This window comes from Micropterus salmoides, unplaced genomic scaffold, assembly GCF_014851395.1.
Source record: "Micropterus salmoides isolate LMB-PRFRI ecotype aquatic unplaced genomic scaffold, ASM1485139v1 Ms_hic_scaffold_14, whole genome shotgun sequence".
NCBI lineage: Eukaryota > Metazoa > Chordata > Actinopteri > Centrarchiformes > Centrarchidae > Micropterus > Micropterus salmoides.
In genome coordinates, this window is record NW_024040485.1 from 28,612,755 (window position 1) to 28,888,295 (window position 275,541).

General features: G+C 40.2%; 10 protein-coding genes, 4 long non-coding RNA genes and 1 pseudogene across 20 annotated transcripts; 8 read left to right on the plus strand and 7 right to left on the minus strand.

The window, feature by feature from the left end:
* Nucleotides 1-10,818: 10,818 nt before the first annotated feature.
* LOC119902574 (cysteine-rich secretory protein LCCL domain-containing 1-like) lies at nucleotides 10,819-25,285 on the minus strand. Its single transcript, XM_038718865.1, has 15 exons — nucleotides 25,037-25,285; nucleotides 24,077-24,386; nucleotides 17,031-17,149; nucleotides 16,133-16,265; nucleotides 15,650-15,765; nucleotides 14,917-15,017; nucleotides 14,486-14,650; nucleotides 14,314-14,374; nucleotides 14,113-14,179; nucleotides 13,847-13,977; nucleotides 13,650-13,693; nucleotides 13,469-13,541; nucleotides 13,258-13,327; nucleotides 12,452-12,585; nucleotides 10,819-12,233 (listed from the first exon to the last, which is right to left on the minus strand). The coding sequence occupies exons 2-15, from the start codon at nucleotides 24,341-24,343 to the stop codon at nucleotides 12,182-12,184; spliced, it is 1,533 nt and encodes a 510-aa protein (XP_038574793.1). The 5' UTR covers nucleotides 24,344-24,386; nucleotides 25,037-25,285; the 3' UTR covers nucleotides 10,819-12,181.
* Nucleotides 25,286-32,703: 7,418 nt separating this feature from the next.
* On the plus strand, nucleotides 32,704-36,895 carry LOC119902576. Its single transcript, XR_005444341.1, has 2 exons — nucleotides 32,704-33,270; nucleotides 33,931-36,895. It is a non-coding gene; the product is annotated as an uncharacterized LOC119902576 (long non-coding RNA).
* LOC119902577 lies at nucleotides 35,590-38,356 on the minus strand. The gene is made up of 2 exons (XR_005444342.1): nucleotides 38,244-38,356; nucleotides 35,590-37,300 (listed from the first exon to the last, which is right to left on the minus strand). It is a non-coding gene; the product is annotated as an uncharacterized LOC119902577 (long non-coding RNA).
* Nucleotides 38,357-38,441: 85 nt separating this feature from the next.
* On the plus strand, nucleotides 38,442-41,428 carry LOC119902575. The gene is made up of 2 exons (XM_038718867.1): nucleotides 38,442-39,002; nucleotides 40,683-41,428. The coding sequence occupies exons 1-2, from the start codon at nucleotides 38,542-38,544 to the stop codon at nucleotides 41,245-41,247; spliced, it is 1,026 nt and encodes a 341-aa protein (XP_038574795.1). The 5' UTR covers nucleotides 38,442-38,541; the 3' UTR covers nucleotides 41,248-41,428.
* A 2,449-nt stretch (nucleotides 41,429-43,877) lies between these two features.
* Nucleotides 43,878-60,535, plus strand: LOC119902578 (neuropilin and tolloid-like protein 1). The gene is made up of 10 exons (XM_038718868.1): nucleotides 43,878-46,578; nucleotides 46,808-46,873; nucleotides 47,733-47,867; nucleotides 47,959-48,207; nucleotides 53,526-53,567; nucleotides 53,834-53,961; nucleotides 55,850-56,078; nucleotides 57,498-57,611; nucleotides 57,697-57,841; nucleotides 59,055-60,535. The coding sequence occupies exons 1-10, from the start codon at nucleotides 46,551-46,553 to the stop codon at nucleotides 59,584-59,586; spliced, it is 1,668 nt and encodes a 555-aa protein (XP_038574796.1). The 5' UTR covers nucleotides 43,878-46,550; the 3' UTR covers nucleotides 59,587-60,535.
* Nucleotides 60,536-62,460: 1,925 nt separating this feature from the next.
* LOC119902581 lies at nucleotides 62,461-64,824 on the minus strand (annotated as a pseudogene).
* Nucleotides 64,825-66,808: 1,984 nt separating this feature from the next.
* Nucleotides 66,809-69,618, plus strand: ankrd45 (ankyrin repeat domain 45). Of its 2 annotated transcripts, none has more exons than XM_038718871.1 (5): nucleotides 66,809-67,322; nucleotides 68,613-68,780; nucleotides 68,870-68,955; nucleotides 69,063-69,201; nucleotides 69,527-69,618. In XM_038718871.1, exons 1-5 carry the CDS (start codon nucleotides 66,905-66,907, stop codon nucleotides 69,559-69,561), a joined length of 846 nt encoding a protein of 281 aa, XP_038574799.1. In that variant the 5' UTR covers nucleotides 66,809-66,904; the 3' UTR covers nucleotides 69,562-69,618. The 2 variants fall into 2 exon arrangements, with proteins under 2 accessions (XP_038574799.1, XP_038574798.1); XM_038718870.1 differs by having other exon boundaries at nucleotides 66,817-67,322; nucleotides 69,524-69,618.
* A 1,224-nt stretch (nucleotides 69,619-70,842) lies between these two features.
* bpnt2 (3'(2'), 5'-bisphosphate nucleotidase 2) lies at nucleotides 70,843-81,526 on the minus strand. Its single transcript, XM_038718869.1, has 8 exons — nucleotides 80,933-81,526; nucleotides 80,072-80,144; nucleotides 79,433-79,579; nucleotides 78,132-78,291; nucleotides 76,340-76,435; nucleotides 75,865-76,026; nucleotides 75,269-75,409; nucleotides 70,843-74,272 (listed from the first exon to the last, which is right to left on the minus strand). Exons 1-8 carry the CDS (start codon nucleotides 81,049-81,051, stop codon nucleotides 74,130-74,132), a joined length of 1,041 nt encoding a protein of 346 aa, XP_038574797.1. The 5' UTR covers nucleotides 81,052-81,526; the 3' UTR covers nucleotides 70,843-74,129.
* A 1,046-nt stretch (nucleotides 81,527-82,572) lies between these two features.
* Nucleotides 82,573-95,201, minus strand: dars2 (aspartyl-tRNA synthetase 2, mitochondrial). Of its 2 annotated transcripts, none has more exons than XM_038718874.1 (17): nucleotides 94,753-95,201; nucleotides 93,099-93,198; nucleotides 92,551-92,617; nucleotides 91,153-91,254; nucleotides 89,991-90,086; nucleotides 89,771-89,894; nucleotides 88,358-88,404; nucleotides 87,947-88,053; nucleotides 87,064-87,133; nucleotides 86,461-86,640; nucleotides 85,495-85,602; nucleotides 85,205-85,267; nucleotides 84,722-84,871; nucleotides 84,368-84,586; nucleotides 84,165-84,275; nucleotides 84,011-84,086; nucleotides 82,573-83,849 (listed from the first exon to the last, which is right to left on the minus strand). In XM_038718874.1, exons 1-17 carry the CDS (start codon nucleotides 94,922-94,924, stop codon nucleotides 83,659-83,661), a joined length of 1,983 nt encoding a protein of 660 aa, XP_038574802.1. In that variant the 5' UTR covers nucleotides 94,925-95,201; the 3' UTR covers nucleotides 82,573-83,658. The 2 variants fall into 2 exon arrangements, with proteins under 2 accessions (XP_038574802.1, XP_038574801.1); XM_038718873.1 differs by having other exon boundaries at nucleotides 84,722-84,874.
* Nucleotides 95,202-96,017: 816 nt separating this feature from the next.
* Nucleotides 96,018-104,963, plus strand: cryz (crystallin, zeta (quinone reductase)). The gene is made up of 8 exons (XM_038718875.1): nucleotides 96,018-96,222; nucleotides 97,289-97,441; nucleotides 98,228-98,391; nucleotides 101,389-101,440; nucleotides 101,701-101,850; nucleotides 102,040-102,141; nucleotides 102,699-102,794; nucleotides 104,241-104,963. Exons 1-8 carry the CDS (start codon nucleotides 96,115-96,117, stop codon nucleotides 104,400-104,402), a joined length of 987 nt encoding a protein of 328 aa, XP_038574803.1. The 5' UTR covers nucleotides 96,018-96,114; the 3' UTR covers nucleotides 104,403-104,963.
* Nucleotides 104,964-115,479: 10,516 nt separating this feature from the next.
* On the minus strand, nucleotides 115,480-169,493 carry tox (thymocyte selection-associated high mobility group box). Of its 3 annotated transcripts, none has more exons than XM_038718877.1 (11): nucleotides 169,357-169,493; nucleotides 168,824-169,000; nucleotides 151,107-151,172; nucleotides 146,118-146,219; nucleotides 138,927-139,211; nucleotides 128,271-128,516; nucleotides 125,628-125,864; nucleotides 124,178-124,258; nucleotides 123,575-124,072; nucleotides 117,473-117,633; nucleotides 115,480-116,982 (listed from the first exon to the last, which is right to left on the minus strand). In XM_038718877.1, the coding sequence occupies exons 2-11, from the start codon at nucleotides 168,926-168,928 to the stop codon at nucleotides 116,946-116,948; spliced, it is 1,818 nt and encodes a 605-aa protein (XP_038574805.1). In that variant the 5' UTR covers nucleotides 168,929-169,000; nucleotides 169,357-169,493; the 3' UTR covers nucleotides 115,480-116,945. The 3 variants fall into 3 exon arrangements, with proteins under 3 accessions (XP_038574805.1, XP_038574806.1, XP_038574804.1); XM_038718878.1 differs by having other exon boundaries at nucleotides 168,824-168,895; nucleotides 169,357-169,479; XM_038718876.1 differs by having other exon boundaries at nucleotides 168,824-169,479.
* A 69-nt stretch (nucleotides 169,494-169,562) lies between these two features.
* LOC119902585 lies at nucleotides 169,563-169,868 on the plus strand. Its single transcript, XR_005444343.1, has 2 exons — nucleotides 169,563-169,630; nucleotides 169,797-169,868. It is a non-coding gene; the product is annotated as an uncharacterized LOC119902585 (long non-coding RNA).
* Nucleotides 169,869-207,013: 37,145 nt separating this feature from the next.
* Nucleotides 207,014-238,758, minus strand: ca8 (carbonic anhydrase VIII). Of its 3 annotated transcripts, none has more exons than XM_038718880.1 (9): nucleotides 238,442-238,756; nucleotides 230,766-230,951; nucleotides 230,449-230,573; nucleotides 226,667-226,762; nucleotides 224,977-225,039; nucleotides 224,802-224,850; nucleotides 222,912-223,024; nucleotides 214,926-215,120; nucleotides 207,014-209,575 (listed from the first exon to the last, which is right to left on the minus strand). In XM_038718880.1, the coding sequence occupies exons 1-8, from the start codon at nucleotides 238,512-238,514 to the stop codon at nucleotides 214,986-214,988; spliced, it is 840 nt and encodes a 279-aa protein (XP_038574808.1). In that variant the 5' UTR covers nucleotides 238,515-238,756; the 3' UTR covers nucleotides 207,014-209,575; nucleotides 214,926-214,985. The 3 variants fall into 3 exon arrangements, with proteins under 3 accessions (XP_038574808.1, XP_038574807.1, XP_038574809.1); XM_038718879.1 differs by having other exon boundaries at nucleotides 230,766-230,957; nucleotides 238,442-238,753; XM_038718881.1 differs by lacking the exon at nucleotides 214,926-215,120 and having other exon boundaries at nucleotides 230,766-230,957; nucleotides 238,442-238,758.
* Nucleotides 228,917-229,464, plus strand: LOC119902588. Its single transcript, XR_005444344.1, has 2 exons — nucleotides 228,917-229,004; nucleotides 229,102-229,464. It is a non-coding gene; the product is annotated as an uncharacterized LOC119902588 (long non-coding RNA).
* Nucleotides 238,759-243,658: 4,900 nt separating the features above from the next.
* rab2a (RAB2A, member RAS oncogene family) lies at nucleotides 243,659-271,795 on the plus strand. The gene is made up of 8 exons (XM_038718882.1): nucleotides 243,659-243,870; nucleotides 255,851-255,922; nucleotides 258,492-258,559; nucleotides 261,417-261,499; nucleotides 263,394-263,486; nucleotides 264,414-264,525; nucleotides 266,776-266,844; nucleotides 270,525-271,795. The coding sequence occupies exons 1-8, from the start codon at nucleotides 243,825-243,827 to the stop codon at nucleotides 270,618-270,620; spliced, it is 639 nt and encodes a 212-aa protein (XP_038574810.1). The 5' UTR covers nucleotides 243,659-243,824; the 3' UTR covers nucleotides 270,621-271,795.
* The last annotated feature ends 3,746 nt before the right edge of the window (nucleotides 271,796-275,541 follow it).

Sequence of the window (275,541 nt, forward strand, 5' to 3'; positions counted from 1 at the left end):
TTGCACTTTACATCCTGCAATACCTCAACTCTCCAGGGACACATGCAAGGATCCTGTTCGTGGACTTCAGCTCAGCGTTCAACACCATCATCCCGGACATCCTCAGCACCAAACCCACCCAGCTCACTGTGCCGGCCTCCACCTATCAGTGGATCAGACTGACAGGAGTCAGCAGGTGAGGCTGGGGGAACATCACATCCAGCACCCGGAAAGCACCCAGCTTTTTTTAAAGCTTTTTTAAACTGGTTTGTAGAAAAGTAATAACCCAGGAAATAATGTGAATTCTACTTTTTATAAAATGGTTCCAATATGCAGTATGTCATGTCACGACTGTGCTATTATACTTCGAGGTGCAAGGAAGTATCAACAGGAAACTGCTCGGTTCTTCTGTAGGTAGTAATCCTTAGCCAGAAGCCACGTGTTACTTTTTCCACACCCCTTGTGTGCCATAGATTTTTTTTATCCAAAAAAGGTGGCTATGTTAACAAACAAGTTGTTGTTGTTGTTGTTGCTCACTGCTTCCCTGGCTTATCTTCCCAACTCTCACTTTATTTTTAGCTTTGTTTAGCTTTTCATTGCCTGCAACATACTGTATGTATTTAAGCTTAGTAAGACCATAGCCTTAGCTTTGCTTAGTTTATGATACTCTAATAGTCTATATTATTGTTTCTTAGTTTTGAATGGTTTATCTAAAACGTCCCTTAAATACTACAGAATAATTTCATTATTAAAATGCTGTATTTTGTAGTTCTGAGCTTTACTTCAGTGTTAAACTAGTGATAGCAACACCCCAAATTAAATTACTTAATTATGACACATCTGTGAAAGCAAACAAAGACAGTAATTTAATGGGGCATAACCACAACAATTATTTTCCAGTGTCAACAGTCACATCCCTGCATATTTACTTTGATTGATTGTTCAGTTTCCAGTCTCTTTGTATACCTTACAGAGGATTGGCTTTGTGTGTGTGTGTGTGTGTGTGTGTGTCTGAGAGAGAGAAGACCTACTTGTTCAGGCAAGTATTTAGTTAATGTAGTACATCATTATCTCCTTCTACTGTAATTTTTACTACTTTAATTTTGCTGCCTTTTTATTTAATCTTTATTCTATTTTATAACTTTATCTTTTCTGTATTTTTGTTTCTATTGTGTTTTTAATGGTATACTATAAAGCACTTTGGGAATACTAACAAATAAAAGTTATTATTATTATTTGTAGTAGTATTTGCTTGGCTCAAAATTTAGAGTGTTGCTTTCCTCAGTCCGTGACGCTTACTTTACTTTGGAGCGGTGAAAACTCCCTGCTGACTTAATGCTTCACGTGACTTTCTTTAGTGATTTTGTCTATGCCCCTGTTTCTTTGGCAGAAGAATCACGACATAGTTTAAACCTGCATCATATGATGATCAACTAAACTGAACCACAGTCATATGCATAGAGTGATCCTAAAAAAATGGGAATGTAGCAAACCATCTCATGCATCTTTAAAATCCAGGCTGCCCAGCTGTTTGACCAGATGTCTTTGTCCCGAGGCCTATTTCAAAACTGCTGAACCATTTAATATTTAATAAGAAATATAGTGTGCCATGAAATATAGAGACTAATGGACAGAACTGAGTTGTACAGTAGTGGAAGAAAACATGGCTGATGTTTAACCTGCAGAAACCTCTTCTAGTCTAATATGAGATCATCTCCAAGCCACAAAGACCACAAAAGAAAACTACTATTTGTTCTGCCTTGTTTAGAAAGTGGTGTTAAATGGAGCAGTGCATATTGTTTTTTTTACCAGCTCTGTAAAAGGCAATAGAGAGATGAGCTGAAGTCTGCATTCAGTTTTCATTCTTGTTGAGCCCTATTAGTCTGCCCCTGTAAGGCCAGCAGAGGGCGCTGTAGGTTCACAAGTTCTAAACATTTCCCATTTCAAGATGAATAGTAGAAAGAAATGTTCAGTCAATGTCCAACTTACATGGAAAGATATTCATAGTTTGTAAGCAACCAGTGGGGGAATGACTGCAAATAGGTTTTAGCAATGGTTCACAGCAGGAGGTAGTAATAAACAGATACATTTTTCAGTGGTTTGAGAACTTGTAACAAGTATCTGTTGAACTTTCCTTCTGCAAGGCACCCAATCACTATTTTGTGCTGGCCCTGACCTCCCTGTGAAATGTATGTGGAAATGCAAGTATATTTGCAAGTATGTAATATTATAGTGGTGTTTGGCACAATGCAAAAACCTCCAACCACCTTGCTTAAAAATGCCAAACATTTCTTTGCTGGAATCAGCTTATCGTTGGTGTGATATCACTTGGCTCATGGCTGAACTACCACAGCTTCTCCTGCATGGACAAAACTGCCATTTTATACTGCTCAGGTAGCTCAAGTGTGAATGTTGAAAAAAGGGAAAGTGAGAGAGTTAGAGGTGAAATCAAATCCCTTTAGCAAACAGCAAAAAGGTCAGTGCTGACGCAGACCAGGGAGCAGGCTGCCTTCCCTCAAGACTATATTCTTAAGTGGCTAGATTCTATTTGTAGCATTTTACCTGTTTACTGACTCCCCCACTCCAAAACCAGGTTACTGCGCAAACATACTGGATGGTTTATGACGACCTCTTGTGTCATCACATGGGGGATACATTTCAAGTGCCTGTACTGTGCTGTCGGACAGTCTCCTAATTTCTGTAATTATCTGATCTGAAAATCCAATTTCCAATCATGAATACTAATAGTAAATGAATTGCAGTGCTTTATTAAGATACCTGTTAAGACAAGTTGTTCTACATGAATTATTATTCATTATGGTTGTTTAGAATGACGCTTAGAGCTCTAAACAAAAACCTTTTGAAGTAATCGAAATCGCTTTGAACAGCAATGACACATAGGCACACACAAATAAAATATTAATAATCTAAGTGCAATTAATAAATAATAAATTGAACATGCTCTTCAATTTTAACCGTTTTCAAGTTCTCAAGCCACTTTCTTTTAAGCAGCATTAGTTAAATATACCTCAACTTAATAATAATAATGTTAGCTCGCATTCACGTTAGCAAAGCTATACTTTATTGAAAAAAACTTAGAGAGGGCCTACCTGTGGTGCCATTTCTCTGTGTGCTGGTTGGTGACCTACCTAGTTAGACTGCATTAATGTTACAGGAAGCGTGACATTTTGTGAGGTAGCATTTTAGCTAAATGGCTATCGAACAGTTATCCTAAACTAACACTTAACTGACAGCTAACTGACATGTTGCAGTATAATTTGATTTGTGCACAAATCTTGTGTTAACATTCTTCTTTCAAGTGCAGTAAAAAATTATTTTTTTTTTAAAGATTAAAACATAAAAGAGGGCTTCTAGCCTGGGTTTGCGCAAAAAGTTATATTTTTCAGACTGGTCAGTTCAGCCTTGTGGCTCTCCACCAACAAGTCAGGAAACTTCTTAAACAGAAAAGGATCTGTTTTCTTGTGAGGGCCCCAGGTTTGGACCCTCTCTTGTTCTTTGTATCTTGCTGTGTTCTGTCTCTTTAAAGGCTCATTCAGACTACACGACTTTCAGCGTCAGACGATGGCCGTGCTGTTCAGACAACACAACTTGGCCACAATCGTGGCGTTCACACTACGTAACTGATCGGTGACACGAAGTCACACATTACCTGAGCTGACAACGAATCTGTCCCCCGACGCTGGTCTCCAAACCACATTTTGTCAAGAAAACACACGGGAAATGTGAAGCGGGAAATGACACGAACCTACACACAAAACAGCTGTTGTTTGTTATTATAAAGATACCAATTATATAGACAAAAAATCTGTGTGCAAGAATGCATTAGCTCTCTCAGGTAGCAGGGATTGTCTGTGCTACAGCTGCCTGCTCTTATTGGCTGGATGTGGATGTCGAGTCGGGGAGTCGTTTTGATGCGTCCTTGAGTTGTTCACACAGCCCGACTGTCACCGAGGTCAACGACAGGCAAGTCAGGCTTAAAATCGTGTAAACTAGGCTTAATCCAGGTTCGTTGGTGTGAGATGCAACACACCTGAGCAAGCGGGGCTCAGGTAGCTATAAAGGATCCTGCTTGATGATTTGTCTGTCTCTTCTCTTTCTGTTCTCTTGGCCTGCCAAGTGTTTCATAGTGTTGAATCCATACACTCCGCTCACAAATACACTGCATACATACTGACCTGACAAACACCTATAATTGTATATTTTGCTTAATTTACTTATTAAAATATGTATTCTTTTCCGATTGTGTGGTTTCCCCTTTTGTCACTTACTGTTGAGCCAGGTTGTGACACTACACAAAACATTTAACCTGAAAAGATTCTTTTATTTTGGGTTCCTTATTGAACCTTTTTATAGGAGCATTTTTAAGAGTGTAGTTTTGTGAACAGTGCTATAAGGACACCAGTGTGGGCATATAATCCTTAAACCATATTATTTTACAATTTTAGCTTTTCATGTACAAATATGGGTATTTTGGACAAGTAGTATACTGTGTAGTAGCATTGAAGATCATTTACAGTAGCTACCTTGTCCCTACCCTCATCTTTTTTAGGGATATGCCCACTCTTCATACAGCAATGCCCAGAACACCCAGTAGTATTTTTGTTTATTTCGTCTCCCGCTTTCTCTCCTCGCTCTCGATCCTATTCACACACACATCCTCAGCAAAAACTGGATGTTCTTTCGTCATAGTGGATAAACCAAAACAACAAATGAATGAATTTCAAAACTATTAAGATGAAAATAGTCGTTGTTGTTGACGTGTGTACTCAGCCTGCCGTGAGCGACAGGGGGGCACCAGGCAAGCGTGGCCAGCAGTCAAACAACTATTTTTGGTACAAGTGGAAAATTTCATCGGGAATTTCTAAGGTGGTGGGGACCAACAGCAGAGGTTCAGGGGGTAAGACGAAAGTCTGTGAATCTTGTGGGACTGTGGGAAACAGTGACCCTCTGCCACACTCTGCTGGCACTGGAGGTCTGCATGTGGGTTACCAACAAAACAGGAGGAGAAGGAGAGCTGCCAAGCCCATAATTTGAGTTTGGGATCATATTTTGTGTGTGAGTGTGTTTGGCGTGTATGAGGTGCGGAGCCCTGGTGAAGCCAAAATTCACAATCCTGAAAATGCTTTCAAGCTGCAAAAAAAAAGAAGAAAGTTTTTGATGAAACAAGCAGTACAATCTTCACGGGTGAAGTAATGTCAACGATCTTCTTTATGGAAGCTTCTTGTCAGAACTGTGAAACAGTACCCAGAAGCACACTGGAGTCTTTGGTGAAAGTTAAAGGGTTTTATTTGTACTTGTACTGACTGACTGGAATGGTGGGGAAGAGGGGGGATCGGCTGGGTCCAGGTTCCGTTTGGAGAGGGAGATGTGGGGGAACTGGCTGGAGAGGCGAGGAGGGGGGATCGGGTGGCCGTGCGGACGGACTGGGGGGCAGGAATGAATTCCTGAAGACAGAGGAAAAGATTGCAATTAGAAGGCAGGTAAGCAAACACTGAATTAAACTAGACTGGAACAATAGGCTGGTGTGTGGCGTACTCTGAGGACACAATAATCCGGCAAGGAATGGAGATCTGGCCGGGTCTAAATAGTGTGCGGTGATTGTGGAATGCAGAGCAGGTGCCTGATGGGTAAATGACCATACCGAGGTGCCGGAGACCACGCCCACCAACTCCAGAAGAGCATCAAAAAGAAACACAGACAGACAAAAACAAAACCCACCAAGCACACACTGTGTCACCAGCCAGGGTCACGGTCAGGAGGTCGTGACACTACTTGAAATAAAACATACACAGATCACTCATCTTGAATCATGGGATGGATAGAGGAGAAAAACTTAGCTAAGTGGTATAGGAGATGAAGGATTGAGGCAGAGGAAAACTATTGGTGGAAAATGAGATATGAGGAGTATATGGAGTATGAATAAAATGTTCACTGAAGTTCTACGAACAAGCGTCACTATGACAAAACACCAACCATGTGGGAGCGCAATTCAGAAATTAAAACATTTCCCACCTCAATCTGTCAATCTGTCAAACGTTTATTACATCTGTAATTATTCACCTCAGATTTTTCAGATCGGTATTATAAAGTGTCATAGGAAAGGACTGCACACGGCTGAAAAGAATAAGAACAAGCACGGCAGGTTTTGAAGATACTGCATTGAACCCTGACCGTTAACTGTATGCAGTCCAGTAGAAGTGTTTCTTAAGGGAGTTTAGAAACAGAGAGAGATATCTGTCTTGGATATATTTCTGTCATCTGTCATCACGCACTAACTGGTAGAGTGAGAAAAGCATTATTCGGCAGTAACCCTGTTTCCTTCTGGAACCGCCCGTAGGCCATGGAAGGTGCCTGGTCTGTGCGTTTAGGGCTGTAGAACATGAGATTATTTTATTTAGCCCTGGATAATTGTCCACTTTGAGTGGTTTGTCACTGAAGAATAAGGCAGTGCTGTAATTTAGTATCTTCAGTGAAAAAAAAGGAGGTAGGATTTAGTTCAGCAAGCTAATCCAGTCGCAGGACAGTAACAGCAGAGAGAGGCAGCGTAACAGCAAATGTAAAAATATATAAAAACATTCATACAACAAAGCAATACAATCTGTAAATCAGGAACAAAAACCTATAGACGAAAACATAACTTGTGTTTATTTCAGGCTCAGTGAATATATTTTAATGGTTCCTCTCTGATGGAGTGCAGTAATTTATTACCCAGGAGTGGAACGTGGTATAGAAATGCTCTGCCATCAATAGATTGCCTAATTATGTTTGGGAAAGATTTAAGTTTAAGTGCTGCATGGAAAGGTAGCAGAAAATAATGGACCATTTTAAGCCAATATTATACCAGGTTTAGCTAAATGCATATTGTGCTGCATTCCCATGAGGTCAAAGCACTCAGACTAAGGCTGGTGAATACACTAGCCCCTTTAACTGCTTCGATACCTTTCCATATTTCTATCTCAATAGCTCTGCAAATTTCTAGCCACGCTAGAGACATGGCTCTGTGGATTGCAATTTGGTTGTTTAGTTCATCACTTTGGTGCAGAAATACCTTGTCAACTGATTGCCATGAAATTGTATACAGACATTCATGGTCCCCAGATGATGAAGCTTAGTGAATTTCTTTTAATGAAATGTTTCGACAGCTATTGGATGGATTTGGCAGAACATCTTACACAGACATTTAGGGCCCCTAGAGGATGAATCCTGATGATTTTGGTGATCCTTGACTTTTCATGTAGCGTCATCAGCAGGTTAAAGTTAAACTTATGAAATAGCTTTACATCTACAAGATGGGTTGGCACAAAAGTTTCTACAGACATTCATTGCTCCTAGATGGTGTATCCTAATGACTTTGGTGATACACTGACTTTTTCCTCAAGCAGGTTGACTTTTCTTTTTCTTCAATTGGCACCAACCTGATACCTACTGATTTATATGAATTGCAGGCTCATTATATCAATATGTCTATATTGTCTTTAAATTTGAGTAACCTATATGTTTATGAGTAAACTCAAAATAATCTTCGAGATCTAGTCAAACAGAATGAGGTACATTAAATGATTCTGTTAGGGTGAATGTGCTGAGCCTAACAGAGTCTAACCAAATATGATTTTGTGACTTTGAGAAGTTTCCAGATCTGTGTTGTGTCATGAGAAAGTAGAGTGAAACCATCCATAGTTATAAATACACCTCAATCCACAGAAATCCCAGCAAAGGGGAGATGATTACCATGTTTTGCCACCAAAACACAGCTGCTAACTATGTTAAAATAATAGCAAAGTCTAAATCTATGAGTGGTGGAGGGAAGTGCAACCACACACTCAAACACCAGCACACACACATCACTTCTCATCCTGTCTGCAGTGATTGTTAGCCCACATGCACAGTGTGTGTCCGCCCAGGAGTTAACCGCCCTAAGAGCCAGCTATAAAGCATGAGAGTGATTGCACGAGTCATATTTAGAAAGTATCTCACTTCTACACATGCCAGACACATGCAGAACTACACATTCATCCACAGAGGTGTATTCACACACACACACACACACACACATATGCACGCACACCAGTGTGTTTCAGGCATGACCAGCGGTGTCCAGATTTCATACATATCTCAAAAACCCTCATAATTGCTATGTCAACTTGACATTTCTGTATTTTACTGACCAACACACACAATCAAAAAGGTTTTATTGCTAAAACTGGTAACACAGGAGAGTGTTGTTAGACTTACACAAATACCAGCCATGACTAGTTATTCATTTGCTATGAAAAGACATACTACAGCTAAATGTTATAGATTATGTGTTCAAGGCCTGTAAAGAGCATCATTTAAAGAATCGTGAGATGACAGTTATAACTATAAGTGCAAAATATAGAACTAAAGTAGAACATTGAAGGTTTTGGCCCTGATGCCAATTTACTGAAGCATTTAATGTATGCAGTGGCTTGCTGAGAAGTGGAGCGGAGAGCACGTCCCCGAACTCGTGGGGGGTGCACTCAAAGATGCCATGGTCAAGGGGCAAAGTTTCCTTTCTTGTCAGTGGGGCCAGAATTCCTATAGCAGTGCACCTGGGCCCCTTCAAAAACTGCATACTCTGCCATGTTTCACAGAGGACAGAAACAGCTTGGAAGGGTTATGCATTGTTTTATACTGCTTTTCAATGTATGTCTGTTGTATAGGTGTTGTAAATTAGGGAACTGAGAAATGATTTTAAATACAACCTGTTATTTGGCCTTAATAGGATTGATCAGAACTAAAAAATGAACTCTAATTCTAATTTAAGTATAGTAGTAAATGCACTTTGTTGCTTTCCTTCACTGATGCATTTTAGGTTGTGTGAAATGGCTACCTGGAGTTTTGAAGTCACCTTCAAGACTCCTGGAGTTTTGAAGTCACCTTCAAGACTCCAGGAGTTTTAAAGGTGCTGGTAGTTTTTTACCTTTGGAAAGAGCCAGGCTAGCTGTTTCCCCCTGCTTCCAGTCTATCTACTAAGCTAAGCTAACTTTCTTCTGGCACCAGCTTCATATTTAACATACAGATATGAGAGGGAAATTGATCTTCCCATCCAACTCTCTGCAAGATATATTTCCCAAAATGTCAAACTATTCCTTTAAGTAAGAGACCAGTATCGTGAAAACCCCTGTAATACCTTTGCCTGATTGACAACAGTGTTGACTGACTGAAAAGCCTGTTTTAGTGCTATAATGGCCTACTTGGCTAAGTAGGTGGCCGCCTGTCTGACTGACAGATACGCTATGACGTAAAAACTGAATCTAATGCTGATGTAGTGCTGCCTGCCTACTCTAAATACTTGGATTAGCCTCTAATTTGCTGGCATGATGGCTGACTGACTGACAGGCTGGCTAACTGACTGGAGAAGTTCACAGGGGTCCTGTGCCAATGGCCACCTCTGCATCAGGGTCCTGTGAATTTTGACAGCACTACGATGCTTGCCTTTTTCTCCAGGAGACCTGGCACAAACTCAGTTAGCATATTTAATCATGGTTCATAGTTTCTTTTTGTGATGTGATACATTCAGGGAAAAGGGTCATATATAATTCAGAACCATGTCACTTATCTTATATGATGGCTAGTCTGGCCAGTATAGGCTATCTTTTAGTGATGAAAATGGTCAAAGATTTTCAATATTAGTACAATATAACAGGTCAAATATATATACAGTATATATACGACAAAACAAAAATGTTAATTTTTGTTTTTATATCCTTTTTATCCCCTCTCAGTCAGTTAATCCCAGTTTACTTTATTTAAACATTTTGCAAAGTAACTGTGAGTGTTTTTTCTGTGTCTGCCTTAAGTGGATGTGTGCACTCCTCCAAGACTGTGTGTGGCATTTCATGTGTGTTAAGGGATGAGTGATGGGGACTTTTTAGCTGGAGCCACATCTTTGCCCGTCCAGATGAAAGAACGGAAATGCATGCTGGGAAGTTTGGGAGATTAAGATCAACAAAACACAAAGTTGGCCTTTGTCTGTCCGTCTGCTGGCACAGCCAGTGGTCCTGAGCACTTAAACATCAGTTAACTCTCATCACCGACACTGAACTGAATAGTGGTATAAAACTTTGCAGGGACATACACAAACACAAGTAAGTGTTTAAGTATCTTGTTGATCCAAAATGAGGTGGAATACTTGAAAGGGTTAGGGTTTAACACAGAGTGCAGGGCAGCCTGGTGGCATTATAAGTGTTAATTTTCCTCAATGGACTTCAGTACTCTGACATTTCTTAAGACTTTTTTATTCCTGTAATGCAAAATGTTGTGAATCTTGAATTCAGAATCAGCACTTCTGAACTGAGTGATATTATGATATTAAATCATATGTTGGACTGACATGAGATGAATGGTTTATGTGTTTACGTTAGTTGGTAAACTCTAATGACATTTACTGCTGACCACTTTTTTACCCTTCACTTGAAACCTGCAAAGCCAACTGGTAGATAAGATCTCCTCTCTGGATGTGAAACAAGCAGTTTTCTCTTCCTCTGTGTTCCCTGAAGTTCCTGGAAACACCCACAGTTTTCTAGGAAGACATTTCACTTAAAAGTTTGATACGCAGCTGAATTTGAGACGTTGTTGAAATGTCAATGCACATATTCCTCAGGTTTTATGGACACTGCAGGGACTGATATTAAAATAGTGTGGCCACTCAACCATATGTCTACAACCATACGTCGGCAAAAACTGAAATCAAGTAATTTAATACAATATAAACTGAGGAGCAGAGTCAAGCCTGTAACTTGGGCTTTACAGAATATAGGTTAGGTATTTTCTGAGATATTAATCCTGAACAGAGAATATAGTTTATTGATTTTATTAAAATTACTTTTTGATACAATAAGAATACAAAAAAGAACACAAAAATGAAACAACTGAAGTATTTTAATTGTGATTCATGCCATGCACATTCCTGGCCAGCCAGGATCCATTTATATAAATCTATAAACAAAAGCTGGGAAATGCAGCATAAAATAAAACAATATGTTACATACACAATATTTACAAAAAAATTAATATACTAAAATTATGGTGGAATTTGTCCCTTATAAAAATTAAAGCTTGAGTGACAAATAAATGTCTTTCGTGCAGAATTAGTTTCAGCATCTACTGCTTATTGCTTGTTTGACTTTGTATGGCTGGCAGCGTGTTAGAAATGTAAATTAAAAAGGCAACAGTAGCAAGCATTTTATAGCAGTTATATAGTGTTCAATATTATTTACAATATTTTTATGTACAAAAATATACAATCTATATTTTACTGCCTGCATTTTTGCTATACTGTATATTACCACTATAATGAAAAGAAGTGATATATGGAGGCCCAAACCAGACCAAAAATCTAATCTGGGACGGGTTGAAGCCTCCTTAGTTTGTATAATCGTGAGAAAATATATAGTTTTACGTACTGCAGACAAGGTCAGATCACACGCATGAAAACAATCCCAGTGAAATAATAAATTCTGCTAATAGAAAATGAAATCCTGGTTGTTGAAAGATAATTGTGATTTTACGTCTGGTTTGGTCCTCCATAGCAATATACAAGACAGTGTATTAAACAAGTGTGATGGGCAACAAATGCCCACGGAGATAATTTAAGCTTGATCTGTCTGACCAAATAATAGTCCCACAAAATGTATAAACATATTTTATGACTCTGTATCTGACTGCTCCTTATTTAACTGGTGTATCTCTAAGTGCTAACTGATGCATCCTATATCTTAAATTACTTTGGTAAAACCTTTGATATGACAGTTTAACCTTAGAGTTTTGAAATTGTGGGAAGCATTTGGAGTGGTGCTACATCTGGTGGTGTATATTTAACTTTTAAGTATTAAAAAACATGATGTCATGAAATCATGGCAGCAAAAAATGCATCGCAGCCCAAATTGATTATTATGGTCAGTTGTAGAAATTTAGGTAAAGGACATCTGAGATCATCATTCACCAAAAATCCTTAAGCTATTATTGGACACACTCATGACCAAACTTAGAGGGGGAGCCTTGAATAAAGTCATGTTACACTTTTAGGGTCAGACGCTGTAAGGTTGAATTATTTACTGCAGGAATGAACGTAATTATTGGTTGTAAGATGGTAATGAGTGGGTTCGCTGGACGTGAAGTGGCCATGTTTGATGGTACTCTGTCCTTTGAGAGTGGTTTTTCAGATGACTGCAAACACTCTGAAGGCTTTTCCACCTGTTGGGTTCAGAAGGCTGGAAGAGGAAGAGCAGGGAGAGAACAGAGATGTGGTATATGCAGGTGTTTTTCACAGCACTGACAGGTTTTGATGTGGGGATGTATATTAATATTACTGCAGGTAAGAATTTGAACTCCAAACAAGGTCGATATCAAATAAAATGTACATAAAGAAGAATCTTGTCTGTTTGCCAGTTTTCATATATATGTACTTCATATTGCTTATGAACAATACCTCTCTGAGGTGATGCCATTCTGATAACTGCCACTGTACTGCTTCCTTTTGTCCACAGGCATCACATCAAGGTACCCTCCTGACTCATTCTGGATCACTCCAGCATGAATAGCTGCTCGGCAGATACTGGATTTCTGGAGGAAAGGCCAATTTGTGTTGACATGGTGTTACATCAAATCATTCATTTAAGAACAAAATCCTAAGAAGAATCTGTCCTGTTATCCAGAGAATGAATGCAGAGTTTGGATGGTGATTGGTGCCGACATTTGGCATCATCATACAAACATCAAAATTGTCCCTCTACTTTTGGTGACATAATAAATAGAGTCACAGTTTTGTTGTAGCTCAAAAAGCACGGGTGTCAATAACTATCTTCCATGGCATGGTATTGTTCGTTCTGGCTCACCGGTATGGAACAGAGCCATCATTAATTTGTTACACCTGTGCTTTTCCTGCAATAACAAATCAAAATGCTTGCTGTGAAAAAGGTCCATGTGGGGAAATAAGAGTGTCATAACGGGAAAACCATGAGCGTAATTAAGAACATTAATTAAGGCTGGATTTCGTTCGGGTTAAACTGTTAAAAGTCACCGATACTGTGCTTGCTGGTTTGGCTTGCAGCATTGATTGGATGGCTTACTTGGGAATTGACATGTTATCAAGCCATCATCAATGTTGTTAATTACACATGTGCTTTAATAGCTATGATAAGGTCAAATATCTGCTAATAAAAAGGTCTGTCGTGTTCAATAATAGCAATGAAAGACGTTGATGGCAAATTTAAGATGACTGATGCAAGAACTCACATCTGAGAAGTAGTTTGTCCCAATGACTCGGGCTTGACTGTCACGTAGACAGTTCCTGGGACAATACAACCTGAAGAAAAAGCCAGAGCTCACTTTAGGTCATATGATATTTTTAGTGCTTACAACGAACGAACTACAGCATGTTCTTACTGTCTTAAAGGTAGAGCTATATGGAGGCAGATTTAGGCAGTGATAAAGAACAGAAGGTTACCTGGGACAGTGTCGTACAGGTTTCTTGAAAGGGCAGAAAAGCGCCACGCTGGTATCGCATGTTACTGCCTTGACTAGGAGAGAAAAAGGCACAGCATAATGACCCTACAGTCTTTCTGTATACTAACAATGTGTTACTGTATCTGTATCCTCAAAGTGAAAAACGAGTGTATGCAGCTTACCAGGCACAGACTCTACTTTGAAGGAATTTGCGCTCCTGTTTTTCCTGTGAATTTAAAAATAACATGAAGTTATGGTCTGTGCTGTAAAGTCATGCATCATTAGTTGAACATCATCTATAAAGGAAATAAATATATATTCAAACTGTATTACACTCAACACTTTTTCATCAAAACTAAATACAGAGATTGATTCATACCCAATTGATTGAATACCATTCTTGTAAGACTTGGTGAAATGTTGTTTCCTGCCCAGTCTGGTTACATCCAGCCATCCTCCATCATTGTCAATAACACCAAAGTGTAATGCAGCTCCACACACACTGGATTGCTGCAGTAAAAGACAATGAATGTTAACGTACAGCAAGGTATAGCTAATAAGAAAGACTTACTTTATTACATGGTCCTATAAAACAGTAAACCATACAATATAATAAATATATAACTGTTCTTGGTAACCACTTACCATGTCATAATATCCAGTCCCAACTACTTTTCCAGGGCTGTCAAGGCAGCCAGGTGGACACTCATATCTATGGACAGGAACGACAGTAAAGTGAGAAACATAAGCGCATAATAATGCACTAATGTCGGAACTGTCCTGATAATTCCCATCCATCTTGGTACAAACATTTACCATAGCACCACCATATTCCTCAGCATTTACCTGTTACAGGTTGTTCCCTTGCACTGATCTCTCAGCTTAGTCTCACAATTGACCTGTTGGCCTAAAATTAAAAAGAAACAAACAAGAGCTTTTCACAGCCTCATTTTAAAAATAGTAATAATGTAATAATGTATATTCTGATGTGGTGTAGTATTATGGGAGCAGTCCTTACACATCTGCTCTGTGCTGACTCGGTTTCTCTCTAGGTTTTCATTGGGCGAGGGTTTTGGTGTCTGGGCCCTTGGTTGGGGCTGCCTGTCCCTTACTGGTTCCGTTTCAGGTTCAATGTAGTTGGTCTCCTCAATCTCAGGAGCTGGTCGCCTGTCAACACCCCCATCTGAAAACATGCGCACCACATTGCCATTGTGTTGTTCCCTAGCTTTTAACATTTTCTTTGGTTGATTTGGTTGTGTCAAAATAAATGTGGCAATCATTTTATTATGTGGAAATGCGACACTGGGCACATAAAAAACAATCTTGCCATGAAGAAATCAAGGCAGGATAGTGAGGAAAATTTCGATGGTCTACAATCGACAATTTTGGGAAGGTACAAAAGTATGTAAGGAGGTATGACAGAAAACGACAACTATGTCCCAAACCCACCTTTGTAGCAGAGATTGTCCCTGCAGCCTCCGCCATAGCTAGCTGGACAGGCAGAACAGGGAGTTCCATATTTGTACGGCGCATGACCCCACCAGTTGCCCCTGAAAAAAACAATTGCCATAGTTAACAAAAGGACCAGAGATTTGGTGTTTTCAATGAATCACTGTTCATGGATTTTGATAGACAATCTGATGTTTTGAATTCCTGTTGCTATGTTTTTGTTACTGCATTCATCTATGGCATGTCTCTACTTTGTCTAACAACGAATCAAAACTGTGTATTCTTTGGTTTAAACAGTCCTCCACAGAAACCTCACAAAATACCTGATTAGTTTTAGTGTGTATTTTTGGCAATTTATTTTATGATCTTGAAGTAGAAGATCTTGAGTCGTAGTAATGGCTAATGTAGCTCCAAGCCACTAGCCTCACGTAGCGATAAGAAGCAGGCTACAGAGGTCAGGTATGCTCACTTGTTTCTAACTCGATACCCCAGATTTTTTTTATCAACTACTGTACAAAAGGCTTTATACAACTTTTTTCACATATGCAGTAGTACTCCCAAAGACCTGTTAATAGAATCTGATGTATAAAATCAGTGGTCCTTTTAAGTACTGTTCATTATGTGTCTTGTTCGTATCTCTTGTTATTACCATGTAAAAAAAAAAAAATAATACATTTAGTTATGATGTCTGTCATTTTGAGGAGCACAAGGTATTAAAAAAGCAAAAACATACGGTGGAGAGTAGTTGCAGACCAGATAGACAGCTTTAGCCCAGATCATTCCCCACACGTTCATGTTGTAACACACATTGATAGCACAGCCAATACGATTGCTAGTCGCCCACACCAACTGAAAATTAAAATACACAAAGAAATTAAAGCGTTCAGTGGTCATCTCACATTACAATACATATGAGCTTGTAGTTGAATTTTCAAAACGCAGCAGTCGTCAATTGCTATTGTACTATCTGCAGTATAGCATGATTTTACATGACAGGACCATCCTTAATTCTATCATACTGACCTGACAGAAAGGAAAAATATTTCTTAAACCCACTGTACATCCACACAGGTGTATTTACTAATGCTTGGGTGTCTTCTTAGAGGTCTTCTCAGCCAGAATAACTCAAACTAATAATGCATAATAGATTTCTCTCAAATTTAATGTAGCTAACATCCGAAAATACTTTCAAAGCATTGAATAAAAAAGCCCTTACCTGAGTGTAGTGAGTACAGACTGGTCCTGAACATCTGAATGGGCAGTGTGGGTTACACTCCTGAGAGTATGGATAGCTGTAGTACCTCACTTCGTCATACCAGGCCTGGACATGGTAGGTAGGGGGGCGATCCCTAAAGTCACAGAAAATATGTTGTATACTGTATTCTTCACTATATTACCAAAAAACAACATGACAATAAATACATTGAAGGCATGTCAATAAATGTAGTATCATCTAATTTGTTGGTATCATCTATACACAGGCTGCTAAGCTGCCGTGTTGAAGTTTCCACGAGGAAAGCAGTCCAGCTGTTCCAGAGGAAAACAACAGAAAACTTACCACGGACCAATAAAGGCAAAAAGTCTTTTGTTTTCAACAGACCTTTTTCACAGCAGACATTTTAACACGTCTAAGCTGGAAAAGAACAGTTGTAATTGATAACATTAAGCAGGGCTGCAATCAATTAAGATGAGCCATTTCCATTCTCCTGGTATTGTGCATACTTGCTGACTGACATGGCTTTATGGGACATTTAATGGAACTCACCCATCATTGCTGTTAATAATTACACAGTTTGAGAAGCTTAATCAGAACACACCCACAATTTTAATTAGACATTTTCACAATCCCACAAATATTGATTAGAGCAGCTTTAAAGATACACAAAACACTACGAATACATTGAATTTAAACGAAGAACCACATTGTTTCCAGACCTCACAACTCAAAATTATTCTTAACAAAAGGCAGGTTTTTTGTGGTTAAAATTCATTTGATATTAAGCTGATGTTGAAAAGGATTTTGCACATTGTAAGAAACACTGTTATTCACATCAAAATACTGTTGTATAAAATTTAAGTGACGCACTTCCCTTCGCTACTTTGTACATACACACCTGCCCCAGTGCGCTCCAAGGTTTTGGCCTATTTGTGTTAACATGTGGCTCGGTCCATGTTCCCATCGGCATGTATGTGCCCAGTGCTCTGCGCTCCTCTCTAACTCATAATCCCATACCTGGAGAGCACATACATCAACAGAGAGAGAAAGAGAGAGAGAGACAGAGAGAGAGAGAATTATAAAGTAATATTACAAAAAATGATGATCAGTACAAGATATTCACAAAATGGAAAACTCTGGAGGCGGTAATAAAAAACAACCAAAACCCTCTAGATAACCCTGTAACAGAACAAGAATTAACAGAAGTCATACAGTCGCTGAAAGATAAAAAGGCTTTTGGTATTGATGGAGTCCTCAACGAAATGATCAAATACTCAGAAATCATAAAACCAGATTGGCTGTACTAAAAGTATTTAATACTATTTTAGCAACTGGAACTTTTCCAGACATATGGAACAAAGGTTTAACCCCAATTCATAAATCCGGAGAAAAATATGACCCAAATAACTACAGAGGAATATGTGTATCCAGTAACGTGGGAAAAATATTCTGCAACATCATTAATAAACGACTTGTCAACTTTCTTGATGACCACAATATTCTGCATAAATGCCAATTTGTTTTTTTACCAAATTGCCGCACAACAGACTATATATTTACCATCCTGACTTTATTTGATCAAGAATTAAATATTAAGAAAAGATAGGTATATGCCTATTTTGTTGACTTCCAAAAAGCCTTTGATTCCATCTGGCACGAGGGCCTTTTCTATAGGCTACTTGAAAGTGGGTTTGGACGAAAAAAATATGATTTGATTAAGAACATCTATACAAAAAGTGAATGTGTCATAAAGATTGCAAACAAACAAACAGCATTCTTCTCCAAGGGCCGGAGAGTGAGGCAGGGATGCAATCTCAGTCCAATTATCTTCAATCTATCAATGAATTTGCAAACCAATTAGAGAGTTCCACATCACCTGGCCTCATCCTGAACGACACAGTGATCAGAGCTCTGCTGTATGCAGATGACTTAGTGTTGCTTTCACCTACTAAAGAAGGTTTGCAGCAGCACCTTAACGTCCTGCAGAGAGTCTGTCAGACCTGGGCCCTGACAGCAAACACAGCAAAGACTAAGATAATGATCTTTGAGAAACAATACAGAAATCAGGTTACACACAATTTCGATTTATACACAACTAAATTATAACACACAAAAAACTACACTTACCTTGGCCTCAACATGGCTGTGAAAGATCTGAGGGACAAAGCAAGAAGAGCTTTCTATTCAATAAAAAGAAACATTAAAATCTATATTCCAATTGAAATCTGGGTTAAAGTTTTCCAGTTTGTACTAGAACCAATAATTCTATATGGTAGCGAAATCTGGGGGCCAAAACTTAATAATGAATTTGACAAATGGGACAAAACAATCATAGAAACTTTCCATACTGAGTTCTGTAAGAGCATCCTGCAGGTGCAGAGAAAAACACCTAATAACCTGTGGAGAGCAGAGCTCGGCCAATCCTAAACTTACTTACTAAAAATACACAAAAGATCAATTGAATTTTTTAAAATTTTTCACTTAAAATCAGTTAACCCCCAGACATACCATCACAAAGCCCTAAAATACCAGGAGCTGAAACCAGAGAAGAGTCCCCTCAGCCAGCTGGTCCTGAGGCTCTCTGCAGTAACAAGTCCCCAACAGCCTCAGGACAGCAACACAAACTCAAGCAGACCAAACCAAATTATCAACAAGCAGAAAGAAAAATATATTGAATACTGGAAAGAAACAACCAAAACACAAAGTAAATTACAATGTTATCTGACCCTAAAAAGAGAATTGACATTGGCAAATTACCTGAGCACAATAAAATGTCCTAAACTAAGAAAAACGTTGACAACATACAGACTGAGTAAACACAGCCTGGCCCAGTGTGACAGGTGACAGGTAGAGACAGAGCTGCACTTTAGAGAGAGAGAGAGAGAGAGAGAGAGAGAGAGAAAACACAGAGGTTCTTGGTTAAAAAGTTATTTGCCTCTGGAAAGATGAACTTTGAATCTCTGAAGGTCTGCTAGGATAAGTTGCTAATATTCTTTCTTTCAGTTGGCAGCTACAGCATCGGGTTCAGTAATATTATTTTTCTCTTGGGTTCCAGGTTAAATTCAATTTTAGAGCAGCTCTACCTCCAACATATGTTTGCAGACTTGAAAATCCCCCCTTGGATTACCCTCATGATTTAATTTGGCTAAGTGGTCACTTACTGTAGTTGTGGCTTTAATTGTAACAAGTACAATTTTGCAGGTGTCACGTCGTCCTCTTTGGGGAAACTAGCATAAACTCCACTGAATCTAATGTGAAGGTAATCTTACATACTTGAGGCAAAGAGTACCTGAAAGATGAACCTGCTTTACAGTGGCTGTACGCACGCCCGTCGCAAATTTAACACAGTATAGTGAAAACTACGCCGCCCCCATTAAACACACACATTCACTCCCTTACACACAGACACATACATGAGAGTGAAGGGAAACAGAGGTATCGCCACCACCACATCAACTTGCAGCTTTGTGCTACTATTCAATGTGGTTGTTTCATAGCTTGTTTCCAGTAAGTTTTGGTCTCATAGAACAAACTAAGAGAGAAAAAGCTGACCAAAACAGAGAGTCTCTGTTTGGGGGCTTGATGTTATCTTTACTGTAAAAACTTGACAAAATTAATCTCAATTGAAGTCAAATTACCTGAAAACTATTCACACAGCTCTTGTTTTGAACAAAGGAGGAAGGCAGACCATGGGTATAGCATTGAGAAATTCAAATGTTGCTGCAAAGTTAATTTACTGTTGACTTTGTTGGTGAGGGAGAAGAATAGGTACAGTGTGTTCTGCGGTTGGCATACTGTTTGGTTGCATTATGTCTGTCACATGGCTATCAAAACTAATAGGATAATGCTTTAGTGTGGAGTTGTAACTGCTTTGATTGACCACCATAATGGGTTCCATATGTGTGGTGAGGCTCACACACTGTGCACACTGTGGTGCTGCTTACTGTTCAGGCCTGATTGGAGAAGTGATATTTCGACTCTTGATTTCTTCGGCCACAATCCAGCTGTGGCTGCGATACCAACACTGAGGTGATTTTCTGCTCTAACTTCCTGGATGGTTGCCATGTGATAGTGTATTTTTCCATGATCATTATATTGTAGTTTTTAGGTAGAATTCTTATCATATTATCTTTTTTTCAAAACAACCTCAACAGTTCAGTGTGGGCTGCAGACATCACTTTAAAATATAATAATGATGGAAGTGTATTACTACTGGTACCGTCAACACGTACAATAAAATATGATCTAGGAAGGCAGGATTGAGTGAAAATTCATTTAACGGAGGGCCAAAAATTAAAAACTGCCCAACAATACTATGTGGAGTTTAATGGCAACAATCACTTCATCCTATCAGTTGAACCAACTATCAGTTGAACCAAAAGTCAAATTAAATCGAGCTACGTCTGGCAATTTCTATAACTTTCTGAAATTCACAAAGCAAATGGAAATATAGTCTATATTGAACCCCTAACCCGTATTATAAGGCAATATTGCCCACCTGCACAGCCCATGTGTCATTAGTTTTGAAGGCTATAATGAAATTCAAGTTCAACACAAAGCTTACACTGCAAACAATCTACAGAGGATACTACTGATCTCTGCCAGCTCATTATTCTCTCCATGTTCTTGTTATTCTTCACCCTCAATTATCCAGCAGAGAGGAAGATGGACTGCCCGCCAGCCTTTGGAGAAAGGTCATGGTAATAAGGACCAATCTCCTTTTGCATTCCAAAGAGCATTAAGTTCCCAAAATACAAAGCTGTTTAAAGCCATCTGCCAGACCACCTCTGCTACAGAGCTACGTGCAAGATGTGCAGTCTAACAGCAGAAGATTTAGGGTGAATGCTCAAGGTAGATCTCTGCAAAAAGAAAAACATTGAGGAAGAAAACAAAAAGCCATCCTCTGCTTTTGGAATTCAAAGTATGCAAAATGCTTAACCTAAATGCTTGTAATTCAACCTAAGGTACAGAAAGTGGTTGTGATTATGGGAACCTTTATAGAGGTCTCTATTTCTCAGGAAAATCTGCTGCGCAAGAAGTGACGTGCTTTAGATTAACAGACGCAACAGTGGTTTAGGCCATTTGCTTGATGGCTTTTGTATGAAATTAAGAAGTCAAAGCTGCAATGAAAGTGCAAGCCCTTTGGCCTCCAAATCCTGCAATATACCAAAACTAAATACTTTGCCCTCATCAGTTCCCTGCCTTACCACATCATTATCATCAGTAATAGTATCCCTTGCTCAAGAAACACTGGATTAGTGTACATAACATACATTTACACTTCAGTGCCCCTCATTTCAGACGGTGAGGCTCGACATGTATGAAATAGATTCACCACTGTGGCACCCCAAATGAGATGTGTGGAGGATCAAATAAAAGATAACATCTGCTTTGGCCAGGGTTGGAGTGAGCTGTGATGGATGGTGAGAGAGTGGAAGTGGAGGAGGGTGAAGAAAAGCCTGAGGGAAAGCTTGTGAAGCTGAAGATTGAGAAGGCAAAATAGCAAGGCAGGGAGAAAGAGAGTCAGCAGGAGGAGAAATAGATTGAGTAAAGAGACGCATAGCAGGAAGGGAGGGAGGGAGGGCAGGATGGTTGAGGTAGAGGGCAGGACAACACTGCGGGGGTGAAAGCTGGAAATGGGCCAGGGTCAGCGAGGGCGGGCAAGCAGCAGTCAGGAGCTGGAGCTGGCCAGATGGTGGCTTTGGTTTACAGATCTTGTTCTTTCCTTCCCTACATTGCTGTCTTTAGCTGACAGAGCTGAACTGGCAGAGTCAGAAAAATACTTTCCCCTGAGAAAAACTTGTGTGTTTTGTGTCAATCATCCCTGATTTGGCAAGACTCACCAGATATTGACCGGGGGGCACAATCACTATGATCTAGATTATTCATCCTGATTTATGGTTAGCTAGTTAAGCAAGCTAACAATTGTCTCCGACTGACTTTTTAATGTTTGCAAACTCATTTTAAAACAATAATCCTGCAAAATGGTCTTAACTATGCACTTGATTGCTACATATTTGATAATGTGCTAAAAGACTGAGGCTAAAGCAACATGTCCCATGCAGAAACCAGCATCCTCACTAGATGAAAAGATGGAATTAAAGAAATTGCATTCTTCTTGTATTACAGTATACAGCTAGTAAGTCGTAGGATTTTCAGTTTGATATGGAAAATGAGATAGTTCTAACCCTAGCCCTTTGTGGAAGCTATTCTTACATACTCTGCATATTTAAACAGTATGTATTGACTTTTTAGGAAAAGACATTTAGGATATGAACTAACCGACGTGTTTATGTTACGCCCCTGAAAAAGGGGAAATAGAAAATACGACACGGACACGATGTAGCCTCAGTCAAGTCCAATGTTGTAATGGACGAACGTAAGCCACACGTTCCGTACACAGGCTGAACGAGGCATGAGCAATCGCGAACAGATCCTCCAATCACAAACTAGTACTTAAAACTATACGTCAAAAAGAAAGTTAAACTTATGTAAACAATCAAACACTGCATATTGTTTTTTAAGATGCATTTCCCCAAATTGATATAGAAGTTAAATAAGAAAAACATTTTAAACATAGATTGTCTTTTTATCCTACTAACCTTTTTAGCCTCTTTTACCCGAAAAGCAATAGATTACTGATCTACAGATCATTGTATTTTAACTTTGTCCTGTTTTATAAAGGAATGAATTATCAGTTTTTACTCAAACAGTGCAATGATTCAAAGCATTCTAATTTTCCCTTTTTATGGACATTTTTAAGTATCTTTTAACTCCCATCAACCCAACTTATATCCTCCCATTCAATTTATTCAGTAAAACACCTTTTTGATCGTCCTTGCGTGCTCACTTAATGTACTCAGTATTACATCATTTTCATCATCCTTACATTTAGCGAACATAATGCCACAGAAGAACGAAACAGTTCCAAACAGAGCAATTATGTCTTTAAGCGAGGGGGACGCAGCAACAGCAGTGACACAGAGTTAAATGACTTATTCACAAAAGCTCAGATTACCATTATTTTTGGCCTAATACACTTTAGTAGTGACTACAACTCCCCCTATTGGTTATGTGTTATTCTCTCACTGTTTTTCATTTGTCATTACATTGACTAGATACTGACAGACAACAGTGGTAATTTAAAAAATTTTTGCTAGGAACAATTTAGGAGTCGCTGGATATTGGTAGGGTCATGTCACTATGGCCCCTTTCTAATTCTACACCCTTGTATCTTTGCTTGTGTGTTTTCGGTTTACCTGAATGCAGCAAAGAGCAACAGGTCGGACTGGAACCTGGACGGCTGTGGCAAGGACTCAGCTTTTGTACATGCTGTGCTCTAGCGGTTAGCTAACTGGCGTCCCCAGTTTCCCTGCTTGTTTGAGAGCTACACCCTATTGTGTTCCACCTGTGTCTAATCATTCTGCCCTTATATGCTCCACCTGTGTCCCTGGTTATCCTCACCTGTCTCTATATTAAAGTCAGTGTTTTCCCATTCTCATTTGTCAGATTGTCTTTGTCTCTTTTCGAGTGTTCCTGCCTGTCTCTTCGGATTTTGCCAGTCTCCTGTGTCTGCGTTATTGGATTTAATTTGGATACTTGGATTTTGGATTTTGCCTGCACCCTGTGGATTTGTTTGCCTCGTTATTTGGTCTGCTCTTCTGTGTTTTGGCCCTTATGTGCTTACACTATCCATGAGTTGTTCTCCCCTTTTTGTTAATTAATAAATTCACCAATATGACTGAACTTGCTCTGCATGTTTCTAGCATGACAGAATCTCTCCAGGAATTCTGACTCTTTAGCTCCAACTGTCCGTAACTAATACCGTTACTCTTTATTATTTTCAAATAACAGAAATGTATGCAAGGCTGGATTCTGTTTGTATTCCAGTGTGAAAAGATTTACCTACAGTACATGATAGACAGCTTTGTCCTCAGGACTTACCATGTACTCCATGTTGGAAGCAGGAGGGTGGACCTGACCCCGCAGCTTGTTGTGCAAGTCTAGAATGAGGTGCATGTCTCCCTCGCTGATGGCCCTCTTTCCTCTCGACCTGGCCCTCCACCATTCCTCAGCCTTATCCCTGTACTTGTCCAGGATGGACTCCAGTCTTGTGGAGTTGGTGAGGACCATAGCCAGGACAGTCTGGGTCAAACACAGGACCAAGCTTGCAGCTCTAACCCATCCCCGGAAAGGAAGAGACCTCTTCATGATGGGGCAAATGCTGCTGCTGAATGAAGAATGTTTTTATTGCCTGCAAAACAGGGAGGGCATGTTGAAGTAGAACAGCTTGATTTTGAATTTTAGCTTTATTCATTAAGACTATTTTCTGTAAAAACACAGTCTGCATGCAGATGTTTAAAATGTAATGATGCACTAGGCTCATTTTATGGCACTTTTTAAAGTTTAACAAAAACATGGACTCTGCATATTAAAATATACATCAGTGTTTATGTTAATTGTCTCCCTTCTTAGCAATGTACTTAAGCTACAGCATCTTTATGAAAGAGCCCAAAGACACCTTCCATCTATCCTCTGTCTCTGTTTAATAATGCAGTAATTATAGCGGGACTTCAAACAGTAAAGCTAATACAGCTTTCAGCAGTCTGAGTGCATCTGCAGGTCACTGCATCACTACACACAGTAGGACCAGTGTAAACGGACTTTTCACGTTACGTTACAGAGCAGGAGATTTAGTTACTGTGCTGTGCACTCCTTGCATTATTTTTATTTCTGTCTCTTAAATTTTCTTTTAATAAACCCTTCAAGAACTAAAACACTTAAGTCATATTTTTTTACACAAAAACTATGTCCACATAACATTAAATAAGAATCCTTTAAGACAAAGAGTGAGATAAGGTCGCTATAAATTCATTTGGGCAGTAATGTATAGTACAAGCTTACCTTTAAATTCCGCCAAACTATCTCCCAGGTGCAATATTCCAGATGTCAGAACTCCTCGAGCTTACTGCAGAGTGACACTTATCCAATCCAGGGAGCCTTTGATTCCATCCATCACACAAAATGAGTGCAGGCAGTCGGTTGTCTTTCAGACTGTACATTCACGCTGGAAGACACTCAGCTCAGAAATGTCTATAGGTACCTGTTGAATTCCTCAGGTCGCTCAGTGCGCTACTGGCTGCATGGGACCGCTGTTCATTTTGCGCTTATATGCCAAATTTAGCAACGCGCAACGCAGCGAACCACGCCTCCTCAAATCCTCTAGCTCCCCCCTACCGCACCCCACCTCCCACCTACACACACACACACACACACACACACACAGGCCGGCAGGGATCTGTTGGAACTCCAGGGTTGATATATTTGAGGAGGCACCTGATCACACTAGAAGTGACATGAAGGTAAACTTGTAGATGTTAGGACAGCGGCCCACTTGTGTTACAAATATTGCACATTTTTTTCTTTAACAGGAAGACACGATCAAAACTAATTATTGATAGGTGAAAATGGGCCAAGGAACTATGAGGCCATATAATTCCCCCAAATGAAAAAACACAATTAGATGGGCTAAATTATGGGTTAAAAGGAGAATGTGCAGTTATGACTTTTCCTTGTGTCTCATATGACTAGCATAGCCATCTCTTATGGGCTCTGTCTGCATTGTACAAGAAAACAGTTTGCAGTTACATCTGAACAGCATAGTAAATATATATCTTATATAGTAGGCTAATACTTATTTGCATCCTTTGCAAAAATACATCAAACATCCCATTTATAGCTTTAGTGAGTGTTAAAAGAGATCACTGATCTCAACGGGTCCTACCTGGTTAAATATAGGTTAAATAAAATTTTATATAAACTTGCCTGAGATCATATTATATTTTTTACTGCGTGTGAGAATGGCAGCAGCCGCCAGCAGGGTGGCCAGTATTCCCCTGCGACTCAACCGCAAAGTACTGATTCATCTGCCTTTACACACACTAGAACATTTGTGAAGGTTTGTGGTGTGTGTGTGTGTGTGTGTGTGTGTGTGTGTATGATCTCTCTCTGCCTCCTCAACCCAACATGCTCTGTTCTGGCCTAACATCAGCACAAGGAAGGCCGTTTCTTTTAAATTGTCATCAAGGTACAAAAGTAAAGCAAAATGACCAGACATCTAAAATGGGAATGAACATGTATTCAACAAGCCACAGCATAAGCCATGTAAACAGTCTGTTCAGGCTGAAATGGAGGTGATAAATAAGTGAAATAAAAATACATAAAAGACACAGAGAGTGGGATCACATTTAGGTATTGTGGCATGGCCTGCAACATAGATATCCACAGTCTACTAATTTCCTCAAATGAGCAGTAGCTCTTGGTTCCGTTTAGGTACTTGCAAATATCCAGTATACTTAACATGCTCTTACGGAAACTCCTCTATCAGCAAGTATTTCATACCATGTCAAAGTGAGAACATGGGACTGAAAAATGGTTGCAGATTAATTTGATGTTGATCGATTAATCAGTTGATCAACTCATCATTTCAGCACTAATTCTATCTCTTAATTCTATATTCTGAGTTGTTCTATCTCACACAGGCTCTGCCCTCTACTGGACTCAATGGGTACTACCTCCTCCAATCACACGCATGCACTTGACCACTGAAATTTTATCGTGCACGTAGCCAACCAATAGGACGTCGCTACCGATACGTGCGTGACCTATAAATAGCAGTGTCCCTACTGCCTCAGCATCCTTTTTTCTTCAGCAAACGGTGAACTGCTCACTGAATTCACCACCTCCACGGATGGAGTTGCCACTTCTAGAAAATTATCTTTGCACCCAGGCGAGGTGACCATTTCCTGCCTGGACGAGTCGACATCTCATTCGCCGAGCGGTCACAGTGCAGCTACGCTAGTCCGCTATAGCCGGAGAGAGACAGCCAGTGAGGTCTGTCTCGGTATAGCGGGACAAAAGAGATCGCTCGCTGCTTCGGTTGGTTTCGTTTCCTCCACGGGCGGCTCATAGCGCCTGCTGCAGCAGGCGAGGCTGTCTACCCTGCCGCTGCTTCACATGGAAGCTGTGAGCTTGAGGCTGACGTCTACACCGGGTGATGTGTCAACCACAGTCACACCGGCTGTGGTGTGTTCAAGGCCCGGTCGGCCTTTTCCAACTCCAGCCGTGGTGTCTTAGAACTCGCCACGTTCAACCTTTCGAAAACGGCCCATGGTGCGTTCAAGGACACCACGGCCTTTTCGATTGCAGCCCTTGGAAAAAGTCTAACCCTTCCATCCATCTTCATCCGCTTATCCGTGGTCGGGTCGCGGGATAGCAGCTCCAGCAGGCTCCAGCAACTTCTCAGCTCTCTTTCCTTCACAATGATGCGGTAAAACTGCTCCGATTCTCCGGCCAATCTCCTGCTCCAATCTCCCCTCCCTCGTGAACAAGACCCCCGAGGTACTTGAACCCCTTCACTTGGGGTAAGGATTCATTCCCTACCTGGAGTTGGCACTCCACCGGTTTCCTGCTGAGAACCTTGGCCACAGATTTAGAGGTGCTAATCCTCATCCCAACTACTTCGCACTCTGCTGCGAAACAATCCAGTGAGAGCTGAAGGTCACTTACCGATGATGCCATCAGGAACACATCATCCGTAAAAAGCAGTGACGAGGTCCCAAGCCCACCGAACTGCAGCCCCTCCTCGCCACGACTATGCATTGATATCCTGTCCATGAATATCACAAACAGGATTGGTGACAAAGCGCAGCCCTGGCGAAGGCCAACCCTCACCTGGAAAGATTCCAACTTACTGCTGAGTACTCGGACACAGCTCTCGCTTTGGATGTACAGGGTTTGGATAGCCCTGTACATCCCCCTCACCCCATACTCCCGCAGCACCTCCCACAGTATCTCCCGGGGGACCCGGTCATACGCCTTCTCCAGATCTACAAAGCACATGTAGATTTGATGGGCATACTCCTAAGCCTGCTCCAGGATCCTTGTGAGAGTAAAGAGCTGGTCAGTTGTTCCACGACCGGGATGAAAACCCCATTGTTCCTCTTCGATCTGAGGTTCAACTATCGGCCAAACCCTCCGTTCCAGCACCTTGGAGTAGACTTTACCGGAGAGACTGGGAAGTGTGATACCCCTGTAATTGGCACACACTCTCTTGTCGTCCATTTTGAACAGGGGAACTACCACCCCAGGCACACTTGGGCACTGTATCCGACTTCCACGCAATGTTAAAAAGACATGTCATCCAAGACAGCCCCTCCACACCCAAAGCTTTTAGCATTTCTGGGCGGATCTCATCAATCCCTGGGGCTTTGCCACTGTGGAGTTTTTTGACCACCTCAGTGACTTCCTCCAGGGAAACTGACGAGAAACCCCTATCAGTCTCCAGCTCAGCCTCTACTAGAAAGGACGTGTCAGTCGGATTTAGGAGTTCCTTAAAGTGTTCCTTCCACCGCCCTATTACCTCCCCAGTTGAGGTCAACAGAGTCCCATCCTTACTGTGTTCAGCTTGACGGTTCCCTGCTTCCCCCTCCTGAGATGGTGGACAGTACTCCAGAAACACTTTGGTGCCGACCGAAAGTCCTTCTCCATGTCTTCTCCGAACTTCTCCCACACCCGCTGCTTTGCATCTGCCACAGCAGAGGCTGCAGCCCTTCGGGCCGTCAGTACCTTGCAACCACCTCTGGAGTCCTCTGAGACAACAAATCCCGGAAGGCCTCCTTCTTCAGTCGGACGGCTTCGCTGACCACCGGTGTCCACCACGGTGTTCAAGGGTTACTGCCCCTTGAGGCACCTAAGACCTTGAGACCACAGCCTCCCGCTGTGGCTTCAGCAATAGAGGCTTTGAACATTGCCCACTCATGTTCAATGTCCCCAACCTCCACAGGGATGCCAGAAAAGCTTTGAGTTGAAGATCTCACGGACAGGGTCCTCCTCCAGACGTTCCCAGTTCACCCGCACTACCTGTTTGGGCTTACCGGGTCTGTCCAGAGTCTTCCCCCACCCCCTGACCCAACTCACCACCAAGCCCCAGACAGAACTCCATTCAGGGTCTCCAAGAAGGCCGAGTACTCTAAACTGCTGTTTGGTGCATATGCACAAACAACAGTCAGAGTTTTCTCCTCCACTACCCAAGGGCATAGGGAGGTGACTCTCTCGTTCACCGGAGTAAACTCCAACGTAGCGGCTCCATCCCCCACAGAGAGGTGACGTTCCACGTCCCCAGAGCCAGCCTCTGCCGCCCAGGTCTGGTCCGTAGAGGCCCCTGACCTTCACTGCCAACCATGTGACAGCGCACCCGACCCCTGCGGATCTTCCGATGGATAGTGGGTCCAAAGGATGGAGAGGGGGGTGGCACGTTACTTTTTCGGGCTGTGCCCGGCCGTGCTCCATGGCAAACCCGGCCACCAGGCACTCTCTGATGAGCCCTCCCTCTGGGCCTGGCTCCAGACGGGGGCCCCGGGCTTCCTCCGGGCAGGGTCTCTCTACCTCTTCCTCGTAGTGTCATCAGCGGTCTTTGTGAACCATTCTCAGTCTGACTCCAGGCAACACAGCCTCCAAGCTCACCAGGCATGCAAACCTCTCCACCACGATGGGTGCTCGTCTTGTCACCCTGTTTCTTTAGATTTTGGATTTCTGTTTGGATTACCTTGTTTTTGGACTCTGTTAATCAGCCACTCTGCCAGTAAGTGTGCTCGCCTTTTGTTTATTGGTTTAATAAACCTTTTGAACTGTACCAGTCAGCCTACGTGTCCTGCATTTGGGTCCACCAACCTGCCTCACCACAAACAAAAAGCAGTATTTGTCTTTTTAAGGAAAAGGTTAACTTGCTAAATTTAAAGAACAATTAATTGCCTAACACACAGAGATAACACATCAAACAGAATTTTTATGGAATGTTAACTGAACTGGTTTTAGTCTACAGACATTAGACAATTTTAACTGTAAAATAAGAAACCAAAGTATATCAAGTCTGTGATTTCTTAACTCATTATTATTATCTTTTATGTAGTATTCAGCTAGTCTATTCTGCATACTAGAATTCCTGAAATTCAGTTATGGCTTTTGCCACCCCAGGATTTTCAGTGGCCCCATCTGGCCACCCCTGGGAAAATTTTCACGGGGCGTCCCTGGTAGAGGGGGAACATACACCGGCAGTGCCTGACGTTTCAGTGAGAAGTCAGTGCAGGTGTTAATGGTCAGACCAAGCTCCTATTTTATACAGTATGTTTGTTATTTGCAAAATGTGTATTATTCATAATTTTAGTAAGCCTCATAATTCAATCACAGGTATATGCATACAGTCACCAGAATCAAGCCTTATTCTGCATAGTTAAGTCAGGTAAAGTCAAAAGATTTAAATGATTATTGATTACTGTGTACACTTAAATTCCAGATAACATTTACATGCTTATGTCATTATATTGAATGAATCAAGGATATTTTAAAGGTTACTGATAATGGCACTACATTATTTGTTGGATTTCCTCTCTGAGCATCTGCTGCCCCCTCTTGGATAAAACTGAGATGTTCAGTCAAAAAAACAACAACTTGAGCCTCCTTGCATCAGTGATGTTTAAGCTGAGCCATGCAAGCCAGTAGTGGTGTCCATCATCTTGCAATCTTAAATTAGCAAAAAGCCAAGAAAGATACATACAAGAGCCATCCATTGACTAGGAAAAAGAGCTAACATCCACTAAATTACAGCATCTCTCAAAATATTTTAAAGTAAATATAACATAATAACTGTAAGGGTTTAGAGCATTGTTAAAGCAGCCTAGCTAACAAGAACATAAATTGTGGGACATGTTTGTGTCTAGATAAAGCTAAAGTATATATATATATATATACTTATATATGTGTATCTTGGTTGTTTAATCCATACACATACAGTAATGTAAAGGATAACTTGCAGTTTGTAACTTTTTCATCCAACCAGAGGAGATGCTGCACACAAATGCTGAGCACTTTTCTTCATTGAAAAGTGGTTACAGTATGAAACACACTCTAAACCAACAAATTGTTGGGTTTTTTTTATTTCTGTTTGTGGATGGATTAAACAAGAGAGCCATGACGTCATCTGGACTGAAACAGGCAAGTCTTTCCCCTGTTCTAGTAGTGTTGCTAAGAGAATCGACTGCTGGCTGTAGATTCATATTTAGCCTACAAACACACGAATGACTTTGATCCTCTCCTCTCACTCTGCAAGAAAATGAATAAAAATATTTCCAAAAATGTCACATTACATTTTGCTGATGCTTTTATGCAAAGCGACTTACAATTGCTATATATGTGAGAGGTCGCACGCCCCTGGAGCATAGTCTTATCCATTGCACCACTGCCACCCCACAAAATGTTGAACTCTTTGAATATTTGTAGTGTTGTTGTTGCCGGGAATCTTTCATCAGATGCCCTTATCACTCATGGGTAAGAGTCATTGATACAGCAAGGTTGTGCATACATATAGTAGATGCTCAAGTTTGCTGCACCTTTGCTCTTTGCTGGTAAACACTGGTCAACATCTTTGAAAAAACAGATATGCATATGTAAATGCTAATGTTAATGCTCCAATTTTCTGGTAAGGATGATCATATTAAATAGAATTAGAAAATTGATTATTGTTAGTCATATTTAATACTGATGTTCTTCTCATGCATATGTAGCTGTACAATTATTACAAGAGGGATTTGGTTTTTATGCACATACACACACTGCTCTAATTTATGGGACTGTATTCTAGTTTTTTATTATATTTAGGTATTTAAGCTTTCTGACTGACTCAGGCTTGTCTGACCAGGTCTTGTTCAGTTCAGTGGTGCCTTGTACAAGCAGGTGTCGTTTCTTGAAGGTCTTCAGCATAATCTGATTTACTGTATACTACAAAAACATTATATGCATAAAAATAACTGCAAAATATCTTTCTCCACGCCCCCAAAGGGCGCTCGCATAAAAGGCCTCTATGGCTGAATTTCAGTCCCAGTACACCCCTGGCTACCTCTGTTAAATAAGTGTACTATCTCTGTTCTACAGATTATTGCAAAACATGTTAAATTTTTGCCTGATTTTTTACTCATTTGGATTAAGCATTCATTTTGGACAGGTATGAATAAAACCTTAAGAATCTGCACAACTTATCTAATGTATTTGTCTGCTGGTGATCTTTTACCTGCTTTATTTTCTTTATTCCCCTGTTTACTGGGAGAAATGCCTGAATGCCAAATAATTGCATGAAAATATATCTCCTCATGCCACGAACTGCGGACAACGAGTGAAATATGTATATGTATTAAATATATGTTCTGAAAAGGTTCAAATGATTATTATTTTCATTCTTTGTTTAATTTTACATTTGATACTGATAATTTTCTTTGTATATTAATACACACACTCACACATGTTGGCAATATTTTTGTTTTACTTTCATACCAATAATTGAATTGAATTTATTAGTCAGCTCCAAGGTATTTTTCTTGTTTTGCAATTTCCAGATAGTCAGTATGTCACTTTGCTTTGGCATGACTACAAACAGATCAAATATTAGTGCAAGTTACACGCACAGACAGTCACATGTTGGAATGAGCTAATAAATAATTAATTAATCCCACTCTGACTTTATAAATGTCCAGACACAGTCTGTCAGACACACACAGGAACTGTTGTCTAGTTGAATCCTTTTAGCAGAGACTGATCAAATCTCTGACTGACAAATTCACATCAAGATGGGGAACATGCAGTGCCCTGCTGAGGATGCAGCCCTCCTGGCCTCCGTCGCTCGAGATATCTGCCCTTTCCCAAACTACAATCCTAATCCGGTTTTCAAGAACATGCTGTCAATGAATTCTTCACTTCACCTGAGGAACCACTACGAGGCAGTGCAGTCCTCTTTTGACCCCCAAGCAGCTGGACGACTTCACCCAGGGCCTGAGGACCACTTTTGGCAGGAAGGGCAACGTCACTCTTGGCGGGGTGGGGGTAGTGGCCCTGTCTTTGGCTGTGCTGTTTGACACTCTTGCCAGACGGGTCAGGGGAGAGTGGGAGTCAGACTCAGGGCCCATTCCAGGTTTATTTGTCAAAAGCTTGAGAGGGTACTACCCACCGTCAGTCTCCACAGTCAGCGAGTACCTGAGGCTGGTACCCCACATTGCGAACAACCCCACCAGGATGAGAGAGGAGTCAGAGAGGTGAGGATTGCAATGCATGTTGAAGGGCTGTCACTTAAAAAGAAATTCAAACGCATTTAACACCTAATCTGTTCAAATTAATTTAAACTCTCCCCCCTTTCATTTGATAACAAATGATCTAATACATATTTGTTTTTAACTGCAAATTTATGAATCAGATCACATAGAGTTGAATCTGATCAAACTTTGTGATATCTACACAGCCTGCATAGTGAAAGCAGTGCATTAGAGCAGCAGCAGCTTCAGTCCTGCATCTACACAGGATGCGTTCAGGCACAGTACTGTGTGTAACGTACTTATGTTTTGGCAGTGCTCAGAGTCCAGTACACAATCACTGTATTTACATGTGTAAAATCAATGTAAATCTTTTCCGTTAAACTGCACATGAGAGGAAAAATTGAAAAACACGAATGATGAATGTGACGTGAAATTGTGAGACTCCAGCCATGTTGAGGGCTTGTTTGAGTTCAAGGCACAGTCGGTGCACTTATACAAAATCCTTTATTTTCCCTCCCAGTTTTATTTAAAAATCATATGTATATGTTCATTTGTGAGCACAAATTAGTTTGCTAACATTGAATACATTTGCAGTAGGCTATATTTTAATTTCGTGCAATTTTGAATTTGTTTTTTGTGTGTGTGTGTGTTTATCTGACCAAGGTACTTCAAGCAACTCACAATCGACATAAAAACTGTGGAAAACAGCGAGAACCCGATCTGTGATGACGTCACAGTGGTTAACCACGTGCTTGGACGGTTATTTCAAAGGAATCTGCGCATTCACCTACTCCGTATTTCCAACTCTTCCGTTGTAGAAGATGATAAAATGGGACAAACTTCTTGCTCAGAAATCATTGTGTTCCATCTCAACTGCGATCCAGAGGCAGCCAGCATAGATTTTTTGGCTGAAGTACAGAAATCACATGACACTCAGAAAGCTTTTAAACAATGTCATCCATCACAGCTCAGCCGAACCTGGTTGGAATTCATTGCCGAGCTAGCCTGGCTAGATGTCATATTCGACCAGCGCTTTATTGCAGAAAACTATAATGAATTACTGTCAGCTCAAAGAGAAGATTTTGACCTGAAAGCAAATGCACTCAGAAAATGGGCAGAGTAGTTCACCGGTCATCTGTCCAAACATGCAAGAAAAAATTTTACTTTAAAAAGAATACAAATAAGAACTGCCATTTATCATGCTGCAAATCTTGTCATGCTATTTTTGGTTAAAACAATTCAGATCATTTAAAATAAACTAAAATGAACTAAATGTACTTACTGTACCACTCCCACCAATGGCAAATAATAATAATAATGAACATATAGAAATGCATATTTTACAATATAAATAAAAACACAGGAGTGCATGCACAACTAGCTACAGTAATATGCACATGTGGATGCCTACATACACATTAAGGGACCTACGCTGTCTGAGGAATAAAAATCCTGTTTGCCCTCTTAGTGATGCTGCTATAAGCCTAGACTGTTGGGAGATGCACCAAGCTCCTCTCTCCTCCTCTCCTTCTCCATGCTTTCTTATCCCATTTATACATGTTAATAACTCCACTTCTTCACGATCCCATAGTTTTATGCTTTCTCATCCCTCTCCTCTCTCCTGTTGCTGTCACGTGTATTTTGGGGTATATTATCATTTATTTATATATCAAAGTGACAGTATGTAATGACAATGCACACTTTAAACAATAATCTACAACATAAATGAAGTTTTTTGTTGTGACTAATTGGGACAACATCTTTGGTCGATTATGGCAAAAATCATAATCAGGACTATTTGGGTCATAATTGAAATCACGATTATTAAAGGTTCAGTGTGTAAGATTTCCCCACGACCCTGTACGCAGGATAAGCGGTTGACGATTAATGGATGGATGTGTAAGATTTAATGGCATCTAGCGGTAAGATTGCACATTGCAACCGTAGGACAGCAGTGGCTGACACAGCACTAAAGGTGTCTCTTCTGATACAGCAGAGAGTAGCCAGTCAAGAAATTAGGTTTCTTTAGGTAGATATATTAATAAATTATATTTACTTAATTATTTAGTAAAACCATGTGTTATTGTGACTTGACCACTGACAGATAACATGGAAAATGTAAGCCATGAGTGTGAAACATTGTCACTGTTTCTGCACCACAGTCCATTATAAACCACATAATAGATGAAGTTTACAAACATCAGTTCTCTCTGTGATTATGGCCCCTCGCCAAAACTGCCCGCCAGCACCATATTCTGGTCCACAGTCAGAATATGGAGCTTTAACAGTGGCAAAAAATAAAAATAAATGTATAATTTGATAGCAGTGCTGTTTCTGGTTCAAGCAGCCTGTAAGTTATAGGTAATTCAGTGCCCCTCTCTGGCCAGCTGAGTTTCATTTATTGTTATTTTATACAGATTGTTATTTGCTAAATGTGTACCAACCATATATATTTTTTGTCAGGACAGACTCATATGAAGATAGTCACCACCAGTATCAAGCCTTACTCCACCTAGTTCAGTCAGGAAATGTCATAAGATTTAAATAATTCTAGGTGAATAGTGTAAACGGTGTGGTGATGGCTCAATGGATAAAGTCGCATGCCTTTGGTGTGAAAGACCTTGGTTCAATCCCCCACTGTAACCCATCCACCATTGTGTCCCTGAGCAAGACACTTCACCCCTCGTTCAGAGGGGCTTGCAACCTCTGACACAGCAATTGTAAGTCGCTTTGGATAAATGTGTCAGCTAAATAAATAAATGTAATGTTAAATTAAAATGCCACATAACATTTATATGCTTTGGCCATTATATTGAATGAATCAAGGATATTTTAAACATTTTACTGATAAAGGCACTACAATATTTGTTGGATCTCCTCTACAAGCATCTGCTGCTCCCTCTTGGATAAAGCAAAGACTTTCAATCAAAAAACAAAAACAAAACTTGAGCTTTACGCAAGCATCCCTGCATTAGTGATGTTCAAGCTGAGCCATGTAAGCCAGTAGTGGTGTCCATCACCTTGCAATCTTAGCAAAAAGCCAAGAAAGATACATACAAGAGCCATCCATTGACTAAGAAAAAGGAGCTAACATCCACTCTATTTGCATTCATACAGGGAAAGAACATGAACCATTGGGAAAACATATAGTGATTTAGGTGCTGTGCCTTTTTACATCATCTTTCAAAAAGTTTTAAGGAAATGTAACTGAAGTAGTCAATGGCATTTTAATGCAGCCTAGCTAACAAGAACTTAAATTTTCTAAAAACAAACATCCAGAAAGGACCCTTTCGATCTTTGATACTTATACAGTAAACAAAATGTGGTGATTAGAAGACAAAGATACATCTAGGAAGCAAAGATAAAACTGGGATATGTTTGTGTGCAACACTAAAGTATGTAACATGTGTATCTTGTTTGTTTAATCCATATCCTTACAGTAATGTACAATGGATAACTTGCAGTTTGTAACTTTTTCTTCCAACCAGCGGAGAGGCTCCACACAAACGCTGAGCACATTTCGTCATTGAGAAGTAGTTACACTATAAAACACACTCTAAAACTCCAAATTGTTGGTTTTGCATTTCTGTTTGTTGACCTTAATAAACAATAGAGACATGACGTCTTAGTAAGTGAACGCTAGAGTGGATTTGGACTGAAACGGGCAAACCATTTCCCCTGTTTTAGTATTTTTGCTAAGTGAATCAACTGTAGCTTTAGCCTACAGACACGAGAATGGTATTGATCCTCATGCTCACTCTGCAAGAAAATGAATAATGATATTTCCAAAAATGTTGAACCTTTTGATTATTTGTAGTGTTGTTGTTTCAGTTTAACCTAAAAGTAATACAAACTCAGTCACAGGTTAGTTAAGAACTGGATATGCATGCATGTCTGTCTGCCGGGAATCTTTCATCAGATGCCCTTATCACTCATGGGTTATTGACAACAACAAGGTTGTGCATACATATGGTAGATACTCAATTTGCTGCACCTTTGCTCTTTGCTGGTAAACACTGGTCAGATGGTTAAGCTGTAAAACACACAAAAGAGATCCTGGTCAGAAGGCAAATATTTCTACATGCACAGAAAACTGAATTTATGAATTTTCAGTAACTCACATGTGAACATCTTTAGAAAGCAGATTTCTCCTTCTATAGACTGTTAGGTTTTGTGCTACATTTTTGTTGTGGAATACATTGTATGCATGATTTGGTGTGTATATTTATTTTGTTAAATACAGTCTGATATTTCCTCACAAAAAATGGTCATGAGTAAGACGTTCTGAAGAAACACCCTCCCCTCATAGAATAAAAAGTCCAGAAGACAAGACATCATTTCTATTTATTTTTAATAAAATTGTAATCAAAAGGGATTTGCAAGTACACTGTTTACCATGTTTACCATCTTAGTTTAGCCAACATTTGCTAATTATCACTAGAAGCAAAGTATGGCAAAGGCTGATGTTAATGTCATGTATTTGCAAGACTTTCTTAAGTCTTAAACCAGAGTATTGGTCAAATATACAAATTATCCTGAGGGGGAACATGAAAATATGTACTTAATGTCATGGCAAACAAATTATTTTAAAATCACACAAAACAACAAATGTCAATAGTTGTACAAGAGGAAAACTCAGGGGATTACCAAAGTCATTAAGAGTCATCGTCTGGGCATCATGGAACGTCTTTGCCAACATTAATGGCAGTCCATCCAATAGCTGTTGAGAAATTTCAGTCTGGACCGAAGTGGTGGCACAACTGAGCACTGGCAGCATGTTAGCTAATAATTACATATTTCCTACTTCTGTTAAATAAGTGTATTATTTCTCTTCTATGGATACAGAATATTGCACAACGTGTTGATCTATGGCTGGATTTTTCTCTTTTGGATTATGCATACATTTTTAACGAGTATGAATAAAACCTATCTGCACACTGCAGACTGCACATTTTTGTCTGCTGGCGATGTTTTACCTGCTTTATTTGTCTGCTCCAAGGTTTTTCTTCTTGTTTTGCAACTTCCAGATAGTCAGTATGTCAATGTACTTTGGCAAAAGAGGAACAGATTAAAAATTACTGGAAGTTACAGGAGATAGTCAAATGTTTGAAGAAGGAGCAAAATAATCATTAATTACAGACTTGACGTCATGATCCCACTCTGAATTTATTAATGTCCAGGGACGAATCTGTCAGACACACACAGGAACTGTTGTCTAGTTGAATCCTTTTAGCAGAGACTGATCAAATCTCTGACTGACAAATTCACATCAAGATGGGGAACATGCAGTGCCCTGCTGAGGATGCAGCCCTCCTGGCCTCCGTCGCTCGAGATATCTGCCCTTTCCCAAACTACAATCCTAATCCGGTTTTCATGAACATGCTGTCAATGAATTCTTCATTTCACCTGAGGAACCACTACGAGGCAGTGCAGTCCTCTTTGACCCCCAAGCAGCTGGACGACTTCACCCAGGGCCTGAGGACCACTTTTGGCAGGGAGGGCAAAGTCACTCTTGGCGGGGTGGGGGTAGTGGCCCTGTCTTTGGCTGTGCTGTTTGACACTCTTGCCAGACAGGTCAGGGGAGAGTGGGTGTCAGACTCAGGGCCCATTCCAGGTTTATTTGTCAAAAGCTTGAGAGGGTACTACCCACCGTCTGTCTCCACAGTCAGCGAGTACCTGAGGCTGGTACCCCACATTGCGAACAACCCCACCAGGATGAGAGAGGAGTCAGAGAGGTATGGTTGTGGCTCGCCCTCCTTTCATTTGATAACAAACTGTGTGAGATGTACGTACATATGCACAGGGCCATCCTGGTGACATAGGCGGGTGCCTAGGGCGCAAAACGTAAGGGGCGCCACAAGAGAAAAATTTGAATCACTGCAGCACAGCTGATGCGACACTGGAGTAAGCTGTTATTGGAATCAAGTGCACCTCGCACTGTGAGTCCTGTTATATACCTTTTTGTGCATGTAACAGGTTTGCAAAGTGAAAAAGCCCAAAGTCAAAGAGTTTTTTGCCAGCTGAAAACGCCACATGCTGTTCTGAAAATGCCTAGCTGGGAGCGTTAGTGTGCGTTTTGGAGGTGCAGTGGTTTTTTTCAAGATGCTGTGGTTCCCATGATACATAATTTCCGTGGAGGTGCTACAAGTAGGGTAGCCTACTTAATTTTACTGAATGTAAAAATGTCACCATAAAGTACGTAGGCCTAATTGCTCTGGCCCTTGCACTGCATAAAGAGAAGGCTGAAACATGAGAGCACAGACTGTCCGTACGTGGATTCATGAGATTTTGCAGGTGAGGAAACACCTCGGCGAATAGGCACAACATTTCGTTCAAAATCCGATGTGCTCCTGCACTGTGATTGGACGGCTGGGTAAAAAGTGACAGAGACGAGCGCAGTGTTTTTCCCAAAGTTGAACATCTCTGCGACTGGAAAAAAAACGCTCAGCTCCTGCCGTTTTTACCAGCTTGGAAAAACGAGGCGCTCCCATTGGAATGAATTTAAAAAAGATGCTGGCGTCAGAAAAAAACGCTTTGGTGGACACTACCAGCAGGGCAATAACGTAAGACACAGCCAAGTAAAGAGCAGGCAGAATTAAATGATGATGCATTTTTTCAGAGAACACAGATATGTGGGAGGGATTCTGAATTTGCAGAAAGTTTTGAACGTGAGAAAACCTGCTGAAACAAATGAGCTATTAAAGTCCAGGAGTTTATAACTGAATTAAAATGAATTAAATTATCATTGAGGTGAAAAGGTGCCACCTATTTAAAGAGGTTACTTTGCTAAACAAAATACTTTAAAGAGGAGGGAACGCTCAGCATTTGTACAGAGTCAGCAGGGATTTTATTAAAGTAGAAAAGTTGATCTACAGGAGAAAACATATTTAAAATATCTACAGAATGCCTGAAACCTTACTGTGTTATATTGTATTAATTTTTAATAATTTGAATTGTCACCTGCAGCCTGAATTTTGGGTTTCCCTTTATAAAGATAAAGACGTTTCCACCACATTTCAAATCTCGCCTAGGGCTCTGACACTGTCAGGGTCAACACTAGGAAGAAAATAGACTTGATGAGTAAAAATATGCTTTGTGTAGTAGCTACGCACATGAAATGCTGGCAGTTATGTGGCCTAGACAGCTGTTAAAGTAAAAGTAAATCTATTCCGTTAAACCACACATGAGAGGAACAACTGAAAAACACAAATGACATGGGAAATTGTTAAGAGAGAGTTTTTTGCGTTCAAGGCACAGTTGGTTGTACAAAATAGTTTATTTTCCAACCTAGTTGAATTAAAGAAACACATGCATTTGTTCATTGGTGAGCACAAATTAGTTTGCTATTACTGAATACATGTGCAGTATATTGTCATTTTGTGAAATTTGGAATTTTCTTGTGTGTATCTACAAAGGTACTTGAAGCAGCTCGGGACTGACATCCAATCTGTGGAAAACAGCGAGATCAAGGACAGCGGTGACATCACAGGGGTCAACCACATGTTTGGGCAGTTATTTGAAATGAATTTGCGTATTCACCTACTCCGTATTTCCAACTCTTCAGTTGTAGATGAGATAACTGAATCTGTAAATGTGCTGCAGAAGACAAAAGGAAAACCACTTCCTACAGAAAGCACTGCAAAAACTGGAGTTGATGAAGCTCATGTCAGCAAAACCAGAAAGAGACGCATCCCTCCCCCAGAAAACTCAGTTGTCTTCAGTCTCAACTGCGACCCAGAAGCAGCTAGCAAAATTTTTTTGGCTGAAGTGCAGAAATCAAACACGCAAGAAGCTTTTAAACGATGTCAGCCATTCAATGGGCACATACCAAAGACATGGTTGCATTTCATTGCCAGGCTAGTCTGGCTAGATGTCGTCAACAGTCCCTCTTTTGATTTTGACAGACAGAGGGAATCACTGACAGCTCAAAGAGAAGATTTTGACCTGAAGGCCAATGCACTCAAAAAATGGGCAGAGTAGTTCACTGGTCAACTGTCCAAACGTGCAAGGAAAAATACTGTTACTGCTTTGTTATGCTCCTGTTCCTTGTTCTCTGTTGTATTCCATCCTTGTGTGTTGTCGCATGCTTTACTTCCTGTTTTACTCTCATCTGTCTCTGTGTTCTTTCTGAAGTAAACATTTGTGTTGAACTGTGGTGATATTTCTGTCTGATCACAAGTGTTTTCAGTTTCGGTTTTCTTCCTCTGATGAAGAGCAGCGCGCTCATCTCATCCAGTAGGCTACAAGTCAAATTATTTATTTATATTGTCCTAACTGTTTTTAAAAAATGGGCCAACGATCGGCCCATAAAGCATCAGGCCTAGACTGACATTGGGCTGGCCCAATCACATCTCTTACAGCACCCACTCCCTCCCCCTCTGCTGGAGCTGTTTCTTGTGTTGTGGGCCAAAAATAATGATAATTCGCCAAATGCGTGAAAATAACCGATATGAGCTAAAAAAAAAAAATATTAATAAGCTACTGATTACTGCATTATATTATATTATATTTTTATATTCTGAATCGTCACCTGCCACCTAAATTTTGTCCATCCCTTTATAAAAATAAAGACATTTCCACCGTAAATTGGTGCAGAAAATGTCTCAAGAATTTAGTGTTTAATGCTCAAAATCTTCAGAGGGAGGACACACAGACCCCCCTATCGAATATTTCATCAATAAATAATTCTGAATTCAGATTAAGCTAATAATTAAGCTAATTTATCATTGAGGTGAAAAGGTGCCATATGCACATTTCAAAAGACTTTAAGGTACTTCAGGCATGCCTGCATGTATGTAGACTCAGCTGTGGTTAAATTAAATGAGAAAAATTGATCTACAGTTGAAACATATCTGACAGCCTCAATGCATTATATTACACTATATTCTTCTTATTTTGAATTGTCACCTGAGACATTTCCTCAATAAATTTGTGCAAAGAAATTCACCAGAACGCAGAAAATGAACTGTTTAAAGCCCAATTTTTTCAGGGGGAGGACCCCCAGACCCCCTCAATTTAATATCAGTGTAAATTATTATCAATGGTAATTATAAATTTCATAATAAATGTAGGCTATATATAATTTCCTGTTGCTTTATAGACGTACTTTGGGTAGGTGGCAATGGGGGGTTAAAACATGAAAGATTTCTGTGCTGGGCTAAGCCCCCAAGCTTGGAAACGCCCCTGGTCAAGTGTACGCCCAGTTGCACCCTCAGCACTGCCCTTGGTGTTAATTAAAATTATGGCCGTTTTCAGAACAAGTGACTGAAGTGGTAATCCTTAAACGTCAGTAAATTTTGTAGATGTTTTCAAATATTTTGGCGTTTTTAACATTTTACTGAATAACTGCGATTCTTTACTGCAGTCAGCTACCTAATGACATTGGCATTACCTAGCAACATTTCTACATCAATTTACATGCAGAACAGGTTTCAGTACATATCATGAATTACCTTAATACCTAATTTATATACACAGAAATATACTTTATATTGCCTTTTAGTGTTCTTCCATGGGAGCTGCCATTGTTGTTGTGTGACATCATGTCTCCCCTAAAGTCGATATTTTAGTTCCACTCTCGTAACACCAAATTTGTAAAACCTTAGTCGTTCATGTGTGCGCATTTTTATGTATAAACAAATATTTGTGTCTTTGCTTCATTTTGGTCTGTACCAAATTGTATGGCAGACCATCTAACAGTCAACCTAGGGCACAATAGCAAAGGTCAGGGCTTCATCATCCGGCCATTGGGATACATCATTTGGTAACCAAATGTACAAAAGTTGGAAGTTGATCTATTTCACAGGAGAAGTGAATACTTTGACCTGCTGGTGATGCTACAAAAAAAATCAGGGGATCACAACAGTCATTAGGACACATCCTTTTCACAGCAATTTCACAGCAATCCATCTAAAGGTTATTGCTATATTTTAGTACAGACCAAAGTGGTTGATCAACTGACAGACTGACACTGTCATCTCTGAAGCCACACTGCTACCTTGGCTAAATACAATTATGAATGTGTTATTCCTGTTTAGGTCCGTGCATGGTGAATATCATCATCATTATCATCTTTAATCCAGCTACAGTAATATGATTCAGAATCAGAAGATGCTTTATTGCCAGGTAGTGTTTTACAAAAATACAAGGAATTTGCTTTGATGATAAGGTATGAAGAATAAGGTGCTACTCGTGGACAAACATACAGTTGACATAAATAAACCTAGAAATATATAAATATGGAATAAAGAATGTAAGTTATATAAAAATAATAAAAGGATTAGAGAAAAATAATCCAACTATTTACAGAAAACGTCGCAAATATTTACATTTACATTACTCCGGGTTTGTGTTGTGCAGACGTATTACAACGGAAGATAATGTTGTGTACATAAATATATAAATATATTAATACATAATGAACTGTTATGTTTTTCTTACCTTAGAATGAGCCATTTCTATCTACACACACCACGGGTCCTCTTACATGGACATCGCCATGTTGCGCCGCCATGTTTCTATAGTAGCTACAGAGCGCATTTCATCACTACATTGAATACGTACGATGAAGAAGAAGAACAACAAGTAACGTTAGTAGTAGTAGTAGTCGGTGGTTTATTAGAAGTAAGAAAAGAAGAGAAATGTGGACAAATGGAGGCCCACACGTATTAATTAGCACAAGAGCCGACAGAGCGTGTTGGACACTGAAGCTTCTCCTGCTGGCTTTGAGTGATGGTGCATCGATGTGGTGTCGGAATAATCATAATCTTTCAAAATCACGTATTGTATAGGCCTATATATATTTTGCAAACATGTCATTTGTAATATGGTTATAACGGTTAGTTTGCTGTCCATGTAGAGTGAACTAGATGTCTGCGGGTTGTTTATATACTCTGATTATGTTTATCCAACACATCTTTGTAGCAGCGTCCATGTTGATTCCACATTCAGACTTAAGAGCACATGAACGCACACTGAAGTCAGAAGAACGACTTCACTACTCGAGGAGCACGTGAACGCGCCGTGAACCACTGGTTGCGATTTGCAATCCTCACCACTAGATGCCACTAAAATGTACACACTGAACCTTTAAATGTTACATTTGAGCCATAAAGTAAGTCTCTTTTTGGTTTGCACACAGGACTTAAACAGATGTCTCCTGGGTGAAAGTCCATCCTTCCACCCCATCCACAGGGTAATGAGGCAACATTTTGCAGATAAATTTACGGTGATCTTTTGAATACAGGATGTCTGTGAAGGTTCTGTCATCCAGGTCATAGTTAGCCAAAGACGCTCAAAGTCAAGGGCAACTGGACTTGGTTGAAGACACTAGAAGATGTTTCGTCCCTCATCCAAGAAACTTCTTCAGTTCTGAAATGACCAGTAGGAAAACTCAGTCTCTGTGGGACCGTTTGCCAGGATCATCGATCCTGCTGGTTTGTTAGTGCTCCTGGCTGTGGTACGACAGTTGTTATGGTCGTTAGAACCACCCGTGGCCGCGTCTGAACGACCATCGTTGGCATCTTCACGTGAGGCCAAGAGGAAATGCTTGGTCAGTTTCCTTGGAAGTGATGAAAGGACAGCATTGTAAGTGGGGGATAAGTGGTGGCGTAGACCCCCTCCCCTGTTTAGCCACAGCTTCTCAACCGGGGTATAGATGGCTTCTTTGACACCTCTTTCAAACCATCCATCCTCTCCGTCTAAAATGTGCACTTGGTGGTCCTCAAACGTCCTCTGTCCTTCAGATGTAAATAAACTGCTGACTCTTGACCTGAGGAGTCGGCCAGTCAACTCTGCCAAATATTTGGCATGCTAGATATCTGGCAGACGTCAGCGATGTGTCAGAAATGCGTCATTGAGTAGTTCACACACAACGACTGGCGACCGCCAATCAACCGCTGATTTACCCCCGATCAAAGCTCGAGCTCGCCAAGTGGCAAATCGAGCTAAAAATCGTGTAGTGTGAACTAGGCTTTAGTTTCCCCAATATACAGGTCTGTGCATTGGACCACATACACTCCATTGTTTTTCTTGTTTTTGGGTGTGCGGTCTTTAGGGTGGACCAGGATCTGTCTCACTGTGTTCTTGGGTTTAAAAACACAGGGATGTGAAACTCCAGACACTTATGGGATCACAATGTTGTTGCATTTGACTTTTTCTCCTCATCCCCTGTAGTGCTGGTCTTCTTCCTTTACATTGTAGCCTATTGCTACTTTTACTTAAAGATACAATGTGTAAGATTTGGCCAGAAATACATTTTAAAACATAAAAAAATTAACTTACATAAACAAAATTTAAAGACATAATAGCTCTGATATCATGTTGAAGATGTATGTATGTATATCTACTGAAGTTAGCATGCTAACCAGCTGGCCCTGGCCCACCCCATGTAGTAATACCACCTGTGCCTTGAGCTGCAATAGTGAGTCAAGCTTTTATGAGGTTATTATAATGATAAACTCTGTGATTAGAAAAGAAGAGCAGAAAGAGTAGCCTGACTGAGGGGAGGATGAGGAGGAGAAAGGAGGTGAAATGCTGCCTCCTATTTGTTGCCAGTAACGATGCATTCAGTTCAGTTTTATTAATGTGGCACCAATTCAAAACAGAAGTTTTCTCATTGCACATACTGTACCTGAAGTAAGAAAGTAAAGAATCTTCGGTAACAATTTAGTTGCCTAAGTTTTTTTACACCACTGAAGCACAACCACTGTACATTCAGTCCAAGGAGATTAAAATCTTTTATTCAGTCCATGATTAATGCATTCTTGATTTAGGCTACTTAAAACTTTAACAATCATCTAAAAATAAATTAAAATAAATTAAATAGCATTTCGAAAATATTGGATTTTGAAAAATTGTATCTTTGATAATAGTGCTGTGTTGAGGGGTGAATAGGGACTAATGATCCGCGGGCGCACGCACGCACGCACGCACGCACAGGCAGTTGTCAGTTGCCTTGGCCGCTTTACACGGGCGCAGCTTTGTCAATGGCCGTATATCTTGTGAGAGGATTAATGCAGCCTAAAGGTGGAGCAAAAATTGTGAAGGTTTGTGGCGGACGGGAGCCTAATCCTTTGAGCTCTTGCGGAGACACACGGAAAGAGAGGAGCGAAAATGTCGAACTTTGCTATCGGATTTGGCGCATTTTGTGAGGAACTGATGGGCTGAAGAATATTCCCCCCACCCCACCCCCCAATAACGGGACGTGAGCATAGACGTCCGTGTTGTAGTCAGGACAATTTAATGGCAATATTTCATCAGACAGAGCACCCCAGGGAACAGAAATGGTGCACAAACTTCTGCTTCACATCGGTAAGTTTACAGCTGTATTTATATTTCATAATCGGTAGACACATCACACTTATTGAAAAATCATAACCACCCTGGTTTATAATGCTGTAGACTATATTGTTAGTTTCTCCCTTCTGGTATTTATTCCAGCTTTGTTTCTTTTCTTTTTTTTTTTGTTTAGGCCAATTATCACCATCTGATGACAAGTTGCAAAAAACATCATAATGTTTCACCTCTGCTCTTCTCTCAGCTTTAGCAGCAAGCCTCATCTCACCTGAGCTGTCAGGCACCTCTGCCACCAAAACAAAAGCTCAAGGTATCATATCACATCCTGAGTCACCCTTCATTCTTCACTTTTAACCATGACTTCCGGTGTTCATTGTGGTTCATATAAATCAGTGTGTTGCATTGCTTACTATGAAAACAAAGATGAATGTGGTTCAGATTAGAGTTGATTAATCCGTTACTCTGACCAGTTCATTCGTGAGCAATTAAATCAGTTATTACTCAACAATGTCAGACAAAGTAGGCTGCATCATTAGAGATGTCACCATGTCATTTTATAGACTAATCGACTTAAAACAAAATAATAAAAATGAATCATTAGTTGCAGTCCTAGCTCAGAACTATGCCTAGTGTGAGTGAGATCACTGCACTTTGTCTAATCCAAAGTACTGTTATCCAATCTAGTAAGATCAAACTCTAACTAATCGGCAAGTTTGGTATATTCTAACAAAGCCAGAAAACGAGATTGGGTAGAACGACAGCCGATTCATCATCTTTCAACTTGGAAGTACATTACTAGATGATAAAAAATAATAATCTTTCCTCTTTGTGATTTAAAGTGTCAAAATGAGTAATGGCTGGATTGATTATGTGTGTAATCTTCCACAGTAAAAATTAGGAAATTGATTTAGCTTTTTGATGCTGACAAGCACAGCAACATGATTAAACAAACTCAACTTAAATGTACAGAAAGTTATATTTACTGTCTCTAATATGACATAAAGTACAGTCCATACAACAACCAGTATACACTTTATATATTCTAAATTGCATTTTCAGACATATAAGAGGAAGAGATGATAAATAAAATCAGCTGTCCAACATGTGGTGAGCTAAACACTTTAATCTGTCTGTCTATCTGTTTGTGCACTGTCTACCTGCGTTTCCAGTGAAGAACAACTCAGGTGTGACGCCAGCTGGGGAGTGTGGGACCTGGGTTAAGGAGCCTGAAGGAGGGTATTTCACCTCACCCAACTACCCTGAGAAATACCCACCTGAGAAGGAATGTGTCTACATCATAGAAGGTGAGGCGTTCATCTTCTTTCTTTTTAGCCTCTCACTGACTTTCCAGCCCTCCTTAATCTCACCTTCTCTTAACCTCTCTTCCTGCTCCAGCCTCTCCCCGACAGTGCGTCGACTTATTCTTTGATGAGAAGTATTCCATAGAGCCATCCTGGGAGTGTAAGTTTGACCACATCGAGGTCCGTGATGGGCCCTTTGGTTTCTCGCCCATCATCGGTCGCTACTGTGGGCAGGAAATCCCAGCATATGTCCGCTCCAGTGGGAGATACCTCTACATCAAGTTTGTGGCTGATAGTGAACTGGAGGCCATTGGTTTCGCTGCCCGGTATAACTTCACACAAGGTGAGTAAATCTGAATGAGCGGGCTGCATATCATATAAGCTGCACTAATCAATATTTATATATTAAAAATGCATGATATGACCCTAAGAATTATCACCTGATTCTGCACTCACCCTTCCCTCCTCCATTGTTTAAGTTTTGCAACCTTGCTTCCAGCATCAACATGCAAAAAACCCACTGTGCGCTACCTGCCCAGCACCTAATGGGAGAAAACAATTAGTGCTTCTTTCACTCTAAACCAAAGCTTTATCATAACTTAACCTTACCCAAACCTAGCCAGAGCTGTTAAGTGCAAGAGAAAGGAAAGTAGTGTGTCCAATTTGTTCTATTGTCACATAATCATAATTATGGAGGAACAAATTCATGAAGGAATGTAAAGATCCATCTGAAAAGCATTTTTCAAAATCATAATCAGTAATTCGGTTTCAGAATCTGTTCTGATTTTGTGAAATTTGCATCAAAATTCCAGTGGCTAGGTGGCCTGATAATCAGTCTGAACTGCCATTTCATTTACTCCTAATTCATTTATTTTAAACTAGAAGGGCACTTAGAGGGCGCAGACCTCCGCTAAGGCCAATAGTCCAGTTTTTTGTGATATGCAAATCTGCAAGCGCAACCACTACAGACAGGAAACAAATTAAAGGATAAACCTGAAAAAACAACAACCAAATCTATTTAGTTATGTCATTGATGTGTCTGGCTATGTTTGTCAATTTACCTGCTGCATTTGTTTCTACAGTGATGTTTGAGGCAGCTGTTTTATGTTTAGTTGCGGCACACCATTTAATTACAACTTTCATTTTGCCCTAGACACCGGTGTCAGTCCTATGTTTTCATGGCACCCAAAACATAGCCTTCTTGGCAGAGGTAAAAATGAATAATAAATAATAATTAACTTTTATTTGAATCGCTGAAAAAAAAGCAGGCGTGTCAGGAACTGGTTTGATTCAGAATAAGGAGTGTTGAATTTGTTGCCACTTCAAACAACACTCACTTGTTTTAAAAATAAATCTGTTTTATGATGTGACGATGCTTTGGTTAAGGTTTGGTTAGTTTAAGGCACAAACACGACTTGGTTAGGTTCCGGGAAAGATCAGGATTTGGGTTTAAATTACTCTTGTTAAAGTTATGGGAGCCTTGTCATCATAATTGCAATAATAAACACTTGGTTAAGGTTAAGAAATGACTGTCATGCTTTAAAAAAAAACAGGAAACAAACAACTGTCTTATGTAAAAGTCTGATGTTTTGTTGACTCGACTTGACCGTACGTCGCTCTATAGCCATTTTAAACAGAGACCCCGCACTACTGCCATAAAGGAGACACCCCTTATGCCAGCTTTGCTTTTTTTCACTGAAGTAAACAGCATTTAGGAAGCAAAAGAGGTGTCACTTCCTTTTGGGAGTGTGGCAAAAGCATGGAAATACTTCTGCTATATTGTTGTTCTTGTATCATCCCAGCTGCAGCTCTGGCTGGCTGGGGGGGGGGCGATGATATTTAGAGTATTACTACGGCTCTAAGCCTTCGACTCCTTTCCTTGGCACTTTCCCAATCCACCACCCTGCTGTGAGTTTAACATTGTTGGCTGCCACATGCCAAAACTGGCTACCGTTTTTACACAGTCTCTCCCTCTCTGTCTTTGCCCCATTAGGGTAGCCAAAACGACCAATTAAAACACACATTATCCACAGTGTTATATGCACTTGAATAAGACCAATACTACAGAAAAACCCTGTAATATTTAAATTGTATTAAAAGACGTGGGGCAGTGTACCATATAAGCTGTTTTTTATTTTGCATGACATGTCAAGAAGTTTCATATTGCAACTTTAATACTGTACGCTGCAGGGAATATATACTCTCATTTCCATTTGTAGTGCAGGCACACCAGCTGCAGCTGACAAGGGAAGGGGAGCATTTATTCAAACACACACATATATATAAACACACACACACACACACACACACAGACACTTGTTCCCTCAGTTACACGCACACACACAGTTAATGAAAGCTTGTCTTCAGGGGAATACAGCTTGTCAGCGCTGAGCCGCAGTAGCAGCTTAAGGGAGTCCGAGGCAGAGGCTTTATTAACAGCAGATTTTATAGGCCACCTACACTGACGAGGGGCAAAGATTAATCTGCATCCCTCTGTCCTTCAGCCATCTTTCTTTCTTTCTTTCTTAAAACATGATTAAGACTCTGTACATTACATTTTGATTTTGCAAAGGATGTCCCAATTTTAGACTACAGTCCTGTGAGTCCTTCCCACGCACTCTAGTTTTTAAGTTGCTTGGGGGCTGAGGTTGTTTGTGTCGGGGCCCAGTGCTTTTTTTCTTGCACAGTTTCTGTATTATTTCACAACATTTTACAGTACCTTACCAACACCAAGTGTTAACAACTTACTAAGCATACGTAATTGTATACATTTTCAGAAACAGAACCACTTGGACAAGCGCCTGTCCCCAAAACATGAACCATCCCTTTCCCTTATTTCATTACTTTTCATTAAGCTGTTTTCTGTCTGTTTACATCAAATGTAATGAGTCTCCCGTGCCAAATGCTAATCTCCTGTCTTACTCCACTCATCACCGGTGGCAGGGGAGAATTAATTTACCCACATGCATTCGTGCTTAGACACATTTAAAAAAAAGTGCAATTTTTAAAAAGGGTAAATGCATACTAAATTCACTTTCACTTTGATGCCTTTTGTATTTAAGCATGTTATAGCCATATAAGGAGGATTTATAATTTTACTTTTTATGGATTTCTTTATGTAGTTGTGAGCACTGTGAAAGACCATGAGCACATTTTGGGGTTTAACACTGTACAGAAAAACTACTCACACAAGTGTGTGCACAAGATAATACGTTGTCAGCGTAAGTTAATATGTTGTGCATGCAAGATAAAAGAAAATCACCTTTTAGGTAATTTGGGGCTCTGCAAATTATAGCAAAATGCATTTAATGTAGGCTGGTTAGCAGGGCAGTGGAACATTGCAGACACATTCTGCAACCACAGTAATACATAATGCTGACTTTTATGTGTGTGTGCAAGTTATTTAACAAACTTAAAGGTGCCCCATGGAGTTTTCTTAAAAACAAACAAAGATTAAGTTTACATTCAGTGTGCATGCTTTGGGCAAACAAAACAGGGACCCACTCACTAATTAATTGTTCCACAGTGCCAATAAAGGGGACCACAGGGTATCTTTAATACCTGTTATTCATGTATGCAGCCTCATTGTTGCTTTAGTAATGTAATCATATATCTGCTGAAGCTGTGCCTCATCCTTATCTGATGTCCCCCGATTAACTTTGCTCCTTATTTTCTCAGGAGTTGGCTTACATTCATCAGGTAGACAAATTCTAAGGCTAATGTTGCTAATATCTGCTGGGTGTGTAAATAGGAAACTGTTTAGCCACATAACGGCAATAACATAATAATATATAAGGTCTTAACAATTTTAATAGCTTGTCCCCAAGTAAACTGTTATTGGGAGTTTAAATTAATTGCCATACATAGGCCTAGTCAATATACATAATTCAGTCTCATCCTTTATCAAAGTGCATTCTCAGAAATTCTGGAGATTTAAGATCTTTAGACATATCAGTGGAAAAGTGGAAAATTAAACATCCAATAGTGAAATATCATATCAATTATGTTATTTGATTCCATGGTAGTTAAGTAAATTTATATGTTGTATTAATAGTCAGTGTTCTTGTGTGTACCAAACATTTTCAAACTGAATAATATTATGAGAGGTTTTACATAAAACATTCTAAATCTTGCCTTCATCTCATATTTACATTTTCTTTTCTCATATTAGGTATAAAGCCTCTGGAAATGCAGCATTGCAACACACACACGCACACACACACAGAGGAATGAATCTGAATAATCTGGACATGTCTAAAGCAGACATGAAGCAGGGGTGGGAAACATGAGAGGATTAATAACAGTCCTTGTTTATTTGAGCCTCAACCATCACCTGCACATCTTACATCACAACAACGATCAACGATACAAATATTTTGAGAGAAACTATGGTTTTAAAATAAACTGCATTTAATAAATCCTTACTCTCCACTCCACACTGCGTCCTTTAAAACACATTTTTCCTGTACGTGGTTAATATTGAACCTGGTACTTCCAGGAGAAGTTTGAAAAGAAATGATGTTTTTATCACCACGTCGTCGCTGCTGGTGGAGCCTAATCTCTCCCGAACTAAGCTGATATATCAGGATTTATAATCCACCTAGCACGTTGATTCATCAGCACAAAGGTTTAGAACACAATTTCTCTTCCCTGTCTAATGCTAAGTGTGTGTTTTTTTTCTTTGGTGAAGGGCATCGGGGTTTCAGGAGAGTTTAAATGAGGGCAGAGCAATGTTCTAGCACATAGATTATGGAAACCTTGACCAGCTGTGTTGTGTTTTGAAATATGTCTTTAATATTGTCATTGTTATTTTGTGGTATTAAGTTTTTTTTCCCCTTTGTAATACATTTTTTTTGAATCTCTAACCTTTTCCTAGACCACATTTGTTGCAGTGAATATTGCATGCACACGTTTCAATTGCTTCAGATGAGGTTTAGATGAGTTTACCAATCTGCGCAAAACTGTCCAACCAACTCAGCAAGTGGATCAGATGGATTGTGTAGTATCTACATATGTGATTCTCAATCATGTGTACTAGTACTAGGAAGTACTAAAATAGAAATTATTATTTGATGACCAGGTGTGTGCATTTAGTAGAAAAATAAGATAACAGATAAGGTTATACATTTGTGTCAGGCTGATTTTGTTGTATTTTTAGTGTCCAGTCACAATAAAGATTGTGGTTGTGCTTAATAAAAAAGCAAATGTTAAATGAGGGTCTGTGAAAGGGCACACACTCGTCTTAATAAAGGGGAGGTGGTGGTTGGTGAAAACTAGCTTGCAAGTGAGCAGAGAAGTCAAAGTCGATCGCTAAAAGTGATGATAAATGGCTGAAATGACCAGCTTCTGCCACTGAAAGTGATAAAAGTGCAAGCACACTGATTAAAAAATACTAAACATCGACAATTACAGGATCTACAACAACATCCACTTATAAATATCCAGGTTAAAATCAATTTTAAAAAGAACATATTTGAAGCTCATCTCTGTTAACAACATGAATTGTATTTTGTGGGGTTGATGTATGTAGTGTTGGAATTTGTGTTAATGTGGGACTTTGTCTTGCAGCCCATTTTGAAATGTGGCCCCTAATTGTGGAAAGGCTTGAGTACATGTTACAAAGATTTATTAGTTTCTAACAATATTATGTTCTGCTTTTAGATCCTGAGTTCAAAGACCTCGGGGAACTGCCGGCTCTGCCATGTGAGTATTCAACTTGTGATTTTATGTCACAACATAATATTAGACCTGCTACAGGTCAGGAGCTTTGTTTAAATGTAATACTGCTAACTGAATCACATATTTGTTCATACAAATGATTACCTATATTTATTTTATGTCTGAGCCCTCATTTTTGTTGAAGGGATAATACGGCCCAAACTGTTACTACATTTTTACAGTTAGTCAAATACTAGGTATCTACCACCAAATCTAGTATTACTTTAACAGAAACCTGTTGTTATCCACAGTTTGTGAGTTTGAGCTGAGCGGTCCAGAAGGCTTTGTAGAATCCACACAGATAGCCGGAGAGGGCCGGGCGCTGCAGACCGAGGCTGTAGACTGCAGGTGGTACATCAAGGCTCCACCAAGAGCTAGGGTCTGTATATGTCAAACCGGTGGTGGTGTTACATGTAGCTGTTTGTCACTTGCAGTTTGCACTTATTTGCGTATGAAATGAATGTAATTTTCAGGAAGTTACACCAAAACCTACTATGGCATGCAAGCAAGTCTATTTTCACAATTTTACACAAATGTTCAACTTTTTAACAAAGAACAAAAACTTCAGGGGGGGTTTCCTGCCACTGCTCGTTTGCTTGTAGAGAGAGTAGACCCAACGCTATATCTTTAACATACATTGTGTGTACCTACATTTTTCCTACTGTGGCTACTGTTTCATAAAAAGTTTGATTACCCATTCAGTTCTAATTTTCATTGACAGGTAATGCTAATGTTTAGCTAAAACGCTCAAGTACTGACATTTTACTCAAGTAAAAGTAATAATAATAATAATATTTATTTATAGAGCACTTTTAAAACCAAACGTTGCTTAACATGAAGAAATTATAACATAAAAACATATATAAAACAATACAAAAAACAAAAGTCACTAAAATATACTTCAAACAAAATCAGGTAAAATCAGGGAATGCTCTTTGATAAAAGTATGTTATAACAAGGGATTTAAAAGAGTTTACTGATTCAGCTGACCTAATTTCCTCAGGTAGATTGTTCCAGACCCTCAGTGCCCTAACTGCAAAGGCTCTGTCCCCTCTCAGTTTCAGCCGGGTCTCTGGGACCACTAAAAGCCCCTTACTTGAGGATATAGGGTACTAGTAGTATAGCAAGGGGCGAGACCATGCAAAGCCTTAAATGTAATCAGTAAAATCTTAAAATCAATTCTAAAACATACTGGGAGCCAATGTAACGAGGCCAAAACAGGAGTGATATGCTCAAGTTTCTTGGTTCTAGTTAAAAGCCTGACAGCTGAATTCTGAACATACTGTAGCCGATCAATAGATTTTCGATTCAGGCAGGAAAAGAGACTGTTACAATAGTCCAAACGTGAAGAAATAAAAGCGTGTAAAATGGTCTCAGTATCTTTAAAAATTAAAAAAGGTCGGATTTTTAGAAATGTTTCTAAGATAATAAAAACAAGATTGCACCAGCTTTGTGGTGTGATGCTCTAAACATAAATCACTGTCAAACCCGACACCAAGATTCCTCGCCACTGGCTTGATTTGATCTGATAAACCAAGGCAATCTGTGAACGGCATAATATGTTTTGTCAAATGCTTGGGGCCAATGATGAGGATCTCTGTTTTATCTGAGTTTAACTGAAGGAAATTATCGGATATCCAGTTTTTTGAACTCACTAAGGCAATTCAGTTAACATTTCAGTCAGTGTGTTTAATGCAGTACATAAGTTTTGGAGGCAAAATGTTCTTTTATGTATGAAAAGTAAAAATTGGTCTCTTAAAATTAAGATTATTATTAGTTATATTGTTATTCACATACTACTGGAATATTACTAGTGACAGAATAACATGTAAGAAGCACTTCAGTGTTGTGAAGGTGGAGTTTACTTTGACAGCTTTTTATACTGTTTGGTAGTTTTTCTATAACATTGCATCATATGTTATGAACTTAAAAGTACAATATTTTCCTCTGCAGTGTAGTGGAGTAGAAGTATAAAGTAGCACAAAATCTAATAAGTTATGTAATGTACAAGTAACTAAAATATGTACTGTATGTTACAAGAACTTGAGTGAATGTAGAGCAACTTAATTACATTACATAACTGAATGTTAGCATAAGCCAAAAAAAGCTAATGATTTAAATAGCATCAGTTTGGTGTTTACATCTTTCTTCACTAAAATGTGGTCTGTCTCTTTAAAAAGCAATAGAAGGAAATAATTGTGGAGGAGTAAATGTCATCAAACATTCACTGCACCTTTTCTTGATTGTACTCAACTTTTTACCCACAGATCTACATGCGTTTTCTAGAATATGAGATGCACAACTCCAATGAGTGCAAACGTAACTTTGTTGCCATCTACGACGGCAGCAGTTCGGTCGAGCACCTGAAGAATAAATTCTGCTCCACGGTGGCCAACGATGTCATGCTGGCGTCCTCTGTAGGCGTGGTGAGACTGTGGGCAGACGAGGGGAGCAGGAAGAGCAGATTCAAGATCCTCTTCACAACCTTCCATGAACGTGAGTGAATCTCTGTTTGTGAATCTTTGTTTTATCAATGGATCAAATGTCTAATTGTGATGTGAAGAGGTTTGTCAAGTACATTCAAATGTTTGCCTTTTTTTTTTTTACCATTGCATAAATTAAATTGTCAAAATGTGATTTTTAATCAGTGTTTCCCACAGGATGTGTTGAGACTATGGCAGGTGGGTCTGAGGCCCAAGAGGGTCCGGTAAAATAAATTACATGTGTCCATTTAGTTGTACTCCGATGGTTGTGAGTTGGGTAGAAGGATAGTAAGTCAGCTGCTTTTTACCCATTACTGAAGAAGAGAACTGAAGAAGTCCTTTGGATGAGGGACGAAACATCTTCCAGTATCTTCAACCAATTGCCGTTTTGGAAGACATGTACAAATGCCACCGGTAGGGGCGCTATTTTAGGATACGCTCAGATGAGTCGTATTTGGAGGTTGTAGGACCTCTAAAGTTCAGACTGCAGGCCAATGTGACCCAAATCTGATTTTTTTGCCCATATGTGACTCAGATTTGATCTTTTTATGCCAGTGTGAACAGGCCAAGTCACATGGAATCTGATCTTTTCCAGTTCGGAATTGGGCCACTTCCACATGTGGTCCAAATCCGATACAGATTGGATCTTTTTAAATGCGACCTGACTCGCGCCACTCAGGTCGGAATTGATGCAACTTTGATGTCACTCTAGAGCAGCTGTTGTCACATTTCTGCTGAAGACAGCGCGGCGGTGAAGGAAAAAGCTCCACAAAAAGCTATTATTAAACAGCCAGAAGGTTGTGAACACTTGTCATTATTCGGGAGAGAACAATGAAATACGGGACTCTCTCGTGAAAATTAGAATCGGATCTGGGAAAAGAAATTGGGAATTGAGCATTAAGGCCTGCAGTGCGTAGCCTACGTCACCTGAGCAGCACCAAATGACAGAGGTAACAACAAGCTGGTGAACATAGAGGAGCATTTAGCAGCTAAAGAGTCATTATTTATTATTTCCCTCTGGACATGACCAAAGCAGAGCTAAATGCATAATGACTCTTGGACTTCCCATTCGGCAGATATCAAAATGACTCCCAAGTGAATGCTCATGTTGCTCTGTTTCTCCTGGATATGCAAACTTGGCAGTTCACTAACATGTTCTCCATAATATGTTAAGTGATACTACATTTTGTTTTCAAATTGTTGCCCTTAATACATAAACTAAATCAATGCTGCTGTAAATTCACATTCATTAGAAAAGTTATTACTTTGGCCCATCTGGTGGTAATATTAACAATGACAGTGAGGTAAACAGAAATGAGACTATTTAAGCCTTAACCCTTTAAGTCTGGGTTGTCACTGTTTGAAATGTGGTTGTTTTCAGTCTACTGGGTACACCAGCTGCATGACTCCCTTTTTTGTTTTGTTTTTTCAGCTCCGTGTGAAGGAGACACTTTCTTTTGCCATAGCAACATGTGCATCAACAACACCCTAGTCTGCAACGGTATCCAGAACTGTGTTTACCCATGGGACGAGAATCACTGCAAAGGTACCCTGACACAAAGGCTGAGAAGCCATCTATTGGCTGTGGATGAACATAGACTCATTCTTTGCCATGTTATCTCCCTAACTAGAGAAGAGGAAAGCCAGTATCCTGGACACGCTGGATCACACTAACCTCACTATCATTGGTGTAACCTGTGGCCTGGTTATCATTCTGCTTATCATCTCTGTCATCATCCAGATCAAACAGCCTCGCAAGAAATACATCATCCGCAGGTGAGGGAGACAAAAGGGAAAAACAAACGAACCATAACATGATAAAATTCGCAAACATTTTCTCATTTCAAAATTAAACATTTTTGGCAAGGTACTCAAGACAGTTGGGTGAATTACATGCCGCACTAATCGAGGATCACGTGTAATGTGAAAGTCGCTTGGAGTGACCAACTATACTGAACAAAATTATCAACGCAATACTTTTTTTTGCCCCCATTCATGAGCTGAACTCAAAGTTCTAAGACTTTCTCTATGTACACAAAAGGCCTATTTCTCTCGAATATTATTCACAAATCTGTCAAAATCTGTGTTAGTGAGAACTTTTCCTTTGCCAAGATAATCCATCCACCTCACAGGTGTGCCTTAGGCTGGCCACAATAAAAGGCCTTAGGCTGGCCACAATAAAAGGCCTTAGGCTGGCCACAATAAAAGGCCACTCGAAAATGTGCCACAACTGTGAGTGTGATGGATTATCTCTGCAAAGGAGAAGTGCTCACTAACACAGATTTTTACAGATTTGAGTTCAGCTCATGATGAATGGGGGCAAAAAAATAAATGTTGCGTTTATAATTTTGTTCAGTGTAATTTTGTTTAGTGTAGTTTGTAATAGCCTCTTTTAGCCTCTTTGTTTTAGTTTTCTCATCAACTTCCTTTCCATCTGCAGTAGGCCACAGTTGTCAGCGTAACACTGTAAAGGCCAAATTAATTTAGTTGACATTGGGTAAATGATTGAGTAGAATTAATGCCATTTTAAAGCACAATTTTGAGTCAGAAAAATCTCACAGAGCAGTGACAAACAATGATTGTAAAGGGGTTGGAAAACATACTGTTTCGACAAGCAGAATTTTGGCTGTTTAACTCCAACCCTAATCAGGATTCCCATATTTAAATGTCAGTAAAAAAAGTTAGAAAACTGGAATAATTCCAGTGCACAGGGAAATTCTCATTTGTTTTGTGAAAAAGTGAATAAGTGCACGAATTACAGGCATGCAGGCTCAAATTGCACATTCATAAAAATGCACAATAAATACTTTACGTGAATATATTTACACTGAGAGGATATGTACATATTTCTCAGTGTCTGGTTGGTTAAGGTTTAAAATCACTTTGAGCAATACTATGAGCTTTGGGGGGCTTTTCTGAACATTTACTGTATCTTTATTCTGTGTGTTGATGTTTTTGTGTGTCTCTTCCTCCCTTTACTTACCCACAGAGATGACTTTGACCCTGCCCTCCTCCATCCTGGTTTTGAGCCTCCTCACTATGAGCTCTGCACTCTGCGACGCACCCCATCCGGTGACCTGACTGACGCCGCCCTGGCTGAGGACTTCGAGAAGTTCCACAAGCTCCGCTGCTCCTCCAAATGCATCCGCGACCACCACTGCGGTCAGGAGAGCTTGCATGGCAGCATCCATGGTAGCCGCAGCAATCTGAGCATGAGGGATGCTACCATTGCAGCAGACGGGGGGGTTCTTGCGCCGCCAGCGTTGCCACCAGTGATGGCGAGCCAGCAGTCTCCACGCCTCTCCCACCACACTACACCAGCAAGTCGAAGGAGCATTCTGGTGATGAAGCATAGCTATTCTCAGGACGCGGCAGGGGGGTACAGGGCGGAGGAGGAGGATGATATGATGATGAATGATGGTCCCACCACCAGCCAGCATCATATGCACCACCATCAGATCCACCATGGCATGCCAGGGCTGGACCACACTGTCCACCGTACACTGTCTAATGACTTCTAACATAAGGCAACACTGATCACCTCAATTCTTTATCTCTTGCAGTTTAAAACTAATTTATAAATTATATTTCTGTTTAATTTGTACAAATGAATGCTGATCTCTTGTTAGTGTTTCTTGGTCTTATACTCGTCACTAAACAGAAGATTTACAGTACAAACAATGTGTAAACAACAGGAATAGAGAGGACTAGAGATTGTGAAACACATGAAGGAATCCAAGTCACGTATTTGTGATTTTACAACACAGGGTTGCACAGTGAATTGCAAGTTGTAGCCAAATCATGCTACACACACAAAGAAGATATAAACAAATATTTACATTTACAATAAATAAAAACATATGGGAATATGACACTGTACGGTAGTCACAGGGACACTGTCAAGATTTGACAGGAATGGATCAAAGAAGGATTTATATCCACAGATACTGAGATAATTAAATTCTTAATGTTTGAACTCTGGGATAGAATATATTTATGACTGCATTATATTTGAGATTATTTTATGAATGAATAGTTTGTGCATTGTAGTGATCCCTACGTGTACTGCAACACCAAAGCAAGCCAAGTGTCACTATTGTTAGGCTTTTCCTTTTCCTCCAACAAAAAAAGATTTTTTCCTGGTGAACACTGGTCCAGAACAAATAGGAAAAGACATTCAACAATATTAGGAAACATATTAGTTACACAGGTGAAATCAGCACACAGAAACATGCTTCATGCAAAATACAGTTTTGCAGATACCCTGTGGGCTTAAACAACATTTTTTATGTTGTGTAAATGGATATATGACTTAATTGTTAGTTTTTGTTCTGGAGTATTTATTGATGTTTATTTGCCAGATCAGTTTTTAAATTTGGATTGCCCCGCTTTTTTCTGGCAGATTGATTTCTGTTGATTATGTGTCTGTCTCTATTTATTTATTCCATTAAATATCTTCTTTTTCCTTTACTCTGCATGGCACCATGGCATTGTCATCTAGTGTGTGTGTGTGTGTGTGTGTGTGTGTGTGTTTGTATTTATTTGTACATACTTTTCATTTTGTTTAACTTGTTGTGCAGTCTGTTCCCTGTCAGTCAGTGTTTCAGTAGTGGAACAACACAAAAGTTAACCATTTTCCCAAGCTTTTCTGAAGGATCAGTAAGTGACACCACCGCCACACACAGACCTGTATGTGCAGCCGGCAGAAGCGCTTCTGTGTGACGTGACATCACATACCGATCCTTGGGCTGATGTCTGCGACTTTGCTGCAGGGGAATAAAAACACGCGCAACTGAGTTTACTTTCTAATGTGATAGTTATTGTAACGCCTCTTGTGAGAAGGATCAGGGTCCAGTCTTCATTGTGAGCCTGTGCGGGGTTTGAGGACTGATGATAGTAGCAAGGCTGGTCCCAGTCACTATCACCACACTCTCTCGAGTAAGTGCTGGACTGTTAGGACAAAGCAGAACACCACTCCTTCCTCAAGCACCAGAAAAGGGCCCTGTTGTCCCTTTCGGATTTTTAGATCACAAAATATGGTAAACCACACCTTGTAATTGTGGCTCGGCTTTTGTGCATAAGGATATTGAAATACATGGGTGAACTGTACACAGCTCCAATCTGTCCACTTTACCCGGGTCACCCACCTTTAGTACCAATCAGCTGCACCCTCTTTACAGACAACATCTCACATGTAACCTAATACATGAGGCTTTCAACTTTAAAAGAAAAGAACTGCTTCTAAAGCATTTAAAAGTCTCATTTTGTATTCTTATTTTGTGCATTGGAAGCTCCACCTTTCCATTAGCGGGCACACAACTGGAGACAAGTGCCTCTTTAGGAAGAGTTGATATTCAGGGAGCACTCAGGATCTTTCTTTGTGCATTGTGTTGCAGTGTGGCTAGGGAGCAAGTTAGGAAGGTATGCCTAAAGGCTGATGCATAACTGTTTTAGCTTTTGTGAACACTTTTTAAATTGCTTTTATTACAGGCCTTTTAAGCCACCTGTCGCCAAGACCCTGTAGACTGCATGGCCTATTTTTTCTAGAGTTCACCACGGAGACGGCCGTGGAGGTTGATACTCTGAGTTGCCTTAAAAGTCAGGTCTTTGAATGAGGTGGAGTCAGACCTGGGTGGATGATTTACTGCATTAGTCGAGGGTTATAGCCACTGCTGTTTTGCCTGCCTGATCAACTGCTGATTTTTGTGTCCTGGTATTAAATGTGGATTCTTTTTATGAGACTCTGTTACAGGTGGTGTGCCTTCAACTTAGCCTTATTGTGTGGTGTTTTATGTGTGGGACTTGTGTTTAGGTGGCAGCAGTGTGCGGTGTCAGGGCATCCTGGTGGCCCTCTACAAATCTACATCTGTCCACTGCAAAGGCTCTACCACAACCTGGAGGAGGAACTAGTATAAATGCCTATTAGTATAATATAACATTAACATTATAACAACATTTACAGTAGGTTTTAGTCTTCACTCACCCACTATGCTTGTAAATCATTTAAGGGCATATGGGAGTGAAAGAGTTGCACTGCAGAGCCCTGCGTCACTGTACTGTTGTTCATACTATAGCCTACTGTATATGATATAAATGTGTATAAAAAGACATAAGTTGACATCATCCTTATGCACAAAAGCAGAGCCACAATTTAAAGGCGTTGTTACCATAAATCATGATGTAAATATCCGAAAGTGACAACAGGGCCCTTTTATTGTGCTGGAGGAAGGAGTGGTGTTCTGCTTTGTCCTGACAGTCCAGCACTTATTTGAATGATGGTAGGTGACTGGGACCAGCGTTGCTACTATCATCAGTCCTCAAACCCTGCACAGACACATATAAACACAAGTCAGAACAACTCAGTCATCTCAATAGGAAAATAAACAAACAAACCGTGCAACAGGATTAAACTCTTTAATCACAAACACAATCAGCTTAATCACAGCAAAAATAAGTACTTTGTGACACAACTATCATGGCATAAAAGGTACCCAAAAAATCCAAAAGTACCAAGCAGATAAACACTGAAATTTCCTATGGTAGCATTATATTGATTGATGTATCAACAAGCTACTTGGAGATTTTTTTTTTTTTTTTTTTTACTTAAGTGAAAAATTCTAAATTAGGATTAGTTTTCAATACAAAAATAAAATTAGTATCAAAGTCACTGGTGATCGATCATGTCACATGGGAGAGGACAGGCATTTAGTACTTGGCATATTCACACCCTATAGTCATGAGGCAAGCTCGCTGCTACGAAGCTAACCATACAGAATTTCATTTCACAGCGTAGCCTATGATGTGTGGTTTGATCAAGAAGATGAGCGGCGCTTCAACATGTCTCAGTTTGAGTTCAGAGAATCCAGCCGCCTCCAGATGCTTCCACGTTTCCCGGGTGAGCATGCACCCATCGCCCAAGTAGTACCACGCAGGCTGGAGAACATGCTGGAAGAAGTAGGCCCAGGTGGAGGGGTCAGCCATAACATGCTCGATGAAGAAGAAGGCTCCTCCCTGCAAAGCAAAGATTGGTTATGTGTAGCAGCATAACATAGTATGCAAATGGAATAAATGTATCCATTCCACCTGTTAATACATGTTGTTTATTTAACTCTCTTGCAGAAAGGGGTTCCCATAGCCTACTTGTGTGTGGCCTACTTTGAGGTCTACTGGTAGAAACTGTCACGTACAAAAACGTGCAAGTTGAATATCAGATGCAAGTTGATATTATGGAGTGAAAGTCTGAGAATACTGATTGGCACATCAACATGAATTATGAAAACACACTGGCATCATCTCAGGACAAAGGTAGCAGCAGTGAAGGATTATTAATAAAAGTCAATGGGGAATCCAGTGGCAACAACCTAAAGATGAAATAATTAGTACTTAGGTGGTGCATCTGCGGGAGATCATTTCTCTGCTTTGCATGTTTTACATCAACATGTGTACTACACAGCAGACGCCTCTCTAACCTACACAAGCACACAAGGTTTATTTAGCATTTTCAATTTTATTTCATTATCAGTAAATTCTATCGCCCACATAAAAACATACAAAATGAAATATATCACCCAATACCAAAAAAAAACACACTTATTTGCTTGTTGTTTGTTTAGGGATTGTTTCCACTGGTGGATCATTAATCCAGAAGTTGAACCGCAGCGCAGCATTATTTGAACAGTAGAGCCTTAATCAAATACAGGCTATGGCTGCAGCCTACTGGGAATATACCTATTTTGACCCAATGGTTTTTCGGGAGCCACAGATGACTTACTGGTCTGAGTATGCGGTGGGCCTCTCGCAGAGTTTGCGGTATGTTGTTGACAGAGCAGAGCACCAGGGTGCAGACAACAGCGTCTACCGACTCGTCCGGCACTGACCCCATGTCCTCCCCCGACGCCCCCACAAATCTGTCGTACGTGAGGTGGTCATTCTCGCCCATGCTCTTCTTCAGATATTTCTGAAAGTGGGGGTTCGGGTCAGTGCAGATCACCTTGCTGCCAGGCGGATAAAACTGAAAATTTGTGCCGGTGCCGCAGCCAATCTCCAAAATTGTCAGCCGCCCGCTGCCAGGCTTGTTGAACTCCGTGAGGCTGCGAAACAGCTCCTTTTTCCTGTCGTGCATTTTTTGTTGTACATTACAGAAGTGCGGTATACACAAAATGGTAAGAAACGTTTGTATATTTGATACAGGCCTACCGCTTCCATCAGATGAAGGGGCAAACATAACGCACTGACGACCAAACTACAAAGTCGCATCAGAAAACTCATTTTTGCTGACCGTGACTATATAAAATACCCCTGACCTGCGTGGCGACCGGGTCCATGTACGGTCCGGGTATCTGTGGATAATCCGTAATTCGTTTGTAATTCAAAAACTAAAATACCTTTTATCTGTTTTTTGTTTCAAAACGAAAAACAAAATAACCGTTTTTGGTGTCAGAATCAAAAAACGAATTTTCCGTTTTTTTTACGGTTCATTTTATCGTTATTCGTTTTTAAATAAATAATAAAGAGGGTCTGTGAACTTCAGTCAATTCGTTTTTCGTTATAGATCATAAACGGAAGCCACGTGGTCTGATCTATTATAAAACCTTCAAAATAAAAGTAGCCCATCTACTGTGTGATTAGCAAGCAAAATAAAATGACGTTTTTAATAAAACTAAAATAACTTTTTTTTAGTAAAACTAAACTAACTCTGGGTGTGAAAAAAAAAAACTTTAGTTAACTGAAATAAAAATAAAAACTAATATAATAATAACTCTGACAAATGTTTAGTTCTCCCTAACAGCCATTGGTGACCTGTAACTTCAGATTAAGACAAGTTATGTAATGTTATATGTAGCTTAGGACAGCAGATAGCCTATTTATTTAAGTTTCTATTATTTCATTCATATTTTAGTTTCGTAACATATTTATAGGCCTTCTTGCTATGTGGGAGCTCAACCAGCACAGGTCACTCTACCACCTTCTGTGATGCCAACAGGCAGCAAGTTTCTGACCTTTTGACTTGTGTTTATATCAAAGAGAAGGCTGCACTGCTACCTCAGGAAGCTAATCACTGAGTTTGAAGGATTTGCAGAACTTCACCTGCCTTCCAGCTCCTCTTTCTATGGCACTATAACTGTTAAAAACTCTCAACTTCAACAATCTACTGCTGTCTCTTCTGTGTCAAAACCATAGATTGTATATAAAAAGGTCAAAACAAAACTTTTCCTAAACAAATCTGTGGAGTTGTATACTTTTCTATTTATGCAATTTTGAGACATTTAATTTGTCAGTGAAATATAAAGTATTATGTTACTCAGATTAAGTAAGATTAAATATTTTTAATGCAGCCTGTTCATGCAGCCTCCAAATTAGTTATACTATTATTATTAGGCCTACTTATATGTGAAACCTGGAGACCATTGAGTAAAAAAGAATCTTTCACTGCCTTTCTTGGGTTTAATTCTGTTTGATGAACCACCAGGGAAAGGCAGAGCTTACTCTGTTCGTACCTATATATAGTAAAATAAAAGCGAAGTTGAGTCATTTAGTTTGTCTCCCTGGTACTCATCTCAACACCTCACAGATTTTCACCAATACTTGGAGGATGTGAGTCTGTGCAGGGTCACTTTCAGATATTTACATCATGATTTATGGTAACCACGCCTTGTAATTGTGGCACTGTTTTAGTGGGTAAGGATGATGTCAACTCTTTCACTCCCATATGCCCTTAAATGATTTACAAGCATAGTGGGTGAGTGAAGACTAAAACCTACTGTAAATGTTGTTATAATGTTGCCTTTGAAAGCATGTATGTGCAATATATGTTGAATAAATGTTGTATGGAAAGACTTGTATGGATTCTCTTCACTTGCATGACACAATGGGAGTGTTATATGTTATACACACTGGAATGTGTATGGAAAAGAAAGATTCACACAGTACATAGCGCACTGGTAAATCCTTCTTTTGGCCAGATGGCCTACATTAGGACATTTCTAGTGTGAGTTTGTTGTCAGAGCTGCTGAGAAGCTGACAGCAGTGTTAGAAGCAGGTTAGAACAGAAGGGCATGCAGGTTTAACTCTGGGCTGAAGGTGAATGATGAAGATGATAACTAAGCTGCAAATAAAAAATAAATATCACAAAAACAAATGAAATGACCAACAATAAATCCATGTATATCAGTAATCTGGATTCAAAACGTTTAACAAAGACACAGTACAGGCCTTCATTGAAATACTGCCACCTGCTGGTAGAAAGGGGGAACAGCTTTGTTCATTATGACTATATGACTTTAATATTAAAAATATAGAGCTGACAGTAACAACTCTGCACGCACAATAATTTCTTAGGTTAACCTATATTAGCCTACAAACTGTACTGCACCAAACAATGCGCTCAAAAAACGTGACTCTTGCTGTTTTCATGAATAACTGCACAATATTATAGTGCATGTAATCCTACTGTTTCTAACGCATTTCTCTCGGTCCATGTTTATTGATTTATTTATTTTCATCTAACGTCACCCTGGTATAACGTTAGTGCTGCATAATGTTACAGGTCTGACCGTTCTACAAGCTTGGCTTTTATTTTAAAATGTTTACTCTTCCTTCCGGGTCACCTGGATTGCATGCACCTCCAAATACTGCTTTTAAACGCCATACCATTCTTTGTGGGTTTCATCAATGGTGATAAATGATTCGAAGTATATATTTTATGATGGTTTAGAGTCTTTAATATTTTAATAAACTTAGAAGAAGTACCATTCCTTGAGATTCAGTAAATATATGTGGTGATAACCGCGTTTGATCAGTGAGCACAGCAAAGTGTCTGAAAAGGACCTAAAGAGGTGGATGCATAATCCTGCAGAACACATTTTGCAGCCTGCCGAGATTTGCTTTATCACTCGCGAGGTGCATGCAATTCTCAGGCAGACAGACAGAACTCGGCACAACACCGGCTCAGCAGGTGACGTTGTAACCATGGAAACAGTACACACCTGTCTGCGCTGGAAGGAGTGCGTGCAACAACGAAAAATGGCTTCGGTACAGAAAGAAATCTTTACATGTGTGGTGTCTGGGGACTTGGAAACCATTCGGGAGCATTTTAAACGCGACGGTGACACGGAGGACTCGCAGGGAGATGATTTGTTCGGCATGAGGGACGAGGTCGGGAGGAACGCCATGTTGACCGCCTGCATGTTGGGGAGGAGCGACATGGCACGAGAACTGGTCGCACACGGAGCCCGCGTGGACGAGCAGACTGTCAGGGGTGAGTACAGCACACTGGTTTGTTGAGCAAGTGGGTAGGCTTACATGAACGAAATGTTTTAAGGAGCATAATTAAGTTAAAAGTGGGGCAATAAAGGGAAAGAAATGGCTTACAGCAGCCTAAAGATATGTTGGAATAAGTGGTGGACTGTAGGCTAACTAAGTAAATTTGAGGTGACTTACCAGTATTTTTTTTTCATGCCACTTTCTACTTTATATTTATCTGTATTTTAGTCTTTTCAATGTTTATCTTGTATTGTTTTTGTATTATTGTCTCTTGGGTATTATTATTATTATTATTGTTATATTATTATTGTCTTTACACTTGTTAAAGCACTTGCAACTTGTTTTTGAAAAGTGCTCTACAAATAAAGATTATTATTATTATTACTTCTACTCCACCACATCCACAGGGAAATATTGTACTTTTACCTTCACTATTTATCTAATAGCTTTAATTACTTTACAAATTAAACTTTTTACACACAAAAACATATGAAGAGAGTTTATAAAAGATGATTTTTTTGTTATAAATTAAACTACCTTTTAACTATTTTATACAAGTAGCCTACAGCTAATACGATTATACTTTTTATTGTTCATTTATTTTATTTTAAATGTAAAAACATTTAATGGATTCAGCTTCACACATGTGAAGATTTGCTGGTTTTCCTTTTAATAATTTGAATTATTTGAATGTTTGTTAATAATGTTGAGGTTTGGATTGTTTGTGGGAGGAAACAAAGCATTATGAAGGCATCACTCTGGGTTAATTCTTAATTGTGAGGGAATTTCTCACTATTTTCAGAATTATACAAACAATCAATCAATTTGTGGAGAAAATAATCAGCAGATGAATTCATAATGAAAAAAATTTGTAATTGCAGTCTGATACAAATAAATTCAAGATGAGCTCCACCTCCACAACTACAGCAGAAAAGTCCTGCTTTTACATAGATGCACGAGGAATAATAATCTAATATAGCAGTCACGGGGAACTTTTTATCTGCATTGAGTACTTTTCCTTTTGATAATTGAAATACATTTTCCTGCTTATATTTATATACATTTACTTAAGTAACATTTTTAATTCTTGTTACAGATTCTTTTTACAGTGTGGTGTTCATACTTTTACTTAAATGAAGCATCTTAATACTTCCTCTGGCTGGAATTCACTAAATACTAAATAATTACAAAACCTTGAAGAAATTAAGTGTGAAAGCGGACACTATTATCTATCTACTAGTAGACTAATAAATCCAAATGACCTTAGTTTACTCTTTGTTCCCAGGGTATTCCTCGCTGCACCTTGCTGCTTGTTGGGGCCACCTGGAGACAGTGAGGACTCTGCTTGAATTGGGAGCTGATATACAGGCCAAGACCTTCAGAGGGGAGAGGCCTGTAGACCTGGCAAAGAGGTACTCTAAGACAGACTGTGCTGACTGTCTCGTCCTGGCAGGTGTGTGTAGCTGATGGTGTGGCGTTGTCTTCGTTAACCTCTGATGTATCACTGTTCATCAACCTGTATGTGTGTTCATCTCTGAGCAGACGCTAAACAGGACTTGATATCATACGTCGCCTTTGCTAAAGACCTCATCTCGGACCCAGAGAGGAAACTCTCAAAGGAGGAAAAGGTAAGTTTTCTCAGTCACGCTACGATAACATCTGCAAAGAATATAATCCAGCTTCACTACATGCTTCAAGTGCGTCTCTCCCGTTTCTTCTGTACATTTCTGCACAGAACATCTGTACGCGCGCCTGCTCCGCCAAGTCAGACTGGATTCAGAGTGTCAAAAACTCATCAGTCTCAGATTTCGTAGCCCAAAAGAAAGACATAGAGGACACTCTTCAGCCTATTCTCAACAAGCTGTCAGCTCAGTGTAAGCATTCATATTATTGTGCAGCAGTGGGATTACAGGAATGGGAACACAAACAAATCTACTGTGGACTGATTTTGTGCTTTCCAAATGTGTTAGTTCTCAACCAGAATGTGTTTATCTTGTATTTATTTGCAACAGAAGCTGTAGTTTCTGCTGAAAGGAGACAGCTGTGAATGTTTACTACTGCAGCAAACTGTCAATGGGCATTCACAAACATATTACAGATCCTTTATTCCTTCTTCCAGTATGGTTTATTATTAAGTGCATAATTGCATGTTTTGATGATCATGTTTTGTTACCAATGTCTTATTTCTGTTTGCAGCAGCTGAAGGGCCTGTTAAGCCAGCAGGAAAGGTCTAAAGCAGAAGCAAATCTGTGCAATGTCAGCTTTCCAATAAATGTCTGAAAAACATAAAAGGATTTTCTGTGTATAATTATCTGCAAATATGTAAAACTGTTATACAATAAGTCCATGTTTGGATCTGAATAACTAAAATTAAACAAAAATGTACTATATGCACTCTGGACTAATTATAGTTAGTCCAGAGTGCAGCGGCTCGACTTCTAACTGGAACTAAAAAGCCTGAGTACCTAACTCCAGTTTTAGCTTTGTTCACTGGCTTCCTGTGCACTTTAGGATTGATTTTAAGATTTTATTACTCGTTTTTAAGATTTTAAATGAGTTGGCGCCTTCTTATTTCTCAGAACTTTTACATGTTCACACTCCTGTCAAAGCACTGAGGTCATCCAATCAGATGCTCTTTGTTGTCACCAGATCCAGGTTAAAAAAATATAAAAGGTGACCGAGCCTTTTCAGTGGCTGCTCCTCATCTTTGGAATAGGTTACCTGTTCTTATAAGAACTGCTCGGACTGCTGACAATTTCAAGTCCTTGTTAAAGACACCTCTTTTCAATGGTCTTTAAACAGAGTGAAGTTTGAAGACATTTTCTACCGTTTCTGTCATGTGTTGTTGTTGTGCATCCTGAATTTGGAAACACTTGGGTTGGGGTTGTTTTTAAAATGTACCCTGCAAAGTCACCTTAACTGCCTGCTACAACCAAGTGAAACGTAGCCCATACCATCATGCACACTGGTGTTTTATTAGAAATTCAAAGGAGGATGAAAGAGACTCACAGAGGAGCTACACAACAACCTGGTTATTAGATCAACTGACAGACACGGTCAGCAAAACATATAACAGTGTGGTACATGGCACGATAACCTATAGCATAACGTTCACTCTCGCATCATTATCTACAGCCTCTCAATTTGGCCAAATGAAAATATTCAGGTTTAGGTTTGTATTTACTGCCTGCTGCAATTTCACTTGCAAAGTGAAGGGAATATTGCCTGTCCTTGCTGCAGTGGTTAGAGGCAGATAGCACGGTCAGTTGAACCACCAACTGGTTTTTATCTCTGTGTAATTTGAGCCATTACAGTATCATTAACTCCCCACACATACAGAGAGAGCAAGAGAAGACATAGCTGACGCAGGATCACAAACTTTAAAAGTATACTTAAGTGTTTGCTTAACTTCCCCCTCAAATTACTGCAATTCATTTCCTGTTATGTTTTGCAATATATGAAATAAATGAGAATCCCCAGGCTGAACTGAAAATGAGTGAAGCCTACTCACAAGGTCAGGGATGTAATGAGGTTTCTTTTTTAATTACCATGCAGCGTAAACTTAAGATGGGAAGAAATTGGACAATACAACTTTTAGGTTTTTTAAATTCCAACAACATGTCAGTTCCGTTAACACGAGTCCTGGACCAAGTCATATCTTAACTTGACAGCTGCTAGAACTGGATTTGGGAAGATCCTGTAAAGTCACAGAACACTTCACACTTTGTGATGATAAAAAGCTGTTTTGCTTTTGCTGTATGTGACTGGTTACTGTATCACAGCTTACCAAGAACACGAGCCTCTGTAGATACAGCAGCTGACCGGATCAGGTAAATTTCAGTGGCAGCCATGCTGGGTCCACTGTGCTGCTGAAGGCTTGAGGCCTAATGAACATATTACACTTTTAAAACAGGCAGAACACACGGTGCCCCCGTTGTACAATCTTAGTCTGTGGTTTATATATTAGGAGTACTCCACAAATTTAAAAAGGATCTCAGCAAACAAAAGGAAAATGATATAAATTGATGCAGGAGAACCAGAGATATCAGGTGCGTTTGAGATGACTGCGCTTGATAGTCAAGCATCAGCTGCAGGCGACTGCAGGGAGGCTTAAAAAACTTGCAGTCAAATCAGACACAATGTACCTGCGGGAGCTTAGAGTGAGCTTAGAACGACAAAAGGTGGTTCCAACTTTGTGCAGTCGGAGAAAAGAAACTGCCTTCACTGGACTCAGTGACTGCAGCTGCGCTTGCTCCCGTGCGGTTTTAATGTCATGTGACATTAAAATTGGTGAGCTCACACCTCCAGAGTTAAGTCCTTATCAAGCGTGTAGTCTTCAGACCCACTGATGACTCAAATGACATCACTTGAGGACATTAATCAGACTTCACACAGCTCCCTCTGGAGACACTAATTAAACTTACTTTATTACATGTTTTCCCCCCCCACACATGCAGTAGCCCTCCCCAAGACTGGGAAATGATTTGATGTGTGAAATTGGTGGAGTTCCACTTTAATAATCATCTCTTGCTCAAACTCACTTAACTGTTTCTTTCATACAGGACACAAGGAGCACAATCCAATTGGGAATGTAGCCTACAGTATTAGTACACATGCAATTTCCACATCACTGTAAAGCCATTTAAACTGCTTTTGTGGAATTATACTTGCGTATTAACCATCGCTACCAAAGCAACATATACAAAACTCATCCTGAACGCTGTGGCAAACACGCCATCCTTGGACAATGTTGTTCTGCACAGATCAAAAGGCACTCCAACCATAAAAATGAAATTTAGCACATGAAGGCCCAACCTCTAACTGATGTCTCCTCATGAGCTGCAGTCTGTGGCAGAGCAAGCTGTATACACATCTGGCAGACTGATGGTACAGAAGGATCTATAGTAGTCTGGCAGAGGTCAACTGAGCCAGCGACATTTTCAGAAGGGTGAAAAGTGTTAAGAGGACCAAAAGTTAATTAAAATACAGAACCATGCAAGTACATATGTACGTAAACACAGTCTCAAACTAGTACCAGGGTGTCCTTCTGCATCACTGAACTTTCCAGGTCTGGATAGTGCACAGTACATTATACAGAGCCAGGAATTATTTGGAAACCAGGAGGAAAGAATGTCCCAGTCCAGCTCTGCTAAGCGTCAATATTAGACACAGTCTTCAACATGACATTTTCCCATGGTCTAGTTTTTTTAAACTTCCATTTAATTCTTGGCGACAGAACACTAAGGAAACACAAATGACTTTCTTCTGTAACCCAGAGTAGTCAGTTTTAAAGTCATTGATTGAGACTGTACATATTGGATCAGGCTTGTTTTTGTACCTCGCTCTCAGCAGAGGTGAGACCACGCGGCAATCCAGTCTTTAGTCTGGTTCCACAGGACCTGCTCTTAATGCAACAGCCGACCAACGCTGTCTGTACCGGAGAGGTGTTGACGATGATAATATGTGGGGGATCAGGCTGTGAAGGATGCTGAAGAAGATAAAGACGACAAAAAAAGAGACAACTCCAAGCAAATGTACACCCACACACATTTTATGTTCTTCTGATTGATTAGGCCTCTGCTCAGGTTCATGAAACACTTGTTAGTCATCCTCCATCCTAGTACTCACTGCCAGCCGTGCAGCATCTCTTCAACTATGCTGCTTCTCTTCTTGTTATCATATTGTGCTATGTTTGTGTATCTGTCTCACACAAAAGAGACACAGTAAAAAAAATGAAAAACAGAGAAACTTGTCCTTCAATCTTCCCCCAATTTTTCCATTTGGGCATTTAATCTAGATTTAATGGTGATGAAACATTATTTTCTGTAATATTTGTAACTTAGTAAATCTGAATAGGTCTGATGCCTTTCTGGGCCTTGCAACGACTTGATGAAAGTCTAACTGATGAAAAGTCCAGACTAATTTAAACAATCTTAGCAGTTCACATGAAAGATTTTGCATTTTCTCTCTGGTGAAAAAGTGGGGGAAGTACGAGGGTGGAAGGTTTTTATGCTTTTTTTTTTTTTTTATCTGAATGAGGTTTTCTTAACTTGAAGCAAAGATCAAATCTGTGCAACTACATTAAGGCCCAGGCTCTTTAAAATTTACCACGGGTCCCGAGTAAGAGTTTAAGAGACCTGCATCTACAGTGTGAGCAAGGCCAACGAATGGAAATGTAAAGTGGCATGCCATGTATTCACTGTCCATTCAAAGTGGAAATGTTCCGTCTCTAATCCACGTCAGATAACAACTTTGAAGAAGTAGATCATTTTAAGACAGTGTGAAGTGAATTGTTGTGGCAGAATGATGCTGTTGAACACAGGGTTTGTTGATGAAATGCAACTCAGTGGCGAGTAACCCCATATTACACTGGATGTTTAGGTCGCTGAGGCTCAATGTTTCCATTCAGGGTGAGTTTCTATCCAGCCTTGAATAATTACAGATAGTGAGCAAAGATAGTGATTTAAATTTTCACATTAGAGTCGTCCCGTTGTCCTCTGACGGTGAAGGGTGAGGGCAGCAGGTGTCCGGTGTTCATTGTGAGCATGTGTTTGTATGTATATGCATGATGTACCGATTCTCCTAGCTGCAAGTGTGTATGCATGTACGGTAGTGTGCGTTCAGAGCCATTGTGTCAGCCACTGCGCTTTCCAGTGGCAGCCATGTTGGTTCCACAGTCCTGCTCATGCCGGCGACAGTGACTCCAATCCGTCCGATTGGCAGATGTTTCGTGTCCCACGGTGATGTCACATGTTGCCCACACAACCTGACCAGACTACCAATGGCTCTGTGTTTGTGCCTCTCAGACCTTTTCAAGATCCAGGGTTGGTAGTCTCTCTAGTAAGGCCTTGTGGTCCACACCAACACTGGCCACCAGTCCTCCTGCGTTGACTGGTTCTTCACTGTAGTCGATGTCCTCTCCCTTTAGGGTTGTCATGTGGCCTCCTACAATCATGGTGATTACATCATCGGTACAGTGCACCCATCAAAAATTCATTTCAGAGATGATAACTTTTAAAAACGCATAAAATACGGCTTAGTGTTTAATCTCTTTTGAAATATAATTCACATCCTGCTGTATTTTAGCATCTCTCTCTATGGGCAGTGCAAGATACCTTATGTATCTAGGAAACATCAATGCATTTAGCAGAATACATAAAGGACAATGAGAGATGGGTTCCAATATGAACACACTATTTTCTGCCAAAGTCTGAACCCTTTTGGTTATTCCATGCGATATTTCTGCATTTGTGTTCTTCTGTAAAACCTGACTTTACGTACAGTGGAACATTTGAATCACAATCTGATGACGGTTAAGACTAACATTTTTTCGGCGCGTTACAGGCTGCGCTAATCCTGGCCATTCTAGTCAATGCTTGCGAGTCCACCAGATGTGTCAATTTGGCAGATTTTTGACTCCTAAGCTTAATTATTATTCCAGTAAAGTGGATTAATAAAGTAATATCTTATCTTATTCAATTCTGAAATTAGTTGCTGAACAGGTTGTGTGTCATTTTTTAGGATGGGGCAGGCAGCGAGGGTTGTGAAAGTAATATAGTAACATAACTAGTTACTTTAAAATACCCTGTAATAAATACTAAAGTACTATTATTACTTTTTTAAAGGAGTAATAAGTAACTTTTTACAACTCCTGAGTAACTTGCCCAACACTGGTCATGGGATTGGGACAGGAGTATTTTTGTGGGAGTGGGATGGGATAGGAGTGCAAATTCACCCTCTATTGTGAGGTTATTTGCTTATGTTGCCAGTCTACTGACATTTAAATCAAACCACACCTACAAGGTCCCGATGAAGCGGAGTAGAGTGTTAATGTTTAACTATTAATAAACAATACCTAAGAATGTGTGCCTACCAAAAGGGAGTTTTGTTAAATAAATAAACAGAAAACCAAAGAATGGAATATATTAGTTGTTACATTACCCAGTGCATTCAGTATTGCCGCACCAGCGCAGATGTCCCATTTCTTAATACGGGTGACATGGACGTAAACATCTGCCTGGTCTATTGATCCCGTTTCACTTTGAAGTGAAGGCATCTCCAAAAGCGACAGGACCTTATATCCTGATAGAGAGAGAGAGAGATAGAAACCACGGTCAATGGTTAGTCTGAGAATGCTGCAGCTGGCTTTGTTTCTACTAAAGAGGAGATCAGCTTTACAGGAGTTCAGCAGTGCATCTAGTTGTATACCAGTGATCAGGAATGCACAATATCAAAGACATGGAACTAGTGCATCTAATTTGAATGCAACATTTAGCTAATGGAGGGAAATTTGGAATAAATAAATAATAGATAATGGCTAAAAAGGGAAAGTAAAAATAAAAAGGGGTGAAGCAGATGTTACTGTTGTGGGAGAATCCCATTTCAAACTCAGACTCAAGTCCACCGATTTAGCTCTGAAAGGTCTTATCTCACACTTTACCATCTCTAAAACTGTCTTTTAGGACTAAAAAAGAAAAACAAAGAGATGAATTGTTACTACTGAGTAATAGTATTAAGACTTTACATTCTTCACTCACCCGCTCCACCTGCTTGAATGATTTCTGTGCTGTTTCCAAAAGCCTCCTGGATAAAACTTCGAACTTTTCCAGAGTGGGAACGTGATACAATCACCTTTGGAGGGCTGACACTGTAGGACGACCGGGGACGCATATTTGACCCCTGACCTACAAATGCCCAAGCTGGAGGAGAGGTGACAGGGAGAGAGAGACACACACACAAAGGAAGAAAATTAAAATTCATATTATTTTGTCGACCAACATCTTAACCTTTAAAGCCCAGGAAAGCTGATTTTACAGTTTCTTTCCCTAAAGGGCAATGTGGAAGGACATGTGATCATTTCTACAAAGGGCTCATGGACTGACTGAGAGAGAAAAATTATATTTATGTCACAAAAATGTTTGTTATTCAAACAGGCATATTTTTTACGCCACAATCCAAATCTAACCATGTAAAGTTCAAAATGTGGAGTTATGGAAGCACACACACACTTACCAGTGAACCCAGTGAACGGCTGGTGTATGACCCCAATGACTGGTTTACCATTTACAGCCACACATACCATTGTAGTCACATACTTCACCAGATTCTCTGTGGAGAGAGAAAGGGTTAGGGAGATTTACTACTGGGCCACAGGAAGATTACATGCATAAAAGCATAACAATAATGACATAATTTTATAGGCCAAAATAAACCTTTTGTGCTGTAATTACCTTAAAATTGAACTCTGGGTTTGAAATCTTTGAACTAGCAGTACAGATGGGTGAGAAAGCGTGTATGTAGGTACTCCAGTATGGAGTCAGGCCACCACGAGCAGAGATCAAGATCTCTTTTGTACAGCAGCTACAACAGGTTGACCTTCATTTTTGTTGATACTTTATTTTTAGTTGGTAGCGGTCGTCTTATGTGCATGTGTTACCTCGCAAAGACTTTACTCGGTTAAAAACTCGGTAGCCTATGACGTTACAAGTTGCGGTGGAAATTTTACAAGCACGGACCAGGTAAAGCAGCAGTGACCACACAGGGTGCAGATGTTGGTTTCGGTTGTGGAGAAAATATGGAAAAAAGACGAGTTCTGTGTTTTGTGTGGGGAGAAGAGAATTCCAAGGAAGGTGCGAAGCATATTTAAAATTTATAATAATAATAATAATAATAATAATGTTCATTAAGATTTGACAGAAAGTCACGCAGTCAAATGTGACAATGCAGAACTTCTACCTGTAGTGGAGTATTTTCAAAGTGAGGTTTGTATTAGTACTTTTGCTTAAGCAACCTGAATACGTGACCTGTGAGTAACCTCCTCCGTCTGGATGGCAGGGAAGATGCTTTGTAGGTAACCTTTCTGGTGTGTGTGTGGGGGGGCATAGTTATGTTACTTTAGTCAGCCAAATGTGTAGATAGCTCAGGTTGCTGTTTTGCAAAAGCTCCGTTTACTCCATACACACTGAAACACTGAGCGACCGTATGCGTTTACAAACTGGCTTAGTGTGCATGTACTTCCTCACAGAGCAAACAGCAGCTCTACTGGGCAGCTCCCGGATGTATGAGATAAACTAGATGAATGTTACAAGGGTGTTGCTGCAAAGAACAATGCATGATCTGTCAACAGTAAAAAAAACAACAAAAAAAAACATACCTAAAACAGGTTTGGCTACCAAATCTTACATATCTATTTAATCTTACAATGTACAGTGCAAGGATCTTGGCCTGTGAGGGCAAATCAAAGCCCAATTTTTCACTTTAACTTAACTGCTTGCCATTTAGGAGGAGCAGCAAAAGATGTACAGTATCTAACAAAAGTGAGTACACCCCACAGATTGGTGTAAATATTTGATTATATCAAATCAGGAAGAGGACTTCAGTGGCAACCTGTGAAGCTCTGGTGAACTCCATGCCCAAGAGGCTTAAGGCAGTGCTGGGAAATAATGGTGGCCACACAAAATATTGACACTTTGGGCTCAATTTGGACATTTTCACTTAGGGGTGTCCTCACTTTTGTTGCCAGCGGTTTAGACATTAATGGCTGTGTGATGTGTTATTTTGAGGGGACAGCAAATTTACACTGTTACACAAGCTGCACACTCACTACTTTACACTGCAGCAAAGTGTCATTTCTTCAGTGTTGTCACATGAAAAGATATAATCCAACATTTACACAAATGTGAGGGGTGTACTCACCTGTGTGAGATACTGTACCTCCCCTACAGGTGGACTTATTATTGTCCAATCTGTCTTCTAAAATGATCATGAAAATGAATGAATGATATAACGTCAGTAACGTGCACACCTGTATATTCCTGTGTCGCATCTAGAGGATCGATCCACACAGTGATGCTCCCAGAGGGAACGTCCTTGCCCCCCTCTATCTTGTCTAGTACGTCAGCTGGAATCTGCCGGCTCCACGTCGCAGCCTTATCTAACACGTTGTCATTTTCCTCGCTGTTCACCTGAAAACAAAAAAGCAGACAGAAATATCATGTGTAGTCCTGTGCCATTGGCTTATTCTAAGCTTTACACTGTATTTGTTATGAAAATAATGTGAGCTAGGTGTCTCTCGGGAGACTCTCGATGACAAACACAACATTGTTTATTGAGCTCCGCCAGGGAGAATGATAAAAGTACAGACACAATGCGACACAAAAACCAATCTGCTGGATACGTCCTGGTCCACTAAATTAATCCCTGTGCTATCCTGTAACGTCTATGTGTTTCTCTTTACAAGATCATCTTTACCTGGCCTAAATCTGTTACCTACGTCACTTTGAAATCTAATACTGTAATGTATATGCAATCTATTCTGTGAGAATCCCCGAAGTACACTGGTATCTGCGAGTCTGGTGCCTGAACTATCGTGTTTCCCAATCAGCCAGCTGAGGCACAGAACTATGGCTGGAAAGTCAGAATGACCCCGAATGTGACCTGTACATGAGCCTTACTGCACCTGTGACCTGAATTAAGATCAATCCGACAATGTGAAGGCATCTCAAGACTAGGCTTTCCAGTCTTTCCAGTCTGACTGAAATGTAAGTGAAGCAAGTACAGGAAATATGAGTAGGGATGCAACGATTTTGAAAGATTTTGTTGGTACGATTAGGAAGGTCTTGAGAGCTCTACGTTCATAAAGACCCTTTCAAAAAAGAAGCAATTTGCAGTGCGTGGAAGCTGGGTTCAGCGCAAAAGTTTAACTACTACTTTGGCAGCGGTGTGCGCGCGAGCTCGCCGTGCTCTGGTCCCTCTGACCAGCCTCTTCCTAGTTTAGCCAGGGAGCAGTAGTAGCCTCCATGTCTCTGATAATCACGGCACTTTACGCTCGTGTAACTTTGTTTTCGTTTTGTGCAAGTTGCAGCAGTTTCGTTTCGTGCAACAGAAACACTCGGTGTAGAGGAGGCTTTACGATTAATAAACTGTGACGCGGTTAACAGTGAAATCCGGTAACACAGCAGGTCCACCTCTAACATCACATTAAAGCCTTGGTTCTAGCTTTGTTGTTAGGTCAAGATAGTTTCTAGTTTGTGATTTAACTGACTTAGATTAGTGGACATGGTCATAAATGAGATAGTTCATGCTGCAAACAGTGTTCGTACTCACCTTGATTTCGGGGAAGGTGTTGCTAATGAGGTTAAACATCTTCCTGTGAGACTGCAGGTCGCCCATAGTCAGAAGCTCGTTGGCTCCCTCCCTGGTCTTGCCCTTCGACTTCTCCTTCAGGCCATTTTCATCACGCACCGTCTTCACCTGCGGAAGGAAAAAAAAACAAATAACATCCAACGTGCTGATACACAATGTGTGAGGTACAATGTGTAATTCCTGGCCACATGCTCCAAACAAATAGAAGGAAGCATTTCACTCTGCCAAACAAGCACACCCTTGATTTCATTGCCCAGACGCAGGTCTACTGCTCCTCTCTGAACATTAGTATAAAACAAAAGGTGATCTATTAATCATTAAACTCTTTATGCAATAGTCAAAATAAACAGTTTGGAATCTGTATGAACTGAAATGAGATGGAACAGCTTTATTTGGTCATTACCAGCATGGTGTTGGTTATGTGTGCCAGGGCTGATTTTGTGTCAGATCATTTATTATCTCCAATTCAAAACCCTGATCAAACAAACAACTGACTCAGCGAGCTATTACAAGCTTTTAACAGTGAATTACTTTCTAATAGTTTTTAGTTAAATGTCTGAATTATGACAGCCTACTCAACAAAACAAACAACGCTTTTACCTCTTTGCCACCGAGCACTGCGGCCTCCACAGAGACCGCCAGCAGGTCCCGCAGATCCACTTTCCCCCTCTGTCTGCAGAGACGAAGGGACAGGACACGAATCTGTTAGTCTCAAATGAGCACTGACTGGGGGGGGGGGGGGGGGAGCCTTTACCTTTCTTCACAACAAACATCAAATCATTATTTCTTTTAAGTTTTTTTGAGTGAAAGTTGAAGAAACCAGATGGTTAATTGTGGTTTCTTTATTGTCAGAACAAACACTTGATGCCAAACAGTGGATCACTTCACAAATCTGAGGTAGAACATTCAAAACAAATGTGATAAAATCTATTTTAGTCCCTTTTCCTCAACAAAATTAGAAGAAGTATTCAACAGTATACAATTATATAAGAAGACACAAACTTTGCCAGGGGTAGTCTATATTACATAAAGATATTAAAATAGACCATATGTTTTCACAGCCTTTTTGTTGTTGGATTTAGAAATTAAATTGATATAAATGTACAATCTCATGGAGAAAAAGTACAAAAGGTTGTTTTTTTTTACTGCCGTTAGAATTAATACACTGCTTTAATACTTATTTTTTATTTGCTTCTATATTATATAATTCTTATTTAAGCAACAATATACCTTGACAAAATCCCTTCTAAGTTTTTGGTGATAAAGCCTGGCTGTTATATATATTAGAGCTCTGCACGCGGCCTCTGTGCCGGGGCTGTTGCGCATTCTTGGTTTTGAGAAACACATTACACGGCGTGTTGACGGCGCAACGCAAGTTTATCACGGGGACATTTTTGGCCATATCGCCCTGCCCTAAGTGAGATAATGTCACCTTACATCGTGCGTGGAAATGAGTCTGACCTGAAAGCAGCAAAGCGGGTGGAGAGGACTCCTGCATACAGGTGGTAGATGACTCCCAGTCCAAGAAGGAAGAACACCGCCACACCGAGCGGGGACAGCCGGATCCCCATCGGAGCCATTGTCGAGCAAAAATACCCTACAAGTTGTTGTTGTTGTTGTTGTTGTTTATATTAAAAACACACGTGCGCACACTATAACGCACTAAACAGATATATAACGTGAGTTGACGTGGCTGTCACCGCCGCAGAAACCTTCCGCTTCACACCTGGAGTTCACTTTTTATAGATAAACACTGTCATGTAGCCGTCAAAAAGATCAGACACACTAGGGCTGGTTAGGCATCCGATAAGCATCGTCCGACGTCTGTGCGCAGGAATTCACCGGGTAACGTTAACGTTAACCGACCGTCGGTTCCGTTTGTGACGACATTCCGCTGGCTGGACAGCTCGGGCCCGCTCCTTATTCTCGCTGTTAACTCTCTGAAGCGAGCCAAGAAGAGTTCACTGGTGTCGAAGGCAACACGGAACAATCACATCTCTGTTCAGTCATTTTTCTCCTCCCTGGTGTTACGTGCGCAGCGCGGAGGTCACAGGCTGCTCACTTCTCTTCCGGGTTATCTTCTTCTTCTTCTTCAACTCGCAGCCAGACGGAGCGTTAGCGCCACCTACTGCATCCCGGTTAAATACCACTTAAAATCTTGTGCTCAGTCCGGCTTGTTGTGAAAAAAAAAACCAAAACAAGTTAAGATGTGTTTATTTGTGTGAAAGCATTTGTTAAAAATCTATTGAAAAATATCTTGCACCAAGACAAGTCAACTAAAAAATGAAAAAGTTAATTTGCACAATAAGAATACATGCATGGCAATTAAACAAAATGTAAGAAACAAATGTTCATTGTCCAAAGAAGTAACAAGCGGCTAATTACTGCATTTTAGATTTATATTTTTACATAATGCATTGTCACCTGCCAGCTGAATTCTTTGTTTTTCATAAATGAAGGCATTTCCACCGTCAATTGGAGCAGAAAATGTCTCCAGAATGCAGGAAATTAAGTGTTTAATGCTCAAAATCTTCTGGGGGAGGACCCCCAGACCCACTACTCATATGTTTCAGCATTTCATATTTATAGAAAAGAGTGTTAAAAATCTTCTCATCTTGTTTTTTGAGCATCGTCAGGTCTCGTGACAAAAGTGTAATATCATGCTCCTAATCTGAGCCCACTTGTCAACACAAAGTGAGCGACCCAGTGTAATTCTGCTAAATAAATATTGTTGAAAGCTTGTTTTCTAGAGCACAATGTTGGCTAGTTCATATATCAGATATCTATAAGAGATGAGTTCATGTCATAGCCGTTATTTCAAAATGACATGTTTCCTGTACGCCAAGTCATTTCCCTCGCCCTTCAAGGCAGTTACAGCATCATCAGTTTTGTTATCAATACTTTCAAAAAACATTTTTTTGCTTTCCAATAGTGAGTTAGTTTCCTTTAATTATTATTTTTTTAAAGTTTCCTTTAATTAAATACCTAAAAAAACATCTGCTGATGCAGCAGCAGTCATCAGCTTCTTCCCTGCTGCAATAAGGACTCTTAATTTCTAATTCCAGCGTCTTGCAAAATAATACAAGCAGTTCACCGAGGAATATTGCGATTACTATTTATTGTGTGACATGTTGTGCTGTTGAAACGGAGGGACATATTCCCTAAGAAAAATCGCATTGTGCAAATGTGCATTGCAGTTTTCATTGAGTTTTAATCACAATCTGCAAGTATTCAGCACCTGATTTATTAAGGCAGCAGCTGACTGCGCAGTCAGCTTCTGAACGGATCCTGGTACTGAACCTCCAGATGCACTCTGCCAGCGGAGGTACCCACAGTGGGGGCAGAGAGAGGAGGATGGAGCGAGTCCAGCAGAGTGGAACAGACGGGGATGAACACGGTGATAACATGGATGTTAAGTCAAACACACACTTTAATGTCTTAAACCTGCAATAACTTTGTGGCCTCTTGGGGCAGCGGAAACAAGTTATGAACACAAAATTGATGCATCATCACGTTTTAGGTTTATAAGGCAAACTTGTTAGGCCCATATTTATACATCCAGTAATTACCGAGCAACATTATCATTCATTCGGAGTCATGTTTTCGCCATCTGGCGAACAAAGTCCAATATTTGCTCTCTTGCAGCTCAGTTTTTGCCATCTACAAATTCCTGAGAATAATAAATCTCCTGTTGGTTGTATTTGTGACAGTAACCTGCAGTGTGCTTAAACTTGCCTTGCATCCCAACAAATTACAGATTTCTCCAGAGTTTTTTTCTTCTGGAGGTGGAACACACTCTGAAATAATATTTAAAGAATGATTATATGAGGCATTGGTCTGGAAGAATCTTAACAGAGGTTCACTTTCCACAAACCAACATATCAGTCAAGCCTCAAGTGTCATTCGCTTTCAGTAGTAAGCATTTCTTCTTTGTTGCAGATTTCCTTCTGCAAACGCTGTGGCTGTTGGCACGTTGCCTTTTCTCTTCCATTTCAAAATGATGCAGCCACAACATCACCTCCTCCTCATATCTGCCAGCCAGCTGGCAGACATCGTCACAGACCTCGGTCTTTACACCTGCTCACCGCTGTCTCCTCGTCCTCGCGCTTCCTTCCTCTGATGCGTGGGTTACAGAGCTCTGGGAAGGCAGCACCACCTCCTCGGATGTCTCTTCCTTCTTTATCTCCTTACTTAACCTCTTCTCCTCCTCCTCGCTGTGTTGGCCATTTGACAGAGATGTGGTAAGACTTCAGCTCCTCCTCAGATACAAAGTCAGGGGCACAGCTCATGAGGTCGTGACCCCGGAATGACTTGGGGAAGGCAATGACATCGCGGATGCTAGGAGCCCCGACCATGATGGAGACCAACCGGTCCAAACCTAAAAAAGCATGGAAGAAGGCAGCTTAATATAAAACCATTTTCACATTTTAGCTCTTAAATATTGCATTTTTGTAGTTTTATAAAATATTATAACATATTGGCAGTCACATACTCAATCGTAGTGACGGCGGTTGTTAACCTTAAGAATGTAAACCTTACCCAGAGCAATCCCTCCATGTGGTGGTGCTCCTGAGTCCAGCGCCTCCAGCAGGTGAGACAGTAGACTGGGATCCTCCTGCCGCAGTCCAAAACGATTGATTAAACCCAATTCCAAAAGGTAGGCTGAACACTGGCAAAATATATTGTAACTGACCTTCAGGATATTCTTCAGGACATGAAGCTGTTCCGAGGCTTTGTGGATGCGGATGGAGCCTCCACCAATTTCACAGCCATTCAACACTAGGTCATAGTGCTGACCACGTACCTGGGAATGACAGAATACAACCCATAAGGCTCGATGCGTCCCACTCGACGTATGATTATTTACAAACAGGAATAAAAAAGACACTAAGGTACCTTGCGTGGCTCTGTGTAGAGTAGCTGTGTGTCCTCTGGCAGTGGAGCAGTAAACGGATGATGGGCTGACTCCAGCTGCTCTGGTTCCTCTTCTTTGGGCAAGAAGAGAGGGAAGTCCACAACCCACAGGAAGTGGAAGGCTGAAGGGTCACGGACTGAAACGCCACGAGTCTCTAGGAGCTCTGCGCACCGCAGGCGAAGATTACCCAGCAAAGGGCGCTGAGAGCAGAGCGAGGGTAGTATTGAGAGAGAGAAGAGGAATCAACATAAATCCACGTCATGTTCAGTTTTCTCTTTCCTCGCTGTATTGTATAACTTTTCCCTTTATCAGTTTGATGTCAGTGAGTCTCTTACCACGGTGTGGAGGGAACCGGCTGCCACCAGCAGCAGGTCTCCAGGTTTGGCTCCAGTCCTCTGCAGTAGCTCATCTGTGGCCGAGACAGACAGCAGCTTCTTCAGGGGAGACTTCAACGTCCCGTCTGCTTTGACCAGCACCACGCTGAGCTCCTTGGGACAAAACAAAGAAAAAGACTTTTGAATTTGAACCAGAATCTGATGACTGTCGGTGGGTTACAGTGTTTCCAGGTGTACAATAATTACTATATTTTTAGCATAAGCTAGCCCTATTTATGATGTACAGTATGGTCAACAACCCCTAAATGTTTTTCCATAAAAGTAAAATGATATAAAGCTGATTTACAACCACCCTGATTTGATTGATGCCCGGTCGAAGCAGATGGCGTCCCACCCTGAGTCTAGGTCCTTCTCGAGGTTTCTACCTGTGAAAAGTTTTCCCCTGGAAATAGGAAAGAGAAAAAGAAGGAAACGCAAACCTACCTGGCAAAACTGAGCCTTAGCTGTTTGCTTCAGTTCTTCCAAATCTTTCCCAGTAAAAATTTTCTATAGTCAAACACAAGACACAACACGTCATTTGAGACAGACAGCTGAGGGTGAGCAAAGGCACGGACCACAAAACACTGATATCAGCAAACCTGTTTCTTATCACACGTGGTTTTGTTTGAAATGTAACAGTTTTTTGTTTTTGTTTTGTTTTTGTTATTATTGAGTTGTACTTCACAATGTGTGTACAGTGTGCTTCTTTCAACAGGAAATGGTTTGTTTCTTACCGCTCCACTGGGGACGCAGATGGCCTGAACAGAGCCTCCTGGTTGGCTGAGAGCTGATCTGAGGAATTCAATTTCCGTGGATAGGAAAACCTGACTGAGGTCGATCAGCTGGACAGACAGACAGATAAGACCAAAGACAGGGATTCAGCTAAAAACACCGCTGGTCCCACAGACATATTCACACCTTCCTGAACATAATACCCAGAAGAGCATTTCCTGATTTTTAGTTTTTAGTCAACAGCCAAACACAGCCCACGCTCATTATGGTCTGGCAAGGATCAACCGCCATGTTCAGGACCGGCGTAGTTTCAAGTGGGCTGTGCAATAGATGACTGACATGTGGTCTCCTTTTCTGAGACATGAATGGACAAAGAGACAAGATGCAATGCAAATAACCCTAACCTATGGAAGAGGAAACATGCCTGTAAACTATGCCGGATTTAAAATGATAAAATCGGCTTTGAAAATGTTTTAAGGCGAACAAAACTGACTTAACACGTGTTGGACCTCAAGGACAGACACAATGCATTTTGGTTAATAAAACTGAAGGTAAAAATACCTTTTTGTTTACAAGAAAATGCCAAAGGATCAGATCAAAACCTGCCAACAGTCCAACCACTGACCAGTCCGCTCACTGAAAAAATTGAGCTCTAGTTCCAACAGGATCTCCACAGGGACAAAAGTACTAACTTTATAATAAAGTGACCAGTAATAAAGAGCAATAGATATATTTATAGGTCAGAAGACAAACAGATACAGCTGAAATAACTGCTAGTGAAAATTGGAAAACCCAGAGTTAACAGAGCCAGTTGATATCCAGCGTCATGATACTGGTTATCCAGGATCACCACCGTTACTCAGTGAAGCCAGGTAACCCAAAGAGAGCCAGACTCGAAGTTGAACTTGCTTTGTGAGACAGGCCCCTGGAAAAAAAAAACCCAACTCAAACAACCCACAATCACCCACCTTCATAGTGAACCTGGTATCAGGCTTGTCTACGCCGTACTCCCTCATGGCCTCTTCATATGTCATGGCTGGGAGAGGAACCTTAATGGGTCCTTTCTCTGCTGGCCAGGAGTACTGTAACAAACCCTCCACCAGGGACATGATCCCTGCCTGGTCCACAAAAGACATTTCTATGTCTACCTGGGAGAGATAACGAGAGAATAACCAATCAGAGAACACATAGTGAGCTCCAAGTCAACACCGGGACCAAGAATGAAGGGAAATTATATGAAATTCAGCACATAGACCAAAGCAACAAGAAACTATGCACATGAGTGAGCTACATTTTCTGTACTTTTCACCCCATCACATGCTAACTAATGAATTGAAATGTGATGAATGAGGTGGAGGGTGAAATCCTGCAAAGTGGAGGACAAATAGAATTATCTAAGTACTACAAATGTGTACCTAACTCTCCTGTCAGAAAGGTGGTCTCGATTCCTAGACCAGATTTGAATATTTCAGCTGATCATACTGGACACTGGTCTTTGAGAGCAGAGTGCCGTGGCAACATAAAACCTGCGTGGTAAGAAAAGTAAATGTTTTCCCGCCCACCCTTCTTACCTGGGTGAACTCAGGCTGTCGATCTGGTTTGGAGCCTTCATCTCGGTAGCACCGGGCCATCTGGAAGTACCTGCCTCAGTGGCGACAAAGGACAAAGACTAAAACTGCTGGCCATTAAATGCTGAAGTCGTTCAAAACCTCGACCAGCTCCAACAGAAAACTGTCAACAATTTTGATAATCAAAAAATCATTTAAGTCTTCTAGACAAACTTGTGGCTCCAACTACTCTGTTTTATTTCACTGTGAAACTACATATCTTTGTGTTTTGTACTGTTGGTCAGCTAAAGCAAGTCATTTGAAGACGTAATCTCACATTATGATTGCAGTTTTTCACAGTTTTGTGACATTTTAATAGTTGAATGATTAAATGCAAAACGACAGATTAAATCGATAAATAAAATAATTGTTAGTTGCAGCCCTATAATCTAATATAAACATAGACAACACTCAGAAAGGGGCGATTCGGGGTGATATGAATACTTTTACTTTTGATAAAGTAAGTAAATTATACTGATAGCACTTTGGTAATGTCCTGAATGCAGGACTCGCATGTATTTCTACACTTCAGTAATACGTATTTGTTGACACTATGCGACTTATAAAAGAATAAATATTACATCGTTCCTCTTACAAATACAAAGTCAGTACAGGTTTTTCCTCTACAGCCTTTCTTGGTAGGACCAGTTGCCTAAGGGAGCTGAGATTAGCAGATTTTAAATAGAAACAGTATATGTATTATAGCACTTGACTTTATGATATAACCTTATCAGCAAATGTTACACAGTCTCACTTGAGGTCAAGAGAAACCACAAAACAAAAAAGAAAAGCAAACATATAACTATAACAGTGCAAACGTCAAACTACTGCTCAAGCCCGTACCCACCTGTCTATCCCAGCCACCATTAGGAGCTGTTTAAACTGCTGTGGACTCTGAGGGAGAGAGTAAAACCGGCCCGGCTCTCTGGATGGAACCACAAACTCTTTGGCTCCCTGAAACACGAAAGAATGAACAATGTCTGGGCGTCATGTGTGTTTATCTGTGTTAACTATTATACAGTTGTGTCAGCATTTGGGAGTTTTTGTTCCAAATTGAGACCCATTCTTACAAAGTGAGTAACACATTAAAAGAGAAACTAAATTTGGTCCAGACCATAAAATTTAGAGACATTATCTTTTTCTCAAGTTTATAATAATACAGCAAACTGGAGACAAATTCTTTGTTTGGTGAAGAACCGTTAAAGCGACATTTTATTCTACGTAGCTGTATTCCTTAGAAAATCCAGGACCTTCTTACCCCTGGCGTTCTTTTAAACAAGGTAGGAGTTTCCACATCAACAAAACCTACAAATGAGAAAAACTGTTTAGTCATGCTTCAGCAAAGAGAACTTGGATTCTACAAATGGTTTCTGTACTTTTTAAGGTAGGTGCAACGGAGAAGACACATGCCTTTGGTGTGAGTGACCCAGGTTTGATTCCCACCATTGTGTCCCTGAGCAAGACACTTAGCCCATCGTTGCTCCAGAAGCGTGCGACCTCTGACATGTATAGCAATTGTAAGTCGCTTTGGATAAAAGGTGTCTGGTACGACAAGAAATTTAAGTTTTGAGTAGCACACCACAGAGATTGTTGTTTTTACCAGCTTTAAAATGACTTTAAAATTTTATTGATCACTTTTAAAGCTCTTCACGGCCTCTCGCCCTGTTATATCTCTGACCTTTTAGTCCCATAGGCACCGACACGTACCTTGAGATCCTCGGGCAGAGGTCTGCTGTCTCGACTGAAAACTAAAGGGGATACAGCATTTACAGTCGGCTCTGGAACAGCCTGTCCGAGGAAATCAGGTCAGCTGAGTCAGTGAACTCTTTTAAGTCCCCTTCTTAAAACATATTTTTATAGGAGAGCCTTTCCCGATCTTATTTTATTTTATATATTCTTTATATTTACTTTAAACGTGTGTTTTAGTCTCTTAAGTGATTTCTTGCTTTCATCATGCATGTGTTTTTCTTTGTTTTATTACCTTTGCACTTGTTAAACGACTTTATTACTTGTTTTTTTAAAAGCGCTCTATAAATAAAGATCATTATATTAGAAAAGCGTCAGCTAAATTAATAAATGTAATGTAAAGGTAACTCATTTAGTAGTGATGCTGTAGTTACTGATGGAGACAATGACGACGATGATGGTGATGTTGTTTGTGATGGTGTGTATGTTTCACGATGCTGCTGTCAAACAATGTCGATTTTTTATTTATGATTAACATTGTTGGCTATGTTTTTACATACGGCTGTTAAATTTTAGGCCTACTTACATATCGACGTTGTGTTTAAGATTGTTGTCATGAATGTGTAGTTGATGTCCTGAAATTTAGCATTTTATTCTTGCGAGCACTTTAGCACTTTGTTTCTTTAAATACACTGTTGTTCACCAGGAGTACGCAACATTCAGTATTTTATGTATTTTATCTTGTCTTGTATTTGTCTGTCATCCATGTCTTACTGCAAAATCAATTGCCCTACAAGTAAAGTTGAAGTTGAAGTTTTTCTGTAGTGTGCATGGGTTTCCTCTGAGTACTATTATTCTACTAAACTAAGTGGAGACTCAAAGGAAGTATGCTCAGAAGAGCCACTGTGTCTGTGTGTGATGGATGGGCAACCACTGTTCTGGAAAAGATTAACTTAATGGAGAAAATTAATCTTGATCTTCATACCGTGCACATTACAGAGGTACTCTCTCATCTTCATCACCAGCTGTGATCTCAACCGGAGGTTCTTCTGCATCTGAGAGGACCTCAGGTCCAGGTAGCGATACTGCATCCGCAAAGACTCAGATTTCTGTACAATAAAAAAAAAATAAAGCAAAATCATTCATGATTATTAACAATTATTTTACCTGCTTGAGGATTTCTAAAATACTTATATACTACTTACTTTGACAAAGTCTTTGATTTCAAAAGGCAACTTCCGGCACTCATTGAAAACCTCCACACTCTCAGCCAGGATCTCTATTTCTCCTGTCGGCATCTCCTGTTAGAACGAAAAGATGGAGCACTCTAAATAAATGGTTCCACTTATAAAGCCACTTATAACCAAAGCGCTTTATAATTTTGCCTCTGAATCACCCATTCACACACACACGGCAACGAGCTACCATGCAGAGTGCTGGCTTGACCATCAGGAGTAATTTAGGGTTCAGTGTCTTGCCCAAGCACACTTCAACACGTGGGCAGGAGGAGCCTGGGATTGAACGACAGCCTTCCTTTTTAAATATTATTAAATAAGAAGAAACTTCAGATATTCTGACCCCAGGCAGGATGAGCCAGCGCCACATAATATTATATTAATACAGTCATGTACATTAGTTCCTCCTCCAGGTTGTGGATAGAGTCTCTGCAGTGGACAGAAGTAGATTTATCCATCCAGAGCCAGGATGCCAGTGTGCCAATATTTGCTCCTTCTAGCTGCCTCCTCAGTAGAGCAAAACGCTCCCTTGGTTCTGTTTTACTAGTTATTGATATAAATATTGTTTATCGTTTAACTTTGTTCAAAAACACATTTCAAAATGTCAGTATTTTGTGCATTTTCCTTGATAATCAAGCAAGTAGACCTATAGTACTATTTGTTCCAATACAATCAAATCGCAATATTGTCCACAATAATCGCAATATGACTTTTTCTCCAAATCGTGGAGCCCTAATTAGATCCTTGATATGATTACAGATGTGTACTATTTCTCTTATTAAAGCATCTTCAGAATTGCCTCTTATTTATAGGCAGGTTCAAAAGTGGGAATCATATCACACTAGGCTTGGTCCTGGTTGGCTCTGCTCACAAAAAACCCCACTAAATCAGTCCAATCAGGCCTTTTTAATACATCTTAGCTTGAAAGTCTTCACTCTGCAGAGGGGCAATCAATCACTCTGTACTGCTGCTGCCATTCTCCCTGGCTGGCTTCAATAAACAATGCTGTGTAAGACATCCTGAGCTTCCTGAGACCTTCTTCTCCAATAAGAGCTGAAGAGTGAAATCATGTCTGGACTTCATCAGTGACTTTGATCGTCATGATCTGAGTTACACACAGGCAAACACAAACCTTGTTCTGTTGTCCCGCCGGGCGTCGTCTGACTGTTCCTGCAACCTTGATGACAGACTCTGCTGTGAGGTCACACAGGACTGCTTTCAAATTACTCGCAGACTTAAAATAGAAAAAGTATTGGTTAAAGTCAAGTAAAACCCAACTCTGAACAAATAGGACTGGGGCGAAGCCTTGAAGGGTAACGTCTGTGTTTTTCAACCTTTTTTCCCCACGTTATTGTGTCTATCTAACTGGGACAACCGTTTGTTAAGTTGGTCCAGTACTGAGCAAGTGCGCTGAAGTCAGCAGCAGTGAAACAGGGCTGCAACATAATCCTTGAGGGAAATTGCGCCCTGTGAAGTGCTGCAGGCTCAGATTGTCATCACAAGTATCTGACAACATTATCGAAAGGATCCCGACAGATTAAGCTTTTTTTAAAAGAGTAAGATCCTTTTTGTTTAACCTGAAACTGTCACTATATCTCTCTTCTTCACAGTAATTTTACCTCTCTGGTCTACCGCTGCCTGGGGGGCTAGTTTGTGTTATTGTAACTGTAACAATAACACAGTTGGTCCGCAATAGGCGGCCCGCGGGCCAGAATAGATCTCAGTCATGACAGTTACTCATATAATCACTCCCTCTTAAGTGATTTTGCCTACAAAATAAAAGGGTGAGGACGTCTTTTGCAGCAATGCTTCATGTTGAGTTTATTAAGAGCTTTTACTTTGAAGAGTTCTGAAGGACTTTCAAAAGAGTCTCTAGCCTGACTGACACACCTCAGAAAAAGCTGTCGGTTAATGTGTGATCGGATTCCCCTGAATTTTCTCAGGGAAATGAAAGTCTATAGGTTTATGAATGTGGATCACTGCAGCACATGCTTTATTGTGAGCATGTGCAAAAGTGTCCTTTTGTTCAATTTGTTTAACAAGGGAGAACAAAATATCGACCACACAGTACCGACTGAGCTAAACGTGCACATGCTTAGAAATAATTTAACTTGTCAATGGCCCATCATGCAACGGCTTGAAAGAAATTTGGCCTGATGCCAGACTTATTTGCCAACCTCTGCAATAACACAATCAAACTATCCGACTGAGGCAGCGGTTGACCACCAAATCCTGTGGTCTGTGAGGTAAAATTACTGTTTTTATCAATGGAGTCTGGTGGCTTTGATGAAAGAGAAATAGTGACTGTTAGAGTAAAATGTCATCCAAGTTAGTCACATAGAAACAAAAACGTGGGACAATAAGGTCCAGGTTGAAAAATACAGACGTTACCATTCTTATTTTCCTGTTTATTGACTTTGGTCAACTCCTGTTCTCTGTGCTGGAAATCGTTTTACATTATCATTAATGACTTTATTATTTGGTTTAATAGTAATAACAGAAAAAATATTTGTGTTATTTTCATCCTTACTTCTTCCTGAGGAATTAGAACTTGTGTCAAGCCACTGAAATCTCGCAGGATGACGAACAGATCTTGCCTGTTGGAGGCAGAAAACATGGTTAAAATCTAAGTCTATGGTTAAAATACAATTTAATCTTCACCTTTAAAGCAAAACTACCAACAACTCAAAAACAAATATCAAGTCAAATATCAAATTGTGGAGTTAGGTATGGAGAAGGAAATAAAAGAAATGTCAAGAATTAAAATTTAACAGTGACAGTGGTGAGTGAGCGCTCCGTCAAAGGAAACATCAGAATCCTGATCATTTTCATATGAGGCTTTACTGACTGAGTTGATGCTAGGTGCAGCTCAAGGGATAGCTGGGCCACCACTTTGGATCCAGACTGAAATATCTCAAAAACTATTGGAAGGATCTCGATGAGATTTTGCGCAGACATTCATGTTGCCTCCCAGGATTCATTGTAATCCCTTTGGTGGTCCTCCGACTTCCCACCGGGGGCAGGGCAACATTTAATTTCAAATTTAATACTCATTTGATAAGTGTAACAGAATAATACCTGAGGTATTGGACCCAGCCACACAGAGTGACTTTCTCTCCCACATGATCCGATCTCAGTTCTCCACAGGTGTGGCTCCTGAATGACAGACTGCTGGGACCTGGAGAAGGAACAGAGTTAAGATTCTGGCTGGAAGATAACCGATCATGTGATGTTATCTTCTACAAATGTCCATTATGCAAATGAGTGAGCTGTAAATTACCGGTAAGTTAGTTTTGAGTAACACATTTGAGTTTTCAATGGAGCACAATTTGCATTTGTTATATCTCAATATATATCAAAATATAATTATTATATATAGTTATTTATTTTATCATGATCACGTTTTTGGCCATATCGCCCAGCACGCTACCACTACCTTTGTAAAATAAATGTATATAAGCATTTACATTTCATTGAGCTGCCCTGTGTAGTAGAATTACAAATGAAAAAAACATGAACCTTGACTTGAACCTGTCATAATGGTTTCAACTATATCAGACATCCCTAGTTAACCTCCATCATACACAAAAAGTTTGGTGATAGACTAGTTCCACGGTAGACTTTTGGCATTGCACAGAGGTATTTATTAACATAAATGATGGCTGCTCTCCACTTAAAACATGTGCTTTTCCTGCCATGGAATGACAAAATGCTGTGAAAAAGGTCTGTTAATAATTTTAGTGGAATAGTGACCCATCGTGAGAGTTAACAAGCTTTTACTGATTTTAATCAAAAACTGTAATAACACATCACCAACCAGACATAAAGAGCTTATAAGTGTAATAATCAATTTTCCAGCAGATTAATACAGTTGTAATTAGAGCTGCAACGATTAATCAATGAATCCATTAGTTTTGAACTATTAAACCAATCGGCAACTGTTTTGGGGCCCTGCGATGGACTGGCGACCTGTCCAGGGTGTCCCCCGCCTTTCACCCAATGTCAGCTGGGTGGGATTGCCTCCAGCCCCCCCCCCACGACCCTGTACGCAGGATAAGCGGTTGACGACAAAACTGAAAAATTCTCTAATTCCAGCTTGTTAAATGTGATTATTTTCTGGTTTCTTTACTCCTCTATTACAGTAAACTGAATATATTTAGGTTGTGAAAAAAAAACAGAAAAAAAGAGACCTTTCATCTTTGGCTTCAACTTTTTCACCATTTTCTGACATTTTATAGACCAAACAACTAATCGATTAATCAAGAAAAAATCAACAGTGAAAATAATTACTAGTTGCAGCCCTAGTGAGCCGTTTCCCTCCGGTCAGCTGATACCACATGTATATTTACTGTTCATGCAATGCAATCGGCAACTATATTTATTAATAATAAATGATTATTTGAAATAAATAATTTGAGTATTTTTTCAGACAAAAAACAGTAAAATATCTCTGATTTCAACTGCTTAAATGTAAATAGTTTCTTTTCTCCTATATGACAGTAAACTGAATATCTCTGGGTTGGAGGACAAAACAAGACATTTGAGGGCGTTTGAAAAAGCAAAAACAAATGAATAATCCATTCTCTATAATGAGTTTCTGGGCTAACTAACAAGAAAATCGCGTCTTCATTTTGCTTGTGCACATCCTGGGATCTACTGGGAGTCACTGTGCAAATGCAATACCACAACCTAATCAATCAGTCACGTGATCAGTGTACCACTGTCAGAGTACCTGTGGTGGGAGAATCCGACTTGTAGAGTCTGGATGAGCAGCTCAGATGTCTATGTGGAGGTTTCCACAGGCGTCCTTGACTTGAGGTCAAAGTGGAGCTCTGATAGCGGACTGTGTGAGCTCTGAGTCCACTGCACACTCTCTGCAGCAGGTATCTGCTCCTTGTTGCCATTTTCTGTCAACACCCAGTGAGACAGGGAGCAGCTTTCAGTTTATTTAAGGCAGTCAAAGTCAGAAACGGAGACAGTAACGTTATGTCTTCCTGTTTGGATGAAGCACTGAGAGAGTTTCCTGATGTCCTGACACCATCACCAGGTGCACCAGGGTGCTGACACCGAGACCCGGACTTTACAGACCGGCTCAGACCTCCTCTGGTCCTCTTTGCTGCTGTGGATGTTGCCTTATCGGAACAACGCTCATCCGCAACACACATGTAGGAGACGGCGATCCGTAAGCGGATGTGTCGTCATGTTATCTTTAGACCAATGTAATCCATCCGCAACATAATCGATCGGAGTCAGTCAGTCAGTCAGTCAGTCAGCTGTTGAGGCGCACATTTACTGTGTAATTTATTTCTAAAGTGTTTATTTCGAATATGTGAAAAACATCAGACAAGAAATAATAGTTGAATGAATTAAATAGCTTGAGCTCGTAGAGACATTTATTGAAATTAAAACACAAAACAATCAGGGGTAGCTGTACAAGAAGATATATCACTTAAATAATACCAAAGGAAGGACATAGCGAAATAAATAAAAAGGGTAACGTGGATTAAAATTAATATATAATCTGTCCAAAAGGAATTTGTCCAACACACAGTTAGTCTTGATTGGCTTCTTGTTCTTCATGTTTTTAATTGTGGTGCTATATTGATGCAGTTCTTGGAGAAAGTGTCCAAAGTGTGGTTTGGAGTTTTTTCCCAATAATAATTCCAACTGTACAAAAAAAAAAATACGTCTTTTTCCTTCTGGTATCATAAAAGAAAACTTGTTGCAAACTGAGGGTCCCCGGTGTTTTACAAAAGAAGGAACTGCTTGCATTTTAGGAAATTATAGTAGGAGCTCATCCCATTCTAGGGGTTACAATTGCCTCCTGCTTTGAGTTTGACCCTCTGAGTTTCTGAAATAATTTGTCTTTTTTTCTAGCTGGATAAACCACACTGCTGTTGTTTGGATAACTTTAAACTGTATTAGATATATCCTACACTCCGGTCCAGATGATGGCGCTAATGCACTTATAACCGGTCTGTAGCAGCAGCACTGCACTTTCGTGGCTCTCTGGTTCAGAAGTTCTAAAGAGTGGGAGGCCTGTCTGTTGAGTCCCTGAACCCGTCGGCCCCACAAACCACAGCAGTGTGCAGCTATGTCGGCCTGCAGGCTGATGAGAGCCGTCAGAGTGAGTGAGTTCGGGGCTCCGTCAGTCCTCAGACTCTGCTCAGATGTGACTGTCCCGCAGCCTGGACTCAGACAGGTGAGACAGACTGCACCGACATCTGTCACAGGTCTTTATGTGTGCACACACATGCCTAACGTTACAGCTAAGCTTGGTTTGTGCAGAACTGCCGGGTCACATTTAGACAGGGCTGATTCACCTCTGTTGTTACAGTTAGTAATGTTAAAGTTTCTTAGGGCGCACAGCCCAATAAATTGACATTAAAGCCATGAAAAAGTAATATATGTAGAGTAAGATATTAGAGATCATTTTTATATAGACATAGGCTGCCATTGAGTAATTGCAGTTAAACTGGGTGAACATATAGTATGTTGTGCTTGGGCTTTGGCAGTTTGCAATCTTTTATATTTATATATATTTTCTGAGATAAAGAAAAGACCCATTGAGATCAGCTATCTCTTTTACAAGGGAGACCTGACCATGACTGCAGCACATTCAAGGCTGCAGAGGACAACAGCCGCAAGAAAACCTATAAGGATACATTTACGTGTTGATAATTAAACAAAATTAAATACCTATGCACAGTAACTTGTCATGAAGGACCAAACAATTCACTGACAGTTGAACTTTTAAGAGCTTTAAAATCTGGCAGAGAGACAAATTCTCTTCCAGGTCTGTCCGTACACCCGAAACGGACAACAAGACCACATCTTGTGAGTTCACCCAGAAGAATGACTTTTTAAATGACGTGACATGACTGAGTCTATGAAAGGTCAGAGATGGCCAACCAGCCTGGATTAAAGCGTACAATGATGAGTGAGGTTTTAACAGTTTGAAACACATCTCAGTCAACTGCGATATGCAGTATCTAACATGTACAAACAGTGTACAGATGCATTGATGTACAACAGATCCCCAAAATAAAGAACCAGAGGACTTGTTTGTGGAATAAAAGCTTCAGTCTCAGCTTTTTCAGAAGATTATCAGCCTGGGGTTTAAAGAAAGGTGATATTTATAACAGGAGACAACTTCTTTCCCTGAGCAGTAATAAAATCAAACCTTGCATATATGCTATCTGTCTAAAATGTATTACATTATGGTTTTCCAACTGTTTGGTCTGACTTCCATGATGTCTCTGCTGTAGGTGTTAATTCGTGTGCATGCCTGTGGAGTGAACCCTGTGGAAACTTACATCAGGGCTGGAACGTACGCCCGTAAGCCCACCCTGCCATACACACCAGGCACAGACGTAGCTGGAGTGGTGGAAACTGTTGGAGAGGGAGTCACTGCAGTAAAGGTCGGAGCGAAAAACTCTGGCATGGCATGCACAGTAATACAAAATGAATACATTGTGGATTCATTTAGTTCTGCTTATAAGACCTAACGGCATCCTGGACAGTTTCTTCTAAAGCACAGCAAAAATTCATTTTGGATTTTGGATTGACGTTTCCCTCTGCCTGTGTTAATTGTAAATGTAACTCTTTAACTCCTAATGTTATAGAAATACATTGTTATTGTATGTTCTAGAGCCGACTAGTGATAGACCGACTAATCGGCATTTGTCCACACTTACGCGGCCGATAAACAAAAAATGTAGCCTCGTCAGTGAGCTGCTGTGGAACGATGTTAGCGCTCCACCCTTGTGAGTTTTGGGAAGGTGCTGAAAAAGTTAGTTTGGAGACCTAAATTTCCTCAGTCAGCATAATTTCTCCTAAATGACAGCAGATCTAATCTAGCGTTAAATATATATTGTTATACTGTAGAGGGTGATGCAGCTGAATGACGTCACTTCTGACAAATTTACATAAAAAACCAGTCACGTTCTGAAATCCAAGTCCCACTGATGCTAAACAAATGTATCTCGTGATACAGGCATGTCGCATAGCTTGAAAAACCTCTGAACTATAAGAAATAAGCCTAGGAGAACATGTAGAACTGGTTGTCCTGCGGTTTGTGCTGCTATACTGGCCAACAGTGTTAACTTGTTTAATGAGAGGACAATCTGCATCTCTGCGAGGCTGCTGTCATGCTAGTGCAGTAAATCCTTTCCATGTGTAAATAATTATGTGTGTGTGCTTTCTAGGCAGGGGATCGTGTGTTCACCACAGCCACAGAGTCTGGAGGTTATGCAGAGTACACTGTAGCAGCTGACGACTGTGTACACAAACTGCCCGATGCTTTAGACTTCGCCCAGGGTGCAGCCATAGGGATCCCTTACTTCACTGCCTACAGAGCTCTGCTTCACAAGTAAGACCACGCCACTGCAGCTGTTTGGTCAACACATTCCCCCTACTCCCAACTCGTAACATATGTACACTTAGCGTTGCTTTTTAATGCCTTGGGTTCCCTTTAGCATTGTTTTTGGAGATCTGGTCAGACTTTCAAAATAAAACAAGTGGTTACATAAGTTACCTAACCTACATAGCTTGTATAACCTATGTCATGCCACTAAAAATAATCAATGTTGACTTTTTGTTTCACACCATTCTCCTGGGCAAAAGTCCGGTTTCTGGCCCACCCGTCCACCCCAACCACCTCCTTGCTCCGACGTTTCTGTTATATTCCAAGACCTGCTTTTAGCGTTCATAAATGACTCTACAGGGCTTCCCCCAGTGAGTTGAACTATGATGCTAAGAGGCTTCCCTGTGCGTTACAAACTGACGCCAACAGGTCCTGACAATGTGCCCTTATGTGACAACGGAGCGACTTACTGTGTACCTTTACTTTCGCTGTAATGTGTGTGCGCATGTTTTATTCGCTAATTCTCAGAGTGAGTCTTCAACTACATGTTTTCAACACCTCTCCAGGTTGCATCTGTTTGCACAAATTTTTTCTTTATATCTTTAACATTCAAAATTCTGTATACAGGATCACAAAAGGCAACTAACAACTGCAGGCTCTGAAAAACAACTTTTCAAAAGCTCAGATGAAAATTTTAGCACAAATCAAAGTTTTCACAGAAGCGTTAATGTACCTTCACACTGTGTGTTACTTCATCACTGTCAGTGTTAAGCTACTGTACATTAAAGTATAGGTTCAGTTTTAAAACCAGTACGAAGATGCCAATATGTATGTTGAAAGTAGGACTGGACAATAAAACAATAACAATAATTATCGCAATATAATTTTTTTCACTAACAATATAACAAATGTTCAGTAAATATTCAATAAATGTTTGATTTTATTCAATTGAATCATACATGAATTAGGACTTAATTTTTTTATTGAGATGTTTCTTTTGATGAGGAAAAAGGACTGAAAAAAGCTTTTACTCGTGCATATTTGTAAAGATTTTATCACAATTGTTTTGAATGTTCTGTCTCAGATTTGTAAAGTGATCCACTGTTTGGTCTCAAGTGTTGATCGTAAAGAAGAGTTTAAACCCTAATTAACCATCAGGTTTCTTCAACTTTCACTCAGGAGTGAAAATCTTAAAGAAATAACGATTTGATACTCATCGTGATAATTATCGCTATAGAAAGATATGAAACTTTTTATCGTGATAACATTCTTGGCCATATCGTCCAGCCCTACTTGAAAGTGTTATTGGTTGCTGTAATTGCTCCTGCTGTCCACTTCAGAACATCAAATGTGTATAAATCACTACTGAAAACAGTCCCCAACAAATGCACCATTTCAGCTGTTGAAATGACTGAGCCTTTTAAAAGAATGAAATGACATTATATATTTATGGACCCTTTTTAAAGACTTCTGTTCTAAGGTCTTGAGGCTGAGTGAGGAAGTCAGAAAGGCATTTAGAGACACACTAAGGTATTGTTGGTTTCAGTCATGGACGGTGTATAAAGCCAAAATCATCTCAATCGCCCCCTGGTGGTTGACTGCAGTATAGTTCGATTAGCCTCGATTATACTGGGGAGTGCACGCAAACACGGACATATGCAGAATTAATTCTGTTTATACTACCTTCTGCAGTCAGCTGGCGGACACGTTCCACACATGCGCAGTAGATCGGTTGTTGCACTGGTATTGCTAGTCGCAGCGCAGACCCTACGAGTACTCTGTCATTTTACGTAGTTCTTATTGCTCTGGTGACATCATGACTGACAACTGAGCCCTGCTCGCAATGAAGTCAGTCGGATCTCGATACCTCAGCTCCAACCCCGAACCCTGTTGCATGGACTCTGACTCTCAATGACATCCCCTGTGCAAGATGGCAGCACCCATATCTGGGATATATTGGCAGTATATATGACATTAATAGCCTCCTCAGCTTTGTGGTCAGTAGTCATCATACCTGGTCCAGCAGGCTGCTGCTCTTAAAACCTCCTACAGCTACCTGGAACTTCTTGGAACGGACCAAGCGGGAAATTTCCGGTCAGCAAACTGATGCGAACGTGGAAGTCTCTTAAATCTGCATTCTACCGAACGGCCAGCATGGGTCCACTCTTCTGGTTTCAAATAAAATAATGGTGAAATGAGGCTACTTCTCAGCTGAATAATTACCTCAGTAAACACTTTCCTGATGAGTTTATGGTCTCAGATGCTAGTTTCAAGTCTTCTTCAACACAACATGATGTTAATTTAGTAAATTATGGTCCAGTTTTATGTTTGTACTGTCAGACTTGCTGTCCTGCTGCCTTTCTTGGCCAGAAAAAGAGATTGTATCTCAATGGGTCTTAAATAAAGGTTGAAAAAATAAAAATACAGTGGGAGGTAGTGGAGACGCAGGGTCCATCTTTATATACAGTGCGTGGTTTTAACCTTTTCATGGGATTTGTTTACAGTAAGGAAAATATAGAACAACACCATACTTGCCCTTTAAAGGTTCAGCGTGTAAGTTTTAGTGGCATCTAGTGGTGAGGATTTCAAATTGCAACCAACGACTCACTCACTGCTCACCTCTCCCTTTTGAAGCGCATAGGAGAAGCTACAGTGGCCAACACGCTCTGTTGGCTCTACTACTTCGTCTTTGTCCTTCTTCTTCGTACGTATTCAACGTAGTGACAGAATGCGCTCTGTAGAGCAGTTTGTCCATTTTGGCTACTGTAGAAACATGGCGGCAACATTGCGACTTCCACGTATGTAGATCGAAATGTCTCATTCTAAGGTAATAAAAACATAACAATTCATTATGTAAGGTCTTTATACACCACTGAAAACATAGTTATGGATCTTATATTGTATTTCTGTCCATAGATCCTCCTAAATATTACACACTGGACCCTTAAGCAAGCCATTTAATCATAGATGACTAACGTGTGCTTTAACTGATGTGGGTTGCAGAGCTCACGCCAAGGCAGGAGAGACGGTCCTCATCCATGGAGCCAGTGGAGGGGTGCGCATTTTTTGTCTTTATTTCTTTTTTTCTAATTATATTGCATATGTGTGTGTGTGTGTGTGTGTGTGTGTGTATGCAGGGCAAAAAATTAGCACCAGCCAAATGCTGGAAAAATATGCAAATGACTGTTAGAGTTACTTCACTCCCCAGCCAAAAAAAACCAAATGGTAATCTATTGAGTGGGTGGCACACTTTGAACATTCAATACTCATTTGGCTGGTGGACAGAAAAGTTAATTTTGCACCGTGTGTGCTTAGGTTGGTGTTGCAGCGTGCCAGCTGTCTCGCGCTCTGGGCCTCAAGGTGCTGGGGACAGCAGGGACACCAGAGGGAATGAAGCTGGCTCTCAATAACGGAGCTCACCTGGCCTTCAACCACAGAGAAGAGAGCTACACAGACAAAATCATGGTATGCACACACACACCCCACAGGAACATCAGAAGGAAAGGACCTGGTCCTGGATGAAGCTCACCAAGCATTAAACATTAAATAACCTTTATTCCTTGTTTTGTATTTCTATAGAAAAGGTTTATGTTTAAGTTGTCTCAGAATAAGGACTGTTAATGTGTGTGTATACTGTATGTTTGTCTGTTCCAGGAAGCCACAGAGGGCAGAGGCATAGATGTGATAGTGGAGATGCTGTCAAATGTCAACCTCAGTAAAGACCTCCAGATGTTGGCCTATGGAGGACGTGTTGCGGTCAGTAGGAGTACAGTCCAGGGGCCGTACTCACAAAGGATCTTATTTTACCCCTAACAGACTCCTAAAAGTTTCCAATTACTAGTTTCCTCCTGAGAGTTATTCACAAAGCTGCTGAGTGACACGTTTCCTAAGGAACTGAGAGCACTCTACGCGAGGGCAGGATTGACCCCGTTGCTATTAATGACATCATGTTTAATGAATTACTCTTCAGGTCTGCCGTGATTGGTTGACAGGTAACAGTGAATGAGAATTAAAATAATACACAGGAGTGTAAGGAACATGTTCAATTCCATTTAGATAGGTACAATATAAACTGCATCACAGATTTCATACACGACACAAAGTAAAATATTGACTTAGCCTTTGTTTTGTGAAGTTTGCTAAAGCTCTATAGCACATCCCAGCATCACAGATGGGCTGTAGTACCTTCTGGAGTAATAGTAGAGCACTTTGTCTCTTGCATTGTTAGCTCATAGTTTTATACAGTAGTTAGTTAGTTACAGTAGTCCATTTCTATATACTCCTCATACATCCTTCTTTCTCTTTCTTTTTAGATTGTTGGCTCCAGAGGCCCCATAGAGATCAACCCCAGAGACACCATGGCTAAAGAGAGCAGCATCATGGGAGTGGCTCTTTTCTTTGCTACGCCGGTACAAAACATGTTCACATACTAGGGCTGCAGAACGATTTGGGGAAAACATCTAATTTTACTTCTTTTTTTTTAAGTTTAGCTAAAGTTTAATATTTACTGTGTATTAGATAAAACAGTCATGGAGCATTGCAACATGAGACACCTTCAAAACTGTGATGTGACACGATTTTCAAAATAAAACAACCTGTGCAGACTCCCAATCGTATTTCAACAATAAACGCAGTTAAAACAGACAAAACAGAAACACTTTAACTACGTAGCCTTCTTAACTGTGGTAGAAGCACAAAAATTTAGGACAACTGAACAAATCAACAAAATGTAAACAAGTTAGCAAAATCAGGCTGAAATGCTCCATGTGAGATATGAAATCGTGCAGAGAGCGGAACAAAACCGTCTCAGAGAGAGCTGTTATCGGAGTAGAAGCCCAAGAAAGGACAAATGAACAACATGTCAACAGTGTGTCGCAGGCTAACGCTCTGCTGCTGAAACACTTTGTCGTTGGTTGTAAAATGTACACGCCCTGTGCTCGCTCGGATTGGTGAGTAGGACCATAACAGGGGGTGATTGTGATTGGCGAGCCTGTCAAACAAGTATGACAACGGTATTAATATGTAACTGCATGACTGTTTAAAAACGGTCAGATGTATAATTAACCTAAATTTTTTATCGCCGTCTTCACGATCAACTAATTGCGTTTCAAATTGCAATTCCGATTCACAAACAAGTAATTGTTTAGCCCTAACACATACACACACACAACGAGGGTTTCAAAGCCTACACACACTTTGGATGATGATGCAGCACATGTGTGAGCGATATATCTGTATGCAGCTGAGATAGGGCTGGACGATATGGCAAGAATGTTATCACGATAAAAAGTTTCATATCTTTCGATATCGATAATTATCACGATAAGTATCAAATCGTTATTTCTTTCGAATTTAAAGGCTGATTTCTGCTGCTGAGAGAAAGTTGTAGAAACCTGGTGGTTAATTGTGGTTTAAACACTTCTTTATGGTCAAATCTTGAGGCCAAACAGTGGATCACTTCACAAATATGAGGTAGAACCTTCAAAACAATTATGATGAAATCTTTGTTAACAAATATGCATTAGTAAATTAAGTGAAAGCTTTTTGCAGTCTTTTTTCCTCAACAATATAAACATCTCAATAAAAAAATTTAATCCTAATTCGTGTATGATTTGAGTGAAAAAAATCAAACATTCATTGAATATTTATTGAACATTTTTTATATTATTGAAAAAAATTATATCACCTCACGTGACTCTCAGTTGGCTAAAGTTAGACCGTGCTAATACTTACAATGATCACAGAATAGCATAAACAACAATAAAGCAAATCCAAAATACATTTTTATAGTTTGTTCAAATTAATGTTGTATGTAATAAATGTGTACATCTCTTCCTTCCCTCCTCCTCTTTCAGGAGGAGAATAAGGAGTGTGCAGCGCTGCTCTATGCAGGGATGGAAGCTGGTTGGCTCCGTCCAGCCGTTGGTACCCAGCATCCTCTCGACAAGGTGGCCCAGGCGCACCATGACATCATTGAGTCTCCCGGGGCTGCTGGGAAGATGGTCCTGACCATGTGATGACTTGGTCATATCACAGGCCAAAGGTTGCCAAGTAGGGTTGGGGATATTCATAAAGGGGAAACTTTTGAGGAGCAGCTACAACAAGCAAACAAGTTTATGAAAACTTAAACCATATTGTTAATAATTAATGAAGATTACACAAGAGGCATTGACTTTGACTATAACTGTATTTTGTTTTTACTAAATCTTACTAACAAGGAATAATGTGTAAATAACAGAAACTGTTGTGTTCTCACTGATTACGCTTGGTCTGATTACTTGGCTTTTTTACATGCTAGGCTAGGCTACAACAACAAAGTATTTGTGATGCCTTTGTCGGTTACATGACCTTTGCAATGTTTGTCATAGCAGCTCCTTGAGTCTCCCTAAGTTAAGCTGTGGGTTGGTGCTTAAAGTAGGTTGAGCGGGCTGTGAATATGTAATGCACTGTGATGATTAAATAATAGACCCTGCATGATTTCCTGCCGTACGGCGCGTCTAATTAATCACAAAGGTGCCAAAATACTTTTCAGGCTGTGTGAAAGTGACAAATAAAAGCACACGAGTTGAGGAGTGAGAGTTTGGTCATTAATTGAATGAAATGATATTCCTGAATTAAATTGTAATATTGCATGTTTTACACTCACTGTTAATGTTGCAGATGATTAGCAATTACAAATACGATCATGCCTTTGAGCAAGTAATTCTAATATTATCCTCATTTGCTCACTAATGATCATAGAGGTCAGACCAAAATCCTCAATTGTGATCTGTGCTCAGGAATCTAAAGAAAGCAAAATAAATGACAAAAAGAATGCATTAACTGTAAACTCTGAATGAAAATAAAACCGAATCATAATTTTTTTGGGAGGGGGGAGTTATGTTTTGTTAAATAATATTGACATTTAGGAAAAAGGAATTAAGGTGAAAGCCTGAAGTTAAAGGCTCGTTTCTGTTGGACATGACATCTGTGCCTCTCAGGTGACAGCCGGCTCTACTGAGCATGCTCCAGAGAGGGCCAGGTAACTTAAGCTAGACACACACATCTACAGTACCTGGAGCAACCAGAGAACGATGGTGGACTTAAACTCGAAGCTCCAACCACAGAGCTACATATCATTCTTATGGATTCATATATGAGTGGAGTGTACCATGTCATCAGGTGGGCTGGACCTTTGAGTTCTGTCCAGCAGGTAAGCACTATGTAATGACGTTTTTAAATGATCTAGCAACATAATCACGTATTTATTTGTTTAGGAAGACGTGGATGGATGTTCAGGAACTAAAGCCAGACAGAAAGCACAAAGCAAATCTGTGACATCGAAGAATAAATGGTTCCACAAGTTTAGTGCTTTCTTTGGGTTTATTGGGTTTATTGTGGCGAATGTTAATCACCTGTGGGTATATTTGCTTCTCTATTGGTCTATCTTTTGGTCTATTGATTTAAAAATCAACTTAACACACATATATGTACACGTACGCACAAGATGACAGGACTTCCTGGACAAAATCTCCGGTACAACAACGAAAGATTTAACCTTGACATCCTCCTCCCATAAACAAATTCAACCCCACCTCAAAAAAAAGGTATTTTTTTTAAAGGGCAGAATTGTAGATAATTTAAGAATCTATTTAACCATACTTGTTTTTTGTCTCCTAATGTTATGATTAGCTGGATATAAGAAAAGCTTTGGGTCCAGAGAGATGTAAATGGATCATTCATACTGCTTCCCAGACGTTTATTTGATATTTGATTACACTGTCAAAGACTGGAAAGGTGTACTTTTTTCCTTTTAACACTTTAAACATATCAGGTATAGCACTATTGTATTTACTGAGCTTTTATACATTAGCATGAGCCATTTATACTGCAGTCATTTTAGATGTTGCCATGCCTCTGGCCTCATTACGGATGACTCACCTACGAGAAGGTCATATATCTTGGAGAATATGCCTCCTCAAATAGTCCGTTACCGTTACCATTTATATTTTTGATAAGGGGGGACAGTTATAGTGACTGAACAACCCAGACTAACATCAACATGTGGAATAGCTACTTTGGTCCACAGCCACAAAAAATATTAGTCTCACAATAAAGGCGATCTAAAATTGTGAGATGCCCACGTTTTTGGACTATTGTTTTCTATTGGCCTGCTTCCACATCACATGACTGTCAAGTTTCTTTCTGTTAAAAAATGGCAGACTTTTCTTTTATTCTCAAAATAAACTGCATATATTTTTAGATTCCAGTGTGAAATGTGCATTTTATTTTCATCTAAGCTCAGCGAATTCATCATTTGTTTGTTAGTTATTAGGTTTTTACAAAGATTTTTTTAGGTCCGGTCCAGGAAATTGTTGCAATGCTATGGACTTGCTGAAAACACATAGCTTGCATGTTGATTAAATCATTGATTGATCATCAGTCATTGAGTTGTGTGCATAAAAACTTTATTGGTATCAATCTGGATAATTTCTTTCATGAAGTGGAGTATTATTCCCCTACTTTGAGGACGAGACTGAACTCCCGAGCTGTTCTCCCTTACCGGATCCAAAGTACAACTAAAGTCACCTGCAATCAGGAAGAGTGCTCATAGTGAGAAATAGGTTTTGGAAAAAATGTTTGGGGAGTAAATATTTGCCAAAACAAATTGCTTCTTGATAAGATTTCCCTGACTGTTAAGGTATCGTCCCACCTTAATGACCTTATTCGTCTGTAATGGAATAGATTTACAACCCAAAGTAATGACTTCTCTTGCTTGGAAAGTAAACAGCGGAGAAAACATAAAATTTCCACGTCATCCTCTTCAACTCGTCTTTATGCACAAATATCATATCAGTCTCGTCACAAGCTCGCAGGTCGGAGGGAGAAGATATTTAGGTGATGCTGGGGATCACACAACTTGAATTGAGGGAATAATTTTTGATTTTGCGCAAGACTAAAAATATGGGAGGAAAAAACAAAAATGTTTAAATCTTCTACCTAATAGAAAAATGTGACGTGTCTGAAACTCAGCAGTAGTTCCTTAACTAACACAACTGACAAGGGTTTCTCAGGTCAGACATGAAATGTAAACCAAGACTGGACTCAACCAGGCAACGTGGACCTGGGGCACCAGACACCTCAGGGGCCTGAAAGGCACAACGGTGTTTGTGTGGGAATTACTTTGTGGTAGTTTGATTAATTACATAAAACATTGCACGGCCTGAGCAAATCAACCAGCCATGGTGTTAAACTTCAGGCTGCAACACAAATTTACCTCCACTAGTCATAAAAACACCAAAACCAACACAGGAACACAGACGCTGACATACTTTTTGTTGTTGACCCCACTTCCGTCTCAGACTCTCTATAATGGCCATAGGATGGTGTGTGTCAACTGTGTCCCGTCCAATCAGAACATCACAGTGCAGACAGAGACGAGAAGCAGCATGACTCCTCAACTGTATGTTCGAGATGTGGCCATCACTGCAGTCATCTGCTTTATTGGTGAGAATGATGCACAACACAATGACAGGAGTTTGATTTGATCTGTTGAGTTTATCTGTGCCATGATGTCATTATTATTAATCATTATTCAGAAAAAAAGGAAAAAGAGAAGTTAGAGCATATTAAGCATGTTTTTTTCTGAAGACATTTTTTTATAACTGCACAGCTCTGCAGTCTCTTACATACAAAACACACTGTTGCAGTCTTGAGTTGGCTAAAACAGTGGTTCTCAAACTTTTTCACATCAAGGACCCCTAAACTGACACGAATTAGACCCCCATTTGATACGATTTTATCCCAGAGTCCATCATCTCATAGGATTTTTGCTTTTGGATGTTTAATTACAGAAAATGTATGAAACTTAACGAACAACTCGTCATAAATTCTGTCATTGTGTTACTTACGGATGGAATTATAATAAAAAGAAATTATTCTCCTTTTTTCTGGGGACCCCCTGGAACCCCCTCAAGGACCCCTGGGGGTTCCCGGACCCCTTTTTGAGAACCACTGGGCTAAAATACCTTGAAATACAATTTCAACTGCACATTGAGGATAAACTGATACCAATGATACTTAAAATAATACACAAAGCTGATTGTGACTCTCGTGTCTTACCTCTTAATTAGTATCTATGTGTTTCATTGTGACATTAACTACATTGACAACATTGATATATACATATGTACTGTTAATGATCTAATTATAGTAATATCTTACAGTAATATACGCAACTATACAGCTAAACAAATCCAGCTCGTAACCTCTGTTACTGTATCACAGTTTCTGTTTTGTCTTGTTGTTACTGCTTGTTTCACATTGAACCAATAAAAAACAATTCCATGGTGAGCCAGCAGGTTGAAATAAGGGCATTGAAACAAATAAATTAATCAATTTATTTGTTTTGTAAAAACACTACACAAAACACCCTTATGTAAACTTGTGAAGATGATTGTGAATAACCAGCAAAGTCGTCACTGTCTTAAATCTTACCTGTCCTGCTGTCCTGCAGGTGGTGTTGGCTTGACCCTGCTGGTAGTGTTTATCTACTATCGAGTGTGTCGGAGGAAGAAACTGAGAGAAAGTAAAAGACAAAAAGAGGAGGAAGAGGGAAGCAGCACAATTGCGAATCACCTAGATGCTAGTGAAAAAACGAGAGACTTCTTCTTGCAGGCAAATAGCAGCCAGTCTGGGGACAGGGAAGCCGTGGCGTTGGATACAAGGACATATAGTCATGGCGGCCCGTTTAGGTCCAGAGCTGTTGAAAACCTTAGCCATTTCAGGTGCCCAGACTGTGGCACGGAAAGACAAAAAGGGATGGGGCTGAACTCGATAAGAGGGAACATGAGGATAAATGGAGGGATGGAAGCAGAGCAGGAAATAGAGAAGAAGAGAATGAGGATGATGGCAGAGGAAGAAAGGTGGAGGCTTGGCACTCAGCAGAGAAAGTTGAGCAGAGACATTCCCAACGAGCTTCTTTCTCGTAGCAACACCGACGCTTCTTCTCATCCATGGAAAGAAACCTTCAGTCAGAGACCAGAGACAAACAGAAAGATGGGAGAGAGGACAGACATGGAAGGTAAGAGCAGAGGACATGAAACTTTCCACTGCGAGAGCTGCCACAGGACATACAGACCACCAGAGCAGAACATGACACAAGTGAGGATTCACACCAACATGGGAGACTCTGCTCGGTTCGATGGCTTCCCTTCTCAGTACAGACAGATTGACCGGGGTAGGAATGTTAACCACAATCAGTTAGACATACTCACGAACGCAGAGCGGAGAAGAGAAACAAGGAACGTAACGTTTGATCTGGCGAGCCCGAGGACACTAGAGCAAGTCAAAAGTCAAGGTGAGGAGGGAGGAAGAGGGAAGCGCAAGGAGGAAGAGGGAACCGACAGAGACAAGGAGAGAGGAAGAGTAAGAAGACACAAAGCCCAGTCAAGCCGCTTACTGAAGGTTAAACTAAACTTGAACCCGCTAGGAAAACGCAAAGTCCATCCCAAGAAGAAAACCGAGCAGGGCCACTCAGAGAAAAGCAACTCAAAGAAGGGTAAAGATAAAAGGCAGGATGGAAAAGAAAGAGAAGAGAAGGAAGGGAAAGAGAAGTCTGGTAAGAAAACAAAAGGTAGCAGCGAGAAAATGAAGAAATCCACCGCTAAAAGATTGACCGAGGATGGTGAGGATGAGAAGGAAGAAGAAGACCAAGGAGGAGGACAGAAAAGCAAAATGTCCCCTAAGCAGAAAAAAACAACTTCCAAAAGTGGGCAACTCAGCCAGGGAAGTACAGAAGGTGACCAGGGCCAGAATACAAACTCAGAGAACTCCCAAACTGGCAATACCACCAATACTGCTGACCAATCGGCCTCTGCTATTGCCGCTGAACAGGGACAAATCTTGCAGGGTGGTAGTATTCAGTATCAGGGAGCTGGATTGGTTCTGGGGAGTGCTCATCTTTCCTCGCAGCATCCCTTATCCCTCTCTACCACAGACAGGAATCACACTACCAACCGCTCCCTGCTTGGTTCAGTGGGCTCACAACTGACTGGCAGCAGCCTCTCTCTTCAAGGGGGGAATTTATTGCTCAGCACTGCAGCCCAAGGATCTAATCCCCTGTTCGCCGGCTATCCAGCTAATTCCGTTGCTCCCAGAATTGCAATCAGTGGGCCCAACATGGCTCCAAGTGGTGCCCCAGACAGCTTCAGCAGCCAAGCTGGGGTAGGCCTCGCGTCTCCAGCCACCTCACTTCTAGCTAACGCTGTACATGCTAACCCTTTACAAGCAAGTGCAACACATACCTCTCCTCTTCACACCTCCCAGCTTGCAGGATTAGCCTCGATGTTAGCAGCAAACCCAACTGTCCCACCTGTGCAGTCCCTCTTGCAGAGTCATCCGCCTCCTGGCAGTTCTTCTCTTGTAACAAAGTTTGATCCAGCCCAGGAAACAGGTCTGCAGACTGGGGACGTACTCCAGCTGCTCTCTGAATCTCAAGCACCCCAGACCAACAAGAGCCTAACTCTCCCAACTCAAGGACCTTCAAGTGGGGATGGTTTGTTTGGGGTGACCCCTCAAGCTCCTGGACCAATGACCACTGCGGATAACCTTCCAAACAATAACAGTCAAACAGAGATGGGGCATGTACCTGCTGGGACAACAGTCAATGTGTCAGCTGGCGGTGTGGCTCTAACTGAATTGCTCGCAGCAGGAGGCAGCATGCAGGCAGCAGATGTGACTGTATCAGGTGTCTCTGCGCCCAGTATGTCTACACAGAGTGTCTCCTCTACAGGTGAAGCAGCCGCTGCACTGCTGCAGCAGGAGTACCTGTCAGAGGAAGGAGGATCCTCCCCAAGGAGGAAGCTGAGGCTGGTACTTCCCGAGAAGGCGTCCAGCCGACCGCCCACCGCACTGGAGAGGAAAATACGCTAGCTGCTCATACCATATTTGATGGATGGAATTTTATTGATCGTAGTGTTTTAATAACGGTCATAAGATGTCTTAAAATGTAATTATTTTTTAAAAATCAGATGCAGAAACTTCTGTAGCTGAGACTGATGCCTTCACACATTCTTAATGTGATGTGACGAACTGCTACAAAATATAATTTCTGGGTGTTTTACACATGATGTAATTTTATTTTTGTAATTAAACCCTGAGTAAAAAATAAATGCTGTTATTTCTGAGTTTCAAAGCTAATTGGTGACCATAATAAGAACAGCTGACAAAAGAAATCTCACCTTGAGGTCCATTAGTAGCTGTGCTAGGGCTTTCAGTAATGCCACATGATCTTTACCAGCAGCTGGTGTTTGCTCAGTAAAGCAAATATATTAATTTTATGACCTTCCAGCTCCAGAACAGCTAGGTTTAAGATGTACACGGAGAGACTGGACTAAAGTGGAATATTATTCTTTGTACATTCATTTCAAATTTTGACTGCTCTTGGACACTAACGGCACAATATAAAGTACAAAGAACAATATATTCAATATAGTGCTGCAACACCTATGAGTACTTATCACCAAAACAGTTCAGTGAGAAAGGCAGCACATCAACCTGAACAGGAAACAAGCTGAAACAGCAGTAACCTCTGTGCTGCTTGTAGCAGGTTGAAGAAGCTCCTATGTGTCACTGCTGTATTGGGTTTCTGTTTTGGCACCAGGGCGACTGTTTGCAGTGTGTTAGGTTTCCCTGGTCACACCGCTGACCTCTAAATGCTGCCTACAGTTCGGTTAACACACAAACCTGGGCGTGTTAACGTGTTTCCTCAACCCTTCTGCTGTGCAGAACCCTGAGTCAGTGTGAGCTGTTACCCTGACCAACCCATTATTATTTTAAGGTGCTGTATGTAGTATTTTAAAGGTCGGTTTATACTTGTCATGGAACACAAAGTATTTTTTCTTATCCAACAGACATGGAGCAACATTATCATTAATCATTTGGAGTAATTTTTCTGTTCACTTGACCTTTTGTTTAACCAGAAACAGTTACCATATTGCTCTCGACAAAGCCACCAGACTCCCTTGACAAAAACTGCAATTTTACCTCTCTGGGGTACCGCTGTCTCGATTGGTATGTGTGTGTTATTGTTTGTCTTTTTTACCCTTTGAAACACCAAAATAACACAAACAAACTGAATCAACAAAGTCTCACAATAACCGACTGAGACAGCGGCAGACCAGCAACTCCTGTGTTCTGCAAGAAAAACCTACTGATTTTATCAAGGGAGTCTGTTGGTTTTGACAAAGGTGACATAGCGACTGTTTCTAGTTAAACAAAAAGCATCTTTTAAAAAAGGGTTTAACTCTGCATAGATCCTTTCCATCATGTTGTCACCTGTAATAACAATCTGAGCCTGTCAGTGGCAAAAACAAGCACCTCAGTGGACGTACTCTGATCATTCACACAATACTGGACCAAGTAACATAGAGACAATTTGTTTATGTAAAAATATTGATCAGCGCAACTTTATAGGACCTCTATTATGCTTTTGTCACTGATTTCCACTGTAATGAGGATTTATTTATTCATCACAGCTATTGCTTTCTCAAATAATAGACCTATAATATTTTTTGAGCAAAACGCACCATATTCCAACTTAATGTTGTCTTAAAACACAACTTTAAGCTGTGTTCAGGTTCACCAACGTACCTTTTAAAGTGAAAAAGGAAGTAGGTGCAGTTTTCTTGTTGCCATTGGAGGGCAGTGTGTTCCTTCGGACACAAAGGCTGGCTGTTCTTCACTGGAAGTGGAAGCTTTGATGGATGAATCGAAAATGTAATTAAAGCAAATACCTAATCTGTCTGATAGAGACTGTGTGTACAGGACAAACACATTCTTTTACTAAAAGACTTATTTATCCAAGAAAGGCTGACAGAACAGAATCAAAACAGTTTTTGACATTTGGTATAATTTTTTTTAAATATCAAAATGTCAAATGAATACAGCTGTCACCTAGGAAAAATAGGAAAATGTCCCATTTTTGTGACGTTTTCTTGAACGGTGCTTCAGGATTAAGGTTCCCAGTACTGACAGTGGTGATAATCAGCACAAGGCTGTTAAGAAAACCCATAGACAAATAAAGACTTAGGCAATATGACTGATTGATAGATACCAGCCTGCAGTGACACCTGGACTACACTACCAATATCCTTTTTTATTGTTGTACTTTTGGCAATAATGTAGCTGTGTCCCCAGGCATCTGTGTGTGAAATGCAAAAGAAAAATGCCTAGTGGGCCCTGGGCTTCGACTCACCCCCGCATAGGCTACATACTTAGTATCCTCTCAACTCTGGCAAAGTCACGCCTCTATATTAGTGCACCAGATTGGCTAAATCAGTTATTAATCATTATGTCTGCTTGTGTCAATCAGACCAGTTACCATCAAGGTTGTTTAAACCATGAACACAACATCAGTGCGTCAGAATGGCTCTTAATTTTCAAGAGCAATCAAGAGGGAGGACTGTTACACAAAAGTAAATCCAAATGCAGCCTCAGTTTGTGCCTCTCGTGTATTATCACTCCATTCCAATGTCTGCGTGTTTGACATGAAACAAAATGTAGAAGCTGTGTTGGTTATATTGCCCATTATTAATCAAACTTTTGGACCACTTGGAAGCAGGCTTCCACAACAAGCTCAACATCAAGTTTGACATGTAACCACCTTGTGACTTTTTTAAACATGTTATCAAACAGTTGTCTATTTCCACATCCAGCTGACATGAAGAACATCAGCATTTGGAGTCATGTTTTCGTCATCTGGTGAACGTACAGTAAGTCCAATATTTACTCTCCTTTTGGCTTTGTTTCGGTCTCCACCAACTGTCCTTTTCTGGCTTTTTAGCTGCTGTGCTCCACAATTTTCACCAGTGGACAGTGGGTTTATCGGAGCTTTTCACAGAAAACAGCTGGATGCTGCGTCTGAGGACGATGAGAGCGGTGAGACTGAACTAAAACAGTAAATGTGTTGACTGTAAAACCAAAACAATGAGCTGAAAGAAGCTAAGGTGCTTTCAAAAAGCTGGAGGGGACTGCAGAGTCTCATGATTATACTCTGTGGATCTGAACAGGCCCTATTGCATTAGACATTTGAGGCATTGTCAATATAAAATGTATTGACAAGTGCAGCTATAATGCTTTCAATTATTTTATATTTTCAGACACAATACCACATTTATATATATATTTGTTTACAAATTACAAGGACATAATTCAGTCAATCACTGCCCTATATTTCTTTTACTGGAGTCACAACTTGGAAAACAGAATATATTTTACTGCACAGCAGAAGGAATCATTGAGGAATCTTGAAATACCTTTGAAGCGGCAAGTGTTTTCAAATCGGATTATCTTTCAGCAAACAAATGCTAACAAATGCTTAATTGCGTGACTTGAATGTAATGCTAATACATGAGGCACAAATTGGGGCTTGACCACATTTAGCCATCTTTATGAGGAGTCGTAATCAAAACAAGACTATGAGTCCGCTGCATCCTCGTGGCTCTGTGAGGCTGCACTGACAATGCTAATGTCTGCACGTTAACATGCTCACAATGACAACACTGATATGTTTCAAAGTTAAAATGTTAACCATGTTCACCATCTTGCTAATATTTGCTATTTAGCATCAAAACGTAAAGTACAGCTGAGTGTTACAGATATCTGGGCAAAAACAGAAGAATTGGACGATTTGGGCAAAAGATGGCGCAGGAGAAAAAGTCAAAAGGATCACCAAAGTTAATACAGTTCATCCTGCAGAGGAGATTAATGTCAGTTTATCTGGTGGACAAACAAACTGACATTTCCATCTCTAGCACAGCCACATGGCTCGTGTGGCTAAAAAAAAGGTGTTTAGAACCTAATACAATTTCTGTTAAAATCATTTTCACAAGATCCAATCGAAGCTAACAAAGGTTAAAAATACATATTTCCTGAGACTTCAAAGATATTTTGTTTTGTGATTACAGCGTAGCTACTTTGCATAAATGCAAAGGCCAGGATGCAAACACAAAGTGTACTGTGTCGCTGTGGTGGTAAAGGTGTACGTTATTATGTACAGTTAATTAAAGCAACTGTCACAAACAGTTCGGAAATAAACAGCATAAAAGAGGCAGGTTTTGGAGTAATGACTGCACATCAATGCAGCGCTGACTTTATTCTCAAACACATTATTAGAATCTAAAAATAAGAAAACCTTCATGGTTGTTGTTGCCCAGAGTCCTTTCATCTGCCAAAAACACATTAATACAAAGAGATACAGGGCGAGAGAGATGTGTCTCTCATCATCATCATCATTAACACTAAAACAAAACTTGATTTGATTTACAAAAAAACAACATTAAAACACAGCCAACCCAGCAACAGTTATAGTTTCTTAAATAGCCTCTGAGCACAGAGAAATCGAGATGACAAAAGAGACCATGCAGCCCGACCAGCCACTCTGCCTTCTCATTAACACTTCACACACTCTCTCACACACACACACACACAGTTTGGATCCAAATCAATATTATCAACAGACATATGCCAGGAGGAGGAGCTGTCATCTTACAAAGGACTATTTCTGTTTCCTTTTTTTTTTTTTTTTCAACAAAGAATTGTTTGACATTTCATTATTTCAAGGACTAAAATACATTGAATTTCTACCCTGCAGATCTGAGCTTTCCTGACAGAGAACAATGAAAGTTCTTTAATCGTACACAATTATTTAGTCAACGCCTGGTTAAGAAGGCAACAAACAGCCTCAGGTGCTTTTTCCGCCTTTTTCTCGTATTTGTTTTTAGCTGAATAAAGCTGTCACTCTGTTCAGAACCACGATCTCTACAGACAGCAATCGGGACTTGGGTCCACACTGCATCAAATCAAAGGCTTATATTCATTTAATTAAAGAACCAGCAGGGAAATTTTGTGTAGTATTTGGTTTTAAACCCTTCGTTTGTCTGCCGAGTTCTCTTCACTTTGGCCGTAGAAAGATACAGCAACTACAAGGTCAAAAATAATAATAATAATTTGGCTTTTTAAATCAACAGCTCAAACAATTATGTTACAGCAATTTACACTTGCTCTTCAGAGCCTTTTGGAACTGACAGTAAACACCATCATTATACAAAATGAGGAATCAGATATGATCTTTTTAGAGAGAATGTCCCATTCTGAGGGAGTCTGGAGTATATACACCTACAGTATCATTAATGGTTCACAGCACAGGACCTGCCCTACCTCTCCTCACTGGTATACACATTTCCAATTCAAATCATAGCATGTCACATATGCAGTAGAAAAAATACAGCCAATAACAGATGTCAGACCAGCCAAGGGACATGCAGGAGCTGGAAGGAAGTATTTCTTCTTCCTGGTCTTAACACTGCCCCCGTAGTAATAATACACAGAAATGCCTCATTATTCTACTGCTTGGGCTTTAGTTTGAAGCGCTGAACTCAAGTTTGGTTCAAGTGTAGGTGGTCCTCTGTGGGTTGAGGTTGGACTAGACTGGCCTGGGTTCATGTGGAGACGAGGCTGGAGGTTTCATGGTGTGGCAGTAGAAGGGCTTGGTTGACGTTTGGTGTCACTTTGTCCTGAGATTAGCTCAGATAGAGATGTTTGTCTCTCTGAAGACCTCTTCAGGAGGAGAGGAGAAAGAAAAAGTTAGGATAAAGAGGGAGCAGTTACAGCTGTAGCAGCTTACAGAGTACTGTAGACTGTCTCAGAATATTATTTCACTAATTCTAATAACACATTCTGAGCCAGAAAGGGCAATCTGGGTGAAAATTTGTTTTTATGCAACAGCCATTTTACCCCGTAAGACTTTCTTGCTTTGTTAAGGGAAAAAGACATCAGATAAAATGCTGATGAGCCAATTTAAACAAGACCCTAGTAACTTTTATGTTTGTTTGTTTATCATTAGTAATATCGTGGCATCAGAGGCTGTTCTACATGGACAAAATGTTACTTAAGAGCAGGCTGAAAAGTGTTTTTCTACCCTCTCTGGTTGACAGTTTCACCCAGCGTCACTGATGGATGTGGTTGAACCTGTAACCACACCGAACAGTGATGTCACAGTCTTCCTGCCGTACACCTGTACAAGAAAGAGTTGAACCCCAACACCTACCCGTTGCCATGATAATCAGTGCTCCAGTCCAGAGAGGGGTGGTGGTTCGGTGTGTGTCGACCCAGCTGGTGGTAGTCCACTGATGATGAGATCACTGCTCCACCATTAAGCATGCCTCCTCCCATTGGCTGGTAGTCAGACTGGAGTGGGGAGTGATAGCCCTGGAATTGAAATGTAAAAGTTAGTGTCTTATTTAAAGTCTTGTTAAAAAATTATTTATTTTAATTTATTGTGTATGCAGCTGATCACACGCTGAAAAGGAAAACATTCAACAAAGACGATGACTGGTCAGTAATACAGATGTGTACTCTGCTAACATGAGCTGTGGAAATCCAAACTGATAATATTGTAGTTGCTGTGACACAGTTTATTGAGATCAAAACAGATGAGTAATGCTACTGCAGTAGAAAGATGCGTTTATCCTTTCAATATCTGTGACGCTCGAAGCAAAGTTTGTCATTTTTCCTTTCAGTGTTTTTTTTTTTCCAAAGTTGAGGTTGGAATATTTTGGAGCAGCTGATTTGCAGGTAAAGGAAACCTAGACGTCTGTTAAACTCTTTGGTTTAGACCTGTGGCTTTCAAACCACTGAAAAAAGCAAATGTCAGTTATTGTAGATTTTTCCCGTCAGCAGCACAGCTCATTGGGGGCAGTTAAGGTATTTTTAAACACTTCACATCACACTCCATCTCATAGTCATAACTCAGTCAAGTCCGAACACAGACATGATAGACATGTTTCCCGAGTATACCGCTATACCTCTGATGTCCATCGCAAATAAACGTCCATAAATCCATGAAGAAATCATAGGAAGATAACATTTATTCATTTAGCTTGTTGCAAAAGGGACTTACAATTGCTATACGTGTCAGAGGTCGCAAACCTCTGGAGCAACTAGGGTTAAGTGTCTTGCTCAGGGACACATTGGTGGATGTGTCACAGTGGGGAACTGAACTCCTCTCACACCAAAGTCATGTGTCTTATCCACCACCCCAAGATGCTCCCAATAACTCCAGAACTTGCCTGAGAAATACGTTTTCTTCACTATCAACAGAATCCAGTGATAGTTGTTTGTACATCCACGGGTACACCGCAAACTGGAGCTGCTAATAGCTAAATATGTGTACTTTTAATTTGCCAAACGTAAGCAGTGTTAGACTTTAGGGCAGCTGTGGGTCGGGAGGTATCCGAAGATCGGTGGCTCCCGATGGCCGTGTCGTCGGTGTGTGAATGATTAGTTTCGCAGTAATGGTGGCTTGTTTACATCCTCCTTAAACCTGAATGAGTCCATAGAAAGCTCATGTTTTAACACACCAACCTTTAGCACTGCCTTGGTAAATGGTTTCTGATTAGCAGGGACGTGAATGAATGCAAGTGAAAAGGAAAAGGAGACAGAGATCCGTCACAGGTTCATCAGCAGTAATTACAGAGTTTTGAGTGTCTTGCGGATTTTATCATCTGCCGGGGGGAGGGGGGGGGGCTGACGAAGGTAAGAGGAGAGGAGGAAAAGGACGATGAGGAGAAGAAAAGGAGGTGAGCATACCTCTAACCGCAAGATACTTAAGGGAGGAGAGAGAGATGGAAAACTAAGCGATTGCAGTGAGAAAGTGCAGGAAAGTGTGTGTGTGAGAGAGGCTGAAAGGGAAGTTAATCTGAGTGTTGAGAGTGAAAGAGGAGGACAGCAGGTGGTTGGGTTCTCCCCCCTCTCCTCCTCCTCTACCTCACCTATTCATCCATTGTTGAGCAAATTCTTCTCCTTCACTCCTTCACAAAGACCCCATCTGCCTCTTTTGTCTCTCTCTCCTTCTCCCTTCCCCCATCACTTCTCACTCTTCACTCAAAGAATAAAAAAAGTTTTGAGCTCTGTCACTGTGTCCTCTCTTATTTTTTTTTTCCTCCCTTCAGTTTTCCTTTTTATTTTGTTTGCGCTTTCTCAAAATATGCAAAATGGAGGAGTGAGAAAGGGGGATTATGTGAGTGTGGGATTTAACAGGGCACTATTAAAAAGGGGGATAAAAATGGGAAGTGAGACTCAGTGGCAAAGTGCCCCCCATGTTTAACTAGTTGGAGGAGACACTGCACTATCACATGTCTCCAATTCACCTATTCACCAATTCACACAGCCACTCGTCTTCCTCTTCCTCCTGTCTGGACAGACTATCAGCTGACCAACTGACAGTGAGAAACAAAGACGCAGCGGGGATAACTGACTGACTGACACTATTATATAAGTAGAAAGGGACAGACAGACGTAGAGAACACAAATTTTAATTTCTATGATTAATAGTTAAAATGGGGAGGGGGTCCGGGGCCCGAGAGGGTCCGGTAAAGTAAATTACATGTGTCCGTTTACTTTTAATGGACACATGTAATGTTTTATACTTTCTGTGAATATAATTCAATTAATCTTATTTCCATCCTATACAGACGCCTTATTTTGAAAACCGGACGCTGTCACATGTGTTTCCTCCTCGCGCTAAATTCATTAAGTCCGACCCAGTTTGATAAATAATGTTGTATGTGGTTCTGGTAACATTAAAACTTCACAGCCCCTCTTCAGGTAGGACTCTCAAACTGCAACACTTGTTGAGACAAACTGACAGAATAAAGTCTCTAACCTGCCTGTCAACTCGCTCTGGTCCGTTTCAGTGGATTTACCATAAAAGCTTGAATACGTGCCACACTGTAGGTGTGGCTAGATTAATCACCTTCTCAGAGACGAGTGACAGAAACACTCAAAGTGGGTCAGACCGTTTGTTGACTTTTCTCAGAAGTCAGCCACAGATGGAGTCAAAAAGACATTTTTGCGTCTTTCTCAGACACTTTAAAATCCTTCCACACTGCCGACATGTCACCGTAATTGTTCCATACAATTTCTTTGGTCTTTTGATTTGTTAGGCCGAAAGTGCTCTCTTTGCTATTTTCGTCCGATTAATTTCGGTGGCCGAACATTCGGTGCATCCCTAATGATTAAAATGGATTTTCCATAAAAGGATACCAAAGATTGGCTATTACCAACAATCTACTGATTGTCTCCTTGTTAAAAAAAGTATATTAATATATTCTAACCTTCTGTTATTTCCCACACATATTGATTGTTATGTAAATGATTGTAAACAGGAACACCTACAGGTAAATGTTTGTCTTTATTGGAATCACAGCACAAATAAAACTTCATTATTGTAAAACAAAACTTTAAAAGTGCTGAAGTTTTAAGTGCTGGACAAACTGAAAATTAAAAAACTCTGTAACTACACGCAAGAACTGTGACTGGTCGGCTTGGTAGCATTGCATTTCCTCCAAGCCCCGAGGAAGTGCTCCGTGCTTTGAATCCAGTTTTACAAGGGATTAGTCCTTTAGTGGACGCTTTTCTTAGTGGATATCGTGATGGGAATTGAACCCAAGGCTCACACATCAAAAGGCATGTGTCTTATGCACTGCACCATCGCCACCCACAAACAAGCAGCTGTGAAACGGTTGATACTTTCTTTTTATATTTATAAATAAAAGAAAACCCCCTCGAAATGACTCATTTCTCTATCAGAATTTGTTCCATTCAGTCGATAACATTTTGAAAGTCTAGAATAGCCACACAAAAATTATTTTACCCCCATTCTAGTTAGCTGAGAGCTAAACCGGAAGTTAGCCGGTTCACCGGCAGAAGTCAACACAGTGGAACCTAGAAACCCCACCGTAAACTGCAGAGCGACACAGACACCAACGCACAAGTATAAATGCGAGGGTACGTGCGTTGCCAACGCCCTAGGTCTCGGTGTAGAATCCCTGCAGGAGTATAAATGCAGAACCTCTTCTATGCTTTTGATTGGCTCTCAAAATTGTCCTGCGAAATGTTTGGTGCACCAGTGCGACCAGGAAATTATTTTTTGTCTCACTCGACAGACCAAGTTGGTCCCACTCTGGAGCCCTGCACCAGTCTGTATGTTCAAACATCCATCTCTACAGGCAGACATTAAAAAACAGAGGCCAACTAATTGTGATTCATGCATTCAATTAGGATAGGCTGGATGTATTTAAGTCTATTCAGTACTGCTGTCCACAAGGAAATACGGATCTATTATGCACCCCCGTTCATTCTGGCACCCATCTCATTTCCCCTGTTTGTATGTGCGTGTGTTTTGTTTCCTCTGCTGATATATTCGTCTGTCTCCATCCACCTCTGTGCAGACTTTAAATCTGCAAGATGCTGTTGGCTTGAGTAAATGTGTGTGTGTCTAAGAAATGGTTTGATGACTCAAGGAGCAGAGCACCAATAGACCACTACTAAGGAAACAATACCTGTGTCCCAATTCCAAACTAAACTAAAATGTTCACCCTGGAGGAGTGACAACAGTATTACATACAAAAAGATGTTTTTTTTTTTTTTTTGTTAGCTGTTGATGGATACTATTGTCAAACAATGCAATGCAGAAAGGAAACGCCCGTGCCACTGCAAAAAATGAAAATAGTAAACAGTGAATGGTGGTGAGACGGCTACAGAACGATCTTGGAAAACAAAAGTAATGTATTAAAACTCTCAAACATTTTGTTGTCTCTCTGATTGACATCCAATGGCACATTGCATCTTTTTCTCTTATATATGTATAAAGCAGTATGTGGTTTGTGGATTAGATAGAGATTATTTTTGCGCTACTGATATATATCACAATATGTATCATTTATAAAACTGTCCAATTGATGCATCCCGCTGTTAAAATGTTCAAATGTATAAAACAAACCACTAATAGCTAATGTTAACTCTTTAATTACACTTTGCTTGGAATCACTCTTTTGGAGAAAAGAATAATGTAAAATCATCACAATTTATCTGTGCTGAAAGTCAGTGAATAGTAGTAGTTAATTATCGCTTAAAGAGAAACGTGTCTGTTAAAAACACAAACACATTTTCTTCAGTTATTTGCTTGTTATTGCCACTGAGTCAGTCTCAGAGTAATGTCTCCTTCAGGTTTTTTATGATCCCGTGCCCTTTTATTTTTATTACCCTGTGTTTTATACCATTACTTTGCCTGAATAAATAGGAGGGTTTTTTTATTGATTTTCTACTTGCTCTGCCTGAAAAACATTTATTTTTGCTTCTTTTTTTTCTTAAAACGCCAGGAGGAAAAACAAAAATTTGTGAATAATCCAAGTTTTATCCAAATCTCAGAAGTTATATTTAAACGATAAGGTATTCTACATGTATTGTATTTATATTGTCAACAAATCCCATAAGAAAACCGACAATGTAATGAGTTGTTTGTGTATCTCAGTCTGATATCTCTTCTTCCTCTGAGCCATTGAGCTCCACTGTTGTCCAAAAACCATTAAAACCCAGCCTCACTGTTGCACTGGGTGACATGTTCCTTTCCATTAACATGACACACACACTGTAGTTTATTCTGACGCCCACACACACCGTCCTGCTGCCCCAAATACTCACTAGAGCACCAAATGTGGATTAATCCGTCGCTGAAAATAGACCCTAACGAACGCTCTTTTTCCTCCTGTTTGAGTAACGTTTCAAGGGTAGCTTCAGTATTTTTCAATCTGGACTGTATTTTCCCATGTTTTTGTGTCTATGTGACTACACATTTTTGAAATTGGTCCATTATTAAGTGAGCACACTGCAATTTTTGTTTTTGTCAATGGAGTCTAGGGGCTTTGACAAAAGCAATACAGCGACTGTTTCCATTTAAAAAAAGGTCCATCTATGTAGGGATCCTTTCCATAATGTTGTCAGGCACTTATAATAACAATCTGAGCATGTCAGTGGCAGAAAAAGCACTTAAGCAGAAGTACTTTAACGGGGCGCAATTGCCTGCAAGGATTACGTTACAGCCCCGTTTCACTGCTGCCGACTTAAATTTAAAAATGTTTTTGTCCCATTTAGTCACATAGACACAAAAGCATGGGGAAATATGGTTCAGAATTAAAAGTACAGAACTTAGCCTTAAATAAAGTTTAATGGACAAGATAGGTAAGTACTTAGAGACATCGGTGTTTATCCTTCATGTCTACTATACTGTCAATGAACAAACAATAAGAGATACAAAGTACCAAACCACAAAATGTTAAGTTATAACATTTACACTTAGTGTGTGACTGACCTGTGTGATGGCAGGCGAGTGAGTCATTCCCAGTGAGTGTCCACTGAGCTGCTGGTGCTGATGGTGTGGACTGTGCATCCCCCCCAGGTGTGCCTGGCTGTGGAGGGGAGGGCTGACCTGGAGAGGAGGGGTGGACGCCGCCGCCATGTTGCCAAGGGACAGAGCTCCCTGGTGCGGGACGCTGGGCCGCGGCACAGTCCCTCTGGAGGACAGAGCCTGGAGCTGGGGGTGCATCTGGTTGTGAGGAGGGCGGAGGTTGTGGCCGAGGCCGGGGCTTGAGGCGTGGGAAGGGTGCTGAGGGTGAGAGTACTGCATGTACATGCCTGGGTGCTGAGGGTGAGAGTGAGGGTGAGGCTGATGGTGAGGGTGAGTGTGGGCGAGTGAGCTGGAAGGGTGCTGGCCTGGGTAGACTGAAGGTTTGGGTGTAAACATTGAGGTAGAAGAAGAAGTCGTGGAGGAAGAGTGGGGCGGCTTCATTTCAGACGGATCATTGTAACTCTGGAGAACAAGAAAAAGTAGAACAGAAAATCAGTTTGCAGGTTTGAGATTGACCCATTTACATCAGCTAAATGTCATTAACTTGTGTGTGTGTGCGTGCAGTACCTGAGAGACCAGACTGGCTCTGTAGGCAGCCAGTTGTTTCAGATACTCCTTCTTAGCCGTCTCTGTCCTCTTCTTGTACACCTGAAACGCAAACCTTTTACTTCTCTGCTAACCACCTACCAACTATCAACTTTGCTTTTGTTTTGTTTGCTTATTTACAGTTTACAGCATTAAAAAAAAAAACGAGTAACTGTTTTTATAAACGTGTAAAATCTTGTGTGAATAATCAACACTGTGCCGTGACACACTAACAACGTCTGACATGTACTCAGGTATAACCATCATGAGTTTCACAGTATTTCCCTCAGCTGACACAGTTGTCTAATAACACATAACCACGATAATGAATTCCCCAGCAGCTCCTTCAAAGATTCTCTGAATCTGAACTTTGTGAAATGCGGGCGACATCCACTTGCACCAATTTTGTGAGCTCAGTAATGATTGGTGGTCTCAGCGGTATTGTTAGAGCTCAAGTTTGCCTGCAAAACGCTTGATTCCTGTCACAAAGACAATTTAGCTACTTGCCATCTCTCTCGCTCTTCTTTTATGGTTTCACTGAAGGGGGACGGACATGTTTTTTCTTCTAACTGGGTTTTCTTTTCTTGCATCAGCTGCCAAAATTCATAAACAAGACTAAGAGTTTATGTACAGCCATTCTAGCTTCTCTGTGAGGCTGTACTAAGGTACAGGGTGCAATTTTCACCAATCCAATTCAGCTTTATTGGTATGAACAGCAATATTGCCAAAGCAACAAATAAATTAGAAAAAGAATAATTAATTTCATACAGTTCATTAAATAAAGTAAATAAAACTGTAAAGTGTGTGTTAGTGTGTGTTAAAAAATAAATATATATATATATACATATATATTAAAGATAAAATAAATAAAATAGTAAACGTGTGTGTGAGTGTGTATATTAATAGACAAAAAAATTAAAAATAATAATAATAAATAAAAAACAACTGCTAAAAAAAAATCTGTATCAAATGTGAAATAAAAAAAAAACAAATAAAGGAACAATTACTAAAATAAACAATGAAAACAATAATTTGAAAATATATTACAATTATTTCATATATTTATCAGTCCAGTCTGAGTTTCCACTGGCTGATATACGTTGCTGCAATGATTTGGATTTCTGGCATTTCTCCTAGTAAATCGGGGAGTTTCCGTGTGTCTGATATAAATTTTAATTCGGGGTATATTTGGGAAGTGTTTGCAAAGTTTTTTTCTCTTAAGGTTTTATATATTAGGGCACGAGGTGAGAAAGTGCAGCCGTCTTAGTTTAGCGTCTTAGTTTCTTAACATTTGCTACTGAACACAAAGCACATCTGAGGATATATATGAACAGTTTTAGGCATTTGTTCATAAACCATGCTAAATGCTAAATGAAATTACAAAGGATAATCAGGGATTATAGTGCTGCTAAATTAAAGAGGGAGGATCTACCTGTTTCTGTTCCTCTCCCAGGCCGTCCCACATGGAGGCCACGATCTTTGACACCTCCCCGAAGGTGGCGTTGGGGTTCTGGGCCTTGATGTTGGCTTGGGTGTCCCTGAAGAACAAGGCGTAGGCAGACACCGGCTTCACTGGCTCATTGGGGTCCTTTCGCTTCTTCTTCTTTGGTGTTTTGGGTTTCTTGGAGATGTCCACTGACGCTGGCCTCTTCTCTCCTCCACTGCCCAGCTAAGAAGAGAAGAAAGTGGCTGAGTACGACACAGGTAGGTATGAAATATATATAGTCATGGACAGAGTTTAGTTCGGTGGAAAAAGCAAAAATGCATAAAAAACTAAAATAGCAGTAAGAATTTGACATGTTTGGTAGAGCTTAAGTGCTGTGTAATAAATTGTCTATATCAATTATTTTATGACTCATTTTCCCCTTCTGTTATTGCTAACCTGGCATTTTACAGATTCGCACCTCCAGTTGTGTCTTTGATGACTCTCACATGACAGACATGTGACCTCAACCGTTCTTGTTTGATGTCAAGATATGAATCAGCCACAGAGCTCAAATATGGGGAAACTCCCGGCAGTCCCCTGCAGAACTGATGAAGCTAAACCACTCTTTTAGTCCACGCACAGCAGTTCAGCTGACCAAGCAGAAATGTGAAATTTGTCGAGCAAAAGATTCGATAAATACGAAGAATAAAGTTTCCAATGATATTAATGTATGATGAATACATTTTGTAAATAACTACTTCTTTAGACCTCAACACAAATAACTAAACTTAAACAGAGAAAGTTTAAAGGTCAGAGACGTTTGTACTAGTTATAACTGATTGATCTGTGCATATCTGTTTTGTGAAATGGATGATGGGAAAATGAATCCTGTGTGTCTTTGACTTACTACAACAACATATCCATGTCCTGTGACATTCACATTCTTCTTATATTCACTCACAGGGATAATGTGCCTCTAATATACATATGTTTAATAGCTATGTGATGCATGTTACTAACTATTAAAATAAAAATTAAAGTATTAAAGTTGCATTATTAATGATGCAGAATCAATTCTTGTTTATTTTATTGTTTGACTACTTTTACTTTTATAATCTTTTATCTACTGCCTTGTGTCCACTGTCTATTGTTTGTATTTGTTTTTAAATGCGAGGATGACTTGTCCACTGCAACACAAATGTACATACGGGTACAAATAATGTAACCTGAACCTGAACTATGGCTCAGTTTGGTATCAAAGCATAAAAATAACATCCTAGCTTCAAAGGCATTCTGTATTTCTTGACTCTTCACAACATGATTTCAAGGTCAAAGCAGTAGGAGTTCACAGCTAAAGAAATGCAACAAAGTGCGCCAGAGGCTTCACTTGTTGTTGCTAATTATGATGACAGGCACTGAGACGTGAATGGTAATATCTCTGCTCCACTTGCCCACCAAGAGCAACGTGGAGTTAAATTGTGGACTACTAGACTTTTTTGGGATTTTATTGCTGATATCAGCGACAACAGGAGCTTTAAACAAAAAAATATCTGAAGAAATCAAAAATGACAAGAGGAACAATACGGCAGTTGACTGATGGATGTTTCTGTAACCAAACAATAATAATAAAGCCCCTGAAAAAGTTTTTCTCTGTAACATTCAATATTCATTTCAAAATCACTCAAAACTTCAGCTAATCTGCTTCATCGGGACTGCGTGGATGTGGTTTGATCAGATTTGATCGACAGGAGCCTGGTAACGTGAGCAAAACGCCTCAACTGTCAACACATTTTGACTGAAATGTTGCGAAATTCAGATTTTTTTCTAACAAGCACCTCCCACTTCAAACCAGTAAGAGTAACACTGACAAATACAGAAATCTCTCATGTGAAATAACCAAAACTGTTAACTAACTTTGTCAGACAACGGTGTGTTCATGTAGGATCCCATCACTTACTGGGAGAAGCTGATGAAAATATGGTTTCTGGGCCCCAACTTTTCTTTCAAATCTTAATTAAAAACTCACAGCTCTTTTAGATGTTTGATTTATATTTTTCTTCTTCACTTTTATTTCCTTTTATTAAATTTGTGGCAACTTATTACTGCACTGTGACTGTATCTGCACTCAATCACCTTTGCCTATTTGTATTTTATTATAATCTTCAATTTAATTTAATTTTCCTTTACATCACATAGTTTATCTTGTGTTTAAGTGTTCTGTAAATATATAAGCAATTAATTTTTTCTTCCTAAAGCGAGCATTGCCTGTGTATTTGCTCATAATGTTGCTCATATACAACTCATACTTACACACCTAACCAACGAGAAAGATACAGTTGGTAAATATTATTCAGCGGTACAGTAATGGTTTCATTTCCCCAGAATATGAACAGTCAGTTTGGTGCAGAGTGCTTGTTTCAGTGTGAGACACCTAACAGTGAAGGGAGCTGATTTCCATCTAGTTGATATGCAGGGAGAATGGGTCTATTATGACACATAACATTAACATAACAACTATCCACTGTCTACACACACACACACACAGCAGAACACAAATGGTTGCTACAGCTCAAAGAGATGTGACTCAGAAACACATAACAACAGGAAATACAGTGTGTGTTTGTGTGTGTGTGTGTGTGTGTTTATTACCCTGAGTCCGTCATCATTCTCATCCTCATGTGCTGAACTGGAGGGAGATGGTGTGGCGGATTTACTTCCAGGAGGTGAAGGGGAACTATGGGTAACAGAGTTCCCACTCAGCCCCAGCTGGGATTGGTTAATGGTGGACAGCTGACTCTGCTGGCTCATGCCTGATTGGCTCCTGGGTCCGAGCGCTGCCTCGATTGGCTGCTGGCTGCTGGTAAACCGAGAATCAGAGTTCACCATCTGCTGCATCTGTGCAAAGACAAGTGACAATGACTGATGAAGGCAAATATCATTTACATTTACTCAGTACTTTTGAGGAACAACATACAAGCATCAGTAAAGAATCAATCCAGTAAGAGATCTACAAGTGACAATAGACACTAGTAAGAGCATATACAGCATCAGTGGGGAAACAGGTACTTCTCAAATTGATCTGAAAGATCCACATTCCCATTAAAACAACCACATCCAAACACTTAAGAGCTGAAATCAACTTAAGCGTCTTTATTCAACACTCTTTTTCCACGCTCACCATCGCAGTCGTTAATGGGAACAACACATTTTTAATTAGCATTTGAAGCAAGACGTTTTACATCCAATCAAATTAAGGATGGAAATCAGACAATGCAAAAAAAGTTTATTAAGTTTTGGTCCTGACTGGTCTTTAGATAAAATCCAGAGTCCTCAATGTCCGAGACCGAGACAAGACCATAAAAAAGTGGTCTTAAGACCGGTCTCGGAAACTACAACACTACTTGATGGGTATGTCTTTTGCAACACCTACAGAATATTCCAGCCTGCAAATAGGTTTTATTTACATCAGTATAACAATGTCCTCATTAAAAATTATGCCAATTGTGCCAAAAGTCAACTTTCCATTATTCGACCTGAAGGTTTCATAACATTCAGGAAAAAAAGCTGTTTTGTGTGATAACATTTTTGGCCATATCGCACATCCCTAACATCTGTTGTTATTGGCATGGCGTCCGCTTGTTTGACAGCCATAACCAAGCACTGTAAAGTCCTGCACCTGTAAGATCATAATTTTCAGCAATGTAAATCTTATTTAAAGCCACTGTGCGTACAATATTCACCTCAATATCTTTGTCAAACTGGCTTCGATAGAATTATACAGCGGCTGTAAACCAGTGAGAACATCACGGTGTAACGTTGCTTCCAACTTGCTGCTCTCTATGAGCATTGTTTTAATGATGCTTAAAGTTTAAAGCTGTTTTTGACAAAAAGGAGAATGTTTCGCAGTTTGTTGTGTCCTTCTTTTTCACGGGGCCCCTCTGTCCCCCTCTGTGTAGCATAGTTCAGCATTGCCAAAATGTGAGCAGTCTCACAGTGACTCAGTCATCATTATTGTTCTGGCTATTTCTCAGGAAAACAAAAGTTAGCATTGCCAACACCCTCAGCATGGGAACTTTGACACGTATCGTCACAAATATGAAGACAGGACTCGGGTGATGATGTGTATTTAGAGTTTCCTCTTAGTAATCATCGAATAATGGCGGATGTGGTCTGGTGCGCTCTGTCCCCTTTGGGAACGCATTACCTGAACTCAATTACCGGCAGCAGCCTCTGAATACAGCTGTGGTATTTAGATGGAACGCAGAGTGACATTTCTCTCACATGGGAAGAGGTTTTCAGATTGACGTATGTGTTGGTGGAAATGCTGAAAATAATAGCTGTGGTTTTAGGCATTGGTTAGGCTGGGAGTTCAATAAATGTCATATTATCTAACAGTTAAACTGACTTATTTGACAGCTCACCTGACGTACATAAAATTGTTTCAACAGGAATAGTTTGAAGACCTGAGGACCAAGCTGAGAATTATTAAGTAAAAAACAATACATGGATTTAAATAAAATGGAAAAATATTTTGTTTTTGGAAATGTATTATTTTATTTTATTTAGTTATATTATTACTATGGCTGTATGTATTACAGATTATATAATACATAATGATATATAATATTTATAGTATATTTACATATAATAATATACAGCCATAACATTATGACCACTGACAGGCAAAGCGAAGTTGTGGTTAGAAGCAGGAAAAATGGGAAACGAACGGATTTAAATGACTTTGACAAGAGCTGAATTTTGATGACTAGACGAATGGGTCAGAACATCTCGGTCTGCAGTGGTCAATGAAGGAAAAGCTGTGAACCGACGACAGAGCTCACAGGGCTATTTTGGCAGCAAAAGGGAGACCAGCAGGTGGTCATAATGTTATGGCTGATAGGTGTATAACAATAAACTTGGGACTTAAGGCTGCTCCCGGCTAATGTGTGGTCTGGAAGAAATGGCACTCAGGTCGGCCATGCAACGGGAAATCAGAGACTGTTGTGCCCACATCATTACAGAGATCTCCTCCATCATCTTGGATCAAGCACTCAACAGGTGGACCGTGTTCTGAGACCGACAGAGCCTCCGGACACTGTGTTTATATACAAGTTGACAATGTTTCCTAGATGTCAGAGTTATCATGTGTGGATGAAAACCATATTATCATCACTGTCTTGTTGCTGCTGTTTACATTCTTCCAGACGCAAATTTAAGAAATGCACTGCAGAATTATTTCCTGGTTGTACATGTATATAAATAACTGTATATTGTTTTATATGTTACTGTATAGCTTGAAGGGACTACAAACCTGTGTTGTATAATGATAAACAAACTTCTTAGATACTTGATTAAAACTGCCTGGATCAGGGTGACAGAGTGATCCTCTGAATAAAAAAAAATGTTTACTGAACAAAATTTAAATGCACCAAAGGAAAATGCAGAGCAAGATATTTGAAGAATGGAAAGGAGGTATATTGTTTTCAGTGGTTTGAGTGGTAACATCACCAGAAGCATCTGCTGCCAGGAACAGGAGGGCACAAGGTCACACATCTAGGAACCAAAAGCATTTCCAATGAAAGTAGGCCGAGTAATGACGAAATGAGAAGGGGAAAAGCTTTGGTTATACTCACGCTCACATAGGCAAGCAATTCTCAATCTATTCTTGCTTTTAGCATGGAAAATCAGCATTAGCATTTTTTTTAATTTAAACTCATTCAATCAAAATGATAGCTTGGCTGAACAGCCTTCAGACATTCAGATGAAACACTCTGATGAAACTATTATCTTTGCTTGTGATCAATATGAACGTTGAATGTATGTCTCCATTCTTAATCTCCTCGTGCACTTCAGAGGTGTCGTTTTTTGTTGTGAAAATAATCTCACCACAAGCATTTGATCTTCTCACATGATTGCTGGACGGCGTTCGTTCAGTTTTGCACAGGATTATAGATGTTGACATTTTTAATTTTAGTTTTCATATCTTTTCATTAAAATGTGGTTACTATCCCTCAGACTAAAGAAACAAAATTCAATATAGCTTCATTGGTATGAATGTAAAACAACAATATTGCCAAAGCTACAAATAAATTACAAAAGAACAATTCATTTTATACAGTACATTAAATAAAGTCAATAAAAAAGTAGAAGTGTGTGTTAAAAAGCACTATTTAAAAACAAAATATTAAAATTAAAGTAAATAAAAAAGTAAAAGTGTGTGTTTGTGTGTAGAAAAAAATTAAATAAATAAAAACATGTCTAAAAATATGTTTCCTTAATGTATAGTTTCTAAAACAGTATAACCACATTCGATGTATTTAAAACTGCAGTTTCACTGCAAAACCCAAACTGATATTCAAAAGTCTTAATATTAGAAATAGGGCTGTAACTAACGATTATTTTTTATCATCAATTAATCTGCTGGTTATTTTCTCGATTTATTGTTTGGTCTATAAAATTAAAGGAAAAAAACACTGAAAAATGCTCATCACAATATTCTACAGCACAAAGTGACATCGTCTAATGTCTTGTTTCTCAAATTCTCACATTTAAGAATCAAATATTTGGCATTTTTGCTCAAGTAATTATGAAGTGATTAATCGATTTTAAAGTAGTTGCTGACTAATCGCTAATAGCTCTAATTAGGACAGCGACTTCAAGCAGAGCTGTTTTTACGTTGACTAATCTGACAGAAATCTGATATTAAAATGAGAAGTAACACTATGCATCCAAAACTGTAACGTAATGGTGAGCAATGTGGATAAAATCTTGCATCACATTGTATGACATGTTACCTCACGATGTTGATACTAAGGCTTCAATTAATAGCCGAGTCCTGAATAGCCGCCTACCTCGTTTACTGGCCTGGAGTGGGAACACATTTTGACAAAAATACGCAGGTCTCGGTTGGACGCCTGGTCTGGATGTATAAAACCTCTTAAACCCTGCGGGGTCACCCGCTTTAGCTGCTTCTAAGCTGTTTAGATTGTTAATCCAACCATTAAATGCATTATCAATATGTCCGTATGGACATGCTGCACATCGTTAGATCGGTTAGATTCTCCACAATTCATTCGTTCAGTTCATTTAACAGAAACAACGAGCCCCAAAGTCTAATTCTTATAGATTTACCGGTGAAGTCTAACCAGCATGGTAGAAGAGCTAAAAAGAAAATAAAAGTGCCGACTCCCGTTACTTTTGAAGCGCTTCTTAAGTCCGAATGTGTCCCTTCCTTGATTATTTATATTCCTTTAGTCTGTAAAGGTCCACCGATCAAAAGAATCAAAACAGCTTTTCATAAAAATGAATCCAAGTCGTGAATCCTGTCATGTGAAGTCCATCGCTCTCTGTCTGCTAACTTCTGCCACACTTTTCTCATCCTGCACCCAGTTGTTGGGTATGTTGGTTTTCATTACTTTGCTGCTTACAAAATAAAAGTGCATAAGCCGTTAGTGTATTTAATATAGTCTTTTTTATATATTCACACTGTTTGAAATAAATAAACTGTTTCATTATTGCCTATTTCATTTTTGTGCAAAAGGAATTAAAGGACGCCTGTCTCAAATACAGGCAGGGTCAATTCAGTGATTTTAGCAAATAAAAGCCCGAGCTATTAATCAAAGTTTTACGGTAGTACCTTTATGGACATATCATTGAATAACGTAAATGCCAACGTGTTTTGGCTAATGCATTAAATTGACCCGTAATATCCAGGTTCTTCATCACATTGACAGAAAAGTCCTGTAAATCCAGTATTTCCATAAAGGAGCTCATTGATTTGCAATCTTGGCAACAACAGCATAATAAACCAGAGATATTAAGGGATTGTAAACTTGATATAAAAGGTATAGCAGGAGCTCTGACAGTATTCCCACCTTCTGTAATGTCTTTGTCCTTGGATTTGCTATTAATTAATTTCAAATTTCAGTTGGGTGTTTCTTTTGTTTGTTCATCAACACCACTGCTAATGCATGCTTGTTTCAAACAGCGCTGTTGGCGAGTGAACCCAACATGTTTAGATCAGAAACCTCGTGGAATGACTACAAGTTGAATCGCTTTTGTGTTACATCAGAAAGAAAACACTCACTCTCTAACTGTCTTTAAAAACAGGTAAGAACAACATCATCAGCTGAAACTTAATTTCTCTGAGCTAATCATTTTTGACATTAACCTTCAATCAGACGGCAGCCAAAAAATAAAGAGAGCAGTCAGGAGCTCAGTATTAACTGCAACTGAGTAGTCTTGCCTCCTCTAGGAATAATCCACACACTCACACACACACATCGACTTGAATCTTTCTACCCCCCCAACCACCTCGATTAGGCTGAGCCGGGCACGGTTGCTAGGCAACCATCATTCATGGACCGGCAATAAATGAATGTTAGTATGAGAATAAAAAAAAAAACGAGGTGGGGAGAAGGAAAGAGAGAGAAAAGGTAAAACGGAGACACAGAGAGGGAAAATAAGACCCTTTCAGGCCACTAAAATAAAAATAGAAATTTAATTAAAACTTAGAACAAGAAAAAATTTTATGTTTTATAGTCTTAATTCTAATTAACTACAGTCAAGGTTGAGAGCTTATCAGGAGGTTTAACACTGACACGTAAAATTACAGCCGGTGGATTTAATATGGAGATGAAGACAACCGACAGAAAGACTGAAAGATCAAGTGTGGGAGGTGAGAAAGTTCCGTTCTTAATAAAATAAGAGACATCTTTACTACAGTCACCCCGCTGAATACTCAGTTTCTATGATACTTGAAGTAACTACAGGTCTGAAGTGAAGGTTTCATTTCTTTAGTGTGCAACACAGTCATCTGAATGTCACAGCTAAAAGCAAGATTTTCACTTTACTGTGAAATGAAGACTTAAAATATGAGGAAAATGTCACATCGACCGGCTGCCATGATTCAAATAGCACTGCCATAGGCAATATCCTATTTCACACACTTAAACTGAATGAAATATGAAAGAACATAGTTAATATATATCAGCTGGCTGTCAGTTCAAATCTTAAGCCTCACTGAGATCCTTTCTTCTAATAAGTGAAGTCATCTTGGAGCAAGACACAAAATGATGAGTCCACTCTAAAACCTGTATTTTGAGTATCACATAAAATCCAAGGTGACTGTTCAAAATGTGCTTCCTTGTGTTGGGGAGCCTTCATAGAAATTTCTGAAATCACTACTACAACATCTCTGCTGTCCATCCGTCTGCACAGAATATTGCCAAATACTGCTTAAGAAGTACGAGGAGGGTGACAGCACAACAGAAGTGGATTATTGACAACCATACACAACCAGTCAAATATACTTAAAGGAAGAATGAGTAGGATTTGTTAGAGGCTGTTTGGAAAACACACCACCCAAAGGTGGCCCCTCCTCCCCGGCGAGGTGGTCAAGCGAGGTGGTGAGTCAATTACGAGACTGAGGCTACATCCACACGTCCAGGTATTCATTTTAAAACGGAGAACTTTTGCCACGTTTGCACCTCCTGTCCAGACTAAAACGGCAAATCTGAAGACCTAAAATGAAGAAGTTTGAAAATGCTGCTGATCACGTTTTTTTTTGTTTTTTTTTACTCTGGGGTAGCGTTTTAGTGCTGACAGGCGAAAGACTTTTAAAGGAGACCTATTATGCTTTTCCACATTTTATGACTTATCTACAATGTTACAATGTTGGATGTTCATGTTAAACATGGACAAAGCTTCATATAATAAGGTTAAAGTAGTAAAGAAATCCCTGTGAGCAAAAACCTCAGATTTCCTCCTGTTTTGAACGCTCTGTTTTGAAATGCTTTTTCTACCAATGGCTCCGTTCTACAACACACGAAGCCAGACGGAGCCGCTGTTCCATATATGGTCATTTTCTCCCACAGCAACAGCACAGCAACGTTCAGTCTGTCTGTTCTGCCCAGCGACAACAACAGCCTGGTAACATGCTTCAGGTCTTGGCCAATCAGAAGACAGTGGGCTTTGAGAGGGGGGGCCTTAAAGAGACAGGAGCATCTACAGCTTGTTTCAGACAGAGGCTGAAATGAACGCCTACGTGAAAAGCCAGTATAAGATATAAAATTACTTTTTTAAACTATGAATCATGAAAAGCTGCCATACAGGAGTCACAGAACTACAATATAGGACTGGAAAAGCAGTTTAATAGGTCTCCTTTAAAACATTTGGCTTCCTGATTGGGACAAGTCATGCAAAGCAAAAACACAAATCTACTGAACGTTTTTTGTTTTGATATTTTGTTTAAAATAAATATGTCGCCATATTTGCTTTGCGCCACAGTCACTTTGTATTCCCGTGTTAATTTCAGTAACAGTTTCACCTCATTGTCGGCTCATGCAAAAACATCTCCGGTGTGGTTCTTCGTCTGCACTAGTACTTTCTTCTTTCGCAGAATCTTCTTCAGCTCTGGAGTAGACAATCTGCTTCCTGTTTATATCGGCATGCCCAGTGTACGTGAACGGCCACTAGATGTCGTTTCAATTCTGAAATGCAGCTCAAAAACTGGTGTGGACGGAGACCGTTCTTGTTTTAAAACACCCACTGCCCAAAGGCTGATGCACAGAAACAAAATAAGAAAATACAGGCAGTCTCTACAAATACAGACACCACCAGACACATCTAGTGACTGTCATTTCACACAAATGTTAAGATTACACAATCAAGGGAATTTTAAGTCAAGTGCATAAAATAAACATAAATGCCATATATCCATAACATATTATTACATTGTTTTCCACCGTTTGAGGCTTGATTGCCAGTCTTTTAATTATGTGACCTTGTTGCGCCCTCTTCTTCTCCAAATGTTTAATGGAATTAGCTCCAACAGCTCAACTTCTAATATTCGCATAATTGTAGTCACTGAAACGCAAATTAATTAGGATTTTCTTTTGCAGAAATTCTGTAAAAACAATTGTGGATGGGAACTAATGTTAGAAATGTTGCAACAAGCAGAAAGTGAATTACGTGGGTGTCCATCCACTAGGTACAACCAAATAAACTGTCTACCTGAGCACAAGGCTCCACTGAAGAAAACATGGAAAATGAGCTTGGATGTCTGGACCTTACTGCTATCGGGCAGGTTCTTTTGTTTCAGCTCATATGAGACCATATTTGATTCCTGAAGCACAACGATGACAGAGAGGCGCCAACAACGGGCCTCTTGATTTATAGCGGAGAGTCTCCCTAGGGCTGCAGCAGTGCGTTCTGGGGAAGGTTACGCTGGATATCATTTACAGACACTCCTCTGCTGCTTCATTGCATTTGTTTAAACCCATTTTAGAATTGTTGTGAAATGTAATCGGACCCAACAGCTGATCTGTCATGAAATATTCCCTGCATCATTATTTATTCGACAAACCATCGACTATTTGTTGCATAAAGTCTTTATCGTTAAAGAGGGGAAACAAAACACCTGTAAAACCTTTATAACCGATATTGTGAGGTTGATGAATTCTGCCGCTTCCATCTAGCTTTACAAATTACATACATTAGCATAAAAATGCCGGAAATATGCTTTGTGCATATTAACATCTGAAAAAGAAATCAATCCGCCTTCTACATTCATTTATTTGAATTACTTATTGTTGGTACATTAGTTGTAGAACAAGCAATTTAAAATAAATCTATGTGCAGCAATTCTTTGTATGCCAATCAATCGTCAACTGAACTGTCATGATTGTGACAACCCTGGGGACAACTTTCATTTTTAATCATTCTTTTAAATCCCCCCATCCACTCAGTTTTCACATTCATCTTCTGAAGGGGGAAAGTTTCTCTGTTCTATATCTAGTGTTGGGGAGCCTTCATAGAAATTTCTGAAATCACTACTACAACATCTCTGCTGTCCATCCGTCTGCACAGAATATTGCCAAATACTGCTTAAGAAGTACGAGGAGGGTGACAGCACAACAGAAGTGGATTATTGACAACCATACACAACCAGTCAAATATACTTAATACTGTATCTATCTCATGCATGAATTATTAAAAACATTATCTAGATTTTTTTAAAGATTCTTTTTCTTACTCAAAATTGGGCTAATATACAAATCCATTTACATTTTTTTACAATATTCTGTTTTGTTTTTAAATTATTTAACTGTCCCTGTATGTGGACACAAACATGCAACAAAGGAGTAAAATGCCCCACCTGACAAAATGGATGTCATGGAAATGTTTTTTATGTCATGTTATGCTATGTGTTTAAGCTCAATAGTTTAAAAATAACAATAAAAAACATATTTTAGGAACAAATAGAGGAAACACACTCGTGGTGGTAATAACGTTAGTTACATGTATACAGAAACCCAGTAGCATTTTGTTATCCTCATCAACATCCAACATGTAACATACACAGTACATAGCTGTAGTTAAAACTGATTTCTTTACATTATGTGAGTATAATACTTATTCTTATTTTGTGTAAAGGCAGTCAAGCAGTCAAAAGTTGCCATTTAATGTTGTAATATGCATGTTTGCATTGTTATTAATGTTCATATTAGGGCTGTCCCCGACAAAGGAAGTTGAATCAGAATTGTCTTAAAAGTCTTGCCTATAGTCGACTGATGGTCGAATCATGTGTATGCTTGTGCACGGCGATTGCGAGTGGCGGGGGGTTACAGGCGTTAGCTCCGATTTAATCTTGAGAAGCCGCAGTCTCTATTTATTAGTCACTGTAACTTACACTGTACATTTCCAGCTAAACTGAGGCTTATTGTTGAAATTTTCTCTCTGCTCGCCTGCCATTCACAGATCTTGTGCAGAGTTTTGCGTGCACGCTGTGCGGCCGACGCACATCGCGGTTCCTCGCGGGTCCATTTCAAGTAACTGTTTAAAAACAAAATAATATTCATTGTGTGGTTTTTCAATGATAATAAATGATCTGAACGTCCCACAGACAGTTGGTTTTTGGTGTATAAAAACTACCTTTTACGCATTAAACTTTAATTTATAAAACATAAACCTGTTAATAAGACTTTACTGTATATACTACTATTTTTTTAATCTTGACTGGTCTCCTTGAAAGAAAGTTTTTTCACAGATATGCCTGAGGCATTTAGCACATGGCCATCACAGTTAGCCATCTTGGATTGACGAGGTCATCAAGCAATAAATATTTGGAAAACAAGAGAGTAACCACACAGTTACGATGTTGCTGTCAATCAACTGACCATGATATAGTAACCCAAAGTGGAGTTAAAATAACATTTGCACATTCATAGATTTTTTCAAAGAAAGAGGAAAGGGAGATTTAATTTCAGGAATATGCAAAATATGTGTGATTAATTATTGACTTACCACAGACAGAGTGCTGGTCATTGGGCCGCCATTCGGACTGTATGCGCCACCATCTTGGTTCAACATAGAAGCTCCATCTTGTCTACCAGGCATACCAGGCATATCCATGCCCTGCAGCTGGTAGGGGTGGTGTGGAGCTGAGCTGGAGGGGGAGTCCAGAGGGTGGTACGGTCCAGAGGGGGAATCGTGGGGGAGATGGGGGGGCAGCATGTGGTCTGGCAGGGTGGGGGGAGTGATGGGTGGGATGTTGAAGTCCTCATCGCCCAAACCACCCATTGAGTATGACTAAAGAGAGACGGAAGGAAAGACAAGATTGGAAAAAAATACTACAAAATACGCACAAAACACTTTTCAAACTTTGTGACTGAATATTCAATCATAGTTGTTTTCCTTCCTGACTCTGCACTGGTGTGGGACATAGTGAAGTTTGGACAAGCTGACATATTGTGATAGAGCTTGGGTGTATGGGTAATGTGACAAGTTCGAGATAATCAATAAGAATTACATAAGAGACCAAAGTGCCATGAAACATTTCTGTCAGAGATAACAGACAGAAGAGATGGAAAACCATCACCATTACCCCAGAATGCGGAATCGAGCCTGAACTACGTCTCTGTGTTGTTGTGTCATGCACTTATTCTTCCTCAGCAAGAGCTCCTATCACAGACTAATTATCACTAATGACATTCCCAGCCTTGAAAGCCTTGTGAGCAAATACTCACTCATTCAGCCACAGAACAACACAATCATTTATATGTAGTGTAAAGTCCCCTTTGCCTGAGAGGATAAACACAAATATATATCACTGCTAATCTGACATGCACAAAAAAAAACCAGTAGCAGTACTGTATATGATAATGAATTACTCTGAGAGCAAAGACAAATGAGAAGGAGACATGAAGAGGGAAATGGAGTGAGAGAATCATGCAAGAGAAGAGTGAAAAGAGAGAGAGAGGCAGTGTTAGAGAAGCCCTCTCATACTAATCTGACAGAGGAGATCTTTTATAGAGACTGACAGCCTTTTCTGCTTGGCTGGCCACACCAGTCTCTCCCTCTCATACTCTTCATCTCTCACCATCCTTCTCCTTCCACCCCTCTTTGGCTCTTCTAATCTCATCCTCGATTTTCTCTTTCATCTCGCTCTCACTCTTTCATTCTCTCACACTTTTTTATACTCTATAATCTCAAACCTACACGCAGTGGTGAGTTATGAGTTGGCCGACTTGTGAGCTGAGTGACGGCTCAGCTGTCAAGTTATACGTAACTGTATATGCTCACCATGTGATTAGTGAGTAAACCACGATTTGAGATGATAGTTTCACCGCTTTAAAATAAAAGGCGGGAAACGGAAAATTAAATATGTGCACTATGAAAAATGATCACTAATAAATTAAATAACCATTATCTCCCATTCCATTCTTAATTCACAAGGATCAAATTTTAATCAGGCATAATTAGTGCAGCAGAGGCACTTTTAGTCTCTAAAAGCTCCAAGCTCCAAAAACACTGACTCCGACACTCCCCATAATGCAACTCAGTAGCATCTTTTACATTCTCAGTGACTAGCATATTGACTTTGACATGTAAAATCTGTGATGTTTTGCTTTCATAACGGGTAAAAGAAACTACAACAGACACCCACTAGGACGTGTAACACTGGCATCTAATTTAAGGACTGTACCCTGCATTATCACTGTTGTCCTCATCCAAGTGTCCAGGGTTTTGCACGTTTTTCAAAGCGCTACACAGCTTCCACATACATCATTACACATACATTGATAGTGATAGACCGACTTTGCCTGCACTCACATGGCCGATCAGGGGCAGATTGGCCGTCGGGAAATTTGGGAACATTCCTGAACAACCGGTCCATTTCAGGCTGGACCAGCCGGTGGTCAACAGTTTTCATTTTTCTGTTTCTTATGTTCAACTCTAAATGATCCGAGACTATGCTGGCCGGCTGCAGCGAACGCTGTCTGTGTCTATCAGACTGGGCCAAATTACTACTTTCAATATTGAGGGGGGATATGGGCGGATGAGGCAGGACCTGATGTGAAGTAATGCACTTATTATAACCAGAGATTATTTATATATGCATTTATGTATAGGCATATAGGCTAAATTATATATTATATATATAATAAACAACAGTTGAAGGAAGATGAGGAGGAACAGAAGGAGCTGTAGGAGGAGGAAGAGAAGCAGCAGGAGGAAAAGGACAATGGAACCAGAAACAGTGACAGGTACAGTGGCCGGGTAGGCAATCATCCATACATAGAATAAAAAAATGGATTATTGTTAGTTATATTTTTTCCTGATGTTCTTCTCATGCATATGTAGCACAATCAGTACAAGTAGAGTCAGGGTCCAGCACAGGGCAGCTGAGCCAGGATAGGCCTACTCAGAGCTGAAGCTGAGGGAATTGATTTTTATGCACACACATGCACACTGCTCTATAATATGGGACTGCATTGTAGTTTATGATTATTTCTAACTATTTCAGCACTTTTTTAGACTGACACAGGCTTGCCTGACCTGGACTTGATCAGTGCGGTCGTGCTTATACAAACTTAAGAGGCAGGTGTCATAAAAGGTTTCTTGAAGGTCTTCATCATAATGAAATTGACTGTATACAAGAATAACACTATATATTAAAATAACTGCAAAAATCTTTCTCCCCCACACGGCGCTCGCATTGAAGGCCCCTCCGTCTCAAAGTCCCGGGCTAAATATCAGTCCCAGTACATCCCTGTGATGCAGGCAGCCTTGCAAGTGAGCTGCTGTGGAACGATGTTAGCTCTCCCCCTTGTGAGCTTTGGGAAGATGGTGAAAAAGTTATTTTGGAGCCCTAAGTCATTAGTCGCTATCATCTTTTCTAAATGTTAACACATTTCTCCCATGCTACATGACAGCTAATCTAATCTAAAACCATTTCTGGCTGCTGTATATAGTTATACTGCAGAGAATAATGCAGTTGAATGACGTCATTTCCCAAAGCACAGTTTCAATTTCATTCATTAATACAAATTCAATCCAAAACAACACGTTACTACTATGACAACATGTATATTAGATTGTACTCTGCCTTGAATAATGGACTTATACATGACTTTTATTTGTTTTGATATCGGCAATATATTTGGGCCATCGGCTGCCCTGCTCTCTAAATATCAACATAGAAAATACCCATATCGTTTTTTTTAGCCCTGACCAACTCCAGTCATCTGGGCAAGTTTATTTGGAATCAGAATCCATACAGTCCCTAACGTGCCTGAATTTAATGCACTGGAATATTTTATTTTAAAAAGCATCAGTCTGAATTCATGTGGTCTGAACTCCCCTAATGTTTAATATTTAATAGCCCATTCCAAGTTGTGCAATTTCATAAAATTCAATAAGCTCAACTTGGAAAGTCAAAACAATCTGGTTGCTCAAATTGGGCTGGTCAGATCGAGATCCTACAATTTAACTTCAAGAAGACATTCAGACTGAATATCCAGGATAACAAGGATAAAGGTGTCACATTCAGTCCGAATGGTGGCACAATGACCAGTGCTCTGTCAGTGGTAAGTGGTCATTCATACATCACACATTGTAATGGTAATATTTAATAAGTGACAGGGAAATGTAAAACATGGTGGTGCATGGCCAGTAGTTGACATTTACACCAATTTAAATATCAAAATATGGCTTAATCATTTATCACTTACAGCCAGGTATAAATGAAGCAGCTGCTTCTATTCTTGTTCAGTCACCCAACAAACTCTCTAGTAATGTTCTACAATCACCAACCCTTATGTTTTCTTCATCTTTTTGTGTGTATCCAACATCACACTTATTACACTGTGTTTATCAGGCACCAACAAACCAACAAGTTCAACAGTCAGTTTCACGGTCTTAGTCTTAAACAAGTGTCCTGTTGGAGCTCAGAGCTCTGCATAAATTACATCACTTGTCTGTTGTCTGTCTGCCTCTAACTCTCTCTCTCTCACTCGCAGCTCTGCTCTCTCTATCAATTCTTCAAGTTTTGCATAAATTACTTCTCTCTCTCTGTGCTCTCTCTCTCTCTCACTCCTCAGCTCTCTCTATCATTTCTTCAAGTTCTGCATAAATTACTTCTCTCTCTCTCTCTGCTCTCCCCATTCATGTCAGTACAATGGCCCATTCCCTGTGCACTGGGGAGCTTCTAGAAGACTAATGTAGTCAGGATTAAGTCCTTTCACACATGTTGTGTTCACATTACACACTTCTCACGACTCCATTTTTCACGACTGTTTCATGCAATATGAAATAGCACATATGTCTGTTGGACATGATGACTAATGTGTGACCATCAACATCAGTTTCTGTGATCAGAATGGTGACTAAATGTGTAAATATTAACTTGTAATGCATGTAGCTGGTATATTTAAATGTTCTGGACAAACTCGTTTAATGTTTTACCTGCATCTGCAATTTCATTTTAGGTGTATAACAAGGTACCTAAAGAAATCTGGGCCAATTTCTCTACATGCTGTAAGCTCTTCCATCTGTGTCTCTTATATTGTGTTACTTTACATACTCACATACAATAGTTGTGGATCTTATTATTTAAATATCTAGAGGAGTAATGTCTGTCCACTTAAAAACCGCAGCTGCAACGATGATCTTCGCACTCTCTTTGTCAGTTTGGTGTCTCTTCTAGGAAAAGGGCATTTTAAATAGACTGTAGATGCTGATTAGCATAAGAGAAAGACAGATATGAATTATTATAAAAGAGTCCCTTTGAGGGCCGTGACACACACTCGCACAGAAGGTACAGTATGCGTTTGATGGATGCCTGATTGAGATCTTTCACTTTCTATTTTCATCACTGTTCTCTGCGATAACAATGTCTGAAGGTGTGCGAGTGTTCGAGAAACAGACAGCGGGCAGCTCATGTTTTATGTATGAAAGAGCAGGAGGGAATATAAAACTCAAACTTTTGCTTTTAATTAGTCAGCATTATAATGCGAGAAAACGTATATGTGAGTGTATATGTATGAAGGTGTGGGTGAGAGTTGGGAGATTCCCTTCAACCATTTTGGTGGCCCCCTTTATCACCCACTCACACAGTTTAATCCTCTGATATGTCGGAATTTTCCTAACTGCGTAGACGGATCAATATACACACCAGTGTCGGGTAAATGTAAATGTGTTCTGTTGCTGATGTTGTTGAGTGTTTACCAGGAATAATTTGAAATCCAGGAATAAATTGTAAGAGAGTAAAGCCCCTTAGTGAGATATTGAATTTCTATGTTCATGTTGGGATTCTGTGTGCGTGGTAAACGTGAAAGGGAGACAAAATCTAAGGTCAAAGCTTCTAATTGGAAACAATCAACCTCTTTCACATGATACGTGATACATACAGATTTTTGAGTCTAGGTTCTCCTCAAGGTTTCTGCCTATTAAAAGGAAGTTTTTCTTTGCCACTGTTGCCAAGTGGTGGGAACTGTTGGCTCTCTGTCAATAATATTACAAAGAGTACAACATAGAACTGTGTAGTGTAATGACATTGAATAACTATGATTTGTGCTTAAATTCAAAGGGAAAGCACAGTTTGGGTTCTGGAGCGGTCATTAAACTGGCTTGTTACTGACTCACAAACTCGCTCAGAGTCAACAGCAGGTCACAGACACTCTACAAGGGACAGCTTGAGACATTAGGTGCGTTCTGCTGACTATCGGCCGACTTGATAGTATAACGTGAGCTGCAGGCAACTGTAGAGGAGGGCGCCATCAAGTCAGACACACTCTACCTGCGTGAGCATACTGTGAGCTGTCATCAATGACTGATCTTGCGAAATTTGCAAAGAAAAATGCCACGAGATCAGGCAAAAGGTTTGTTCTAACTTGTGTGCATCCGGAGAAAAGCAACTGCCTCCTTGCTCCCGCGAGGTGACATGGTGACGTTTCATACTCACCTATTATCAAACCAGTTCAATACATATCACCCTGCGCCACACACAGGAAAGAAAAGTAACTCCTTGCTCACTCATACAGACTGAAAGGGACAATCAATCCAGCTTGTTTTGATTTATGGCCCTGATCCTGATCAAAGTCCTTTATTATTGGGTATCTCAATCCCATACTTATATTTACCTAATTGTTGAATAAATCTGTTTCTATCTGACCCATTGAGGTAAGAGGTGTAGCCTTCTAAATTTGGCACCCGCTACTTGATCCAAATGATGAAGGTCCTGATTTAAAACTATAAAGCTGATAAAGCGTAAATTATTGATATGACATTTAGGAAAGTTTAACTGGAATTCGTTTTTCACCTTTTATTAATTTAGAGGTGGAGTTTCACTTCCACACTCCACTGGAGCAGTTGGGGTTAAGCGCCTTTGCTCAAGGGCAGTTTTCACTTTGCCCACCATGAACTTTTAGGCCACCACGGCTTATGAAACTGACATGAAACGATCCGCTAGAGAGAGCGTGTGTCACCCTGTTGGAGTTGTCGGGACTACACCCAGTGCACTCACGGTTGTACAGCGATGAGTTACAGAGTGATGGTTCTTTTACCTCTGACTGATTGCAGAGAGAACACAAACCCATCAAGTAATAAAATAACTAATACAACACCATTGTATCACACTAAAGCTTCATATACACAAAACAGAAATACAATTCAGCCTGTAACTGGAACACCAAGTGATAACTACTTTTAACAGCTATTTAACACCTACCGTAACAGTTCCAATTTTCAGCACTGCCTGTTCAGACAGAAAATAATCCACCTGCATTACTCATTTTATTCTATTATTGCTTTTGGCCTCTGCAGCCCTTGCCTTCCATTTATCTTTGGATTAATAACATCTTGTTAGGGCTGCCTTCTTAGCATCTTCAATGTAACTAAATGGGGTCACATGATGACGTGAGCAAGTTACAAAAATCAAAAAACTGCAGTTGTAAGCACAAGTGTTAAAGTTGCAGGAGCTTTCACTTTCATTGCCTATAGATGGTGCACACCTGCCTGTTTACATCTGCAGGGCTAAACTGCTGCTAGTGTTACTTTCCTTCCCTGCAGGAGGTGCAGGTCGGGCTAGAACTGCATGTCCTGCCTGCAATGATACTGGCTGATCCTGGCTTTCAGTGCATTTAATCAATATTTTTTTAAATAAACAACACTGTTGAAAGTTGCCTCGGTGTGTGTGTGTGTGTTTGCATTCACCCAAGGCAGACGGTGTGTGTCGGCCATGTGTGTGTCCCTCCTCCAGTGCTGCGAGGGTGGCGTCACCTTGCTGAGAGGGTGAGGGGGCTGTGGCACCCGAAACTGTGGGAAGAATGACAAAGACACACAAAGGTTCAAATGGATGCAGAGGCCAGGGAAAGGTCAGAGGTCAAATGAAAAGGTCACGAAGAGGATCAAGGACAAAGCAAGAGGGAGGGAGAGAGAGCGAGACATTAGCCTTCCCACACACAGGTCCAAATGATGTTTTATCCTTGTTGTGTTGTGTAATATTGCTTTTAGTTTTGCACCAACTAACAGCTACGTCTGAACTGAGTTGGCAGAAAGAACGAGAGAGAAATCAAACAAGCCTCAGAGAGATTTCACAGAGAGAGGGGGCTGTTAATAAATTGCTTGTTCATTCCCTCCACAGCTAATCCCTGATAAGAAAAGGTCACACTGAGGGCTGAACAGCTGCAGTAAAGGAAGAAAGAAAAATATTTTAGTTTTATTATAGTGTATATTTTTCTGTAAGAAGAAGCGTCAACACCACCATCCTGCAACTGGATTCACTTCTATACAGCAACACCTGGAAGCCTCCCAGTGCTGCCACAACCACTGGGCAGCTCTATGAAACTGGGCAGACACTATATATTGATTAAAGGAATAGTCCAATATTTTGGGAAATTTGCTTATTTGCTTTCGTGCCAAGAGTTACATGACAGGATCAATACTACTCTCATATCAGTCCATTATGTCCCTGGAAAGAGGGTCCTGTCCAAGCAACCAGTGGAGGCTGCAGGAAGTCACTGCACACACACATTGTCCAGCTCGTGACTCCGCATCAAAAATTTTACACACCGCAATGTTTTTACAGAAATATTGACATTCATGGTGAATCATAGGGACTTTGGTGAGCCCTGACCTTTTATCGTTGTTATCATTTCAGTTTTGATGGATAGCCATGAAATTTGGTTCAGACATTCAAGTTCCCCTGAGAATGAACTGTAATCACTTTGGTGAACCTCCTATCAGTTCCATCCATCCATCGTCAACTGCTTATCCTGCGTACAGGGTCGCGGGGGGGCTGGAGCCTATCCCAGCTGACATCGGGCAAAAAAAACCTGGACAGGTCGCCAGTCCATCGCAGGGCCACACAACGACTCACACCTAAGGACATTAATTAACCTTTGGACGGTGGGAGGAAGCCGGAGTGAACCCATGCAGACACAGGGAGAACATGCAAACTCCACTCTGAAAGGCCAAGGCAACCGGGGTTTGAACCCACCGACCTTTGTGCTGTGAGGCAACAGTGCTAACCATTGCACTACCGTGCCGCCCGCTGTTTTTAGTTTTAGTGGAAGTGAAACATTTAGCTCATAGCATGACTGTGTTGCTAATATTAATCTTGTTTCGTCTTGCTTTCCATTCAAAGTGGGATTGTACAGAGTAACGGTTGATCTTCTGCTACGTTATGAACCATCCTGACCTCTCAGGTCTAATTTCTGTCCCCAGGGTCAAAAAAAGTCTAAACCTGGAGAAGCAGCGTTCAGTTTTTATTAAGTCCCAGAAAACAGCAGGTCTGCTGAAACTCTCAGTTCTTTTAAATCAAGACTTTTTCTGTCTTTTTCTTATTAATATCTTACACTGCACTGTCCCGTTTTAAACTGTTTTAACTCTTTAAAAACTGAATTAAAAATTCCTTTTTATATTTCCCTATGTTGCTTTAATGTTTTATGTAAAATACTTTGAATTGCCCTGTTGTTGAAATGTGCTATACAAATAAACTTGCCTTGCCTTGTCTATGGCAGCATTTGGAGGACGGGGCCACCTTGTTAAAATAAAGTTTAATCATTTCATTAATTTAAATATTTGGGGAATGTAGAGTTATTTATTCACTTCTGTCAGCCAATCCTTGGTTTTAAAAGATACAAGCTTTCAATCAGCACCTTTGTCACAGTGTGTGTTAAAGACATTATCTTACAGAGTCAAACTGTCTCTTTATAAAGGAAAAAGGATTTGTCACAGAAGACCGAAGTTTACTTAACCCAAGAACACACCTGTAAGATGTGGCTGAATGTGTGAAACCATGTTTTCAGGCTTCTAAACAACAAACCTACACAATACACATATCCGTACAGTACAGATATTGTTGTATTGAGTATTTCTCCCTTTGCCCTCTCTTTCTGTCCCCATCTCCTTGGTTCAGCCTTAACACAGTGACATCCCACTGTTGCTCCATTAACAGTTCAAAAATGACAAGAATGAGGGTCAGACTGGAATAAAATTGGTCACATTCATCACAACAACCTCTGGCTTTATGGGAGAAATGGTACTTCAATAATAAAGCCATAAATTCTTATTCCACACACCACTCCCCATCTTCTTATGGAACAACACTATGAATAAAACATCAAATCATAGATTCCCTATACCACATAATAGTCTCTATAGTGCACTATGAATAATGTACCTCTAGTGGAGTTCGTCATTAATATGGTTAATATGTTTGGTTGTGAGGATTCTGTACTAACAAAAAACACATCTTACTCTCTAGAGGCTTTACTAGGAAACTACATAGTGAAAGCAGTTCCACCCAGAGCCATATAAAACAGTGTTTACTGCATAGTGCTGTTGCTTAGGAATCTAAAAACAGCTGATCTTTAAAACGTTAATCATCGCACTGAGGTGACGTAACAGGACAGCTGTACATACATCATCACCTACCCTTAAACCTACATCTGATTTTATGCAAGGAACGCAATGTTCTCTAGCGGAAATTTCCATCCATCTTTCCACTCACTACACTTCTTATCCTATTTAGCATCTCAGGGGGCCGGAGCTGTAATCAGCACTAATTTGGGACGCTCTGAAAAGTTTCAAGAAAATGTATTTAATAAAAATTATCAGTCGCTTACAGTAAAAAAAATTTCATTTGAAATTCAAGATAGGGCTGCGAATACTGATTTGATTACTGATTAATATAGAGATTATTTTCTTCATTATTTTGTCTATGTAATGTCATAAAATTGGGGGAAAATGCCAATCACACTTTCCCAGAGCTTAAAGTGACTTCTTCAAAAATGCTTTAGTCCAAACAACAATCCAGACTCCAAGATATTCAATTTACTATCACGTCAAACAAAGAAAAGCAAAATAGCCAATGAAACCATTTGCTTTAGCTGTAACTAATTGATTAGTTGATCATTTCAGCTGTGTGTCATTAATGAGTAACTGATTTGATACACTTGCTCTCAGATGATAAACAGAGAACATGATTCAATAAAAGCAGGTTTAATCTCACATGCATCCCAACAACTTTGACCCGGTGCTCAATTGCTTCAACTACTAAACATTTGATGATCCCATCTTGTCAAATGCGAGAATATGCTTTTCTCTTCTGTTTCATATCACTGTTAATTGAATATTGTTGAGTTTTGGACAAAAACAAGATATTTGAAGATGTCACCTCAAAAATTGGTAACTTTAATAGTTCCAGCTTTTGAAATGTGAGAATTTGCTGCTTTCATTGTCTTACATTATAGTAAAGTGAATGTCTTTGGGATTTATACCATTATTGTAGTTATTGTATTATAAACTGGAAAATGAAATCCCTAAAGGTGAGCTCAAAGACACAGCGGTGTGTGATTGAATCATCTTTATGAAAGCATTAACATTAACTGCTCTCACACTGTGTAGCGAAATAACTGTTGTTTAAGAAGGGCAATTCATCAGATTTGGTTTGACAGGCATTCCTCACTGTCAAGTATAAAGCTTCTGATAGCAGGATCCCAACAGAAAGTAGTTTATTAAAGCCTCAGAGATCATATCTAAGGTGTCTTGGTTTGTGTTTTTTCAGAGTCCTGCAGTAATTAATAGCTCAATCCTAACAGATACTGGGAAACAGTTTGCAATTCTTACTTTGCTGTCCATATCAAATGCCTGCAGTAAAGTAAAATGCAATATATGTATAAATAAAAATACAATAAATATATAAATAAATATAAAAGGTGTAAACATCAGACGTTGTTGTAAAAGAAATGTTAACAAATACATACACTTTGTCGTTGTGCAGGCAAATGAATTAAACAGTTAATACAGCGCCTGGTAATGCCAGTGCTAACCAGGCACACACACACGAGTGTTAATATGTTACGTAAGTCACATGACATTAAAGACGTGGTTAACGTTGTGAAGTGGTTTAGGCAACAAAAGCTACTTGGTTAGGTTTGAGAGAATGTTGTGGTTTGGGTTAAAGTAAGTAAATGACCGAAGTCAATAACGTAAGTCATGTGACGGAAGACGGTAACGCTATTTAAGTTAAAACTCTTAATAAATCAGTATTCACGTGGTTTCACATGGTACTCGAATGTTTCTCTTCAAGCGGACTTTGTGCCCATTTTTCATCCGTCTCCCGACTTTGCTACCGTTGTACGGCCACTAAAGGTCGCTGCCACAATAAACGCAAACATGGGTCGTTATAACGTGCTGCACGAATTACCTATATTGTCGTTTTTCTGGTGAGGACAGTCTCTTCCTCCTCTACGACAGTAAACTGAGTATAAATTGTGGACAAAACAAGACATTTGAGGACGTCCCCTTGGGCTTTTCTGACATTTTACAAGCTAAATATATTTTATACAAACAACAGAATTGTAAGAGGAGATGCAGTTTATGCTCATAGAAACAAAAAATAATCAACAGATTAATCGACAATAATCATTAGTTGAATCCTTAGATTGCTGGCAGTCAATACCCATCTGTAAATATTCTGCACACCTGCCATCTATCTGTCATGTTGTGGGATATATGTGTTGTTTATTTGTTTATTTTCGGGTCGTGCATTTCCACAAGATACAGAACATCCACTTCTGTTGGGAAATTTTGTAACACTTAAGTAATTAGTTCACTAGGAAATGTCAGAGAAACAGCTTCACAGGGCACTCACTCTGTCTATGTTTCTCACACACACACACACACATATACACTAACCTGATTGGTCGAGGCAAAGTCAAGGCCTGCGTCTGGCATACTCAGGAACATGGTGTCCCCATCCAGCTGGAGAGAACAAAAAAGCAAGAGCAACAATGTCAACAAACTATAATCAAACACAGCAAACAGAGAGCAGCCAGCAAGGAGACAATACGTGGAGATGGAGGTAACAGATTACGGGGCAGCAGCCAGTATGAACAATCAGTCCACTATCTGTGTGCCATCTCCTTCTGACATCGAAAATCCTGCTAGTCTGAGTGACTCCCCACAAACAGGACAATGACAGTGACAAGTTTGAAGGATATATTGCAGCAAACCAGCTGAAATCACAGACAACCTCGCAGTATAACCTTATCCACACTGAACGACACCGACAGACGGTTAATAAAACATCGTTACACACAGTCTCTACACACTTCTCACAAATAACTGCACATCAGTACGGTTTAATACACTGTTTGGATTTGGATTCATCGCTCCGACACAACAATGGTGACTCTGAATCTGCCTCTCTGATCATGGCTCCTGTCCCCATTCTCGTATCCCTTCAGGATATCGAATTTCAGATTATATGAACGTTTGTTCAGTAGGTTTTAAGTATTACAGTTTTTTTTACAACTGCTTACACACATTTTCAAAACTATGTCTCCTTTTTTCAAAACTCTACACACAATTCCCAAAAATTCTTCCTTCCAATCCTTTCCAATTGAAACACTGCATTCAAAATGAGAAAGCATCCCAAAATTAAGCACTTAAGTCAGATGGCGAATTGTAAATTATTGGATAAACCATTTACACACTGTTGCTCTAAATCTAAAGCTCTTTTGTCTTTTACAGGTTTATGTGCACATTTCCATTCAATGTTCTAGAGTGAAAGTAATCTGCTGAGAGGCGCTGAAAAGTACACTGTAAACACCAATGCAATGTTGAAACAGAAAACTATTTAGTTGGCAAAACATTACTGTTGTAACAGTAGCACAGTGTTGTATCCAGCAGCGTACAAGAAAAGGAACCATAATATAAACCAAAAATATAATTTTTACTTTTATTGCTAAAAATGAATACTTATTTTATAATACTGAACTGCTGAATAACCATTAGATTGTTGCAACCTGTTCTAATTTGTCAAGTTATGGATGCCAATGTAAAGCGACTCAAGTCGGGCTGGACTCTCAGTCTAGCTTCTCTCATTATCAACCTGTGGTTGATCACAAGATCAAAAAGTGTGGACCTGATCTTATCAGTAATAGCTCTCCTTCCTCCTCTTCTTCCTCCTTGAACTTGTCCTCATGGCGTCCCCTGCCTCTCCCTCCTACTCCCCTTTGCTCTCTGTCCATTGTTCAAAACATGTAATCTGACCTTTGACCTATGTATAGGTCTACTGTATACATAAAGCAGTCTAGAACACTGAATGGAAATGTGCACATTAGCCTGTAAAAGACAAAAGAGCTTTAGATTTAGAACAACAGTGTGTAAATGGTATATCCAATAATTTACTAATATGGAAAAAGTGTTTGCCATCTGATGCAAATGCTTCGTTTTGGGATGTGTTTATGACAATTAGAATGCAGTGTTTCATTTTGATGGACATATGAGGCGTTTTGAATTTTGTGTGAGCAGCTGTGGGAATTGTGTGTAGAGTTTTGAAAAAAGGAGACACAGTTTTGAAAATGTGTGTAAGCAGTTGTAAAAAAAAAAAAAAAAAAACTGTAAGCAATTAGTTTGCACAGTGGGTGTGTGACCTGGTGAACAAGTGTAGCATTTTGATTGGTTGTGTTTGGAAAAGAAAAGCAGGTCACTTCCTGTTAGATTTTTGTTGTGTCTTAGGTAGAGAATTGTGTGAAGTGTTTTGAAAAAAACTTTTTTATGCAATTGAAAACTGAGTGAAAGGCTGAGAAATGGCTCCTTGTTTTGGAGATTTGAGATGAGGTTTTGCTCTTTGAGTGAGAGGTTTTAAAAATCGTGTAACGTGTAAAAAAAAAAGTTTGTGTAAGCAGTTGTAAAAAAAAAAAAAAATGTAAATAGGGCACAATAAGTATGTAGTGTGGTGTTTAACTTCCTTATTTTTCTCTCTTATCTGTCCTACAGTTCCTCCTGTAGGGCCTCTTCACTGCACACAGCAGTGAAGAACAAAGGTTTAAATGTCACTGTGCATGTCACAGGTAACCACCAAACAGCTGCTTGTATCACCATGGTATCACATTTTGATTTTAAGTGACTAAAAGCAGGCAGCATTGTCTCCTTCTCATATGATGAAGGTTACTTTTGGTTCACTGTACAATATATACTGTATACATTTCAGTCAATCATTCATTTTTAAATAGCTCTTTCAAAATAAAACCTTTTTTTAATCTCCTATCCTTATAGTATGAAGTAAAGCAGACACACAATTCTTTTTAATACAACAACTTTGTGTGACACAGTTTTCAGATATGCTGTCAATGCATTCACTGTGCTACAAAAAGTGAACTCACCAACAACCCAGCTCCAATGACTCAGGGACAACACTAGTGTGTGAAGACTAGGGCCGCAACTAACAATTATTTTCGATTAATTGATTAGTTGTTTGGTCCATAAAATGTCAGAAAATGGTGAAAAATTTCGGTCACTGTTTCTCACAGCTCAAGATAATGCTCTCAAATGTCTTGTTTTGTCCACAACCCAAAGATATTCAGTTTACTGTCATAGAGGAGGAACAAAACCAGAAAATTTTCACATTTAAGAAACTGAAAAAACTCTAAACAGTTGATTAGTGAATAATTTACTTAATAGTTTCCAACTAATCGTTTAATGAAATAATCGTTGCAGCGCTACTAAAGACCTGGTTTAACAGAGTTAACACCCAGATTGTATTGACAAGATCTCATTATTTTCATAATAAATTAGTCTGACAATTAAATTATATATGATGTATATATATATATATGTATATTATATATTTAACTAATGGTCAAAAACAGAAAGATATTCATTTTACCTTCATATCCGGCAAAGAAGAGCATTACAGTCTCACAAAGTAAAAATGTTGAATGTTGAACGTTGAATGACATCTTGAATCTGAAGTATTGTAATATTTACTGCTGACTGCACCGCAGTTAACCCTCTTCCTTTTAAGTTCATACTTTTACCACAAACACTGTCAAGTGATGTTTGATGTGTAATGAGTGATAAGAAAATAAGAAAATAAAACTAAACTAACACACACATCAATTCAAAAATTGATTTGCAGAATCGTCCTACTAATCTCTTCTGGCTAAAATGCCACTTTAAGCTTAAGAGTAACGTCTGAATGCCTCAAGCAGCTGCTAAATCAATCACAGTTACTTCCACCCAGTAACAAGAATAGACGGCAGCAAGCTGTTCACTGCACACACACACGGCTTCTTTTTTATACTGAACAATTCCGAGTGCAAAGTACTTCTTTGTTATTTGCTTTGTGATCTACGCTATATAACATATAGCACTGCTTACAGAAAGTTAAATAAACAAAGTTACTTTAAAGTAGGGCTGGGCGATATGGTCAAAAATGTTATCACGATAAAAACGTTTCGTATCATTAGATATCCATAATTATAACACTAAATGTCAAATCGTTATTTCTTCCAAGTTTCAAGGCTGATTTTTGCTCCTGAGTGAAAATTGAAGAAACCAGATGGTTAATTATGTGGTTAAACTTTTCTTTATGGTCAGAATGGGACAAACACTTGATGTCAAACAGTGGATCACTTCACAAATATGAGGCAGAACATTCAAAACTATTACGATAAAAAAAAAAAATTAACAAATAGGATTAGTAAATCTTTTTTCAGTCCCTTTTCCTCAACAAAATAAATATTTGAATAGAAATATATAGAACATTTATTATATTGATATTGAGGAAAATTATAATGCGATAACTATCATTATTGTTTTATTGCCCAGCCCTACTTTAAAGTGTACTCAGCATCATCTTCAGCACCAAAGGCAGCTGACATTAACGGTTAAAGCAGTAACGGCTTAGCATTTGTAGCAACACTCCTAACTTCTAAGATCAATCGTTATTGGGAAACAGGGCTTTTAGCAAGAACTCACGATAAAAACAGTCAACTTTAGAGCTAAAACTAACAGTTATTTCATTATAGAAAAATGCATGTGTGTCAAAGAACCTAAAATATTCTAGGATAGGAGATGTCCTCACATATTTAACCAGCTAGTGTTAGGTATTTTTAGTTTATGAAAATTAAACAATTATTTATAACTGTCAAAATGATTAATAAATTAACTATCCTATTCAGTGTTTTAGCTGTAGTCAGATTTAAAGTATACTGGCACTGCTATTGCTAGCTTCAAATATTGTTTCAGCTGCAGTAACCATTACCAATCAAACTCTACATCCCACAGCAGGAAAACAAAACAACAAACAAATTCATCATATTTGAATCCATAAACCATATTCAAATATTTCATGGTATCCTAGGTACACGATCATTGTTTTGGCTGACAAACACACAGAAGAACGTTTGAACAGGTGGGTAGAAGCAAAGCACACACACACACACACACACACAGGTGGACAGGTGGACAGGTGGACAGACAGGTGTAACTGCCCTATCCGTTTCCCAGCTGCTGGGTATTATGCAAATGAGGTATAGGTTTACAGAGTCAACAGAAAGCCAAAACAGTGTTGTGACACACACAGTGTCGCTTATATAATTAACAGTTAATTTTTAATGCTTTACATGGAACATCTCCACGTGTCAGACAATAAACAGAGTAGCAGGAGTGGACGGGATCTTCAGCTGTATGTTTAGTAGTTTGTCTGATCGTCATTCTTCCTCTCTAGGAGCAAACAAGGTTTTTCACACAAAACAGACAAGAGGAAGAGAAAAGCAGACACGCTGACCTCACTGTCAAATCAGCGTCTTCCCTTTATCTTTGACAAGACATGTAGTATATCAGCTACATAGATCACACATGGATGCACACAGACTATAACAGACTATACACGCAGGGACGGAGAAGCAGACACACAATAATACTAACAACTACTCGCCACTGTTTGGTGATCAGCTGATTCGACCATCACACCTGCCACCTCATGTGCTGCATCCATTTCAGCAGGTTTCCCTGCCCTTGCTGCTTTGTAATGTCCTTCACAGCATTCAGACCAATCACAAATTTAATCTGGACTGAGTGTTCACACACAATGCAAAAAAAACACAACCTGGGATTACTACGGCGGTATGAAAACAAAATAAACACTTTGCTGTGATTTAGTCGCAGTAAACGGATCAAAATGATGCAGAACTAACAACAATATGATGCTGATTTGTTAAACATATGAATTCATGCTTTGTCAGGTCTGTCAGCAAGACAGCAGGACACCAACTTTCAAAATGCTCGTTTTCTGAATGGAGTTCGGATTAATCAGGGTTATGCTATGCTAACTTGTTCACAGTAAAGTACAAGGATACCTGGAATCAAGTAACAGAAACATATTTTCTGAACTTACCAGGTAGTTCAACTTCCTTGCTTACTGTTTTTCCAATGCAACGTCCAGTTTTGTCTGTTTTTTATGTAAATATGAAATAGTATCACAGAGCTGTAGGCGCACACTTACACAAACAATAACAGTGGAAGTCAGAAACACTTGATGGCTCGCTAACTCTATGGTCTAAACTGAGCCTGATGTAGACGCCCAAAGACCGTAGATGATGATCAAGTCCAAAGGTTACACACAAACAACAAACACCTTTGACATCAATACATATAATGGCAAATACACGGACAAATGTCAGCTTAAATTTAATCAGGCTACAAAATGGGAGTAATTTGTAGATGCTAAACTAAGTGGCTAATGTGCCCCTGCTATGCACAGGACAAATACAGCTCTCAAGTCACAGTAAGTAGTACTATCAGAAGAGAAGAGATAAGAAAAAAAAGCCATGAAGGAGAAATAATAATGATTTCTTTTCAGCTGGCGCTCAGTGTGAGAGCACAGTGAAACCTTTTATGCTGCTCATCAGTCCTGGGAGGGACAGACGGACAAACAGAGAGACTCTATGGAGGGCTCTCAGTGGCTGTCAGTGATTTTAGCTTAATTCAACCCTGGTGATTCAACACTCGGCAGGTGCAATGCATTTGGGATGAAGTAAAAACGGTTTTAAATGTTGAGGGCATCACGAAGGACAGATTAAAATTATTTCTTTTGGTTTCCATGCTCATACATGCCAAAATTGGAAGGATAGACAAACGAGTCAACTGTTAAGAGAACTGCGAAATCAAGCTCAACCAAGATATGGAAAGTAGTAAAGTTTCTTTTAACAAGAACAGACCTTGATAGATAAAAACTGAAACTCTGCATTTTTATTGACTACTTTTACAAATGACTCGCCAAACAAGCAGGCCTGAAACAAAACCCCCCGTTTGTTGGGTAGTGAACGGTAAGTGCATCTTGCAAATGTGCTGGCTTACTCATTAACTTTTAGTGGCAAAAAGTCATCATCAGTTTAGGGCTGTCCCCGACTAAGGACTTACATAGTCGAATCAGAATCCTCAAGTCCTGCCTGATAGTCGAATGTGTTTTTGTGCGCGGCGACTGCGAGCCGAAGCTAAACTGAGGCTTATTGTTGACCCCTCTCTCTCTCTCCCTCTCTCCCTCTCTCTATCTCTCTCTCTCTCCTGCATGCACGTCGCGGTTCCTCTCGGGGCTATTTCAAGTAGCGGCTGTTTAAAAACAATAACATATTCTTTGTGCGGGTCATCAATGGCGATTAATAAGTCCCGCAAGGTGCGAACAACTCGGCACAACACTGGTGAAGCTGGAGCTCCGTCTCTTCAGTGTTCCTCTTCTGCAACTACACACACACACGCTACACCTACACATGCGCACTGACGACCCAGCGTTAGGGTTACAATTTTGGATTTATTCACGCACTTTAAAAACATTTATTGAAAGTTTTGTACTTTTTACATGTTTATTTACAGCATTAAAACGTTGAAATGTATAATGTGATAGGCTGTATATTAACTTATTGGGAGAAAACTGGTAGTTCTATGTAAAATCAGACGTTGAGCACCCCCATATCGCCAAAATGGCATGATCCTTGTTTTGCTGGATCCGCCCATCGAATCTTCGACTCTTGGGGGCCAGCCCTACATCAGTTTTGATGTGCTGTTCAACAGACTCAATTAGTGTAAAGACTACTGGTTTGTCTGCGGAGCTAATCAGGTGAGTGCTGACTGGTTTATGGCAAATGGTTCATTGTCCCGTTTAGATATCCATGGCAGATGTTTTAGAAGATGCAAGATCCATGAATTGCATGTCAAAATGCATCCAGAAGTTGTTTTTGTCTTTCACTTTAAATGTACTAGTAAAGTTTCCAAAACAGAGAGAATGCACGTTTGCATTTATTTCTGTGTTTATGATTAGAGCTGCAACAATTAGTCGATTAATTTTATATTAACTAATTAGGTTTTGGACTGTTAGTAGCTCTAATCACTATTAGATAATGATGGAAATTTGTCAAACAGTTCCACATAAGTATAGCTGCCTCTCAAATAAGTACCTTTACAGTATCTGTGTTATGTCTGTGTGTATCGCAAACCCTACAATGAGAGAACTAAAAAGGATAGCAAGGTCTGTAGACAAGCCAAATTACCCTCTCTCCCTCTCTCTCTCTCTCTCTCTCCCCCCTTCATGCCTCTGTCTCTCACCCTCTCATCTCTGCTGCTCCCGTGTGTGCGTGTGTGTGTGTGTGTGTGTGTGTGTGTGTGTGTGTTTTTGTGGGTAAAGCTAAGGTTTGAATAACAAGCAGCCAGCTAAGTGGGTCAGGGTCGGAGGAAGGGGGAGAAAGGGGGAGAGAGACTATTAGGATGACAGACAAGGACAAAGGAAAAGAGAGAAATACAGTGTATTGAGGAAAAAGGGAGCAGACTAAGGAGGAGAAAGGAGGAGAGGTTGGGAGAGAGATGAACTGTATAGTTGATAAGGAGATAGAGAAAGCTGTAAAGGCAGGAGTTAAGGGGAGAGAGTGATATGGAATAGGTGGTAAAAAGACAGATGTCAAATGGAGGAGCGTAATTTAACTCAATTTCCTTCAGACCAAAAATTTCAGCTGATATCCTGATATCCTTGCATTCATTGAATGATTGTTAAAACGTCCAAATAAATGTACTGTAAAAAGAAAAGTACAACAACAATGCTATCAAAATGTTTGGGATAGGCGACCACACCTCCTCCACTCAACACCGGAGCCCCCCAGGGCTGTGTGCTCAGCCCCCTACTGTTCACGCTGTACACTCACGACTGCATCCACCGACATGGAAAGAACTCTGTACGGAAGTTTGCGGACGACACAACCATCACCGGACGGATTTCAAACAACGATGAGACTTCATATCTGGAGGAAATCGATATTCTTGCAGAGTGGTGCTCAGAGAATAACCTACTGCTCAATGTCAGCAAAACTATGGAGCTGATCATTGATTTCAGGAAAAAAACACACTCCGGTCTACATCTGTGGAGTTGAGGCTGAGCAAGTGAGCAGTTTCAAGTTCCTGGGAATCAGCATCACAGACAACCTGACATGGTCATCTCACATCTCCACGCTGGTTAAGGCTAGATACCCATGCCATGACCTAAACTTTTACAGAGGAGCAATAGAAAGCATCCTGCCTGAAAACTAGGGCCCCGATTTGAAAGACCAATACCGATTTTGATATCTCAGGATTTTAAAATCTGATATTCCGATATATATGGATTTGTTTCACCTTCTTTTCAGAAACACATTAACAAAGATTATTTCTAACATTTGTTATGCGTAGTTATGAGAAATCACCAAGATAACATGAAATAATGCCGTTTAAAAAAACATTTATGATTATAAATAGTCCTTTAAACAAAAGTACTGCTGATTGCTGTGGCGTTCCAAACAGGTGTGGTGCCAACAGGGTCCTGCAGAGATTGAATTGAATTGGTGGACAAACTGCAACGACAAGGATCCCTCTTCCGTCGCTACATTTCTTGTATAATTGTCATTTATCGGCACTAATACAGATTTATCTGCAATTAGCTCATAATGGCATGCCGATTTACCGATGGAAACATGGGAGGTTCACAGCCAAGGACAGGAAGGCTCTGCAGCAGGTGATTAAAACTGCTCAGTAGAACAATGTTTTTTGTAAGTAGCACTAAGGGAACTTAATCTATTTTGTAACCTTTTTTTTTTTTTGTTAAACCTTTATTCAGGGGAGCTTCACTGAGAGGAAGACTCTCTTTTGCAGGAAGGCTCTGATTACACTCACACTGCTGGCCACTAAGCGCTCCACTCCCGTTGCTCAATGGCACCAAGTCCGGGGTTTGAACCGGTGACCCCTCGGTCACAAGCTCGCTTCTCTAATCTTAGGGCCCCGGTTAGTCAAGCTCCTGTAGTGTCTCTTCCTCCAATGACAACCACAAAGAAAGACCAGAGCTGAGGTCAGCTCTTCCCTGACATTTAGATCCACTGTATGTGCATCACAGTTTCCCGGTCAGATACAGAGAAAATGGGCAATGATGACTCTTAAACTGTATGCCAACATTTTTCAACTGAAGTCTGATATGCCTGTGGAAACACTTCAAACATGTCATTTAAAACGACATTGTCCGAATGTGTCAATTAGTGGAACAAGACTAAATCAGAGTGGAAGGCGAGTCCTTCTCCCCACAGCGTCCATGCTGCCTCCCACTGCAGATTCAGGAGTGTTGATCACCGCGGACGTGAGATCATACATCATAGAGAAAACAAGATTTAAGCAATATGCTCTGTTGTGCTGACCTGTTTGAATTAGCACAAGCTGCAGCGGGAATTATCAGCAGGTCAGTCTTACAATGGACATTTGTTATTTATTTTCATTGTTGATTTGTTTTTATTGACAATATACCAGTATTTGAGTGCCCCATGTTGCATGTTTAGATTTTTCAAAATCAAATGACAAAAATGTATTTTCTACATTTGTTTTGTTTAGAAGGCAACATAGTAAAATGAAGTGCTATAAGTGGCTCAAAGGACTGAAGCTTCAGCCATGTATTAACTAAGCTGAGGCCTATAGTTTAGGTCCATCTAGCCGAACTAGTAAAATGTTGAATTTATGATTTTATTGGCATATTTCAGTATGATGACATATGCAGTTCAGATCCTTTCACTCCAACTGCTGCATCTGTGTCTTTATGCAAGTCTCTGTCCAGGAACATCCTCTGTTATAACAGCTGACAGGGTACCATAACCAACTGTATAATATTCTGTTATACAGTCCATCTCTAGAACTGGAAAAAGTAAGAGAGGTTTACAGTAACATAACACTGCCACAATGTTCTTGCGTGAGGTCGACTGTCTTTCTTAGAAGGCAATTCTCACTGCACTGAACAGAAGTTAGAGATACTACATCCCAGTTAAGCAGAGAACTTTGTAGTCAAACACAGTGCATGATAGCACAAGGAAACAGGGTCAAAACAGACACGAGTTTCCACATTTCAAATGTGACTTATTTATTTTAACCTACACACAGTAATTAGTAAAGACACCACCACAGTCATCGTCGTATGATCGTGAACAAAAGCTGAGTGCTAAAGAAAAATGGCCGGCAACTACTCCTGAATAATTCCTCAGGAACTGATCAAATCTCTTCCTCCACAAGTTAATTGATCCAAGTCATTGTCACTAATACAGTACACACACACACACACACACGCACACACAGAACAATGCAACAATGATTGCGGTATGTGATTTGATTGCAATATGTTTGTTTTGGAAACGAAATCCTGATAATTAGTCTCTTCTGGCAGTGCTCTATCTCCGCCCATCTGTTCCATTTGGCATCCCTCCACCAACCAGGAGTCCCTCATCGCGCCGTCTCCCTGATTCAACCGAATGAAACGCTTTCAGACACACCGACACAAAAGCAACAGTGCTGAAAGTCACCAAATCATCAGCAGCTTAAGGGGAGGGTAGAGTGTGGTGGTGGTGGGAGCTGGCGAGGTGTTCAGTAGCGGGAATGACAGCCAACATGGACAGACGGACAGACAGATTGACTGGTTGTGTTCTGATAGATAATTAGACGAGATGCCGGCACTTTGGCTGGTTAGAAAACTGTAGGAGAGGACAATGGAAGTATGTGGTACTAAAAAAAACCCACCGGAAAGGGGCCAAAGATGTTTTTAAATAGCTGTGGCTGAATAACCAAAAATACTGCTGGAACATCACAAGAAGCATTCAAGCAGTCAAGCTGATTGTGTTAATGTAGATATGTTTCACTGACAAATCCATATTCCAATTATCGTTTGTAATTCTGACTGACACAAATTGTTCTTTAAAATGATAGTATTGCCACGAGGGAACAGCAGAGTGGAACATCCTGTTTATGCCGTGGCTTCTTTCCAGTGATCATAATATACAAGCCAGTCAGCCAACTCATGTGGCGCAGATTTATCATTACATGAACACAGTGTGTACCCTGCAGGTAAACACTAAGCCCCGTACCAAGAAGAATAGTGTAATGATAATAAACTGTCACCTGAGGTGACTTAGAATCAGAGCCTTCAGGTGGATGGTGGGTTTATGAAATTCTGCATGAGCAGTGTGCATTTTAGTCTAACATTAGTATTACTGACATTTAATCTTCATGACAATATACCAGTGTTTTAACTCCTACAGTAAGAATTAAAGCCACTGAGACTCTGTTGAGAGTTTAACTTTTCCTAAATAAAAAAATCTGTTTATCTGTTTATTTAAATTAGGGATAGGTACAAATAAGCTATGTTTTAAAAGTAGCACGTAGTCACACAGTGAGAAAAAAATTAATGATGTATAGAAATAAAATAAAAAATTTGATGCATTAGATGTAATTGTTTTCTGACCACCCTCTCTATTGGAATAGAATTGTGAGGTGCCTAGAGATTTTCACACATAGTGTTAAGTGTTTCCATGTGAGCAAAGGGAAAAAAGATTGGCAGAAGCTTCACTAGAACATTTTTTGTAAAGGATGTTGTTTGCATGTTGCAATGAGTATAAGTCTGATTTATACTTCTCTGTCAAATCTACGTGTAGCCGTTAAGCCTACGCTGTAGTCTGACACACACCTCCCCAAAAATCTAACTGCACGTCACGGCGACGCAGAACACGGGAACTGTGATTGGTCGGCTTGGTAGCATCGCACCATCTCCAAGCCAGCCGGAAGTGCTCAGTGCTTTGAAGTCAATATTGGTGGACCCCCGCAAAATGAATCCTTTCACAATCCGAATTTTATCCATTTGGTCCGATAACGTCTGGAAAGTCTAGAAGAGACTCACAATTATTATTTTAGCCCCATTCAAGTTAGCGAAGTCAGCGGAGTGGAAGATAGAAACCCCACCACCAACTAGCGCACCAACACACAAGAATAAATGCTCATCTGTGTGCTTAGTCTACGCTGTAGTCTCGATGCAGAAATCAGGTTTAAGGCTATGACATGTCTAAATGTCCTCTGTGACAAAGGCATATTATAATCTTCTCCTTGCAAAGTAGAAGTATAACTATGGAGCTTGTCAGTGAATATTGCATCAGTGTGCATTAATGCTGAAGTTTCCTGACATCCAGCCCCTCCAGTCCCAACAACACCGAGGTGATTCCCTAGCATCCCGTTGAAAATGAACAGCACCGAACTTCCTGTTACACTGCAACAGCTGAAACCAGCTCCCTTTCAGCTAGGAGTGTTATTTAAAACCATTATAGTGATACTACACCATCACTATGCACCAAACCTGTTGAACTAATACAATGACTTGGATGATGTGAAAACAATTCATGACCTCAGACGATGGCTGTGACAACTCAAGTTTTGAATGTAATACTTCTCTTATATAGTCTCATACTAAGTATTATAGTTCTTCTTACTCCTCTTGCTGACTGTTCTCGTTCTGCCCTTTATCTGCTGTTACTGTTTCTGTCCCTTGTGTGCTTCTCTACATTTGTCACATCTCATCCTCTCCCCTGTTGCTCTTCCTTCAATCTATATTCTCCTGTCTTTTACTAAACCTACTTCTCTCCTCCCTGCTCTCTGGCCCTCTCTGTTTGCTTTAGAAATACCTCACCCAGCTTTCACAATCACCATGTTTACATTAGACCCCGTCCCTCTTGCACCTCTCCCTTCCTCTACTAAACTCCCTGATTCATCCCTTTGCTGTTCCTCTTGCTTTCTCTTTTTCTTTCTTTCACAAGGCGTCGAGCTTAATTCAGAAGTAACATATTTAAACTGCTCCCACTTGTGTAATTTTATACAGAAGCTAAAGTCACCTCATTGCAACATTACAATAAATTAACTTCTCTATCAAATGACTCAGTCATATTCTCCACTGTCATCCAATCAGAGCTCAGCGTGGCTCCCTCACTTCTGCACCTCCAGCCAGCCCTCCACGTGACTAAACTGTGCACGTGCATCACAACAGTGACACTGAGCTGGCTGCTGGCCACAGAGCCTGACACTCTTTTATATTAAGTTTCTTTGTTATCAGTGTTAGTAAAAAAATAAAAAAACTTGGGCTCCACAGAGGAAGGAAATCTGTCCTGCAGTACACACGGTGCAGCAATAAAAAACATGCACGGCCATCTGTCGTTTAGTGTACAGTAGTATCAACAGTTCATACTATTCAAATCTTGTTATAAAGGTAAAATTAAAGATTAAAATATCACCGAGTGATTCATTACACCACCATGTTTACCGCTATCTGATGACTATTTTTGTATGGGGGTTGAGTTTCCCAGACAGATCTTCTTCTGAGGTTTTATTCAAATTCTCTCATGACCACAAACCCTGAATAAATTACAGCAACCTAAAGCATCTTATTGGTAGAACATAACGAAGGCAGTGCACAGCTTGGGAAGAATCCTGTCTGGGTCAGTCTGGGAGGCCCAGCAAAGAGATTTATTAAATTTATTTTTTAAATTGGGACAAGCGACAGTTTCAAGGTTGATTATTGGTGTGGCCTTCATCAGATTAAATAAATGCCAAAGTTACAGCCTGTAACTTACAGGTTTTCTGTTAACATCATTTCCTCAAACCTGTCTCCTACAAATTACCTTTATATTCTTTTAATTTGTTGGGCCCAAACAGGAACCTCCAGGTCTGAAAAGTAAAGCCAAAATGGAAGTGTCATAAAGCTGCGTCCTTCCTAACTGCCAGCAGGGGGCGACTCCACTGGTTGCATTGGACGCAATGGCAAACTGACTCCACTTCCCACCTGAATTATTACCTCAGTAAACACTTTCCCAATGAGTTTATGGTCTCAGTCGTTAGTATAAAGTAAGTATTTAGTAAATCAAGGTTCCATTTAGAGGAAAATAGACGATAGAGCAGGGGATGCTTTAAGGCGCAGCTACCTTGAGATTGACAAGTAGCTACAGCTGCGATCTGTCAATCAGGTTAGAGGCAAATAGTATCCACAGCACCGTGTACATTTAACCATCGCCGCTGAAAAAGCTTATTAGGAGTCGGCTGTTCGTTTTTCCGGTAAGAGAATTTTGTTTATCGTTAGCCAAAATTAGCATCCTGGTTGATATCACAGTTTACATACGCCCACTTCTTTTACACAGTCTATGCTTGGGCCAAAACTAACAATTACTTTCATTGTTGATTCATCTCCCTATTTTTTTCTTGATAAACTGATTAATTGCTTGGTCTGTAAAGAAAACTGCTTATTACAGATTCCTCTGAGGTTATCAAATGTTTTGTCTGTAAGAACAGTCTGAAAACAAAATATCTTATCCTTTTTTCTGTCAGTCGATGAATCGTAACTAATCGAGCTCAAGTTCTTTTGTTCTGCTTGTTGTGATTTGAAGAGAAATGTAATTGTTGCGTAGATTATGTTTCCCTGCATTGTTTTTTCCAGTGCAGGAAGTGCTACATTACCACCATCACCACACACAAGTTAGTCAAGGGAGGTGGTCGAGGTGGACGGTATGCATACAAAGCAGAGGACACCAAAGTCAGGGGTTTGGTGTAGACATTAAAAGAACCATTGGTTACGGTCAGAAGAAGTAGAAGAAGAAAAGAAGAAGAAGAAGTACTTTATTAATACCTCTAGGGGAGATTAATTTTTTCATGGTTTCTGTTAAATGTCAAGAAAGTCATTGTTTCCTGTCTCGTGCTTAGGAAGTGAATACCATGTGTATTGCAAGATCAGATATTGTAGGAAAACAAATGAAATATGTTCTCAAGTGGAAACGTTCGGTAACAACATTATCCTGGCAAACAAGTTCATTAACGATGTCTCCTCATTATGTCCATCCAAGGAACTAATGTATGCCCCCCAAAAAAACATTATCCTGGTTGCCAAAGATCCTACTCAAAGGAAAACTATGTAGTGAAACGTTGCAGAGAATTTTCTGTTAAACTGAAATGGAAAATGTAGACCACCGCTGGTTTTACATCTATACATTAGCACATCTGTTAGGACACGCCTCCCACCTCTCGCAACACAATCTTTCTCTGTTCTGTTCCCCTTTTTCTTTTCTCTCTCATTTTGTTTCTCCCGTGCCTCCTATACTTTTCTCACTCCCTCTTCCCTCTGCTGTGCCCTTCTCTCTCCCTTTTTATATATACCGTATACTCGTTCTCCCCCACACAGTAATATGATCTCCTCTATCAGGCAGACAGAGCTGTGAGTCAGGAGACAGAGAGAGAAATATGGTAGTATAGTATAAACCTTAGTGGCCCCACCCCCACTACTCTCTCTCTCATCTACAAAAACCCTACCCCCAACAAACCTCTTCTCTCTTTCCCTCTCTCTCTCTCTCTTTCCTCAGTCCCTACCCCCAACCACACAGCTCGCTCTCTCTCCACATCCCCAGTCTCTATCTTCAATCTCGCCCTCCCTCTTTCTGAAACAAATACACTCACCGACAACAACACAGTGCAGCGCTGTATGGTTCTGTGTGCAGAGCATTATTTCTACACATTACACTAGACTCCGAGCTTACAAGACAAACAGACGATAAATAAAAAAAACAGTCAATAACTAATAATCTAGCACATAAAGACATTAATGAGATATTCTGTCCATGTCCAATCAGCACAGGTCAGAGGTCACAGTCAGCTGGTAGGGAATCAGATGCTGTGCTCCAATTCCAAACAACACACTATATGTATACAGTATCTATAATAATTGCCATAGTGCACTGGTTTACAAGAAGTCAACATTTGTGCTCCATAAACAAACTGTGTCTTCAGAATGACACTCGGCAATTAAATGCCACAACTTTCCAAAGATTTCTCCCCACAACTATTTTAAGTTGTTTTACAGATAAAGGTAGCGTTTCCATTTTCTTTGTACGTTGCATTGTGGAAGTTTTATTTATGCTGCATTGACTACGCAAGGGATATGGAGATAATTGCACATGTAAGAAACAGCACTCACAACACTTGCCTTAAACTTGAGTACGTAGTATTGGACTAAAGTCAGCACAGTCGTGGCACTTAGGCAGATGCTTGCTAGCAGAGGGTTTGAACCCAGCATATTTGGTTAAAGCAAAGTTTTTGTAACCACAACGTCACACTGCTGATGGGTTAGGCTAAACAGAGGAGCCTGTCACTGATTAAAGTTTGTTCTGATAGTCCACTAAATCTATAAAAAAACAACCAGTAAAGGAACAGAAAGCAATCTGAGTACAGCTGTGTGTGAGGCCGAAGAGTATTCTGATCACTTTCCTTTATATGCTTTAGCAACACAAATATACACCACATGCCAAGTCAATAAATCAACCTGAAATGTAACTGAGCTGTGAGACAGAGGACTCCATACAGCAGACTGCAGCTGGCACGGTTTGACAGGAAACACTAGTGAAATAGCTGTTTTTTTTCTTATAAAATTGCATTTTTATTTATTTATTTATAGTCTATTAAATACTGAGCGAGGAAGGGGGATTCATGGCACAACAAAGACTGTCTTCAAGTCTTCAAGACTGAGGAGAGGTTAATAATCTGTCCTTAACTCTAATAGCTGTGCTCATCAGCTGCATCTAGTTAAATAATTAAGCAATTAATCACCATCAAATGAGCATGGTCTCACTGTGTCTTGTGTTAAGATACCTGACACTGACTAACATCCCTATAGATAGATAGATAGATAGATAGATATTGATTAAAAATAATGTATTGTATTTGATGACCCGAGGATTCATCCATCCTGCTTAAGAGGTGCCTTAAAGCAAGACCCTGGTGTGAATCTGACCCTGACCTTGGACCTTGCTTGGGAGGGAGAAAGACAACAGCTCTTCCCAGATGCCAATTAACTTAAGTGTCACAAAACAGAAATGAGAGACACTTGCTGTAACCTGCTGTTAAATATTAACAATTTAAAGCATACCAAAAGATGTATGTGCTTCTCACAATTTAATCACAACTGCGTTTGAACTTCTAAGCCAGACATATTTAAACTTAATTACCTTTCAATTACTGGTGGTGAAGTTTTAATTAAAAGGTGTCATTGCAAACTCTGGGTATAATTACAGCATGTGCATCACACAGTGATTAGATGTAATCCAAAGAAATGGGTTAACACTGGAATAGCTTCAGTAGCTGCGTGAATAACTGGAGCAATTAATTACAACTTAATTGACAGGGCAAGACAGATGAATACACAGAGAGGAGATACAGCTAAGGTAATCCTTACAGAACACCACAAACAGAAGTAGCCTATGTAGATTCCTTCTTTCCTTGCTTACCTTGTTGGTCCCAAAGGCCGGGTCAGGGTAGGAGAGCTGCCCCAGCCTGGAGTGGTCTGACGCGGTCAGAGGCTGAGGAGGAGGCGGGTAAACTGTTACATCCATAGCTGAAAATACATCCACTTCTCCAGTCAGTCCTGCTCTTCGAGTTTCTGTCTTCTCTTATCTCTGTGTTGCCTGATATGTCCCAAACAAACGAGATAACCTTGTTTTGTTTTTTTGTTTTTTTTTTGTTTTTTTAAATAATAAGTTGGAGGTTTTTGACTCAAAAAAAAACAAGAGAAACAACCACTGTCCGATAAATCTACAAATCAGGTTTCTAGAATAAGTCGGCGATGTGAGCCTAAACCAAGCGTGCAGTCAGTGAAGTTTAGGTTGGTGTTGTCTTCACGCCGGGCGGCTTTCAGGCTCTTTCTCCTGCTGCTGCTGCGAGTAGAAAACTTAAACCAACTTCTTTATTATCTAAGGTTAAATAAAAATGTTAATATGCAATGGTGCACTTCAAAAAAAAGCGTCGTTTTCTCCACTTTTACCGTGTCAGGTATCCAGTGCTGGTTTGTGGTTCCGGACAGGGGACTTCGTTGGACCCTGTCTGTCCCTTGTTGGGACTCTGTGCGTGAATGCTGCTGCTGCTGCTGCTGCTGCTGCTGCTGCCGTGCGTGTGCTCGGTGCTGTGGTACCTCGCGGACCAGTCATACAAAGAGCTCCTGCATCGAGCTCGCAGGAGTTAGACACAGCAAACCCGGATGAACAGTTTCTGACAAAATAAAAGCGCAGATTAATGTCAGCAGATAAATGAAGAGCTCGGTAAGAACAAAGCAAACACTGCGTATTCAGTCCGTTTATTTGCATCGTTGCAATCATTACTTTAACTGCAGTCAGAAACTGCGTATTGTTTAAAATATTGTTGTTGAGGCAGATATTTTATTTTGAGAGTAAAACGACATGTGCATTTTTGCTTATCTTGACACAGCTGAACGGGAGAATGTGCACCATCTAGAGGAGGAGAGCCAGCCAGTCTTAATAAACCCACTCCCTAAAACCACTGTGTCTCTTTGGTAATCTGATTACTTTATCACAATGTACACAACCAAAGCACACTATCAGCATCCATCACCACCACTTACTAATAACTAATTGTTAGATATCATTTATTCATTAGTTACTAGTAACTATTCCAAAAGATACTAGTAACATTTTCATAGTAACATTTTTATTCTTACTGGCACATTTTCTTTGGTTACTAGTCTTTGCATTAATGACTAGTAAAATGGCATGTTTATAGTAACATTTTAATTCTTACTAGTAAGAGTGGAATAGTTACGAGTAACTAAAAAATACTTGCGTGAATCAAACCTCTCCCTAAAACCCAGGTCCACTGTGTCTCTTTGGTTATCAGATTACTTTATTACAACATACGCAATCAAAGCACAATATTAGCAAATCAAATCCAGTTTATATAGTGCTCACTTATCAAAAGCCGTTAACATTTATTCCTTAAAACTTACCAGTCACTATTGAAAAACTACCAGTAGCCTACTTATTTATTAGTTAGTAGTAACTATTTTTTAGTTTAGTTTAGGCTCTGCCGTTCAGATATCATTTATTCATTACTTACTAGTAACATTGTCATTCTTACTAGTAAATTTCCTTTGGTTTCATTAATGATTGGTAAAATGGTTTATTGATAGTAACATTGTCATTCTTATAGTAAAAAATCTCTAAACTCCACTGTGTCTCTTTGGTAATCTGATTACTTTATCGCAATGTTCACAATCAAAGCACAATATTAGCAAATCAAATTCAGTTTTAGTTTATATCGTGCTCACATGGTGCATTAACTTCAAAAAAGTTGTGCAAGTTATCACAAACATTGTGGGGACATTGCTACAGTGAACCTATAGGGCCATGTATGCATGCCCAACAGCATTTTGTTTCCTCAGGGCCTCCTAACAGGTTAATTCAGCGGGTTCATCCTGTCCAGTGTTTCAGTTTGACATCTCAGCATCTTTTCCCATTCTTGCACTTATAGTTTCTATTTGTTCTGATTGTTCTGATCTGCTTGTTCTGACCAACAGCCTTATTTCTTCCCCTTCTTTCTTTACTAGTTACACATTTTACAAGTAACAATTAGCCTAATTAGATACTAGTACTCAATGTTTTGTTACTAATGAAACTATTCCATGCGTTACTAGTAACTATTTTTTTAGTTTTAATACCCGTTTTTGTTACATTCACCGCCATCTTGACTTTAAGGCAGCCGGGAGAGACAAAAAATTAAACCCTCCAGAGGGTGCTTTTTCACCGACATAAAATTGTAAAAATTATGATAGCCTGGTGGTGGCTTTAAGTTTTCCCCAGAGACATGAGACAGAGGTAAAATGCAAAGCACAAACATGGCATTTATTGTCTTCCATAAAGACACAATGAGACACTACCACCAACCAGCAACAAACTTTCCCTGAAACCAACTAGCTGCCTTTTATACACTCCCTGCTGCAGATAATTAAGTGGGTAAAACCACTTAGGTGGGACCACCATCATTTAGAATAAAAAATATTTACCTAAAACCCAACACTATAGAAAAATAGAGCACAAAGAATGAATATTTACATAAATACAAATTTCTGAGTTGCACATGTGCAGTTCGTAGTTAAGGACTACTAGCCAATCAGAAGCAGAGAAGGCCGTGCCAGCGGAAAGACCGTAAACAGCTTGGGTTCAGCTGTACATGTTGCCGACCAGCTTGGCAACATGGACTGGAGCGAGAGTTTCAGAGTGGTGAGTTATTAATCTGTAACAAAAGTATCTTTCATCCATAAAGTTTTAACTGAGCTCAGTCTCTACATCACAGTAACAACTTTCTGTCCACTGACTGCCTGGAGGGTAGCTGGTGTTTGGAAGGGAGAGGAGAGGTGTGTGCTGCAGCTCACTGTTTTTCCACCGCTGTTTTTGAGGGTGTATCGGAGTAGCCGCTTGGCGAGCATTATGATAATTATATTGATTATATGATAAAGCTTACAGTTGGGGCTGGCTCAGGTGAGTCCTGAGACATCCCTTAGTTATGCTGCTATAGTCCTAGACTGCTGCGAGACCTCCCATGATGCAATGAGATCCTCTACCCGCCGCTCTCACCATCTGCATGTATTCTTATCCCATTAATGCATGTTACTGACTTGTAACTTCTCTCATTCTGTCACTTTCTGAAGGTGCTTCTGGCTCCAGAGCTGAGGGGTCTGGATCTGTGGATGCAGGCTTCCTGCTGCCCCCGTGTTCTTGCTCAACACACTCTGCTACAGTCATTATTGTTAGTCCTATTAATGTCATTAATATAGTTATCATTATTAGTACGATTCTACATTTTCATTGTTTTGTACCCATACCTCCTTTACTGTTTTGCTTTTCTGTGTGGATGTTGCACTGGGCTTCTCTCTCTCTCTGTCACACTCGAGTGAATCCTAGCAAAAGTAATACAGTAATCATATTTGATGTGCGTCTCTGTTGACTCATTGACTACTTACAGTCCCTCTTACTCATTTAAAATCTAATAAGATATGCTACAGGCCTTAAAACAGTTTTTGAAAAAGTAACTAGTTATATAATTAAGTCATTTGAATGACCATGGATGATCTAAGAGGGGGTCAGTCCTTTATCTGGAGATAGACATACACAGATGCACATAAACAAAGAGATTCCCACCCACACAAAGAGATGCACACCTTACTTATTCACACAGTTCAAGTACACTTAAACAGATGGTCACACATGCATATCAAATCTAAAAATCCACTCAGACATAGTACCTGCAGACATACTCATAATTATACTCTATATAGCAGTAACACATCCTCACATTTACACATATAAAGGTGTATACACATGTATACAGTCCAAACACACAAGGACATTTTGGAAACATAACCACGGACATAAAAGTATAAATATGCACATACACACTGCAGAGTTTATACACACAAAGAGGAATCATAAAATGCATTTTCTCTTTCTCATACATTCCCAAACATTTTCTCTCTCTCTTACACACACACACACACACACACACACACCACAAACCAGCCCACACACACTTAGTGAACATACATACAGTGTGCCATCCGCCCATCCCCCCACATACACGCATACATATATGCACCCCTCCCCTCTGAAAAAGGCATAATTCTCTTGCACATGCTCCTCCCCCACACACAGCTCTTCTAACTCCACACACACACACACTCAGTACACACACACAGTGTATACACACTAAACTACATGCCCATATGCACTCAACCAATCAAACACACATACTTAAATACTTCTACTTCTACATATACATGCACACACACACAGATATAAACGCAGATGCAGTCACATAACTACTTGTATACACCAAGCCTGTGCTGCACCATATTTGCAAGACAAAATGCATTAGCATACATATATACAGCATATGTATGTGTGTTATATGTACAACATATGCACAAGCAAACCAACACACGCACACTCTCTCTCCACCTCATGCAGTTCTCAGATTTCCATGCATGAGCTTTCCAACGTATCTGATGGGTTGAAATTGTAATATACTGTAGCTTTTGAATGATGTGTGTCTCTTCATGTCGGGGGATTACATTATGGATTCATAGCACAGCAATCCACTCCTGGGTAAAAACATCCAGCCCTTTAGGTATTCTAGCTTTCCAGCATGAGAGAGAAGATTCATGAAGGAATTTATTAAGCAAACTGCTCGGTAGAAAGAGCTGAAATATTCAACCATATGGTGACATGTTTACCTTGTGTGACAAAGAGCAATATTTCATAATAAATAAGGTTTTTGAGATGGTCTATAAACAAACAGGAATATCTATTCTGACACTTGAACTGCAGACCCAATTAATTAGAAGCTCTATATTTCAGTGTGGATTATATGTAAGTGTGTACTACTGCAGTTTTTAGACCTTACTTTCTTTTCCAAATTTGCTCAGGTTACATTAATATTTACCATTTGTTTTGTAAGTATGTCTCGTGATAATTTCATTTCTACGGCAACCTGAACAAGTAACTGTAAAAAGAACCGTTAAATGCTTTATTTAGGTGAAAGTCATGGTAGGTAAACTGCAGTAAGAGTTTACAGAGTGAAATACTCTATATTTAAATGTTTTTAGGGCTGCACCAGCAAAACTATAGATGTGGTTTATTTGGAAACTCTGGGATCTGCGCTAGAACGTACAATAAAGTTCTGTGGGTTTGAACAAAGTTTGGACGCATGAAGTTGTAATGACAGTGGCCTGTTATGTTGGCTGGGTACACAGATGACCAGTTTTATGCCGTCTGGTGAAAAAAATAATGTTGCCTTTTAGCTGTGATTCTTTTGGTTGGTTTATGTCATAACAGTAAGATACAGTATAATGTCCTGATCCAATCCACGCCACATGCTAGATCAAGCACTTTTCTGTTCTGCTACACTTCACTATGCTCACAACATTTGTTTTCCAAATGTACAGTACTATATACTAAAACAACAGTAGTCTAATGTGACGACTGAACCCTCTGGAAATTCAATAGTTTAGAAACTGAATGATGGCCACATAATGTCAGTGTTCTGGCCAGCACACACTTTCCAACGGAGCCTTCCAGCCAATTGATTTTTTGAAACATGATCTTTACAGGAGCCAACAACCTTTTTAAGATATAAAGTTGGTTGAAAATCAGCAAAGTTTCCCTTTAATTTGAATAAAGTTAAATTCTCCTCATCGGCTACGAAAGGTTTGATGTTTTTGTTTGCCTCCACATTCAAGTCACCTCATGTTTATCTGTGCATTCATGTGGTGTCGGAATAATCAGAAAAATGATTTCCCAACTGAGAAAATTTTAAGTCACGAGTTGCCGAGCTGTTGACGTCATATAGGTAGAAACATGGCGGACAACATGGCTGATGGTTAGAAACATATTCATTAATGGTGCAAAGTCAAGTATTGCATTTATATTTTTTGATAAGTGCTCATTTGTAATATGGTATTAAAGGTTAGTTTGCCTTCCATGTAGAGTGACCTAGATTAAAAAGGAAAGTTTTTTTATTAGCAGTCTTTGCAGTACAAGCAATATTTTAGTGGTTTCAGGGAATGTACTGGTGCAGTAACAACTCTGGGACAAAAATCACTTTGTAATAGAAAGCTTCAAACTGTTTCAGCAGACATAGATGACAATAACATATATTATACAAAGGTAGTGGTATGTGCAAAACCAGCAGAGAAAGTTCCATGTAATGGCTGCAACCTGCAATCTCAGCAATAGCCAAGCCAGGACACAAGTTACGATTCCATTCACCTGTTTTTATTTTCAATTTGTAGATTTAAATATAAGTGGAATAAACTGACATTACTACAAGCTGAAATATTGCAAATAATGGAAAAGTTGGCATATTGAAAAAGAGAAGACTGAGTATCGTCAGCTAATCTACGGTTCTGCTCTGATATGAACACCATGTAGCATGACCTTCAGTGTCATCTTCTGCATTCAGACCTATTATTTTAGCCTACTGACCGCAAAAATAGTTCCCCATTGGTAAGAAAAAAAACATCCTTGCTTAGTCATGCCCCAAAAAAGCAGACAGATGTTTATTAAGTTAGATGTACGCCATGTTCAGTCCATTTCAAACCAATGCACTTCCTGCCGTTGTGTGATTCCTGCTTGTGAGTCTGGATTAGTACACTGCTCAAAAAACTTAAGGGAACACTTAAATCTCACATCAGAGCTCAGTGAACAAAAAGTTGAAAATCTTTACTGTACATTTTATAATTTGTTGAGAACAAAAAAAGGTCAACAGACAATAAATTCACCAACCGATGAGTGCCATCAATGGTTTCGTCATCCAGGAACTGCCTAGTTTGAACCCGCTCTCGTCTGTGAACAGGGCACCAATTGTGGACTTGCAAATTCTGGTGTTCTCTGGCAAATGCCCGGTGCTGGGCTGTGAGCACAGATCTCTCTAGATTATGTCAGAGGTCGTTTTGTAGGGCTCTGGCTATGCTGGGTTAATGCCCTTCAATAGCCCTGTCCAGCTCCAAGGGCCCGTCTCCTGGTAACTTCTCTATGCTCCACAGTGAGTACACCCCTAAGTGAAACATTAGACATTAATGGCTGTGTGATGTGTTATTTTGAGGGTTATATAAGCTGTACACTCACTACTTTACATTGTAGGAAAGTGTCATTTCTTCAGTGTTGTCACATGAAAAGATTTAATCAAATATTTACAAAAATGTGAGGCGTGTACTCACTTTTGTGAGATACTATAAATGTTGCGTTCGTTACAGATCGGATGAAGTGTTACTTACATTTATATTCCTCCAATTGTTTAATTCTGCATTCCAAAACCAGAAACCGGCAAACCCTGGCCTAGCATACTGCAAAATAAATCCAGTATTACCTCCTAGTGTTCAGCTTTTTGCCTATTCCCTGGGGGATTGTTCACCCAACCGAACTCTCTTTTGGCAAGTGTGTTTCTGAGTCGTACATTTGAGTCCTTTTGCTTGTGGTACCACAACTTTTAACAAAGAATAGTTTGACATTTAGAATATAGTTGACATTATGATAACAGACCAATACGCTTATTTGACCGATAATTTCCTGGAGTCTTGTTGTCACTGTGAGGTGTGAAGTCACACCCAGTCGAGAAATAGTCCAGCACACACACATACGTAACTTTTATGACTCTTGTACAAACCAACATGTTCTCACTCATTTCTGCTTTTTTATTAATTATTATTAACACACAAACACACACACACACACACACACACACACACACACACACACACACACACACACACACACACACACACACACATGCCTTATCTTACTGTCTCAAATTCAATGAATGTCAAGTCAACTGAATTAATTTGCACATTTCTGGGTGAAGGTTGATGCATCATTCAGGCCTATTTTCCCCTGCTGTCACTGTTTTACACCCAATCTCATCATTATTTCATTATGGCCTATTATTCTACTGTACAGCATGCGTGCACACACACACACACACACACACACACAGTGACAGATGTATTCACCACTTAAAAGTCGTAGTTATGAGGCTTTTTTTGCTCTCGCTAACAGAAAAAGCGTCCCATGCTCTCTGACTAGTTTTACAATGCAAGTATTACATGTATGCTTTAATGTTTTTAATACTGCATTTCTGGATCAAGGATTGGTAAGATATGGGCAAATAAACTATTTACAAACATTAGCACCAATGCATTGTATTGCATCTTAATTTAGGCTAAACACTGGCTTCATGGACTTTATAGAACTCGAGTAATTACAGGAGATTAGAAGCACCATTAATGTCTGTATCATCTGCCATCAACTGTTGACAGTTTAGAGAATACAATAGTCCAAATCTATCGGGACAAATGTATATAATTTACATGATAATGACTGGAACATAGGCACCAAAATCATATCCAAATCAATTGATTCCCCACTATGGGTTTTGTATATACACTGCACTTCTCCTGTTGGTAAATTTTTACATTTGAGACAGTAAGATAAGGTGTGTGTGTGTGTGTTTGTTCAGTTTAGGAAAAAACAGAATAAATGACTGGAGATGCATAACAGATGCTTCTATACAGGGCATGAGAGCTCAGTAATGAGTATGAAAAAGTTGCAATTTATATGCTATGGATCTCAGATCCAACTCATCACTACATCAACAAAAAATCCTAATGAGGGAATATAATTTGGAATTCCACATAGAGTCTGTGAAATACAAAAAGTGGTAGGAGCAGTAGGTGGCCTGCAACCACAGATCTGGACCCCACAGCTGCAGAAAGACCTGCAGAAACCTCCATAGGGTTTCTGCCTTCGCTGCCATCCTTTAGAGGGGTTTTGCCACTGTCACTGGCCTCTAGAGGGGCTCCGCAAGCCTGCACAGGGTTTCTGCCTTCCCCTCGGGTCCGCCTTCACCACTGGTTTCCTGGTCACCATCCAGACCTTTTAAGCCCTTCTCATGTTTCTATGTTTACTTACTTCCTGTATACGTGTTTTATTGTTCTCTGTGTTTTATCATTGTGTCATTTATTCTTCACCTTCTGTTCCTGTATTTTCCTGTGTTTGGATTAATTTTGGATTTTACTGCACCCTGGGGATTTGTTTGCTTTATGTGTGGACTGCTCTTCTGTATTTTGGTCCTTGCCTGCCTCCACTATCCGTAAGCTTGTTCTCCCCATTTGTTTCTTTATTAATAAATTCACCAAAAAGACTGAACTTAGTCTGCCTAGTGTTCTGCTTCTGGGTCCAAGTTTTGGTTTTCCTGTGTCTGCACTGAGCAGATGTGACAATGGCGTACTATGATGGGTGGCTCCAAACTGGAATGGGCAAATACTGTATTTATTATAGGTTATAAAAAATCATCCCAGGAGCTATGTTTACCCACCAGTGTATAATCACTGCCTTTAGCCAATGACTTGAGCTGTTTGTGTAAGAGTAACTTAAATTGGTCTTCTGCTTTACTCAGCTTTTACACATACGCACGCAGTAGTTTAATGTTCTTCTTCTTCCTACATGATACTTTACTTACCTTATTTCTTTTTTACTGGCAGTCCAAACACTCAGTAGGAGTCGATATTAGTGATTCTGCTTCTAATTATATTCCTGCATTTGCTGTGAGGTATTCATAAGTCAATTACAAAACAGCACTCCCTGACTTTCAGCACCTTATAACACGCCCAGGAGTTTTCACTGTAATATTATGTACAGGCTGTCATTTGCCATTTCTATCTTAAATACCGTACATGACAGTCTGCATGACAGGAAATGAGTTGCAGTTTGCACTGGAGCATTTTGAGGTGATCTGAATGGAAAATGACGTGACTCCAGCTCTGAACTGTAACGCTCAGTGAACATGGCAGCTCGGCACTGACACCACTGGTGGACTCAGGGGGGTGGAGGCGACAGAGCCTGGTGCCACCATGTTCGAAAATATGCCTCAAAAGTGCCCTCTTTGAGTCCTACGGGAGATAAAACATGGCTGGCCCAATGTGCAAGACAAGTTGTCCCTTCCAGTTGACACAATGTGATAAAGTGCCCTCTACGGTGCCCTTCCAGTGGATAAAGAGTGATGAAATGCCCTCAGGGCATAGCCTACCTGTCAACTCTCACGTTTTCCGGGTTTCTCCCCTATTTTACCATTATTTCTGTCCTCCTGTTTAAATATTTCCCCATAAATCTCCCGTATTTTTAACCTTTCTAAAAGAAATTTGAAAAAATAAGAACGGCTGGGCGTATTTAACAAGTTTGCTACATTCCCCTCCTGTAAAGCAGGTGGCAGTATGTAGAACATTAGCTGTAACAGTGACGGGAAGTCAACGGCACCCGCAAATAAAAAAAGAAGAAGAACAGCAGCACGAGAAGACAAGAATGGACGCTGCACTGCTCTAGAGAGTATTTAACTTGCATTTGCCGCAAAACATCAATATATGCAAACCGGAAACTTACAGTAAATTTTCTGCATGAATGGCTGTGATTATTGATAAGTTAATACTTTGCATTAATAAACTTACTGTTACTTACTGACCACTGTAGACTGTTTTTCTAGCACAAAAAGAATGCAACCCACAAAATTGGAACTGCTGTAACTTCAAATAATATTAGACCTATGCTAGTGGTAAACTGTGTATGCAATTAAAGAATATAGTAACATTAGACCAACAGTGTACTGTGAAATTAACATTGTTCTATATTTTAAGTGAGTTTTAGTTAGTAGAAAATATGATGAAATGCTTTATAGGATGCCCTTCCAGTGGAGAAAACATGAAGAAATCCCCTCTAGGGTGCCCTTCCAGTGGAGAAAACATGAAGAAATCCCCTCTAGGGTGCCCTTCCAGTGGAGAAAATATGATGAAATGCCCTCTACTGTGCCCTTCCAGTGGAGAAAACATGAAGAAATGCCCTCTACTGTGCCCTTCCAGTGGAGAAAACATGAAGAAATGCCCTCTACTGTGCCCTTCCAGTGGAGAAAACATGAAGAAATGCCCTCTACTGTGCCCTTCCAGTGGAGAAAACATGAAGAAATGCCCTCTAGGATGCCCTTCCAGTGGAGAAAACATGAAGAAATGCCCTCTAGGATGCCCTTCCAGTGGAGAAAACATGAAGAAATCCCCTCTAGGGTGCCCTTCCAGTGGAGAAAACATGAAGAAATCCCCTCTAGGGTGCCCTTCCAGTGGAGAAAACCTGAAGAAATGCCCTCTAGGGTGCCCTTCCAGTGGAGAAAACATGAAGAAATGCCCTCTAGGGTGCCCTTCCAGTGGAGAAAACATGAAGAAATCCCCTCTAGGGTGCCCTTCCAGTGGAGAAAACCTGAAGAAATCTTCTTTGCTTTTACACAAAATGCAATACCTTCCATAACCATATTCAAAACTCATGAACTGCTTTCTCACTCAAAGTCAACCCCCAACACAACTCTGTAGTTACACTACATTTTGCAAATGTTTACATACTATTGTCAAAACTGTCAAAAATAAACAAAACTATTTCCATAAAGTAGGCTCCAACTTGTTACATTCTGCTACTTCTTTATCTAAAAAGAAATTAATAAAACAAAATGCTAAAACTCCTAAGTGGGACACTGAGAGCCTAATTTAATTTTAACTTCTATTAAATACTTGTTCCGGGTGAGGAAAGGGGACAATGTGGCATGCCACCATCTCCTCCAGTCACAGAGTGGTTTACAGCCCATCCCAGGATGGTGTCACTTTTCCTTCCACTTTACTCTCCATTCCTCACCCCACCCCTTCAACCCCACAGAGGAATGTTTTTCCTCATGGGGGTGGAAAGTTTATGACCAGCAACCACATGATCAGATTTCCCTCTTGGACACATAATGCCGGATGTCTACTCTGGAAGTATATCTGCAGCAGATTGTCAGGATGGATCAGACAAATAACTGCATCAATGTACATTTACATTTACACAGCATATCACAACAATAGCAGTGTCCTACTAGGCTACATGTATTCAAAATCATTAGTTGTTGTCCATTTGGCATTCACAGTATGCTTAATACCCTTGGCTATCTGTAATTTCTTCACATAACTTCAGTGTTGTAAATTACAAAATGAATGGCTCCTAGATGGATTCCCCCTCATATTCGTCAAGGCCCTGAAGTGTTTCTGAAAGATTTCCAAACAGCTGTGAAGCCTCTGCCAGTTCTTCTTCCATGTCATGATGCATGGTCAATCATTTTTGCCCGAATTTCACTTAGGTCTATTTTCTCCTCTTACTGCCACAAACACCACACTCTGGCATGGCCTCTTAAACCCTCGATATGCTCGCTTTTTAACAATGTGTCGGCAACGCAAATGGCATTTTTCACATACTTCTCTGTGTACTTTGCGTGTACTGTGCATCTTGCAGACACGTAGCGTTGCCACGCATTATGCGTGGCAGCCATCATGCATACACGAACGCGTTATTAAAAGCAAGTATATCCAGGGCTTTATGCTGCATACGGCCTTTGGCCTCTTTGATTCGTACTTGCAAATAGAAACACAAGAAGTGGCATCTTTCAAAGATGGAAAATTTATTTGAAGAGTTGTGCAAAGGAGTTTCAGTCAGGTGCATTAGAGATTAATAATTATGCAAAGACTCTTTATTAGCTGTGAATAGATGCTTTTTGTTTCACACAGTTTATCCAATGGAGTTTGGGGTATTTCTATGAGATCTGTGTTAACTGTTTCAAACAACGGTGTTAAAAATGTGTGAAACCAATGAAAGAGGGTTAACACATTTGCCATGTGATGATGAAGATCAAGTGGATCCCAGTTTCATTAAGTGCATCTTAGCAATTTATTCAGACCCCGACAGACAGTGGGTCATACAAACATAAAAAACATATAGATTGATTAATGTTTGCATGTGTGAGAGAGAGAGAGAGAGAGAGAGAGAGAGAGAGAGAGAGAGAGAGAGAGAGAGAGGAAGTGTTGCTGACAGCCTGTCAGTTTGCGTAAACAATAATGTGACGATGAGCTCTACTCTGTTTCGGCAGGTTGCCCTACACACATACACAAAGAGAGTACACTACAGAAAGAGAATAATAAAACATAAATTGGATCACATGGGTTCAAAGTAATTGCTAGTTGTCAAGGTGACAAAGAGGTGGAGCGGAGGACTCTTTTATAGTGAGAATATGGGACTGAACTCATAAGTAGTAGGAGAAATAAATTAAATAATCACAACGAGAGCACACGATCATATTAGAGTATAGGACTACAATTTCTGACAACAGTCTCTTCATTTTGGTTCCTGCATGAGCTGGTCAGGTTTGACTGGGTGTCATTTTGATGTTGGGTTGCTACTAATATCAGTATCACTTATTCAGATGTTTCTGAGTAATAGATTTATCTCAATTAAAATGTCAGAAGATTACAGGTGTTGGGGAGTACTACTGCATGTGTTAAAAAAGTTCTACAACATGGTGCATGAAATCTGGTAAATGTCCTCAAGTGATGTTCCTTGAGTTTGCGTCGGTTAGGTCTGAAGTTGACAAGAAGACAAGTTGGAAAATAAAATCAAAATCTGAGGTTGTGTAGTTAGAAAGAGGTGAGCTTACTGTATTATTTTATATATATGCGTAAAATCTGCTACAACATACAACTATATTTTAGACAGCGTTCTTCCAATTTTGTGTAAACAGTAGGACAATAGTTCAACATTATGGGAAATATGCTTGTTTGCTTTCTTTCTCACAGTGAGATGAGAAGATCAATACTGCTTATGTTTGCATGTTAATTATGCAGGTTATTCCAGTCTTTATGCTAAGCTAAGATAATCACCGGCTGGCTCCAGCAACACACATGAAAATGGTTTCAGTCTTCTCATATAACTCTGGTCAAGAAAGCAAATGAGTGTGAATTTCTTAATATGTCAAACTACGTAAAGACAGCCTTATTTATATAGGACTTTTCCCAACAAATATATCCCAAGTAAAAAAAACAGATGCTGATAATGACAACAATAAAGCAACAAAAATTATAACATATAGGAACATATAGTGTTATTTTTAAAGAAAACCAGGTGATAGCATAGACGCACCAGCAAAACCAGATACGGTTAGAAACATTTTGAAGAGGTTAAAGAGCTCTATGGTGAAAATGAAACACTAATACATACAGCAGGCTGAGGAGAAAAAGTTTGAGTTTTGAACTTTGTAATGTATGTCCCCTATGACTTATTGAAGTAGGTTAAAAGAAAGAAGGATGTCACACTAAAATAAGATTACTTTTTTTGAAGTGTTCATATTTCCCTCCACCCTGACTGAGGCCTCCAGCTGAAGAAAAACAGCCCCAAACCATAATACTGCCACCACCATGCTTCACTGTGGGTGTGGTGTTCTTTGGTGTGATGTGCAGTGTTGTTTTTGCGGCAAACATACCTTCCACCTTGGTTTCATCAGACCATAACACATTATCCCACGTGCTTTTAGGGGACTTGATGTTTGTTTTTGCAAACTTCAGTCGGGCTTGGATGTTTTCCTTTGTAAGAAAAGGCTTCCGTCTTGCCTTGTCTTCCCTTAGCCCATTTATATGAAGAATACGGGAGATAGTTGTCACATGTACCACACAGCCAGGACTTGCCATAAATTCCTGAAGTTCCTTTACTGTTGCTGTAGGCAACACTTATGCAACCAGGTTATTTTTTCTTTTCCCCCTCGAAGATTTCAGTTTGTTTTTCAACTGAATTGTTCATGTTACATTAAAGGTGGAAAAAGTTCTGACATGATTTATCCTTGTCTCATTATTTTATATCACAAGAACCTGGTATTTTAACAGGGGTGTGTAGACTTTTTATATCCACTGTATGTGGCAAATTATAATGCTTTTGTGGAATTAAATTTTAATTTTCATGTTTACATGCTCATTTTAATACAGTCACCTCCAAGCCTCCATATCAGTAGGTGCAAAAAACAAGGGCAGACTTTGCTACAGATACAGAGTGATTTTTTGTTTTATATTTCACTCCAGTTTGCAGCAAATCATGTGGCTGGCTGATAATATTGACCAGACTGGCCAGTAAAGTAATCCATTTCAACATTTATAGAGCAATTTGTGTTTGGTGTATTACTGCGATATCTATTATGACACTATATACACCCACCCACACACACGCACACACACAAACACACATAACGCCTCGTGCTCTAATGCAATGACACAGAGAGATTGATTCAGGCTTCTAAACATATAAAATCATCTTCTCTCCTCTAATCCTCAATTTTAAGTTATTCATTACTGTACACAAGTCGAAATTGTGTTCAGTAATTTGTTAAAACTATTCATCTTTCCTTGTCCCACCAAGATTTTAATGAACATTTGTGTGTTTGTGTTTCCTGTTTTAGTGGCACAGACACAGAAAAACAAGGAACATGGTTTAAAACAGACAGACTGAGAGAAAAAAAAAATGAGAAAAACAGAGAGAGAGAGAGAGTCCAAACGTGGAGAAACGGAGCAGCACATCAATCATTAGGATGATTATTATGGCAGTTGTCATGGCAACATTCTCCCATCCCCCCTCTCCCTCCTCTCCTCTCCCTCCCTCTCCATCTCCTCCTCTCTGAAATCAATTCAAATGCACCTAAATGCATTTTAAAGATACTGCAAGTGTAGTTTAATATGAAAAAAATAACAAGAGAACAATATATAAGCACATTGCAAAACAAAAACAGAATAAAACAAGATTTCACTTTAGATGTTATTTTTCATTTGAGGTGCCATATGTTACAGTTTCATTTCCCTAAATCATTACCCAGTGATTACCATAAACAGATACAACGACTGTAAGCCTCTACTGGACACTAAATTGTATAAGACTTAATGTTTCACCGCGTCAGAGACAGAAATCTGACACACAGCAGAAAGAGGGAGCTGTTCTTCCAGAACATCTGATGCAAAATCCTTAAGTGTTTCTGGTGAGAACAGATGGTGAAAGGACTGGGGGTTTATGGAGATGCATCTACCACTAAGAAGTCCAAGTAATTGTATATGGAGAGAAATTAGACTCAAAATTGTAAAATTATATGATCAAATTTACAAAAGCGTACAAAGATTTCTGCGTGGGGTACTCTCAAATGCTTGTTCCATGCCAAATACAATTGTTTTACAAATGCACACATTATAACCTGAATAAATATAAATATTTTACATACGCATTTTTAACTTCAATGTCAAAAAATAATTGTGACGTTTTGTATTTACAGATTCAAGTTTTCACACTGAGACAGTTGGAGGTTTGTGCTCAGGGTCCTGCAGCAATCCACACTTCCATGTGGCTATGGTTGTGTTACACCAATAGACTGTATAAAAATAATATATGTTACACCAACCCCTCCGAGTCACTGACACTAAGCATTGTGAGCACCTTGAGCATTATAGTGTCCTGTAATAATTTGTCTGAACTGATCTGTTAGGGAAAGAGGGTTTGGACTGGATTCAGCATGAACAAAATAAAGTTCAAACAGCAGCAGTTAAAAAGTGTGGTATATATAAGTATATCATGAGTCACAGCTCTGTGCTGTCAGTATATTTACTGATGACTAAAGAACATTTCTTACAGTGTTTTCAAATTGTCATGTTGGTTCGCTGTCATGTCAAGATGGGTATAATGAAAGTATTTTTCACAAAGTGTAACTGTAATGCAGAGGTTTTTGCAGAGGGTCTCTTAGGTGGACCTTTGAACATTCCCAGTATCAAAGCAAAATTCATCAGCTTCTCAGAGACTTCTCAGAGAAATCTGGATGTTCTATGTTTGCCTGAAACTTGGCTTTTAAAAAAACTTGCCATCAACTGCGTTGATTATACCCAGTTCTTCAGAAGAGATAGACCTAATACAAAAGGGGGCAGGATCCTGATTTACAAGAAAAAGTCCATTCAGTATAATGAAATTAAATATGCCCAATGACAATGACTTGGAATTAGGGCTGTCCCCGAGTAAGGATTTACATAGTCAAATCAGAATTGTCAAGTCTTGCCTAAAGTCAACTGATAGTGTCGAATCAGTGTGTGTATGTGTGCCGTGATGGCGGGGGGTGCTTTAATCTTGCAGTCTCTATTCATTGGTCACTGTAACTTTCACTGTACATTTACAGCTAAACGGAGGCTTATAGTATATACATTTTCTCTCTGCTCGCGTGCCATACACCGGTCTTGTGCAGAGTTTAGCGTTACTGCCGTGCGGTCGACAATTCCCCGCTTCCTTAAGGGTCATTTTGGATTTATTTAGGCACTTTAAAAACTTTTATTAAAAGCTTTTTACATATTTATTTACAGCATTATATATTAAAATTTATATTGTAATAGGTTTTATATTTATCTATTGGGAGAAAACTGTTTGTTCTATATAGAATCAGACGTTGTGCACCCCTATATCACCAAAGTGGTATGATCCTCGTTTTGCTGCGAAGCTTCGACTGTGAGGCCCAATCCCAATGTCCCCCCTAAGCCTCACAGACCTTTACTGACGTCACTTGCAAAGTGATTGAGTGTAAAAACCTGCAAGGGGTTCAAAATGCTGTAAACTGGAACGGGACAGCACTTTGCCACATTATCACGTTATCTTGACGACACTGAAACACGTTGCACACTTTTTATTTTATGTTTGTGCCTGATTTTTGGATGGGCTTGTCCTACAGAGTGGAGGAGAGGTAAAAGTCAATATACATTTGCCACTAATCAATGCACAATGTTGGTCAAAACAGCATCATTAAGCAAAAACTAAAATAAATAATTGATTCTTCATGTGTTCTATTTACCATCTTAATCTAGAAAATTTTTTTTTTTTTAAAAATCAGCATTGTTGTCCATGCTTGTTTGTTCTTCTTCTCTTATAAGGCAGATTTGCCGTGATATTTCTCTCGCTTCCGGGTGTCCCCTGGTAAACTCACAGTGCTATGAACTGTGGGCAGTTCCCTCAGGCAAAGTCTGCAGAAATTTGGACTTACAAAATGGGGCTCAAAATGTCTGCGAGTGGACATTGGGATTGGGCCTGACAGTCGAATCAGGCTCCGCCCATCAAAGCATCAAATCGACTATTGGGGGTCAGAATGTTTGGTCTAAACGTAACGCTATCACCAGAAATGTCCTTTATACTTATTGTATTTTATCGCACACTATCTTCTAACAATGACCTCTATGACAAGTTTTGTGATATGCTAAAAGTTTGAAATTCTAAAAAAGAGGTTATTCTAATGGGTGATTTTAACATCAGGTGACCTTGGGGGAAAAAACTTCAAACTGATTCCAGATGGATTTATCAAAATGTTGATCCAAACCAAAACCCAGATAGATTTGTTTTTTAGTAAGAGTAACAGAATGAATATTGAAACACTTTTAACATTAGAGATATTCCTCAGGCAGACGTGCTAATAATAATCAAGCCTCTTAAAACATAAAATGCAAAGGATGTGTATTTGATGAATATTGTCATAAAGATCTAAGCACATCATTCGTCACTTCCCTCACAAAGATATTAAACCAGTCCTCTTCCCAGGGAGTCTTCCAAAGTGCTAGGAAGATGGCTATTGTAACACCTTTTTTAAAAACTTGGCAGCCTTCTCACCATCTACAACTACAGGCCTATCAGTATCCTACCAACAATATCAAAGATAGCAGCGAGATGGGTTGCAGAGCAATTGACCTTTCACCTGAACAACAGCCCCTTTTCCCTTCACCCAGTTTGGATTTAGAGCCAACAACTATACAGAGACAGCTAACTGCTTCTTTATAGAGGAGATTAAATCATTATTAGATAAGGGTGGTGTTGTGTCTGTGTTTTTAGATCTTTGGAAAGTATCTGACACTGTAAATAGTGCTCTCTAACTGATCTACTTTCAATTCCTCTCCAGATGCCAGATGGTGGATAAAGTCATTTGTAGCAGATTGGGCTTTTCTGTTCCATCCTGTCCACTAAATTGTCACCAGGCCAAATTGAATGACTCACTGACTATATGAACTATATCTAGGTATATGAGTGCTACTTGTAATTTTGTTCTACCTCAAGCTTTTGCTTAATGCAGCTTAGCTTTTGTTGTGGTAGACTGGCTCATTTGATTTAGCTAACTTCAGGCAGTTTCTTGGCCCGAGGTTATGCCTTAAAATTGAAACGTAACCCTTTGGTCTCCTGTTTAAAGTTATCGAGCTGCTTCCTTGCAGCTCTCACCATAGACCACTCTCAGGTCTATGTGAGTTTGCACTACTTTTAATTCAAGTGTAGTTCCCAATTGATAATTGTAGTGCTTTCATACACGGCTCTGTACTTGCTCAATTTAGCCAAGAGTTAACTGAAGCTTGTCAGAACTGTGCAAACATGGAAGCCTGTAACACAAAGACTTGGAACCACTCAGGAGGATGCCCTGGAACAAATGCCGGCGACAAGATGACCAGAAGGGTACCCTAGAGCACAACATTGGGGCCGGCAATGTAGACAGGACTACTATGTAAAGGGACCTTGAGCTCTGGAAAGGCGCTATGTAAATAAAACTTCTTCTACTCAAACATTAGCATGTATTTCACAAAGAAAGCTAGCATTGCTGTTGAGCCACACATACTTGTACTTGGACAAAGATTAGAAATTGTCGAATAATTCAAATATCTTGTTGTAATGTTAGACTCAAATCACTTGTTCAAAACAAAGGCTAAAAAGTTTTGTAACAGGTTCAGATACAACCTAGCAAATTTCAAGTTCATAACATGAACGAGGTTACATGAATACTATGATCATTATGCACCTAACCTACTGTTTAACAAGCTGGTCCTGAAACCTGGTCACGCATGCAAATATGTGTCATATCTATAAAATTACTCATGACATGGACCCTCCTCCCCCAGTTGCTTTGTTAGGCATCAAGTAAATACAAATTAGTACAAAAGGAGTACCAAGAGGAGAGAGGAAAATAACTATTATCCCTCTAAGAAAATCTGCTTACTGTCAATGTGCCTTCTCAATTAAAGCAGCACATGAAAGGAATGCTGTACCAGTCCACATCAGAGAACTCACCACATATGCAGATCTTTTTCTAGACAGTTAAGTGTAAGAGCCAACAATCTGCAAGCACTAGTTTGGATGCCTTCATCATTTGGCAAATGTCTGTCAATATACAACTTGTATGCTGCTAAACTACGATGTTCCTTGACCTACATTAGTGCTACTGTTTCCTGTAGCTCACATCTATCTTTGCTCGTATCTGTCTTTGCTGGTGTCAATCTTTGCTCACGTCTGCCATTACGGGTGGTGTGGTGTGGGGACAGAGGACCCAAATGCAACGTTCAGAGGGAAGGAGTTTTATTGAGGCAAAAAGGGTTAAAGGGACTTGAGTGGAGGGAGAGATGGATGCCGGGGAAACACAGGCACGGGGACCCGAGGAGACTGGGACCAGAGAGCCAGGGAACACTGGGGCCGAGGAAGTGAGGAGGCGAGGGAGAACTGGGAGGACGCCGTGGGGGAAGTCCGAGGAGGAGAGGACCGGGGGATGAGCCCAGCCGACTGAACGGAGGACGTGGGTCAGTGAACCTGGGAGGGAAACAGACAGAGAGACAGGAGACAAAGCACAGGGAAATGAAAGTAATCAAAATACATGCGAGTTTGAGGCACCGGGTAAGGAGCAACAACGATCAAGCAAGAATGGCGTGGATAACCGGGGTTGAAATACAGGCAGGGATGAGGTTGACTACTGGCAGGTGTGGCAGACTGATGAGGTGGCTAATGAGGTGCAGGTGCAGTGTAGTGCAGGTGTAGGCTGGGCTCAGGAGCGGAGGGAGAGAGAGCACACACAGGGGAGGAGACACAGGGAGGCAGGCAGAGAACAGAGAAAACCAGGGAAAAAGCAGAATAACTGAAGAGGAGAAAAAAACAGGACACTCACCGTCAGCCGGGCTGCCACCACAACAGGGCCCCCTCCTCAACGGACGCCTCCCGGCGGCCTTCCCACTGGACTAGGCGAGGCTTGGCAGACGAACGTCGGGGGGAGGAAATCGCACTGGGGTCCGGCTGGTGGGGGTCCAGGGTCCAAAACAAAACACAGGGAATTCAGAGAGGGTTTCAGGACTGGGCAGGGTCAGGCAAACAGGCAGGGCTGAACTGAGGACATAGGGCCAGACTGGGTGCCAGAGGGTAGAGCTGGGGAACCAGGGAGTTCAGGTGGGGTGCCAGAGGGCAGAGTGGGTTCGGGCAGATGTCCCGAGGGTGGACCGGGGAAGCCAGAGAGTTCGGGCGGGCAGCCCAAGGGCAGGACTAGGAGAGGGAGCAGGAGGATTCAGGCGGGCGGCCCAAGGCCCGGGCTAAGGGGCGAGACAACCCCTCCAGGGGCCGGGGAGCGAGACAGCAGCAGGAGTCAGTGACGGGGCTGCTGGGCTGAGGGCCTTGGTGCAAGGAGCAGGGGTCGGCTGGACCACCGACGGGGCTGGTGTCGATCGATCCACCAACAGAGCACGAGGAGCAGGCGTCGGCTGGACCACCGACGGGGCTGAAGCCGGTTGATCCGCCAACAGGGTATGAGGTGCGGGGGTCGGCCGGACCACCGACGGGGCTGAAGCCGGTTGATCCGCCAACAGGGTATGAGGTGCGGGGGTCGGCCGGCCCACCGACGGGGCTGAAGCCGGTTGATCCGCCAACAGGGTATGAGGTGCGGGGGTCGGCCGGACCACCGGCGGGGCTGAAGCAGGTCAATCCGCCAACAGAGCACGAGGTGCGGGAGTCGGCTGACGGTTAGCGGCGCTTGCAGGCCGGGGATCACAAGGGACAAGCTGGTGGGCAGCTGCACCAGCAGGTTGGGGATCTGGACCAGACTGAGGGCTAGCCGGCTGGGGATCAGGAGGGATAGGCTGGAGGCTAGCGGCGCTTGCAGGCCGAGGGACAGGCTGGGGGCTAGTGGCGCTAGCATGTTGGGGATCAGGGCCAGACTGGGGGCTAACCGGCTGGGGATCAGGCTGGGGGCTAGCGGCAGATGATGAGGTGGCTGATGAGGTTCAGTTGCATGTTGGTCTCAGGAGTGGAGGGAGAGAGAGCACACACAGGGGAGGAGACACAGGGAGGCAGGCAGAGAACAGAGAAAACCAAGGAAAAAGCAGAATAACTGATGAAAAGGAGAAAAAACCAGGACACTCACCGTCAGCCGGGCTGCCACCACAACAATCTGCCTTTACGTATGTCTGCCTTTACTTATGTCTGTCTTTACTGTCTTTGCTCATATCTGACTTTACTTATGTCTGTTTTTGCTGTTCTGTACTTAACTACTGTTTTTCTATGTTTTTTTTACTGTTCCTCATGTCTGTTCTTGCTTGTGCTTATTTGCTGTTGTATTGTTTTTTCATTTAACTGTAAATTACTCTGCTTTTTTTGCTGCCCATGTCTGTGTTCTGCTAACATGCATTACATCATTATTATTGTTTTTAACTTGGCTTTAGACTGCCAACTTCACATACACATACGCATACATGCTTACATGTACACATGTACACAGTGTGATGCAGCATAGTGCAAAGGATGCTGGAAAAAATAAATAAGACCTATGACCTTATGACCTGAGGTAGGTGTATTGGTATACAGTATATACAATATGACATAGTATGAACAGCACTGAAATAGAGAATGGTGAATAAATAAATAATAAGTGGAAACCAGTAAACAGGTGCTGATTAGAAGCAGAGTTACTGGGTTATTGCACAGAAATTGTTCCTGACACTGTGAGTCAGAAATCAGCTGTTCATCAGAGTGACGGCTTGTGGGAAGAAACTGTTCCTGTGTCTGTTGGTTTTGGCGTACAGTGCTCTGTAGCGTCTACACTGCTCTGTAGAGCCCTCTGTAGAGGGGAGGAGTTAGAACAGGTTGTGTCCGGGGTGAGATGGATCTGCAGTGATGTTTCCTGCCCATTTCCTGACTCTGGAAATGTATAAGTCCTGAATGGAGGGCAGGTTGGCACCGATTATTTTTTCTGCAGTCCTGACTATACATTGTAGTCCTTGTCCTTTTTGGTGGCAGATCCAAACCAGACAGTGATGGAGGTGCAGAGAACAGACTGGATGATGGCTGTGTAGAACTGGATCAGCAGCTCCTTAGGCAAGTTGAGCTTCCTGAGCTGGCGCAGGAAGTACGTCCTCTGCTGGGCCTTCTTAATGATCGTGACAGTGTTGGGCTCCCATCTGAAGGATTCCACAGCAGACACAGGGCTGTTGAGTATGGGCAGAGTGGGGGGGGCTCCTCCTGTAGGCCACGGTCATCCCCACAGTTTTGAGCATGTTAAGCTCCAGGTTGTTCTGACCGCACCAGAGAGCCAGCTGATCAACCTCCCGTCTGTAGGCCGACTCGTCACCGTCCCGGATGAGGCCGATGACCGTTGTGTCGTCAGCGAACTTCAGGAGTTTGACAGATGGGTCCCCTGAGGTGCAGTCGTTGGTGTAGAGGGAGAAGAGCAGTGGGGAGAGCACACACCCCTGGGGGGCGCCAGTGCTGATAGTCCGGGTGCTGGATGTGATGTTCCCCAGCCTCATCTGCTGACTCCTGTCAGTCAGGAAGTCTGTGATCCACTGACAGGTGGAGGCTGGAACAGTGAGCAGGGTGAGTTTGGTGCTAAGGATGTCCGGGATGATGGTGTTGAACGCCGAGCTGAAGTCCAGGATCCTTGCATATGTCCCTGGAGAGTTGAGGTGTTGCAGGATGTGATGCAGACCCAAGTTGACAGCATCATCCACTGACCTGTTAGCCCTGTAGGCAAACTGCAGGGGGTCCAGCAGGGGGCCTGTAATGTCCTTCAGGTGGGCCAACACCAGTCTTTGAAAGGACTTCATGACCACAGATGTCAGGGCGACGGGCCTGTAGTCATTTAGTCCAGAGATGGAGGGTTTTTTGGGACTAGGATGACTGTGGAGCATTTGAAGCATACAGCTCCAGTAATTTGTTGAAGATCTGAATGAAGATGGGGGCCAGATGGTCCGCACAGATTTTCAGGCCCGATGGTGAGACACCGTCAGGTCCAGGAGCCTTCCTGATCTTCTGCCTTTGGAAGAGGTGGCTCACGTCCTCCTCTTGAGTGTGGGTGAGAGGTCAGAGGGGGAAGGTGACTGTTTGAAGATGGCGTTGGAGTGGGGGAGAGGTGTGACTCTGGGCTTTTCAACCCTACAGTAGAAACCATTCAGCTTGTCTGCCAGTCGTTCAGTACCAGCAGTGTTGGGGGATGGTCTCTTGTAGTTTGTGAGTGTCTGTAGGCTTCTCCACACTGACGCAGGGTCGTTGGCTGCAAAGCTGTTATTTAGCTTTTCAGCATAGCACCTCTTTGCAGCTTTGACCTCTTTAGTCATTGTGTTCCTGGCCTGGTTGTACAAGACTCTGCTCCCACTTCTGAAGGCCTCCTCCTTGGTCTGACGAAGCTGCCTGAGTTTCGCTGTGAACCAGGGTTTTTGGTTGTTGTATGTGCGGAAGGTTTTAGTCGGCACACACATGTCCTCACAAAAACTGATGTAAGATGTCACAGTGTCAGTTAGTTCGTCCAGGTGAGTGGCTGCAGCCTCAAAAACACTCCAGTCAGTGCAGTCAAAGCAGGCCTGTAACTCCAGCTTTGACTCGTTGGTCCATCTTTTCACAGTCTTTACAACAGGTTTAGCAGATTTCTGCTGCACGGGGAACAGAGCGATAGATAGATATATATATATGTATGTGTGTGTATTTATTTATGTATTCATATGATCACATATTTCATGATGGCTTTTTATTTATTTCATCCTGGACAATTTTGGACAGGCACCACAGCTTATTTACTGATCATATGATAATATGATAATATGATCCTCTGGCACCTGTACAGTTCTTCATGCTAACCACGACACCCTGCTAAATTTGTCTAAATTGAAACCAATGAAATTCCTTTTCTGGTGTCTCATTATTATACTGATTCTACTATTATAAGTATTATTGTAATCACTTTGGAAAAATGTGCACCATCAAGCTGTCAGCTATGCTTTTGTCAGAGGCCTTGTGATTTGATCTGTTTCAAATGGGGTCCTCAGTTAAAAAGTAAAGCACAGTACATCAGTGCAATAGTTTTTTTTTTCTTTGCTATTAAACCTTCTTTTATGTCTTGTGTTAACACATAGAGAGCGGGCGCCCTGGTTGAGCATGAGTATGTTGGGGCTGGGTCCTTGAAGCATTAGCCCGGGTTTGATTTCATTTCTCTCCCTCCTTCCCTCTAAATCTCTGCAGCCATCGCTATACAATAAAGGCAGTAAGTGTTTAAAAAAACACACAGACACGCTATATTCATACTTAATATAATTTAACTCCATGTACTGAAAGCAAAAAACAATTGCTTCTTTCTCTTTGCCCCCTCTCTTCCCCTCCCTCTTTCCATCTATTTTCTATTTTCTCAGACTTGAGAAGATCGATGCAGACTGATGGGAACGTGTAATGACACTATTAGCAATGTGTGCATGTGTGTTTGTGTGTGTTATTTAAAATCAGGAGGTGCTGCCTTGTTGAGGCCAAGGCTCTAGATCAGATTTATGAAAATATGAATCAATGACAGTGTGTTAGAGTGAAAATCGTTGCTTTTCACTTCTCTATGTAGTTTTCGCACATGATCAACAGTTTCATGTTGTGTTATTGTACCCTGCTATATACTTCCTCGTGTGTAGCCTTTCTCCAGATGTTTCAGATCTGGATCTTCATCCTTAAGGAGATTCAGCTTCTCCTCTTGTCGCTGTCTCCCACTGTTCCTTTCTCCTACCTGTGTGAATGGTGTGCTTGAGTTTTGCCTCTTGTATATTTGTGTAGTCTGTCCTCTTCCAGGTCTCCATAGTTATCCTGTCCTCAGTGTGTGTGCCTGTACACAAATTGACAGAAAGCTTCAAGGCTGGAGGCTGGAGTAAAGTTCAAGGCTCTTTACCGTTGTCGTAATTCTCATGAAGGAATTTTGTATAACTGAAATGATAAAGTTAGCACCAATCACTGAATGCTATTCACATCATACATCAACGGACATAAAATAATCTACAGCTGAGCTACAAAGTTGTAACATACACATGTTACATTCAGCTGGTACGTTCATAGCTGTAAAAAAGCTAATCTAACAGAAACTATGGGCAGAAAGGCTATACAATAGCTAGATTAACATTGGCAGTTTCCACATGTTAACAAATAAATATTCAAGTAACATCACAGAATGTCTTACATGACACGTGTATCAATGTAGTTAACTATAAATTCAAAAACAACTTACAAGCGATGCTTTCCCAAGGCACAAACAGAGTGGGGAAAGGATAAGTGAGTGGAGCTGCAAGTTGACCACATGGCATGTAACTACTAATGTATTTCCTGATCAGACTGCATCATGTGACAAAATCAACCAATGAAAACAATGTAAGAATTATATATGAACATAATGAATTACTCCAAGATGACCACTAGGGGGAGAAAGTAACAAACTGAATGCAAAGTTCTTACAGAACTTGACAATAGTGGAGAGGAGGTTGTGTGACTCCTCATCCGATCTAAGGAGGGTGTCGTATGCTGTACAGATTGTTAAACCCCTTGAGGCAACCAAGCCCTTTAATACAGCTCTAAATTAGTGATAGACCAAAATCTGGAATTTTGAGATAACCAGCATCGGCTGATACCTGCACTCACAAGGCCAACAAACAAAAACGGACTGTGGACACATCTGCAGGCAGCCTCGTCAGTGAGCTACTGTGAAAGGATGTTAGCGCTCCCCTTTTTGTGAGTTTTGAGAAGGTGGTGAAAAAAATTCCTCAGTCACCATTTCTCCTAAAAGACAGCTAATCTAATGTAACACTATTACTGACTAGAGTTAAATATATATAGTTATACTGTAAATAAGACACAACTTCTGACAAACTGTGCCCCCACTCTCCCTTAAACACCAGTCACGTTCTGAAATCTACAGCAGGACTCAGTGTATTTTTCTACATCATTAATTCATGAAAATGTCCATCTGAAAACACATGTTACTGGTTAAGATAACCATACTAGATAGACACAGGTCCAGACCTACAACCAATCAGAGCAGCGAAACGTTTGGCACGTGACTTTTCAAATCTGGACCGGTGATGCTCTTCTGTCATCTGTCATCATATCAAATCTGTCCAATTGTAGAAAAACAGTTGTGATTGGCCTGATGAGATCCAAGATGGGTGGGAATCTGGCTGAATGGGAGACGTATCCTCCAGAGCAAATGGCAGATTTGTTTGGTTCCCAGGCTATACTAGGGCATCTTCATAGGAGGAATAAAGAGGAAATAGAAGACAGTGGGATGCACACCAACATATCTTTAAAGCTACCAATGAGGGTGGGCAAAATAAAGAAACACCTCACAGTATAATGTGACACAATTAAATAAAGTTGAATAAACACCTCTCTAAAATAGTTTCAGTGCAGACATGTTGTAATATACTGCATACATTTTTTTTGTTGTTTTTAGAAGTTGTTTTGGCAACTCACACAGCACACAGTTGCCTTTCTACACACCCAACAGACATATTATAAACATTAGCATTCGAGTCGTGTCTACTTGATGAATGTAAGTCAAATCTTCATTCTCCTTTTGGCTCTGTTTTGGTCTCCTCCAACTCCTGCGAAATATAGTATAGAAAAAAGGGGAGAGACAGAGCGACAGAGACAGAGAGAGAGAGATAGAATGAAATGCAACAAGGGTCCCTGGTCCAACATGAACGTTTGGCATATTGCGATTCACGGTCTGCGACGTTACCCTTAGATCACCAAGGCGCGCCAATACTGGGCTCTTTAGCTGCTAAATGCTTGACTGTGTTCACTAGCTACTTGCTAATTTTGTCTGTCTGTAGTTTGGTAGCGTATAGTAGATTAATCTGGATTTTCCATGCTGAAAACTGCCGCTGCTGCTGGAAACAAGGTTGATAAGAGCAGAGGAAAGCCAAAACAATGAGCTAAAATGAGCTAAAATGCTAACAGTTTTCGAGTGACTTCATTTCACATTACACATAGCCATTTGATCCAGCATTAACATGAAAATATCGACCAGTGCAGCTTAAACTTCATAACAGAAGTCCAGTGGATTGTTTAGTTCTTACTTGGCACCTGGCTGAATGGCACAGTCAGGCTTGTGATCAGAAGGCTGAGATGTCCTGAGCAAGTCACTTAATTTTAAACGCCCTGCTCCAGTGGAGCAGCCTGATAAGACTGTGGTTGCATTAATGTACTCATACATGAGTGAATCAACCTACTTTTGAAAAAATCTACCCAGCCAGTTTCTATTTCATTATTACATTTATGTTACTATTTCATGAATCTTCAAACACAAATAGCCTTGATAATAAAACATGTGAAGCAGGTGGGAGGCTGGTGAGTCAAACAGGAATATTCTGCAGCACTCTGTGTGCAACAGACTACAAAATAGTAAAATGCTTTGATGGATGACATTTAGCTAAGTTCAGGATGATGGGGAGAACTCTCTCTCTCTCTCTCTCTGTCTCTATCTGTCTGTCTCTCTGTATTTTCTGGGTCTTTGCTCTGACACAATTACACTTCAGCTCCTATCAGCTTCCAGGATGCTTCACTGCACCCCAGGAATGGATGGACACACACACGCACACCAACTGCAGAGTCACTCTCGGTTTTTGCTCTGATTTACTATGGTAGACTTTATCTTTCATGTTTATTAGTTGTTGTTGATTTTATTCCATCTTTCTTTAGGCTGAACATAAACTTTTAACTTTAATTGCTATCTGTAAAACAGTGACATACCAATAACATTTGCCCCAGGTTCAAACTAAATAAATCTGAATATGATTCAATTAAACTTTAATTATCCCTTATGGGACATTGGAAATGACTTAATGAAGGTTAATTAAAATGACCAAATAAAGTAAATTCTCTACAGTTACTAAACCACCGCCGCCTACCCAAAGTACATCTATAAAGCAACAGTAAATGACCTCTACACAGTAACTCTATCAACTGTCTCATTTTCTGTTGCTATCTTGTTATGCCATTTGTTAAATGGAACTTTACACCTACTTTACCTATTGAACTACATCTTAATTACTAAATATCATAGGCCATAAATACATCCATATATCCATCATCAACCGGGGGGCAGTTGATGATGGATGGCTCCTTTTCACCTCAATGATAAATTAGTTTAATTAATTTGAATTCAGTTTGAAACTCCAGGATTTTTATAGCTCCTGTGTTTCAGCAGGTTTTCCGCTCAGGCTCAAAACGTTCAACACATTAATAATGTCTCCCACATATCTGTGTTCTCTGACAATTGCAGGATAATATTTTGAGACAAAGGTCGTAATATTAGACTACGAGAAATAAAATCATTATCTGATGAGAATGAAGTCATAATATTTTAACAAAATCTACCTGCCCCTTTGCTGTGCATTAGTCTGCGTTATTGCTCTGCTGATGTGGTTGTAGGTTTCCCCCTTTAGGCCGTCTGACAGACACACAGCCCTCTGGGGCTGTAGCCTACTCGATGAGACAAGCGCACTGCCTGACGATGCACCAGACTAAAACAAGAAGATTTTTTGAACTATTCAATAGATTCAATAATTAATGCTGAAATATATGTGAGGAGGTCTGGGGGTCCTCCCCCTAGAAGTGTTTACTAATTTAAGTGATCAGTCTTGTGTTTTCAGTTAAATCTTGTCACATGCTTGCTTTCTCTCTTAAGGAAGTAGTTTTCTGTTGCTGTTTAATTTGTCAGTATTAAAAGTATTAAGTAATTAAACTATTAAAACTAATTTCATAGCTAGGCCTACCTGTAGCAGTGTTGGGGAAGAACTGTAATAATATTACTTATTACTAGTGTAACAGATTGCTATTTCCAAAACATTATTCCAGCTGCTAATCTAAGTAATCTGATTTACTGAATGCACCATCCTTGGCGTCTCTGTCACGGTCAGTTGTTATTCCTGTGAACTTCAAACAAAATGTAGCAATATTATTGCACGTAGCCTCCGTTCTTTGAAGACCTGCGAGACAGGCTGCGTCATGAAGATTATTTTATATTGATATGGAAAACATTTTTGTTGCTGTTGTTGGGGCTAAAGTCTAAAAATGACCTGGCAACGCGGATGCACAAGGACCTCTTGTAGCCGAGTGATTAATGACGATCTTCTGTCAGAGCAAAGGCGGAAGTTTTCACTTAGGGGTGTCCTCACTTTTGTTGCCAGCGGTTTAGACATTAATGGCTGTGTGATGTGTTATTTTGAGGGGACAACAAATTTACACTGTCATAGGCCTATAAGCTGCACACTCACTACTTGCAAAGTGTCATTTCTTCAGTGTTGTCACATGAAAAGATATAATCAAATATTTACTAATATGTGAGGGGTGTACTCACTTTTGTGAGACGCTGTATGTGGCGACAACAATTTAACCTCTGAGAGCGGCGGCAGAGCGTTAGGTGCTATGGCATGATACGCTCCACTAAAGGCACATTCAGCACAAATGCAAAGACTCGATGTTAGCGCACAGTACATAATAATACAACAGCTCCACCCAAATATGAGAGCAATGCACGGCCACAGTGCATATTACAATTGTTTGTCAATCACACCGTCAGAGTCCAGTTTCATTAGGATCTCTTTTTCTGTCGCTATCAGCATGAGGGCCTCCAAATTGTAACCTTTGTAAAGGCAGAATTTACGGCACGCTGCTGTGGTGAATTGCAACAGATTGTACAGGTGCACCTAACAAAGTATCCACTGAGTGGAAAATCCTGGATTTGCTTGACGCTAATAGCTCTGCCCACTGAGCAAACCAGGAGGAATCCTTCTTGAGATAATGAACATTATCCACTCTGTACTTTTGTGATTTGTAAACAAAAACAGCTTGTCATGTTGATCTCTTCATAAACTCCTTAATTCCGTCATCATGGTTTTAATCTACATTAGTTATGACATTTCTGACAGATAACTGAATGCAGGGTGTGTCTCTGATTTTAATTTTACACACCTCCTCCACATCTCGTTCTTACCTCCCTTCTTTCCCTTCTGTCTGAGCTAATGCGATTTAGGCAAAGTGCACAATGGACACACACACACACACACACACACACACAGAGGGTCAATGGCGTAAGAGGGTCAGACAGATGGTCACGTTAACAAATAGCAGGGGAATTCAAACTATAATGTGCACACAGACGATTCCATACTAATTTAATCCTTTGCTTGATTTTAACCTGATCCTGATTTAGATCTTGACCTTAAACTCTTTGATACAAGTAATAACTCTAATTCTGAACCAGGGTTTTCTCAAATGTTCTCAATTACAAGTAAGTTCCTCATCTGTACCTTTGTGAAGTCATTTGGTTCTGTGATTTGACAGCGCTTTTTTTTGTCTAAAAGGGTTTTGTAATAGCACCTCTCAGCCTCTTTTCTATTTTGTAATCACTATAATATTCCTAAGAGCACTCTCCTATAGTGTTCCCATTCTTGTGGGATATTACATATATATTGTGTTTCAGTTGTCATCATGTTAGTACTGCAGCTCCAGAAAAATCTGTGAACATAACCTAAATCTAAGGCTGCTTATTTCAATATTTGGTTGTAGTGTGGGTTTAATACTGTAGAATGCAAACACAAACAGAAACCAAATGTTTATAACTACATATTATATATTATTATAGATTCATACTGCAGTTTTGATTTGATAAATCTGTCGATTTTCTTTTCGATTAATTGATTAGTTGTTTGGTCTATAGAATGTTAGAAAATGGAAATTGAAAAAGACAGTTCTGTTCAATTTACTGTCACAGAGGAGGAAAGAAAGCAGAATATACTCACATTTAAGGAGCTGACCTTACTTATCTTCTTTTTCTTTTCTCAATTATTCAGATTTACCAAAATAGTTGGCAATTAATTGATCACCAACTCTTGAGGGGAGTAGCTGGCGCTTTAGCTGCTAAATGTTCTGCCAGCTAGTTCTAACTGTGTCTGTCTTGGGTGCTGAGCAGGTAGTGTACAGTGGGTTTCAAGAGCTTTTATGCCTGCTGCAGCCAAAAATGTCACTATGAGAGCGGTGATAGTGACCCAAAACACTACATTTTCAGACCAGACCGCTGAGCAATGAGCTCAAAACTCCCAACAAAGCTCTGCAAAGCCGTGAGGAGCTGCAGATTCAGGTGATCATTCTCTATAGGTTCATCACTGTGATACATTGTTAAAAATATCAGTTATACAAATAGCTATTAAATTTCACCTTAAATATTTGTGATTAAAAAAGCAACCATCTTTTTAAACCTGATCCCCGCCCACCAGAAACCAGAGGAAACACAAATACAGAAATCTCTCCTTTGAAGCAACTAAATGGGTTCTGACTTCAGCTGAACATCGTGCATTAAAGTAGAATCCATCACTCGTAGGAAGAAACTGATTGAGCACGGGGGTTCAGTGCCTTTAAAACATACGAATGAAGCAAAACTGTGACATGAGGTACTTGCACCTTTTTTCCCGTCAGCCTGAATCATTTCAGAGGCGTGGAGCCGAGTATACTAACAGCAAGGAAATGACACGTGATTCAGTAAAGGTCTTAGACCACTTTGATGTGCTCTGGAAGTAACTGACATTTTCACAAGTACATTTATTTTTACACACTTCAATAAAAAAAAATAAAAAAAACATTTGAAGGCGTAATGCTTTAAAGGTAAAGCATGTAAAAAAAATAAAGTCTCAAGACTTGCATGATTTGGTGAGATGGGCACTTGTTGGAGTCTGCATCTATTACTTCTATCAAATACCAAGTGTTACTGCTGTACTGTAAGCTGTACAGTAAAGCAGATACAAAAGAAAAATCTGTGTGATATGTGGCGTCATTAGGCCTAAATCAAAACAATATATTTATGAATTAGAGGAAAATCTTGCTGTGGTGGTGCAGAGGACCAGAAATGCTGCTTTGATTAAGAGTAAGAAATAATCCATCCAGTTCACATCATGTTTATGTGATTTATGTTAAAACTGATGAATCTCACCGTTTTCTTGCTCTCCTCTGCACATCACTGCCAGTCTTAAAGCAGGTTCACTCATTTCTTTCACGTCATCACAGAGCTCCCTGCTGGTCACCAGAGGAACTGTCACCCACAGAAAACTAGAATAATCTCAAAATATTAGAGTACTAGAGTGCCACAGGCTGATAGCCTCCATGCCACACCGCACTGATGCAGTGATTTGTGCAAAGGAAGCCTTAAATTACTTGACTTAAAAATGAACTTTTCCACAATATTCAGATTTTCTGAGATGCACTTGTGATGCAGGAGGATCTGGCTTTGGTTCATAAGGAGAAGAAAAGCAAAAAAACTAAATGTTTGTTGTGAATAAAGGGAAACACAACCAAAATGTTAAAAATGGTGAATATACGGGATAATGCTTTAAACTTTAAGCATTGCAATATAATAAAGCTCCTAACATAGCATACAACTGTTTTCAAAGGCTGAGCAGTAATCCTCATGGTGACTAAAATAATTGTCATGAGTAAAATCAGTGGAGAATCGCTTTCATATATTGAGATAAAACGTAAAATAAATAAAACTTTATTTCTGGAACTGACTTATTTTAGTTGTACTGGCAGAGCTCACAGTTTCCAAAGTTTCCAATTTGATCGTCTTTTTTTTAAAGATTCTTTATGGGAATTTTACCTTCATGGGACCGTATGATGGTCAAGACATGAACAGACAGGAGGAATGACATGCAACAAGGTGTCTGGCTGCAGTCGATGCAGGGATGTTGAGATCTCCAGGACCCCCCAGATGTCATAAACAATAATAGTGCCAGAGATGCAGTAAGTTCACCTCCAGTTACTTTGGCTAACTCAGTATTTATGGGACATACTGTGTAACAGAAATATTTTTTCGTGGTGAACTCACAGTGTACATCTTTAAAAGTCAAACAGAAATGACTGACGTTAAAAAAACATAGAGACAACTTAAACTTAAACTTGCGTTAAACTTCTAAAAGATAAAATGTTACCACCTGTTTTTTCCTGAAATCCAAGGTGTGCTAATGTGTGTGTGTGTGTTGTGATGCCTCTTTCTAACAGCAGAGGACAGCATAGTTACACAGTGATCCTTTAATCCAACTTTCAAGTCTTCACAAGTGTGGAGAGATGAGCTTTGATGTGGGTCAGTTTCAGAACATCACTCATCATGACCCATCATAAAGTGATACTTATAATACTTATTGTATTACATGATGTGTACCAGTGTTAATAACACTATTTTACATTTCATTATACCACACATTATATAACAATACTATATTATTACTATATTATCATGATTATATGCATTTGATTTATTTAAATGTATTTTTTATTTATATCATGTGCAATATAATAGTATTCTCTTAATGTCTATTATATATAGGTCTTATCACCAGAATTGCATAGTTATTGTATAGTGTGTGTGTAGTATGTATACTATACGTATGTAACAATAATTATTTTATATGTATAGTTGATTTAATTCAAACTTCTTTATCTGTCTTAGCCTGACTATGTGCTGCTGGGGGATAAATTGTAAATAAATAAGGAAAGTCTTATCTTAGTATGTTTGATACTGATGGGTGCACTCTTGATAGATACTGACTATAACATGTTGCTGGGTTTATAGATCATCTTCAGGCCAATCTCCCTTCAAAATCTATTTTCCTGATATTTTTGGAAAGGCACATCATTACATCCAGCCATGTTTGATGAGGACAGTCATTCTGTTTATTACATTATACTTTACTAGCTCTGCTGCACAGCTCAGTCAGATCAGTGAAATTCTCCAAAGTTGCTCACACTGGATGTGACCTGCACATGCACAGAGTGTAGGAGAATATGAGGCTCATATCTCTATAAATTAAGTATTATTTTGTGTGAAGCCCTGAGACCTGCCTGCCTGTCTTACCCCTGAATCCTCTTTTCAAGCAAAACAGAGCAGAGTACATCTAATACCAACAAATGAGACACTAGCTTTGTCACAGTAGACTAAACAGAGTTAACCAGCCTGTCATCCTGACACCAAACAACCGCACCTTGATATATCTACCACAATTTGGCTGTGTGTCAATATGTGATTAAGCCCAAGGTGCTGACAGCTGACTGAAAGGAATATGTTAATCAGCTAATTCTCTAAAAAATCCTTAAAGGAGAAGACGGGTGTTATTCTATACTTTTCATTTTCAATTTATTCCACGAAAAGACCAAACCAACAATGTATAAGTCCTCAGTTCTCAATACGTTCTGAATTTCCTACCCTGTCAACTTCACAAATAGATCATTTCTTTCTTTTTTTAGTAATTTCAGCTGGTCACTGTAGTTTTTAGAGAACTTAACTCAAACAGGAGGAAATAGTACATTTGTTGGGAACTATGTTTAGCAGCATATTATGACCAGGTCATAAAGCAAATCCCCAAGTTTTTCTGTTTCCATGTTCGTAGTAACTGTCACATTTGCCAAGCGCCATCACAAGAGTCTATGGCACCAGGCAGAGCGAGTTCAGCAGGTTGTAAATTTATTAAAAATTAAACAAAAAGGATGAACAAGTTCATAGATACTAGAGGCAGGCAATGGTCAAAAACACAAGGCAAACAAATCTAAAGGGTGCAGGCAAATATCCAAAATCCAAAATAAATCCTATTCCACAGGCACAGGAGGCAGGCAGATATACTTGACTAGAGATGTAGATAAACTAACAACAAACAAGGGGAACACACAGACTTAAGTACACAAACGAGGTCAGGATGATTAATAATAATAACAGTATGTAATCATATTTAGAATTATATTTCATTTCTTCTCTGCACAGACACACTACTGCATCTCTATTGAACTGCCTACCTGCATACCTGCGCGCACTCTGTCCATGCACTCATTGCGCCACATGAATATTTATTTGCCAAAGTGACTTTAGAGGGAGGCCTGATCATTGCCTGGTCATTTAACTTTCTTCTCTGTTTATACCATCATACCTTTTACTCTTTGGCTGTTTATTCGGCTATCTCTCCATCTTCACAGTGCCTGGAGTTTAACACATTCAAATGTGCCGGTGTATAGAACTCTCTCTCCCACCAGCGCTTTGCTTGTTGCTTATTGGCTGGAACAATGTTGTGTGGCAGTGCCCACTCCACATTCTTTGTGTTTTCATTATCAAAGCCAGGGCTGTGTAGGAAAACCAAATTTCCTTTTGGAGCACACACCAAACAGAGAGCTATAGCAAACTGTGAGTAAATATTGTCTGAACTTAACAAGTGTATTACAATAACTATCCCTTTAAATAATAATCTTTGGCATTCACAGATTCACATTTTGTCCAGCAGATGGCAGCAGCAGGGTCTATAAACTAGTAAACTAAAATTGTCCCACTCTTTTTATCAATGCAACAGCGGCAGTTGAAATGACCTTAGTTCTTTCATATTTAGAAATTTAAATGTTGCTTCTTGGTGACTTTAAGTGATGTAGGTGAAATGGGCATTTTGTCTCTCACTACAATTTTTTTTTACTTCTCTCTGTAGGTCTGTGATACCTTACAGGTACACATCAGGGTATGCTTCTCCTTCATATACCACCATGTCAGTACCAAAGTGCTGTGGACCTCCTCCAGTTGTTTAAGGAGAGTACTCTAGAAGAAGACTTTTAAGAGTCTGTCACCACACCCACAAGGTGCAGAGAGGTGCTTCTCAACCTTGAAAAGAATTTAAACACTTTTCAGGGACACTATGATCCAGGAGAGGCTGAATGCATTGACCATGCTGTCATTAGAAGCATGTGACTGAGAGATTTGCAGACCCGAAGGAAAGGAAGGCACTATTAATGTTCAAGTAGTGCTACTGGCCATTGTTTGGGCAACATTATAGTGTTGTTGTTGTTTTGTATACACACACAATACTTGCTTTGTTGGTTTGGGTCTTTGGGGTTGATTTACTGTAAGAATGTACACTCACTGGCCACTTTATTGGGTACACCTCACTAGTAAGTTGTAAGTTGCCTTCAGAACTGCCTTAATTCTTTGCGGCATACTTTCAACAAGGTGTTGGAATACATTCCTCAGAGACTTTGGTCCATATTGACATGATAGCATCACGCAGTTACTGCAGATATGTCGGCTGCACATCCATCGTGCAAATCTCCCATTCCACCACATCCCAAAGGTGCTCTGTTTGATTGAGATCTGGTGACTGTGGAAGCCACTGGAGTGCAGTGAACTCATTGTCATGTTCAAAAAAACAGTTTGAGATGATTTGAGCTATGTGACATGGTACGTAATCCTGCTGGAAGTAGCAATGTGGTCACAAAGGGATGGACATGGTCAGCAACAATAATCAGGTAGGTTGTTGCGTTTAAACGATGCTCAGTGCCAAGAAAATATCCCCCACACCATTACACCAACACCACCAGCCTGAACTGCTGATCCAAGGCAGGATGGATTAATGCTTTCATGTTGTTTATTCCAAATTCTGACCCAACCATCTGAATACTGCAGCTGAAATCGAGACTCATCTTCTACTGTCCAGTGAGGCTGTGTGAATTGTAGCGTCAATTTCCTGTTATTAGCTGACAGGAGTGGCACCCGGTGTGGTCTTCTGCTGCTGTAGCCCATCTGCTTCAAAGTTGGACGTGTTGTGCATTCAGAGATGGTATTCTGCATTGGTTGTAACGAGTTTTTTATTTGAGTTATTGTTGCCTTTCTGTCATCTGGAACCAGTCTGCCCATTCTCCCATGACCTCTGACATCAAAGAGGCTTTTTGGTCCACACAACTGCCGCTCACTGGATATTTTCTCCTTTTCGTACCATTTTCTGTAAACCCTAGAGATGGTTGTGTGTGTAAATCGTAGTAGATCAGCAGTTTCTGAAATACTCAGACCGGCCCTTCTGGCACCAACAACCATGCCACATGATGCTCCGTTTGAACTTCAGCAAGTTGTCTTGACCACGTCTACATGCCATTGAGTTGCTGCCACTGGATTGGCTGATTAGCTATTTGTGTTAACAAGCAATTGAACAGGTATACCTAACAAAGTGGCCAGTGAGTGTATATTCTAGATATGTGTACTGTAAGAAAATATAAAATAAAATATAAAATAGTATAATATCACCAGACTTATCGTTTAATAACAGTGACTGGTTAGTGTTCATGTTTCTCTTGGTTCGAAGTAGGAAAAAAATATCACCATTTCAATTTAGTGTTTTAGTGAGTCAGTGTTGTAGTTTATTGTTGCTTTACAGTAACAGTCATCAATTCTCACAGTTTATTTCAGCATGGTTTGTCAAACACAGTACCTTTAAAGAGTACACACACAGACACACAGGCCCCAGTTACACCTGGTAATAACATGTGATCTATATGTTATCTGGATTATGACATCCACTCAATTGGTCTTCTCAATTTTACACCTGGTATTAAAAGGTGTTCTTGTTATTTCGTTCGTGTTTTATGATCAGGGATCAGTATGCTTAGGCCTTGTCAACAGACATGGCACATCCTAACTCAAGGGAAGACTTGCTAGCTACTGCTACTGCTTGTAACTTTTGCAAGGCTCGCTTGACTTGGCAGGAAAGGTGACCTTTGACTGCATTTACACCGGGCTGAGATCACAATACAAGCCTGACCACCTCCAGATGCTGATCCAACTGCTTTCTGATCCCAATGGTTTCTGCCCACATTTACAGCTTGCATTAAAATGCATTTTTCCTAGATAACATAAGATATCACATTTTGAATCAATGTAATATAAACATACACATAAAAGCTGCGCTTGTAACCCTCCCTGCTTTCTAAAACAGTTCTGAAAGTAGTATTCCACTAATGTGGGGTGGTGATGGCGCATAGAAAAAATGCTTGTCTTTGGTGTGGGAGACCTGGGTTCGATTCCCACTTTGACACATCCATGTCCCTGAGCAAGACCCCTAGTTGCTCCAGAGTATTCGACCTCTGACATGTATAGCAATTGTAAGTCGCTTTGGATGAAAGTGTCAGCTAAATGTAAATGTGATGTTTATGGGGGTTAAAGCTGCTTTAGACAAGGACAGGATACCAAACCTGTATTGACACAGAGAATACTAACACTATTAACAGAAAAATGTCAGGAAAATAGCAACCAACACATAAAATCACATTTAAGGTTTGTGGACACTAAAGCAGCAAAACAATTCTGTAAGTTTGATATTTGACTGTCTAAAGCAGGGAGGGGTTAAGAATGATTATTTGAGCGTTTGGCATTATACAAAGTACATGTAATGTGAGTTTGGCTAACTAAATATCTGTTGAGTGTACGGTGAGATGAAGATGTGGACGAGGTTAAAGCAGCAGCTCATGTCAGATGTCCCTGCGTGGAGCGCTCACACACTGCTGAACCACACAGAATATAACCTACACAGCCTCAACATACCCATTAAAATGTTAATATTAAACCATTTCATGCACTTTAATTCTGTTCTGTGTTCTGTGAGTTCTGAGAGGACGAGCTGATTAAACCCAGCAGGATTTACTTGCTAACTAAACAAAACATGAGGATGTAGTAATGACAGAGATTTAGGAAAATAAAGCAGAGGCACGGCAACTGTGCTAAAAAAAGTAGTTGTCTTGTCAGACATGGCCTACCGCAGAACACTCAACCTCAGGTGTATGCGAAAAATGCAGCACAGTACACACACAGAGCACATGGGTGTATTTTTAATCAAACTGTGTCTTGCGGCGGTACAGTATGTTCTTTAATGTGTGTGTGTTTCATGTTCTTATATCTCAGTGAGGACTTAAACCTGACTTCACACTAACTGATGGGGACTCGTGTCACCGTGAGGAAAATTGAGGTCAGGTAGAGACGACATTTTGAGGGCTAAGATGTGGTTTTAGGGTTCAGGTTAAAGTTAGGTAAAGGTGAGGGTTAGGGTTTGTGTGTGTATGTGTGTGTGTGTGTGTGTGTGTGTGTGTGTGTGAGGACTGGAACAAGATTTTAACCAACACAGTGAGGACATTCTTGGAAAGTAAGGACATTTTGGCTGGTCCTCACAACTTCAAAGGGCTGTTTGAAAGTTTAGACTTGAGGCACTTTCATACTGACTTATTTTTTGGCTATTTGACTATTACAGCAATAGGCCAGCTCGCCACGCTGTATGAAAGGTACGGAGCTGGAAAAAGAGGCTCAGATTAGATCCTCCTCTGAGCCGGGAACGTTGGTAGAAACAACAGCCGAAATACGTCTGTGTGAAAAGCCACAGTCGGCATGCCGAAACAGGTGTGGCGTTTCAACACTGTTGTGTTACAAGTCAAGGGTTAGGGTAGGATTATGTTTAGTTTGGGGTTAGGGTTGGCGTTTTAGTTGTGATGGTTAAGGTTAGGGTAAGGGTCGGGGGAACACATTATGTTAATGAGGGTCCTCACAGCTACAGAAGTACAAGGATGTGTGTGTGTGTGTCCAGGTACATCACATGGTTTATGTTTCCCCTTGTTGCAGAGACTGACAAGTTGTGAATCCCCCTAACCTCTAATCAGGAAACACATACTCGTAGATTACCACAACAACACTCAAGATGTACCTAGAGCACACACATAGGCACAGGGAGGACGTTACACTCACTTACACATATACAGTAAGAATGAGAAACCTGAACACACACACACAAACAAAGCTGGGAGATCAATAGTTTCTTTGTCCACCGTCAGTCTGCAGCTGATCTACAACCAAATCAACTTTCCATCTCTCCCTCTATTCCACTCTCCACACCACTGCTTTCTTCTCTCCTGTCAAGAAAGAGGAAACACGGATCAGATAAAAAGAAGAGAAGAAGAGAATCCTGATGTGATGTACAGTATTAGGAGTAACGCGTTACAAAAGTAATGCAGTTACAGTAATGTATTGCTTTATGTTGTAACGCAGTAATATAATGCATTACAAAAGACAAATCGGTAATACCTACCTGTTACAATCTCAGTAATGCGGGTTACAAAGCATTTTAACAGAAATTAAGTGCTTTGTTGTTTTTTTAATAATTCACCAACACCGAGAAAGATTTCGGCCCCACGAAAACAAATCAATGAGTAAAAGAGTAACGTCATTTCCTGTTGCGGGAATCCGATGGTCAAGATTGTAGTCAGGGTACAAACTATGGGGTCCTCAGTAGCTCCCCTGATGAATCATGCATAAATAGATTATAGGTTATGTGTTTGTGTTTTAACGAATTACTTTAATGATCAGAGAGGCTGCTGTCAGTTCATCCTGACCGATCCTGGCAGAGTGTCGGGAGATTCAAATAATCAATGATGTTGTACCTCGTGCGTAAATGTGCAATGCGTCTTTCTTTATGGGGATTTGTGTACTTCATCCACCACTGGACAGAAGATGTATAAAGGAGAAAGGGGGCCCACTAAGGCTGTGTATGTATGGGGCTATGCCACTGCCTGTAATAAAAGCTTCAGGACTTCTTACTGTACAGATAATTTGAAATAAAAGTAAAAAACTAACTATTACACCTAAACCTACCTATGTGTATCATTAACACATACATTGTTAAAACAACCATAAATTTTGAAAATCCTGAAAATCCTAAGACAATTTTACATTGTCTCATGTCATCCACTGAGGTGGACATGAAAAAAAACATAATAAATACAAGATTTAGCCAAATGTCTACATGGCAGAGAGGTAAGAAAATGCTGAAAAGGGTCTTAAACAGACACACTTACAGACCCATAATCCCTAGAGAATTGAATTTGATAATCTCCTGATTTTAGCTTCTAGTAAAATATCTTATTGGATGGATTGCCATTAATTTAGGATGAATTGTAAAAAAAATTTCATGATCTTATCACAATCACTTCAAGCATAGACACAGGAACACAGGGGATTTAGGCCCAAATGCAGACACAAAGGCAGAACTGGTTCAGTTTTAAGGTTTTAATAGTCAAACAAAAGGTGTACAGGCTTACAAGACTGTGAGGCAAGATTAAAAGAAAAGCAAAAGCAAACAAATCCAGAAGGGCACAAGCAAACAATCCCAAACAGGCAAAAGCTCAAAACACAGGAAAACACTGAAGACAGGCTTGAAACAAAGACGATTTACCAACAAGGAGAGCACACAGACTTAAATATACAAGTAAGGGGAGGATAACTAAACACAGGTGAAACTAATTAGGGCAGGGCAGACAATCAAATAGGTGGGAAAACACACAAAGAAAGGAAGTAAAGTCAGAGACTCATGAGGAAGTATACTTTCAAAATAAAACAGGAAATAACAAAATCTCGAAACCATGACAGACCCCTAAACGTTACAACTAGCGCCACCATCGAGTCAAAACGATAGTTTATCCAATACTTAATACTGGTTTATGACCAATTACATGCAAAACTAAAAGCATTCCCATCAGCCTCAGCTATACTTTGTGTGTACAGATAATTAGCATATGCTATCATGCTAACACACTAAACTAAGATGGTGAACATGATAAACAATATACTTGCTTAGCATCAGCATATTAGTACTGTGAGCATGTTAGCATGCTAATATTTTAAATTAGCTCCAAGCGCCACTCTGCATATCTGTGGACTCTTCTTGTTTCTGGACAAAGAAGGCTGCAAGACAGGATAATACTTTTCCACAACAACAGGTGCTCTTTTTCAGCTGGTGATAGCCAGATTAGATGTGACCGTTCTGGCACCAGTTTTTAACAAATACTAAATGTCACTCTTCTTTAATGCTAGTTTTCTGAGTGACCTCCACCCAGCATCCTCTACTCTTTTACTTCTCTACCACTCTCTCTGGTTCATAGGTCTTGTCTCAGGTGGGTCTGTGCTAGTGGGACCAGATCAGTATCCGTTTACACTGTAAACAATAGTCCTTTGTTTTTTTTTATCTCTTTTTCCCTGCCCTCCCTCTGTCTACTCCTATTTCATCCCTCTGGCATTCCCACCTCCTTTCGCCACAGTACCCCTCATTCTCCCTCCCTTCAACACACTTCTTCCCCCGCTCTGTTTTCCCTCCTTCATGTATCCTTCCTCTTACTCCCATCTCGCTGTCCCTTGTATGTGAACTACACTGAAGTCAGTTCAGATCTTCAGTTAGTGGTGTCACAGAGTAATGAAAACTGTCAGCCTGCTATTCTTGAATAATTCTAATAAGTAAATTCTAAAACTTCTGTGCCACTCAATTCAACCTTCAGAGGGTAAACAATCTTTGGGAGTTGTCAGTTTGATGTAACTGCAAGAAATAATTGTATTCAGTGAAATGGAAATGATTCATTCATTTAATCATTTCAAATATTAAACTGTATTAGTCATTATGTGATCATGAGTCCTAAAATACCATGACTACATGAAAACACCCACTTGCAGGGTTTTTCCTTCTATGCTTGACATTGTAAAGTTTGCAGTGAGGTTACTACTCTTCTCAGCAAATGGGTCATTTATTTAAAGGTGAGATTTTACAAATGAAGTTCAGTTTACAAGTCATGAGGAGTACACTTGAACGGTGTTTTTTAAAACACTAGTCCGATCCCCAGGAAAAAAAGCCTAAAACAACATACTCAAATTAATCAGATATACCTCCTTAATCATTAGGCCTGCATGCATGTTTCTGGTCTCCTTTGACAGGTCAGAAGCTAGGTGATATCATTGTAAGTAAACTTATTTCTGTTACCATTCCAGAGTAAATCAAGATGCAGTAAAGGAAAATATGAGATTGTCATCCTCCTCTAGTATAAAATCTAAATTTTAAAGGCAATATCACCATTATAAAAAACATCCCACAGATAATAATGCAACTGAATGTCTTCTCCTACTCTTTGAATACTACTGTAACTGTAAATTTGATGAGAAGACACTAAAATACAGCATTTATGATACACTTTATAAAGATATACTCAGGCTGTCTCCATGTTTTGGCCATGATTACTATTTACATGTTGACTGGTTACTGGGAGGTTTACTTCAAAGAACTATTTATTTCCATGTAGCCATGTTACAAATAACATAAATCTCCCCAAAACATTGAATGATTTATAAACACAATGAATATTTGTGTGTCTAAAGAGCTCCATGCATGCAGTTATGTGTGGGGGTATCGAAAGATTGATCTCAGTCAGGGGAACAGAATAAGGCTCACTGGTATCAGTACTATGAGTCAGCCACAAGATGGTGACTGTGTGTTCGAATGGAACATTGCGCTGCTGTTCCTTCACCATGCAATGCGTTATTCTAAGATGGTATCGAGTGACGTTAGAAATATAAGGAGTTTTCTAACTGCGGGCATGCACCGTTTTCAGACAGAGAATGCGTTTTGCTTGGTTGCATGGTGTTTGACCTGTGTTTTGTTTAGGTAAAAAATGGTTAGCTGAGCTTCTTTCAGTATGGCTGCATATGGGAGTGCTGGGGTCGCTCAAGAGTTAATGATTGACCTCTTCGGCTCTGGAGAAAGTTTTAAAAATTTTGAGGGAGGAAAATGATGACAAAATCAAACAGGTGTGTTTGTTGTAAAACTGGGACAAAAGATACAAATGAGTTGATTTATGGGAAATGCAGGAAGGGAGGGTCCAGCAGTTTTAGAGCTTGACCCATACTAGGGATTAAAAGTCAGGACATCTCTGCTTCTGCTGCTTTGATTTTGGCAACACTTTTTTTTCCATTTGTCTCTTTGTCTGTCAACATTTTTGAAGTGCAATGCTAACTGCTAAGTACCCCTTTAAAGAAAGAAGATATGAAACTGAATGTAGAAAATTACTTTTTGAAGTCAACTGCTACATGTGGAGTGACACAGATATGACGTATAGTATTATAGTATGAGATAACTGTCCACTGATGTTCCTCTTGTCCCTGACATTATGTTGCATATCAAGGCTAACTGATTCCTCGTCTGTTTTTGATGCTGACATCGAGAAATAAACTTTTAAGATACATTAAGATTTAATATCCCTAAACTCAAGGTCCTGTGCCCTCATTAGTTCAAAGTATAAAAGTCTCCTCTGTATTTTTTTTACCCTCCTCACACCCTCTGAGCTCCAAATGTTCTGCTCTGTCCTCCTGCCACAGTGCTACTGAGCTAAATCTGGGGTCCCTCCATACACTACATACTGTATATAGGCTAGTCCAAGTTTAGAAACTGAATTGGGTTAGTTCTTGCAGGGCTTGATCCATTACACTGTAGTTTCAGGGGACCCAAAATACCTCAGGGACAGCATGCCTAGTTCTATTACAAGTCTGTCTCTTGTGAGGAAATGTGGTGAACTAACTAAAAATACAGAGAGTAGTGTTTGGTGTGAAGTTCAGCAAATGTTTTTATTAATTTAAGCATTTATTTTACTTAAATTAAAGCTGCACTAGTCAGTGTTTTATATTAACTGTGGATTCAATTTTACATTTAATCATTTAGCTGACACTTTTATCCAAAGCAACTTACAATTGGTAGGTAGGTAGATTTATTTTGTCACAATATAACAGGTTATATAGTGAAATTGAGTTTTGTAACTCCCTTCTGCTACATAGCAGACAATATACATTAATGTAGAAGCAATTATGAAAAATGGTAAACAGAAATAAACTATCATCAATGGAGCAGTGCTGAGGATGAATTAGAGTTTAAGAGTCTGATAGCTTGGGGGGGAAAGCTGCTCTGAAGTCTGGTGGTGTGGCAGCAGAAACTTTTATATCTCTTCCCAGAAGGCAGCAGGGTGAACAGGCAGTGCTTGGGTGGGTACCGTACTTTAGTAGCCTTTGTCAGTAATAATGACGAACACAAAGAGAAGTATTTCCTCACTCTGCAGTTTCCCACAGCAGCAGACAGCTGTTTTCAGTGTAAATACTCTGATAAACCAACGTGTGACTAACTGGTGAACACAGTGGAGCATTTATCAGCTAAAGAGCCACTTATTTACCTCAGGAGTAGGTGGAGACCCAACCAGAGCTTAAAAGAGAGTGCATATTCAAGGAGTCAATCAATTACTACTACTTTAGATCTATTATCACATCCGCTAATAAATGATTTGCAAATGGTATACTTCAGCACAATACCTTTTCATTTAAGTGGGCTGCAGCTACTCCAGCCATATGGATTACACTGTGTATTAAAACAGGGCAGAGCAGAACTAACTGTAACACTGTTACCTTCTATACTTGAATCTACAGGCCCCATAGTTTTTCTGAGTTGGCAGTGGGAAATGAGAGTCACTGGAAGGCAGCACGAACAGTCCGGTCACTGAGCGGCTGAGTGGGACGGAAGTTGTCCCCCAGCAACCCATCATTCCCTTCCAGCAGCTCCGCCCCTTTAACATGGGACCGCAGCCTCCGAAACTCCTCAATCTGCAGACAGAAGAGATTTAATTTTAGAGCCTGATGTAGGTCACAGCTCCACATCTCAAGGCACCACACATAAAAGTTTTGACCAATCAGTAGCCAGTCAGTAGTGATATTCTTAGGCTGAAGTGGCTGATCCACTATCTTTAGTTTGCATGACAAAAGGATCCCCAATAACTTCAAGCATCCTGTGCACCCTCTGAATTTTATTCTTGGCAGAGTGGGAAAGTGTGACTTTTTTGCAGTGTTTTTATACACTCTGGTCCCTACGTTAGAAGACAGCATGGTTAAACACGATGTTTGGCCCTTTGGCTTTCTATATATACACAGAATGATTCAAGTGCTCCATTTGATTTCAAATATTTGCTCTACACTCAGGATATTCTCTGGCTGTTAAATATTCAGGTGATAAAGCTTTCAGCGCTGAGTAAAAGTAACCTGGCCGGGCAAAGTTTAGAAGACTGAGATCCACGTGGTAATCCTAATGGTAGAGAAATACCCTGTAATGACATAATGATAGTGAGGCCCCATCCACACTACTCCATTTTAGTAGGAGAATTTAAAAGAATACGATCTCCGTCCACACCAGCGTTTTAGCTGCGTATCAGAGTTGATCTCCGTCTATACTAAAACGACTAAAAACACACATCTCATGGCCGTTCACGTATACTGGGCATGCACGGGCCGCAGCAGATGGTCTATTCAGTAGCTACAGATGATTTGGCGAAAGAATAAAGTAATACCACAGACGAAGAACCACACCAGATTTTATTTTGCATGGACCAATAATGAGCTGGTACTGTAACTGAATGTAACTGTAACTGCCAGCTGCCATACTAGAGAGGAGAGGACCCTGGACCTGCTGTATGTTAACATTAAGGATGCATACAGCTCTCAGGTTAACAGCTCTCACCAGCCTGATGACTCCTCCTCCCCCACATGTAACATCTGTGTGCCTCATTGCTGACCAGGTGAGAAGACAGATGAGTGCCAAAGACGCCACGTCCCAGTGACTCCAAGGACTACAGACCTGTGGCACTGACCTCCCACATCATGAAGACGCTGGAGAGACTGGCTCTGGATCAGCTGCGGCCCATGGTCAGCCCTTCTCTGGACCCACCACAGTTCGCCTACCAGCCCCGACTGGGAGTTGAGGACGCCATCACCTTCCTGCTCAATCCACCTTCCGCATCCAAGCCCACTTGGACAAGCCAGCGAGCACTGTGAGGGTCATGTTTTTTGACTTCTCCGGCGCTTTCAACACCATCCGGCCGGCCCTGCTGGGTGAGAAGCTGACAGCGATGCAGGTAGATGCCCCCCCTCGTGTCCTGGATTGTTGACTACCTGACTGGCAGACCACAGTATGTGCGCCAGCAACACTGTGTGTCAAACAGCGTGGTCAGCAACACCGGGGCCCCACAGGGGACTGTCCTCTCTCCCTTCCTCTTCACCATCTACACCACAGAAATCACCTACCACACAGAGTCCTGTCATCCTCAGAAGTTTTCTGATGACTCTGCTGTGGTTGGATGTGTCAGCAAGGGTGACGAGGCTGAGTACAGAGCTGTGGTGAGGGACTATGTCACATGTTGTGAACTGAACCATCTGCAGCTCAACGTGACAAAGACTAAAGAGCTGGTTGTGGATCTAAGGAGAGCCAAGGCTCCAGTGACCCCTGTTTCCATCCAGGGGGTCCCTGTGGACATTGTGGAGGATTACAAATAGCTGGGAGTGCACATGGACAATAAACTGGACTGGGCCAAGAACACTGAGGCCCTCAGAAAATAGAGACAGATTTTCTGAGGAGGCTGAGGTCCTTCAACATCTGCAGGACGATGCTGAGGATGTTTTATGAGTCTGTGGTGGCCAGTGCTATCTTGTTTGCTGTTGCATGCTGGGGCAGCAGGTTGAGGGTAGTGAACGCTAACAGACTCAACAAACTGATCCGCAAGGCCAGTGACGTTGTGGGGGTGGAGCTGGACTCTCTGTCAGTGGTGTCTTTTTGGTTCACCATAATAATTCTTAATAATGCAAACATTGTACACACCCACACACCTTTATGTTTGTCTTTATTTTTTATATTTATACTATTATATTTATATACTGTTTATCTATCTACCGTTGACAAGTGCAATTGTAACAAAAGAATTTCCCCTCGGGGATCAATAAAGTATTTCTGATTCTGATTCTGATAACACAGGAGTTAAAATCGGCTATGGCGGCAGAAAACTGGGAGTGGGAGTCGTCACAAAGTAAAGACGGCGACATGCGCAGTACAAGTGTTATTTACAGGGTTCAAAATATTTTAATAAAAATACTAAAACTATAACTCACTCAGTACCATTGTACTTCTGTTTTGCATGATTTATAAGACCCAATCAGAGAGCCAAACGTGAGCGTCTGCGTCATCATTTCTGAAGTCCTGCGTTTATTTTTAAAACTTCTTTGTTTTAGGTCTTTGTTTTCCCCATTTTAGTCTGGATGGGAGGTGCAAACGTAGCAAAAGATCTCATTATAAAACAAAAACGCTGCAATGTGGTTGGAGGTTGAATGTGGTTTCATAGCTGTGGAAACTCAGTGAATACGACAATGACAGATTTTACAATAAGATAACATTTGCCTAAAGATAATTTGAACACCCTTCTGCCATGCTTTCTTTACCCAGCACTAAAACTAACATTTGACAGATCTAGTCGTCTACAAGAAACAACACCTTTTGTTGTTTTCTTGCTTACACCAAAATGTTAAGATCAGCACTGTTACAGCTACTCTCACTTTTACACATGTACAGTTTATTGCTGATTACATCAACCAAAACAAACATGACAATTCCTGTGCTGTAAGTGTCACCGGCCTACAGAAGGAGGATCTATAACACTTGTTGGCATAGCAACTGTTGAATGACACACACACAAACACACACACTTTTTGCATGCACATGTGCACTGTGCAAACACTCTTGGTCTTCTAGAAGTCAATAATATCCGGATATTGGTGGAGTGTGGTCTAGGTGAGCAGGACATGCTGTTTTAAAACACTTCTGCAGTGAAGCCAGGGCTGAAACATGATACAGAAAAAGCAGTAGACTCTTGCAGTACTAACAAATATGTCAAATACTGTAATATATACAGTAGATACTATTGTCTGTGTTGTTAACTGCATTGTAGTTTTTCTACTTATTTCCCAGAATGCCTTTAAATAACCTCAAGAATAATGCAGACGTTTTGAGGTGCATGCAAGTGTTACAAAAACAAGAGGAGGTTAATTGTTGTAGTTTCGCCTGCTGATTGGGCTGCTTGTGACACACAGCTCGTGGACGAGTTTTACATTCAGTGGGATTTACAATCCCAGATTATTATTATTAGTATCACAAATAAATGTCTGTAAATCTACTAAGAAGTCATAGGTACAAAAAAGACACTCTTTATAACACCAGAACATTACTGATAATCATTGTGTTCTTAAGTTTACTTCAGTATCACAGTAATACAGTGATAGCTGTCGTTTCATCCACTGGTACACTGCAAACAGTTAGCTGCTAATTCAGCATACTTTTAATGGTGCCAATTTAACACAATATAAATAAATACAGGCTAAAAAAACAGGGCCCAAGTTGTAGTCAACAGCTGACTCACTGACTTAATGACAAAATTATACCTCTTGTACTTTGTACCCCAAAGTCCAGGTTAAGAGAGAGTAGATGGGGGCTTAAATTCATTTTATTACTCATCAATTGAACTGCTCACAAATCATAAACATGTAACCTGTGACAATGACCCCTAAAGTATATTGCTTTGTATTTAGGGGTCAGAGGGATCTACTGAGACCATGTCCACACTAATGTATCTGTGCAATTGTTTCTCTCCATTTCATGATAATCGTGGGGCAATTTATACTAAAGGAATAATAACTACCTAATACAAAAGTAATACCCAGAAAATAGGTTGGTGTAAACAATATGTGTATATCTGCGCAATATTCGACTGAAATTCATGTAACAGGGTAATAAGGTGCCAAAACCAAACGGTAATAATGGGGGAACATACTTAAATATAGAACAATGCAAAACTATTTAGTAATATTATAATAACATTTTGGTAACAATGTGGTAACCTTCAAACAATAAAACTGTTATAGCAGTAGGGTAATGTTGTGAAATTAACAGGGTAATAACCTGATAATAATGATGTTTTCACAATATTATAGGCTACTATATGTACATTCATGGAAGTCAAAATTGGTAATTACAGAAACTCTTTAGTTTCTTTGTAATAATCATCCGTGTCTGCAAGTCTGCAAAAGCTAAACGAATGAAGTGTGTGTGCAGGAAGTGAAAGGCAGAATGGACGAGACGGATGAAAGCCTGTTCTGTGCTAGTTATTACTCATTGTGTCGTCAAAGGCAACACATGTGTGACATCTGGAATCGCCCACACCATTCTTAAATTACGGCTATAAACCTATTTTGAGTTCACAGTGACGTTTGAGTCAAAGTGTCATTCAGTGTCCGACCAGATGTGGTTCAATTTTTGACCTTTTAGGTAAAAACATTACATTTTGTGTCTAAATATTGCCAATCAGACAGTGATGATGTCAGTGATATATGTGTTTCTCAACCACAAAAACATTTGATGCAGCAGCCCAGGATTAGCCTTGGCTAGCAGGTAGCATTTATGATGATATACTGTATAATACTAGTTTTAAATTAATGCTCCTGTATTGTGTGCTTGGCCATATTAAAACATACATGATGACATCCTACTTTGCATGTACATTGCCTAATGCCTAGCTTTTTATCCATTGTTCAGCTGCTTCATGTTTTGGCTGTTTCCTTCTGCTGTACTTGATAATTGTTGTTTTATTGATGATTTAATGGCTAATCTAACATTAGGCCAGTGGAGAAAAGTTGATAAATATCCTTTTGGCTAACACTGGGACATTTACTGTGAAGTTGATTAATGTGCATTGTCCCTGTAAAAAGATATTGTAGCTGGAGTTTTATCAAGTCATCCACATTAGTATGGACAGTGCCGGAGGACGGCCAGAAGTAATTTTTTCTGTTAGTATTTCAAAGGGTCGGCGGGCCGGAGGGCAGCAAGGATGAGAGACTGAAGTAAATGTCAGAGGATTACTGTCATCATCCTTTACAATAACCTGCCTGAAGAGAGCAAAGCCTGAATTAAAGTTTAGATCTATTAAAGGCAATGTGACAGGCTCATTGATTGGCAGTGGGTGTTGAGGCTTCCTGTACCATGTTGAATGTCAGACAGCCTCAGGTTAGTGGTCCTGTGTGGTATGAAAGCCACAAAAGGGCCTGCCATTGATTATGTAGAAAACAGAGTGAGCTCAAACAAGGACAAAGCAGGTGGTGACAGCCATATATTTACTAGTTTAATTTGTCAGACGACTGCATAAATATAAAATAAGAAAGTTATTTAAATCATGACCTTACTGTTGCGCTGGTTTACAGTTAGCATTCAGCATCCTTGATCAAATCAAACTCACTACTTTTTACTACTTTTTAATCTAATCCATGCAGTTGTTTTACAACAGACGAACAAATGTTAAAGAGGTGGTATTCTGCTTTTTGGCTTTTTCCCTCTCCTTTATTGAGTTATATATCTTTTTTGTGCATGTAACAGGTTTGCAAAGTGAAAAAGCCCAAAGTCCAGCCCAAAGGGAGTTCCCATCTCCCACAGAAAGAAAAGTCCCACTGCCATTTCCCTTTCATCACTGTGACGTCATAGGGATGAAAGGGAAATGCGCCTCAAATAACACTCGCCGAGCGGCTACTCCAACACGCCCTCAAAAACAGCGGTGGAAAAACCTAGAGCTGCAGCACACAGCTCTCCTCTCCCTTCCAAACACCAGCTACCCTCCAGGCAGTCAGTGGACAGAAAGTTGTTCCTGTGATGTAGAGACAGAGCTCAGTTAAAACTTTATGGATGAAAGATACTTTTGTTACAGATTAATAACTCACCACTCTGAAACTCTCGCTCCAGTCCATGTTGCCAAGCTGGTCGGCAACATGTACAGCTGAACCCAAGCTGTTTACCCGCTGACCCGCCCTTCTCTGCTTCTGATTGGCTAGTAGTCCTTAACTAGGAACTGCACATGTGCAACTCCCAACAAAGATCATTTAGAGACAAGCTGTATCACTCCATAGCTAAAATGAAGCCTTCAACACAGGGTGAAAAGAGGAGCTGCAGCAATGTGCAGTATTAAAAAAAATGTGGTGTTTATTGAAAATTAACCTGTTCTGGTACAACCCCTAAATAAGATTGAAAATTAGCATAATACCACCTCTTTCATGCAAACACCTGAATTTTGAAACACAGAATATTTGAGACAGCACTGAGGTTTACACTTCCAGTGTTTTACAAACACTATCCAGCCATGTTTGTAAAAAATGTTTAACTTACATTAATGATGGTTTCATTCCATTTTTTGTGTGCTAGTGAGCTAGTATGCTCAGTACCAGTGCGCTGGAACTGACACATGCAACCATCATTCATGTCGTTAGCTACACAAGTGGTTTTACTACGATTACAAAAGAAAAATGTCACCTGTGGGAAAGGTCTATTTATCCACCAATGTTAGCAGAAAAGCACATTTTCAGTGTTTGGCAATGATTAAACTAAGAGGAGCATTTTTTGCATTGCTTTGGCAATTCAGTGATTTTCAGTAAACAACTGGAATTTATTTATTATTGTGAAGCAGCTGCAGGATGTGATGTCTTCCTCAAAGATGTTACAGGGTAACAACTACTAAATTGTTCAGTAAATTTGTATCTGTATCTAGTATTTGATATCTTTTCTTGGCTACTTTGGGACAGTGGAAAAAGCTTTACGCAACACTGACATGTTTATTTCCTTACTGTTTAAAGTTGATACCTGCATGAGCTGTTTCTAACCTGCTTAGATCATGCATACCAACATTAATGTGTAAACCGTTGTCAGTATGGACATTGTATTGATCGGTTAGATTCTCCACAATTGAATTGTTCATTTTTACAGAAACAATGAGCATCGAAGGACTATTCATTCAGATTTACCCGCATCGTAAAGGAATTAAAGGCCTGTCCCAAATATAAGCAGGATGAGTTCAGCGATTTAAGCAAATAAAAGCAATTTAATCAATTAAATCGGAAATTAATGGAAGTTTACAATAACTATATTGGTTAGGAAGTAAAGGAAGAAATTATGCAGTCACAAGTGAGCCCTTTAATAGTTGAAATGTTCCTAACATGGAAGAAGGAACCTAAAATAGTTCTCCACATTCAGCATAGTACTCCTGTATTACTGTCTGACTCCCGATGGAAAGTTAAAAACAAGGATCCAGCAGGTAAACGATGCAGCAGAACCAGAGATATTCTGTTTGTTGTTCTCCGCATTCTTCATCCTTGTCCAAATCTGGCACCTACATCACCCACAATGCAACAGTGCCAACAGTTCTGTCTGAGATTTTGGTGTTATGCTAGTAGCTCGATGTATGTACATCTAGCCTCAAGCAGAAGAGAGGAGCGGGCTACAGAGGTCTGGTAAGCTCACTTCTTTCTAACTCCTCACTCCTAATTATTTTTAATTTTAAAACTTGCATACTTTGGTCCCAGCCAACGTTGACTCTACACATTTATCAGACTTCCTCACAGCTCCCTCTGGACCCACAAAAGGCTTAAACCATTAAGCCTTTTCCACATATGCAGTTGTTCGCCCCAACATCTGGAAACACTGACTTGGCAAACGTGTACAATTGGTGGAGTTCCTCTTTAAAAGGACTTTTTATATTTATGTTTTACCTGTAGCTGTGAGATGGTGAGAGGGTAGCGGTAGAGGATCCAGGTCACATTTTCACTACAAGGTGGTGTGGTCAGAGATCCTTCATACACCCAGTAGTCTCTCAGTAAAGGGTCTGAGGGCAGATTAAAAACATTTATTGTAAAATGCATTTAAAAGCTTTACAAAATAAATGTGTCAGTGAAAGCTGCTTTTATCCCCTGACTGTACTCTTTCCTGTGAGGGCGAGAATAACTTTACATATTCACACTCATTAACTGAGAAATTAAAAGGTGGGTAGAGTAGGTGCTCTACTTAGGAACAATTAGAGAGCCGGACAATGAATACCAATCATTAAAGGTTTATCTTTTTGGTATATTATCCTAAGGGTGTCGGGTTGATTTTGTACAGGTTATCTAGAATTTTGCCACAGTTCCACAAAATCTTTGTACATGTCCCTGACTGTGGAAGGGTTAGTGGTAAAATACCTGGATGTATTAAGCTCCAATAACAACAAATCCCACATCATCCACAGTGATGGAAAGGCCAAAGTGTGGAGAAAGAAAGGAACTGCTTATGATCCGAAGCACACAAGCTCATCTGTGAAGCATGGTGGAGGTAATGTCATGGCTTGGGCGTGCATGGCTGCTTCTGGATGAGGCTCATTAATATTTATTGGTGATGTAACTGATGATGGTAGCAGCAGAATGAATTCAGAAGTGTACAGAAACATTTTGTCTGCCAGTCTACGGAGAAATGCATTGAAACTAATGTGGAGGAAGTTTATCATGCAGCAGCACAATGAGCCAAAGCACACTGCCAACAAAACAAAGGACTTCATCAGGGGGGAAAAAAGTGGAAGGTTTTAGACTGGCCAAGTCAGTCACCTGACCTTAACCCAATAGAGCTGCATTTCACCTCCTTAAGAGGAGACTGAAGGGAGAAACACACCGAAAACAAACAAGAACTGAAAGAAGCTGCGGTAAAAGCCTGGAATAGCATCACAAATGAAGAATGCAACAGTTTGGTGATGGTCGCAGGCTTGAGGCAGTTATTGCAAACAAGGGTTCTGCCACCAAATATTAAATGTTATTTACTTTATGATTATTTGTTCAATTACTTTTTCTCACTTGAAAAATGGGTGGGTTCAAACAAAGGGTGGTTTGTCCTGAGTTGTTTAACACATCTAGATGTGAATACCAGGAAATTCTGAGCTCTTGTCTCAGACTCATCTTTTGATCTTAAAGCCAAATGTCTCCAGTGAACAACAAAAACAAAGGAATTTGCCTTACTGTTCCAATACTTACTAGGGGACTGTATATTTGCCTCTGAGATGTAGTGGGGTAGAAGTATGAGGTGGCATAAAATAGTAAAGTGCAAGTACCTCAAATTTGTACTAAAGTACAGTACTTGAGTAAATTGGCTTAGTTACATTCCACCACTGTTGGCGCCGAATTGCAAAAAAATGTAGATAATGTCTGATGACTTAATGTCGTCAGTACCAAGGCTACCAAGGAAATAGCATGATAATTATTTCATTATATCAGGTCGCAGAGTAAATACGGCGACATGCGCGGTACAAGTGTTATTTACACTGTACAAAATATACGCAAAAGGTCTCTGTTTTAAAAGGAAAACGCAGTAGTGTGGATGGAGCCTGAGTAAAATAAAAATAGTACATACTTTTTAAGAGATCTCTTAATTCCCAACTAAACAATCTAGCTCAAAAGATTCAATAATGGATTTGAAAGGATAAGATGTCCATGTCAAAATCTTCTTTTTCCACCAACAGTATTTGATCCTGATACTATTGATTGTGATTAAGGACAAGCTGATATTAAGAATGAATGAACTGATGAGAGGATGACACATCTTGAGTCAACTAAGGCAAAATCTAATTGTTTTCTGCTCACCAGGTAACAGAGTGTTGGGGTTGAAGCAGGGGATTATCTTGTTCTTCCCCTGATGGAAATACAGCAACATAACAGTAATTATATAGTATAGTAATGTTTAATTATGTGATTATTGATCAAACATCTGACATTTATGTGATATAATAAATGATCATGTAATCAGTCTTATTCTCACCTTGTACTGCAGGTCCTGCAGAACTTCAGTGATGGCCTTCAGACCCAGATGCTCCTTACCAATCTAGTTAAAACACACATCACATTATCGTCTTTCGGTGGTAGGAATAGGAATGATTAATATATCTCAGGATTAGGGTATGCATTGTTATGAGTGCTTGTCTAAAAGACGTCCACAATGTTTTAAGATTTTAGTTTATCTCTGCTGCATCCTTAGAGGAAACAAACAGGAAGCAGCAACTAGAAGAGCTGTCAAAAACAGGACGTGTGAGGTTGACTCTGCTTGGCCTTAGGAGGTCAGGGCTGTCTGGGGTAAAACCAGAAGGAGACTGATAGCTGGTGTTTTGTCACGGGGGTAGTTTCCCTCAGCTGGTGTGACTCAAAGTGAGGTTATTCTCTGAGGTTCGATTGGATTCAATAAACTGGCATTAACCTTTATACAATCTTAAGAGTTTTGCCACCTGGGAAACTGGACATGAAGTGAAGGAATTAGGGCATTACATAGGAATGTAGCTGTGTTTTTCCAACTTGTGTCAAATTAATATTACACAGGATGGTTCACGCTAGTCCGGAATTACCCTTTTAATCTCATTTAGAAAAAAAATACCACTTTACAATCCCAGGAAGGAAAAACAATTTAAGGCCGTTGACAAAATATGTCGTCAAGCACTCACGTCATGTTCTGCTCCAAAATATGACTCTCAAGTTAATCAATCCTCCCCCAGAGAGGTGTTGATTCAAGTTCACTTTCATTTTGGAGGTTGCAGCTTGTGCTGCTGGAGAACTGTATTGCCTTTAGTTTATATTTAGTGTAAGTGATAAAAATTGGATGGAAAATTGAAATGTTGAAAATGAAATTTATTTATTTTGTTTATTTATAGGACTGTTGTACTGAACTGCTTTAGTCATGGCTATGTGTACCTGATAAGATGAGAACTGTTATTATTATATAGCAAAATCTGTCAAACACATCTCACAATATACGTGTCAAATGTGTTCTGATATGCGAGTTGTATATTATGCTGTGCAAAGAGCCAACAGGAGAATAAACTTGTAAATATTTAATTCAAACTTTCTCCTTATTGAAACAAGGTTGTTCCAACATTTGCTTTGTTTTCATGTCAATTAATTCAACACTTTTCCCTGTCACACTAAATGGATTTGATACAGAAACGTATGTGAGAGATGAGCATGGGTTTAATATTAAGTATATAGAATTATTATCAGAATTATTTTTTTAATTTGTTTTAGGACTTTGTAGGTTCTTATTATTTCAATATACAGCAATAAACAAGACATACAGAGTAAAGTAAAGCTAATGATCATTGTCAAAAGGCAATTAAATTCCTTAAAAGCCAGTCATGGCAGCAATTATAGTTATCTTAACATGTTGCTAGCTGACGGTGTTAGCCAATGAGTGTATGTTTTGTTGCTTTGTAATGTTTTGTAGCGGGGGATGATTGTGTGGTTTGGTGGGTTAAGCATTGTGCTGCCAGCGATCACAACATGCAGCCAGCATGCTGTAGCTGGTTTCTCATACCAGAGGGGTTGTTGACTAAAACTAAAACTGAGCAGGCTGTGGCGTTCAGATAAAGTTGATCTTATAGTCCAGTCACGGCAGTTTAGCCTAAGCAAATAAAATGGTATCAGCTATTTTGCTTGGCTGAGAGTATTTTGATATGGATGTTTACCTGAACAAAAAGAGCTATGATGAGGATTCCATTCTTCTTCCCAAGAGCGTCCTCCAAAGTGTTAAACAGAGTGCTGTTCCAGTGAATTAGATGGAGCTACAGACAAACAGAGAGACAACACGACCTGTGTTTGAAAGGCCATTGTTGTAAACAGGTGTAAGGAACAGTGATAAGAGAGTGAGAGACCATCAGCTGGGGGTGACTGACTTTCTGTATGGCCTCTCATGTCAAGTAAACGTGAACAGGGAGAAGGAGTGTAAAACTTCTATTCTTAGATAAAGTCTGACTTGCTACATAGGCGGCCACCATGCCTAACTCCACCAACCCGTTCTCACTCCCAAGTCCTCACCAGTGTTGGGCAGAAACGCGTTACTGTATATTATTACTTTCCCACCGACTAGTAGTGTAACTAATCGAATTTCTAAAACAGTAATATTATTACAGTTACCAGTCCAAGTAACGCTGCGTTACTGAACGCACCATCCTTGACGTGAATGCGTGACTGTGCGGCAGCTCAGCGGCAACGCACCTTCTGTTGTTCATGTCCGCTGAGAGCCAAGAAGCTAAAGTAGGAAAGGAGAACGAGGGAGAGAGGCGTTCTTTCCACAGAAGGAGGGTGGTAGTAAAGTGTTTCCCACACATTGATTTATTTTTGGCGGCCACATATTGATTTTCTTTTTTTTTTACTAGGCGTATTTAAAATCGTATTTGATTGAGGAGCTGTACAATATTTCTCCCGGCGCTGCTATAGTCTATTACAGCTGCTATTGTCTACTATTGTCTATTAGTGCTAAAAGTCCGACAACTAAGGGGAGGCATGGCTTGGCGAAGGGTCAATTACAGCATAATGGAACATTGAATTTCTTCTTCTCTATCCAAGATCATCTTGTGTCAGCTGTTCTAAAGTCTTCATCATCAGGCAACCCGACAGAGAGTGAGTTAAACAGGACTACAAACATGTTTCATGGACTGATAAAGACAAGCATTTCTTTATTTCTCGTTTTACTATAAAAAAATATTTAAATATTTATCTGTGGCCTGCTCAGATGCAGTGTAACTGTGGGTATCTCAACTCTACATCTCTACTTTGGGTAGAGAAGAAGAGTCATCAAACTGACTCAGTAATGTCACATAGTGTAGTAGCAATTTTGGCCTTTTCAAGGTTTCAGTTTTGATCTTCATTGTGAACTAAATGCCAGATGTTAATGTCAGGACATTCCATCTGAGAGACTGCATCTGAGTTCAAAATGGTGACCTTTAAAGAAACAGTTCAGCATTTCGGAAAATACACTTATTTACTTTCCCTCTGGGAAAGAGTTGAGAAGATTGATACCGTTCTCATGTTTGTGCTTTAAGTAAGAAGCTATTAGCCTAGCTTAGCATAAAGATATATATATATATCTTTGTGCTAAACTAAGCTAATCACTTCCAGCTCAAGCTCCGTACTAACTGCACAGACATGAGAGTGGTGTTGATTTTCTCTTTTTAAATATTGGGTAGAAAGAGAATACATTTACTGCCCAAAATATTGAACAATTTATTTATTTAAAAAGCTGGCTTTGCATAGCAGGTTTCATGTCAGTTGGACTTAAAGTTAAGATGTTTTTTTCACTTTCACAATTTTTGACCAAATTTTAACCCAACCCGTTTGACCTAATACTCTTCTTTCAAGCTATCGGTGTAATGTTAAGGTTCCCCCCCAAGAGACATAAACTTAGCAAAACATGAATACAAACACGTATGTTTTAGAATTGATTTTAAGACTTTACTGATTACATTTAAGGCTTTACATGGTCTTGCCCCCTGCTATATTGCTGACCTACTAGTACTCTGTTGTTGAGATCCTTGGGTAAGGGGCTTTTATTTGTTCCAGAGAAATCGAGAGCAGACAGAGACTTTGCAGTAAGGGCAGCGAGGCTCTGGAATAATCTACCCGAGGAAATTTAAGTCGACTCAATCAGTGAACTTGTTAAAATATACTCCTATCGAAGAGCATTCCCTGATTCTACATGATTTTATTTGAAGTATGTAGCAGGAGAGTGTCAGAGTGGGCCTTTTGCTTTTGATTAGGGGTGTGGTTTGAGCAGGAGGAGATAAATTACGCACCTGTGAGCTGGGGGGAAGGGAAGGACAAACATTTCATGGAGGAGAACAGAGGAGCGAGAAGTTTAGAGGAAGTATGTTGAATTAACCCAGTTTTGAGGCATCCTGGCCTTGGAGTGAAATTAAGACGCATGCAGAAGTGTTGGAGAAGCAGTGGAACCAAGAACTGTCCAGACTTTGTGAACTTAAATGAGCAACAAACGACTGTAGGAAACCGTGCTGAACCCTGGAGCAGGTATGAACAACCATGTTAACGTGCTCTGTTGCAGCTTGGAGCTTCCTTGTCTTGGTGGACACGGCAAAGCTAAGTCTTCCCTATTGTAACTCTCCAGGCTACTCTGTCCTCCTGCCCAGCTGTAGGCAGGACCTTACCTTCTGCCTCCCATTGAACTGGACTACACACCTACACCCTCTCTCACCAGAACTCAAATGAACTAAACTGAACTGCTACATTTTCAGTTCGATGGACTTTACTGCCTAATTTCCCCTGGACACACACACCTCTGAGCGCACACACAGTGGCATGTTGGAGGACTAGTCTGTTTCTTTATCATTTGAATTGTGCACTTAATTTTGTATAGGAATGATATATTTTGAAAGGTTCTTTTATTGCTTTAATGGAAATGTAAGATTTTGTGTTTGCATACTATGTGGTTTGACTTTGAATACAATCAACTTTATTTGGAGTGATTGAATTAGTGTTTGGTGGTTTTCTTTTATTGGTGTATGTTTGTAGCGAATATCCTACTAATTGACCGTTTTAAGTGACATTTTAGGATTATGTTTATTCTGGCGCCCAACCTATTTTGGATATTTTGATAATCCTTCTGGCGACCTGTCCAGGGTGTACCCCGCCTTTCGGCCAATGTCAGCTGGGATTGGCTCCAGCTCCCCCTGCGACCCTGTACGCAGGATAAGCGGTTGATGATGGATGGATAATCCTCTACAAGTATTATTTTCTCAAATTGGTTTTGTTGTTGTTTTACCGGTTTTTATGTTTTACCTGCTTCATGTTAAGCACATTGTAACATTGGTTTTAAAAGTGCTCTTTAAATAAAGATTATTCTCATTATATTATTTCACAATAGGCAGCAGGACAGCAAGGGCAACATACGAACAAACAGGACCACGGTGAAAACACTAAGGAACACAGTGTAAAAGTTATGAGTGAGTTAAAAAACAGGCCACAAGGATTTTTAGAGTCAAAACACTTAGCTTTTAAAAACAACTCCAGACCCCTGGAAAAAATGTCTTCAAGAGATTTACTAAAAGCAGATGTGGAGATGAAAGTGTCTAATTTTAGAAGACACCTTACTAGTGACAAACTTTGCATGGACGCAACTCAAAAGTCAAGGTCTGACATTTTAGGGGACATAAACATGCACATGTTTTTGAGGGGGGAGGGGAACTTTAACAAACATGTGGATGGACACAACCAAACCTAAAGGTTGCTTTGACACACAAACTCATACAAAGCCAGCTTGTTTCTTGTTAGACAAGATAAAACAGGTTTGGTCTTCAGGGACTCAACAACCTACGAAGTTATCTGAAGGACAAACGTTAATGCCAGAAGTGTAAGCATATGAAAGCTTAGTAGTCTGTTTTAGAGGGCGTTGATCTGGTTTGAAAGTGCACTCCACTCCATGGTCATGGCCTTTTTGTGTTTGTGTGTGCGCTACCTCCATCGGGAAAGCCTTGAAGTTGACAGTGTGCTCTGATCCTCTCTGGTTCTCTTTGCCCCAGTGGAATCGAACCTCATGAAGCTCATACTCATGATCACTAGGCAAAGGACCACCGGTGACAACTGGCAACAGCACAGGAAGCACAAGACGCGTGAAAGTGAAAATGAGAGAAGGGTCATCACAGCTGGTTGGATGACATTAAAATGCATGAAAGTGTCACTCACCACTAACCCACAGTGACTGAAAAAACAGAACACGCATCCTGCCTTCTTATATCAAAGAGTGGTAAGTATTGACAAGTTGCTGTTAGTCACCTGACTTGGACTTGAGTATGATGCGGACAGTGTGTCCGTCGTTGATGACCTCACAGTCTCGACACACCACGTAGTTCGGTGATAAGCCGACATCCAGGAGGGACGGGTCATACTGAGCCTCCCTGGAGTTCAAGTTAATGGGAGACTGGTACTCGCCATTCGCTGCTGGAAAATGGAGTCCCCATTCTACACCTGAGTAAAAAACAGAAACATGACACGTACCATACATGTCCATGTCTTAGCATATAATATTGACAGTGTTGGGAAGTACCTGGTTACTTGTCATTTAGTCACATACCTTAAAACTTTAGTTGCCCTGCCTATATTTGAGACAGGCGTCTATGTGGGCCTTTAATTCCTTTCATGCAAAACTCTTGCTCAGCAAAGGTGGAAAATAGTCTCCTATCAAATTGTTTATCCCAACCAGTATATTACTTATTGCTTTTTTCCATCTCTCGTTTACTATACCGGTAAATCTCTAATAATTTCCATAAAATTAACTGAATTGAGAATCTAACCGATCTTAAGTTGTGTGTAGCATGCCCCTATTGACAAACGTTTTAACATTTATATTTGTATGTGCGATCTAAGTAGCTTAGAAGTAACTCAAGCAGGTGACCTTGTGGGCTCTATAAACACCTCACCAGGCATCTTATTGAGACCTGTGTTTATTGTTCAAACTGTGTAGCCACATTAGGCCAGTGAAAGGGACAGGCTTTTAATTTAATTACAAAATAAAAGTAACTGTAATCTGTTACTAGGAAAAAATGTGTAATTAGTTGTGTAAATGTTCATGATAACAGCGGGGTTTACATCTGAATATTTTCTTTAAAAAGCTCGGCTATATGTTGAATAATATTCATTTTGTTGCTCTGCATGTTTTTTCATGTGCACTATGTCTTCCTTTGCCATTTCCAGCCACAGCCGTTTTGTGAAGTTTGATCCTATTCTGATGCTTTTAATTGGTTCACATGAGAATGATGGTTAACAGTTGAAAATATTCATTAGAAATTTAGAAAAGTAATCAAAGAGGAATAAAATGTAATAAGTTACTTTGATAAAGTATTTGAAATACTTACACTTCTGTTACTTTTAAAATAGGACAACTTCTAATCGGTAACCTCTTACAATTCCAAAGTAACCTTCCCAACACTGAATATTAATTTGCGGCTTTCCTTAAATAAGTAGCCTTCACAGTATACACTGGAGTAATGAGCCTTTTTCACAGTGGACATTTTAACATTAATAAGAAAGAAAAGCACACGTGTTACTGATAACATTAAAGATAGCTCTGTTTCATTCAAGTATCCCAGTAAGCCATGACAGTGAGCCAGAATGCACAAGGACATTTAAACCTTAACAGTTAAATGGAATTTAACCAGCAATCATTCATTTTATTCTTTTTTATTTAGCCATGCACGTTCTTGTGGAGAAAGTATTCAGATCCTTAACCTAAGTGCCAATAATCTTATACTCTAATATGTTCTGCCTCTCCATATCTGGTAGTGAGAACTCCTCAAAGGAAAACAATAAAAACCTTATCCTGCGTACAAGGTCGCGGGCCAATGGACAACCCAAAAGCTTAAAAAGAAAATTAACAAAACTGTGGCCGTGGACCTGGCTGCCATCAACTGGATAATATGAATATTGTTCATATTTTACAATTACACTTGTGCTTTTCGTTCTATGACATGTCTGCAATGAAAAAGGTAAATATCAATTTCATTTCAGTTATTAGTTATATAGTTCTGTGTTTGTTGTATGTTTAGCATATAGCTTGCTAGAATGACAGAAAACGGGTGGAAACTGCTAGCTTCTGTCAAATGCTGATGAAAAAATAACAAACAGTCCTAAAACTGTTAACTGAAAATTATATGCTGTATCATGTTTGCAATCTAAACTTGTTAAATCACAATATCTCAGTTTTTTTATTCATAAAACATTTCTACATTGTCTATGCTTTGTAGTCGCTAACAATGCTAGGCTAGCTATTTCCACCTGCTTCCAGTTTCTGTGTTAAGCTAGTCTAAACATGTCACAGAGCTATACTGCTAGGTTAAACACACATGGACAAAACTGATTAATTTTCCTATGCTCACTCAACCCGTTTTCACTTCCCAACTCGTCACATATGGACGCATGGTCAAGACCCATTGGCGTCAGTTTGTAGCGCACTGGGGATCCCTGTAGCGTCACAGTTCAACGCAGTGTGGGAAGCCCTGTAGCGTCGGTTTTTGATGCTAAAGGCAGGTATATGATATTTAACAGAAAAAACTGAGGAAGGAGGAGGTCGTGGTGGATGGAGGGCCACAACCCCGACTTTGATCCAGGAGACCGAGTCCCTTGTGAAACAAAAAGTCAGCATTGTATAATATTTATTTAAGTTACATGAGTTACGTAAATTGACTTGCGTGTTCACTGACCTACGAAGTTATTTTAACACAAACCATGATCTTTTCCTAACCGTAACCAAGTACTTTTTGTGCCTAAACCTAACCAAATTCCAACGTTTCTTTAACGACTTTAACAACGAGCCGTTTCGAAACGCTAGCGTTTTATTTTTGAAAGTCTAACCAGAAGTTGCATATTTATAAATATTTGTTGTTGCTAAGCGTTCCTAACTTGAGTGCGGAGCCTTAAATGTCTAAAAATTACACAAAGGGGTACCCAGGGCGCCTGCGAAGGACTGGCGACCTATCCAGGGTGTACCCCGCCTTTCGCCCGATGTCAGTTGGGATTGGCTCCGGCCCCCCCATGACCCTGTACGCAGGATAAGCGGTTGACGATGGATGGATGGTACCCAGGGCGTTAAAGGCAACGCCAAAGGGCCTTGACCAAGCGTTAATATGTGACCAGTGGGGAGTGAGAACGTGTTGGTTCACTTTAAGTAAGATGACAAATATGTGATTTTTTTATTTTTTTAAAAGCTACAGTATTCTTTAAAGATTTTTTGGTAGATTTTTGGGGTGCTTTTCTGCTCAGCTTCTTTCTCTACTCACTTAAAATTAATTAAAAATGTAAAATACATTTCTGGCAGTGCAGCACAATAGCAAAACTGAATTTTCGTGTAGACATTCAGGGTTGTAAATTTGAGTTTCCTGTAAAGTGCTAATGAGCGCGGACGTCCATTCTTGACCTTGGAACAGGAAAAGCAAGTTTGTCCTGATGAAGTGATGAAGACTGTGAGATGTGTTTGAAAGCTCTTGTAAAAGTTACTAAAAGTGGACTTTTTGTCAGTGCATGACCCTCAACCACCTTCTTTTTTTTTTTCTTCACCTTGCAATGTTCATCATCCTCTCTAAGAACAAATGTATATCGAGGCCAGTTCCTGTGTGTGTGGTTGTGTGGGAGACATTTTAGTAACACATTGGTTTCAAACACAAACCATTCTTCTCTCTAAAGTCTAGACTGAAAATAAGCCTGCCACCCCCCCCCCCTTGCCTTTTCCTCCCTCTACGCCTCCGTTCATCCCCTCTCTGCTCTGAACAGGATTTGTTGCTGTGATTGTGGCAATGAGAGAATTGCTGTAAAGCGAGAAAAGGAGAAAGGGAGAAGAGAAGGGAGTTTAAAGTGAATAAAAATAAATTGAAGCTGACACACTGTATTATCTTCATTTTTGACCGAACAACAGGAGGTGAAAAACTTTTGCTTGGATTGTTAAACTTGCTATCAGCTTATGTTTTCTTGCACTCACACAGACTGAAGAAACACAGAGAAAGTGATACTAAGTGAAGAAAAGAACACACAGGTCTAGATTCACTTCAGCTTTTTGCTGACCACAATCACTAAAACAGCACAATGAGACCATTGTAAGATGTGTGGAGCCCAAATGTGTTTTTAAGGAAGGAAACAAACACATTTGGTGAGTATCGTGTTCGGGAAAGCTCAGTACACCCGTGTGCCTCCAAGAGAATTAACTCGACTCCTCACAGTATGCCTTTCTTCTGCAACCACAGCAGAGACGGACACTCCACGCTGGCTGACTACTCACGCCTAAGCAATGAGGGGTGAAGCCACCTGTCACATATAAACTATTATATATAGGAATGCAATCAAAACCTCATTGGACCTTATGTTTTATTGGATCTCCAAAACCCAGATAAACTCTCACAGGATCAGCAAGAAAGCCATTATTCTGAAAAGGCAAACCATCCAGCAACGAAAAACCTGTCTTTTAAAGAAACTTAATAGGGGGCCTGACCGTCCAGCTCTTGTTATTTCTCTCATGTAACAGTCCTGATAAGGTAGAAACAGTAGCTCAGGCGTCAAGCTGGCAGATATCAATGTTCTCTGGGAATCTTACAAGGTTGAGTCTTACATGAATGTTTACAAGAACTTACTGACTCCACAGATCAGAGTCCAACTCATGGGTAGTAATAGATTCCAGTATGATGTAGCACTGGAGTCTAAACATCAGATAGATTTGTTGTTCTAGCTTAAGGCCAGTTAAAGATGACCTGAGAGGGAAAACCTACAGGAACAAGGGAGAAGACAGAAACATAAAAGGGATCAACAGATGTTATCCATCAGATCTGGTGTGGCATCTGAGGTGTTCACGTGATGTATGCCGGCACTGTATCTCCTCGGCCGGGCTCAATAACACATGCTATGTTAAGTCTCTTAAACTCCTTCACAACGCTGCCTCTGTCAATTAAATAGACTCTGTGGAGAATTTCACCACTATCTTATGACTACGATATTATTTAAAATACTGGGGGACAAAAGGTGGTGCCACCTGGAAGTGTAAAACCATTACAGATTCAATTGAAAGACCATATTCCTGTGCTAATATTGTGTTGCCCCTGTCTCTACTCATTTAGCTACATATCATTAAAACTTGTTGTGGTTCAACAGTGACCTGAAAGCAACAGAAAGTAGCTTAGAGCTGCAGCATAGCCCTCTCACAGCTATTTGAATCAGTTGAAATCGATATTATTTCTCATCTTTAAACAAAAGTGTTGCAGGACAGACGGATATTAAGTGTAATATGGGTTTTCTGAATAACAGTAAGTGCATTCTGCCAAATACATTTGGAAGATGTATCTATAATGAGGTTACAGTTAAAGGGATTACAGGTTCATGTCTCTTTATTATGTTGACTTGATGTTGGTTTTCATTATGGGAAGAAATCCATAGTGAAAAGTAATCCATTACAGTTGGATTACTATTTTAAAATGATAGCAAATCAATGAGTACAGTGAGGACTTGCAATGCTTTATTAAAACAGTGAAATCCCAGACAGATTGAGGGAAATTGTGAATAATTCTTATAATAACTTTAGATAACACTGACTTGTGACTCTTGGATTGCTCTGCTTGTGGTCGGTCCAACCTACGCCGCTAACAGTTTTACCTCGTTACCTTGTTCCTGTTCGTTGGTCAGCGGTAAACCCCAAAGCTTTTATGTCTTAAATAACAATGCCAGCATTTATAAACACTGGATACTATATGTTTTTGCTCATAACTCTTGACCTGTCGGGCATAGAAGCGTAGAATTTTTTTCCTGCATTCCTTGGTCCGACACATGTCCGCTCACGTAGATCAATCAAACTGATTCACCTGAAGTTTCACATTAAAACTCCCAATATTTACAGGTTTTAGGAACCGCCATTCATCTGGCACTGTGAGTACTTTGTTGCAGATTCAGTCACAATGGGGAGTTGAACCCAGATCTCTCACACCAAAGGTATGTGTCTTATCCACTGCCCCATCACCACCCCTGTCATATTATAGTGTAGACTTTTTGCTGCTAGAGGCTTATTTCATGTTGTAGTCCTTTCCAAAGCCAATTCCTTCATTAGTCCATTCTAATAAAGACTTTATAACCTTACATCACAAGTGTCCTGCAGAATGTCTTTAATCTCACAGGGATAAAATGGTTCTGTTGATGACAACGCGTAAAGGGGAATCAATTAAAATATGTTTGAAAGTTTAAATAGACTGAAACATCCAATTACTTATTCTTCTACTTATGAAACATCACTTTTAGAACAGAAGGCCAATTATTTCATTAGTCCATTCTAATAAAGACTTTATAACCTCACATCACAAGTGTCCTGCAGAATGTCTTTAATCTCACAGGGATAAAATGGTTCTCTTGATGACAGCGTGTAATCAATTAAAATATGTTTGAAAGTTTAAATAGACCATCTTTGCCAGTGAAACATCCAATTACTTATTCTTCTACTTATGAAACGTCACTTTTAGAACAAAAGGTTTCCACAGGACATGGGTGATATTTAATATAAGTCATACATTAGCGTCTACTTCATGCACACAAAGTGTTACAAATCAGAATACTTACAGTAAGAATTGTGCAGTTATCACAGTGCATCCCTCGATGCTCAGTAAAGGCACCAATATAAGAAGACAGAGTGAAACAACACAAACTAAATGAACTCATTTTATCATAACTATGACAGTTTGATATTTGAATTTATAACATAAATTGGCCATTGGCACATACATCAGCGGTTTTCCCTTTCAACCGTGTTTTGTTCAAAACTGTACTGTTGAAGTGTGCAAATCAGCAATGGTGGCCAAGGCTTGTGGGAATTGCAGGATATAGAGTACAATGTTTTTTAAAGAAATATTTGAAATGGCAATACAGAATAGGGAGAAACACTTCCTGAAACAGCAGCCCCTCCCATCAAAGACACAAGGGAGTTCCACTATGGGAATTGTAGGATCCAAGAAAATCTAGGCCACTGCTGCATCTATTTTGACCAAACCTTTGTTTTACAGAAACACTTAAGTTAAGTCTTGTGTTTTACAAACAGAGAGGGAAGGACAGATAGTAAATAAATGATTGCGAGAGGATACATTTGATTGATACAGGTTACATTCAGCATGGTCCAGGAAGAGACGCCAACTTTTCAAGTACAAACCTGAGTTTCTCTAGATTTAAGTGCTTTATGACATCTCTTAACCATGAAATATAACTGGGAGCCGGTGGATTTCTCCAGTTTAGGAGCAATAGCCTGCATGCTAATGACATTATGAAGGTTGCAATCGTGTCTCTCTTTCCTATAAAGGGGCTATCCTCTCCCGGGGACGTCCGAATAGAGCAATCAAAGGATCAGGTTACATCTCCTGCCTGAAAACATCCTATAGAGTTTGGAAAATAGATTGACCATTCTTTTTAAAGTTGGCCGACTTTAGAGAAGTGCAATCGTAAAATGCTGGAGGAACCCTTTAAATCCACCACAGAGCAGGTGGTTTCAAGAAATTAATGACAGCAAAACTGTCATTTATAAATAGTTTCATGTGTTTATCTTTTTATTTATTATTATTATGTTTGTCTTGATTTTAGCTACACCTTTGTAATTAATGTTGAGGCACTCAGCACAGACTACGCCTTGTACTTCTTCTACCTTGTTACATTTATTCCAAACAAACTAATGTTGTTGCTTTGATATAAAGTGCTCAAACTCATCCTGTACAGCAGAGGAACAAGGATCACCCTCACATTAAAAAGCTTTCATTAATAAAAAGCTGTTTGTATTAGAGTAAGTTAGTAAATATACAGGGTACAGGCATCCACAATATGTGCCAACACTGAAAAACCTCACAGTTTTGGGCTCAGACCCCCTTTTAAAACCCATCTGGACCCTCAACTTTTCATACTAGCTAACATCATATGTTTCCCAGCATCCCTGCACATGAGGACCAGCCTACCTTCCTCATAGCCCCAGTCCAGCTCATCTTTCCCCGGGATATAATCTGACTCCTCGTTCACGTTGTCAGCCATGGTGCTCGGCAGTCTGCTCAGTAGTAGTCTCTCCCAGTAGGCTCCCAGTCACACTGGTTTTGTCCGTTCACTTGGCCACAAGCTGAAGTCTCTGCGGTGTGCTGGATGGATGCCCAGCCGAGCAACAACTCCCTCAGCCCTTTTCACTTTTTCTTTAGTTTCCCTCTTTTCTTTGCTTCTCTCTTTCTCCCCGTTTTAGTTTTTCTTTTTTCTTTTCTCCCTTCTCCTTTTATGACCTCTCTTGCTCTTGTCTCCTTACAGCCACTAAATGATGTGTGTGGAGCTCCGCTGCCTCTCTGTAATTCTATTTACTCAGTTGCTCCTCCTCTTCCTCTCTCTTCACTTTGCTCTGCTATTATCTTTCTCTCTGCCTTCTTGTCTTTTCTCTCTCTCTCTCTCTCTCTCTCTCTCTCTCTCTCTCTCTTTTACTCTGCAGACTGCAGGTGTGCTCGCTCACTCTGGCTTTCTTCCAGATCATTACAGATCAGTATTTCTTTCTCATCCACCTTCCCTCTGTGCTCCTTTTATTCATGAAAACAAACGTTTAAGTGCTTTGGCTTAAATTATTTATTCCTTCAATTAGCCTAATGTTTCTCGGGTTGTAGTTTGACATGCATGTTATGTAAGCCTTTCTGCTGTGTGTGTGTTTGTGTGTGTGTGTTGGAATGCTGGCAGGAAGGTCATGCTGGTGTTTCTGTCGGAGGCCACAGTCCCACCCTTGGGTGTAGGAAACAGCAGTGGGTGTGAAAACAGGCAGAAACAGAAAGTGAATGGCCAAACTGTTCTCAGACCTCGAAGACTTCAAGATGGACAGAGAAACTTTTTAAAGACTGGATTCTGAAACTATTGAAGCACAGTGGCCTTCTTATTTTGTTTTATTGTATTTTTATTTAACCTTTATTTAACCAGATGACATAATTGAGATTTTAAACTCCCTTTTTCAAGAGAGACCTGACCAAAACAGCAGCATGTTGACAGAACACGGTCACAGAGATACAGCTACGAACACCAGACACTCCAGCAACATCCAAAGGACATTCAACAACGACTCTGTAAGATACACAAATAAACAGCATAACTTTAAAACCACTTTTTTTGTTATTTGTTAGTTGTTATTTTTGTTCTTGAATGTCCCCTGGGTTGAATTAAAACGATGGCTAGACAAAATGTATTTAGCTTTTTGGGGTTATTTGTACAAAAGCATGTGCAGCAGGTAAAGAGGGATGAATAGTTAATAGTCCCTTTTGTTCTTCCTTGATTAAATGGCTTCCCTTATTAATCCACGTCCTCCAGGCTGCTGATGTTAATTGCCCCACATTCCTTATCAGGAAATTGTCCTCAGAGCCATCTAAATGCAGGCGAGCGTCCCTGTTTCCACACTGTGGATCTAAAAGCAGAACATGGACTGCAGGTCATACTCATTGGGGACGGGTGGGCCTGTGGGAAAGTGCCACTCATTTGAAAGTCCAGCCTGTCTGAAGGTACAGTGGGCAAACTGGTGTTAACCCTCCATCTAACTCTCAGACAGACAGCTGACTCCCAAATGTCAAAGTAAAGGATGAGTTACTGTGATTGTAATTACTAAATTTCAAATTGACACTTTGTGTTACTTAAATTTTTGAGTATTGTGTTACTGCCCCACACAGATGAGACAAGATAGCGTAGCTATGTTTTTATTTGCAGTCAAACTCCTGACTGTACGGTAGATTCAATTTGACCGTTGAAGCGTGTTTATTCACCCCAAACAGCCGAGTGCACTTCTGACCAGTGATGTTCTGGTGTTTCTGTTTAGTACTTGGCTCTAGGTTTGACCACTACTGTTATATTATGAGTATTGTCAAAATTAATCAAAGTAAATATCCATTAAAATATCAGGCTCTGTGTGATTAATAGAAAGAACTGAGCGTTTGCTTCTTCCAGGCTTGTTTCAGTCTTTAAATTATCCTTGTGTGCACTTATGTGCACATTGAAAGAGTTACGAGTAGCTTTGACTGTTTCTGTAGTTCCTGACCATGAGGTGAGGTGAACAATGTCTATATTTTTGAGTCAACCTCACCTTACTGTCAAGTCTTTCTAATGTTACGATCCATATTGACCAATGATTGTCACCTCTTCCTTAAATCAGCACCTTCATTAACCTTCACCGTGTAAGCTGGCCCACATCACTGTTTATTTCTCTAGAGAACACCATTGCTCTAACGATTTTAAATTCTTTGTAGATTTAGTGACTATGAACATCTGGCCCGTGGTCAGAAATTGCTCAGTAGTGACCATGCTCCAGAAGTGGGTGCATTTAGTAAAAACGCTCCTTCTTGGATGTAAATGTGTCTGAAACTAAGGAAATTATGATTTACTTTAGGAAGAAGCCTCTCCCTATTCCTTCTGACGTTATTTATGATTTATTTTTGTTGGAGTATCAGCCAGTAGCTCCTTTGTTTTTCATCTGTTTTTCCCACCTATGACAGAAAAACATCGGAAAAGGAAGACGGGGTTTTTGGATTAAAGAGCAGCGGACCATGATGCACCAGGCCAAGGAGAGGAAAGCTATTATGGTCCAGCTTGGACTTCTTGGCTGCTTCTAAAGGTCCGGTCTGGACAAAATGGGACTCATGTTGGCCGAACATCGGAAATCAGTGACTGTGGCGCCCACATCTTTACAGAGACCTGCCCCATCAACATCCCGGATAAAGCACTCGGCAGGCAGACCGCAGCACAAAACTGATCAGTGGAGGTGGACTCGCACTTACATCGATGATGCTTGGTGCTCAAACGCAGTCAAGGTGGACTCTGTTTCCCAAAGGTCCAACTTTTATTATGTGAAGATGAAACCATATTATCATCATGTTGCTGCTGTTAACTTTCTCCCCAGACGCAAATTTAAAAAATGCTCTGCGAGATGTTTTCGGTGTTATATTTAATTAAATTTTATACGTCACTATATTTTAATGTACACTTAATTATATGTTAAGTTCTGTGTAGCATAAAGGAACTTAGAGGTTTTCTTTTGGTTATATAACCTTGTGTTGTATAATGACAAATGAATGTTTGTTCAGAGGCCCATCAGTGCATGTTTTGGAAGCTCAGAAGCTTTAATGTTGACACAATAATGTTGACACAACCTTTATTATAATGTTTTTATTCTTGTTTTAATGAATCTGTTATAACCTTCTCTTTAATTTTGCTGGTTTGGACCACTTACCTTGATAATAACAGGAAGAGGTTAGAAGGAATGTGCAGTAACATTGCAGGCACACATGTAAGTGACCTCTCCTGAGCGTACAAAGTCAGAGCCACAAAGAAGGTCCAGTCAGGCCGTGCTTATCCTATTTACCCTTTGTTCACTGAGTTCAGGTTGCTTCCATCCGGGCGCCGCAGAGATAATCTGCCCAAGTGCAGGACCAATAGATTAAATAACTCGTTTGTCCCTGCTGCTATTGGCCTTTTGAATAACATCATGTAATTCTATGGGTTTTTTTTGTGTGAATTGTCTGTGTGTTGCTTGGTGTGATGTTGTGTTACACCCACAAATTGCCCCTCTTTTATTTATTGCCCGTTTTCTATCAACATTTCCCATTTAATTGCTTTGCATGTCTTTTGTGTGCTATTATGTTGCATGTTTTAATTGGTACACTGGCATTGTTGTTTATAGGTGCTAACACAGTAACTTTCAATAACTTTTTTAAGGATGACACTGTAACAGGGACTAAAGATCAAACATAGCCTTTTTGCTAACATATGTATTAATATGCAATGTTAGATCAACCAATAAATAAAAACGCACACAAACAAGTAAAAAAAAATATGGCACTCTGCTTCTCTCTGCAGGACATGATGAGCCACTACAGCTCAGCTACAGAAGTGCTTTAATTATACAACATACAAGCATCAGTAATTATTTCTTTTGATATGATTATACAGTTTTTGTTTGTTTTTTTTTACTTTGCACAACCTATGTTGCAGTAACTTCACTCTGTGTACTTGCTGCCATCAAATGGCTGTTTCAGGTTCAGGTTTCTATAGTGGTATGGACCAACATCATACTGGCTTCTTGTGAGCAAACAGTCAACAACAGATGTTTTTTTGAAAGCTGAACATCACGAGATGATGGCTAGAGGGCTTGTTACGTGTACCAATTCCTGTTTTTTTCCCCATTATTGTTATTTTCAACTATGATTTTTTTTTTCAACCATTAGATTTCCATATCTTAATAAATTTTATCACTTTTATCCAGCTTATTTCCCACACACATCATAAGATAAACACAAGTATCCAATCTGTAACACTAAGATTTTGTTTTACAGCGTTTGGCGGTTATTTAGGCAACAGTGAAAACGGTTTATAGTACCTCATAGTCCCTCATGACAACAACTTTGGACAACAACATTTGGTCTGCCAAACACATAATGTTGCTTGTTAGGCTTAGCTGTCTATCCATCCATCCATTATCTACACCTGCTTGGGAGTGGAGCTAATTCAAGCGGGCATTGAGCGAGAGGTTGGGTACACCCTGGAGAGGTTGCCAGCCCATCGCAGGGCACAATAAACAACCTAAGGGCAATTGAGAGTCACCAATTAACCTAGCCTGCATGTCTTTGGACGGTGGGAGAAAGCCGGGGCACCCAGGGAGAACATCTCCACACAAAGAGGCCTGGAACCACCAAGACCTTCTTGCTGTGAGGCGACAGTGCTAACCACTGCACCACTGTGCTTCCCTAAGACTATATATGTAAAATAACAACTTTTTTTTTGCATGTAACCAACCAGAAGGGCTGTAAACAAAAAATCGTAACACATATGGAGACGAATTACAAAAAGAGATGGGGTGAAAAAAAATGGGATGACTTCAGTGATTTCAGCTCTGCCCATCAAATTGTATTCCATACAGCCACCATTAGAGGCCGCCAGAGTGACTATAAACACTTTCCCAATAATTTCACAGGACTGTTTGTTTTGTGTTTTCTGTCTCTTACAATAATACGAGTTATATAATCAAATGTGGGCTCCGCTGTTTGGATCACGGCTGGAAAGTGCCACCCGAAACTGACCTGTTTGTTGATTTTAAAATAAAGAGAGTTATCAAGCACGTCGTGGAGTTTCCGAGGAGACCCTGAAAGCATCATACTGTAGCGTGGCGAGGGCGGGCCGTGTGACGTAGAGCCGAGGCTCTTGGCTGTTTATTGTCCCTTCTTCGGCACCGACAGAAAAAAAAAACAGGCTAACAAGCTGTCAGCTACCTTTCATCCACACGGTTCACAGTTGTTTTAACGAAGGTGTTACGGTCGAGACAGCTGACTGCACAAACCAGGGGCCATGGCGTACGCGTACCTCTTCAAATACATCATCATCGGAGACACGGGTAAGCTGCAGCTAAGACTGCTAGCTAGCATTCAGCTAGCTAGCATTCAGCTAGCATTCAGCTAGCGGTGTATTTCCGCAGTGTTGGATAGTCCAATGACGTGGTAAAAGCAAGAGACGCGAGGGGTGGGATGACAGCTCCAATCTTACACTTAACACAGTTGAATTATTATTTAAAACACTCTGACAGCGCCATAAAATTGCACCCTGACACAAGCTTTTCCTGCGCTACGTTGGCGTAGCAGTTGTTGACACTGGCGGATGGATGTTGGGGCCTTTTGTCCGTTTGCGTCGAGGGGTGGGGGTGTTAGCCGCAGCTTGCTAGTCCAGCTAGCAGCCGCTAGCTGCTCCACTAAATATTTTGCAAACAGATGTCACGGCAGTAGATGCTTATTATTAAAGAGCGTGTTACATTAAACAGATAAACATACTGTCCTTTTTTTTGTTGTTGCTGTTGTTGTTGTTGTGGTTGCATCAACAACTAAGTTCACATTAGCTTAGCTGCTGCTGCTTCATCTTAAAGGAGGCCACAACGTCAAGCTAAAGCCTGTAAATATTCCCCTAAAATGGCGTAGAGCACTTGTTATTTCTGACCAAATTTCTGTTGCACGAATTGGAGATGTTGTTTCGTTTCCTGCTGTGTATTTATTTTATTAAATACTAGGGGTTTTTTTCCCCCTGTGACCGTGTGAGGAAAACACAGTGGTGTAGTAGTTATAATGTTGTCATCTGTTTACTGTTAGCTTGCTGTCCTGATGAGAGAGAGGGGGGTGCTGCTCAGTTAGCTTACAGCAGGTGCATTTCGCAATACTGCTTTATTATAATGATGTAGCACCTGTAGTATTATTATAGGGAGATATGTGGTAGAGATATTCAATACAGAAAACCAAACCAAAGATGAAAAACAGGCTGTCTCCACACAAGAAAACAACAATTATTGTGAAATGTATTTTCCCCCCTCCACTCATTTACTTTTGTTTTTATTGTGAAAGTTAATACACCATGCTGGGGAAAGACTAAATAATAATTGTAATGCACATTATGTGTTCTTTTATGACTGGTTTCATTAGAGAGCTTGTTACATTAAACGGATAACCATACTGTGCATTTCTTTAATTTTTTTTTAACAGGCTTTCATCATCAAGTAAGTCAGTTTTAGATTAGCTTAGCTTCTACTTAAAGGAGGCCAGAACATCAAGCTAAAGACCAAAGGTTTTTCTATCGTCTAGCTACCCTGTGTGGAAAACCAGTAGGTCAGGAAGTTAATGTTGTCATCTGTTTACTGTTAGCCGGCTGTCCTGATGAGGGGGGCTGAGCTCAGTTAGCTTGCAGTTTGGCAGCAGGTGCATTTGCAATACTGCTTTATTATAATGATGTAGCACCAGTATTAGAATGACAAACAGAGGCAGTCATCTGAGGTAGAGTGACAATGTAGTAGGAATATTCAATACAGGAAGACAAATATACAGTCAAGACCCAAACAAGGTGTCTCCAGTCAAGAAAACAACAATTAAACTATTATGAAATATCTTTTCTCCCATTTGTTTACTTTGTTGGTATAGAAGTCTAAACCAAGAAAACTTTTTTTTTTTTGTGACAGTTAATAAAACATATTGGGAAAAGACTCAATAATTAAACTAATGCACATATGTGTTCATTTATTTTAGGTGGTCGCTGTGGTGGGCTTCAGGCTTATGGTGTTCTTGCGACACAGGCTCATGTTTTGCCTGCTGCTAATGTTGTTTATCTCTAGTAGTGAGCAGCCAGGGTCCTAGCTTGATTACATGTTTGTCTCCACCAGAAATACTCTGTATAGTCACCTGTGGTAGTGCAGTTTATTTTTCTTATTTGGTCATGGGGGGTCATGTTTTTAGTTTCAGGGGATCCTCAGCAAAATGACATGCTTCAAAATATTACATTAAATGTCTGTCTTGGTGTCCATGGCATGACACATTTCAGAGGCGCCTATATTATCAGTATGTGTATTTGCAGACCTACATAGGGGTGAAAGAAGGGGCTTCAGCGTTAAAGATTGTTTGTTTTTATTGCAGAGCTTACGTGTTGAGTTGAATTAAATTAGACAGGTGTGCATTGTTCTTGTGCACCTCCAATAGATGCACACCGACATTTTCTCCATCCAGTATGATGTTGGGGTGGTCAGTATGTGACCAGTAGCATCACATCTGCTCCTAAATGTCAGTGTGGGCTGCAAGAAAATATGTCCAAAACCTTTCTCTGTTGTTCCTCCACAAACAACCGTCCCTAATAAGTCCAGTGTAGACATTACATGTGTCTACACAGTACATTTTTCTCACCTATTTTAGATTTGCCAAGCACAAAACCAATGGGTTTTACATGACCAATGTTTCGACAAATTTTTCTTGAGTTGTATAAATATCACTTCCTGAATCGATATTTTTAAAGAAGGTTGTCTTGTTCACTTCCAGTTTCTAAATGTTAACCAGTAATAATCGAGCCATAAGGCGGGTAAATGCTGCAGATCTGGAAATGATAACACCCAAAGCTGCAGGCCTGCAAATGTCTGAAGCAACAGTCAGTTTGTTGGAGGATGTTTGTTAATACTGGATGATGTGGTTTCTGTCAACAAAGACCGCAGCAGTTACGCTGACTGACATTTCACATGTGTAGAAAAGACACAAACTGATTATATCAGACTAGTTGATAGAGTGAACATATGTGCATTATTCTGTGTTCTGTATTCTGTGTGGACATATGACTGTTCATGGTGCGAGGTGGCTTTGATGATGAATTGTGCTCAGGGATGTTATCTGTCCAACTGTTTGCTGGAGGATATTCAAGTCAGAAATCCTTTAGGCTGCAACCAACAGACTTCTGATATTTTATTAAATAACTGGCTTAAATGTTCAAACAATTAGAAAAATTAGAGTGGCATTTTGGACCAATGGTCTGATAGTGCTTATGGTCTGCTACTAATTTACTAAAAAGGAATCTTTTCTGCGTTGACCTGCCTTGTATGATATGATACATAAATGGAATGAATTTTGTATTGAAAACCAATTTTAATGTGGAAAAATGCATATAAATACTAATTACAGGATACAAAGACTTGGTCACAGGTGTTCAGGTTTTACAATTTGACTTGCATGATCACATTTATTATTTAGCTTTTGCCAATGTTTTGCACTCCTACCTTTATAATATAACCTGTCAGGTCCTTATCTCGACCTCCTGCAGACTAATGGAGATTCACTGGCAGTTACTTTATACCTTTTATTATCTGAGGCCAGTCGTGGCCTACAGTAGTTTGACATGTTTTAGTTGGGTGTGTGTCTATTTGTACACTAGCAACCTCCAGTTTTAGTCCTGATACACCAAAACAAATAACAGTATATCCCTAATTTACTCTGGCAGCTTTATCCAGAAAAACCTCTGGTTTTCCCTCCAATGGTCTCCAGGCCGCGGTCTAAGTCTTACATGCCCCATACCAACTGTCACACACACCATGTGCTCTTTAAAGCCCGGTTTGCAAGTTGTTGAGCTGTGATCGGTGGTTAATCAGTGATCGATCTGTGTGAACTACTCAATGATACATCAGAGAGGCTCGCCGACACAAGACAGATATCTAGCATGATAAATATCTGGAGCCGTCGGCCGACTCGGCATCCAGTATCTATCCTGTCAGAACAGGCAGCTACTTTTTCATTACAAATCGTGTTTTACTCACCTCCAACGCTCTGTAGCACAGACAGTCCCTGCCGGCTGCGTCTGCAAATCCAGTCTTTCACATACACTCTTTGTATTACTAATTGTCATGTTTATAGTAATCAACAACTCCTGTTTTGCGTCGTTTCCCGTGCCACCTTTCACATGTGTTTTCTTGACAAAACGTGGCTTGGAGACGAGACATCCCCTGTCGCCAATCTGTCATATAGTGTGAACACCACAACGACTTCAAGACGACAAGTAGAAAATCCTGTAGTCTGCACTAGGCATTAGTTGTCCAACAGGAGTAGATAGAGGTAAGTGCAGAGGAAAATTCATTCATCATTTGACTCATGCGGTTGGATCTGTGATAAGCACTACTACTGTGCAGCGCTCTGCAGTGTGAAAATTTCACCCGCGTATGACCAGGAAAATTATTTACGAGCACTTTGTGGAAAAAAGACCACAACCTATTGTAATCTTGCACCCCTGCTGCTTCAACAAACACACTTTTTCTGCTGGGTTAAAATGCACCGATTGGTTGGATTCGCCAGTTAGTTTGTATGTTGAGTACATGAATATATCAGTAATTCAGTTGTAAGATATTAAATTAGTTAAATGGTTTAATTAGTGTAGCCAGTACCCCGTCTGTGATAAACTATGATACATTAATCGACTGAAAGAAAATTAATCAACAGATTAGTTGAGTACCAAAATAATCATCAGTTGTAGCCCTATCCTCTGATGGTTTTCACATCGTAATTGCACACAAGGAGAAGGGAAGCGCGCGCACACACAAGGTAATAAATATGTTGTTAATAAACTCTATTTCATTTAGCAGCACATGTTCTTCTTGTAGGGGAGGAGCCCTGCTACTACACTCAGGGCCATTAATTGCATTCAATTTTGTTCCAGTTGCTTTCTTTTAATAACCAGTTCTTATACCGCTTCACCTTAGAGGTATACCTCAGATATGTTAGTAGATCCTTGAGCTACAGGTGAGTTTATGAAGTTATAATCTAAAATATTCCTTTTCATATTGCTGTTTATAATAATACTAAAAAATATGTACAAATTCTTCCTAAATAAACAAAACGCCCTATTCAGTTTTGTGAAACTGTGCCATGAGTTGAGGAGAGACTTTCCTCTATGGTGATATGACGAGGCAGTAGCAGAGAGTTGTAAAAGTAAATAATTATTGATTGAACTGTCCTGGTCAATAGGAGGGGGGGAAACAATGTGGATTCTGCTTTAGGTTGGTTGGATTTTGTCTTTAGCCAGTGGACTCCTGCCAGCCTCTCCACAGATCAGGTTGGCAGAAAGACAGACTGACTGTGAAAGAAAATGATAATGCTTGTACGTAGTTTAACCTCCAAAAATAGACTGTGCCTGTAAGTCTGCACGTTTCCAGAGACTTAACACTTTCTAAAGGGGTTTGATCCGATTTTTAAAAAGCTTTATGTGCATTGTAAGAGAAGCACAGACACAACTATACTTCATTAAATTCAATATTCAACATTAAAACTCTCCATTCGGACACTGAACTCTTGATGGAGATGATACTGGGTCAGTTGTCGCAAAGCTTTCGGAGCCTACAATCCAGTGGTGGCTTGGTGACAGTTTGTAGAAAATAACACTTTTCTCAGACCCAATGGACTGTTGCTTCTTTCAGTTTAATAAATCTGGCCAATATCTGCATTCGTAGTTACACTTCCACCAGCCATTTGTTAAAACTGTGGAACAGTTCATCCTAGAAACTTTTTCTTTACTTGCTTCATACATTTAGGTTTAGTAATGTGCCTTTCAAATCAAATAAAGTCTTACAACTGAAAAAAATGTTGTAAAATGCCCAAATAATACATATTAAATCGAAGACTTTGAATTGAATGAATGAATAGAAATTGAAATCCAAAGTACGCCTTAAAAATAAACTGGCCACCAGTCAGTGTGTCTTGTAAGACATCCTGTGGTCGTGATTTCAGTGTATTTAAGTCATTATAGCCTTCCCGCTTGTCATATAGAGGGCTGGGCTATTATTCAGTGTGATAACAAGCACTAGTAATGGCTAACAGGAATGTTAACTGAGCCTCTAGTGCTGCATGTATGACCCAGTACAGATCAGATCAGCTCTGCTAACCGCCTCATGGACAAGGTGGTACTCTGACTAATGTGTTGATTAATTTTTTGAAGATTGTGTTACTGTGCATTTTAACAGGGACAGTGCTTTCATAAGGGAAGGAGGATGCCAGACTTGAACCAGGGGACGACTGTCATTAAGCTGTTCCAGTATAGTAGACTAGAGCTCAGTTGCCATGCACCTCGGTAGTTACTGTAGGAGGACAGCTCGTCTGGGCCAACTTCCTGTCAGATTCCTCAGCAGGGATTGCGGTGCAATATGCTGACCTTGCTAAGCTTCAAGTTACTGCTGTAAGTGAGCAGAGCAGTATCTCATTGGCCTTCTGTAACGCTCTGCCGAAATGAGCCGGTAATTGATGCCTCCTTCTTTTAATAGGAAAGGCTAGATTGTTATCTTTGACTTTCCACCTTAAAACTTCATTTAAAAATTACATGGAAGAGTCTGGCCTCTGAAATCCTTGCTGCGTTTTTAAGGCACTGGCAGACATACCCCGTAGAGAAGCTCGAACAAATGTGGATTGGTTCTTTTGTTAATTGTTTTGATTAGTATTATATCTATTTTTAGCTGGCTGGGATGACAGTGTTATGCTAGGGTTTGCCTTTGCAAACAATTAGGGCTGCAGCTATCAATTGTTTTAGTAATCGAGTATTCTACAGATTATTCCGTCGATTCATCAGATATGAAGTAGTTTTCTCTGTAACGTGTCAAGCCAAAATCACAGACGAAGCAGTCCGAGAGACAAACGCACGTTTAAACATTTACAATTAAGAACTGTGCCTTACCTTTGCAAGCCTTCATCTCCGCTAGAAATCATGATTTACGTTAAAGGCCGACGTTAATGTTACCTCGTTTCGGTAGATACTCTGGATGCGTCCTGCTCTGATGCTGAGGCGTTGCCATCGTGCTGTTGTGGTTGTTGTGGGAGTTGTTGTTTTCTTTTAGCTTGTAATGATCCCAAACTTTCTGTCTTATTCTCTGGCCTGTCTTTTCTTCATCCCTCGCTATTTTCTCTCTCTCTTCCTCCATTCTGCGCCATTAAATCATGTCGTTTTCACTTGTCCACAGCGTAAGCACGATGAAACGGCGCGCTGTATAGTTATATGGATTAAACAAAGCATTGAATAAAAGAATTTGCTTTTTAGTAATTGAGTAATTCAGGTTTCTCAATTATTCGTTTTATCCCTTAATACAATAAAAGTCTTGTTAACAAATAACCAAAATTCTAGGGCTTTTAATTTGAAACTAACACAGGAGGTGTTGAGTTTTTTCATGTATGTCACATATTCTGCAGATACAGACTTTGAAACTGTAGTGGAAGGTGTAAAGTCGCAGGTATGATGTCCGTATGACTTCTATCAGATCATTTTCACTCATGTCAGATCCAATTGGTGTTTTTGTTTTTGCTTAGAACCGCACGTGACAAAAGGAAAAAAAAATAGGCATCCAAGGGTGACCCCTCATCATTTTGGTGACCCTGTAGCTTTTCATCTGGCGCCACCACCAGACCATAATTTCAGTTTGTCCAATTCTTCTGCTAAACTAGGATGGTCACCCGCTATTCCTCCTCCAGTTTAATATTGCATTATTAGCATTCTGGTGTTAGCATTTAGCTCCACCGTCTACATACATGCTTTCAGGCACAGTAGTGATTTTAGGTTGAGAAGATATGCTCGTAAAGGAGGAGGAGATGACGAGTGAGATGAAAGACGGGTAGACTCTAGCTTTTAGTCTTGTTTAAACCAAGTATAGCTACTTATGTCTGTTTTGCTAAATTGCGATAATAATTCAACTCAACTGTCTTTCAAACATAAAAGACTTGTACTGCACTTTGTTCCTTGGGATGTTTATATATTGTAGTATTGTCTGGTCTTCTGTTTTGTTGTTTGTCTGTTTACAATCCCTTGTTTTTATTTTTTGCTGCTTCCTGTCTTGGCCAGGACTTCTTTGAAAAGGGGATTTTTAATCTCAATGGTGCAAAAAAAACAACTCACTCATGGCGAATATTAAAGTTTTGTTCAAAGCTTCCTCATGGTACAGTAGAGTGGAAGGAGGCAGAATATTTGCCAGCGCTTATCTCATCGGTCCACATCTATTGATTCAGACTGGTGTTTGTTTTGCCAGAGCAGCTTAATTAATCCATCTGTCAATCATCCTGTCAACTTGTTCTCTAACCAGCTGATTAGTCACATGGCTGGGTCTTTGTTTTCTGATAGCCCCGCCGATCTTTCCACATTTTGAATTACCTCTGCATGATAAGAGCTTCTGGAATTGTGAGGCATATTACCGCACCCAAAATCTGTAGGAAAGACCTTGCACTGGAATAATCAGCCATAACATTATGACCACCTGCCTAATATTGTGTAGGTCCCCCTTTTTGCCGCCAGAACAGCCCTGACCCGTCGAGGCATGGAGTCCACCAGTCCTCTGAAGGTGTGCTGTGGCACCAAGACTTTAGCAGCAGATCTTTTAAGTCCTGTAAGCTGCGAGGCGGGGCTTTCATGGATCGGACTTGTTTGTCCAGAACATCCCGCAGATGCTCGATTGTATTCAGATCTGGGGAATTTGGAGGCCAAGTCAACACCTTGAACTCGTTGTGTTCCTCAAACCATTCTTGAACCATTCTGCAACAATGCTTTGGTAGGCGGTACGTGTCAAAGTAACATCCACATGAATGTCAGGACCAAAGGAGCTTTGCCCAAAACATACATCTTTTAATGAACGTTTCTGCTGCAGCAAAAGAAAGTTCCACTGAAATCAAGTCCTGATCTGAGCAGCGGATCTGCCGTTTAGTGACCGAGCAGTTTACACGCCAGTACTGCAACACATCGACACTATTTTGTAGTAGACAGCGTTTCACAACGTTTATAAACTTTCCCCTAACTCAACAACTCATTCTTTAGAAAGTATGACATTTTCCAGTGTTGTCTAATCTTGCGAACTTGGCAGCAACACGTTCTCCAGCTGGGAACATCGCCATGAGCAATGCATCGTTTATGATTGTAAAGTCAGGGCATTAATTGATCAAGGGAAACTATAGAAAACGTTGCAGCTCGTAACGTTAAGTTACACGGCTTTAACGTGAAGCTAAGAGACTTCATCGTCCACAGTGCAACAACATTACGTGCCTCCTCTTCAGATACTCCGGTGTTTCTAGGAAAGCTCAGCTTTGCAGATGCTGCAGTTCACGACCTTTTTTGGCTGAGTGAAAAGTGAAATGCTGTTTTTTGGCAACAAATTTAACAATCGATTTTCGTCGACTACCTCAATTAGTCTTTGCACATCTATCCAGCGCGTGATCATGTTGGGCCTGGGTCCGTTGTCAATGTGTTTGTGAGAGAAATAGGGAGCGAGCTGCGCGCAATACACAATGTAATACAATTTTACCCATTTAAATAGTAAACGATAAATTAATATGTGGTGATCAGAACCGGCATCAACTTTATCATCTATTTGACTTATAGTAGCTCGTCTGTTGGATCGGCACCGTCACCTGTTCCTCAGCTTTTTCCTCCCTGGACCACTTCTGATAGGTACTGACCACTGCAGAGCGTTTTGGAGATGCTCTGAAACAGTCGTCTAGCCTTCACAATGTGGCTGTTGTCAGAGTTGCTCAAATCCTGTAGCTGCCCATCTTTCCTGCTTCTAGCACATCAGCTATGAAGACACAATATTCACTTGCTGCCTAATATAACCCACCCACTGACAGGTGCCATGGTAACGAAATAATCAGTGTTATTCACTTCACCTCTTAGTGGTCATAATGTTGTGGCTGATCGGTGGATTGCATAGTTCTCCACTAATTATGACTATGATTGAAGCCTCTCTCACCATTTGAAGGCACAGCATGTTTTGATTGTGAGCTGAAAGCTGATGCCGCTGTTACGTCTTACACTAGAATAGAGACGTTGTGCTTTGCCAGAATGGTCCGTTAGTTGTATTGTGACTCATTTAGCTAATTGGAAAAAATAAAGCAAATTGAAGTTAAATGTTCCTTAATGTTGGCCATTGGCAGTATGAGAGTGGATTGTAAGCAGGTGTCTGTTGACTGTGCACACAAGTGTGATGGAGGTGACGATGACATGATTGTTACACCTCTATATAACTGCCCTCCTCGTGATCCCTCCGTACTTTCCGCCATCTCTTATCATCATCATCATCATCATCACACAATCCCTGCCCAGCAACGCCGCTGCCCTGGTAATGGTAACACTTGGAAACCATGACGGAGGACGACCGCGTCCCTCTCTGTTGCCTCCTTGAATGCATCTCAGTTTGTCTTTCTCCGTACCTAATTAACATACTCTTCTTCTCACCCCCTCCCCCTCCTCCTCCCACTCGCCTCCCCCTCCTCCTCCCACACATGCATACTTAAATGCGCCCCCTAACCTCAAGCCTCTGAATGCTCATCCTAGCATCAACCCAAAGTCTGCAAAATAAGCATATAATAAATTATCTCCTGGCCTTTTCTTAAAAGCTGCACATTTAAAATAAAAGCACTTTTATAGTGGATTGAGGTGAAGATGATTCACACAAACAAAAACAACATTTTGTCTCAGATAGACATTGAAACAGTATTTCTCAAGCGAGTACAATGCATTAGTCTTAAAGGTGAATGCAGGGCAGTCAGCCGCAGGACTGCTTGGACTTGGATTATTTTTCTTCCAGTCCTCTTTTTGGCGAAGTAAATTGATGCATCCTTGCTTTTATAACTACTGTTTATTAAAGGATAGGTTTAGATTTGTTACTACACTAAACAGTGTGTATTTTTTTCATACCCCCCTGACATTTCACCGGGGTAATACAGTATATGATGCTATTTGTTTTTAATTAAAGTAAAAGCTGAGCTGCTGGCGATAGAAGTCACTGTAGCATGTACAGCGGGTCTAAATACTCCCAGACATTTTGTTAATTCTTACTTCACAGCATTTATTTTCCACACCTGAAACCTTTTGTACAGTATCATACAATTAAAGAGTTTTGTTCTCGTACCTCCTGTAGAAGACAGGTGACAAAAGCCAAAGTCTTTGTTGTTTGCAAAATGCATTCATATTCAGCCAAAACTAGTATAAGGCCAAATACAGTGATCATTTTACAAATATTCCTCTTTTTGTTACTATCCCTCTACTAATCCTGCAGCTTAGTGCAGTCTTCAGATGTCTTGTTTTTTCCAACCAACAGCTAAATAAAACTTTTTGAGAAGCTGAAACCAGAATGTTTGGTTTATTGATTGAAAAAGTTATTAAAAACAAATCAGTTATCAAAATGTTAACGTTACTATTGATAGATTTATAGTGTCAGCTCTTCCCCACACTGATGTTTAGATAAATAATACCCACTTGAATCGTCTAACTTAAACTGCTGCATCCTCATATTGGCTTTGACTGAGCTTGAGGCCAATACAAACCTCCTTATTAAGATATATGAACAAATAAGAACTTATCCTTAAACTGTAAGGGGTATGATTTATCTTTTGAAAGCTTAATTTGGTGTGGTACATATTCCCAGTAACAAATGATTGTAACACATTGTTGTTTCGGTTTTAGTAATCACATTAGGTATACTGAAAATGAAACTGTTGTTTTTGGGTGCTCCGGCACCAAACATGTTTTGTGTGTTTCTAATTTAACCCCAAAGTGTTGCTTAGCATGTGGTAAAGAAACCTCATGACATAACTGTCGTCTTAGTCCATCTGAGTGTCTGTGGATCTGTTATTTGACAGAAGTCATAGGTGTTAGAGGAGTGTTAATAATGAGCAGATTCACCAGTGCCCTTTAGGAAAAACAACAGTGGCATCACACATACAAGAACACCAGCTGGCTAGTTAGTTTGTTAACAGTGTGTTCAGGTTAACTGAGCTGGCTGAAGCCAATGTTGGAAAAATAATGTGTAAGAAGCTCCCTGCTGGGGTTGTTTGACCTGGATGATGACTCCAGTATCGCCACATTAGATTTGAAAGAATAACATGAATAAGACGTTAATTATTGTAACTTCCTGCAGAGTGTTGTCGCCTACAAACAGCGGTATGTCTCTGCGCTGTGTGGAAGTTCAGAGCTAGGAAAAATAATTGATTTTATAATGATGTTGGTACGTAATGTGCGGTATTTTAATTCTCATCATATTGCATTAGACCATCTTTAATGTGTTGTTTTTTGCTTTTCAGGTGTGGGGAAGTCATGTCTATTACTACAGTTCACAGACAAGAGGTTTCAGCCGGTTCACGACCTCACTATCGGTAAGAGTTCCTGTCCTCAACACAGTAACGCTAGATCATCACTAGAATTATGTTCATTTAAAAGTGTAAAATGTCATCATAGTTTAGCATTTATTAATTACACACACACACACACAGCTCTTGTTAGAAAGCAGTGAAAAATCAGTAGAGCTGGTGCTAACAGGATGAAAAGGTGGAGCTAATTAAGAGTAATTAGCTGCAGCGAGTTCTTCATCAGCCTTTTTATTGCAGTAAAAGATCATGTTGTTTCAGAAAAAAAGGGAGCCCTAACATTCAGACAGATCAAAATCATATTTAACACAATGAAAAATAGTGCAGTTATTGGATCTGATCTCTAAAAATAAGACCACTCTTATCTTAAAGGTCCAGTGTGTAATACATCTGAGGATATATTGACAGAAATGCAATATAATATCATAACTTGTTTTCATTGGTGTGTAAGACCTTACATATCGAACCGTTATGTTTTTATTACCTTAGAATGAGACATTTCTATCTACATACACTGCAGGTCCTCTTACATGGAGGTCACTGTGTTGCGCCTACATGTTTCTACAGTAGCCCACAGGGTCAAACCGCTACAGAGCGCAAGAAGAAGCAGCGTAGTAGCAGTAGTCCTTGTCTAATTTATTAGAAGTAAGAAAATAAACGGTTAGTTTGCTGTCCACGCAGAGTGAACTAGATGTCTGCTTGTTGTTTAAATGCTCTGATAATGTTAATCCATCACATCTTTGTAGCAGCATCCATGTTGATTCCACATTCAGACTTAAGAGCACATGAACGCACTCTTAAGTCGGAAGAACGGCTTCACAACCCTGGAAATGGGACCATCCGAGGAGCACGTGAATGCATCCTGGGCCGCTGGTTGCAATTCACAGCCCTCACCACTAGATGCCACTAAAACCTACACACTGAACCATTAAAACTGCCTCAGTTACAGTAAATCCTTTATTAACAATGAGTATTTTCTCAATCATGGGAAAGTCCATGTGAGATATTTTTAAGGTCGGCTTAAATTTTTGACTTCAGAGACGAGGCATGCGAAATACGGCAGGCCAGCATGTAAAGTGCAATGTTACTTGCCGTCAATAACCTGTAGCCTTGCTAGTCTATACTGTTTTTGATTATTATGCTGGGGGGAAATGCATAAAACCGAATGTTATTAACAACTATTGTGAAATTTCTAAATAAAAATTAAAAAGCTTATTGCGTTATCGTTTCAACTTCTGTATGATATTTGTCTAATATTACTACAGATACGATAAAAGCATCTGTGAGGACGTCATAGTGGGCTAGTGGCATCTCTGTCTTGCCAACTTATCTGTGTGATCTGTGTACAATGAATGTGCTTTGAAAAGAGACCGCATCAGGAAGACCACACATACAACTGTATTAGCGGTTAGCGTTCTTCTGGCCTGTAGCAATATAAAGCCCTTCTTATCACATCTCTATCCGTTGTAGCGTAGAAAATGAATGTACATAAATGCCAAACAATTTGTTTGAGGTACTTTAGGGGTGCTTTCATGCCTTTTTGGTACAGCTAAAACAAACTGTGGTGCTGGTTCATTTAGGCTTGTGTGAAAGTGGTCAGTTGAAGGTCTCCTGTTCAGAGCAGACTCAGTGAATGAATTCTGTAGCTAAACTACTGTTAAAACCTGCTGATTATGAGCTTTTAAGAAAACCTTCTCCTGATCAGTGTAAGGGCCCGTTTCCACCAAAGCGTTTTTTTCTGACGCCAGCATCTGTTTTCAATTAATTGCAATGGGAGCTCCGCGTTTTTACAAGCTGGTAAAAACACCAGCAGCGTGACGAGGCGCTGAGCGTTTTTTTTTTTTTTTCAGTCGCCGAGAGTTGAAAAATGTTCAACTTTGGGGGAAAAACGCTGCGCTCGTCAATGTCACTTTTTACCCAGCTGTCCAATCACAGTGCAGGAGGGGCGGGACAAATACCACATCGTAGCAACAGTTACTATCCTGGAAATAAGGCTTCGTCCTCGCCGAGATGTTTCCTCGCCCACAAAATCATAAACCCACATCTCTCTCTCTACCTGCTTCAGCCTTCTCTTCATACGGAGCAAGAGCCAGAGCAAGTACTGCACTCTGTGTTGACATTTTCACATCCAGTAAAGTTAGGTAGGACTACTTGCAACCACAGATTTTATGTATCATAGCAACCAAAGCAGGAGGAAAAAACGCTGCGCCCACTAGCGCTCCCTGCTGGGCGTTTTCAGAAGAGCAGCTGGCGTTTTCAGCTGGCAAAAAACGCTTTGGTGGACACGGACCCTAAGTGATGTATAACTTTCCAAATAGTGCAAGATTATTTGTAAAACAATGGAAACTTGTATGTGTGGGGGAATTCCCTCATACATCAGAATAAGAAAACAGAGATGTGCTGTGTTTTTGTAGCATTTTCCTAATAAAAAGTGGTTGTGACCAGACAGAACGAAATGTTGTGTTCATCACCCTTTGTTATATATGAGGTTCCACTCTCGTTTAATAATGCTCATCATGCTCTTCATGACGCCTGAAAATAACGCCTTATTCACTTTGTTCTGTGTGTGTGCTTCTAGGTGTGGAATTCGGAGCAAGGATGATCACTATAGATGGCAAACAGATCAAACTGCAGATCTGGGATACGGTAATATATGTGTTGAATTTTGTTTTAATGAGGCTTCCCTTGTTGTGTGGGAAAAAATCTGTAATGATTGATCTAAATGCGCGAGGCTGTAAATGTGTGGTTAAAGTTAAAAGTTAACTTTTTTCCCTGCCTGACACTCAGAAATCTTATCTGCCACTTTTTAAATGTATGGCGATAAATGAAGGAATAACATTCAAATAAAATTGTCATTCAATGTTCAATATATCGACACAAAAACGTTACATGCATGTAAAAAGGACAATCACTCCACCTCACTTAGCAACCAGGTCTTTCAATTAAAGAGGCATGATCGTTATATTATTATAACTGTATATACTGTAAAACTTAAAATAATAGATTGGGCTTTCATTTGCTTAAATCACTGACCCTGCCTAAATTTGGGATAGGCCATTTCCATGCCGGTAAATCTGATGAAATAATACTTTTGTGCTCATGTTTACATAAAATAATCTAAACAATTGAATTGGGGAGAATCTAACTGTGTATATAGCATGTCCATATTGACAAAAGTTGAAATATTTATACTAGTATGTACGATCCATGCAGCTTAGAAGTAGCAGTAGACCTGGTGGGCTTTAAGAGGTTTTATACATCCCAAAAAATTCTATAAAAACTGGACCAGGCTTCTGATTAAAACCTGCCTTTATTTGTCAAAATGTGTAGCCACACTCAGCCAGTGAAAAGGACAGGTGTCTAATTGGGACGAGGCGTTTAATAGAAGTTTTGTGGTATGTCAGCCGTCATAAGAAGGAAGCAGATTTGAAAGGGGAAGAGTAAAATGGGTTGCTGGATGAGTCATGGAGGAGAAGGAGTATCGCAGTTGATAATAATTGCACAGAAAGGTAATTTGAGAGTCAAGTCACGGCGTGAAATAATATCTTATAGTATCATCAGGGACGACAAGAAACACAAAGTTCACCACAGTGTATTAAACCATCAGTGCAAAACCCACAGTTCCACCACCAATGAATGGATCCTTATCTCAGTTCAAATCTCCACAAGAGTCCATGTCTCAACATAAACCTCTCAGTTTCAATACAAAAGTTGGCTAACGAAAATAAAACCAAGTGACGCCTCTTTGGTTTTGGTTCTTTGACTTTGGTTTGAAACGCCGCCACAGATTTTCCCTGAGCTGGCAGCTGGGTCTGTTGTGTATGACGCAGGCATGTGCGACGATCACCACAATACTCTCATTGCACATTTTTAAAACATTTTTCATGTTTAAAATAGTTAGGGAAACATAGTATCGTATAGAATAGTCTGTCCCAATACCCACGCTTGAGATTTAGATGTAATCAAGTGCCTATTTACGTGACATGGTCAGAGCTGACTGGGAAACTTGATTAATGAGAACATCCTGTCTTTAACACGAATACAAAGTACATGGCTCAGTCAAGTTCAGATGCTTTATTGGTCCACATAAGGAACCAACGAGTAGCACCATAACAATACAATATGGTGACAAATCCATCTGAGCACCTGGAGTTAGAACATTGCGTACTTTCTCCAGGTCTCTCTCAGCTCCTGGGTCAGTGCACTATGGTTTTCTGTACATGCAGTTAACCAGTTGACCAGCAGGTGGAGCTAGAGCTCCATGGAAAAAACACCAAACTCATAGCATGAGAGAGCAGTGAGAGGAAATGTCAGCCCGGCTTCTCAAAGCTCAGACTACTGCACGTTTTCTGTCCTACTGCCATTGTCTTCACCTCCAGGTGCGATAGAGTCCCTGGTTAGATGGTCAAAATGACAACCAGAAGGGCTCACTGACTGAAGAGCGTCCGTGTATGTGCGTTTCTGCACACAGGCATGTAGGCCAGATGGCAGACAGACACAGCGTTCCCTGTCTTCACCCTTATTTATCATTTATTCACTAATAGCATTACTGACTGGTTCACTGCTCCCTGAATGACCCTGAATGACTGTTCTAGTGACCATCTAACTGGCTGTTTGGTTCACCGACTGGTTCTCTGGCTGACAAAACGAATGCCCATCTGAACGGGTGTCCAGCCGTCTAACTAACCAGTGACTCAGTGACCGACTGCTTCATTGACCAACTGACTGGGTTCCTGAGTGACAAACTGGCAGCCTGGTTCTCTGACTTTCTGGATGATTCACCGGCTGACTGTGTTTCTGACTGACTGTCTGGTTTTTCAGATGAGGTCACAGGGCTGCAGCTGCTAGGATAGAGCGCTGTTTTGTCTTCTGCTCTGGCCAGGACGAAACACAGACAACATTGTTACTGTACGTCGAATGGAGACAGAGGATGAATAGACATGACAGGGAGGGGTGGTAAGAACGCTAGATGGTGAAAGGAGTGATGCAAAGAGGCGAGGCCCAGAGATTCATAGAGACAGAAAGAAAAGATGAGTGATGCAAGGAAGAGACAGTGGAGGTGAAACAACGGGGGCGCGAACAAACAAGGTGACCTGCATATAAGCTACAGGTTTAATCCATATGACGCCGCAGCTGATGCGTCCTTCCATGTTGTTCATAAACAGGGAAGCTGGGAGGTTAGTAGACACATGAGCAGAGAGAAAGAAAGGGATTGTTTTCAGATAAAGAACGAAAGAGAGAACTCCATTGTATCCTGTTACAGGCTCTGCTCAGTCCTGTCCTCGCCCCAGCTGACTGAAAACCAGGAGCCGGACTCTGCTGAAGAATCAGGACTGGTGTATGTAACACGTATGGGGCTCGTAGATAAGATAGATAGGAGTGGTGGGGATGAGGCCTGTAAAGCCAGAGTCAGACGCCAGCAGGATCAGGGCTGTCGTCTGTGGTCGATTGAATTATTCAAATTTCAATTTCTGTTTATTAATATATTTATGTGTTTCTGCAGGCTGGTCAGGAGTCGTTCCGGTCCATCACTAGGTCCTACTACAGAGGAGCAGCAGGAGCACTGCTAGTCTATGACATCACAAGGTAACGGGACCAATCGGACGTCATAGGATCACTGAAGTCATTAGGATTCATCGTCAGGGAACCGTGAATTGTTTGCACCATATTTCATGGCAATCCGTCAAATAGTTGTTGAAATATTTCACTAAAAGCCAAAAATGGCAACCGGCTTTGAGGACTCTCATCGTCTGGGCACCGTGTCGTTTGTGTGAACAAAACTAATGTGAGATAATTCACTCTGGACGTGGTGGGCTGACTGGCCGACACACGCCGACATTGCCATCGCTATAGTCCTAAAAACTACCTGGAAAAAGAATCTTCACTGGTGAGACCGAGGTTATTACCTTTAACAAAATAAAATTGAGGCTTTACAAAAAAAACAATAACTAACTGAAAAATAAATCTAAATTTTCATTGTCTATTTATTTCATTGGGCCTGCATAAGCCTTGTGTTTTAGGTGGAAATTAAATCTATCTTCCAGTTTCTTTGCTGTGTCAGCCTCGCATCATGGCAGCAAAAGTCAGGAGAAAGACCCAAAGACTAAAACTAACACTGAAACTAATCTAAAAACTTAACTGGAATTGAAAACAAATAAAAATGTATAACTATAATAACCTTCCCTTGAGACATCAAGTGTCTTGTATCCAGATAAAATCCAGTGGAGATTTAAGGCACTTGTGTTGTGTAAATGGATTGTTAGCTGGCCTCTCTTCTCAAACACCACTAGCTGTCTCTCCAGCCATTCAGCATCATGGTCCAGAGCAAAATATATTGATGACGACTGGCCGGAGTGGCATGAAATGTGTTACTGATCTTCAAGTTCTCCAGAAGACAGGGTTCTGAGCTCTGACCTAAGTTCCTTTTAATATTTATATTGTGGGACGTGGTGGACATTACAACCTCTAGAGGCCACTAGAGGGACTTTAAGACTATACACACTAGAACTAAAACTACAACGCCAGTTCTAAATCTGATTGACTGAAAACTTCCCTGATCTGCATTCTTCTGCTCTGCGGTGTCATATTAACTGTGCCAAAGGTTCATGATATCAATAGCTTATAGCTTAGAGTCTGTTGCTGCCAGCTGTCTTGCTGTGTGTTTTTCTTTCTGTAATATACGCTATTTTTAACCCCCTGGGTGTATTTTTTTATTTTTTTTATCCCTGCACCAGTCACAATTGTTCTGCATTAGTCGTCACCCTGTTGATTATATTATACAGTACACTGGATAATGGAAAGAAATTAAAATTCATCTGTTTGGGTGCCCTGGTGGCCGAAGGGGTTTAAGGGTGACGGTGAACGCCCTGGTTTGAATCGGGCTGGGGACCTTTTGTTGTGTCGTTCCCCATCTCCTGGTTTCTCATCTTTTATGACCTCTCTATACTGTTGACTCTCTAATAAAGGCATAATGTTAAAGTGCAAAATCACCAAATGGCATGGTCCCAATACGCTTCACAATATACACTGGAATATATTACAGAAGGAGCAAGATAATATATAGCCAGAATAAAATCAACGATATAAAAATTATTTAATGATTGTAAGTTTGCTAAAAGCTTTATCAAACAGAAAAGTCTTAAGTTAGGTCTTAAAAGTGGTGATATTGTCCGATTCCCGAACACAAATTGGGACGTGGTTCCATAATGAAGAACAACTGCACGTTCAGATATGTGATCGTCACCCAAACATATCCACATTTGTCGACATTAAAAACAAAGCACTTATTATTGAGGCAAATTATGTATTTAAAGCAAATTCACAGGGAAGTGGAAGTAATTTCTTCTGCTCTACTTAGGACGAACAGGCGATGGTGGTGTTTTTGTGAGTTTGCATGATTGTAAACGCCGCAAGAGGGAGGGACATCGTTTACGTGTTTGTGAAACTAGATTGAAACTAGAGTCTGTGCTTGTTTTAACAGAAGGGACACCTTCAACCACTTGACCACCTGGTTAGAGGACGCTCGCCAACATTCCAACTCCAATATGGTCATTATGCTCATCGGCAACAAGAGGTAAGGTCCTTTTTGCTGCAAGATACATTACACACTAATCGTTGACCATCAACAATGTGTGGCAGCCGTCAGTGGTGTTTAGGAGCATTGTGCTGTACAACAATGGTTTGTTTAACGTTTGTACTAAGCAAGCCAGCACGCTGTTATGTCTGCTCCTAACCTAACTCTGTAGCTGCTTGTCTTCAGAGTTTTAAATACATCAAACTCTTACATACTAATTTAAGAGCAGAGATTAGACCGATTTTAAATGAGGAACCTCAGATCTGCAACGAACCGGTGCAAGTTATTCACAATGCTTTTGTCCCTCTCTGTCCCAGTAGTTAGGAAACATAACATTGTGTAAGGTACAGTTCTGTTAAAAGACACCTTAATTGTGCTGTGGTATGTGGCATATGTACTGTTGTAAAATGGCAATGAGGAAGTTCACTTTTGCAACAAGGCTCAACTGGTTATTGACAACACTGATGTCTCAGGTGGTACCTGAGGTTACATTACATAACAGCGTTACATAAGGAAAATTAAGTGCTGCTGTTGATACAATTACAAACACGTTGAATTTTACTTTAGTTTGTTTGAAAACTGTCTGACAGATTCACACACTTGTTGGTGTTTAAGGTCAGCGTTTTCCTAAGAGTTGAGGTAGAATTGTTCAAGTTAGGAAATTAGCATCAACATTAATTTTACATGGAGCTGTTAGCCACTTAGCAGCAGAGGGTATAGCTATATAGAATTGTTTTTAGTCTGAGTCCTCTTCACCGGACATGTCATCACGAACAGAAGCTAAAGTCCTGGTTTATTACATCAGAGAAAGCTGGTCATTTATATCAGAGTCTTCCAGTGCTTCTGACTGCAGGTATCTTACTCTACAGATCTGCTAAGATGTCATAACAACCAATGTACTACGTCGTGTTTGTGTGTGTTTTATAGTGACCTGGAGTCGAGGAGAGAGGTGAAGAAAGAGGAAGGTGAAGCATTTGCCAGAGAACACGGCCTCATATTCATGGAGACCTCAGCCAAGACTGCCTCTAACGTCGAGGAGGTAATAACACACAAACAGTATATACTCATAGATTCAGGCTAGATCTTGAAAGTGACAAGGTGTTTGGCGTTAATGTAGAATAATAAGTGAAGTCCAGGGATTAGCATCATGGAGCGCAGTGAGCTCGCCGAGCACGCTGCCCCGCCTCTTGCAGAGACACACCCCTGGTGTTGTTGTGTGTAATGAATGCATGGCGTTGTCCTCGGGGACCCCTTTCTCACTTATCCAATCACATAAATAATCCCATCCTACACAGCACAGCATGCCAGCCAGGGGCACCGCAGAGAGTGTGTGCGTGTTTGTTTACATTGATTTTTTTTATTTTTTTCTCTCTACCCTCTCTTGCCTGGCCTATATCACACAAACACACACACACAGAGACACACACACCCACCCACACCACTGTCGGGTAGAGCTCTCTCTGGGGTTAAGATGGGGGGTGGGTGTGTTTGTGTGTGTGTGGTATGATTAATTTGTCTCATTAGTGTCCTCTGAATCCTCCTGATACCACTCCTCTCCGCACTTGCCTTCATCTCTCCTCGCTCCATCCCTTCTCATCCCTCGACGTCCATCATTTGCTCTTTACCTCCCTCCCACCCTCCCTCACCTCCCCCTTCCCACTCTCCATCCTTTATGTCCCCCCTCCTCCAACACGTCTTCCTCCTCTTTCTCCTCCATGCCCAACACCCCCCAACCCCCCAACCTCCTCCATCATCTCCCTTTCTCTCCAGCAGTACATCAACCAGTTACAGTTCATACATATTCATAACCTCCGCCCTGCCCTCCCCTCAGTGACATCCAGCAGCCAATCAGGGCGCTGTGTTTGTCGTCAGGGTCTGTGGGTGGACACCGGTGGTCTTTGAAGAGAGAGAGTGAGAGAGAGAGAGATGCAGCGATGCGTTGAAGGAAGGAAATAGGACAGGAGTGAACAGGGAGCACCCTTGCCCCCCTAAGTCTACCTCCGACTGGGTGTCAGGTAGAAGTTCAGGACATTATTTTCAGTTCTTTAAAGACTCGACACAAAGTTGTGTGCGTGGAGGAATTGTTCCTTCAGAGACTGAAGTGTGATCTGGGTTGATTTCAGATCTCAGTTGAGACACAAACACTAAGAGGCTGTCCCTGGAGACGCATGCATTGAAACCACAGTCGTAGGCTCGTCACTCAGGGAGCTTAATGCCACTTTATTCTAACGTTTTTGATCCTCGCTGTGTGTGTGTGTGTGTGTGTGTGTTCTGCAAAGATCTTTTTGTTGTAGCAACTGTTGACTAGAAAACACAAATCTGCTCTGAAGGGTTTCTGCGTCGTATCAGCTGAACTTCTAAAAGCTCTCAAAGGGCTCAGTGAAGAATTTGACTTCTTAAATTCATCTCCATCTCTGAAGTCTCTACAAAACAGCATGTTTAGAGCATCTCCCCTCTGTGATGTGTTTGTGTTTGTTGGCCAGGACAAAATACACCAATGTGGTCCACTGAGGGAGAGAACAGCAGTTTGATTGGAGAGATTTATTGATAGAATATTAACTTTACAGCTACCGGTGTTTCACACACATAGACTTTACTTGGGTGGGCCGGCCAGGGATATTTGGCGACCCATTTTTGCATTTTGTAGAGGAACACAGAGACAATTGTTATCTGCTAATATGTTACAAGACACGGCACAGATCAGGTAAAGCGACAGCGAACACAGCAGTCTAGGGCTACGTTCAGACTGCAGGCCAAGTCACTCAGATGTTATCTTTTTATAACTGTGTGAACAGGCCACATGGAATCTGATCTTTTCCAGTTCGGAACTGGGCCACTTCCATATGTGGTCCAAATCCGATACAGATCGGATCTTTGTAAATGCGACTTGGACGTTACTCTAGAGCAGCTGTAGCCAAACGGCTAACGCATTCACACGCGCACACATCTGTTTCATGTCCATGTTTGGTTGTTGTTCCTCTGCACGGTGTGTTTCCATTGACACAAACCGAGAATGATGGTTTACTGTGATAGATTAAAATTAGTGTCTTAACATAACTTTAAATGGTACATTTAGTAGCAAAGCAAAGTCATGTTTTAGCAAGAATGTTTAGCACTCAAAAAACTGGTTGTGTTTATCTTCAACATCATCAAACTTGCGTTGAGTCTGTTTTGCTTTCCTAATGATGTGTGGCTTTTTTTACTAAAACAGTTTCGCAAGAGCCGAGCAGTCTCATTTACAGGAGTCGACATGCAAATGTGTCTTTCTCACTTCCTCTCTCCATCTCAGGCTTTCATCAACACAGCCAAGGAGATCTATGAGAAGATCCAAGAGGGAGTGTTTGATATCAACAATGAGGTGAGTTCCCCCTCGTTTTCCTTCTTCTTCAACACTCTCCATTCTCTTCATTTAGGCCGTCTTCTCCTCTCTTCTGGTCGTCTTTCTCCTCAGTGTGGTTGTCCAGTATTGTGTTTGTGGTTTGCCACAGTCCCTCTCTCCTCAAAAAAATAAAAATAAAATAGAGGGCCCTCTTCTCCGCTTCCTTTGACTCCAACCAGGCCAAACTCTCTACGTTCCTCCTCCTCACTCGCATTGTCTCTTTGTCTCTCTCTCTCTCTCTCTCTCGGCATCTTGCCAGCTCATAAATTCCTCACATTCCCACAAGGTCTCACTCATTCGGCAAGAAAACAAACACTCAGTCAGCCAGTCAGCCTGTAAGCTTGTGTATCCAGCCAGTCAGTAAGTCCTATCCAGTCAACAGATGGTTATCTTCTCAGTGGAACAGTTATCCAGACAGGACACCAGTCACGACACCAAGCCTGTCAGCAAGTGTGCACTTGTCAGCAACTGATAGTCAAACTACTTCCACGTTTAAAAGAGCTAAATCCCAAAACGTTTCATAAAGATCTCCTTCCACGCTGAAATGCCTGAACAAAATGAAAAGGGCTGATTCTCTCTCTTTGTCGTCCCGTTTTAGTCAGCGAACAACAGAACTTCACATCACAGCTAGCATCTGTTCTCATTACATTTTCTGGTTTGCGATATCAAGCTACTGAACTAATATAAAAAAGTTTCATCCTGGCTCACAGTGCTTCCTGCTGACCAGGCAAACTGTGCACTTCCTGCGCTGCCCCACTGAGATGTTGATCTTACGATTGAGGTCGGACAAAATGAATACAGATTACGGACAAGCCCTGTGTTGTATGATCAGCTGTGATTATTTAAAATAAGATCACAGAGAAAGTTAGAGGCAACAGAAAAGCTGGCTTCTTAACGTTACTGCTGCGCGGCTCCAATAAATGACAAATCTGTGCATGCATTTCCTGTTTTTGGCGACAGCTCCAGCTGACTCACAGGCCAAACTTTGACTTTGTTGATGTGCACGTTCAGCAAATAAACCGTTATGTCCGTTTTGTTGAACAAAAGGCCAGTGTCAGGAGGTTAGTCAGCCTGGTTTGCCATTCTCATGCACTTAAATCATTCAGACTTTGTTCATTTTAGCTGATTTCCTGCAGGTAGTTTGGTGTAGGTAGGTTTGTTTAGCTTTGCTCTAACCAATCAGTAGCAAGTGAACAGACAGACATCAGTTGCAGCTTTTGCTAGGAACAGTAACCATAACGTTCTTCACACTGATCAAAGGTTGCCTATATCTAACTATATATGTACAGCTGCGTCAGTCTCATGTGACCTTTTGTGTGGATGCAATCTAAAGCAGTGTTTAGTCCCGTTGTGTGCATTTCTACTGCGGTAAAAAAGACCTGCGAGGACTAGGCAAACTAAAAAGCTGATCTATGTAATTACTCTGGTGTACATCAAATGTATATATATGAAACATCAGATTTGAATGAAAAACGATATACTTGACCACTAAAAATAGCTTTTTTTGTGTGAGAGAAAAAGAAACACGATTCAAGTTTGTAACAAATTTAAAAACAAACTGGATAAAGCCATAAACTTCCCTAAAAGAACTCCAGCACAGAGAAAGAAACACAAACTAAAAGCACAACAGTTTGGCAGGTCTGGAAACCGAGTGCGGCACCTTCAGCACGGATTAACGAGTCTGTTTGTTTCGCAGAAGCGGAGACCGACTTCAGCTCCTCGTTGAAACCTCCAGACTGAAACTTAAAACAATAACTCTGGACCCAGTATTTAGGTTAACTCAGTCAGCGGTTAGCTATAAACACACCGCAGGAATAGCTGCACACCAGCTGCTATTTTGGAAAATACAAATACAATGCTGACGTATGAGACTTGTGTGCGCTATCTGACTTTTGATTGTGATTCATTGGTTTGCAAATGGCATAGAGCCAACGGTGGAAAAGAGACAAGCAGTAGCAGCAAAACACCCGAAATGCTCAACTTAAAGCAAGTAGCCTCTACTTGACAATTCAAAAATGTACTGTGAGGCAAACCCCATCCCCCCCAAAATTGTGGTACTTTTGGAAAAGTACTACCCCCCCACCACCCCACAGAGAATAAAATAAAATAAAGACCCCAAGTTCTGGGGTAAAGTTCCTGTTGTGGAGTTTTCTGTCGAGTCATACAGATAGTTATCTTCTTAAAAAACTCTGATGTCCGGTCATAAATCATCACGTAAATCCTGTCTAGGTCCACACTCACTGTCCTCGTGCAAGCTCAAAATATTGGCCTGTACGCACAGAACATATGTGCTAACAAACAAGTGCAAACATGTCCGTGAATACAGACAGCCAATGTCGTATATAAACAAAACCATGTCTGTGTTCACGTCTGTTCTGGAGTGTATGTGGCCCCTCAGCCAGCCTGCCAGAAAGTACAAACGTTAGTCAGACAGGACTGGAGTTAGCCAGCCAGTGGGTGTTTTTGTTAATAGTAACAGTAAGACGAAGTGAAGGTAGGCCGGCCGGGCCAAACCACATCAGCTGGCTGACTGAGAGGGGGAGAGGGAAACCCCAGCAGAAATGTTGGCAGCCACTGTGAGAGAACACTCTCACACACATGGCCTTAGCTCAATAAATGTGATTTAAAGGCATACAGTGTTTCCCAGAGGCACTACTGCTACTGAGTGTAGGAGGGTGAGTTACACTGAGAGGGAGAGATAAATATATACAGAGGGAGAGAGCGAGGCTGAGCTACAGTACACTGAGAGACCTCCAGTTGAAGGCTCCAGCCTCTCTCTCTCCGTTTATCATCTTTTATATGGGCTTTTTTTTTTCCCCCTTCTCGTGTCCTTCAGTGCTGCTGGTGTTTCCTTTGCAATCCAGCAGAACCTGTTGCTTCCTCTGTGATGTGATCCAATAGGCAGGCGCGGTGCCATGAAAGCATTGACACACTCATTCTCCAGTTTTTTAATTTTGAAAATGTTTTTGAGTTTAAGTTAAAATCAAAGAAATTACACAAGCGGGGAAAGGAACCCATTACCTCCATCTAAATTATTATTATTATTATTGTATATACCGTATCGCCTAATTGGAATTGCGATTTGAAAGAACGCGATTAGCTGATTGTGACGACGGCGATTAAAATGTAGGTTAATTATACCACAGATTCATTCCGTTGTCATCCTTGTGTGACAGACCTGCTCGCCAATCACAAGCGGCACGCTTCTCCCGTTATGGTCCTACTCGCCAATCAGAGCTTGCACAGGGCGTGTACATTTTACAATAACAAACGAAACTGGAGGAAAACGTGGGATAATGGCAGCAGCTGTGCCGCGGTTTTGAACTGGCGTCAACTCTCACTGAAGTGTTTCAGCAGCGTTTAGCCTACACGTCGTTAACGTGGTGTTGTGTTTGACTTCCTGCCTGGTTCGTCTGCTCCGTGCTGCTTGTCACGGCTTCAGTCAAAAATAGACTGGCAGTGAATATTGAACTTTAGCAAAACTTCAATAAAAATAAAATCGTAATTAGATATTTTTTTTCCCCCAAATCGTTCAGCCCTAATTGAAATATGGTTCAATAGGCACATTTCAGCAGACACCAATTATTCCTGGAGTGAGATCTTTCTATGATGCTTTTCCAAACTTAATTTATGTCTCTTTTTGGTTTGTGTCCACACAGGCTAATGGTATTAAGATCGGACCCCAGCATCCTACCACCAACTCCACGCTGTCCGGTAGCCAGGGAGGCCAACAGGCTGGAGGAGGCTGCTGCTGAAGCTCCAGAACAGACCTCCTTCGACCCTGACCCTTCCTCCTCCTCCTCTTCCTCCTCGCTCCCTCTCCAACCCTCCCTTGCGTTTCTACAGAACTGTCCAGGCTCACTAACAGTTTGTTAACCTCTCACTCAACCGCTCCATTCTTTCATCCATCCATCCCTCCCTCTCGCTCTGCGTCTTTTTGGCTCTTTCAACTGTGTCGTTCCTACTAAGTCTCTACCATATCTTAAGCGTCTAGGGGCCAAGTCCCCATAAATCAACGTGACTTCCTACAGTCTTATGAGGACAGAGTCAGCTTCACCTGCTAAATTTTTTGCCACCGAAATCCTGAAGTTTTGCAGTTCACCGTTTATTTTTGGGGGGTTAGATAAACAGATTTTAATCTTTTTATTTAATTTTTAATTTAACAACACCCATTCTGGAAGTTTAATTTACACACTCCTCCTGGTTCGTGAGGAAGTTGTTGGGATATTACGGTACTTAGAATCATTAAAAAAAAAAAAACTTTATCTTCGGTAACGGTGAGTTGACTTTGTCCAGAAAGACACAGGATTGTCGATACCGATTAAACACTCTCTTAACAACTGACTGTATGGAATAAACCATGCACTGTGTTGTGTCTATACACACATCTGTACATGTTTTCAAGAAAATGACGCAGCAGCACGTTGATAGCAGGACATGTTTCTACATGTTTTCATGCTGTGCCTGTGTGTGTGTATAGGGATGATATAGTTATTCCAGTATGCTGTTTTGTTTTGTTATTTTGTAAGATGTAGGAGGCATTCAAGTCACGCTGTATTTTCTGTCCATAAAGTGCAAATTATGTTATTTTGTGCTTTCCCTGTTTTTCATCAAGCTCTCTCTCTCTCTCTCTCTCTATCTCTATCTCTCTCTCTCTCTGTCCTTTTTTGTGTTGACTTGCAAAATGATTTGTATTTAATGAACACTACAAACTGGCTGTGGCTTACAAGAAAAAAAAAAAGAAAAAGTGTTTTAAATTGTCCGGGCAGAGAATAAAAGACCAAACTGTTAAGTGTGAAAATGGATCCTTTCAATAAAGACAAAAAAGGAAAAGCAGGAAAGTTAAAGAAACGTTAAGGGATGTTGAGAGCAGTGGCCGCCATTATGAAGTAAAAGAAGAAAATAAATAAATAAATAACAAATGAATAGATTGGATATCAAGACATTTTTGTTAACTATATTTATCGGGCACATTTATGTGTATATATGGCTCTTTAAGTTTCTGTAGCTTTCTTTGCTATTTAAGATGAAGCTTGGCATGTTATTGTGGTCTAGTTATTTTTATTTTACCAGGGGCTGGAAAAGAAAACATTTTGACCCTTCAAGCAGCTTTTTTAACATTTTTTAAAATTCTCATTTAAAGCCAAAGGCACTCCGCCGTCCTGTTACATTAGGGTGGGTGATGCCCTTTCTTTTAAGTGAGTATGAATGATAACAAGCTGCTAACAGGACTCTGTAGAGGCAACGAAGTCCCTGGTGGAGAACAGACTCCAACAGAAAATGTCAAGGCGTCTCCCTTTTAAGCGAGCTAAGATTTCCACCGTGAATTAGCTGGCAGATATATATATACTGTTTAGAGCTTGATCGATGACTGCTGCAATGGTTATTTTTTTTATTTTTTTTTTTGCTTTGAGATCCCCCGATGTAATGGGCACCATTTTACTGTTATGATCATATTTTACTACTTCAGTTACGTATTGTTCATCCTTCCCTCTCGTACCCCCGCCTCTCTTCGCCTCTCTCTTTCCTCAAACTGTGTAGTAACCTTAGCTCTATTTTTCAATGCCAAATTATTGTTAACCTGTGTTTTGTCAACAAAAAAAAGAGAGAAAAATCAAGCAAGCCCCCATAATCTGCCCTAAAATCAGCTGTCTGCCTTAACTCAACCCGCCCCCACCTCCTCCCCTGAGAGATTTGGACAGCTGCTAAAATGAATCAAAGTGACCCTTTAGCTGCAGATTGGCATTTTACCAATAACCAGCTAGTTGGCGATTTATTACACTTATATGATAGAGATATGTAAAGTAAAAAAAAAACAAAAACAGGCCTAGTTTGAATTGTGTTATGAATCGGGGCATTTGAAATGAATCCAAACTCACATGTTAAAATTGATTTCTTCCCGTCCCCTCCATGCGCGCACACACCCAGCCCTGCGTACAGTATATGCATGCATACGTAGATGATGCATACATATATTTCTGTTTATCTAACCTAGCTAGTTTCTCTCCCGGCTAACTGTATAACTGTAGGAGGTTTTTGGGGGGTTTCACAGCAGTGTGAGGGAAGCCGTTTTCCCCTGCGGTGTGTTCTTCTCTTAATTTTTTCTTTATTTTTATTTTTTAATTCCTAGATATATTCAGACAGTTATTAATCTTACAATGGTAATTATTCTTTGTAAAGCAAAATGTAGTGAGTGTGCGTGACTGTGTGCGTGTGTGTGTGTGTGTGTGTGTGGGTGTGTGTGGACCCAGAGGGGGGAGGATCAAGCCAAACCTTACGTATCTATCTATCTATCTATCTATCTATGGACTGATCTATCCATCTTATCTATGTGGCCCTCCTCTCTCGCTCTCCCCGCCTCTCCCCCTCCCCCTCCCCCTCCCCCTCAACGTTATTTGCTGTGTTTGTTCTTTGGAAAAAATAAAACATAAAAAAAAGAAAAAATGAAAATGCTATCACAATAAACTATAATAAAACATTCTAAACTCTAATCATGTCATTTTAATGGTGTTGTGGAGATGGGGAAAATACAGTGTTTTTGGCGGGGGGGAAACAATAACCTACATGTGAACGGACCAATCATAATGGGTCCACATGCTGTTTAACTCTATCTGATTTATCCATTAAAATGAGCAGGGAGGGACTTGTGCACTCTTGGATCCGTGCTGTTTTGACCTTCAGCTGTCATGGAGATTGTATTCCCTGATGAAGGTCAGCCAGACGGAGAGCCTGCTTAATGAATGAAACATTTTTTAACTCTTATGTAGTCAGGGAAGGTTTGCATGTTCGTTGTATGTGCATAAGCTTTTCTTGTTTTAGCATTGCCCTACATGAAACTCCTACATTTTTTACATCCTGTTACACTCTGTATGTGAACACATTAGCTGGTAGGCTACTGTAAGCATGTGAAGTGCTGGAGACGGTGAACTAAACAGCAGTTTGGTACCCCTTTCTAATGTGACCTGTTAAAATTAGAAGGTTTATGGTTAATTAATAGCTTCCCAACGCTTTAAAGCTAAAAATAAGCCATTGATAAGAGTAACTCTTGGGTTGTGAAGGGTTTGTTAGCCTGGTATATTCATCCTCCTCTGGTATGACATGTGCTTTTTAGCTAGCTCTGTGATTCATCAGGAGAGCCGACCAATGGACAGTTTAACCACTTTTGTTCTGGACCAATGCTGCGTTCCAGACCGCTCGGAAATCGGAGATTTCCAGGGTGAAATTTCTGACTTCTGACCTCAAGGCGTTGCAGGTGCATGATGGTCCATGAACTAAAAACATGGCTGACCGTGACAAACTGATGGGTTTTTATCAAGTGTGCATACAGTTGGAGTACCTATAATAACATTGGCAACACATTTCTACATCAATGTACATGCAGAACAGGTTTGACAACATGATAGTATGTATAATTTTAATTAAATACAGGCAAATATACTTTATGTTGTTTAGTTTGTGGTTTGTGTGTCCTTCCATGGGAGCTGCAAGTCCAGTTGCTATTGACTTTAACCCTGCTTGTATGAGTTTTCTGAGTTCACAAGTTGGAACTCCGACTTCAAGCGGCGTCCCATGGTACTTTTTCTAGTTGGAGGCTGGAAATTTCCGAATTCCGAGTTGCCTGGAACGCAGCATAAGAGTCAAAAGCCATGCTAGCCGCTCTGTGAGGCTTTGTATTGCGGTGCTCTGAGTTACATGATGTTAACTCAAGTACATTTTATTTATACAGCACAATCTGTGCAGTATACGACATCCTCGATCCAGATGAGGAAAAATAATTAGTTGGGGATTATCTGGCCCAATGTACCTTTTTCACAGCTAGAAAATAGCAGAGAGCACGGCTGTACTTAATACTATTAACGATGGCTCTGTTTTATTTAAGCCATGCCAGTGAGCCAGCATACACAGTGATAAGACTAAAACAGAGACCGATCTTCAGGACAGAGTTGGTCCTCTGCATGAGCTGAGCATCTGTGATCATATGCGTAGTATTGCTGTCAGTCACAAACCTCTTAACTTTTAAAATAGACGAATTAAAGTAAATAAAGTGTCTCAGCAGTGTTTTCTTCCACCACAAGCCTCCAGAAGAGCTCCAGCGTTTGTTATTTTTCTGTGTTGCGCAGCCGTTATAGTGCGTTAACTCCCAAGATTTATCAGATAAGCTGCCACCAGAAGTTATGCAACTAGAGTAAGAACTATCTAAAGTAATGTAAAAAGGACTATGAAATATTAAGGAATCCATCCCTGCCAGCCTGACTGCAGCGCTCAGACCAGCACTGATGAAAAAGAACAACATACAGACAATTACAGTAAGTATGTTTTAGGCAGTGTAGTATTTAACAGTGAATGACTGACCAACATCTGAGTACATCATTTTAAATAGCTCTTTAGGACAGAGGTAAAATTTGCACATGAGCCATTTGTTATTTTTATGTTAGGAGCTGCCCGGAAAGAGCAGCTTGAATGTGACTGCAGGATTAAGGCCCGTTTCATCTGCTCGAGTTCATGGTGTCTTAAATGTTAAGTGCTACATTTGTTAGGATTGGATGTGCGTCATCAACAGGAAGCTATAGGACCTTGAGTCTTTGAGATGTTGCCATTTAAAAAACATAATCTGTTCAATGCAGCAGGTGTGTTAACACATACTTTGTCATGATCTACATTCTTATGAACTCGGTT

Bases quoted from the DNA above. Each gene is read 5' to 3' on its own strand.
- LOC119902574 (XM_038718865.1), bottom strand. From the start codon at position 24,343: ATGAAGAGGTCTCTTCCTTTCCGGGGATGGGTTAGAGCTGCAAGCTTG. The intron at 14,375-14,485 runs GTAAGGACTGCT...TTTTAATTTTAG, and splicing joins AGTCAGCACAGAGCAGATGT to GCCAACAGGTCAATTGTGAG. The intron at 14,180-14,313 runs GTAAATGCTGAG...TCCTGTCCATAG, and splicing joins AAGGGAACAACCTGTAACAG to ATATGAGTGTCCACCTGGCT.
- LOC119902575 (XM_038718867.1), top strand. From the start codon at position 38,542: ATGGGGAACATGCAGTGCCCTGCTGAGGATGCAGCCCTCCTGGCCTCC. The intron at 39,003-40,682 runs GTATGGTTGTGG...GTATCTACAAAG, and splicing joins ATGAGAGAGGAGTCAGAGAG to GTACTTGAAGCAGCTCGGGA.
- LOC119902578 (XM_038718868.1), top strand. From the start codon at position 46,551: ATGGTGCACAAACTTCTGCTTCACATCG. The intron at 53,962-55,849 runs GTCTGTATATGT...TTTTACCCACAG, and splicing joins AGGCTCCACCAAGAGCTAGG to ATCTACATGCGTTTTCTAGA. The intron at 57,842-59,054 runs GTGAGGGAGACA...ACTTACCCACAG, and splicing joins AAGAAATACATCATCCGCAG to AGATGACTTTGACCCTGCCC.
- ankrd45 (XM_038718870.1), top strand. From the start codon at position 66,905: ATGCATAATCCTGCAGAACACATTTTGCAGCCTGCCGAGATTTGCTTT. The intron at 68,781-68,869 runs GTGTGTGTAGCT...ATCTCTGAGCAG, and splicing joins TGACTGTCTCGTCCTGGCAG to ACGCTAAACAGGACTTGATA. The intron at 69,202-69,523 runs GTAAGCATTCAT...TTCTGTTTGCAG, and splicing joins CAACAAGCTGTCAGCTCAGT to CAGCTGAAGGGCCTGTTAAG.
- bpnt2 (XM_038718869.1), bottom strand. From the start codon at position 81,051: ATGGCTCCGATGGGGATCCGGCTGTCCCCGCTCGGTGTGGCGGTGTTC. The intron at 79,580-80,071 runs GTAAAAGCGTTG...TTCCTTCCGCAG, and splicing joins CAGTGCTCGGTGGCAAAGAG to GTGAAGACGGTGCGTGATGA. The intron at 78,292-79,432 runs GTGAGTACGAAC...TTTTGTTTTCAG, and splicing joins ACACCTTCCCCGAAATCAAG to GTGAACAGCGAGGAAAATGA.
- dars2 (XM_038718873.1), bottom strand. From the start codon at position 94,924: ATGGCAACAAGGAGCAGATACCTGCTGCAGAGAGTGTGCAGTGGACTC. The intron at 90,087-91,152 runs GTTTGTGTTTGC...TCGTTCTAACAG, and splicing joins CGGCGGGACAACAGAACAAG to GAGATGCCGACAGGAGAAAT. The intron at 88,405-89,770 runs GTATGAAGATCA...TCTCATTTGTAG, and splicing joins GTACCTCTGTAATGTGCACG to GTTTTGTTGATGTGGAAACT.
- cryz (XM_038718875.1), top strand. From the start codon at position 96,115: ATGTCGGCCTGCAGGCTGATGAGAGCCGTCAGAGTGAGTGAGTTCGGG. The intron at 96,223-97,288 runs GTGAGACAGACT...TCTCTGCTGTAG, and splicing joins CGCAGCCTGGACTCAGACAG to GTGTTAATTCGTGTGCATGC. The intron at 102,795-104,240 runs GTACAAAACATG...CTCCTCTTTCAG, and splicing joins CTCTTTTCTTTGCTACGCCG to GAGGAGAATAAGGAGTGTGC.
- tox (XM_038718877.1), bottom strand. From the start codon at position 168,928: ATGGATGTAACAGTTTACCCGCCTCCTCCTCAGCCTCTGACCGCGTCA. The intron at 151,173-168,823 runs GTAAGCAAGGAA...TGTTCTCTCCAG, and splicing joins CGGCCTTTGGGACCAACAAG to CTGGATGGGGACACCATGTT. The intron at 139,212-146,117 runs GTGAATGCAAAC...GTCTCTCTTTAG, and splicing joins ACACACACCGTCTGCCTTGG to TCATACTCAATGGGTGGTTT.
- ca8 (XM_038718879.1), bottom strand. From the start codon at position 238,514: ATGGCTGACAACGTGAACGAGGAGTCAGATTATATCCCGGGGAAAGAT. The intron at 225,040-226,666 runs GTAAACATCCAT...TGTTTTAACTAG, and splicing joins TCATAGCTCTTTTTGTTCAG to ATTGGTAAGGAGCATCTGGG. The intron at 223,025-224,801 runs GTGAGCAGAAAA...ATCTGCCCTCAG, and splicing joins CCCCAACACTCTGTTACCTG to ACCCTTTACTGAGAGACTAC.
- rab2a (XM_038718882.1), top strand. From the start codon at position 243,825: ATGGCGTACGCGTACCTCTTCAAATACATCATCATCGGAGACACGG. The intron at 261,500-263,393 runs GTAACGGGACCA...TTGTTTTAACAG, and splicing joins CTAGTCTATGACATCACAAG to AAGGGACACCTTCAACCACT. The intron at 264,526-266,775 runs GTAATAACACAC...TCTCCATCTCAG, and splicing joins CTGCCTCTAACGTCGAGGAG to GCTTTCATCAACACAGCCAA.